General features: G+C 41.9%; 12 protein-coding genes across 23 annotated transcripts; 8 read left to right on the forward strand and 4 right to left on the reverse strand.

Moving 5' to 3' along the window:
• The first annotated feature begins 1,508 nt into the window (after positions 1 to 1,508).
• On the forward strand, positions 1,509 to 4,051 carry nog2 (noggin 2). Its single transcript, XM_083932172.1, has one exon. The coding sequence runs from the start codon at positions 2,760 to 2,762 to the stop codon at positions 3,393 to 3,395; it is 636 nt and encodes a 211-aa protein (XP_083788298.1). The 5' UTR covers positions 1,509 to 2,759; the 3' UTR covers positions 3,396 to 4,051.
• An 18,333-nt stretch (positions 4,052 to 22,384) lies between these two features.
• On the forward strand, positions 22,385 to 67,898 carry ntn2 (netrin 2). Its single transcript, XM_083932546.1, has 7 exons — positions 22,385 to 22,569; positions 35,508 to 36,776; positions 48,566 to 48,754; positions 54,689 to 54,838; positions 57,215 to 57,268; positions 62,362 to 62,436; positions 62,530 to 67,898. Exons 2-7 carry the CDS (start codon positions 35,726 to 35,728, stop codon positions 62,913 to 62,915), a joined length of 1,905 nt encoding a protein of 634 aa, XP_083788672.1. The 5' UTR covers positions 22,385 to 22,569; positions 35,508 to 35,725; the 3' UTR covers positions 62,916 to 67,898.
• A 36,114-nt stretch (positions 67,899 to 104,012) lies between these two features.
• On the reverse strand, positions 104,013 to 119,298 carry LOC310961402 (alpha-1,6-mannosylglycoprotein 6-beta-N-acetylglucosaminyltransferase B-like; the record flags this gene model as incomplete). Its single annotated transcript, XM_083933445.1, has 18 exons — positions 119,216 to 119,298; positions 118,680 to 118,735; positions 116,568 to 116,683; positions 113,054 to 113,183; positions 112,804 to 112,958; positions 110,579 to 110,643; positions 110,158 to 110,331; positions 109,838 to 110,005; positions 108,932 to 109,101; positions 108,581 to 108,712; positions 108,128 to 108,261; positions 106,845 to 106,987; positions 105,858 to 106,013; positions 105,204 to 105,350; positions 104,986 to 105,102; positions 104,812 to 104,886; positions 104,445 to 104,605; positions 104,013 to 104,211 (listed from the first exon to the last, which is right to left on the reverse strand). The coding sequence occupies exons 2-18, from the start codon at positions 118,703 to 118,705 to the stop codon at positions 104,013 to 104,015; spliced, it is 2,268 nt and encodes a 755-aa protein (XP_083789571.1). The 5' UTR covers positions 118,706 to 118,735; positions 119,216 to 119,298.
• Positions 119,299 to 122,657: 3,359 nt separating this feature from the next.
• Positions 122,658 to 132,204, forward strand: tbc1d24 (TBC1 domain family, member 24). The gene is made up of 7 exons (XM_083933297.1): positions 122,658 to 122,765; positions 125,270 to 126,380; positions 126,947 to 127,105; positions 127,429 to 127,492; positions 129,137 to 129,232; positions 130,561 to 130,792; positions 131,018 to 132,204. Exons 2-7 carry the CDS (start codon positions 125,395 to 125,397, stop codon positions 131,170 to 131,172), a joined length of 1,692 nt encoding a protein of 563 aa, XP_083789423.1. The 5' UTR covers positions 122,658 to 122,765; positions 125,270 to 125,394; the 3' UTR covers positions 131,173 to 132,204.
• Positions 132,205 to 135,337: 3,133 nt separating this feature from the next.
• atp6v0cb (ATPase H+ transporting V0 subunit cb) lies at positions 135,338 to 143,425 on the forward strand. Its single transcript, XM_083933420.1, has 3 exons — positions 135,338 to 135,596; positions 140,944 to 141,127; positions 141,977 to 143,425. Exons 1-3 carry the CDS (start codon positions 135,524 to 135,526, stop codon positions 142,179 to 142,181), a joined length of 462 nt encoding a protein of 153 aa, XP_083789546.1. The 5' UTR covers positions 135,338 to 135,523; the 3' UTR covers positions 142,182 to 143,425.
• A 620-nt stretch (positions 143,426 to 144,045) lies between these two features.
• On the reverse strand, positions 144,046 to 147,307 carry nubp2 (nucleotide binding protein 2 (MinD homolog, E. coli)). Its single transcript, XM_083932485.1, has 7 exons — positions 147,254 to 147,307; positions 146,780 to 146,895; positions 146,372 to 146,570; positions 145,681 to 145,835; positions 145,380 to 145,490; positions 145,069 to 145,138; positions 144,046 to 144,597 (listed from the first exon to the last, which is right to left on the reverse strand). Exons 1-7 carry the CDS (start codon positions 147,294 to 147,296, stop codon positions 144,458 to 144,460), a joined length of 834 nt encoding a protein of 277 aa, XP_083788611.1. The 5' UTR covers positions 147,297 to 147,307; the 3' UTR covers positions 144,046 to 144,457.
• A 1,150-nt stretch (positions 147,308 to 148,457) lies between these two features.
• spsb3b (splA/ryanodine receptor domain and SOCS box containing 3b) lies at positions 148,458 to 155,115 on the forward strand. 2 transcript variants are annotated; one of them, XM_083932874.1, is made up of 7 exons: positions 148,458 to 148,538; positions 151,006 to 151,141; positions 152,182 to 152,362; positions 152,527 to 152,714; positions 152,850 to 152,952; positions 153,795 to 153,920; positions 154,027 to 155,115. In XM_083932874.1, exons 1-7 carry the CDS (start codon positions 148,498 to 148,500, stop codon positions 154,551 to 154,553), a joined length of 1,302 nt encoding a protein of 433 aa, XP_083789000.1. In that variant the 5' UTR covers positions 148,458 to 148,497; the 3' UTR covers positions 154,554 to 155,115. The 2 variants fall into 2 exon arrangements, with proteins under 2 accessions (XP_083789000.1, XP_083788999.1); XM_083932873.1 differs by lacking the exon at positions 148,458 to 148,538 and having other exon boundaries at positions 150,286 to 151,141.
• A 251-nt stretch (positions 155,116 to 155,366) lies between these two features.
• On the reverse strand, positions 155,367 to 158,795 carry eme2 (essential meiotic structure-specific endonuclease subunit 2). Of its 2 annotated transcripts, none has more exons than XM_083933085.1 (8): positions 158,271 to 158,795; positions 157,541 to 157,662; positions 157,293 to 157,385; positions 157,092 to 157,213; positions 156,876 to 156,954; positions 156,441 to 156,556; positions 156,136 to 156,325; positions 155,367 to 155,648 (listed from the first exon to the last, which is right to left on the reverse strand). In XM_083933085.1, exons 1-8 carry the CDS (start codon positions 158,725 to 158,727, stop codon positions 155,493 to 155,495), a joined length of 1,335 nt encoding a protein of 444 aa, XP_083789211.1. In that variant the 5' UTR covers positions 158,728 to 158,795; the 3' UTR covers positions 155,367 to 155,492. The 2 variants fall into 2 exon arrangements, with proteins under 2 accessions (XP_083789211.1, XP_083789210.1); XM_083933084.1 differs by having other exon boundaries at positions 157,293 to 157,388.
• Positions 158,796 to 159,618: 823 nt separating this feature from the next.
• On the forward strand, positions 159,619 to 166,606 carry mfsd1l (major facilitator superfamily domain containing 1-like). The gene is made up of 13 exons (XM_083933148.1): positions 159,619 to 159,749; positions 161,318 to 161,418; positions 161,600 to 161,709; positions 161,799 to 161,854; positions 161,945 to 162,088; positions 162,181 to 162,339; positions 162,974 to 163,089; positions 163,526 to 163,626; positions 163,844 to 163,955; positions 164,073 to 164,210; positions 165,461 to 165,600; positions 165,697 to 165,808; positions 165,912 to 166,606. Exons 1-13 carry the CDS (start codon positions 159,728 to 159,730, stop codon positions 166,050 to 166,052), a joined length of 1,452 nt encoding a protein of 483 aa, XP_083789274.1. The 5' UTR covers positions 159,619 to 159,727; the 3' UTR covers positions 166,053 to 166,606.
• A 3,873-nt stretch (positions 166,607 to 170,479) lies between these two features.
• Positions 170,480 to 186,030, forward strand: LOC310960563 (actin-binding LIM protein 1-like; the record flags this gene model as incomplete). Its single annotated transcript, XM_083932286.1, has 19 exons — positions 170,480 to 170,522; positions 174,258 to 174,401; positions 176,645 to 176,828; positions 176,915 to 177,024; positions 177,582 to 177,708; positions 177,864 to 177,957; positions 178,438 to 178,525; positions 178,634 to 178,692; positions 178,855 to 178,908; positions 180,293 to 180,370; positions 181,192 to 181,362; positions 182,654 to 182,683; positions 182,881 to 183,010; positions 183,171 to 183,260; positions 185,059 to 185,106; positions 185,423 to 185,487; positions 185,612 to 185,657; positions 185,765 to 185,845; positions 186,020 to 186,030. Exons 1-19 carry the CDS (start codon positions 170,510 to 170,512, stop codon positions 186,028 to 186,030), a joined length of 1,623 nt encoding a protein of 540 aa, XP_083788412.1. The 5' UTR covers positions 170,480 to 170,509.
• A 4,276-nt stretch (positions 186,031 to 190,306) lies between these two features.
• On the forward strand, positions 190,307 to 237,592 carry LOC310961260 (myosin phosphatase Rho interacting protein). 10 transcript variants are annotated; one of them, XR_014593629.1, is made up of 27 exons: positions 190,307 to 191,100; positions 193,873 to 193,950; positions 195,671 to 195,736; positions 212,830 to 212,981; positions 215,339 to 215,423; positions 217,951 to 218,004; positions 218,827 to 219,052; positions 219,369 to 219,918; positions 221,109 to 221,250; positions 221,383 to 221,499; positions 223,090 to 223,146; positions 223,271 to 223,339; positions 223,455 to 223,544; positions 225,294 to 225,403; positions 225,553 to 225,603; positions 226,576 to 227,344; positions 227,432 to 227,548; positions 228,443 to 232,195; positions 233,245 to 233,392; positions 233,485 to 233,590; positions 234,009 to 234,168; positions 234,253 to 234,360; positions 234,507 to 234,593; positions 234,683 to 234,845; positions 235,180 to 235,265; positions 235,442 to 235,524; positions 236,319 to 237,592. XR_014593629.1 is itself a non-coding variant. In XM_083933267.1 (26 exons), exons 1-26 carry the CDS (start codon positions 190,981 to 190,983, stop codon positions 236,388 to 236,390), a joined length of 7,536 nt encoding a protein of 2,511 aa, XP_083789393.1. In that variant the 5' UTR covers positions 190,307 to 190,980; the 3' UTR covers positions 236,391 to 237,592. The 10 variants fall into 10 exon arrangements, 7 of the variants coding, with proteins under 7 accessions (XP_083789393.1, XP_083789398.1, XP_083789395.1 ...); XR_014593630.1 differs by having other exon boundaries at positions 235,221 to 235,265; positions 236,319 to 236,379; XM_083933267.1 differs by lacking the exon at positions 235,442 to 235,524.
• Positions 237,593 to 240,424: 2,832 nt separating this feature from the next.
• On the reverse strand, positions 240,425 to 242,788 carry prr35 (proline rich 35; the record flags this gene model as incomplete). The annotated part of the gene is made up of 2 exons (XM_083933259.1): positions 240,425 to 241,244; positions 241,383 to 242,788. The coding sequence occupies 2 exons, from the start codon at positions 242,786 to 242,788 to the stop codon at positions 240,425 to 240,427; spliced, it is 2,226 nt and encodes a 741-aa protein (XP_083789385.1).
• Positions 242,789 to 258,994: the final 16,206 nt, after the last annotated feature.

Genomic DNA, 258,994 nt, shown 5'->3' on the forward strand with positions numbered 1-258,994 from the left:
TTTTCTCCCACAGTCCAGCACCCTAAGACCTGTGGAGGAAGACAATGGAAATAGCCAGTTCTACAGTAGCCAGCTCAGCCTTACTGTCCCCGCTGCCCCACTGAGCTCTGTCTACACTGGCACCCTAATCATTAACCAGATTATGATTTTGTGTGTCTGCTCGAATGCTGGAAGGGTCAGCGGGAATGTACTCGGGATGCGACTGACTGTTGGCAACTATTTCGGTGTGGTAACAGACACTAATATTAGAGCACTTCTTGTGATAGAAGTTATTCCATCCTTCAACAGGAGGTTTTTTTATAGCATACTCATATTGAGGGTGATTCAGGTTAATTACTTCAAAGGCTTTTGGATCTTTGATCACAAAGCTGGAGAGCAATTTCACTTGAGCTGCACCATAACTATGTATGAGCAAACATTCCTTCCCCATACACTCAAACATGAGGAGTCAAACAGTGAGGGAGAGAGTCTGGGGAGCCCCCTTGCTGCTGGTCCACACCGTGCTGGATCGACGCCCTCTAGTGACCACTACAAAAGACGAGCACAATGACAAGTTGAAATGAAATAACCCTGGCCATATCCACCCTGTGCAGGACAACCTAGAGCCAGGATCAAATATATGGACACACCTTAACTTAATCCAACAACCTTTTGTGACTGGTTTTTAATGACATACTGTTTTTATGTATGCTTTTCTTTTAAACATTTCAATATTTAGATTAGATTGTTGTTTGTTCAAACTGGAGGTCAACTTCTCCACCGCTTATTATGGGTTATAATGGCTAAACATTATGTTTAAATACATTAATTTGATGGTCAATCAATTAAACCTGAATCATTTTAAGTGGCATTATAAGAGGACAAACCTAGTTCAAGCAAAACTAAGTCTATGGCCTAATGACTGCTTAGCATGGGAAAGGTACCGCTTAGTTATCCATGGCCATTTATAGCCCTTAATTACACGCCTATTTTGTGACCCCTGAGTTCAACGGGCCAGTTCCTGTGTAGACCCAAATGGTGACGAACAAAGGTGGAATGTGATGCCCCTTTTCCGTAGACAAGCTACTAAACGTTTCCCATCAATTCCATGGGAAAGTTCAAGCCAAGGGAAACTCTTTTAAAACGCCTGAGCTGAATATTGACAGTGTGTTGAACCTATTAGTGCATCACAGACACTCTGCTGATAAGAAAAAAACACTATAGAAAACAGTCGCTGAAAGAGTGTGTGAGATTTCAGAACTTCTCTCATATAATAACACTGTTCATGTTGTGGAATATTACACTATAATACTGGATAAAAGTGGTGCTTTAGGACCCAGTTGATCCCTGTGATTGTGGCTGATATTTTCCACGTTGTGAGGGGAGGGGGGTGGCTCGGAGAGGGGGGGGGGCTGTCAATCATAGTGAAAGTGGCTGGGGTGGGCAGGCCCCTCTGACACTTTGTGCCGTCGGAGGGGGATATTTAACTTGGGACTGAGCACCACTCGCTACAGACACACTCACACACAGTGTGCCTAAGCAAAGAAACGCTCCAGCGCCAAGTCTCTCAGACTCCTGAAGTAGGAGCGACTCAGTAGGAGCTTCTGTACCAGTTATCAAAGGAGTAGAGACGCTCCCCTAGGAATTGACCGCTTGCATCGACCGGGACAAAAAAAAGGCTCCAGATTATGGACTGTCTCGTCATGCAGCGACAGTGGGATCTGGAGCTTTTCTGAAAGGGATTTAGCAATGCAACAGTGAAAGGAACTCTGAACTAACAACGTTTGCTGGCTTTCTGCAGTTTGCATTTGATATGCACAGGCACTGCAATTTGTTGTAACGCGTCTTTTTTTTCTGTTACGCACAGCCAAGAGTTCTGTGGGAATATTACAGCCTGAGACTTTTAATGTAAAGAACTGCTCTGCGATTTGGATCATCCTCTGGAAAGATCAGTGGCTGTTTTTTCATAATTTTAGATTGCATCGCACAAGTTTTTTTGTGTCTGGACATTTTTCAGTAAGGTGCACAGATCGACGGCTGGAATATCACACACGGGGAACTGACAGCGGAGAGCGTTTCCTCAGTGCATGGATTGCGTGCGCCCTGGGACCTTGTCAAACCTGAGAGCGTCAGGCGACGTTAAAGAGAAGCCACGTTTATAAAAGCCGTGCGTAAAAATAACATTGGCCAAGGCAGCCTCTCATTGCCGGGCGCGTGACATTTAAAACTTGGTGAAGTACTCTTTTGTGCGCTCCTTCTCTCTCTCTCTCGGGACGCTCCGGATCTATTCTGTCTCTTTTGAAAAAACACTCCATTCGATGCAACTCTCGCCTCGGCCGCTGTCATCCAGTGTAGACAGTTCGTCGTGGCTTCGAGTCCCCGGGGTAACCATGACAACCGAAAGAAACCCAAAGTGAATCCAAGGGAGCGGGGGTGAGGCCGGAGAGAGCGTGAATAGACTTTTTTCCCCATTTTGTTTTGTGCTTTTTATTTTTTTTGTTTAGACCAAATACTTTTACAAAGCAGGGGCACCACTCGACGCTGCAGAGTTGCATCTGCGGGCAAATTGCAAAGTTGAAGGAGCCCTAAAAAGCAAAGCACTCCGTTCCATGTTATTCAAACCCGAGGTGGTCTATTAAAAGTATCGCCTTTGCTGGTGACTGAACTTCTACTATTTATGAAGCCCCGGGCTAGTCATTGCAGAGAACACAGTGACCGGCAAAAGAATTGAACATATTTTTTACGCGAGAAAAACCGGTGCGTAAAACAAAAGAGGAATAATGGGCCTCTCACAAACGCTACTCGTTTACGTGCTGTTGTGCGTTCACCTTGGAGTTTCCCAGCATTACCTTCGCCTCCGTCCATCGCCCAGTGATCACCTCCCTGTGCCCGACCTTAAGGAGGACCCCGACCCGGAGTACGACCCCCGGGAGCAGGACTTGGCCGAGAGGACTCTGAGGAAAAAGCTCGGCAGTAACTTTGACCCCAACTTCATGTCCATCACCTCGCCCATGCTGGTGAACCTCTCCGCGCCAGACAACCAGGTGAAGCTACAGGGGCCCATGCCTAACGAGATTAAAAAGCTGGACCTCACAGAGACCCCCTATGGAAAGCGGGTAAAAGTGGGTAAGAAAGCCCGTAGGAAATTTCTGCAGTGGTTGTGGACCTATACGCACTGCCCAGTGGTACACACCTGGAAGGATTTGGGCGTGAGGTTCTGGCCACGTTACATCAAAGAGGGAAACTGTTTCTCTGAGCGCTCTTGCTCCTTCCCCGAGGGGATGTCTTGCAAACCCGTCAAGTCAATCAACAAGATTTTCCTTCGGTGGTATTGTCAAGGGTTTCTAAGACAGAAATACTGTACGTGGATACAGGTGCAATACCCAATCATCTCAGAGTGCAAGTGTTCGTGCTGATTTTCTCAAAAGGAAGTGGTCGAGGGGGGAGTGGACTGGAAATACGGTTTCTATTGCACTGTTAACTCTCTACAGAGGTGGGCACCATAGCAAATCTATTTTTTTATATAGCATTTTAAGTGAAATACCAACATTGTACATATTTAAGAAAAATGCAGCTATTTTTTCTAATTGAACCAGGACCATATTTTATTCTCAACCCTGAAACGTGTTTTTTTGGGGGGAACACGAGCACTTCATAACGAAGAGCTTTTTTTTGATATTTTTTACGAGACATTGAAGATGCAATGCATATGCTACACTTCTCCAAGAGGTGACCTTTTTTCTTCAACTGAACATTGATGCTGACTGTTATTTCACTGCAATGCTGCCTAGAGTTTTTTTTGTATATTAATATCAATAATAATTAAATTGTAAAAAAAAAAGAAAAAAGTTGAGGTTAAAGATATATATAGAGGCGTGAACTCAGCTTTTTTTGGAATACATAGTATTGTAGAAATAAACAAATCTGTACGTTTTATTTATTATTTTAACGATTGTGAGTATAGAGCATAAGGAAAGAGAATAGCAGAGTATACCAGAAAAAATATGGGAGATGTCTACTTGAATATTTCTAAAAATAATTACAAAAAAAATCAATAAAATAAATAAAAAAGTAAAACATATCAGTGTACATGTTATGTTTACACGTTTTAGCAATAAAGTCTATCTTTTCAACGTGCATTAGTGTCAAGCCATGTTGCTTACGAGTGTCTACATCCAGGGGGGCGTGTACACTGTAAAAAATATCATCTGAACATGTTGTCTCATTCAACCCTAAAATATTCCCTCGCAAGAAGAAGTCTGCTGATGGCTGAGATGATTTCTCAGAGTTGGCAACAGAGTCAGATTCGGAGGATTTCCTATAAAAAAGTGTAACATGTCATTTGATTCGGGAAAAAAAAAAGTTTCTTCAAAGTGGAATTGTTTCATGAAAAGAATGTTATTTAAGACTGACTTTTTTGCAGTTTAGACGGTCGGGCTCCGAAGTGGAGTGGAGTTACTGGCTGCACAGTAAGTCCAAGCTTCAGTGACTGTGTGTGGACTGCCTGACGCTCCGCGCCGTCACAGTGATTTTAGAAAGGGCTGATTTACTACGCTGTGTAATGCGCAACACATACCTCAAGCGCCTCCACAGAACTGGCATTCATTTGTCTCAGCCAGAGAGCGAGAGAGAGAGAGAGAGAGAGAGAGAGAGAGAGAGAGAGAGAGAGAGAGAGAGAGAGAGAGAGAGAGAGAGAGAGAGAGGCAGCGCACATTCATCTCCCCCAGTCTACACACATGCTCGTCCGAGGTGTTAACATAATGGGTAAAATATGATTCAGACATTTCAAACAGTTGTCTGATGATGAAATGGCGAGCGTAAGTGCGCGAGGCAGGGGCGTCTGGGGTCTGTGCTTTTTTACTCTGGAAGCTCCACACAAGTTCCACTGAGGTATTTGTATAGAGGTGGACTGGAGCAGACCGGCGCCTATTCAAGTCTGACCGCCCTGGAGAGAGAGAGAGAGAGAGAGGGGGAGAGACAGAGAGAGAGAGAGAGAGAGAGAGAGAGGGAGGGAGAGAGAGAGAGAGAGAGAGAGAGAGAGAGAGAGAGAGAGAGAGAGGGAGAGAGAGAGAGAGAGAGAGAGAGAGAGAGGGAGAGAGAGAGAGAGAGAGAGAGGGAGAGAGAGAGAGAGAGAGAGAGAGAGAGAGAGAGAGAGAGAACACAAAGCCCATAAAACAATGGTCAACTGTTTTTGACGTTAGCAGACTATTAATTGGAGAGCTGGGGTATGCCGTCTGCAAGTTAAAGAGATATGGCCAATTAAAACGCGCTGCAGACGCGCAGGGAAATTAACTATATGGAATCAAAGCGAGGAGTCATTTTCTCTAAGTAGCCCAGGAGGATTTTTTTTATGGTGTTTATATTATTCTTTAAATACAAATCAACGACTTAAACAGAGCTATGACTAAATGTCTGCAAGCTAAAAGCAGCTTTTTTAGTGTTTCCACTGAGCGCATCTTGTGTGCGTTAGGGTGATTTGTGTTTTTTGCGAGCAGAGTTGGATTTGACACTTGCCGCCCGGTTATTGTGACAGAGCCGCTGAGGGGATTTGGTAAGCATGCCAGCGGAGGAGGAGTAGGAGGAGGCAGAAGAAGAAGAGGAGGAGAAGGAGCAGGAGGGGGGCTGCTTTCCTTACTGTCAGCTTCTTTCTTGATGATGTCTCGGGGTTTTTAGAAACTGCGTCTCTGACTCGACGGCGCCACTCAGCCGCCCCCTCTCGACTGCGCAGAATGAGGCACTTTGGGAAACAGTAACCCTTTCAGGCTCTGCCCGGAGAGTATTTTAGAAGCGTGTGAAAGGCAATACGCCGCCCTGGCTCCAGCCAGTTAGGTGCGCACCTTTTAGAAACAGACCTTGCCTGCCAGCCAGTCAGATCAGCGGTTCTCAAAGTGGGGTCCGGGGACCTCTAGGTGGTCCTTGAGGGGAGTCCAGGGGGTCCTCGGTAAAATGATGAATCGGTTAAAAGTACTTAATTCCATACAAGTAACCTCACTTTGGATGTGTATAGGCATCATTTCTTCACTCAGACACACACACAATCACTCAAATCCTTATCTTACGCCAGATTTTAAATATTCTCATTAAGGTGAATCTGCAGACGAATCTGATACTGAAACAATCAAGACACAAAAGTCATGTTCAATTATATATTCTGGGGTAATTAGCTCACATTTCTTCTAATGCCTGGCTCAAAATCCAGCCCAAGCTTCAAACTCACTGCACACCCACTTAATGAATCCCATCCTAGAAATAGAAACCATTTGAATGCAGAGTTATTATAGAGGCATAGCATGGTTGGAGTTTAAATACGGATTATGTTGTTGTTGTTTTTTTTTTCTTACACCCAGGGAAAACTTCCAATCCTCAAATGAGCAGCTGTGAGAGACTCCTGTCTTCACTTTATGCAAAAAATGACTAGGTTGACTGTGTCACAACTTCACACCATTCATAAAATCTTCCCTTTCATTCATCAACGAATCACTACATTTCATCATGAAATTCACGCAATGTAAAATTTACAGGTCTTACAGTTACAGACAGACCTTTGATCGATGTGTTACGCTGAGAAAAATGAGAAAACGTCTCCACATCGACACCATCAGAGCGCGGCATGTGAGGCGCTGACACGCCAGAGCAGCCTGCATTCACATACTGTTCATAAAAATGTCAAGACAGTGGTGGACTTAACCCTGTCAAATACTCACCATCATTATAGTCAGGCACAGACTCCACATTCATCACTATAGACCTCTGAAAAAAGGGGCTGCGATGGGCCCACAATAAAGATACATATATTTGAAAGCTTCATATATATTTAAAGCCTCATGAATATAAGATAAAGAACATATTTACAGCCTGTAAGGAGAATTCAATAGGGGCCTGGAGACAATTAGGATAGGGTTGATGGGGGAAGGGTGGCACGTTTTGTGGTGAAGATGATGAGGCCCTGTCTCCTGATGAGACTCAATTATTATGATGGATTGTGGTCCAATTGGGAGTGATCGTGGTGCGTCAGTGGGTGGTTGAGGGTCTGCGGTCACTTTCATTCGAGCAAACATGCGAAAGACGCATCCATACCTGTGTGGATCTACGCCGAAGAATAAATGTGTAAATAAGCGTGTATGCTGATTGCATGCTTGTACAATCATCCACAGGCACACACACACACGCACACACGCACACACGCACACTTATCTCTGGTGTGTGTGTGTGTTTGTGTGTGTGCAGCAGGCTCCCACAGATGGAGACAAGGGTCTGTGGCTGTAAGTAAGGCCCAAACCCCGTGGTTGTAAAAGCCAGTGAGTCAGCACTGCTGAGGTTATTGATGATGACAGGGTATTAGATGGAGCACCGAGGGGAGGGAGGGCACACACACACACACACACCCGCACCCACACACAGACACACACACACACACCCGCACACACACACACACACACACACACACACACACACACACACACACACACACACACACACACATAAATGGAGTGGCCGCAGATGATATCCGGCATTCTCTGAGACCACCAACCCCGGCTTGTGGTGTCTGGAGGTGTGTGTGTATGTGTGTGTGTGTGTCAAGCATTTGTTTATGTGTAAAAAGCAAGAGATGTATCTAAGAATGTGCCTGTAGTGTGTATGTGTGTGTGTGTGTGTGTGTGTGTGTGTGTGTGTGTGTGTGTGTGTGTGTGTGTGTGTGTGTGTGTGTGTGTGTGTGTGTGTGTGTGTGTGTGTGTCCAGTGATGGTATGTGGTTGTGTTTCCATAGATCCATTACAGTCTTCCTGGTGGTCTTTTCCGGACTGGTCACTCTCTAAAACCGCTGCAAGGCCCTTATTGGTTAATTGCACTCTTCTGCTCATCATGCTCTGAAATGCATGAATGTGTTTTTAAATATGTGTGTTTTAGATGGGAGCTTCTTCAAAGAAATTCTTCCTCTAAAACACTTCCAGGGCTTCGAGACTGATCCAAGAACAGCGCTATCCCGATGTCAACCATTCATCACTGCAAGAGCTCACAAACCCAACCTGGAGTCAGCAGCAGTGGGCACAGAATTCATAACATGCCATTACATCAACACAGCGGTCATCTTTGCGGGCAAACAACAGGTGACAAGTCAAATAACAGGTGATTGTAATCAAACGCTTCTAATAATCAAGCAAGACTGGTAATGCCCTGGAAATGCCTGCAATGAGAGTCATGAATACATTCATCATTCACAGGACTGTATCACTTAAATCTTAGTTTCTCACTGGCTGTTGAAAAGTCTGGCTGGTAACTTCAGCACGCTGCAAATCTGAAGAGTGTGAAGCTTGAGATGCCAAGCAGGGCCTTCATACTTAAAGCACAGAGGAAAGGCCAAAGGTGACCTGACCTTCAATATCCAGACTCCGTCCTTCCTATTTGAAATCTCTCAAGTTCCCATATTGTAAAAAGTGGAATTCGTCTTTGATTTATTAAAATGCAGGTCAAGGTGCCTATATTCACAAGCTGTGCCTTTAAACAGGCCGTCGGGACTTCTGTATGGTTGTGATGTCACAACTATATAGGTAGAAACTGCCCGGCTGCAGTGATAATGCAGAGACGCAGAGAGCACAGAGGCGGAAGTCCTAGAAACACTGACCAATCAGAGCAGACATGGCTTTTATAGGAGGGGGCTCAAAGAGAGGGTGAACACAGGTATCATAACACAAATATCGTAACATTCCGGTAGAATTGCAATTCTGTAAATTATCATAATATGTCATCTTTAAATCTTTTCTCAATTTAGACAGTCTTTATTTGTTTGCTGCTGTGGCTGCCTATTACAATCCTCTTGAGCCAAGTTTATCTTATTAATCTTATTTGTCAACTATTTTATACTCTTAATCTCTTGATACCAGTGAATTTAGAAGTAATAATTAGGTGAACTACGTCTACTTTGTGGCGTTTGAGTCCTTGGTGCACCCATTAAAGACAGCAGTCAAAAACCTATAGAGCCAGGTTGCCCCATATGTTCTTATGCTGCCACCCTTCTAATCAGACACATAGTGTCAGAGTCACATTTCTTTAGTCATACTTGCTGATTACTCAGTTTAACTCTTGTTAGATGTAACAGATATTGTAAGCCCAAAGTAAGGCCTAAAAATAGAGCTGTGGGTGGCATGGCACATGCAGGGCTGGGAATAGTGCATATTCTAAGCTCTGTTTCCATGGTTACTTGTGCTTTCTCCCAATGCCAGCATGGGTTTCAAATTTAGAAAATAGTGCCTTTGCATCAACAGCCATGTTTTATCCCTTTAAGAACAGCCTTATTTAACTTTTTATCGTGTTTTTCCTCACCGATCAGGAAACGTGCGTTAAAGTTTGTGGACCGTGCTTGGTACCTGCCAGTGTCACAGACTGTGGATTGTGAAAGTGTTATGCACCGGGGCTAAAAATGTAGGGACACAAATATGCCATTAACCACTACTGACTTTACGATTTTTACCTCATCAAACTAAGATCAGAATCCTAGCTTGTCTGTCAAGTGGGACACAAAATTGGGACTGTTTTAATCCCACACCACCCCCCTGGGCCCCGGCAAAATGAGTGCAACAAGGGACAAACTCAGACACACACACACACACACACACACACACACACACACACACACACACACACACACACACACACACACACATAAACTCCTTGTAACACACACAGCATCTCAAGATAGACATTAGAGTTGGACAAAACTCATCACAGCCCACACAAACACTAGTTGCTCTGATACTCCTGATACCTAATTGGTCCCCTGTCGTCATAACGACACACACAGGTAAAGTATCTTTAAGTTGTTTACTTGACTAACCAACTTGATCATGATTGCGCCAGCTCGATTATATACACACTCATTGGTTTTCCCCCAATTAAAATATATATTTTCCATATCCATTTCCTCTCAGCTCACTGATTACTGCCACACACACACACACACACACACACACACACACAAACACACACACACACACACACACACACACACACACACACACACCTCCCCCTCACAGCCTGTCCGGCGGCTGTCTCCCAGTACCCCTCTGTGCGCCTAGATGGCATGCTGAGAATGTTTACTTTCGCCACAGTGTGTATTTACAGAGCCTAATAGTTTTTTAGGCCGCAATGGCGCCTCGCTTCGTAACATGTGTACAACCAACCTATTCCCCTTTCACACACACACACACGCACACATAAACATACATTGCCCCCACCAAACAACAAATCAAACCTCTGGTATTTGGGGTTTGGCAATGGCGCGAACTCTATCGCAGCCAGGTGACATAAGGAAGCAGCAACAGCAGAATGCGATGTTACCTCTCCTGTGATTGGAGTGAATGCATCAGATGAAGCCAGAAATAAGGGCAGAGCGGAGAGTGTGTGTATTAGCGGTTGAATGAATACACGGAGGGGCTTGCAATGAATGGACACATGATGTCTTGAATGGTTATGCGTGACATGTGGCAACCGAAGAGATTTGGAGAATGTGTGTACAGTACTGTATGTGTGAGCAGGTTTGAGAGAACAGAGTGAGGGAGATGACAAAGTGCACTTGAGTCAAACACATTATGCAGATGATACAGCCCAAGACGGGATTTCTGATGGCAGATAACTTGACACTTGAATACTCTGTCCTATCCTTCGTTTAGGTTTTTGTTTTTTGCAACCTTTACTGGGAAAAAACAAGCCCACACAAACAGACAAACAAACAAACTGCAGTGCATGATATGGATACAGATAGCAGGGTCATAATTACAGTTGCTGAGTTGTGTAAATATCTCAATTTACAAAAGTCAGTAAAATAAAATAAAAAATGTTGAATTAATCCTGTGTTCCCCAAGCAGTTAGGTTATTTATTAAACAGGGTAGTGCTTAAACAATTAATGAAAGGGTTGCTATCAAAGGGGCTACGTGTAATACATTTCAACTAGATTTTTATAATAATGCCCTGTCGTGTGTGTGTGTTTGTGTGTGTGTGTGTGTGTGTGTGTGTGTGTGTGTGTGTGTGTGTGTGTGTGTGTGTGTGTGTGTGTGTGTGTGTGTGTGTGTGTGTGTGTGTGTGTGTCCTTGTGTGTCCTTGTGTGATTCTCTGCACTACCTGGTAATTAATGTTGATCTTGAACTCATTTACATGATTCTTGGTGAGATGAGGTACACAAGAGAGAAGTGACGTTTACACAGAAATAGAAAATGAAAACTAGGTGTACATCAGAGCACGCTAACATTACAGCCCCAGAGGAAAAAGACAATCTTGCAAAACAGTTCTGTAGTTTTCCATTTTGTTGTTCAGTGTATGTCTGCCCCAGCTGCTGCTGATGATAGAAAACAATGTGTTGCCATGTAAACATATGGTATTTCCAGTAAAGCCTCTGTTCAGTGGAGTCAGTTGTTCTAGCCATTACGCAGGGTGAAATCCGTTGCAGAAGAAGCAGATGTTCCAGTACTGTACCATCATTGGTAAATTCAATTGATCAGAACTGTGGCAACTGATAAGACATGTTAGCTATGTGTTGAATAATTGGTGCAGCTTTATACTCTAAATTGGTGCCACTGTGTGTAAAAATGAGACAATCCTAGTGAAAATAAGTGCAGTGTACGTGTTAATTTAAGCACATTAAAGGTCCTATATTGTAAAAAGTGAGATTTTACTGTATTTTATTATAAAGCAGGTCGAGGTGCTATACAAATACTGTGAAAGTATTAAAGTACTCGGCCCACAGAGAAACGCACGAAAAGCCCGTATTCACAAACTGTGGCTTTCAACAAGCAGTCAGGACTTAATATGGTTGTGATGTCACAATTTGTCACAATTTCTCTCTCTCTCTCTCTCTGCAACCAGTGAATGCAGACCAATCAGAGCCGACTGGACGTTATCAGAAGTTGGGCTTAAGGAAACAGAAAGGGAATGCAGGTATTTTCAGACAGTATGATAAAACTAATGTGTTTGTTTGAACATTAAAGCATGTAAACATGTTCTAGTAGAAAGCAAAAATATAAGTTTGGACCTGAAAATGAGCATAATGTGGGACCAACATGCAGCTTTATCTACAGACAGAACCCACAGCTGGGTGCAACAACTTCAGCCCTATTCCCTGTCAGACTTTTATTGTTTATGTAGGAATTCACTAACATAAGCAGAAATACATGAAACAGGTTGCATTCAGTAAAAATTATCACCAAATCACCCCTTGAGCACCAAATGCATGGCAGATAAACGACATTTAACAGTGTAAAAGTATCAAATGACTGTGTCCTTTAACACTGACCGCTATAAAAGGGGTGAAAGGGCCAGTGTACTCGATCCCACTGAAAAGACAGAATAGGCATTAAGAGTGGAGTCTAAAACACTCGAGCCTTTGTTTTATTTTCTTTCTCCCATAAGACAAAGCGCACGAGGGAACCAAACAGGTGAAAATAACTGGCTGTATTTTCCCCACTGGACCGCCATGTACGACTTGGGCTGATGAACCTGATGTCCTGACGCCCGTCTGTCTGTTGTATTCAGCCGAGGTGGTCTATTCAGAGTGAGGGACCAGGGGACACACAGCCCAGGGGGTGTGGACGTCTGTGTGTGTATGTGTGTGTGTGTGTGTGTGTGTGTGTGTGTGTGTGTGTGTGTGTGTGTGTGTGTGTGTGTGTGTGTGTGTGTGTGTGTGTGTGTGTGTGTGCGTGTGCGTGTGTGTGTGTGTGTGTGTTTGTGTGTGTGTGTGTGTGTGTGTGTGTGTGTGTGTGTGTGAGTGAGTGCTCACGTATGTGTGCTGGTGTGTATGGGGGGGCTGTGAGCAGGAGAGAATGCTTGGTGATGGGTTACCAAAAACAGAGCACCAGGGGACAATAGGACCCAGGACATTCCTGACATAACCCCAACACACCGGGGAGGAAGTGGAAGGGGGGATTTATTGGTGTCAACGGCCCCTCGCCCTGAGAGGAGGAACGGGTGCCTCTTTTGTCCCCTCTGGCGTTGGAGATGGACTGAATCGAGACGCCTTGCACAGAAAGGACGCCTCTAAACACATACACACATAATCACTCCTTTGAAAGAAGAACCACCAATTAGGGAATGGACATATACGGCTATAGAGGTTTAGACTCAAAGAGGGCAGGTTTGTGTGTGTGTGTGTGTGTGTGTGTGCATGTGTGTGTGTGTTGCATGCCTGCCTGCATGCACTTGTCAATAGGATGTGAATGTAAAGAGAGAGCCAAATGGGATGCTTTTCAGCTCAGATTGCACAAGGGTTGACCCCATGGGAACACTGCTATGAACTTGTTTGAATCAGAGGGCATTTAGTCTCATTTAGGAACGGTTCATGTTACACTGAAAGAGACCACAATGAACAAGACAATGTAATACTCTAGTAATTGGCTGGACAATTGTCAAGTGAATTTCCCATAGTGTTACCCAAAACTTTGTATGCGCCACTTAAGACATTGGTCATACTGTCTTGTTGAGTGAAATGTATTAATGATATAGCTTTAATCCATCCATTCAAAAAGCAAAGTCAGTTTTGTGAGATTGTAAAATGGTGCCAGAGAAGGCTCATACCACCCATTATGCCCTTTTAATATTATTCATATGGTGAGAAGAAACCTCCTTTTAGCAATGGGAGTGCTGGTTTTGAATTGCATTGTAATTACTGACCCACCCTGAGCCTACTGCTTATGCAAACCATACTGAAGGTAAATACCCCTTTGTGAACGGAAATGACTACGGAAAGCTGACCACTGGGTCTGACAAAGAATACCTTTTCTCCATAGATACTTTAGACTTAACCCCTACAGAAAACATTAACGCCACAAAGACTGATGACTACAGTTAAAGTTTTTGATTTAGAAGACATATATATATATATACATACCTGCTGAAGCTGGATAAAAAGATCACTTTGGAATCTGCCCAGGACATAGTTCTTATAGACCACCATTACATTTTCATGTTCCTAAACTCAAATACACAATGTACAAAATAGAATTCTTCCTGGTAAAGACAAAGAAACAGCTATCTATCTTTATGGATTTACACCTGAGAAATACAGAGAGAGATACTGATGACAGACGCCATAAATCAAAGCGTGGAAGCTTTGATTGAAAGATACAAATCCTAGCTGCTAGGTGAACCACCTGGAATCAGTCTGCAAGTTGTCCTGTACTAACCTGTTATCAATGAATATGGTCTTGTTCGATGGTCTCATACTTTGACCTGCTTTGCAAACTCTAGAACAGGTGGAAGACCATGGCAAACTAGACCAATACTGCCATCTAGTGGTAAAATAGTGTGTTATCTCTTACTGTAAAAGTGGGTATGCTACAGCTGTGTGACTACATTGTGGTTATCTGTGATCCCAGATCATTTGATGACTTTTTGTACATAATTGGTCTAGGAGTAACGTTATAATCAGAAACTGACTGTTATCTCACTCATTTCCAAGCTCATTAACCCATCCTCAATTTAACTTTGAAACAGTGTATCATTCAGGTTGGATAGCCATCTTTTTATTGTATTCCGCATGTAAACTAATTGTATTTAATACTAAGACGCTGTACTTGGACGCAGCTGTGATTTGAGCTCAATGCTAACATGCTCAAAATGACTTGTTAACATGCTAATGTTAAACAGGTGTATCAGAATCAGAATCAGGATTTACTTTAATAATCCCAGGGTGATAATTATTTAAAGTTTAAAGTGTAAAGTTTAATTTGGTCAGTTTAGCATGTTAGCAGGCTAACATTTACTAGCTGCAAAAAAAAAGTACGGCTGAGATTGATGTTTATTAGGTGTTTTGATAAACCAAAGTATGAGACAATATGGAAAGTTCATTACCAAAGTGATAACAAATCAAAGTCAGGAATTGCATATCTGAACCAAACTGTGTACCGGTCCTTTCAATGGAAATCTAGAGATATTTCACAGGATAAGTGTAAACTTTGACCTGCTGGTCCTGGAAGAAAAAAGTCAGGGAACCACCAGTCGTTTAGATTCATCATCTGGAAAGCATGAATGTTGTTTAGATATTCAATTTGCCATCCTAAGAGCTTCCTAAGAATATTGATAGGACTATCAAAGCAAAGAACATTGGAGCTCTAGTGGCCTAGGGGATAATAATGACAGTACAGGACATAATGTAGCATACACTTGATCATCATCTAGGAATCCCAGTTCCTTTTTCTGTGTTCACTCTTTCCCAATGCCATCAACCGAATGACCACCCACTGATCAAAACTACTAATAAAAAAAATTCTAATAATTACCCTTTTTGATGTTGATGAACCAGAGAGGTTTCCCTCTGGTTCAGTTTTCAGTTTATAGATTTCAGATTTATTTGGCTGTTATTTACTACCAATGTGCTTGAATTGAACCTCCACCATCATCCACTTCCAGACCACTGGATTACAACTGATTCATAGAGAGGCTCTGTATCCTTGGGTGGCATTGTTGTGGTGGCACAATTTATTAGCTAATCGACAAGACACTGCCAGATTCCGCCGCTCATGAATATCAAAGCGGAATGAGAACCAGAACGTGAGCGTTCATTAGAGTATTTCGGCTCTCTCGCTCTTTCTACATCTTCAGAACACACATAAAGTTCAAATGGGAACTCCCAAGCGCTTCCAGCTGGCAACACTTTGAGATAATGATGCTGGATTCCAAACAAATGAAGGGTCTAAATACCACCAGAGAGGTACCTGAACCCCCTCCTCAATGCACAGACATGCATACATGTATGTAAAACACACACATACTTCCATGTAATCTTTTTTCCCCCCTCTCTGTGGGTTAATCACACATGCACTGCACACCCAGTGGGGAAGTCAATTTCCCACCGTCATCCTGGACGGTCGCTGCTGTCAAATGTAAGCAGCTAACCCAAAAATAATCCCAGAGCAAGTCAAGAGTACCCCCCAACACACACACACACACAAAGGCACATACACACTGAGGCCGGCACACATCCTCTGCGTCTTCAGGACTGCAGATTGGGTTACTGCAGATTCCAAGCTGCGGCCTCAAGGTATCCTCATTTAAAAACTCTCTGCGGTTGAGTCATCAGTGTGTGAGCTGGGAGGAGACCACCTTCAGTGGTGTGATGTCAAAATGATGGATGGGACAATAATACTTGCAGAAGAGCTATTGATAGCTCTCTTTCCTTAATGTTGACATGTTGATACCGCACACCCCAAGCGATGGAAGAGTGCATGTGACACAGAGAGAGAAACTCTAGGCCTGCGCACGCACACGCACACACACACACACACACACACACAGCACAAGGACATGCTGGTATTATACCCATTAATATCTCTTCCGTTCCCACTCAGGCCCTGGGTCTTTGAAGTGGAGTGGCAGCTGAGCCCTGAGCGAGTGAGTGTGTGAGAGGATGTATACAATAACGCCAACACGCTGTCTTGACTTAAGATGAGTCGGCAGAGGGAAAGTAAACAGGCGGGTGTTCCCCAAGCGGCTGTCGTTATAAACAGGGGGTGTGCTGAGAGGGGCTCAAGCTGTTTATTTTTACATGGGACCTCAATGTCGTTTGAAGTGTCCTTAGTTCTCTCTCTCGCTCTCTTTCTCTCTTTCGACCTCCTTTTCCCATTTTACCCTAAAAACCCTGCCATAACCCCACCTCGTTAACCACCCGCCCCATCCTCTCTGGGGCTCTCGCCAGCAGCAACTAATTATCAGTCAGTTGGGTTCCTCCGTGCCCCTGTGTTTGGCCCACTTCTCTACCGCTGACTGTCAAGGCGTATGGATGTGCTTCACGTTTCTGTGCGGTGACACAGTTTCAGCGCTGAACTGAAGGGCATCAGCAGGACTCCGCAGCACAGCACCCTCACAGTGGGAGGCAGGTGTATGGGTTTGTGGGAAAGTCATGGAAACATTCAACACTTTAAGTGTGATCTTGACTTTTGTACCACATAACATATAATGGCACCACATACTATGAGCTTTATAAAGGATTTAAAAGTATTAACATTCAACAGAGGTGGAAAGTACATTTACGCAAGTACTGTACATGAATACAATTTTAAGATATTTGGACTTTAATTGAGTATTTCTATTTAATGGTACATTATACTTTTACTCCACTACATTTCAGAGGCAAATATTACATTTTTTAAAAACTTCACTGCAGCTTAAGTTGTTTGACATTAGCAATTAAGGTAGAAAAAGTATACCTTGGCCAAGCACAGTGAGCATTTTGTCTCCAACTGAATTGTCTATGAATGTGACCTGACCATGGATGGACTATGAGACAATGGGCCCCTGGGCTCAGACATGTAAGAGTCCCACCACTCTGTCTATACAGGAACAAGACACCCAAATTCAAAGAGTCTTCTTTTAGTCGTTTTGTAGTCATTTGGGGTCTCTTTGTGTTCATTGCACACTTACTTTTAGACGGTTTTATATGTGGTCATTTTGTTTCCTTGGTGGTCATTTTAAGTCTGTTTCTAGTTGTTTTGTATGTCTTTGTAATTGTTTTGTCCCACTGTGATGGTTTCGTATCTATTTTGAGTCAATTTGCATCTTTTTGTGGTGGATTTGCATCTATTTTTAGACATTTTCCGTTGCTATGTTGTCGTTTTTTGTTCTCTCTGTGGTCATTTTACATTTGCTGTATTTTTTATCATTTTGCATGTTGTTTTTTGTCTCTATGTGATCATTTTGTGTCTATTTTCAGTAATTTAGCACATCTTTGTGGTCATTTTGCATCCCTATTGGAAATTTTTAGTCTCTTTTTGGTAATTTTTGGGGCGTTTCGTGTATACTATACTACAATTAGCATGTCTTTTTGATCTTTTTTTTTTAGCAACATTTTATGAGTCGGGCCCCAGACTGTAAGGGCCCCTGCAGGGTCTGTGCACAGTAGGCCTGTTCAGTAATCCGTCACGGACCTGACGTAACATTAAGTGTGCATTAAATATGATTACATCAACGGTCTTATCTGTTGATTAGTAACATTTTTATGCCATATAATAATTTGTCCACTTTATTGAGTGACAGCATTGTTCAGATAATGGCATGGCATGTTGTTGTCCATTTATCACCATGTGAAAAAGCTATTTGCTCCCTAACACAGGGTGTAAGGTGGTGTATGTGGTTAGATAGTGGTTGAACAGCATGATAGTGACGTTAGCCACATGCCAAAGCTTCTGATGATCTCTGCTGAGAGTTTGTGCTCTAGGACGGAAGAGGTCAGAGATAACATGAACATTTTTATACCTTGAGAGACATTAAAAAGTGTTGAACTCTGCTGGACACGCCAGTGGGTCGATCATTACAAATAGATGGTGTGCAGACAGGTTTTGAAACATTGCTTTGCGTTCTGGTGTAGATCCTAAAGTTTTAGAAGGAATTTTTTTTGGGGAAAAGTCAAGATTGTTTCCATTTGATCTAGCAATATGGCCATAAAACATGAGCTGCTTCAGTGAAGTGTTAGAACAATACAACATGGTGTGGAAATGCTCTGAAGCATTTTTTAAAACTATGAAGGGCACTTGAGGGGGGAAAAACTGGGGGAAGAAATGTAAAAATGTAAATCTGGAAATATATCAAAATGAAAATACATTTTAAAACGAGGTAATTTAACATGAGCAATTATGACTGACAGTGAGTTCTTGATTAATTTGAGTTTTAAATCAGAAAATTACTCTGTGGGAGTTTATATATAAAATGGGACTTTGGCCATGAATTTCCTTTCATTTAATACTGTTTGATTTCATTTAATGTATTAGTTTATTTCATTTCAGGGCTAGCGACTTTTCTCAAATTGGATAATTTGACAGGTGTCACAGGTGTGATTCCATTGAATGTTTCAGTACCAGGCTCTACATGTATGCTGGCTCACTTGCAGGGACAATTAAAGATTCAAGATTCAAGATTCAAGAAGCTTTATTTATCCCGAGGGAAATTATTTTGCAACAGTTTCAATACAAAGGTGGGAAAGGATCAGAGTAACAATAAGCATAAACATAAATCAAATCAAAATAAAGCTAACATCAGATAAATCAAGCAATGAACTAAGTGTGACAGAGTGCAACAGACATCGTGGTTAAGCGTAGGTATATACAATATACAAGAATACGCCCTGTTCAGTTTAGCAGCAGATTGAAATGAAATAAGTACAAACTAAATAAGAGAAGGAGTGATAAGTTATAAGTGTTAAAAATGTTAAAAATGTAGCAGCATTTCCTACAGAACTAAGTGACAGTGGAACAGGACTTCATTCTTTCTTGCTATGAAGGTATATTATATTACTAATCTTAAGTTTTGCTTCGAAATGTTGTTTAATCTTCTCTTATTTAAGCTTCTAATATTATTAGGACGACAATTAATTTGGGCTAACTGAATGTAAAGTATAAACCCGTGTGAGGGTGGATCTCTGACGGAGCTGTACACTCAACCCCAAGAGGGCGCCCTTCCTCCACTCAAAAACAGGTAGGGCTTTTCTCCCCCAGAACAAGGTAAGCATCTCGCCTTGCGCCCAACAGCAGGGGCGCCCGACAGTAGGGGTGCCAAAAAATGAAGCGAGGAAAAAAAAAAAAAAAAGCTAGAGTCTGACATTTTTTTTCTTCAGGGTGTCCGCCGCAGGGAACCCAGCGCTGAGAACCCCGGGGCATTGAACAGACACACCACTGAGGCTTGTTTAGCGGACAACAATCAGCAGACTGATCCAAGTGTACCAACTCTTAAAAAAAGGACCGAGGAGAGCTCCCCGCTTGAATCCCATCTGACAGCAAGTGAGTGTGTTGCCTGTTGTTTGTGTTGCTGTCTTTAATTCTGTCTCCAACAGTCTAATCTCTCCCAATTGTAATTGGAGAGTTAATCTAACTAGATTAGTGCCTGACTGGCGGGGCTCCTTATTATTTCACAGAAATGCGTCAAAATTGGTCCTGTTTGGGGAAAAACATACAGTTAGAGTGTGTGTGTGTGTGTGTGTGTGTGTGTGTGTGTGTGTGTGTGTGTGTGTGTGTGTGTGTGTGTGTGTGTGTGTGTGTGTGTGTGTGTGTGTGTGTGTGTGTGTGTGTGTGTGTGTGAAACTGTTGTAAATCTGACAGCAGGATAATTTGCAGTATTATTTAAATTCCAAGAAACTCTGTTGGATCAAATGAATGAAAGCACGGTGTGATTGTTCCAATTACCGACCTACTTTCTCAAATGTGAGCATTTAATTAAAATCATAATAAAGGAAATTATAAAAGTGTCCACAGTATCATTCTCTCACTAAGATGAATTTCAAAGAGCAGGAGAAAAAAAAGAAAGACAAGAGAACACTGAAAAATGTAATTATAAGGGAATAATGAAGATTCATTATAAAACCAATTTAGACTCCTTTTAGGGTGTGATTCACGTGAGAAAATCGCCAAGGAGCAGAGGAGAATTTCAAATGAAGAATTGTTTTTTAGACAAATATGAGAAATTGGACAGGAGGCCAGAGGAGCAGAAGGAGTCGTACCAATAAACACAGGCCGATGGCAGATACACGTGTGGAGAGTTTGAGTTTTCCCTGCGAATGTGTCAAGTTTTCAGGAGCGCAAAAAATCGCCATGGCCTAATTGTTTTTAACCAACTGCACAATAACTCATAGCCTCGCGCATGTCATTACTCCAGGCTACTCTTTGATTAGATTGTTTTTTATTTAGAAGAAGCCGGCACCACTATTCCCTATTCCCTGTAGGGTTAAACCCAGCGTCATTTTCACTGACGCCGTTAATTAGTATTGGCAGCAGGTGTGTTCAGATGTAGGCGACACACACACACACACACACACACACAAATGCGAATGATCTTAAATCATCCGCGGGGTCGAATGCATATTTAAACGGTCTTTGCTTAGAGATAAATTACTGGAATAAAGGCATCAAAGCATAGCTCAGTGCCGGGCCGAGCCGAGCCGAGCTGGGCCGGGGCCGGGACCGAGCAGTTCTCCCCAGAGGATGGTACAGTAAATACAGGAGGAATGTTGATCAGCTTACAGCGGAGCCGGGAGGTGCTCTGGATTTTGATCGAAAGGCTGCACCTGCAATAACAGAGAGGCACACGCGGGCTGTCGCCTATAAATAAATGGGAATTATAAAGCGGATTGTGGTCGTTCTCGCGCTGGACTATGTTTTTTTTTTTCTTTTTGAATTCATGTTTTTCTTTATGCGTATTTACAAAATGAGCAGTTGTGGTGCTCGGATGTGATTGGTAGAGACCATTTCGGGAAAGCTGCCTCAAATAAGTCACAACTTATGTTCTTTAACTGCTTTGTGTAGATAGATGCCAATATTGATATAATCTATTACTATTGACTTCAATTAAAAAGCCGTTTGAAGTCACTGTAAACCAGTGGCCTCTCCAGTGCGCTTTTACGCACGCTCTCCTCTGATAGGCTACATAAAATTGCAAACACTCATGGTGATAAACCGCATTTAGCTGTTGCTCTTTGACCTAAACACCAAGATAGGAGTATAAAGCCATTTGAATGCAGTTAATGAGTTAATGTGCTGCTGTCATGGCCGAGGGCCCAGGGCCACATTTTCTGTGCCAAACGAACCTCTCTCTTTCTAGAAGCACGCACACTCAGACACACACAGACACACAACAGATAATCCTCATGATGCAACCACAAGCCAATACCATAATATATGTATTTTTAATGCTACTTTTATTATGAGGTGTCAATAAAACGATCTACACGTCAACATTTTGCTGCCCTGACGCGCAGGCGTTGGCTAATAAATCCGACATGTGTTGGACTATTATTATTATTAGGATTAATACGTTCTAACATTCTGCATCTGCCTCTTGTTTCTGCGGGACCCGGAGCCCCGCTAGGCCTACTCTTTTTCAACAGGTTCAATGTTGTGTTCTCATTACGACCTCCATATGGCTGCCCGTGAACACAGCGAGCCATGGGGCATTTGGAGCAGGCAGCACAGTGAGAACCAGTCCGTAAAGCGGCGGAGGTATTTGTTGTAAAAGTGAGACCAGTTGTGTTGTTTGAGCAAAAGTAAATCTTGAAGCAAGTGGTCGCCAGGTCACGTGTTTATGTTTTTTTTTTTTTGTGCGTTATTTTGGCGGTGCACTAAATTACACGCATCACCAAACTGCAGGTAAAATGAGAAACTTTTAGGTTAACAGAACACAGTGCCCCCCCCCCCCTTTCTTTCTCTCTCCCTCTCTCTCTCTCTCTCTCTCTCGCTCTCCCTCCCTCCCTCTCTCGCTCTCCACCTCCTCCTCTCTCCCTCGAAAAATCTGGGTTTGATTTGAATGGGGAGTAGCCTACCCCTGGCTCGCTTTACAACCTATGGATGTATTGGCCGCTTTTCAGTTGGTTTGAGCTTCGGGCGCGGATGCAGGTCCACCTCCTCTCGGTGTCTCCTCACTTTTGACTATATATTGCACGCGCTTCTCGCTCCTTTTAATATATATATATATAAATTGACGAGGCGAACGTGAGAAACACGAGGCACTTTTGCGTTGGACAGGACAATTTCTGACGGAAGAGAACCTAAAGGCTAATTGGTGTGGATCTCAGGGGGACGTCCCTTTTTTTTAAATGAAAGACAGCAACATTCACGACTTGACACCGGGGTGAGTTTATAATCTGCGGGTCGCCGTGTCTGTTATTTCACATCCAGCGTGTATTTGTGGAGAGTAGATTCCAGTTTTACGCACTACTCTCTCTCTCTTTTAAAAGAAGTGTGTGACTCAGTGTTTGCTGTGGCAGGCTGTCCATTACAGCTCATTTGTTTCCAATGAAGGCAATGACTGTCAATGCTTTATTATAGACTGAGGTCGTGTGACTGTAAGTAGGTGTTTGGGACGCTGAATCAGCGGAGCGCGCTGGATAATATCGGCGGACAGACAGGTGTCAGCCTCCTCGGTTTACAACTAGCCCGTGGGTTGCAGAAAAAAAAAGAGAACGAGACAAACAGTCCTTTCCGAGGATATACGGAGCCAGTGGGCTTTAATAGCGACTTGGAATCGGAGCCAAGTGCGGATGCCAAAGCAAGCAGCGCGCTCCTCGGTTCCCGTCTTCCTTGACACTGCCCTGGCCAAGTCTCCAAATGCGTTTGTCTCTTCTAATATTTTCGCTTTAACGCCACTACCTGCATATTAAAAAAAACATTTGGCTGAAATAAACGAGGGTTTTCCGTACTTAAGATTATGTAGAGCAAAGATAAAGTGCAAGAATGTCAGTCAGGTTGCTTTAAATAACGTCTTCTCTGTGGTTCATTGAGGATTAAAGGTATGATGAGCTTCATTTTACAGTGAAGCAAATTGCAAGTGTGACAGAAAAACAACAGCCTCCACAATAAGGAGGAGCTCTCTGAGATCACCTAGGCCCTGCTCTTACACTCACAAGCAGACACAAGCCTGGAAGTGAAAGCCAGAGTGCCATACAGATTGCTTATCTTAACTGCTTCAATAGACTTAAAGTATGCCCCTATTGCACACTGAAACAGTGTCAGCCACTTGACCTACTTCTCACTCTTGCAGCAAATGACTGGAATCAGTCCATGACAGCCCCTGAGTCCTGACTGTTCACTGAGGTCAGAGAGAATCTAAAGTGGAAATGTTTGAGTCGAATGAGTGTGGTGAAGCGAGGTGCTGTTCATCTCGACTGGGCCATCGTTTCCCTGTTTTTTGCAAATTAATCATCATTATTTAACTGCATCACAAGCCACTTCCATCAATAACAGAGTGAGGGAAGGAGAGCCAGGAGCAGCTGAGGGCACATGATGTGGAAGCTAATCCAAAGCAACATAGTGCAGATTTTATGAACTCGTGTGTGTGCGTGTGTGTGTGTGTGTGTGTGTGTGTGTGTGTGTGTGTGTGTGTGTGTGTGTGTGTGTGTGTGTGTGTGTGTGTGTGTGTGTGTGTGTGTGTGTGTGTGTGTGTGTGTGTGTGTGTGTGTGTGTGTGTGTGTGTGTGTGTGTGTGTGTGTGTGTGTGTGTGTGTGTATTTATGAACCCAAGAGAAAATGGGGTTGGATGGAGACGGAAAAAGCTGCAGTAACATAATCGTTTTCTTCTACTTTGAAAAGCAGGATTCCTCAAAACTCTTGGCTCTGTTCACCTGAGCGAGAAAGGTCAATATCCAATATAGTTTTCTCCTATGGCTTTAACAGTTCGACAGGGCGAATGAAGGCTAGATCTCTCTTTCTGTTAGTCCTTCCTTTTTTCTGTTTTTGCTGGGTGTAAACATCCACCCTCTCATTGAATCAATGTTAAAGCTAAACAATTGGCTCTGCTCAGCCATGACCCTGCTGGTAAAGCTGTCAGTGAAATCAGAATGTTCATATTTTATATTACAGCTGTTTCTTTCAGGCTCTGGCACCTGATTCCACCTCAAACAAAACACTAACAAGTCCTCTTGAATGTCAGTTTAATATTGTGATTTGACTCCACATGGAATTTCGCATGTAGCGATTTTATGTACTTTCCTGACTGGATTAGTTCCACCCCTAATAGCAATTTACATTTCATCCTGGAGATGGATGTGGTGTGATAAAGTACCCACATAGCACACAGTCACATACTCACACATTGACTGTCTCCACTTTAATGGTGAGAACGCTCTCTTACTCACCTAAGTGGCTGTGTGTTTTTTCTTTGAGTGACAAATTGGGTGTGCGCGCACACAGATTTCCTGTTAAAATACCTGTCATTCGTCAGCGTGAAGATGTCTCACACTCTGTGAAGAGGAAGATTCACATGCTTCATCCTGCCCCTCTCTGCACCCTGGTAGGCCTGCATGTGTCAGCCACACATTTCCTCCAGATGCGGAGGGATATGTGTGTGTGAGGTCCTCAACTGTGTCTGTGCCCACTTAGTACCTATTACTATCCTTATCTAACTTGGACACACACAGTAGACATATTCTGTATCAATGACTCAGAGTTCTCAGACGTGATGCGCTGGAAGCTGGTTTTACCAAAGGAACTACATCTACTTTCTCATTGGTCAGTTGTTAATGGACTGGATGCATGTTTGGCTCTCCTGTTGGTATGCAGGCCATGAATGCTCTCTGCTAGCTCAGTTCTGCACATCTCCTTATTCACAGAGACTGCATGTATGATAGAGATGGACGTGGATTCTGGGTCTGAAAAGTGACGCCAATACGCAAGTGTCTTAGAACTGTATTCATCTAATATCCAGCAGGGGGCGACTCCGCTCGTAAAAAGAAGTTTGTATGAAAGTCAATGGGAAAATGACCCTACTGCTCACTTGAATTATTTTTTTACCTCACTAAACATTTTCTTAATGCGTTCATGGTCGGAATTGCTAGTTTGAAGTCTTCTTAAATACAGCATGTTGTTCATTTTTAAATTATGCTCCCATTTAGAGGAAAATAGATAATAAAGCAGGGTATGGTTCACGGCGTGGCTACCCTGTGATTGACAGGTCACCATGCTAATGACAGGATATATGCTTAGCGTTAGCCTACATACACAGCGCTATGTACATTAAAATAGCTGTGGACTTGTTTTTGGTTGTTGTTTCTGACCAGTGTTAAATTCTAAGGACATTGACCCCCTCACAGTTATTTTTCACTTCAAATTTAATTGTAACGTGGTTGCCTTAAAATGTCTCGATCAGCGTGCGGTTTCACTCTAACTAACGTAAGCTAGCCAATGCTAGCCAAAATGCCAATATTCTGGGTTCAAGGTGGTAGTCCACAATCCAATGGGTGACATAATGTTGACTACATCCATCTCTTATACGGTCTATGGTTATTCATCATGTGAGCACAGAGGGAAAAGCAACATGTAAAAATAGTAGGCTGCTTTGCTAGCATGCTTACGTGTTAATGAAGAAGAATGTCATTAATCTGTTTATGTACAGAGTCCCCGAAAGGTCACAGAGAGAAAAAAAAATCCCAAATAACTTTGTAATACTTTTGCATTCATTCGCAGTATGTTTTGAAGCTCCTCTGTTCCACTGAAAATTCTGAGCATTATGATATAGAATCACGTAGCCTACTATGTAGTAGGCTGCCACTGCGAGTGGGTGCACCCTCAGCTGTGGCTGTTAGGTGCAGGTCTGTATCACTGCAGCTAGATAACTAGTGGAGCTAGTAATAACTGATAGAAGCAGTTCAGGTTCATATCCTGTGTGGTTTAATGATGCTTTCTTGGCTATTGTTGCAGCCGTAGAACGAGCAATAACTATATCCAGAGCCTCAGCTTCAACCACTAACTTACTGTACCGCCAGGCAGAGCAGCTGCAGCCAGTGGCTGTACACTGTTGGAGCTCAGCCTTGAGAAATTAGTCAATTATGAAGTATCACATCATACCTCCTTCTGCAGTATCTGCAGAGTGTTTCTGCATTTTCTTTAAGATCAGACTTTCTTTAAGAATGGATCAGGGGAAAAACTATTGTAAGGAAATGCAAATTCCAACTGTGACTACTCAGGGTTACGTGTTTTTTTATGCATAAACTTAACCAAACCTTAACCATAGCATTATCACATAATAACATAATAACAGTGATTTGTAATGACAGACAAACGATGTCAACCTGCCAAAAGAGCAGTCAGGCCAGAAAGAGGGCACAGACAAATTACTCATTCGTCATTTAATTTGGAGGACTTGTTGTGTTATGTCAGTCAAGCCAAAATATATCTAGGTACTTTCCCCTTTTTACTGGGACTGAGACTGCTGACCTTTGACCCTTAGGCGCAGGTCACCCCGTGCATGCTTACATTGCCGTTGAGGAAGAAATAAGCAGAGGTGGGGATCGGGAGGAGAGGAACAAGGGAAGCTTTTTCTGATGAGTCACACGCCTTGGCATCCTTCATAATGTTTCCTCCTGTGTGAGGGAGGGCACATATTGGGAACAAGAACTGGTGGCGAGCATGTGTTTGTCAACAACGTGTGTGTTTAAGTGTAATGTACGCAACCGTGCGAGTATTCCAAGCACTTAATAAAATGATTTGTGGGTTTTTTTCCCCCTGCGAGTTCAAAGCGGGTCCTTGCTTTCGGCTGTGGGGTAGAGGTTGCTCTTGTGCAATGGAAAAAAAAGACTGTTTTCCTGTCGGGGGGCTTTTTGGGAAAACCGCGGCTCTGCCTACCGCAGCCAGCCTTCAAAGGGCCTTGAAGGAGTGCTCACCTCTCCTCTCCTTAAATCCTTCCATCCTTATAAACGAGCAACTTCCTCTCATATCCACCTCACCTGCTTCTCCCTGACTGTCCAACCACACTGCTGCACAGTTGCGGTCAGGGTTATGCTCAGGTCCATGGGAAATGTTCAATCAAGGAACCCTCAGTCCACCCACATACTCTAAAAACAGTACACTCTAACCTGTCAGCATTTTTTGCATGTCTTTATCATCCCTGTAGCCCTGCTGCATGAACTTCATCCAGTGACAAACACTGAGAAGGAATCTGTGTCTCTACCTGCCATTGCACGGCGGTGGATGTCATCCCTTTCTCAGGCGCATCTTGACAGCACATGTCAGTTTGACTAGGTACCTATACATTTTGGAACTCTTGTCCTTTCAGTCCAGAGTCAGTCAAAAATTCCCAGACAACTTCTTCCCTCACTCTCAAGTTCACAGCTATATTTTTCATCTGAGGATTTATTTTGGACTGAAGCCTTGTGGAACCTCCTTAGTAACCCCAAATGTGCCACTGTGTGTATCACAACATGACTCCTCATTATTTTAAGTGACACCCCAATATAATTTATTAATCCTCCTGCTACTACACTCTTTAGTGTTATTTAAAGGGGACACATCACGCACATTTTCAAGTTTATACTTGTATTTTGGGTTCATACTAGAACATGTTTACATGCTTTACTGTTCAAAAAACACATTATTTTTCTCATAGTCTGTCTGTCTGATTATACCTGTATTCATCCTCTGTCTGAAACATTATAGCGCCTGTCTCTTTAAGCCCCCCTCCCAACAAAGCAAGTCTGCTCTGATTTGTCAGCATTTCCGGGTCTCCGCATCTCCAGTCTGCCTTGGATTTATAAAGAAAATTAGACATATAGCGTTTGAGACATTTACTCCTATGACAGCTGTTCAGTGGTGCATGAAGCCAAAAAGGTTCATCATGTCTAAAAAAATACCCAGATGATTGGCACTGCTTCCGCATTGTGTGGTCCAAAGAAGAGGCACAATAGAGACTTCCGTTGGTCAAGCCAGCTATTTCTGGTTTAGCGCTCTGACTTACTTGAATGGGGATTAAATGACTTAATGGATATCTTACTCAACAATTTAGGATTTTTGGTATATATAAACTAGATAAAAATATGTATATAAATATGAAAGTCTTATTTTAAAGCTACCATTTGAAGTTCAGCCACCTCATAGTCGAACTGTTCATTATTTTTGATTTAGCTTGTACACAGCATCACATTTTCACATTGTCTCCATTTTTCTCTTCACTTTTTATTACAAAAAACACACTCTAAATGGCAGTTCATTTTCGTGCAGAAACATAACATGTTGAGACATATAATCTGTGTGAAAAAGAACAAAAAGAGGCTTTCATATTCTAGATATCCGTCTTGTTTCTCACAAATTAACCCTGCTTAACCCTGAATCTGAGTCACTGTTGCACAGAACTTTCTGCCTGCTCATGTTCCCTACACTTCCCATTTTCTCACCAAAATCACTGACTCACAGAACACATCAACAGATAAATACACAACTTGTCCTATCAGCATTTTGCTCTTGCTTTTATACTAAAGAGTTTGCAGTAGAGTGCATAAATACAGAGAGCGGTAGCTGAGCACAACTTCCTGTCTGTGAATCTGTGAGAATTAGCCTGACTTCATATTCCACCTCGCGCTGCCTGTCTTCTCTCCTCCTGTTCGGTCCTGGATCAGGTTCTGTTGATTTAAAGAACCACTGTCGGACTTGGGCCAGTCGTTTGGGCTGGGCCACAGAAGCTGCTGCATTCCTCTGCTGGGCGTTCTGCCTTTCTCCCTGCAGTGTCTCTCTCTGCCAGATGCAGCGATGGAAAGGAGAGATTATTTCACTTCTGTGTTTTAGGATGCCTCTAAGGGAATAGAAAGGACTGGAGCACACTGATTACTTTGCAACCTTTTAATTGTTGCATAAGGAACAATGATCTTCTTCAATGATGTGTCTTCTTCAGAGTCAAGCAGCACAAAGACAAGGCAAACACATATATAGATAACCTACAACAGGTGAGCAATTCTCACTGGATAATTGGTTGAATAGGATTTCAAATCTTTTGGATGTTGAATCCACACTAAATGCCACACGCCATGCACCACAATCACACCAGAAACAAAACAGTATAGATATCTCTTCAAGTTACAAATCAGTACAAAACATAGAAAGCATCCATCAAATGTAACAGAGAAAAGAAAACATTTAGTTCTTCATTTAAGCCAAAGGGCTCAGCTGTGTTAAGAAAATTAATGTAATATGCCTTTCTGAGGAGCAATGCATTTTTTCCTATTACCCAGAATTTTAATCATACTTCCAATCAATAGTGCCGAGCAATAGCATAATCCATGTGTTGTGTGCTTATTGCAGTTTTGTGGTCAGAAATCTATTAAAATCATTTAATTTTAAGAAAAAAAAATTAGACAGCCAGGAGACAGTGTTGGGAGGTTTTCTAGTGTCAGAATGAACCAGTCACCAATCACATTTACACCTCATTTTGTAAGATGCTCGTTGGATCCTTCTGCTGTGTGAATGGGCTCACAAGCACTTGAGATCCTGCATTATCAGATTTTATGAAACAGGTAGCTCAAATCAAGCAATGTGATTGTTTCATGGTGATGGTACAATGACCACATACCACGGCTATGACGTCTAGTTATTTTTGCACAATTCAGTATCAGTAGGGGAACTGGAGCTGTTATCTTTGCTCTCTTCAAAGCCGCCAGACTCCTTCTGACAGGAACAGTACTTTTAGAGGGTTGTTGTACCTCCACTGTGGTATAATCACAACATACCACTACCTGTTGTGATCTATTGCATACATTAGTAACTTTAGTAGTTCAGTTGTAACAGTTGGATGTGATAGTGAAAAGTTTTTGAAGGTTAGATTACGAGTAAATCAAAAGGGGGGGGGGGGGGCCTATGGACATTTTTCAGATGAAACCTTCAAGAGACACTCAACGCAGAGCCTCTGTGCAGACATGAGCAGACTTTAAAAATTTGTCAGTGATCCCCCTGCTAATGACGCTCTCAGCTGTGAGAGTTGACCCCCTCCTGCCCTCGGCCCTCCCTGAGCCTCCTCCCCTCCTTCTCAATCCCTAATGAATGCCAGCGAGGAACTCCAAGCACCCTACACCCTCCAATCCCACCACACGCACACACACACGCGCGCTTACACAAACAGCAGGAGCGTCATCCCAACTGCGGAGACGACCATCATCAAGTGGAATTCAGGCCACTAATATTTGACCGACCCCTGTTACCTGAGGCCTGTCAGTCATGTTGATTCATCTGGACAGGTTTATTTATCTTGTGTGTGTGTGTGTGTGTGTGTGTGTGTGTGTGTGTGTGTGTGTGTGTGTGTGTGTGTGTGTGTGTGTGTGTGTGTGTGTGTGTGTGTGTGTGTGTGTGTGTGTGTGTGTGTGTGTGTGTGTGTGTGTGTGTGTGTGTGTGTGTGTGTGTGTGTGTGTGTGTGTGTGTGTGTGTGTGTGTGTGTGCCACCTGTGTAGGGCACAGATAGTAAGGATGTGATCGCCGCTAAAAGAGTAGTGGTATTCAACGAATCTATTAGTCCATTGACAGAAAATGATCTCCAAAACTTTTAATAATCGATTGTCAGTGTCATTTATTCTAGAAAAAAAGGCAAAAACTGGACATCTGATCGAGTAAAAGATTTCTGATGATAATGTTGGCTATGATACCCGAATATAACGCATGTACATCTATTTTGTTGAGGTAAATAGTCACCAACAACCTCAAACCGTACGGACACTGGTGTGTTTACTGTTGCTGCACTCACTGTCCTCTCACTGTCCTTTTATATTCATACAATGCATCTTCCCATAATGATAATGAGCATGGAGGTGGTCCCGTTGTTAGCCTATTAAAAAGTCTTCCATGGTTCTGGGCAGCCACTAATAACCCCACCAGGGATTACTGTACAGCAGGCTGCAGGGACAGCAGGGCACCAGTTTGGGCCTCAGCTTGCTGTCATCCGAGAGAGGCGACCCAGTATACCTCCATTCACTCCCAAGTCTTAGTGGGGCCACCACGCCAACTCTCTAGAGCAGCGTGAAAGGCTCCCACTTGGGATACAAAGTGGCTCAGCTGTCCCTCTCCCATCCTCACCTCCCATGCCCCCCCACCACCACACACACCCAAGCCAAATAAAGCTTCTCAGCGACTTCTGTTTTTCTAATCTGTGAACTCTGACAGAGGCGCCCACGCTTGAAAGAGAGACAACTCAACATGGGATGATCTCCCGGTGACAGGGAGAAGCTGAAAAAACGTTGCTCAGACCACCCTGTCATCTTCCTGATCCTGGCTTTCTCTCTCTCTGCTTGTCTTTCGGCCTCTGCCACTCCTTCTTTTTCCCCCCTCCATCATCTACCTTCTCTGATTGGGCTGTCACTGTTTGATTAAAACCATTGAATATGTTCCAAAAGCCAAATGACCTGAGTATTATTTATGGTGAGGCACAACTTCTTATGCAGGGGGCTTCCACTCTTAAAAGCCCCACATTTTTTCATCCAATCACATACTGTGCCCATAATACTAATGGCCAAATTATTTAACGCTGCAGTAGCTTAGCCACTGGGATTTGTAGCATGTCGGCACAAGTACATTTTCTTTGCCATTAATCCACAGAGGAATGTTGCAATGATGAATTGAATTGGCTGTGCTGTTTGTATTTGTTACCGCACTCACAGCAGCCGTTCACATAGAAATGCCTTAGCTGCCATAGGAACTTTGTCTTTAAAGGTCCCTTATAGTAAAATGTGAGATTGTCATGTCTCTTTTTTAACAATAAGGCAGTTCAAATTGCCTTACTATGAAAGTATCAAAACACTTAATACTTATAGAAATACACACAGCCCATATTCAGAAACTGTCTTTAAACGAGCTGGCAGGACTTCTTCATGTTTGTGATGTCACAACTATACTATATATAGGTAGAAGATGCTGCTACAGTTATAGTCAAAGGGCTACAATAACAGTGCAGAGATTCTGAGAACATCGATGCGAAGGACCCAGAATCACTGACCAATCAGAGCACAATGCACTTTTTAAGGGGGGGCTTAGAGACAGGCGCTAAAAAGGAGCCTTTCAGACAGAGGGTGAATACACGTATAATCAGACACAGTGAGAATGTCTTTTTTGAATATTAAAACATACACACATGTTCTAATAGAAACCCAAAACACAGCAAACGTATGAACCTGCAAATGAACATAATATGTCCCCTTTAACGTGGTGGTAGGTTTGTGTGCTACTTTCAAGGCACAATCTGTGATCTAAATGTAGGTACACAAAGGTACCGAAATAAAAACTCAGATGGAAAGCTGTTACCACTCCTGGATCGACTGACACGTCTTTTAATACATGAATTAACACAAACTTTATTAGAGGAATAGTTTGACATTTGGCTTATTGGTTTTCATGCTGAGCATTACATGAGAAGATTGATTCTACTTTCATGTTTGTACGCTGAATATGTAGCTTCAGCCAGCAGCACTTCTGTGTGGTATTCATTGTCTTCAGAAAGACAAGAGACAGGGGCCTGCAGCTGTTGCTACTTCAGCCACATATAATGAAAGACAATGTCTGCCCCCACTGAGGGGAAATTGTGGCTTGTTAAACACACTGTCGATGCTGAAAGCAAGGAATTTTCTTGCTGAAACAGATTCTTAGTATTTCAAAGGTCAGCCAGCTCCACCACTGCGCTGACATCCTGGCAAAAGCATATACAGATCCAGAAACTGGCTCACATTTAGCAGTTTTTATAGCAATATAGAATCAGTTTTTAATAAAGACAAGCTTTTTGCCGGAGCGTAGCCTTGGAGGGTCTCTGAGAAGCGTTAACACTCTCTGAAAGGCTCGCATCTGTTTCAGAGGGAGCACAGAATGGAATTAAAACAGCCTTGTCGCTGTTCTCTCTCTGTTTAACCTACGCGCTCATCTGCCAGACGCGCCTGACAGCACCAGACCCTGGAAGCTTCTCCCGGCAGGACCGCACCATATTTAGTCATCAAAAGTCCAGACACAGACCAATGCAGTCCTCCACCTTAATCTGTCTCCCCTCTCTGTTTCTCTCTCCATCTCTCCCTCTCTCATTTTTTATGTCCTTTCCTCAACTCCCTTCCTCCATCTCTGTCACTTTCCCTCTCTCTCCTATTGCTCCCATCCATATCTGTCCTCGCTCACCCTCCCTCAAGTCACTTCTGCTTTATCACTGTCGTGCTCCCTCACTGTTTCTCTCCCCCCTCGCGTGTCCCTCTTTCCCTTCTTATCTACCGAAACTCTTCATTCACTGGGCCTGTTTGTCCTCTTTTTCAGCCTCTTAAGTCTGTCAATTTTCCTGCCTTGCTCTCTTTAAAAAAAACTTCCCTAACTTCCTCTTATTCCCTCAACAACATGCCCATCAAATACTAAGTCTGAAATATTCCCTTTCTCCATCTGTTTTCTTTTTCCCTCACCTGTCATAATTTCTACCCCTCCCTCCTGCTCCTTCCTTACCCTCCTTCTTAGAGCCTCCCCACTGTCTCTTTTCTGGGATGAACATGCTGCTGATGGAAGCTGGGCCTGGATGCTAATGAGTTGCTAATTCTATCAGCCATCCCTCCATGCCCTCCCCTGTGGGCGTCGGGCCCGCCAGCTTTGCCACGGCCAGTCTTTTGATGGAGTGCCTTGGCTGATGAACTCCCGCCTGCGTGCCCACTTTAACCTCCTCGTCCTCAGACACATGTCATTGATCAATGTCCTTATCCGTCCTGGCAAGGCCCACTCTTAGTCCAATCATTTATGAGCAGGCCCATTCCCTGCAATCCATTTTTCATATGTTGAATATTGTAAAACCAAGGGATTTTTTTTTTTTTTTTTTATGTTTTCATGCTCAGGACTTCAAATTTCTTAGTGGCTACTTCAAAGCACATCTCTTTATCCCAACTTCAGAATTAGGCAGAAATAAAGTCTGAAAAGACATTTTAAATGATGTGAAGTTACCTACTAATTTCTAGAAGCACTTGTACTTCCACTTTGTGACACTTTCTTCCTCACTGTCTTTTCTGCTTCATATAATTCCCTCACACCATTTCCCTTTAACACTCGATCTGTGCTTGAGTAGAGGCCAAATGGTTAAGTTTAAGCACTTGAGCACAGAAGAGTGGTCCTATTTACTAGGCCACTGGGCCCTTTTTTTGAGGGTTTCTAGCTTTGGACCCCTCACATAAGAAAAGAACGAAACTTTTGTTTTTTTCCGACTCCCCTTAAATCCGTCTGTCTGCCTTCCCCGCTTGACTGAAGTGGATACAGAGGCGGCCTTTTGTTCTACCAAGATGAAGAGGGATGCTGTAGTATAAGAGGGAGAGTGAGGGTAAGAGGAGGTGGGTGCGATTCATTGTGATATAATAAATACCTCGTAGAAAGGGTTGGGGTGCCTTCTCCACCCCTCGGCTGTCTGTTTTGAGGCTCTTCTGGATTTGACACCCGGGGAAGTAAAAAGGGGATTAGGGAAGGAAAAGCCTCAGGCTATATACATCTCTTTCTCTGTCTTTTTTCTTTGCCCCAAGGCTTTCTCTCCCCACCTCAATCTTTCTGTCTTTGGGACAGAGAGGCCCCTCGTCTCTGTGAGCGTATGAATGATGTCATCCAGGTACCTATCTTGACCCAGAGATTTAGAAAGGCTTGAATGGAGTCTCATAGAGTTTTTCTAATGCGGAGTATAATCCACAAAAGCTATCACTTTTGGTGAATTTTCTGGTTCAGTGAATGAACATAATGCTGCCTTCTCTAAGGTCAGCGCTGTGTGACAATAGTGTTGTTATGGTTGATTTCCTGTCAAATTCCTGCAAATAAAATTAGCCAGTCCTCAAAAATAGAGCCATGTCATTTTTCAAATAAAAAAGAATTTCCTTTTTTTCAGGAAACCCTCTTGAAGCAGAGTTTTGACTTGGGTCACACACAGTCCACTGCATCGCAGCATTACCAGGGATTATAGGGTGACTTCTGCCATGGTGCTCAAGCATGACCAGAAGGCTTGGCCAGTTAGTTTTGACCTGAATGGAAGTACTGAATGAGAGGCTGGCATTAAAATTCAGGATGCAGTCACTTGCAGCCACTAATGTCTCTCTTTAAATGGTCACATCCTTTCTCTTGGGGGCCCCCTTCTAACTGTCATATCCTTTGACAGGCTTTTAGTTAATGAAAACATTGACTTGTAATTGTACAGTACAAAAGATACACTTTCCTTGATAAGGTCACATTTAATTTGATTTTGAAGATCCACAAACTTCAGATCAGCATTACTTTCTATTTTATATCCTATTATGGTTAAAATATGTTTGACACTGGCCTTTGTGTTTGTTTCTCTCTCTTACAGGAAGGGCTCCGGTCAGCCAGAAGTGAAGGGTCACTGAGCTCAGACACTCTCCTTGCATTGACTCACAATTATACACACTTAGGGGAAAAGTAACACAGACACATCTGCGCGACGACACTTACGCCTTCACATCTACCCACACGGGCTCTTGGGTACACACACAAAGAGTCGTCCGTGCATAAACACAGACACACACGCACACAGGCCCTCTGAGCAGGATGAGGGAACCCTGGAGGTGCCTGCTAGGCCTGTGCCTCCTGGCATACTCAGCGTCCACCCATAGTGCCACTAATCCCTTTGCAGGGCAGCAGACTCCTCCAGACCCTTGCTATGACGACACGGGCGCTGCCCGCCGCTGTATCCCAGAGTTTATCAATGCTGCCTTCGGCAAGGAGGTGATGGTGTCCAGCGTTTGCGGTCGGCCTCCTTCCCGTTCCTGCAGCGTGGTGGAGCGGGGCGATGATCGGCCTTCTGTGCGCACGTGCCAAATCTGTGACGCAGCTGACCCTCGCCGTGCCCACCCTGCCTCTTACCTCACTGACCTCAACTCAGCCCACAACCTCACCTGCTGGCAGTCAGAGAATCTGAACACCTCGCCACACAACGTGACTCTCACCCTCTCACTGGGTAAAAAGTTTGAGATCACCTATGTCAGCCTGCAGTTCTGTTCACCACGACCCGAGTCCCTGTCCATATACAAGAGTATGGACTATGGCAAGACCTGGATGCCTTACCAGTTCTACTCCTCACAGTGCCGGCGTATGTACAATCGACCCAACAAAGCAACCATTACCAAGCAGAACGAACAGGAGGCTCTATGCACAGATGGCCACACTGACCTCTACCCACTGTCTGGGGGACTCATTGCTTTCAGCACTCTGGATGGACGGCCGTCTGGCAAAGACTTTGATAATAGCCCCGTCCTTCAGGACTGGGTGACTGTCACCGACATCCGCGTGGTCTTCAGCCGGCCCCAGATACCACGGGAGCTGGGACTGGGGGCTGGAAGCAACAGTGGAGGGAGGGACGATGACCCCATGGCGGTGACATCGACACTGCCAACTTATTTCTATGCAGTGGGAGACTTCCAGGTGGGTGGGAGGTGTAAATGCAACGGACATGGCTCCCGCTGTCTGAAAGACAAGGAAGGCAAACTGGTGTGTGACTGCAAGCACAACACAGAGGGACCTGAATGTGACCGCTGCAAGCCCTTTCACTATGATCGACCGTGGCAGAGGGCCAATGCCCGTGAGGCCAATGAATGTCTGCGTAAGTATTTCCCTCTATCTGTCATTATTTATGTGCTTTTAACGTGTTTCAGTTAGCAGAGAGGTGTAACATTGTGTATATTTCTCTTTGCCTGCAAACTGTAGGCCTATAGACCATTTCTGACAATCTTAAATTTAGCACAACAGACTTTCAGGGAGAGGAATAGCTCTATAACTTTAAGCAGTTCGCATATAAATTCAGTGTCCAACGAATCAGCTCGGACAATGTCCTTGAATTTGTCCTTACCCAAACTATTTGTCTCTGTCTTTGCCATGTAAATCCCTTTTTTATTCACCCTCAGGGAATAACTTCATTGGGTAGAGTCGTAACCTTTTCACCACCCACTCTCAGGATATGACAGCAATGATTTAACTTTTGATGACCTGTATTTGACTGTCAAAGGGATAATTAAGAGTGTTGCCAGAACGCACCGGATGGGTTTGTGTTTGTACAGGTGAGCTCTGGTAGCACACAGTGGTTGAGCTTTCAACTTTGGCAACGTCTCTGAAAACACAAGCCCATCCTTTTTTCTTGCATTTCCCATCAGCTCCTTCTATTTACTCATTCCTCTGCAGGGAATCAGTCCTACTCTTAACAGAAAAAATCATGTTTTCTGGACCAAAAAAAAATTCTTCACAAGCAAGTCTAAACAGTGGATGACAGCATCTCGAGTCATGGGCACACCGCTTCAGCTAAGTCATCCAAGAATGTTACTTGGCAGTGTTTGCCTTTACCTCAAGACATGCTCTGTAAAAGTCATCCAGACGTGCTCTGAAAGCTCGCCAAGTAAAATTATAGCAATTTCTGTGGCAATTTTTGTTAATGTAAATGGATTACCTTTGTATTGGATTAGGCTTGTATGTAATATTAGGACATATATATTCATTTCAAGGCTGTGCGAAGGTTTTAGACACATGCCATGTGATCCATACGTTTCCAGCAGGAATACGTTCTCTAATACGTTGTAATATGTTTCTTTGGTGGTCATTTTAACAGCATTTCTCAGTTAGTATAAATAGACATACTGTAGGTGGAACTTAATTCAGGTCAATTTTGTTTGTCATAAAAATATGTTGCCGTAGGAAAATAAAACCACATTAGAAACCACTGTCCGCATTTTAACCTCTCCCCATAATGAAATAAAATTGCAGCCGGAGAGAAAAAAAAACAGGAGCAGAACATTGAAAAACAGTGTATATTTTTCTAACATGTTATAATTGCCCGGTGTGCTGGCGTGAGATCATTTTTAGCATTGAACAGTGCCAGATCTGTTTTAAAAGGGACAGAGAGTGACAGAGCCAGAGGAGCATTAGGCCGGCCAGCGAAGCCAGCGTTCCCTCACTCTGTACTGTGTACTGTGAAACCTGCTCCGCCAACACTACCTTACTTTGGCTTCTCATCTTCCCTTGACACCCTCACTAGCTCTCAGATACAGGCACACACATTACACAGCTAGCCACAACAATATCCTGCAAATCCCTCAGTGTTTCCCCCTCATACTTTTGCACGCACCCTCTTTCAAATGTCCCGTAGCTGTTTCCGAAATGTTACACCCGCTTCCCGTAGAGCTCTTCTCAGCGGGATTGGTATGTCACTTCCATCCGCAATTTCTGGACTAAACAGCCCGGCCACACAAGCCAACTCCAATGACCTAATTGCAGTGTTGATACAGGGCAGTTAAGCTTATTGCAAGTCACACGCTATACCTGATCACACATCCGGACACGCCAAAAAAGTCAGTCCCAGATGTCCCCAATTTCGTGTTCCAAAGCCCTTTACAGCTTATTCCGGTAGAACTGGTTCCAATATAGCCCCAAAGTAGCAGAAGAGCCTTTAAAAAAGCCTCTCCAGTGTGTGTTAAAACCCATTCTTAAAATGCATCCGCCCCTTGTTGATCTCTCCGATTGCTTTTCTTTCTGACGCGGTGCACAAAAAGTGGCGGGCTGCAGTGCAAGGCCGCTTCGGCAGCAATGTGTAAGTATTTAGCCCGGACAAGCATGTAAGAGTGGCAAGCGCCAAGCAGTCCCTTAGGTGTCACCAGAGCCTTCACGAGGCCCTGCGGGTGTTTGGGTTGAGGTAGGGTCTGAAGGGGCTGGGCTGAGGTCACGATCCTTTGCAGGGTGGTGACAAGGTTAAGCTGACAGGGAGAGGATTGCGGGTAATGAGGAATTCAATAGTCGTTTCACAGCCTAAAGTCTGTCTGTCGTGGAGAAATCATGTGCCTCTTGGCAACTTTCATCATTTTTTACACATTATTCTCATTTTCAGATTCATTGTTTGTATTTTGGGTTTCCACTAGAACATGTTTACTTGCTTTAATGTTCTGTTAATATATGTCTGAATATAGCCTTATTCACGCTCTGTCTGAAACGCTCCTTTTTAGCATCTCTAGCTTCTTCTGAAAAAAGCCTGCTCTGATTGGTCAACGCTTCTGGGTCTTCCGCACCTGCACTCTATGCACCGCCAGTGCAGCTGGGGAATGACTGTAACGGCACTGTAGGGGCACTTCCAGGAAAGTTGCTCTCCCTCATAGCAGTCTTGACTTAAATCCTTACCCTCCATGACAAGAACATTGTCTCTAACAGGCTGCTTTGATTGTTCTCTGGTCTTACTAAATGTTTGACATGCACCGCGCCAAGATTACAGTCTGCGCTCTTGGCAAGCGCATGTACTGTCTCCAGACACAAGCCATGCACACACACGCCCCATCTGCCGCCTCCCTCACTATGAATCCTGCCTCGAGACATCGGTTTACAAATCCCTGCTCTAGTAGTCAGAGAGGGCAGCCTCGTAAAGAAGCGTGTCTGTTTGTATTGAGGGAGACATGATGGAAAAAGTTGTGATTTATCTGCCCAGAGTTTGAGCCACAGGACAGAATGAGGAAACAGATGTATAAGAGCTATTTAGTTGCTGGTTGTGATGGAGTATTGGCTTTTTGTGCTGGCATGGTCGATGCAGTAATGTAAATACTTTATGTTGACCTAAAAATGTGAGAAGGTATATCATGCCATAATAGAGTCTGCCAAAGTCACTGTATAAGATGAAGAGGCCTCTTGTGGAGTCAACGACAATGTGACATCCTGAGTAGATGATCATTTATGGCAGTGTAGGAGCTCTCTCTACACTTGGACGTGTCTGCAGCCATCTTGTAAGTTTGGCGGCAGCGAGCAGCCCTTCCCTTTCCTGGTTTGTACTGCTCTGCGACGGGACAAGCCCAGAGCCAGACAACATCCATCCCTAATGGACCAGCCAAGCCAGGTCTGCTCCCATGTGTTGCACCAGGCACACTGGTTTGCATTCATAACATTACAACCGAGGCAAGCTACGGTTGGTAGCAGAGCTGGGTGTTCCGTCTCTGCTGCAGTGTTTGGGTATGTTGTCGAAGATTTTTAATAGTGAGTTTTAGTTATTCACCATAGACTCATTATACATCAGTCCATGTCATCACCTAAAGGAAATTCCCACAAATTAGTTACTACCTCTCAAAAAGGTTGTTCCCTGTTACATAATGTATGTTTTTAGATCATGTCTGCCACACTAATGAACGAGCAGCCGCATTAAAATGAGAATTTTACAGCAGAGGAAAGTTTCAACCCTCGTCACAAGCCCACTCAAACCTTGTGGGAGCTTTCTTGTGGTTTTTTGGTGGACTATTAGCTGGAATTAGGGGGAATTTGATAGATGGGTTTCTTGAGGAGGGTAGTGTGGATCCAACAGAGGTGTGTGTGTGTGTGTGTGTGTGTGTGTCAGAGGAAGAGGCCAGCCAGGAACACATGTTCAGGAACAGGTCTCAGAATGAGCCCTCAGATATGTACAGAGCTGTGGAAACTCTGTAGACCACAGAAGCACAAACTCTTTGTATTTCCCTCATCGACAAGTGGCAGATGTTAAAAAAAAAAATGTTTTTATGCTGATTAGAATTGTAAAATAGGCCTCCATACTTTCACACCATCCCCCCTCCAGGACCTACTTCTACATCTCCTAGCAGGGGCAGGCAGAGGTCAGGTCTATGTTCCAGTCATACAGCAGATTTGTCGAGACACTTTTTAAGTCCAGTGATCAAGAAATGACCTCATTCTTAAACACACTGCACATGAAACAATGGTCCCAGCCTGGTCAGATACGTACATGAACTTATGAAGCCTCTTGGATGAGAGGTGAAACGTCTTCCTCGAAAAAATAACCAAGTCCACTTGCTTTTGACTGAAATTGCTTTGAGGATAACGATGACCTGGACAAATGAGAATATTCACATGCTTATGAAACCATGGCACGGTTTGTGAGTGTGCATGATTTGAACAACCCTACATTTAGCTGTTTCCCAATGGTGGCACATAGAGGAGCATGATTTGTATACTTTTGTTCTTGCAACACAGTGTTGCTTGGTAGAACAAAGTAGACCTCGCTATGACTTTCCACACATCAAACCCCTGAGAGTTCAGCACACAGCAGCCTGAAATCGTCTTCTATGGCCGTCTGAAATGTAGCCGTCTGTCTCTAGAGGGCAACATATGAAGCTCAGCAAGGTGCCAAATATAGACTAGCAAGGATGAAAAAAACCAGAGCTGCCTTGATATTACTACATGTATGTGCCATGTTCCTACTTTCGCTAATTGACTTAAAGACCCTCCTCCGCCGCCTGGCGCTGGAGGCTAACGTGGAACCGACACTTCAATTACTTACAGTGCGACACGCAAATGAGCAGGACATGTTTGTGTGCGTGTGTGTGTTGGGGAAGGGGGAGAGAGAGAAAGTGAAAAAGAAAACCTCCTGTGCTTTTAAATAATTACACAGCGGAGGAATGTTGTTCTAAAATCAACAGCCCTATGAAATGATGCCTCTGGGGGTGGTTAGCGTGAGACGCAGGGGCTACAGCACAGCGAGGCCAACAAACATGAGGCGTGTGAGTTTTGTTTTGGTGGTGTGTGTTTTGAAGCAAGAGTAACCTCCTTTATCCGGCTGAGACAACAGGGTTTGGTCCATTTGATTGTTCAGTACTGTAGCTTTGCTCTTTGCTTTTATTCCCTCTGTCAGTATTGCAACTTTGGTCCTCGGCCAAACCGCAAGGAACTGATGCTTTTCTCGGTCTATGAAGCCACCCATTAAGGCTCCCTGGCAAGCAGAGAACATGGTGAAACAAATGTTAAGGACAGCAAAGTGTCAAATAACAACATTAATGTCAGTCGGGTTAAAACGCTGGATCCTTCGGAAATGCTCTGCGGCTGCCTGAAGCCAAGTGTGCGTGCGTATGTGTGCGTATGTGTGCGTATGTGTGCGTATGTGTGCATACGTGTGTACACGTGTGAGAGCCACATGTAATCTAGTAGTGCAATGTTGCGTTTCATCCCTGTGCCAAAGCAAACTGGTGAAGCTGCAGTGTGCCCACCCTGCTCTCCCAGGCCCCTATCGACTCTCCCCCACAGATGGTAGCAATCACCTCCTGAGGTGCTTGTCACCACCGGCACTCTCTTCCTCTCTGTCCTTGTGTAACTGACTCTTGTCAAAGATTAACTATCTGCCTGGACGTTTTCCTCTCTATCACACTCTTCTTTTATTTCATATATATTTCTCTTTCTGCTGAAATCAGCCTTTTTTCTTCTTTCATTGAATTATCTGTGTTTTGCTAAAAGTTTGCCTCTTTTTTTATGCTTTTGCGGCCCTCTGTGCTCTATTGCTTGAGAAAATATGTGGGTTTTGGCTGCTGGATGGTGTTGCTGGTGGCAGCAAGATTCAGAGACTGTTAAGAGAAAGTACATGTCTGTTTTTTAACAATGAGTGTGCGATAATGGCTTGGCTCCCTTTAACTGTGGTTTTGTCTGACTGCGGCTGACATGATCCCTGTCACTGGGTTTGAAATTGTGTGTATGTACTGTACGTATACATTCATACATTTGAAATACATGCATATTACTGTATGTAAGTTTTCAGTGGCAGAGTCAAAATAGAATAAATAAGAGCAAAATTAAGCCCTGATAATTATCAAACAAGCAGTTTTTCATGTTTGACTTTGACTGATCACACTGATCTACAGATGGGTGACAAATTAAAGGGGAACTTCATCTGATTTTACAAATAAAGATCAGTTTACTTGTCAAAAAGAATACTGCTCAGCCGGTGGAAACAGTTGTATAATGCCCTCCATGGCTCTGAGAAAAATACCCTGATGATGTCATCATGTGTTTGCAGTCTAACATGTTGGGTCAAAATCTCCCCGAGGTGTATGTTAAGATCTGTTGACTGCAGAGACAATAGATTCACATTGTTTTCATAATTATAAAACATTCATTTGGGTGAAAACTTCTAACAAATCCCTTAAACTAAAAAGTAATCACATTTCAAATTGAAAAGTACATGGTGGTCATTACAGTATAGAGCCCAGCTTCTTATCTTCATATTTTGTTCCTTAGCCGAACATTTGACCTTTTGATTTTACTGCTCAATACTGAGTCTCCATCATTAGACCTGGACTCTTTCTGTGCATGCACACGCCTGCATCACAATCTGATCAGAGAATATCATTAGGTTTTTCCCTCAGCAGTTTTACAGACATCTCTGGCCGCAGTGGTGAATCTACACAGTAGGTTCCATCTGTCACTATCTATTTCTAAACTAGCACAGGCATCGCATGCATCTCCCAGGCTGGACCTCAGGGTTGTGCACACCGAGAGTCATGGCAAAAGTACATCTGTTTTTACCTTGTTTATTTTACTGATTCGCCATGATAATTTGATTGCACAACAGTCGTCTACGTCCGCCCATGCTCAGGACTGCATCATGTTGCCTATGGAAAAAAAAAAAAAGAGAGAGAGAAAAAAGAGCAAGCGAGACAGACAGAAAATGAAGGCAAAGGCAGGTCACAGATAATAATGTTTAGATGTGGGGAAGTGAAGTGGACCAGAGAGAGGGAGTAGAGCTAAGGACTCAACTCTCCACTGACACCAGGCCCCACAACATGGCAACCCTCCAGCCTAATCTCGTTAAAATCTTCCCCCTTCCTGATGCCATCGAGAGGGACAGAGAGAGGAAGAGAGAAAGGGGAGATGGAGGAAAGGATGGACGGAGGGAAAGGGTTGGGGAAAGCAACAAGCAAAACAGAGGGAGAGGCAACTAGTAAGAGTATTTGAGATGGGTCTCATGAAAGTAAGGGGAGAGAGGGAGGGAGGCTTCGGGGAGAGGAATTAAGGGGACTCTGTTCAAAAGGGGTCCCAAGAGCCGGCTCTTAAGCCCATGGCATGAGGGTAACCGCAGAAACCAGTGGTGGAGGAGAGGGGAGGGCCGAGACGTGGTTTCAAAGCTAGAAGTGAAAAGATATGTATGTGAGGAAGAGAAGGAACAAGTAAGTGGTTCTGAAGTGGCTTTGTTGCAAAGAGGTAGAAGCTCCCGCACGCAATTCATCATAACACGGTCTACATAATGCACACAGCAGGACTACTGGAGTTGTAGGTTCATGTTAGTCCTCAGCTTGGAGTTCTTAAATCTTTGTCTCAGCTTGTTGTCCACAGATCATTAGAGTGTACGGACCCGGCGGTGTTTACATCTGTTAAAGTCTCACTTCTGTTTGACTTTTTTCTTCTTTTTTTTGCTACTTTTGTTACCTGACTCTTGTCATTTGTGAGCAGTTACTGCCGCTTAAAGCAGTGTCTCTGGTGTGTGTGTGCCTGCGTGTGTGTGTGTCCACACTGTACACTACCTTGGCTCTAATGAGGAGCTAATTAACCGGGTGTTCCCCCCCGGCGCCCCGAGCAGGTGGCTGGAGCAGCCAGGCGGAACTCAGCCCAAACACACACACACACACACACACACACACCCACACACACACACACACACACAATGGCAAGAGACCATATAGCAGAGTCTGTTTGGCCAGGCGCAGAGGGCACCAAAGGGGGACTGCAGCAGGTCTGGACCCCGACCTGGGCCAAGAGGGGAGAGGTGGTGGTGGTGGGGAGCAGCCCTCTGGTTTTCAAGGACCAATTTTAGCCATGGGATTAAGGTTTTGCACAGGCATCCAAAATCAATTGGCTGTGCTTACCGGCTTGGCTTTGGTGGAGCTGAAGGAAAAATGAGGTTCGATTTATCCCTGACACATGGAGGGGAAGAGAGAAGGCGGTAAACTCCAAAAATACATTTGCAATTTTATTTGTTAAGCGCAGTCTTTACGGGCCAATTTGTCATGGCACAAATGATGGACCAATCTGTGAGCTCGTTCCGAACACATTTACTTGCTGAGGCACCTGTTATGAGCGCTGAAATAGAACTGTGGTGTGTTTCTGTCACCTCATATTTTTACCTGTGCTTAAAAAAAGAAAGCCCCGGCCTAGATCACAGATTGAGCTGTCTGCAGACTACGTAGAGGAAGATATCAGAGAGACGTTTACTCTCACAGTTGATCCACCACAATTTGCATTTGGCGCCCTTCGTTTTGATGACAAAGTGGTGCAACTATTCTCTACTCTAATATTTTCCTAGAGGTTTCTTGCTCCACTGCCTCAATCCTGTCCTTTTTTTTAATTTTTGTTGCAGCATCCCTCTGTCTGCCAAGCCCATAGCTTGTGTTTGTTGTTTGATTGCCACGACAACACGATGAACCACATTTACACATGCTCAAATTGGACACTGATCAATAAAGGAGCCACGCTCACTGGAGGATCGGTTTCTCTGCTGCGGAACTCCCTGAGCTGCAATTTTTTCCCCCCTGCAATTTCTCTCCCCCCCAACAGATAAGAATTAGTGAGTGTTTTTTCGGCGGCGCACTAGTTAGGCTTTGATGTGTTAATGAATTGAAAAATGGCCTTCAACAGTGTTCGGTTATCCCCGCTGAGCCTAATTTTGGGGGGGTGCTGTGAGGGTGGCAGGTTTGTGTGTGTGTGTGTGTGTGTGTGTGTGTTTGTGTGCATGTGGATGTGCGTGCGTGTTTGTGTGTGTGTGAAAGCACTTCAAAACAAACCCATAAACATTCCAGGATCCTTGGGCAGCTGCAGCTCCGAGCTGAATGTAACTACACACAGCCTGCTCACCACAGAAAACACACACAGGTATACATACAAACACCTACTGGAGGGCTTTTTGCATATTTACTTTTCTCAGTTTTTTTTTTAGTTTTTTTTACTTCAAATCACATTTTCATTGATGTTTTTACTCCTAGTCAAATACAAAATTTACACCAGACACTAATTCTTACATCCTCTGTCCGTCAAAGAAAGTCCGGCCGTTGTTAAAGCCATCACTGCAACACATGCTAAATCATTTAAAGGTTCAATTCTGGAGCTTTCTTTACATTCTCCACACTTGAACATATCCTCTCCTACTTCAGACTTTGTCGGCCGATCTTGTTGCGCGGCAGTGACTTGAGAAGATGCCATAAGAGGTATACCGTCGGTACTTCAGCCGGGGAGAAAATCCGATCCATCGCTTTCATGTTCTGCTACAAGGTGTTAATGGACGCAAGTGCTCGCAGCTGTGTGTGTGTTTGAGACGCTTGATCATAATCACAGTCCCCCACCTCGTTCTCCCTCCAGCAGCCCCAGCCACTCACCAGAGCTGGCGTGCTCTTTGTCACATTCCCCTCAGAAGAAGTTGGACAGGCTGTTTTTAGTTGTTCACGTGCGCAAAATGCCACATACACACAGATTGTCTTCAATTTGGTATAGTTATAAAAGATAAAAAAGCTTTGCGCAAGGTGCAAGTGTCTCCTTTTGGACAATACTCCAGGGTCGAAGGTCAATACTCATCTTGGGCTTATTAGTTCATGAGAGCACACCAGAACATCCTGCAGTGTCTCTACACAAACAGCGCTGCCACTATGTATATGAAAACACTATTTCATTAACTGCAGAAATCCGTACAAATTGGGCCGCGTACTAACCAGATGGAATTGGGAAAGAGTCTGGGAATGTACCACCCCCCCCCCCCCCTTTTTTTTTTTTTCCAGGGGGTGCACCCAGGGAAAAGTGGGCCTCTTTCCCAACCTAGTGCCAGGCTTCAGTATGGATGGAGGTTACATATCCTTCACGACTCGCGTATTATTTGACATATTTATTCAGTCATTCTCCTCCTGGAGAGAGCCACGAGTGTCATTAACAGTCATGTTTAATCAACTTTAAAGGGCTCATCTGACATTATACAGATCATTGAGCTCAGTGTAACTGCAGAACTGACCTTGGCTGCAGCAGCACTGTCAGCTAGTGATGATGAGGAAAGAGACTTTAAAGGAGACATATTCTACTAATTTTCAGGTTCATACTTGTATTTGGGGGTTCTACTTTCTACATGTACATGATTCAATGTTCAATAAACACATTATTTTTCTAATACTGTCTGAATATACCTGTACTCACCCTCTCGTGAACATCAGTCTCTCCTGAAAAGGCCAGTCGGCTTTGATTGGTTTGTGCTTCCGCTTTGCGCTATTGGAGTCGCTGCACAGCCATGGCAGCCGGGGAGCGACTGTAACAGCACTGTAGCAGCACTTTCTTTAGCAGCACTAAATAATATAAATAAGTTTAATTTAATACAGAAGTCCTGACGGCTCGTCTAAAGACACAGTTTCTGAACACGTGCTGTGTGCATTTCTCTTTGGATTGAGCATTTTAATGCTTTCATAGTATTTATACAGCACCTACAGTAGACCTGTTCTATAATTAAAAACAAAACATGGGAATCTCACTTTTTTCAACATGTAAACTTATTTTATTTTACCTTTTCTGACGTTACGTATCTGTAAGTGCCTTCTCACCAGTATTGCACACACACACACACACACACACACACACACACGCACACACCTTCTAGTCCCTCAACCAGTTTGTCTTTACTTATTCCCCATTGGCATGTCTTACTCTATTCTAAACATCCATTGTTGGTGCATTTTTCTCCCACCAAAATAATTAATACCAGCTTATGTTGTGATACCCTAATAATCCTTTTGTGCCATAACTGTTGACATTTTCGGTCAAACATCTCTGGTGTTGTTTACCCCTTTCTAATTTATCCGTGGATAACTTTGAAGCTTGTGCTTAGCTCTGCGGCAATATCGTCTTTGAAGCCACAGCCAAGTCTTCAGGTCCCAGGTCTGACATTGGTTTAACCAGCAGAGGGTCTGGATCAAACTCTGCTACACAAACAAGAAGGGCAGGTTTCTCATTAGGCTTCCCAAACGAAAACCCCACATGTAGAGATTGAACAAAGTTTTTGAATAATTTGAGAGCTGCTGAATGTGGTCTAATATGGAGGAATGAATGGAAAGACTGGTGAGGCGAAAGAACATTAATGGCATCTGGGAGGAACTGCGAAGAGCTATTACCTCACTTCACGTGTCCATATATTGCAACTCGCCTCATTTAGAAGACAGCTAGCTCGAGCCCATTCCTTTATCTCAATCGCTCTCGCTTTTAATAGATCTTAGGAGTCTTTACTCATCAGTGATTCATGAAATTAATGTCTCTCTTTCCTGTGATTAATAACTAATGGGCTGAGAGAAGCCGAATTCATTAATTTTGAAATGGAGAAAATGAGCTCTGCAAATATCACTTTTGATTGATGCGTTCTGGAATAGCGGACCAAGCACACAGCCAAAGTGTAGATTATAAACCACTCTCTATAGTGCCTTATGGAAAATCTGCCAAAGTAAGCGTATGTTTTACAGCAGTGCACACTCCATGTGAACATTTCATTTAACCTAACTTCCATTTAGACTGTATGGATAAATTCTGTGGAGATACTGTTACATTCATTCACCTTTTTGCTGATGCCAGCACACCACTGACAACTTTCCTCTTGTCTCTCTGCAGCGTGCAACTGCAACCTCCACGCCCGTCGCTGTCGATTCAACATGGAGCTGTACAAGCTGTCGGGAAGGAAGAGCGGAGGGGTTTGCATGAACTGCCGCCACAACACCGCAGGTCGCCACTGCCACTACTGCAAGGAGGGCTTTTACAGAGACATGGCCAGACCCATCACTCACCGAAGAGCCTGCAAAGGTAAGAGTCCAACCAAAAAGGACGCTGTTGAGTGCAAGAGTTAGTGCAGTATCTTTTGTCTGTAGTAGATTTCATGAGATTTTCTGTGGTGCTAATTGCTGTACTGTTTCCTACAATTCATTTGCCAATCAAGCAGCAATTCTGATCTTTTTCTCTTTGTATTTCCTATTGATACGGCTTGAGCGTCTGTCAGTGGCACTCTTGTGTGGTAACTTTACTCTCTTCATACGTGATGGTGATAGAGGGTGTCACGTGAGTAGTTTTTTAGCACAAACATTCATATGATATCTTACAAAACGGTGAACGGAAGTGAACCGCGACAGTTGCATTTGGTGCTGGTTAGGTTTAGCCACCAAAACTACCATTACGTGACCGGTTTCAGCCTACAAAAGAAGAAGGCTAGGGTTAGCATGAAAAACACTGGGTTAGGATTAGAAAAAAGGTTGTGGTTTGGTTTAATACGTCCAGGACATGAACTGGAAACGAACCCTTGTCCTGTGTTTTGGGACCAGTCCCCAGACTGCCTTCTTAAGTGGAGATTCGCTGTCTCCTGCTTTCAATACGTTGTATACACACACATTAAAGTGCATTGCTTTCTTCAGTTACAAAAATGCAAGAATTCCTCCACATTCCTACGTCGGTATATGTACGAAAAATCTGTCATCCCACACAAAAACTCCCTATCCCGTCCTAATTCTGGAAGAATGACTCCAGTTCCATTCTGTTCCTGTGTCTTTGTTCTTTTCAAGCCACCAGAGCATTGAATTATTACATTACATTTCATTTAGCTTATTTCCAATAAGTGCATTCAACAATTAGGGCACAGACCAGAAGACCTACTATTAAGTAAGTGCATTAGCTTCAAATAAGCCAAACTATAGAAATATAAGTACAAACTTTTTCTTTTTTTTTCAAATAAACCATCTTCTTGGCCAAGGTGCAGCTGAAAGAGATGCCTTTTTAGCCTGCGGCGGAAGATGTGTAGACAGCAGAATTTAAAAAAGCATTAGGTTCAAAATAAAGAGGTAGTGTTTTTTTATATTTGAACTGCATACACAAAAAGTTATGATTCCCACCTAGCCTCCTCCACATGACTATTTTTCCTGTCCCGTAATCCCACAGGTATCCCATACCAACATGAATCGCATGTCAGCCTCTAGTGGTGATCACTGCTCATACAGCACTAAAGAACCAGTATTTTTCTGGGAAAGAATTACAAACCCCTGTTTACAACCACTAATGGAAATGTTTTCATGAGCAAGGATCACTTGTATGTATTAATCAGTGATAGAGTAGCAAAAAAATTAATATGTATTTTGATGAAAATGTCACAGATTATTACTTTAAGTTTAGTTTGACCTTTCATTTGCCAATGTGCCGCGTTTAGTGTTTACAAAATGTTCAAACACAAGCTGATTGAGACGTTATAACCCTGCTAATACTTATATATCTGAAAAAGTTTACATAAGTTATGATTGGAAACACACAGAATCATGGTAACTTTTAATAGAAAATATCAAACTTGCCATTGCATAGCAGAGAGAACCAAATTGATACTATGCCTGAAGCTTTTCTGGCCTTCCCACCAAATGTTTTCCCATACCGCACACCATATAATATTATCACTTGACCAAGGCATTTCTCATGGAAAAAATGTATTTCACCCTTTTATTATTTCACATTTGCAGTGAATATTTATCATCCTAATATTATGCTGGAAGCATTTCTCTCCTCTTGCTGGACTCATTGCAAAAATAACACCAGTTTCCTGTACTTGTTGCTCAGGGATATACTCAAACCAATAGCAGAGGGAGTGTTTTTTATCCCGTTGATCCTGATGAAGGTAAAGAATCACATCCAGAAAATAAAAAGCTGCCAACTACTCATAGCCGTGAAGATCATTTGGTTGAAAATCTCACGCTGGCTTCCGCTCAGGGTTCCTTTTGCAGCTGACCCTAGCTGTAACCGAACACCAGGAGGTTGGAAATGGCACGATATCTGCCATCAGTCCTGAGATGTGCGTTCCTGTGTGCAAATTGTTCCCTCATCTTCTATTTCCTGCGCTACCTGCAAGTGTGATGCACTCCCACACATGTAAGCCCCCTCACAATGCAATTTGTCCTTATCAAAGCCTCAAAATCAGGTGGTAAACAGTTTATCTCCCTCTCTCTCAAAGGCCCCAGATGTGACGGAAATGAAAGTTAACGTCCAAAAAAGCCTCCACTGAGCGTCTGGCTCCATGATGATCAGAGCTATTCCGTAGTCGTCTAGGAGCCGTCATTTTCCTTTGCCTCAGCCCTCGCTTACTTTTTTTTCCCTCTCCATTTGATTGTTTATAACCTCCATCTCCTCTTCTTCCCCAACTTTTGATTTCTCTCACTACAGTTTGACTGACTCCAAGCCTGTGAAACCTTTCTCCTTTTATTTTACCGTGGCATCCCTTTTGGCTCCTCAATGTTTTATCTCCATGTGTCAGGGTCGAGAGAGAGGTCAGACGTGCGGTATAGTTCAAGGAGGTCACGTCTGAAATGGAGTTACAACAATAAAATGCAGGTGTTTTCTAAAGGCGAGACAGGAGAAGGGAGGGCTGTGCAGGCTCTTAGAGGACGAACAGGCCGTGTCTGTTTCTAATGAGACCTGCTCTGTAGATGGGTGTCTATACACAAACCTTAGAGTATAGGAGGAGGAATAGCCACCTCTCTCATGCCTCCATCTCCACCACTGCTCCACTTACCTCCCACGTAGAAAAAACTGCAGGGCGGCTCTCCAGTTCAAATGCCAACCAGCCTCTCCACAGGCCCTTTACATTGTCACAAGCATTAAAACAGTCAGCAAAGTGAAAGAAACATGGCAATCACTCCATGGCCTGGCTGCAGTATATGAGCTCTTCAAAATATGAGGTTTTTATCTGAATCCAAGGCGTACAGCTGGTATCCGTTGACCACAAGGAACATTGATAAAAGGCATTAAAAAAATGAGGCCATGGTCCATGTGAGGCAACGCTGGGCCAACATAAACCACATTGGCTGTGCGTTTCGAATATTTCTCTGAAGCAGGGGCACGAGGATCTTTGCTGTCAGGAAACACCGCGGACAGAAAACATGTTACGCAACCAAATTCTGAGGGTAGTTTTGGGTTAGTAATGGTGTATGTGGCCTATAACAGGATCAAAATGTGATCCTTGAGGATGAATAACACTGTTTCTCTGACAGTAGTGTCAAGTTTAGCCAGTATCCGTGAACTCGAGATTTTAATCTCAGATGTTACTGAGAAGGAGAAGCTGTTTTGTTGTGTTCTTCTCTGTTCAACAAAGAATTATTGTAAATGTTAAAATTGTGCTAATATCTCCTATAGGTCCCATAAAGTATTCTGCTCATTTTCAGGTTCATACTTTATCATACATGCTTTAATGTTAAATGTCTCTTAATTTAATGCCTAAGAAATGTCCATATTTGACACTTTTATGTTTTTTTTACATTTAAATAGCCAGCAGAACATAACTGACTGATAACAATAAATAACAAATATCCACAAATAACACCACCCTCCCTAAATGTGGCAACTGGCAATAACTGCAGATGAAGAGCAGTCCTCACAAGTACTTTATCCCATATGCATGCACACATGCACAGAGCAACACAAATCGGTTAAACCGAGCCTGTCAAAGGACTACAAATCCCCGATGCAGTGCCTGTCACGTCTGCGGTCGCAAAGGCTTGAAAAGTCATCAACCTCTGAGGACGTTTTTACTGCTCCTTAACTGGCCCGAGCCCCTGCACATAAAACTTCAGAAAAACCGTTCAAGGAGGAGAGCTGGGGGGTGGAGACTGACACCGCCACTGCCGTCCCCCCTCCCTTATCCTGCCTCTCACAGCCCCATTCAGATCTGGCAATTGCTGCTTGTTTACTGAACAATGTGGACTCTCACAGTAAACTCAAATGTCTTAACAGCCTATGATTGTTTACAGAGGAAGTGAGAATGTCTAACATTTCTTGCGTCTTGTTCATACTGACTAGATTGAGTTGATAGCTTGTGCTGTTCAGTGATCACCCGGGAAACAATGGCCACATGTCTTTGCAGGCATGACAGATCAACTCCAGACTTGTATTTGACGGATCAAATAACGGGGAGTTTATCTACATGTTCTTTGGACAAATCATTTCACAAGAAAGAAAGGAGGGTTGGGGTTATAGGTTACATGGTTGGCACAGAGCATCAGAAACAGTGTGGAGACCCTTGTTGACTTGACCTCTGACATCCTGTCACATACAGATGTGTATTCCTTTTAGCTCAAGCAGGAAGTCTTACCCAGTGTCTTCAAAGCCTGAGTTCCATGGTGGGGCCTGCGTGACTCAAATGGTGGGGATTTTTGCACAGACGTTGAAGCATCAGATTTACGTCTCCGCGCGCAGCTTCAAACGGAGCGCGGCCACTTTGACACCTGTGGACCGCTTGGCCTTTGTCGGAAAAAAGGCCAATGTGTTTCTGAAGATCTGAGCCGCAGTTAATCCCTCCACCACCATCCCCGCCGCACCACCAGACACACGCGATCACTCTTGGGTCAGTTTCAGCCATTTAAACCGCTCTCCCTTTGCTCAGTCAACAGGTGGTAGGGTCCTTAGGCTCTCCCCTGTTTTTAAGCAGCTAAAAAATGTCCGGTGCAAATAAACACATTCACAGTTCAGTCAAGTTGTGGGAAGAAACCGTGGCATGTTAGCAGCTGCCTTCCTCTGGCAAGCCCTGTAACAAACTGTTGGGTTACAGGGTTTTTCCCCAAAGTGTAATTTTGGCCTTCCTTGTCTTTTCTTGATGAGCTTGGACAATTACGGTTATCCTGTTACAGTCGAGTCACTCTCTTTTGACGGTTTGCACTAGCCTGCGCCTGTTTTTCCCAAAGAATTATATTGAAATTAAGGTTTAAAGGCTGTATGTTCACCATGCATTTCAGGGTTTGTTGTATTTTTGGCAGCATGTAAGCAGATCCGATAGGAAAGAAATACTCTTCTGTACTCTAACTTGTGTTGTTCTGGACACAGAATGTCAAATTTGAAGTGAAGCGAATCAGTCATATCCCTGAAGAAGACATAGAAGTTCATTTGTTTTGATATCTCACTGATGTGTTTGTCTGGCTGGATTGCTGTGAAATGTTAAGTATGCGTTTATTGCTCAAAGAACAAATGTCTGTTTATTTAGTGGAGTCGGAGTAGCCACAGTTTGGTTGGATTCACTGTTGTTTATGCTGTTGAGCACACCAGAGGCTATGTTTGGACTACACTGACGCACCGTGTCTCTCACTCTCTCTCCCTGCTTCTCTCCAATCCTCCTCTTCATTTCTCACTCTCCGATATATCCCTGTCCCTGTCATCCTCTCTAATATCCTGTAGAGCTCTCTCGGAGGGCCTCGGACCAACATGCCAGCTCTTGTTTTTAACAGCTCTTTAAACCAAAAAAAAAGCCTCATGTTGCTTAAGAGGTCTTGAATAAATTGCCTCGAACCAGCAAAAGTCATAAAAGCCTCGCCAAAGAGCGGTGACCGGAGTATTGCTTGTTGCTGTTGGCGTTTGTCAGGCATCCACTAAACTTTGGGGAAGTGATGAAACGGCAGAGCGTGCCACCAGGCAGGCATTAAACACAGCAGTTAGGAGAGCGGAAACAAGCAGAGACGAGGGCACAGTGTTCCTTTCTGGGTCTCCTGACAGTGATGCACTAAAAGCATCTCCCCATCCTCTACTTGTCACCTGCTGTCTTGTGCATTTCTCTGTGGATTGAGTGTTTTGATTTTTTTCAGTATTTCTATAGCATATCAACCTGCTCAAAGGAGACATGGAAATCTCACTTTTTATAATATGGGACCTTTAATGAAACAACATCTAATATACAGTATTTTCTTTCGCCCTTCTTTCTTCACCTCCCCCCAACCCCCCGCCCTTTAGCCTGTGACTGCCACCCTGTGGGTGCAGCAGGCAAGACGTGCAACCAGACCACAGGCCAGTGCCCCTGCAAGGACGGCGTCACTGGCATCACCTGCAACCGCTGTGCCAAGGGCTATCAGCAAAGCCGTTCACCTGTGGCCCCCTGCATCAGTGAGTGACTCATGCATGCACACACAACTACCATTCACCGCATATGGCACTGTCTTCCGCTTGGAAATTGAATCTTCTTGGCAGTGAGTCACTACATGAAGTTGCAAAAGACTGACAAGCTCCATTGTGATGAACATAATATGACAAAAGGCACAACAGAGAGATACAATAGTGCAGTGAACTACACTTTAAGCAGCACATACTCAAACGAGATTACCGTGCGTAATTCAAAGCACACTTCCCTGTAGCCTGAAGTCATTCTGGCCTCCTGACGGGCACACCCAACTCCATCTCTGCTGCACTGCATATACACAGTACATGTGTTCTGTGGGTTTGCATGGCCACTGAAAATTCAATGATAATTGTGATAGAACAGCCCAAAACATGTGTGCAAACAAGGGCCCAGATGTAAAGTCAGGCTAAATTGAAACACGCTCTTTGTGGAGAGCCGGTGTAAGAACTCAAGACTTGGTTACACTCACTGTCGTGTGTGTGTGTGTGTGTGTGTGTGTGTGTGTGTGTGTGTGTGTGTGTGTGTGTGTGTGTGTGTGTGTGTGTGTGTGTGTGTGTGTGTGTGTGTGTGTGTGTGTGTGTGTGTGTGTGTGTGTGTGTGTGTGTGTGTGTGTGTGTGTGTGTGTGTGTGTGTGTGTGTGTGTGTGTGTGTGTGTGTGTGTGTGTGTGTGTGTGTGTGTGTGTGTTAGTTGCTGTAGTTTGCATGTCGACTACATCAGGTTTATAATTTGCTGTGACAAACCTGTATGTGTGCGTGTGGCTTATGACATTTGTCAGCAGCCCGGCGCATGCAGGCATGTGTTATAGAAGTCAACTTTCCACCACACTGTGTGCCAAGCGGTACAGGCACACACTGCACACACTCAGAAGACGGCCTCCACCAAAGCAAAACGTGCTGCCCAGTGCCGCACCGAGCTCCGCCACACTGTGCCACATGGTGTTGTGTTATTTCTCTCACGTGCGAGCAGATGGTGGATGGCCGAGAAGGAGAAAACAACTGCGGTCATGGATGGCATACCCCACTCATTTCGAGTGCCACTGAACCATCCCAGTGAGAAACAAGAAGAAATGTGTGTGCGCATTTAAATACACGCGCACATTTTGATCCATTACGGACGCCGTTAATGACAACTGTGCCTGTCAATGCGGCCTCATGGCGGGCATCTTACCTCCCACTGAGGCTCCCGGACCCCAAGACAGAAGACAAGCCCATTAAGTAGCCAATTAGTATGATGGCAGCAACCCTCATCTGAATGATCCTTTCATCACCTGTCTGTCTTCACAAGATGTGGCCATGAGGGCACACACACTCAAAGTGGCTTCTAGCAGCTGCGCCTGCCTTCACAAAGCTCTGTGCCCTTGTTTGTTTTTGTTGGCGGGGTGTCCATATTTTCAGAGAGACAACTGCTGCTTTTCCCTCGAAACAGCTTTCCCACTCCCCCACCCCCAGCCCCCTTACCACCCGCCAACACACTCCCACTCTTGCTTGGTTCAAACCTTCAACCTCCAAATCCAATCAAAAGCAGATCCTCTGGGCGGATGGTAAGCCAGCGTTCCAGTAACTCTGTTTACGGTAAAAGTAGAGGGCCCGTCATTAGCATTAGCATTTGTATTGGAAAGTTGCATACGATTAGAAGTCCTGGAGGAATTCCACGAGGCACTTTTTAGAGTAGCCAGCGGGCACAGCGGGCAAGGAGGGATGTATCTCTCTCAAGACGATCCAACCAAAATTGCCCCCTTTGCCATCTGTCCATCTGTCTATGCATGCGTGCATGGAGATTACACAGCAGCATTAACCCAGCATCTGTTAGGGAAGGACGAGACTAATCTAGTGCAGCCACCTTTTCCTTTTCAATCAGGGTGCCACAAAGAATCAACTCCTGGCTCAGATGTATCAAGTGTGCCAACTTGAATGGATCGACTTACTTACCGGATTACTGGGTGAATTTTTGGTGCATCTACTGAGTTTGGCTAAAAACTTACATTTGGTCCCCTGACCTCCATTATTTCTTCCACTTATACTGTTTCAGGGTCTTTCAACGTGTTCCTTTAAAAATGACAGTGAAACCAGCACATACTGAACTGTACGATAACCCTGGTATTTTCTGTAATTGGCCTCATGTGCATATACTTCTCCTCAATACGAAGCGTACCCTCTTTATTTTGGTTTTGGGTTTATTAATATATTCACAAAATATTCCCATTCCAACTCTTTGGAATAACTTTTAATGAATTCAGACATACACTTCATTTCTCTGACCACACATGCACTCATAACAGGCATGCGGCCAAATCATTTACTTGAAAGGCACAGATTTAAATTTAAGCAGCGAAATAACTTTGCATTTCTTGTGTGCGTTTCAGAAATCCCAGTGGTCAACCCCACAGCTGTGGTGAGCAGCACGGAGGAACCAGCAGGTTAGTATTCACTCTCGCCCATAAGCACCACCGCTGTATGAAAGGAACAAAAACATATTTTTTAATATTTCTGGACGGGAGTTTTAAGATGTGGAATAAATATTAATGAAGGGTGGGGTCCTCCGTTTTGAAGTACTGCACTGGGACCCACAGAATTTTTCCATTGTCTTAAAGACGTGTGTCCTTGGCACGGTTATTCCCAGCCGCTAACTTCAAGTTAGTGGAGCCTTGCTGTGCTCGAAATATAGCTGCAGCTTAAAGCCAAGGCCGGCAGATAGGCAGCAGTGGCGATTATTTGCAGTTTAGCTTGGAGAGATAGAGTGAGTGGAAGGGAGAGTTTTGAATCATGAAGAGAGAGTTGGCAAGTGTCTGCGGGGAACTTTGTTCAGTCTCTCCCTCTAACTGTCCAATTTGCACTCCGGTCAATTACTCTGCCCTGATTTGTCATTCTGCCGCTGTTTGATTTGAATGGCGGTGTTGATTTGGAAATGTTCATTCATTAGTCGGTTCATTACATGTATCATCACTCAGACTGCAGATCAAAACCCCAGCTTGATTGCACGATTATTTTTTATTGTTTTTGGATTCAAGATTCAAGATTCAAGATTCAAGAAGCTTTATTTATCCCGAGGGAAATTATTGTGCAACAGTTTCAATGCAAAGGTGGGAAAGGATCAGAGTAACAATAAGCTAACATAATCAAATCAAAATAAAGCTAACATCAAATAAATCAAACAATTAACTAGATGTGACAGAGTGCAACAGACATTGTGGTTAAGCGTAGGTATATGCAATATACAACAATGCGCACTGTGCAGTTTAGCAGCAGATTGAAATAAAATAAATACAAACTAAATAAGTGAGAAGGAGCGATAAGTGATAACAGTGTTAAAATGTAGCAGCATTTCCTACAGAACTAAGTGACAGTATGGCACAGTGAAGTGTAGCAGCCTTTCTTAATCCCTTCTTTTCCAAATGTATACATACGATATTTATGCATTTATTTTGTCTGAAAATTCTCTAACTACACTTTTGACTTGTGGATTTCTCATTTTGACTCATGGAGGTATACGGTCAAAGATGTCTATAATGGCTGATACTGACTTAATTTCCTTGGAAAATGCTAAAGGTGAAGATCAAATTTGGTCACGCATTCAATGAACATCGCTTACAGTACTTTAGTAAACCTCCTGTTGAATTGAATGGTATAGATAGAATGAATACAGTGGTTTACATTAAAGGAATAGTTTGATATTTTAGTAAATATGCTCATTTACTTTCTTGCCAAGAGTTAGATAAGATTTATTCCACTCTCATTTGTGCAATACATAGTGTAAATTGGCTGAAACTAAATAAAGAGACAAAGACTGAAAAAATAAATAATCCCCATATTGTCCATCACACAATTTCACACATCATTTTACACTTTGGTTATTAAACAAAGGAGATTTTGTGACCATTTGCTAGCTGCTAAGCTAAGCTAACCAGTTGAATGTTTACTGCAGACAGACAAGAAAAGAGTATTATTATTGCCTTCAACTCTCAAGAAATCTGTCTAAAATGATTTTAAAGGTGAATATAAAGATCAATAATAATTGTCTCACATTTACAGCTTCTTTCCTCATTTGCAATCTTTTATTCCATTTCTTCATATTACTTTGAGCCTTTTTGAAAATAAAAAAAAGCATAGTCCTGACCTTTTCTTGTGTTTCTTCCCTGGGAAAATGTTACGGGGTCTCAGAACACAAGAGTTGTTGTTCGCCAAACACACCAGCGTATTTCCCCCACATCTTTCTACTTCCTAAACTACCATAGAACGAGCATCACCATCACAAACCCAAGGCCCCCAAAAAGTTTTTGTGTAAGGGGCGGCGAGTGCAATTTGTCCTTGTCACGGCACAGTGAGAGGGGCTCAAGGGAACGAGGGCATCGAGAACCCCCGGAGCCAACTGTGAGTGTTTTCAGTGGGATAGTCTTCTGGGTCAGTGGGCGATTTCACCGAGAGCTTTCCCAGGTGAACAGCCAGCAGTAAGTGACTCTTCGTTCATGGGAAAACACACACTATCTTCCAGCCAGCGTTTCATCACTGATACCTCTAGGGAAGCCACTGTAAAACAACACACACACACACACACACACACACACACACACACACACACACACACACACACACACACACACACACACACACACACACACACACAATCTCTCTCTCACTCACACACACACACACACACACACACACACACAATGACACTGATCTAATGTAATCCATACACATCTCATACAAATGCACGGCTATCACAGTTGCATGCACACTTACATGATAATGATCTGCACATTAAACCACACGCCTACTTATAATGAAATAGACTTCATGCGAGCAATGATATTTATGCGAGTGATGTACACACATACGCACATATCCAGCCACATGAACACCTCTGCACCTCCAATTATCATTTTATTGAAGTCATTCTGTCTTGAGGTTATTGGAAGCTTCCATCTGCTCTCTCTTTCTCCCTTTCCTTCCTTGTGTCTCCTCTCTCTGGCCAATAAAATCCCCAGTGCTCTGATATACAGCCAAGCCTCCTGGACATTTTTATGGGCTCCTCGGTCCCCCCGTTTGTTTCTCCTCCTGCACTCCTTCCATTGCTCTATGCGTCCTTCACCCAGAAAAAATGAATGATACAACACCCCTACTCTCATGCAACCCCAGAAAGCGTAATTCCTCTCTCTCACGATCGCGTCCCTCTCTAATTGGGGCATTTCACGTCCAGCAAATTTATTTGGTTTGCTTTGGAAAGCAGTACGACTGAATGGTTTTCCTTTTGGACGCAATGAGAGGCCTGACCACAGATACCAGTCCGTTTACCAGCATGTGGTTTTTCAGTTTCATGCCCTGACATTTCAAACGGGCAGCATGGTCGCGTCCTCTCACTAAAACTGACTAGAACCATGGTAAAATATTACTCCTCTTGGCATTCTCCACATTTTCAGTCCATCGCTTTCTGAACTTCTCTTCATAGTTTTGTAATTGAAATAAGTGGATCCAAAATTCTACGGTTCATAAAAACCAGTGGCATCCAGTCAAGTATATGTCTCTTTCTTTCTTGTCACAGCTCCAGTAGCGGCAGTTACCGTGAGGACAATTTAAAAACACAATGCAATCCTATATATACTGTATATCATCAAGGATTTTTCTCATTGATTTCTAACATGAGCATTTTCATCTGTTTTTGGAAGTTGGTTTAATTTGGCCCGTCTTCTTTGTTCTGCATTCCCTCTGCTCTCAGTTCATGGAAAACACATTGTGCGATCACAGAGAAGCAAAGCTTTTAATGTTGAGACAACAAAATAAATATTTCAGGATCGCAAAAAAGCCCAACATAATTACATGCATGTGGTCTATCTGACTTAACTTATGTCCAACTTTCTTGATCCGTAGAAAGTGTTGTAAACAGTCATCCTTCACCATTGAATTACAAATAAATTCTACTATTATCGTGCTTTTTTATTCAGGTTGAGAGTAAACCTTGGGCCATAGAGTGAAGAGATGTGAGGCTGCGGTAGTTTCTTTAAGTTCAAGACTGAGAATTTCAGGGCAGAATTGTTTCTAGTGCACTTTCCCTATTTGTGTAACTGTCTGAAGAAGTGTCGACCTGAAAGAGACTCTCATAGACAAATGACAACTAAACCAAACCCAGACTGGAGTCAATAGGTCCATTCTGCCAAAAGGTCAATTTCAACTGTCACAATCGTGATTATAACACCTCATCACTGGCGGGCGGCTCCACCTATGAATGGTCAGCGGAGGTCATCCGTCCAATGTGTGGTCTTAGTTGTCACGCTGGCAGCCAAGGTCTATTCACATCCATCCAACCATGACCTGCTTCCACCGCGCTCTGTCTTTCCTCAAGACCCCCGAAAACATGTCAAACTGAACACTTTTACTTACTACTCTGGTATGTTTCAACCTTGCTTCCCAGCACCGGCTTTTGCAGCAGTTTGATTTGTGATTTGTCAGAAGTTGTATTTTAGCCCACAAAAGCCAAACCAAGCTCTACGTTGTCCAACCTGCTCCAGTTTCTCTCGGAACCTTCAGCCCCTCAGTCAATATTGCTGTGAGGGCAAGTCTTAATATGAGCCACAAGATTATGAAACCCTAGAAGTGTAAATATAATCCAAAAAAAAAAAGTAGATACAGCTTAGACATTTTCATTTAAGCAATATCACACTAGAGGTTGTGCAGTTGTACTGAACACACAGCAGTGATGATATTCAATACAACCACACAATGTTGAGTGTGATATTGCTTTTATACATCAGTTCTACAAGCGCCTTTTATTAGTTACAGTAATACGCAAAATAAAAGTGAAATAAGAATCTGTATTGGACGCTCTTTTTAATTGACTGAACAGTGATGTCTTTATTTTTGAGACTTAACGTTAGCCAAGTCTGAAAGCAGTTCAAAGCCCATGTTGCTTGCTTTACAGTGTTAGCGTTGGCTTCATTTTCAGCTGATGAGACTGACGCAAAGCGAGCTGCCAAGTGCTGAACCTGTCGACGCCTCGCAGTCATATGAGCACACCTAGATGTTTGCACTGAAGTATCCAGGCTTCTTTAATTCACGTCATCCTCTGGGGACCATTCATAATCTAAGTCAAATGTTATTTCTAGAAATATGTTCATCTTTGCGGTACAAAGTTTTTTACGATCTAAGATAGATGATGTATGATGTATAGTTAAAAGTCCCGGTGATGATGACAGAAAGCCTCCTGTCCAATCAAATGACTGAGTTGGAACTAACTGTTGTAAGTGTATAATAACCTCTCAGTGATTTATGTTGATGCTGTTGAGTGTTTTTAGTGGTGGATTCAAAGCACGACAGTTTACAATGGTTTGTCACACTACCTTTGCAGTATATGGTTGCTGCCCGTGCGGCTCTACATAATGCACTATAAAACAGTGTGTCCTAAAATGCAACCTTAAATCTCAAGTGTGGAAATGTCCCATTATGTTTGTCATTTGAGTATCTGTTAGTATTAAGTTACAGCTTGGAGTGAATGTTGTTTGTCTTTGTTTTTCTGCAGATTGTGAGTCTTATTGTAAACCAGTGAAGGGCAACCTGAAGATCAACATGAAAAAATATTGCAAAAAGGACTATGGTAAGAGAGTAGAATTAATTATCAGTCATAATTAATAAACATATTGTTTTGAGTATTGACCTAAATGTTTTTATTTTATTAATGTGTCCTCAGCGGTGCAAGTGAACGTGCTGGACATGGAGACGGTGGGGGACTGGGCAAAGTTCTCAGTTAATTTGGTGTCAGTGTACAAGAGTCGCGGCGATCCCTTGAAGCGAGGTGACAACATCCTGTGGGTACACATGAAGGACCTAGCCTGCAAATGTCCAAAGATCCAGATGAGCAAACGATTCTTGGTGATGGGCGGCAGCGACGGCGGGACGGGCACGGGGACGAGTCCGGGTGTCGGGCCCGGGGGCGGCGCTACCAGTCCTGGGGCGGAGCGTGTGGGCCTAATGGCTGATAAGAACAGCCTGGTGATCCAGTGGAGGGACGTTTGGACGAGACGCCTGAGGAAGTTCCAGCGCAAAGAGAAGAAGGGGAAGTGCAGCAAAGCATGATGGGAAAGCAGCGTTCATCCCTACCCCTCCCTCCCTTCATGAACCCTCACCCAGCAACCCCCCCCATCTTCCCCTATCACAGGAACACTGCACATTACAAAAACTGCATGTACCCTACCTGTTTTAAGGACCACGTTTTGTGTATATTGTATAATTATTTTCCTTTTTATTTTTCAAGGTTTGTCTTTGTCAGTTGTCTTTTTTGTCCAATTGGTTTGCCTTAAAAAGGGACCATTAAAAAGGGTATGAAGTGTAGACAAAAGCAGACGCCATTCCCACCCTCTACGACGACAGCGGAAATGTCCACTCGTCCCCCAACTACAAGCTCCTGACCCTCAGCCTCCTCTTCCTGTTAAGACTGACTGTCTCCTGCCACTTTGTTTGACATGTACCACACTTTGTTCACATCTGAGGATTTTTTCCAACAGTGTTTGTCACTGACTGATTTCAGCAACAAGACAAGCTGCACATCCTCAGCTTGACCTCCACACGTTTCATTGTTGAAACAACTTGGATTCAGCTCGAGCGCCGGAACCACCTGACAACTTTTCAACATATGCCGTTGTTGTTCATTAAAATAAATGGGCCTAATGTTTTAGGTCTCAGCAGTGACTTCTATAGACTGTAACTTTGAAACTCTTGTACTGTGAGGAACCAAGGGCTCCCTTTTGCAGGGACGTTTTCCACAGCAAACCTCAGTCTCACCACCACTGCTGCTCCATCCAGACAGCCCTCACAGAATAAACTGCTTGTGTAGGCTCTTATATCTGCAAGTATTTGATGCCACTGCTCATAGTAGAGTTTATATTCTTTGTGTGGCTACTTTTATCTCATCCACCCATATGCCAGCCGTAACCTTATTTGAGATGTATCCTTTGTTTCATTTTAAGTAGAACAAACCCTGTTAGCATGTGTGAGTCACATTCCAGGCCTCCGGGGCTGTGCCTCTTCACCACTAGTCCCTCTCATGAGCGGTTTATAAAGTCATGCATCACCATCATGACTCATTGCTTGTCACTTTTTCTGGAAGAACGATTAAGCGGTGTGGACAAATGGCTGGAATTTCAGAACAATACCAATATTTCCAAGGAGACGTTTTGCTTTATGGATAATGTCTTCCGCCGGGTAGTGACCTTCCAGATGTTGTTGTGTGGCCACTTTCGTTTCAATGAATTTCGATGTCTGAACGTTTTCCTGATGCGTCCAGCGACTGGCAGGCTTTTGTTTGCCAAAATAAGAGATTGAAAGAAGAGTTCCTTTTAATGCAGTAAAAAAACAAAAACAAAGTAGGATAAACAGCATAGTCATGTTTTTCTCTAGTGTATTTTGACAAAATGAATGAGGCTGGAAAGTTTTTAGCGCTCACTGATTGTATTATGACATGAGAGGATCATATTTCAATCCTCAGGCGCTTTGTTATGTTTGCATGTTTGTGGTTTTTGCTGGTCCATCTAAACCTTACAGTGAACGGAGCAAGAATTTAACTCAAAATGAGCTTTGAGATCCAAAGGAAAACTTACCAAGTCATCTTCCCCCGACTTGCCTACCCCAACACAGTCCCTGTCATCCTTTGCCAAATAAGCATAGTCAGTTTTAAAATTCAATTAAGAGACTATGGAAGTCAGGACCAACGAAAACCACAGAGAGACCCGTCTGGTTGCTCTCAAGCTTTTTATCTGCCCTTTGCTGTTATTTCATTTTGTAAAGCACATTACAATTTATTCAAATAGAGTACAAGATAAACACAGTTTTGAGGGACACATCAAGTTAGCATAGCAGCGAGTGTGCCGACAGGCATGTCATGCTAGCGAGTGGTTACGCTCCTCTGGCTGCGGCAGTATGTTTGGTTTGTCATTCTTCCAAAAGTGTCTCTCCTCTGCACTCTTCTGTCAGCCACCACCCTCCCCAAACTCCCTTTTTTAACCCATTTTGCATGTTGTGTATTCAGTGTCTTAGATAAGTGACAGCACAGAACGAGGCTGCCAAAACTCCTCAGTGGTGTACTGTACTGCACTGTAGCTCTTGTTTTCACGTCTTCCGAGAATGTATGTCAAACTGTGAAGAACACATTCATGCAGGTGTATGGTCTGATTGTAAGTGTTTATGAAATAATGGCCCTATTAACACTTGGCATTAAAATGTGTTTTGGTTGATCAGATTGCAATCGGATAGTGCTGTCAGCCTGTCCACATACATAGATGGTCAGGGACACATTGTTACCAAATTGAACCCTTGACTGTATAAAATGTGGAGTGTGGTATAGTAGTAATGATCTGGCATTGTGAAACTATAGCCCTATTCGGATTAGTTAAATGTGGGGATGTGGAGTAAGTTTGTTTTCACCAGGGGGTTTTAGTCCTGTCCAAATGTGCCATGTCAGTAATTATTCCAGAGAATGTCAGTAAAAATGACAGCAGTTTTTATGTACGTTCTGTAAAACGATCTGGAAAAAATACCTCAGGTAATATGAATCCCATCAGAAAACGACCCCCTATAAATGTATTTTGATATTCCTTCATATCGTCAATACGTAGTTTCCACATTTTTTTTGAGCATGCAGGCTTGAGGAAGCACTCTTTTTAGATCGACGATTCTGTCATCTAGTAGTGATTACTTAATTTTGTGATATCAGGAAGCAATGTAGCACACACATGGCGACAGGAAGATAACGACAGGGAGATAACGGCAGTGGATAAATCGAGTAACCCCTCCCACCTTTGGTAGAATACAGGGGTTTCTTAATCCTGTGTAAATTGACCATTTATATTACAGATGTGCAGAGGTGAAACTATTTTACCCCAGGTCCCCACATTAAACGTATTCTGTCTGAATAGGGTGAAGGGAGCATAAGCTATAGAGACCCTAAAACCGTTGTTGTACCAGGCTGTAAACACATTTATTTCTGCTGTTTATACAGGAACATTTTAACATGGGGATGAGGATTGACTCACTTTTTGAGCCAGCCTCAAGGAACTGCAGTTTTTGGCACTTCCGTGTTGGCTTAATTTTTAAACACCAAGTGTAAATGGAATTGGGTTTTCAAACCACACACAGCTAGGTGGGCAGGTTTTTTTAGACCCATGCAAATGAGAGGAAGATGTAACGTTCAGTTGTACAGTAGGAGTTGGACAGTAGAGTCATATAGTAATACAAGGTGTAAATGTAAAAAGGTTTAATCACATCTAGAAACAATCTGGATACGAGATGCATTTTAATGCCAGGTGTAAATGGGACCGATGTCACCAAGCTTAAGAATGTGGACACCATGATAGTTGATACTATTATAAACTCAATACAGGATGTTATTAAAATGATTGTGGATTGTCCTGCTTATCTGTCTGTCTCTCAAGGACATTTTGATTATATAATCCAAAAAATGTACCCATAACCAAAATTAGTTATCACCCATCGTTATTTCTGGTGTGTGACAAAAAAAGAGCAAAGAAGGACAAAAACAGTTTTGACAGCACTATGCCCAGGGCACAATTCCCACCGTTGGAATTTCACAAAAATGCAGAACCAAACAGTCAATTATTTGTGTGTGCTGGCCTCCACGGTGGCCCATCAGACAGGTGGTGTTACAGTAGCACCAGTCTACTCGCCCTGGTATGTGACACATTGATTGATGGTCAAATTACGTGCCCCTGAGGCTTCTCTGGCACTCAACTTCTTAAGCGCCCAACACACTCGCAGAAGAACTGAGGTGTCCTTGAATCTAGTCTATCTTCCATGCACAGAATCCTTCTTTCCTCTCTATTGGCTCTCCATTTTCCTTTCTTAAGTGCCCACCCTGAATGCCGGAATAAAGATAAGAAGTAAGAGTGAGCCAGATGTTGTTTGGGGGGGTGGAAGCTATTTAGTGAGCCTCATAGGGAGAGCCGTCCTGTTGTTTTACGTTAACAAGCCCAGCAGCTTGGCAGTGGAACTGAGGCCGTAACTGCTTTGCTCCGCCACCCCCCCATCCCCATCCCCCCTTTGCAGCATTTATAGCATTCACAGGTGTGTGTGTGTGTGTGTGTGTGTGTGTGTGTGTGTGTGTGTGTGTGTGTGTGTGTGTGTGTGTGTGTGTGTGTGTGTGTGTGTGTGTGTGTGTGTGTGTGTGTGTGTGTGTGTGTGTGTGTGTGTGTGTGTGTGTGTGTGTGTGTGTGTGTGTGTGTGCGGTCGTGTGAGAAATTTTGTATGTGTCTAATCAACCTTACCAGAGTAAAAAAGTGATATGCACATGAACTAAAGGTGCTGAGAGGTGAAAGAGCTGACATTTGAAGGCCGACCCTTCAGCGGGGGCAAAGCTTCTGAGTTTTGCCACTGTTTAATGTCTGCATTGATGAGTCTATGATGAAGAACAATCATTTTCAATTTCCCTGGCCCGATTCCCATTTCTTTCTGGTTCAATTCCATCTCGCCTTGTTTAATAAGTCTTGACACATTTTCAATGTTGTAAATATGTACTGAACTGCCTCTGCCAATCATGTTGTCTTTTGTAAAAGCGTCACTTGGCCTGGGATGACTCAAGTGTATGGATGTACAAACCAGATGATGTTATATGGATGTGGAAACCAGAAACATATGCTTTTGTGATCACGACCAGAAGATGTGGTTCAGATATTACACAGAATGTATTCCCTTTTTTTGGTGTTATGTTGTTTCCAGACAACAACCGCCCAATTGTAAATTACTATGAGGAGAATCAAGTACAAATGTGACACGGGCTGATGGGACCCTCTGCTTTTCCCATGGAGGCACAGACTGGAACTGACACAACAACCCATCGCTTTCTGTTACATTAATGTCCTGGGAATAATGCTTCACTCACACATAAATTATCCACCATACCTTTCTTGGGGAACAAAAGGTTTTTTCCCTCAGTTCAGTCCTGCTCTTCACTTCTGTTATATCAGTCTTCCTTGTACATTTTTCCTCTGAGGCAATGAACCACTGACTTTTTAATCTAAATGATAAAAAAAATAAATTATTAGTTAATGAGCTATGTGTTGTGTTGATCATCTGTCTCTTTAATTGCAGTCATTAGCCCAAGCTGCGGAAATAATGTCAAGTTGGTGTGTGTGTGTGTGTGTGTGTGTGTGTGTGTGTGTGTGTGTGTGTGTGTGTGTGTGTGTGTGTGTGTGTGTGTGTGTGTGTGTGTGTGTGTGTGTGTGTGTGTGTGTGTGTGTGTGTGTGTGTGTGTGTGTGTGTGTGTGTGTGTGTGTGTGTGTGTGTGTGTGCGCTTTCCCCACTGGAAAGTATGCTTGCATACAGTGGGCACTGCTCTGGTGTGTTTCCACTCACAGGGGCTAGACTGGTGTCTGAAGGGGGAGAGTACTGGGTAGCATGGCTCCCCTCCTCTATGGACAGAGCAAGAGCTAAAGCTCTGCAAATAAACAGCAAGGCACACTTGAACGTGTACCTCACCTCTGAGGAAACCCAACTCCAGATTCAGGTCCAAAGCAGGAAACTCCTTCCTCTCTTTCTCTTCCCCCCTCCCTCTCACCTACACTCTCGTCTCCCCACCCTCTAACTAAACAAGCCAGCTCCATCCATCCTCCTGAAGGTAAATTACAGGAAAGTGACCATTTATCATCACTCTCCCCAGGCATGGCCGTCAAGGCTTTGTGAATAGAGGTTACTGAGATTGTCTGGACACACACACAGGCTCATGCACATACACCATGACATATGTTTCAGTATCAAGCACATCCATCCTGTCCTTCCATCAGCTTTGTTGCCTTTCTATCCCCCTTTGTCTCTCTGTCCTTCTCCCTTATTGCTTGTGACTGAGATATTGGATGAAGTGAAGTGGCAAATGATGCACTTTGAAGCATCATCAAAGTTATCATGGGGGCGGCAGTTGCTCAGTCCATAGGTGACTCGGCTGGGAACCGCAGGGTCGCCAGTTAGAGTCACTTTGTGGACCATGAATAGAGTGTGGACTGGTGTCTGGAGAGGTGCCGGTTCATCTCCTGGGCACTGCCGAGGGGCTGTTGAGCAAGGCACCGAACCCCCAACTGCTCGGGGTGCCAATCCATTTGACAGCCCCCTCGCTTTGACATCTCTCCATTAATCGCATGTATATAGGTCCTGTTTGTGCATGTGTGTGTATTTCGGGCCTGTGTGTGTGTCTAACCTGAATAATAATAATAACAGAGTGAAAAAAATTGAATTTTTCATTCTACAAGTGGTGCCCTTCGTTTTGGGAACTTTTAAGCCTGGGCTAGTCCATCCATAAAGTCTCTCAAGCAATAGGACACCTTTAACATCAATTAATAGGCTCTTTTCACCCTAAATAAAAAAATATATATGCATATATATAAGACAGTGTTACCTACTGTTTCAGTTAGGAGTGTGCCTCTGCTAACCTGACTCACCATATGGTTCGAAGCCATCATTGGGAAAGGGCAGGCACTTTCAAAACATACCTGGCAGGTGATTAGATGAACCATCTGTCTAAGCTATTGCCGAAGACTATCAGGAGAAGAGTGGAAACATATTATCCATCAAGAAAAGCCTTCAGTAACATTCTTTGCTCTTCTTTCTATGAAGAAATACTCTCCAGTTCTGATAATACTGATGCTATAGCAGCATCTAAGCTAACCTCTTCAAAGGCAGACATTGTTGTCTTTTGAACGAGCAATTGCCTCTCAACTGCCGGTAGCTCCTTACAGGATGCCGATTGGCCGGCTCACCAGTGCTCTGAACACAAACGCATGTCCAAGTGGATTTTCATGTGTTATCGCAACAATCCAGCTGCTGTGCAACACTCAGCAACAGTTTATCAAAATCAACAACAGGATTATGAGCCTGTTTTTTTTAATACTTTTGAATTCCATCCCTTCTGTTTTCGCTCTTTCAGTCCCTGCTAAGAAATCATCTTTCTCCATATTCAACCATGATAAAAGGGTATTTTCAGGCTGCATATAAAATGGAGGGGCTCTCATTTCGTTCATTGTCAGTTATACCCATAATGAAATGGCTAAAGAGAGAATTATATAGATTATTGTCACTTTCCTATAACTTGATAACTCAATGATGAGAACTTCAAGTGTATTTGGGGAACCAGTTCAGTGTCTGCAGAGAAAACCGGAGCGCTAGAGTGACTGGTCTGAGAGAGACGCTGCTGCTCAGAAAAGAGCAAAGCGGATCCGGCCAAATACTGTCGATTCTTCCCCCTCCCTGTCCTACAGACACTAACACACACAAACACATCCACACAAACACACACCACCCAGCGGCAGGCGAGGGGGGCTTACCAATCATGCTTTCATAAGCTGCCAAAGCGGCTTCATTGGCTTTAAATGGAGCCTCATTACCACTGTGCTTCAAAGCTCAACAACGGCATTTTCCAGCATGGGGTCTCTGCGTGTAGGTCTGTTTCCTAAATCTTCTCTTTTCCCTAATGTTTTACTTCTCGCCACATTCCCGACTTTCCATTCTAATGATCTCTACGACTTATTTCCCATTTTTATTTCTTTTTCTCCACCATCTCGTTCCCCTCTGAGACAGCGAAAGCATGTGTGAATATCTGAATGTATCTGTGAACACTCATGTGCGCTTGTCTGTGAATGTGCGAGTGTGTGTGGGTCACCAAGTACTAACCCCCACTGAAAACCGCAAAAAATGTGGCGAGAAATCTGTGTGGACCAAGATCATAAATATTCAGTGGTGAAGGTCTGAGCTCTTTCTCTCTCTTTCTCTCTCTTTCTCTCTCTCTCTGCTGCATGTCTTTTCTCTGAGTGAAACCAGCTGTCGACTGAAGAGACACTACTCCCTCTGGAACTGACAACATGCGTGACAATGACCACACCTCCGCTTGCACATCTGTCAGCCTTCAATCTCTCTATCTTTCAATTTTTCCATCTAAACTAAAAAAGCACATTTCATCCCTACAAAGGAAATGTATTTTTCTCGTTTTCAAATGGTTAGGGTTAAGGTCAGGGCTAGGGGGTAGGGGATGAGTTGGGATTAGGGGACAGGGTTCGGGCTATCCAATCTTTTAGCCCACAAATGGACCAATCACATCCGTGATACTCGTGGACAATTTTCCAGACACAAACACACAGTGTTGAGGATTGTAAGGGACTGCTGTCGCACAGAACTGGGATTCAGTGCTCTTTTTTTGGTCTTTTTTATTGGAGAAGCAAACTTTATTGGGCCAGTGAGTGATTGAAAATGAGGGAGGAATAGCGGGTAATTTAAAACCAGTGTGGTCCCTGATAGGAGTATTGTGCAGCGCAAGCATGCTCCTAATCCGCCCCTCAGCTTTGTGTTTGATTGGGTACTGTTGAAAATGGGGATGAGTCTGCCTCTTCAAAGCCTGTAACATAAGAGGAATGTGTGTGTGTGTGTGTGTGTGTGTGTGTGTGTGTGTGTGTGTGTGTGTGTGTGTGTGTGTGTGTGTGTGTGTGTGTGTGTGTGTGTGTGTGTGTGTGTGTGTGTGTGTGTGTGTGTGTGTGTGTGTGTGTGTGTGTGTGTGTGTGTGTGCTCCCCATGTATAAAGGTGATCACAAAAAGTGGATTGTGTGCAGATGGACAAATAGAAATTACACTGATACATTTGACATAAGCCCTTTGTGAGTCATCTCATCTCATATTATGACCCATTTAATAGCTCTGCCTAAAGAATTACAACCCCGGCTTTAGGGCTGAATAATTATTAAACTGTCACTTCAATGTGAACGCAAATACTTTTCAATGTTTTGTGTGTTATGTTTGGTCGAGGGTGCTCCATCTGATGATGGCACACTACTTCAGGATCAAGCCTGGGGCACGTATTTCATTTGGGATAAAGGTTGGATACAGAAATCAGAGAGCGTCTTGGCTTTAAATTTGTCAAGGTTTGATGAGAGAGGAATGTCAAGGAGATAGTATTCCTTTAACTTCCTTTAACTTTAAAAGTTGGACTGGATGACGGATGGAGACGACTTTGTGCTCACTGGTTAGATCCGGTGTAAATGGTCAATTAATCATCTATAGAGCACATACTCTTCATCAAACTAGATTAAATGGAATATAAAAATGAGAAAAAAATACTCACAGAGCAGAGTATGATGAGTCCCACATTTTATCAGAGAAATGTATTCTGAATTAATAGATTTCAGAGAGCATTATTAATTCATATTTTTTTACAAGCGATGACAGATTGATTGGTGAAAATGTGCCATTTGAGGAGTATCCATGCTGAATTGGCTATGAGTCCCATCGGACGTCTCAGCCAAACATTTGATTAAATATGCATAATTCAGTGGTGAAGTAGGGGACAAGCTGTGTTTAAAATAAATCTGACTCATATTTTGGAATACATATACATAGTTTCTTTATAAATGGACAGAGAGAAACACACTCCTTTAAAGCAAGGAAGGAATGGTGTTGACACATTTCTTTTCTAAAAGAACTCAGGATACTGGAACTCTCAGATAAGACCCAGGTTCAATAGGTTTTCCAATTAAAAAAAAAAGTTCTTTTTACACACAAATTTTTAGCTCTAAATTTGTCATCCTTTCTCTCTACATGTTTCCAAGCTAAAGACACTAAACACACATTTCTCGCTAATAAAAAACTAGACTTAGTAAGAATGCTCCTCTTTCCTCTAGGCTTAGGTCCTCTTTCAGCTCTACACCCCAGGCTATACTGTACCGTACTGCGTTAGGCTCGACCGATCCACTTCAGGCCCCATCTGTTGGCATTTAGCACCAGCTTCCCCGCCTTTGCACTGATCTCCGGTCTACATTAACTGCCCTAATTTGTCTGCCAAAGCCCACTCTGATTGCTACCATGTGATGTTATGTGAAAGGTGAGGGATGCCTACTTATCTGTAAAGACGGACCAAGAGACAGAGTGTGTGTGTATGTATGTGTGTGTGTGTGTGGGGGGGGGGGGGGGGGGGGTCAAAACAAGAGAGGAAAAGCAGGGTTAAGGGCAAAAAGAGTTGAGAGAGGAAAGGAAAGTGATTAGAGAATGACGTGAAGAATAGAGACCCGATACAGGATGGGGACAAGATTGGAAGAATGGGTTAGCTGTTGAGATGGCTCATAAATGTGTAAAAAAAAAAGCGATCTATGTGGTTTTGATGGTTTTGTAAAGACAGGGGACTTTCCCTCCAGAGATTACTAAGACAGTGATGAGTCCAGACTGAGATGTCATCAAGCTTCACAGTCCGCCGGGAATTTTGCAGTCACGCTTCGATATCTGCGGGTAACAGCAAAGTGAAAAGCACCTCTTCTTTTTCCTTTTACAAGTTTCCATTCAGAGACTTTTTCTCCTCCTCTGTGTCCACCGCTCAAGAAAAGGACCTGGAGGGTTTTCCATGCCTGTGGTCTTCATGTATGTGACAGTCAAGTGGAGCTGTGTCATTTTCTTGTCATGCCTTGTAAACTACTAAGATTAAATACAGTATACAATATACTGTCCTCCATTCTAGAAATAATATAAAAAACGGTGTGGTATGGAAAAAAATGGTATGTACTGGTTTATATTAATGAATGTATTTTATATTTAGGTGAGGTTTAAATAGGCAGCAGGAAACAGGGTCAGCACTGACTCACACTTGAGGGGGTGGGGTTCTTGACTCATTAGCCATTATCAGTAGCACCTGTGTGGAAAAGTTTGGTGGCTTTGGTCCTGGAACGGGCACGCCATGAGGAAGACGCCTGAGGCAAGATCTTTTATAAGACAATACAGACTCACACAACACCATAAAGAGACTCTATATACCTTTTAAACTGAACATCCTCATCGAGGAGTGACCTGGCCAACCAGATTGACAGAAATTGCCTCCGAGAGCTGTTGTTTGACCCAAGCGTGCTGATCATGGTAAGCAAGAGCTGTAAATGGGCAGTCAGTCAACATTCAGCCAGGGAAGTCCAGGTCACATCTTTCACATTTAATGTAACACATAGGTAGAGGCATGAGGTTACGGGCTTGCTAGCTATTCATTCCTCTATTCACAAGCATAGTTATTGTAGCAGCATATGGATTGGGGGCTTGTCCTGGATGTGAAACCTATTGTTTAGAAGTTGCAGTTTTGTTTGTCAGGTTCCAGTCGCATGTAGCCACTTTTGGTCTGCTAGCTCGGCTACGCTTTTAAGTGTGCAGGTGGCTGTTATGGTAGCTAGCAGTGTGTAGGCTAACCAAAGGTTTGTGTGGATTTTGCTCAGATGATACATAGTAACATTATGGTGTTGCAGTTTAGGTTTTGTACTAAAGTTTTGAAGTTTAGTGTCCCTTTGCTGCTTGTGTGTTAGCTGTCTTATTGGGTTTAGTGCAACCTAAATTACTTTATGCTTGGATATTGTGTACTGATGTTTGTCTGGTTTTGGTATCGGTTTCGTCTATGTATGTTTGGGCTTTGATATTTATATAATGGGCATGGTGGTTGAAATAATGTGGAATGTCTTGGTTCAGATGTGTTTTGTGCATTCCAGTTGATTTGAAGTAACAGTTTGAGCCAAAAGGAGTTATACGAAACTGTTGTAGCATGTGTGCGGTTTGCTAAATTTGCTAAAGCTAAATTGAAGTTAGAGGCCCCTGGGGATGCTAAGAAGCCAGAACACATGTAGAGTGTATTAGTTAGTGCAGCAGTGTAACAGGCACCCACTTATGGACGGTTGCAATTGGTTTTACACAACACAGAGATGCAGGTAAGTCTGGAGTCTCCTAGATGCTCTGTGAAACTGCGCAGCAGTGCCCTAAACTTAATGCTAAAGTCAAAATTACAATATTTAAGGATCCAACATGCACTTAATTTGAAACTTTATGGTTCTTAATATAATTCTCCCCAGACTTGTATTAAGCTACATGAAGACAGCATTTTCTCCCCAATTTACATAGGTAGCATAGTGTCTACATCTGACCTCGGCATTAACAGGCATGTGACGGACTTTACCCCGATATCACTAGATTCACAGGGTTGTAAAAAGGGCCAGTCAAGCTCTGCACAGCCAGCAACCTGCTCTTGACTCAGCCCTGTGAAGCCTCAGTCCAGCTGTAGTGTGACTGCAGCTGCTCACCAGGACGTGGTCCTGTCTGGACGACTCTCAACCCAGATACCCATCACAGCCTTTGGCTGCTCCAAGATCATCATTCTTCCACCATGTCTCAATTGGCCATAGATATTTGCACTTAAATATGTAGATGTTGTATGAAAAATAGTTAGAGAGCAAAGGACTTTATCCATGGTGCTTTTTATATTACTTGATGGATTTTCGATTAAGGGAGATAGGGTGCATGGATTTTAAGAGAGGATATTCTGAAAGGGAATTCTTCCTTAGGGAGCAGATGCTCCGCCTTCCTCTGCTCCATCGACTAGAGGAAGTTCTGGACAACCAGGGCCTTGTGTCTGCCAGGGAAAGCAGGAATCAGGCTCTTGGTTCAACAACACAGGCACCTGTGAAAATATGGGCAGCACACTACGTATCAAACCAAATAAACTCACCTTGGCGTAGAGCGAGGGCACACTCTGATGACAGATGCCACTCGGCAGCCACGCCTGCAGGCCAATAAAACACCTCGCTACCGTGATGGTGTAGTGAAGGACTAGATCTGGTTTTCAGGGAATAGAGGCTTCATTTGTGTAATAGTGTCTGTATTCAGGTTATGGTTAAAGCTTAAATAAATGCTCAAAAAAACAGTTAAACTATGGAGGGTTCTGGATGGCAAAAAACACATATGTAGACTACCAACTATGACATGGCTACAAGGAATAACAACCTCAGCAGTTGCAAAACACCAAAATACACATACAATGAGCAAGTGAGGCTGCAATCATTCATTTTTAATAAAGGCAAATTCCTATGAGTGTGTGTCACAGTTCATTGGGTAGCTGGGCTGTGCAGGACCCAAGGCTTGACATTGGGCCGTAAAACCAGAGGAAACCACACTTCCTGCCCTCTACTCCTGTTTCTCGGGTGGTAATGGCTGAAGCCAAGCTACAGCCACGGCAGCACAAGCAGTGGCTGCATGTCGAACCAGGCCACAAAATAAGAAAGCCGTCACAATTTACTTTGGCACCCTAACCTCAGACCAGCATTACCAACGACATGCTAGAAGGGTATCCAGGCCCAGGCGAGAACCATCCTGGCACGGCCCATTCCTGTTTCCTTTTCCTCCTGACAGGCATACTGAAAGAGTCATGCTTGGCAGAATGTTGACGAGCTTTGGAGTGGTGCGGCATGTTGGTAAATCGTTACTTTCAAGCATTCGTTGCAGGGGAAGAAAAGGTACCTCATTGTGCAAACACGAGTGACTGGAAAAACAATCCATAGCAGGCCAGCAACTCATAACCACTGGCTGCATAACCAGACCCTAAACCTTTCCTCTTTTAAAAACCGGGAGACTTCACCCTTGCATCCGGGAAGTCTGACTGCAGTGGATTACACAAAGTATTCCCATCATAATGTCCAGCCGTCCTGTTTAAGTACCTTTTTTCCACTGAATATTGTAAATGATCCTGCTTACCTCATGGCTTCCGATGTGTAAAGAATTCCTTATTTGGATCATTATACCATATGGTGCTGCTTATGAATTTTATCTTGATGAAGTTCAACTTGGGATGTGAAACCTACAGTATTTAACCTCGCTAAAGCAATTTACAAGTGACATGAAGATGGGGAGAAAATTGTTGCTTTGAAGTTCCTGACCAAAGGGGCAGCAAGACCTAAAAAAAAAAAAGAGATTAAATGCAGGTGTACGAACCCTACCACATAATACAAAAGCAATGATATTCTGAGATATGGGACTGTCAGTATGGGGCAATAGAGAGGATCTTTGAGTAACGCTCCACCTGAATGTGCACCTGTCCTAACTATCCCAGAAACCTGAGACATGGATGGGGGCAGGGAAAACCTCATCGAAATGATTGCCACAGAGACAGATGTGCTACTTGGTGATTTCTTTCTTTTAAAGAATTTCAACAAGCTTTAGTGATGTTCTTGTCTACTAAAGGAGGTCATCTTATAAGCATTAGGACATCAGGATCCACATTGTCGTAAAATAAAGGTCCTTCTTTAGCCTTTATATTAGGGATAGGCATTTTGAGTAATTTCCATATTCAAGTATGTAAGAATCTCAGAAATTAGTTTTTGATGATGTCTTGAAGTAGTATGGGATCATGGGGGTTGTTGTCTGCATTCAACCACCACAGGGCTATACACAGGTCGTTTTTTTAAATGCTGAGGTCCAATAACTGAGCCTGCTAGGGGGCATTTCCCCTGAAAAAAATGAACTCCCCTGATCTAAAAGTACACATTTGGAGAGCAAAATCGTATAATAATAATAGCTTAAAAATCATGTTAATGGCTAGTAGCATAAATGATCAAGCATTAATACATGAAAATCATGTGAAATGATGTATCCAATGTTTTGCTTATTCTTCTTCTACCCTTACTACAAGCCTGACTCAGAAGTTGGAATTTCCGATTTCCAATAACAAGTGCTCGCAAAAAGGCAAGTAGAAGTGCTTTCATTAGTGGGTCATATGATCAATCACCATTGTTTTAGTACAACTTTAATGTATTGAATTTAACATTACATTTAGTCATATTTGTTCACATTATGTCATTTCATTCTAATGAAATAGCCCAAAGTAATGTTAGCCGACGTAACGTTAACTTGCTAACTCACCCATACAGCTACTGTTATGTACTGAATGCAGTAATGGGGTAGACCAGCGCCGTTATCCATGGACAAACAGTCATACTAAAAATAACTGATTGAGCATGTTGAACATTGTTGTATGGTTATAACTGTAGGCAGTAGCACATCTAAGTAATCTTGACGGTTACAAAGCATAAAAGGAAGCAAGTACTTGATACGTTAAATGAATACTGACGTCCAGATCGAGTAGCCTACTACTCATACTACTCTGCCCATTACTTGATAATCCTCATTTCTCCTTGAACCAGCATGCACTCTCACGTGACCTTTGGGTTCTATATATATATTTTCTCTCATGCTTTGAAAAGTCAATACTGATGTTCATATATGAAGGCTCTGGTGTTTACATAACCCACTGACACAAGCAGGCCATTTTGCAAAGAGATGAAGCAGCTTTGCGTATAATCAAAAACATAGTGGACCTTAACGCAGCATCATGAAGAAGCACTTAACTCCTGAATCCAGCTATATCCTCTCTGCTTCAACGCAAGAAAACTACAAATGACAGTTATCTTTGGGGTCCAAGTTCAGAGGCAGGGGGGCTATGTGTGCCAGGGTGCCATGACAAAGTTATGATTATTATTTCAAGGCTGAGGTGAGGAGAGGGTTATTGGGGGAAAGGGACTATACCACACAAAAAAGCATGTATAATAACAACCAGGTGAGAGGGCTTCGTAAGCTCGCTGGAATGCAACAGACTCCTGAAGCTCCATCTGATTGCAAAAAATGGAAAATAAAATGAAAAAAGAGAGTAGAAATGAAGAAAACGAGAGAATGGAGGATTTTGTTCATGTCGTTATTGTCAAAAACACCATACTTGACCTTTAAAATTTGCCAAGCTTGTAATCATAATAGAATTAAGTGCAGATGGCACGAGCCAAATTTGCTTTCATAACGCAAAATCTGTTTGTTTTATGCTAGAAACGCCATAGATCTCTGGCAGCTCTTGCCTGTTCGCCTGCTCTTCTCCTTATTTATCTTTCAACAAATCGAACTACTCATTCAGTCACTTAAGGGTGACATTCAGTGGGAGTCAATTACAAGACACCTTTTTGAAAAGTCCCTGAAGACCTGTTGGTTTGTGGTGTGAACAGCGGTATCGCATTACACGTCTAAAGTGAGCTGCAAAAGGCCGACGGTCATTAGAAGGTGTTGAGCTACAATATGGCCAACACCAGCCCTACAATAACCACTGTGGTTATGACTTTTCAGCAGTGGTTAGCACAGCCTACTGTAGAGTTTGATCGACTCAAGTGCTATGGAGTGAATAATGTTGATTAGTAGCCATTAGGGTTTTACCACAGAAATATACGAACCCAAATAGGTAATGTAATAGTTATTCTGATAATTTGCATCGGTGACATGTCATCTTTGAAATTCCCTCTGACGTGCATGTATGTTTTGCTGTGAGGTTAAGCTAAAACACGAGTTTAGTTAGTTTAGAGAAGGTGAATGTGTGTTTGACAATCTTTCTTTCATCACTGTTTCAAGGCAAAACTGACATGTATTACTTTCTTATGACTTGACTTCTGCAAGCATAATAAACGAGCACCCCAGAAATAGACCACAAAAGCACCCCTTGCTTTAATGTGTTATGGCTTCTTCCTGTCTTTTATTTGTTCACACACAAGAAGTAACTGCATAATCACATGCCATTATCCAGGCGACTATCTTTCTCTTTCTCAGTGTAACATATGAATCCTTTAATTTTTCTCAGTCTTTTTTTAACTGCCCCCATCTGGTTTGAATTAAGGGGCCATCTGGATACACCCCCACTCCCCCCTTCCCCTTCCTCCCCCCAAAAAGATGGAAAGTTACACATGTGTGCAGCGCTCACTTTTATACCTGAGATGTTTGCTCTTTCCAAGAAGAACGCTGGCTAGACAGTGAAGATTTAGGCAAAATGAATAAAGATTTTTAAGAAAGTGATATGCGGGTATACTGTTGTTAAAATCAGCCAGGCTTTTATCCTTCCCAGAAGCATGTGACCTTGGTAAAACCAGCAAAAGCAGACCCAAACAGTTATTGATGAGTTGGTGGACATAGTGGAGCATTAGCAGCTAAAGAGACAAATATTTCCTTCAGGCATTGGTAGAGACCAAAAAACAGTTTGAAAAAAAAATGAATAAAGGATTTTGGGCACTTTGGGCACTTTGGGCACTTTGGGCACTTTGGGCGCTTTCGGCACATTCGGTGCGATTCTTGTAATCCGTAAGAATTGTGATACCACCATTGTGATATGGTGGTATGAAATCTTACTGCATCGGTCAGCCACATAAAAGCAAGCCTGACTCAGAATTCAGACTTGAACATTCGGTTTCATTGCATTTTCAGAATTTGGAGGTTCCCGATTCCTGAGTACAAAGGAACGCAGCCTAATCAGCAGTGACGAGCTCCACCTGTGCAGACCAACTGCTGCTGACTGACGTAGAAAGCGTCACTAATCTTGCGGTGCATTTGAATATAGCGCAGGAATGTCGCCTCACACACTCAGATGGTATTTCTCGGCAAAGAGACAAGTACAAATGTTTTCATTAATGGGTCATATGATCAATCACCATTGTTTTAGCTCACTCTTTGATAGATAGTAGCTTAACAGACATTTAACAAGATGAAAACCTTACGGATTTTAACTTTAATTTGGTTCAGTGTTTACACTGCACACCACTTACTTGTCAAGCATGCTTAACATACAACAGTTACACATCTGTTAAACAGAATATCGGAGTAAAGCACTGCCTGTCAAAAATAATGGAACAACACCCAATGCAGTTTTCAGTGAGTGAAGGAACTATGGCTATGTTCACACTGCAGTTACAGGTGACCTGAATCGGATTTTCTTTCGCTCATATGTGACCCATATCTGATTTGCTTTTGACAGTGTGAACAGCACATGCCATATTGAATCTGACATTTTCTAATCAGAATTACGCCACTGTTAAATGTGGTACTAATGTGGATTTTTTTTTAATGTGACCGCAATTTAAACAGACATTTAATGTGTCTTTGACATCATTCTGACCCACGCTGCATTGTTTGGTAAATGAATGACAAATGACAAAAAGTCGATTGAAGAAAAAAAGGTGTACCACGGGGGGGAGGCAGGAACAGAATCAAAACAAACATGGAGGGCAGCAGTGAAGCAGGCGGCCAGTGGAGGGATGGTGAAGTTTTAGACCTCATTAGTATTTGGGGTGACACTTCGGTGCAAGCTAGACTTGAAGGGTCTTATCGTAACCGATCTGTTTTTGATAGCATTTTGAGAGAAATGTCCGAACGAGTCATAGAAGGACTTTATTGCAATGCCAGCTTAAAGTGAAAAGCCTGAAAAGTCAGTCATTAATGTTGTTTGGCAAACCTTTAAAGCGAGCAATAACTCTCTCTCTCTCTCTCTCTCTCTCTCTCTCTCTCTCTGTCTATTTGTCCTGACATCTTTTACCACCATGCTAGCCACTGTGTCTATCCTTTAGCTTTTCTCCCACGGTAGAGTGTGCAGTCAGTGCTACAGATGGCACGGACCTCCACCCACTCTGAGTATTCCACCTCGCAGCCTTGTGCATACCTGTGGCGCAAGCCCAGCTGCAGCAGTACAAACATACAGAAAGCCTACATTCCTATACACCCTGTGCCTGCCTGTCTGCTTAGCATCAGCCCAACTGACTGTTGAACTGCTACTATATAATGTTGTGGCAATGTTAGCGTAACGTTAGATGATGCTGAAAGTAAAGAGAGCACAGTCGGCCAACCCTTCAGCCAGGATGCAGAATCTTGATGCATCGGCTGACCACAGTGCATCACATCACCTTCCTACATATCAGCACTATTTGTAAAAAAACCTTATATCATATCTTATCATCATCCATATCATATACTGTATTTTTCATACAGACTTGTTTTCAGTGATTGTACAAAAAACTGTAATATTGTTTTAGGCTGATAAGAAGATACAACTCAACAAAGGAGTTCACTGCCTAGAAATTATATTCCCAAAGTAAAAATATTTCTTGGAGCTTTTCTATCAGACCTGATTCTGATTCAACCTGTAGTAAATTCAATTAAACAGTGAGTGAATGTTGGATCCGTTGAACAAACAAAGCTCCACCACGGCATTCATCATTTGCTTAAAGGGAAAGTATCAGTGATGGAGCTCATATTAAAGGGATTAACTTTTGTTTTTATCACAATGTTGATGAATGTCTTATCGCTTGCTCGCCTAGATTTTGGCGTATTTGGGTTGTCTGACTTGAACGCCTACAGTGAATTAGGTGCCGTATTTCTTTTAGTTAAATTAGTTTTGTGCATGTGGAAATAAACAGTGTGAGCTCAGTTGTAAAGTTATCTTGCATAGTTTCCATGTTTTGCAATGTCTGAATCAGATTAACAGCAGGTTCCCTGCCACAACAACACTTGGATGTTTTCTTTAGTTTGAACGTCTTTTTAGTGAGTGCTAAAATTAGTTAATTAATTAAACTTTAACAGGTTAATGCATGTTTTTAATGACATCAGTCATTCTTACTTTACCCAGTTCATCCTGTAACCCTGCCGAATGGGGCTCTACACATTCGACAATTAAAGGGGAGCTTAGTTTCTATACAGTATAACACACAGCTCCATCTATCCTCCCATTGCTCAGAGAAGGACAAAACCTCCAGTCCTTTTAACCTCTCAACACCCACCGGTTTGTCAGCAATCCAGTTCTACATCATGTTGCCAGGAAAAAGCTTTTTCATTGGTGAGGGAAAATTAATTTTGTTTTTCCTAAAAGAAAAAAGCGGGCCAACAACTGCCGAGTCTACCGCTTCGTTTTAGCACCTGTCTCTTTAAACACCCCTCCCAGGTCCAGGCAGCTCTGATTGGTCAGCAGTCACTTTCTACCTATATACATCACAATTGTCCTGACGCCTCTTTCTGAACTTGGGCGGTTTTCATTTCTCTGTGGATTGAGTTATGACACTTTCACAGTATTTATATAGCACCTCAACCTGTTCCATAATAATAATAAAAAATACATGACATCCCAATTTTTACAATATGTGACATTTAATGCAAAGATTATTTAGTGGATTAGGTTGAAGAAAGTTGTGAAATGCTGGTTGGCTTAGCTTAGTACAAAGCTTAGCATGTGAGGAAATATGTGGCTGTGATGAATGTGATCACTAAATTCTTGGATTAGCTGTGTAATAAATATCTATTGTTTGACAGCTCAAATAGAAAAAGAAAGACACTGTTTTAAATGTCTGTGTATGCATATGTGTAAGTGTGCATGTGCATTTGTCAAACCTGGCCAGTCTCATTAAATGCATCCTCTGGCTTGTAAAGGCCCTTCGGAGGCACACCTGAGCGTTCTCGTAAAGCCCCCAGCCGGAGCGACCTGTGCAGCTGTCTGCCTGTCTTACTTTATGGCTGTTAGCTGCCTGTTACACATCCCGCGCTAACTTATCACCTGCTTGTGCATACTCAAAATCTTACCTCCTCCAATTTTTTATCGCGTTTTTTTTCTTCTCCTTCTTGCTTCCTCTTGATTTTTACACACACTGTTACTGATGAGCAATTTCGGGAGTTCTTATCTGTGATTCAGCCCCTGTCACCTTTCACCACCACACACACCTGCACAGTCACTTAAATACCTGTTGTGGTTCCAAACCCCTCATTCACTTTCCCTCCATGGCTCGTCCTTCCACCCACACAGGATAAGTGCATGTTTATGTGCAGCTTAACATTCTGAACAACCTACACTCACGTAAATGTGTATACAAACACACAATTTACACACACACACACTTCCCTCGGGTATGTAGCCATATGAATATTTAGCTTACGGCCAGCAGGGTGGAAGGTGAGCTTTTCCCACTGGGACCTCTGCCAGTTTTCTTTTCATTACTCTACCTGGGGGCTGAACCCTTACTATCACAATAAGCTTTATTTTTATCGACCTGTCCAGACGGAAGCGGCATTCCAGGGAATTAGGCTCAATTTCACTTGGCCTCCAGTGTTTTTAGGGAATACCATGCTCCCACAACTGCCCCCTTCCTTATCCCAATTCTTTTTGCATATGGAACATGCTGCTCACTGACTACCATATCTCCACTGATATTGTATATTGTTATTCCATTTCTGCATTGATTAATTCCATTTGTTGGAAAGGGTCCATTACAGAAGTAATATCTTGCAGTCAATTTCGTACACAGTCAGTTTGAGTCTGTTTACACTCATCCTGGTTTCCATGAGAACTTGCCAAAAGTGCACTTGTCATAGACTTCTTTATCAGATTATAAGCAAAACCCGCTCGGAAATATGTATCATGTGTTGACCGATGACAGAGTGAGACATCCCACTACAGCAAGTACAGCAACTGTTTTTTTGAAATGTTGTAGCAGCCATAGTTTGCATACTTAAGGGATAATTAAATCCACATATCTGTCTAGTATTTTTTGTTGGTATACACTAGAGCAGTGGTATTTTTGACGAATGGTTGCAGTTGTCGGTGCAGACCGATGCCCACACCGCTGTCGTCTGTAAATCACCTTGCAGAGACAGAGAGAAGCCAAGACGACAACAGTGGTTAGCATAATATCTTTAAATACTGTAAGGCGACAGGGCTTGGGTGGAAGCCTTTAAAGTAAAAATCAAAAACTTTTTTGCCACCTGTTTCTACCAGTGTAGCATGACTGTGAAAGTTTATAAAAGCTTTAATATGTCTTATGTTAAAACAACCAATACTGGCACATGTGTTATGTCCACTGACTTTCCTCTGGGGTCGTTTTCACAACGATATTTAAGACTTAGTCTTTAGTGTTAGTCTGGACATTTTTCGACTATTTCAAGCCTAAAAAGTTAGTCACTCTGCCCTCGGGTTAACTGAACTAAGAGCCGGGGTATTCAGGTGAATCTAGACATCTATCTAAAGTCTGACAGTTATTCATGTCTAAGTCAAAGTCACACACACACACACACACACACACACACACACACACACACACACACACACACACACACACACACACACACACACACACACACCAGAACTTAATTCGATCGTCAGAGGAGCTGTATTTCAGCTTTTTCTTGATCACTGTTCTGTTTGTTGGCTTCTTCTCGTCTGACCATGCAACTAAAGCCTGCCTTAGCGCGTTTTGGTCAATATTATTCAGGCTACAAACAAAAACCAGACCACTTCTGCTACCCAAATCTTGCTCCGCTGCATGCAGATTCAACATTTATATGCACATTTATGTTTATTGAGATTATAGAAACAGTGACACTGAAATAGCTGAACACAGGATGCAGTACACTCTGTGGTGGAGAGCATTTACTATTCGTCTCAATCTTCATCAATGGTTTTGGCAAAATTTTATTTGCTACTAGTGCTGGAAGCACATTTTATTCACGGACCCTTTGCAGACACACACACACACACACACACACACACACACACACACACACACACACACACACACACACACACACACACACACACACACACACGCATGCACGCAGGAGAGTCTGTATATTTTTCATCTCTCTCTTTCACTCGTTATTTATTCTTTGCTTTCATAATCTGCTCAAGAAACTCAAGAAGTCAATAATTAAACTGGCCTTTTTCCTATTTTTGATCAACTTGGTAAAATAAACCACATTCTGTATGAATCTATTAAGTAACCTAACATTTTTTCCTTTAATTATCGACCCGACTGTGTTGTTTCATGCAGGATGGTTTGTAACTCTAGCCGTGACCATGTCAGCATGTCTGGTATGAGAGATTACAGGCGAAACGCTACCATTAGTGGAAGAGGTTAAACCACTGGCTCTGGAAACTGTATCTACAGTCTCTGGGTCAAACCACAAACATCAAATTGATGTCCAATATGCTGAAGCCTTTTCATAACCCCAAACCTTGCAACAACAACAAAAAAAGAAATATATAAGGCCTGTCCTGATGCTAGTGCATTACCTGCATTTCTTAAGATGTCTCATCAGAAACTGTTGGTAAAAAACACTTTAAATGCACCTGTTAAGGCTCTATTTCTCCCACCATAGGAATAGTGTTTGTTAGCCTCAGCCTATTAGTGTTTTATCATCCATGGTTTGAAGTAGGGGAGTATTTGGTTTGGGGGTGGCGAGTTGACCTCGGGTAGTGGTGCCTCCCCCTGAGTCTGTATATAGAGCACCCCACCTGTAATTATCTGGGGATTACCCCTTTATATGAGCAAGCTTTATAGCGTCCGAAGAGACTTCCTGCCCCCCTCCCCCCCAAAAAAAACTCCAATAAAAAGCCACCTCTGCAGCATCGCAGCAGGACACCAGCCAATCAATGTCTTTCCCCAGAGCCCCAAGTTCACCAAATTAATTTTTAAGTAACATTCAGGTCATGTGGACTCATTTATGTGTTAAAAAATATAAGCAAGACTCATAGTGCCTTTCAGATTACTCAGTATCTAAGCATGACGGTTCAGTCAGTGCAAACGGAGAAATAAAGAGTATTTTAACCACCTGCTCTCACGGAATGCATGTTTTCACCAGTACTGTACCCGCAGCTGGGAAACGTTCTCTTTTTCTGGGATTGTGTAGTTCATTTGCGCCCTGGATTGAACAAGTTACTGGAACAATTTTGCTTTTGGTCGACCTCTTATATTTCAATAGTGGCACTGATCAAGTCATCCTGGGATGCTTTCCAGCTCAAACCCTATAAGGCACAACTCCTTAATCCACATTTTGTTGAAGGGAACAAGGAAAAGGGAAAGAACTGTAAAATCAGGCAGGAATTCTGTTTATGGGGCGCCAGAACGCAGCTGCCTGTTGGAGCTGGCGTTGGAAGTCTGTGTCACGGGCAAAGCTGCGAGCTGCTGGATCTATAGTGGCATTTGCCAGATGGTTAAGTCTTTTAAGCACACATATGTATATAGACTGACAGATTTAAAAACACTATAAGCTCGCTACAGGTGCATCCACTGTCTCAGTAACACACACACACACAGATACACACCTCTACATTGCACCAGCTATGTTATTGCTCCTGGACTGTACCTTTACAGCCTGTAGCACCGCTGTCGCACGCAATGTGCCGACTGAAAGCTCCCAAAGTCACAGAGAGAGAGGGGAAGCCAAAGTGGGAGGGGAACGCCAGGGAGAGCATGCACAGGATTTAGACATAGAGTACGAAAAAAAGACCATTAAGTGACTTTTCTAGCTTTGCCAAACACAGTTACACCCAACTCAAAGGATCAACTAAGTTCCACCACTTGTCCACTGCCAAACACGAAAAAATTAATTTCATGGATTGAAATTGAAATCCCCATTTAAGTAGGTGATTGGGGAAAATCCAAGAGAACATTTTGTTAAGTCTTTTGTGTTTTGGTCAAAAAGTACAACTTGGATTTCGAAAAACTGAAAGATTAAAGCCGAGCCAGTGTGCGCAGGTGGCTTAGAGAAAGAAAATGGAATGAACACCCATTTTTACAAGCCTCAAAAACCCCAAGGTGTAGTATGTTGTGTGCCTCATTCTGGGTTGTGTTTGGACTGTTTTCCTGGCCCATAAAAACAAGCATATTTCAAGGGAAATATGTGAAGCAAAGAGATTTTAAAGGCACTGCAGCACTTTTATAAATGAAACACCATAAAACATGATGGTTTCCTTAATTCCAAGTGAGAATAACTTGGGCCGTCTTCTTTACGATCATCACTGTTGACCTTTTAGAGGACTGAACAATAACAGAGTGGTCCTCTGTTAAGGAAAAGGTTTAAAGCTTAAACCTGCAATCATAATAATGAATTAATTTTTAGCCACTCAAGGGAAATGGCAACATTCTGAAAAGACAACACTGACATTTTATCATGCTATCTTGATATCCATGTTATATAAGTTGATATGGTGAACTTGTTAGCTCAAAGCTAGCAAACCTATTTGCACTCCCAGATTAGAAGCACCATTATCGTTTTTTAGGAGTCGTGTTTGTGTCCATCCTAGCTGTAACCTCTAGGTCTAAAAAGGGAAGCCAATGTGAAAAATGTGCAAAAAGATTGTATAGAAGTCTATGAGAAAATGGCCCTACTTATCAATTGAATTTATTACACCAGTAAACATTTTCAGGATGAGTTTACGGTCTCAACCGCTAGTTTCATTTAGCAAAATATGGTCCTATTTAGAGTAAAACTAATCTTGGAATCCATCAGCTATCAGCCTGACAAAGATTTAGTGTCTTGGGGGCAGCAGCCAATATTTCAAGGGTTTTCTGGTGTAGCCTGTGGATACAGTATCTGGGCCAAGATTTCCTCTTCCAGACAACATTTACGATCTTATTAGCAACATGAGATGTGAGAATGGAGTTTGAATTGAGAGACAATATCTCTTTAAACATCTACTAATGAATGCAGATAAAAAGCTAAATCAAAGACAAGAGATAGTGGACGGGTTCTGAGCGTTCATTTCGGCCAATGACAAAATACAATCTGCACATCGGCTGTTTATCTGCAGGCAACCACGGCCAGCTCAAACGAGATTGGTCAATACTACTTGGGCTATAAACAGAAACCAGACCGCTCCTACTACCCAAATCCTGTCCTGTTGCCTTCAGTTTATAGAGATTTGGATTAAATAGGCAACAATGCTATAGGGCGTGGCTTCCTCGTGATTGACAAGTAGCTACCATGGTGTAGTTCTCAGGATCTCTGTCACATCCACCCTCTTGTCCAAATAAAGTCAATTCTGGCTCCAAAAAGCCAAGATGGTAATGGCCAAGATGTCAAACTCAAGGTTTTAAAACGGCAGTCCACAAACAAATGGTTAATGTCAAGGTGGCTACATCCTCTCTCCTTTTAGCTCTTTTTTGGTCTCTATCCACTCCTGAGGGAAATGGGGCTGCATGTTTACAAGTTGGTTGCTAACTTTTCTGTCTAACAGGTAGCATACAGTGGATTATTTTAAGCTTTAAACAGCTGCCCGCTGCAGCTAAAAAGTTTCAGCCCAAAACCAAAACAATGTGCTGAAAGAGATCATAGAGATCAGGTTATGCTCAAATTTTTGTGTCTTTAAACACTGGCCTATATTTGACTCCACATCAGTGCTGCAATGATCAAAGAGTGTGAACGGTTGTAGCATTGTGGCCACAGAGAAAGATCATGTACAGGACACACGTTTACCTTTACAGGTCCATGATCCCTTTTCTGTCTCTTAACTTGGAAAGGTGCTTCCCCCAACAATTATAACCAGATGCAAAGTGGAGGTCAAGAGGGGTCATTCCCTGTTATTAAAGGGTTTATTAAAAATAATACAGGGGGAGAAGTAGAATCATACTTCATCATTCTTTTTGCGGCTATTTTTTCTTTGGCAGCGCATGCGGCCATAGCAGGTGCTGACATTCCTTCTCTACTTCTTCCCTTTTTTCAACTCTCTTTCACTCATTCCTCAGTCTATCCTCACACTCACTCACTCTCTTCCCTCTTATTGTTCCCTTTTTAATTGCAGATATAAAAATGGCCAAATGCTGCCCCTTTGATGGGAAGGGACATTCCAGGCATCTCTCAGATGTCTGTGCTGCTTTGCAGAAACCCAACTCCGGTTGAAAGCATTTTCCTGGGAAAAAAGAGTCGGCTCGCAATCGACGGGGCACAGGGACACCTGCAGCTCTGGCGCAGTGGTGAGTACAGATCAGCCCTGGACGTGACTCAACACTGACCCAAACACACACACACACACACACACACACCCTGACACTTGCATTCACACAGAAAAAAGTTCTCCAGCCCTCGCCTATGCTTCAACACACGTACGGTACATTCCACTCTGCAACTTCCCCCACCTTTCAAACTGACTCTCCGCTTCATTCAGTGATGTCGAGGCTGATGAGAGTAATACGGTGAAAATGAGGACAGCTGCTCCCATAAACCCTGTCATCAATTTGTCCTAGTCATTAAAATTGTCTGTAATTGGCCTAATTGTGGTCAATCATGCTTGCCAATGGTGCAGAAAAGTATAGGGTATCCTTTTACAAGAAGAGTGGATGATGAAGTTGGAGCGGGCCACTCTGCTGCGGAACAATGATTGCTAAGTATAATCTTTGTCTAATCCTCACCGCAAATGACCTATTTGATCAAAAGGAGAACAAATGATGCACTAATGGCAGACAGGTTGAAACAGTATTAGGCTGTCTTTCTGAACGTCAACTCCGACTTGTTTTATTTTCACTCTCCACACCGCAGAGCTCTGCTTTAAGTCAATATATCATTTGATCAGTTGCAGCACCTCATGACAGGAGCTGCGCCACCACAGGATTCCATCTTAGACCTACAAGGTGAGGTCTACTGAGACGAAACACTTTTCAGGTATCATGAAACTAAATTCCTCCAGCGGGGGGCCATCGACTGTCACTCTTTACCATGAGATGATTGACTCCCAGACTACTTCTCTCTTCAAACATCACATTTCTTATGCACACAAACACGGACACGTCGAGCCTGAGGAGAATGTGACAGGCGGCCTGTGAGTGACAGCTAAGCATACGGAGAGCTTTTGGAGGTGGGTGAGGAGGGAGGCGGGGCAGGGGGTGTGAGTTTCCAGGGAGGTGTGCTGGGGCAGCTCAGGTCGACCGGGACTCATGGCTGCGCTGGGAGGAATTTGTATTAAATTCATCTCCCCCCAAAATTGTTTCCAGCCTGCGGCCATCAAAACGCTGTCAGATCACCAGCTCTCAGTGTCTTCTCCGCCTCCACCTACCATCACACACACACACGCACGCGCGACCCTTCGTTCTTTCCTTGAGTCTTCACTTACACAAACAGTCAGAAAAAAGGGTGGGGGGGTATATGGGAAGTCTGGCTGTCTGAGCTGTGGTGTATGTGTGTGTGTTCAAGCATGTGTGTTGCTGCCTGTATTGTTGTGTATATGCATGTGTGCGTGCAGCCTTGTTCTCGATCCATCAGGACAGGTCTAACCTCTAAAATGCAGCGCTTGGAATAATTTAGGCGCAACTGAAAATATGTCTTGTGATTTCATGCATGCTTGGCAGCAGTAATCAATCTCTTTGAAGTGGTGGCTTGTCTCATTTGGAAACCAAATAAATGGCCAATTCCACAGAGTTGTTTGACATCAGGTTAACTGATTGTGGAAAATAGAACCGCGGTTTTAACTTTTTATGTCATATCACATCATATCAAGTGCCTCTCTTTGTTCTCTGCGTAGTTATCTGGACTATCTTTGCCAGGAGGGCCGCACCCAAAGCTTAGAAATTATTATGGAAAAGAAGGAAACCTTTCAGCACATTTTAGTAACCTCAACATCACATTTATCGCCACCACCGCTGACATATCTGACGTCGCTCTGGAGGAAGCAAAACGGGGGGAAAGTTTCCTCTGAGCTCCAGTCCCAGGTCATGGTTCTGGGTCCCAGCTGTGAGCGGTTTGATGGTTGGTTGAGTTCAGACAGCAAAAACAACCTCTCCCCGGCTCCTCGGGCCAAAGGTACAAGGCTGTGTGTGTCAATGGAAGGAGGGAGAGCAAGAGCGCTCCTATTCACCACTCTGGGATGTGGAGATGCTACGTGGGGTTACTCGGGGCGACGGGCCACGCCTGACTGGGGGGCCCAGTCGAGAGGGTGGAGGTCAATTAGAAGCAAATGTCCTCCATCATGACCGTTGCATTGTAGTACGCCTGTCTCATGTTTTGTTCCATGCAGGGGGACTTGATCTGACCCTGGCCGTATCACTCTCACTCCATATCACTCTCAATAACCATCATCCATCTGAAAAAGTGCTTAAAGTTGGGTAAACCATTTTTTAAAAGCATCTTATGTCTCATTGCTTTCACATACTTCTCAGTAATGCAATCCCATTGTTGACCCCCCCCACCCCACCCCTCACTTTTTTATTTAAGAGGTTTGAAGATGGTTTGCATTGGCCCTGGTCTGGCTGTCTAAATTGAAACCACTTTCAAATATGGACAAACCTCATGTGATTTTTCATTGTTTTCCTTCAGAGCTGTGGAAACAACCGGCATTATTGTAAACATCAGTTCAATACTCCAGCAGGGGAAGAAATAAGTTCTGTTAGGTGGACTAGTCAATACAGACAACTCCTTTTTAAACATTTCCTTTTATCATGAGAAAGCACTGCGGCACGGAGGGACCCCATCTCCTTCACACTTGGATACAATTATGCTTATAAAACTGTCTCTTGGAAAGTCAGTTACTTATTCACACACAGACGCACACACGCACACACACACACACACACACGCACACACACACACACACGCACACACACACACACACACACACATACATTCACAAAGATTATCTACTTCAGATTCTGACTTTTTAGAAACTTACAGTATGTTTCTCTGACCCCTTGTGGTTTAGGATTCAACATTGATAAAACACACACACACACACACACACACACACACACACGCATCTCTGGAGAAGAAAGATGTTCTTGGCATGACTATCTCAAAGTAGGATGTGAAAGGTAAGCAGTACATCCTGACAGTTGCGATGCTCCTGTAGGGAAATATTTCAAAGATTTCAGAGTAGAGTGAATGACAGGCGCAGAGATACGCAGCTGATGTGTTCAGGAGAGACAAAGAGGGGGAAGGAAGAAAGGACTTCAGCAAAAAGGTGAAACAATGTAGAAAAGATGTTGGCAAGGGATATGAGAAATATGAAAAGGAAATATATTGTGAGAGAAAGGAAGATTGCTGTCAAAGAAGCAGGACTGGGAGCGAAGGCAGGACTGATGGGATAGATGAAGAGACCCAAGAGAGGTTTGTGGGGGGAGAAAGAGATGCAGATAGAATGAAGGAGTCCCTCCGTATACTGTGGATTAAAACCACATGTGTCTGCCTGAGGTGAGGACATTACAACGCTGCGCACACATGCGAGGAAGAATTCCGTCACTTTCAAACACCAGGGGCACCGCACGCCAGAATTGATTTCTCCTGCCAGCTTTCTGGCGCTCGCGAAAAACTTTTAACGTGTCATTTTAGTCCAAGGTCATCTTCCCTCTTACTCGGCCTGCTAACAGAACAATACTTTGGTAAGCGTTGCCATGACAGGAAGGTCCCTGAAGAAACCTATGTGGTCAGAGAAGTCATGGGAAGAGGGCAGTGGGGAAACCGAATGCCCGGGACGCACTGGAGCGCCTGGTTGTACAAAGTATGCCTACCATGCTGTGGATTTTAACTTTGATTTCATATTCTTCATCTCCCTATGCTCTCCTTAAAATACTTTTGTCAAAACTGGTCTTAGGAAGAACTGACTCAGATTTTTGCATGTAGAACAAGTTATATCCTTTTTTCCGCCACATACGTTATCATGCATGTTCATAAATTCAGATTAAAGAAGAGTCTGAGATACCCCAAAGTTTTGCATATCATCGGTACAATGTATTTAGGACAGTTGGAAGAGTGAGAGGGAGGGAGAGATGAGAGGAGCGGGACAGCTGGGAGAAAAGGGGGCGAGACTGCGATGCTATGGGAAAGTGTTTTGGGGAAACCAAATTAAGGGGAAGAAAGGCCGGACACAAAAGCCTTTGAAAGCGGCAGACAGTTCCCTTGACATGTGCCTTAAAAGAGATGCTGCCGCCGATGCCAAGAAGGGGGGAAAGGACAGAGGAGAGTGAGAGAATGGAGAGAGACTGAGGGAGGAAAGGAAGGAGAGATCAAGGGAAGGATGGACTAAGAGTAAGAGGGCTACGGAAAGCAGGACAAAACCTCAATAAGGAAGGGAAGAGCAGTAGAAAGAGAGTGATTTCATGATTGGTGAAATGGGTACGAATAAAGGCATCAATGCAGGTCTGTGAGCATGTACATGTATACTTGTGTGTGTGTGTGTGAGAATACTTAAAAGAGATGGATTCCAAGTGTTCAATTGTGCACATCAATGTGTGTGGGGGGAAAGACATTAGAAAGGGGAAACAGCCTGATTTTTAAATGGTACGTATCACCAATGTTCTAATCCATTCCGCAAGGTTTCACTATTTTGCAGTGTTTGGAGATCACTGCTGCATATAATTTATATAAATGGCAATGTACACTGGTGAGATTTCTCTTGTGTAATATTGTAGCTGCCTTCCTGGTGGCATAGTGACATTAAATGTCCTTTAAGGGATAATAAAGATTCTTATTTAGTTCAACTTTTTAGTTCAACCAGTTCAATTTTGGTCACAATTTTTGTCAGTGCTCGCAGAGATATATCATTTCCGATTTCCCATCTTAGATCTGTTTGATGCTAATTGACTCAGGAAGTGAAAATAACGTCTATAATGTATTTGAAAATAAAGGACATGTAGTTTGGGAATCTGTGGAACTGAAATAATCGGCAAACAACAGACCCCCACTTTTTGTGGCGCTGCCTGCTGCCGATGTCAACAGCAAAATAGAAACATGCTTTTTCTCATGCAGATCCAGTGTCTTTGATGCAGGTCGGCCCCTCTCTTTTTCTGTCTCTCCCTCTCTGCTTCTGCCATTGTGTGCCCCTCAGAATTCACACTGGACTCTCTTACTTTTCCTCACACGCAGACAAACACACACACATACAAACACACACACATACACATTATTCCTTCCTTGGGGCTGTGTCTGACTCCGGCATGAAATCAATTTCAGAGCCTGCACCCTCCCACCACCCTTCCTCAGCGCCCATTTCTCTCACCATGAAGCGAGACCGTTTCTGTGCCAGCCTGAGAATACTCCCCCCCTCCCAGCGTAATGCCCCCATCCCCGTCCCAGAATCCTTCAGTGCTGTGCCCTCGTGGCTCCCGCCGTCATTCTACTGTCTCCCTTCCTTCCTCGCCATACATCCCAAATTTTACTGTATATGAAACAAGATTGCATATTTTAAAGGTCACACATTGTAAAAAAGTGAGATTTCCATGTCCCTCCATGTCGAGGTGCTATATAAATAATGTAAAAGTATCAAAACACTCAGAAATAGTACACAGCCCATATTCAGAAACTGTCTTTAAACGAGCCGTCCGGACTTCTTTATTGTTGTGATGTTACAACTATACTATACTGTATATTGACAGAAAGTGGCGCTACAGTGCTGTTACAGTCATTCCCAGGCCGCCTTGACATTGCAGAGACACTGAGAGGTCAGATGAGGAAGACCCGGAAACACTGACAAATCAGAGCAGACTGGGCTTTTTCTGTAGGGTGGTCTTAAAGAGACAGGCGCTAAAACAAAGCTTTGGGGGGTGAATACAGGTAGATTCAGACGGACAGAATCAGAAAAAATATTTTAAAAAATGATACATTACAGCATGTAAACTTGTTCTAGTGTAAATCCAAAATACAAGTATGAACCTGAAAATTAGAATAATATGGGATCTTTAAATATGAAAATGTAACTCACAGACAGTTGAGACCACACACTGAATCACTAAAACTATGTTTCATTGTCACCCTGAGCATGCTGTTTTACAACCATCTGTATGTGTGTAGTACCTGTATAATTTCAAAGACTTACTATATAATAAAAAGCTTGCCTTTGATCATCAAAATGCATTAGCAAGGCTAAATGGGTACCCATTAAAACCCCACATTAAAAAAAATTGAAGCTTAACAACAGTTTGGCAATGTGCAGGCACCATGAAAAGATTTGGAATCCCAAAATTGGTCTAAAGTGACAAATTGTGAGCAAGTTGAAAGAGGGATGGACATACATAGGTGCAGCGGCACGGCTTTTATCACTGTTATTCCCTCCGCCGACGCACACAGCTCCTTCCTAATCCACGCTGACAGAGTTTTCATCATCTGAGGAGGTTGGGACGACGGAGGACGGGAGGGAATCGGGAGAGGTGGGGGACTTTCCTCAACTCTCTCCCCCAGTGGCGGTGCACCCGGAGCGGTTGCAGCCGGGGCCACCAAGGCCCCCTTTGTGCCAGTTATCACCAAGTGGCGAGTGATGGGTGCCGCGGCCTCCCGCTCTGAGCAGAGGGAACGGAGTTAGGAGGGGAGGGGCTAGGAGGTGAAGAGGAGAAGGTGCACGAGAGGAATAGATTGGAATGTTCCCAGAAGAGACAGAAAGAGAGGAAAAGAAAGTAAAGAAAAAGAAAGAGGCTGTTTGAAGGGATGGAAGTCATATCATCTGTGCTTGTCTCACAGGTGCACTGCAGGAGGAATGTGTTTCGCTGTGATGACCCAATCGCACTTTAACCATCAATGACATATGAAAAAAATAAGAAGTTCCAAACGATGTGGGAATGGTCCCGATTTTACTCATTATCTTTCTAGTTCATCTCATAACCTTGTTTTATTTGACAGGCTCCAATTTAACAAGCTGATGTCATCCGAGCACTAACTAGGCTTGCTGCGTGTTTCCTGCTATGATTTCATGTCTTGACTCAATTACGCTCGCTGAGACACGGCCGCCAAGCACTGAGTGACAGACAAACGTCTAGACAATGAGCAGACGTTGAGACACATCTGAATTGCTGAAGATCATGGGAACTGCCCAGTTGTGTCAGTTTATCCCCCCACCACCACTGCTCCTCTCTCTCCTCTCCTCTTCCAGCCTTCTCCCACGCTCCAACATCATTAACACACCTGTGTCCTCACTAGCACCCAGGTCCCTTTCCCCTCCAATATCTCTGTCACACACACAAAAGCATGTGTACACACAGATACCAGTGTCACAGACATCTCTCTCTCTCTCTCTCTCTCTCTCTCTCTCTCTCTCTCTCTCTCTCTCTCTCTCTCTCTCTCTCTCTCTCTCTCTCTCTCTCTCTCTCTCTCTCTCTCTCTCTCTCTCTCTCTCTCTCTCTCTCTCTCTCTCTCTCTCTCTCTCTCTCTCTCTCTCTCTCTCTCTCTCTCTCTCTCTCTCTCTTGCTCACACACATTCCTAGCCTTCCCAGCTGCCTGTGCACCTGGGCTGGCAGCTGTCATCGCCGTGGTAACTGGCATACAGCTGGCTGTGTCACTATCACCTGGCTCATCTGCCTCAGAGAGAGAGAGAGAGAGAGAGAGAAGATTGAAAAGAAGAGTAAAAGAGAGGAGTGAAGGTGTTTGCGAGTGAGATAAAGGAGGGGGTCATAGGAAGAAAGAAACGTCAAATTGATTCTTACTCTAGAAAGACAGAATAGGGAAAACTGAGAGACACAAAAAACAGTGAGCGAGTGAAGGATTATTAACAACAAAAGGAAAACCTCAGTAGATAAGAAGGACACATTGTGGCCAACCTTTCACTGTTTGGTCTACAAGAACCGTTCTCTCTGGTTCATCTGACTAACTTCTGTTTTTCTTGCTCCTGCCCACTAGTGGTCACCATTGAGTTTCCCACATCAGCTCATGCGTAACTGTATATTACCTCATATCATTGGGGTACAACACATCACACAGCACAAGCAAATCTGGTTTGCACTTGTCAAAAGGCTCCTAATAGCGCACTAGAACATGGCGATTGATTCGTTTCACTGATTTTTGTTCCCTTTTTTTGCAAGTTTATTAAAAAGAATAAAACAGAAATACCATATAGACACAAGTATTCAGAGCTTTTGCAATGACATTTGAAATTCATCTTTGGTGCCTCCTATCCCTCTTGATCATCTTTAAGATGATTCTATGCATTGATTGGAAGCCACCTGTGGTAAATTTTAAAAAAGGACATGATTTGGGAATGAACACACCTGTCTGCTGCGTTGAAGGTTCCTAAGAAGGAAAAGGTTCTCTGTAATAGAGGTGACCAAGAACCCGATGGCCACCCTGAATAAATGTGGGTTTGCGTGGGGATGGGAGAAACCGCGAAGAACAAGGACAGAAAATCCCCAAAATCCTAGTGTGCAAACCTTGTTGCATCATACTAAGAAAGGCTGGTAATAATTTAAAGGGAAAAATCAAAATAAATCAGCGAAAACAGCACAGCAATTGCCGATGCTTCCATTCAGAGAGGGTCACTAAATGTTTCAGTATGAAAATAATAGGAAACATACGAGAATAAACGCAAAGGGACAGTGTGGCTGTTTTTACAGTGTGTAGTTTAGCAGCTAAGCTAGCTGACACTGAGGTAAATGAATGAGTTTGCTCTTTACATTACGAACACTAGCTTGTTAAAGGGGACCCAGCATAACCATATAAGCGCCTTCTTCACCAATTACTTGTGCGAATGCCAGTCGTCCAACTTTGTGGAACTGGTGATCAGAGGTTTGCATCCTGTCCGGTGCGTCCATCAAGAAAAATAACAAATGTCTGAATCATTGTTGATTGCACTCACATACAGGGCTTATATACAGTATATCTTTCAGCATTCACACACATTTTTTTTGCAGGAAATGCATTCTCTAATTAATTAAAACACTCATATTGGCTTATGTAGGTTTCACCATCAATTTGTGAGTGTTTTATGACACATGGCCTATGGCTGATCTAGTGTTAACTACCAAAGTGAGATTTGAGACTTTTTTCGACTCATTTCGTAACATCCAGAATTAAATATTTTCCAGATACTGGTTGGAAGTCAAAAGTGTTTGTTTGGGTTGATACATTTGGTCACCACCTGTCAAATGCTAGGTGGACATTTATTACTAAAACTAAAGGAAAACCAAATCACCACCCAGAAATAAACTCCAGACTATATTATTTCAACCTATATGCCGCAGTGTTAAGGGGGAAAAAAAGCCTTGCCGTCTCTTAAAAGGTCAGGATCAGGGGTGTAGCAAAACAAGACTGTTAGAGACCCCCTGCATGGGCGGCTTTAATTACAGTTGAGGAAGTGGCGCAGCTTAACGTGAACCACCCTGCTTGGCTGTTACATCCCATGAGTCTGAATGAAAGCAGAAAAGCAGTTTAATATCTTTTAATGTGCCGGTGTGTGAGAGAGTTGCACGCTAGCAGTGTGTGGCAAAGGCACGGTGCAGCATATGGGCAGGCGCGTCTGCACTGCCTGTTAAGCAGGGGGGACATCAAAAGGTGGGTTTAACCCCCTCTTCCCCGTACACCCCCATTGCCACCCCTCACTATAAATCCCACCCCGAATGGAGTCATTTATGGGACAATAAGAGGCAATTTATGGGCCCCTAGAAAATGAAGGCAATTCAGAGGTGTAGGATGAAAGATGACAAGGGCTTTCGTGGGGCTGTGTTTCTTCACAACTTTCTCTTCTGTATCTTCAGAAGGAGGGATGGACCAGTTCAGCACAAAATGAGAGATTTCACTCCCTCTCCCAAGCTTTCCTCGCTAAATCGGTCCGATCTCGGTCTGCACGGATGATCTCTCCTGTCCCCTAGGGGTCACAAAATGCTTTCAGTTGAATACATACATAAAGACAATGGGATTAGCAGCATTCTGGACACACACACAGAGGCACACAAGACGCAGACCGGATCTTGTCTGCCTCGGACTCACTCAGGTGTGGTGAGATCGCTGGAATACTGACACAAGACGCTGGGGAACATCACGGAAAGGCCTGTGCCATGCCCTAACCCACTCAAGCATACAAGACAGCTCTCTGGTGTGTGTGTGTGTGTGTGTGTGTGTGTGGCTGATGGATGTAACAGCACATCAGGCAGAGAACAATTTTATCTGTCTCTAGGCAGACACAAAAACATACCTTTTCATTCAACAACTTAACCCACTTCCGCACACCAAAGTAGTGCATCTCTGTAAGGTTGCCCAACAATGAGTCAGCTACCTACATTATGCCTGGAAACAACTTTTGAACAAATCCCTGTTTGCTCCCCTCCCCCTTCTCTCTCTCTATCCCGCTCTTCTCCTCTTTTATTCCTTCAGTTTAATAGTCTGTAATAGTTACCAAGTATCATTAAGGCCAACCTCTGCGGCTTCTAACAGCGCTGTAGGCAAGCCAAGTGTTTGTTGTCAGCGTTTTATTGGCTTCCAGGGAGGATGGTTGTTGTTGTTCAGTGTAATCTTGGCACGCCAATAACAGGTTTCAATAAAAGCAGCTGCTTTCTTATGGTAGTTAAGCCACTCTCTTCCTCCCTCCCCCTCTTTTGCAAGTGTGGCGGGTGGACTAAACAGAGAGCTACCTGTAAAAAAGTGTCTCCATTCATCCTCTTTTACTCTCTCTTTTGTCTGACATGCAAAAATCACTTTTCTCTCAGATTCCTTTTTTTTTTTATCTCTCTCTGTTTTCATCACTGTCACTTCCTTTACAGGTCAAATTTGAACTGGTGTGTTGTGGGTTAGTCCAATGCTTGCTGGTTAAGCTTGACCACACTGCCCCCTTTAGGAAACAACATGCTGTTGCAAATATACAAAGCTGAAGAGACAAAGAGGCAGAGGTGGGGGGGCATATGGGCCTTAAAATAATTTTTTTAATTGCCGTAATTAATTTTCAGAGGTGAACAAATTGACATATGAGAGGTAATCTAACAGTAGTCACTATTCCCACCCATCTGCATTTAGAGATCATCATATCAGTCACTGGCAAAGGAATTACCCCTTCTTCTCGTTATCAACACAAAAAACTATCTTAAGACGCTTTTTTTTCCTATGAAGTTTTTTAAGCTCAAACCCAACTTGATCATTTATTACCACATGGGAATAAAGCTTGGATACAGATTCAGTAATAAAAGATAGGCAAGAATAAGAGTAGAAGGCATGTGAGTTTCAGTGATAAAGAAAGCAAAAAAGTGGGCAGGAGACCAAACAAAATGAGCAAAAGAGGGGGCATTCACTCAATCTGAAGTGGTGTTTGATTGGAAACAAGAAGTACATTTGGTAACACTGGAAGATCCAGTGTAAACAGTGTGATTGATAGCAACCCTTCATGCAAATATAACACAGCAAGAACTATGAATTTGGCTGGTTACAACATTTTACAGTCATTCTCATAAAGAAAAAGACACAGATGAGTTATATCCATAATATTTCTCTGCTTATGTAACTTGATCCTAAACCCTGACACAGGGCAATCATTCAGACTAAATGTAAAATATGTTGTAGACATGAAAGAAAATTGATGATGTATGTGAAATAAATAAATTTAAAAAAAATGTAATCTCACATCTCTAAAGCATGAGGTTTCTCAGAGGAAATCTTTATATTTCATATGAAACGACACAGATTGAAAGTTGGAGTCTTAAGTGAAACTCTGCTGTATTGCTTTCCTCTATATGATCTCTCATTTTTCTTGGCAGGAAAGTTTGATTTGCCATCACATTCCACAGTTAAAAGGTATAGGAGAAAGAGTCCCTATGTGGCCAAAAGAGTTCCTGTCTCTCATGTAAAATTAAAAAGCACTCACACAAACATTATTGAACCTTTACTGAAGCATGAACGTTCCATGATGTCTGGCAAACCCGGGCACAGGTTCATGTTTCCTCACTTGGTCTCTCGAGGGGTTTGATTTTTTTTCTCCTCCATCTATCATCCTTTATTTTCAAACCGTCTAATCGTTATTTCAAGGTGCAGAGGTGGCATACAAGCACAGTCGTATTTTTCTAACCATAGTGGCTCTATGGATGGAGGTAAAGTCTGTCGGTTGGTCCAGACTGATATATTTCAACAACTAATGGATGGATTAAGATGAAATTTTGTACATATGTCCATGTTGAATTAATCACCCTTTACTTTTCCTCCATCGTGTAAACATCAGTAATAAAATAAAATGCCTTTATTGTCTACGTATAGAATAAAATGAAATTAGAAGTCATATATACTACTCTGGTTTAATTATCATCAACTTCAACTGTACTTTGTGTGAACTGCTAGTTAGCAAATGTTAGCATGCTAACATGCTAAGATCTAGCTTCTGACAAACATGGACTTTGCCAGTTTTGCGCTCCCATGCCGTCCCATGAGGTCGGTAGGCCGCCGTGGAAATCTAAAAACCTTTGTCTGTCCGCATCTACGCATTTGCTCCATCTACTCAGTACTGTTTTTGAGCCCTTAGTTTGAACCCTGGGCTATCAGCCCCCTGGGAGGTGAGTGGCAGCTTTTATATGCCATAACACATGTAACTGATATGAATTAACATGACTCATCCAGAAATGACACATCACTTTCCAAACAAAATTTTGCTTCGGAGACATCCCTCTGAGTCAAAAGCAACTTTTATTTTCCCTTTAATCCAAACAGCCTTTTGACATAAACACAAGTTAATTTCCATCATCTTTGGACCGTTCAGCAAATTAAGCAAAAGTCACATTTGACAGGTCCAAATGAATTCACCAAAGTTCTCACAAAAGTTGTTTTCATGGACCGTTTCACAGGCATTTACTAGTCAATCACTTTGTGGACCTGTCCTGTCGTCGCAGCCCTGAGCGGTCTGATCCCTGAGTGACATGTTCTGGTCACATGAAGTGTATCAGAGCGGAAATGGTCCCTTGTTCTGCCAATTAACATTCATGAGCGTGCCCTTTCCAAGAAAAACCTTACATCAACCCCGGTTCAAAATAGCAGCTTGTTGCAATTGTTGGAGCCATCTTTGCTAACAGCTGCGCCATGTTAATCCCGCACCCCATCACTTACAACACTGACTGTGGGCTGTAGTTTGGCCTTTAGTTGTTATCATTTGTTTCTTTCACAAGCTGTTTTGCAGGCAGGGATGATGGGATAAATCTGTGCCACAATTTGAAGCCTCTGAAATGGAAACGTTAAGTCTTAAAACCTCTCTTTGCGTGTGTCACGCAGCCAAATCACTGTCCTGTATGTAAAGTTTCCATGTTTGCTCCTATCAACCTGGGGTGTAAAATCCCCTCTGTGGGGGGGCTTTAAGTATTTGTAGGTCATGAGGCAGTCAATGAATAATATTGTGCAAGAACTCAGGGCGAATTGAGTCATCTGTTATGATCAAAATCATAATTTCTGGTAAAACAACTCAAGAAAACATAATTAATCCAGCCTTCAGTGATTTTTTTTTTCACGGTTTAAATGACGCAAAATATGTGTTTGAAAGACAAACAATGAGGTTCTGCCTATACTGGCGGGGGGCATGTATTTAAACAGAGCTGAGGGGGTTTCCTAAGTCAAAGACGGTTGGGAACCAATGGTTTATATGACAGTATAATCATGGTCATAAGGCTGTGACCTCCCAAAGGCATCCAGAGGTTATCCATGATTCACTCAGATAATGAGCCTCATCACTTAGGTTGTCACTCGCTCTCCTCCGAGGGCCCGGGCTAATATTTGCAGCCAGCAATGCATTGAGGGGTTACATGAGCGGTAATCCCATACACCGCTGACCGGTCTGATGCATTACTGTAAGCAAATGAATGATTAGATACTTATTCAGCATAATATTGAAGTGCACTGTACTGTGAATGACTTCGTGAGAAGATAATTAAATGGCTTTAGCGTCTCAAGAGCCACTTCTCGGTTACATTCATTTCAAAAACACCAAAACACTTTTTCCCTAAAGCATCTTGCCTTCATTTGAAAGACTGATTGCTTAAGGGATCAAGGAAAAGCTAGAAAAACAAGAGGGATTTTAGTCGACACGGCGAGACACCAGGCCTCGAAAAGCATTTTAAACACAACCATTCATTTTTGGTTCCTGAGTAATGACTGTCGTGAAAAAACAAACAAGTTACATCCATAACAATCACATCGGACACATCTAGAAAGTGGATTCAGCCTGCCATATTTGACTACTCATTAATGCAACACCATGTAGTTTTTCAACCTTCATAATGTGTTTCTTGTGATGGTTTATCAACTTGCAATAAGTTTAATGACACATCTATCGTATCCTACGGAGTCAGTATCGCTTTCACTGGCACAATGCAACTTCGGATCGACACCTGTGCACAAAAAAACTACAAAAAAACAACTGCCTGTCTGTTGGCTGGAACAGCATGTGTATGTGACTGTGTATACAGCCAGAAAATGAAACTAAACCGAAGAAAGCAAAGGTTTTGTCGGAGATCGAGAAAAGAGTTCACTTGCTGGGATTCACCACTGATGATGACTTGGCTCTCCTGCTGGTGGACTACTAGTAAGTAAGTATATCCATATGAAATTACATGCTGAAGTAACATAAGCCATTCTACCTGGGATGAAGACATTCCACTCTGGTACTTCTGGCTTGGGCTTGGGCAGAGTGCGTTGTGTGTATCCTTGGCTTGTCAACAAATCCACGTGTATCACCTGATCATGTAACCACGACAACTTTTAAAACAGCAGTTAGAGAAAATACTGTTTCCCAACTATAGGGAAAGCCTGAGAGCAAATCCTACATGTAGTTGCAAGTGAACTTCATCTACTTGGCAGAACCTAACTAAAATTGTTGTGAAAAACCAAATACCAGAGATGATGACTGAGATTCAGAATACTACTGTAGGGCACATTGATCTTCAATGTGACATGTTATGAAAATAGAGTGCAGATATCTACTATCTTTCAACCTTGGCGTGCGATCCACAAAGCTTTTAAGATCATTGGCAGGACAGCTGGCTCTCTTTGGTTGAGATCGATTCTTCACCTGTACAGTATCTATGGCAGATGGCTCTTTGGTGCCATCTTCATCATGTTACCTTTTTTCCTTCTTCCTGAGTTCTTTCACAGTCTTGTTTAGAGGCAGTCAGGGCACAACGCCACCTGTCCGGGTAGGTGAGCTCGGCAGGGACAAAGTCTGCGGTGAGAGGGGTCGGAGCCGGCGCAGCTGAACAGCAGAGGCTCCTGCTGGAGGCTACAGTGTCGGCCCCAGGGGTTGTAGGAAGGAGAAAGGTGGTTGACTACCTGTTCCATGCTGGAGCAGCCTATCCTGAGTCTACAAAATGAGAAATGAATGAATTCATATGTATTTGTAATGCACACAATAAACATCATCACACAATATTTTTGAGTTGTGTTCTGTTATTGTGATTTAGGAGCGTAAATACGGAGCGCTAGTTTCAGCTGCATACTAATGGCAGGATAAAGCATTTGCATGTATTTAACAGTTATTTTACACATAATATACTATAAAGGCACTGTCATTGGCTCATTCATTTCATTTCTCACCTGGCAAACGCAGCAGGACTGTTTAGGTGGTGAAACAGAGCAGGCTCACACACAAGGGAGGACCGTTGACACACACTTAAGCATGACTGACCCAGGGGACCCAGGTGCACCCTTAGAGCGCTTTCTGGCGGCCAAGTAGGGACAGATTTCCGGCAGAAATTCTGGAGGAATTAAAGGGAGAGAAAATTGAGAATTCGAAGAGTTTGAACCAAACAAAAACGGAGCGGTTTCTCCTTTAACCGAAGAATGGTTAGAAAAGCCTTCGAAATCTATCACGTCACAAAAACTCTCATTTGAAATTGATTTATTTTAGAGATTAAGATCAGGCCCCTTCAGGAGTCGAATCTACACGGCTACATCTCTGTACCTGGTGAGCAATATAACCGTGAACCCTCTCCAGCATTCCCTCACAAGTGAACTCTCTGGGAGTAAAAGGCTTCACCTGAAAAAAACAAGCACACGCACATTTATTCAGCACTACTGTAACTAAAATGTACAAGATTACAAGGTTCATGTATTCCACTTGTTCTCTTGTCACCACCTCTGTGCGTAGAATGGCTCTGACTGCCTCCCGTACGTCAGTCTTGTTGGTCACATCTACAGTCCAAACGTGGGGTCTGCCGATCAATTTCTCAGCATAAGGGTGCTGGGAGGAGATCTGTCGTCCAAAGTTATTTACAAATTATACTATTATCATTGATGTGCAGTATTTATAATCAATGCAAAGTTTCCTTTCTTTCACTTTGAGGAGTTACCTACCTGTCTTGTAGTGGGCTTGCCTTTGTAGAAGTCATTGTTTTCTGATGAGTGTGGTGGATCAAACTGTGGCTGAAGGAAGACACAGCCCAGAGCTATTGCCTCAATGGGAGCTGGACCCTCATAGGGGAACCCAAGACCTACAAATACCTGAGAAGGAAAGGGGAAGACCTATCATTTTGCATGTTAATGAGTATCTGTCATAAACTATAAACAAGACAGAACAGGTAGTATGAGCATCACCGTCCATGACATTTTTACTGGGAGCCAAATTATCCACAGAGGTCTCTCTCCCATAAACTGGAGCCAGGATATTAAAATAGGTAAAAACACTGAATAAAGCCGTTTCAACCTGAAAAAATAGTGTTTCTCCGATGCTGTTTTGCGGACACAGGACGTCCTAGAGGTGCTGCTGCTATTGTTTGTCGGATTGCTACATTCAGTATAGTTTAAAAAGACTGATATCTAAAGAGGGTATCATAAAAATGTGTCTTAAAACTGGATAAAAAGCCCATTCATGACAGCTTCTAGCAGACAACCACAACATTAATGCAAGGGAGATATGACACGCAAACAACCCAAATATAACGGACCATTACCTTGAATGACATTACAGATATCTCTGGTGTGACATTGTTGGTAGCATTAGCTTCTGACCTTGGCTCTGCGGAGAAGTCGTAGGAAATGTTCTTGAGTCAGCAGGCCGTGGTTTCTGATGAAGCTGGGCAGATTAGAGGCCAGTCCTGAAGGCTGGTAGACTGTTGCGTGGGTCTCAAGCTCTTCACTGATCACCTTCACATACTCAGATTTACCCTGGCACACACAGAGACATACAGTACAGCACAAAGAGTATTTTGAAGCTTAAGTCCGACAAAATTGGACCCCATGGTCTTTTTCAGTATAAAAATACATCAAATAAGCCATTGAGAAAGTTTTTTTTTATTGATCAACCATGTATAGAGAAAGCCTGATGAGACACTAACAGCCCCAAAGGGCTAACACTGATTAGCCCGGTGCAGAGCACTGAACGCATCCAAAACTGCATTTTTTTTAACCACCTCGGCAGTAGCATGATTAAGGCCCCTACACATAAAATGAAGCACCAACAACGTATTTAGCGGACCTGGAGTTCATAAAAAAAATGTCCTCTTTGAACTGACCTCCAGAGCATTTGGTAATCCTCTTGTATGGACTACCTGTCAACATGGACCTACTGGTAAGGCACAGACTTGTAAAACAGTATTTTTTTTAATAAACCCCCGGTTTGCTAACTATGTTGTTGGTGCCTTGTTTTATTTGTAGGGACTTTTATCATGCTATTGCAGAGGTTTGGTGCTATTTAGACAATATTAGTGGTTAAAAAATGCTGTTTCGGATGCGTTCAGCACACTGCCCCGAGCAAATCAACGTTAGCCCTTTGGGGCTGTTAGCATCTCTCTGGGCATTCTCTGCAAATGGTTGATCAATTAAAAAAACGTGAAAATCCTGATGGCTTATTTGATGTATTTCATGCCGAAAAAGACCATGGGGTCCAGTTTCACCCCACCTACACTTTAAGACCAGCATGTACAAAAATAATAAGCTGTCCTCACAATCATGCAAATGGTGCATTAGCTGACTTCTCATAGTCGTTCTCCAGTGTACCTGCCACATGTAGTCCTGTTTGCCATAGACAACTGCTATCCTGTCTTTCCTGTAGGTGTCGGGCTCCAGCTCTTCCTCCCTCACCTCGTCCCTGACTGCCTCCTCACCCACAAAGCCCAGGAAGGAGTTATCAGGAGTATGAGCTAAGAGAGATGGCAGATCACAGAGCAGTAAAAATGACTTTTGGACAGGCATTACTGACAACGCAGGCCAGAAATATAACAGGTAAGTAAGATTAAAATTCTGTGAGAGAGAAAAGACACGCTGCGGAGTATAAACAAGCTGTTAAATGATATGAGAACTTGACATATATAAGAGGTTAACGTGTGGCTGTTTGGATCGGCAGCTGCCACCCCTTTGCCCTCTGACACGCTAAAGAAGTGTGAAAGATGAGTATTTAGGTTATTAGGAATGTGCCGGCAAAGGTGTGTGTGTGTCATTGTCTCCTGTCTTAGTGTACTTGTTTAAAATACTTTTTGCCAAATCCCTCCTCATTCACCCGTATAGCAGCACATAATTTCCTCCTGGCTTCTTTTCCACTCCATTTGTTCCCACTTGTCTCTCACACCTGTCCAGGCTCACCTATCAGATTAGCAAGGATATGCAACAGCTCACTGATATGATCAAGATCACGCAAGATGCCAGGCTATGACGGGGAAGCTGTGAATGAATTCCTTTTCTTTAGTTTCTTGGTTTCAGTTCTCGGTTTTCCAGTTTTTGTTCCCTGTTTACAGTTCTGCTTCGTCTGCTTGTCTGTTTAGTATCCTTCATTCGACACTCTTTTCCCTCCCCCCGATTCAATACAGAAGCATAAACACCCGCCTGATCTTTTCTCGAGCTTCTATCTTTTCCTTCTACTTCCTGCGTCTTTGTTTTTCTCGTTCTGTTCCATCAGCTGACATCAATCCCTGTCTCTCCCCTTGAGCAGGACAAATAAACAGTGTTTGCAGGCTCTCGGCCCAGCGCGGCCAGCTTGTCTCCATCTCCCGGCAGGGTGGGGAAGATGACAGGGAGAGGTGTTGGAATGAAAGCTCTGTCTGGGCACCCAGTTTATTTAACCTCCGCTATTAATCCTCTTACTGTGAAGACGCTTAGAGGGGTGTATGTGAAGGATCAGAGCTGCGCAGCAAGATATATATGTCTGTGTTTTGAGCACACAGTAGTGCATTTCGGAATCAATGTATCAATGTACTGCATTGAGTTACCATCGTGTGTCAGAGCTTTGGTCTCACACATGTCACATGTTTGATTGATTACAGACAGACACACACACAGAGACTTACGGAACATGGTCATGTACTGCAGAGGTTGCAGTCCCCAGCTGCCCCACAGTGTTTTATATCCATGACTACGCGCATAACTCCCCAAGTTAAAGGCTGGTTCAGTGCCAAAAGAGTCCAGGATTCTGAAGCGACACCTAGAATGATTTTAAAAAAAAAAGGTTGACCATAAAATGTTTTTGTTCAAATGCATCAACAAGTTAATGTGTAACTATTTTGTGGTTTTATTTTTAAAGGCTTACAAGAATGAGGCTTTTTTATTTATGATAATCATTAGGTAGAGGTCGGGGTTTCGACCAGTACATTAAAGGTCTTGATCCCAAAGACCACAAAAACACTTGTAGCTAATTGAACTTGTAGCTAAAGCTGTGTCAATGTAAAATAAAGCTGTATTATCATTCAGAGGAACGAGAACACTAGAAACATAATTATGTATTAACAAAAGTGTGGTCGTACAGGTAATGCAGGAAAGCCAGTCCCATGGCGCCTTGAAGGTGAGCGAGGCCATGGTAGTCAGTGTATATGAGGTCAAAGCTCAGGGGCCTCTGGATTGGACAACTGCCGCGGCCTGGCGCAGCACCTACTAGGCTGAACCAATCACAGTAAACACGCATCACACCAATAATCGCTCAGCATCATTCAGCATTGAACTTTGCCCTCTCTCATCGCTTCAATTTAAAGTTATCATAGACCAGACACCTATGAATACTACTTAAACACTTTCGATCAAATACAGTACTTTTCAAACACACATAGACTAATGTTTTGGGTCAGATGATAGTAGTGGTATATGACAGAGGTGCCAACCTGTGGAGTTGTTGCTGTGAGGTGCTGAAGGTTAGGTTGTGTCCCAGGATAGTCAGGCAGGCACTAAGGTCCGCCCACTGGACCAGCTCCCCTAGAGGACCCCCTCTCTCCACCAGGGACTCAAAACGTAGGCCAACACTCCCAGCCAGGGCACCAGGATAAAGCAGCACCTAGATGATGGGAGGTGGGAAAGTCCAAAATACCTCTTTATTGGATGCAGTTAAGTGGAGGAAATGGTTACTAGTTCATACTACAGTATTTTCATTATGGAAGTGAGTTTAAAGGTCCCATAATATGCTCATTTTCAGGATCATATTTGTATTTTGGGTTTCTACTAGAACATGTTAACATGCGTTAAAAAACACATTATTTTTCTCACACTGTCTGTCTGAATATACCTGTATTCACCCTCTGGCTGAAATGCTCTGTTTTATTGCCTTTCTCTTTAAGAGCCCCTCCTGAAAAAGCCCAGTCTGCTCTGATTGGTCTCCTGTATTTGCTCTTTCCGCGTCTCTCCCCGTCATTGCAGCAGGGGAATGACTGTAATGACACTGTAGCTGCACGTACTCCTATATATAGTGTAGTTGTGACATCACAAATGTACAGAAGTCCTGATGGCTCGTTTAAAAGCCCAGTTTCTGAATATGGACTGTGCATTCGATGTGTGTTTTGATACTTTCACAGTATTTATATAGCACCTCGATCTGGTTATAAAAAAAAAAAGACATGGAAAAATGACTTTCTTTGATATGGGAATAAGTTTGATGAATAGAAAACCGTATTCTTGCTAATATCATAAATGCATACCTACACACTAAAAACCTTTTACATCAACATTTTGACCAAACATACATGTTTTCGAAAACCTTTTAAACATATGTTGTGGTAATGTCGTGTTGGTTGTACCCTCATCTGGGTCGAGACTGTTGTGTTGCTGCTCTGCTTCATCCTCAGAGCAGCCTGTATCCACCGTTCAGACATCCTTTCCACTCTGGACCGGATGAAGCTTACGGCAGGACCACTGTTGTTGCTGATGACCTCATGCAGTGGACTCAGAGTTGTACGTATCTCAGCCTGTGCATGTATAATGTGAAACAGTGAGCTATAGAACAAATGTACATCTGATAGAAATGATTATAGGGTTTTACTAGAGTAGATCATTAGTATAATCATTCTACTGTTACAGTACTGTGATACTCAGTGACATGAACCCACTGTGTTTGTACCTTCTCTGTGTAAGATTGAGGTTTCTGGTGCCACGGCAGGGCAGAATGGTTTCTTCCAAGACGAGGGGGACAAAAGTCCTCTATTTGGCTAAGGTAGGTCAATATAGAGCAGGTGGTACCATCCACCCCATAATAGGCATAACAGGGGTCTGACTGCCAACGGGCTCGCAGGAACTGCCAGAGAGACAGATGTTAAATCAGCCCCAATAACGAGGCACGTGATGTACAGTTTAAAAAACATATACGTGCTATATTGTGATAGCCATTATTTTAAAATGGTATTTCCATATCTAGCTCATACACTTGGAACTGAATATTGAACTTAAAACTTTAAGTCGATGTAAGCACTTAATATACAACATAACAGTGCGCACACAGAGCCATTAAGTTCATTCTAGCACGTATATTTCCACTTTCTCACCTCCACTTTCTCCGCACACACCGGATATGCACGATCCATTGGCACCTCACACTTCTCACTGGCCCCTACGGGTAAGATATTAGCTGTCACACAGTTTTTCTTTATGTGACCATTTTGAAGGCATCATTATTCCACAATCCTGGCTTTAGAAACAAAAAGCACATTGTGGAGTGAACTCAACGTGGGTAATGAAGAACAGTGGATAATAACTTTGATATACAACGTCTCGACTGAAATGTTCGCAATGAATAGCAGCCATAGGCACGATGTAGAGTGCTGCCATGCGTGTAAGAGGCATTAGAGTAGAGGCAGTGTGTTCTCAGAGGCCCTTTCCCGTAAGCCCCCCACCATCTCCAGCCAATGTCAATCAACTGGAATGAACACACACACTCTCACACACACCTGACCCACCTGCCTCCTACCAAACATACCCTTTTACAATGCTAACTCTGGCCAAAATACACAGTCCTTAACTATGTAAAACAACATAGTAAAATGGAATAGTGAGAAAAAAAAGATAAGAAACCGTAGGAATAGCTGAGGTGTGAAGCCTAAAAACAGTGATATGCTTTAGGAGCACAGCAAAAAAGAAATAAAAGTGCCCCCTCTGCAAAAACAAGAGTATGAGTAGACAAGTTGGTGAAAGGACTCCTGGGTAATTCAGTCGTATTTTATGGGTGTGAGGTAATGTGAGAGGAGGAGGGTGAGGGGCGCACAGGCTAGTGATGGGGATGTGTGTGTATTTGTGTGCATGTGGGTGGCATGTACGTACATACTGCATGTGTGTGCAGCAGTGTGTACCCTCACACACGCATGGTATGGTGTCTGTGTGGCCCAAGATTTATGGATTCCCTTTTTTTAGGAAGGGAGTTAAGCATGTATAGCCACTCATCCCCCCCCCCCCCCCCACACACACACACACACACACACACACACACACACACACAACCCCTCGCGTGCCAACCAGGGTGCATAACCCGAATCTCACCTGACACCTCTCAGGAGGGTCGTACCGTAGACTTTGTAAACTTTTTTTCCTCCTCACGGACGGTTGATCGGCACTGGCTCTGTGGGACTTGTTAAACTTCTATTCAAGGACTTCATCCCCCATAACCACCTGCACCCACTGCCCTTTAACCCCCCCGATTCACACCCCTCTATTATCACAGCTTGTTAATTTCACTGTGTGGTTAACCTCTATTGAGGCTATGAACCGTGCATTTGGCTCAGAGAATCACACTACCACTGCAGTAAACCGCAGAAAAGCTTGCAATTATTGGAGCTGGCAACATGGAGGGGGTGAGGGTGCATTAATTTCATATAGCCAGAGTGTAAATATAACGGGAAGAAATGCTAAAACATCTATTTTAGCTTAGACAATGAACTTTGCTACATTTTAAAATTAAAGCTAAACTTGGCAAGATGTGTATGGTATAGCCTAATACACCTGTCATTTCAGTATAAAGTTGGGCAGGCTGTGTGCATTTCTCTGTGGATTGAGCATTTTGATACTTTCACAGTATTTATAACTCCTTGACCTGCCCTATAATAGAAAAGACATGGACATCTCACTTTTCACAATATGGGGCGTCTAAAGCTAAAGTAACTTTCTTTGAAAAATCGTGTTTTTTTTTTATATTTGCTGAAATTTTCACTACATCCTGACAGCACAATGAGACCGATGACTGTGAAAAAGTAATGTGACTCTGCATCGAGCTGCTTATCCCTGTCTGCTCCAAATGGCATCTGCTAGATTCCACTGCGTACGACAGTCAACCAATCAGCGCTGGGGAGTCTCTGACGTGGCGTCAATGACTGCCGATGAACTCCAATTAAACTGTGAATGTGTTTTCAGCAACATATTTCAGTGTACTGTTTAGCTGTCAAATTAGCTAAACAGTACACTAAAATATGTTTCTGAGAAGACTTTATGTGAGAAATGGGCAATACAGTAACAGAATATTGATCCTTATTTGATCAGTAATCTCTATAATTTCACAGTTTGATCAGAGGTCACGAGCAGTCATTGACGCTGCGTCAGGAAGTCCTCGGCTCTGACTGGTTGTCGGACAGGCATGGTGGAATCTAGCAGATGACATGAGGAGCAGGCAGAGAGGGCTCTGGGAGTAGACTGGAGAAGCAGAAGCTGACATTAGCTTTAAGTAGATAAAATCAATAAAAATCCCCCAATGGTAATAAAAGAACACATGTGATGAAGGCTTTACCTGTGTGTAGTCTGAGGTCATCACGATGAGATGGTGTGTGAGACTGATGGGGACTGTGATGGTGTTGATGACGGCTGAGCTGGTCGAGCCTCTGAGAAACTCTCTTCAGCTCCGTCTCCACCAAGCGGGCTAAGCCTCGCTGGTCCTGTTTAAAGCTGGAAAACAAACCTAAATGTAACTCTACGGAATCAAGAAAACACAATAAGGTATATTCTGTTCAGATGTTAAGATTACAGGCATTGTTGGATACCTCTGCAGTAACAGAGTGAGATCATATCTGGTCAGCTGGGTGACATCTCTCTCTCTGCTCAGCCTCTGCACCTGAGTACTCAAAGCCTCCAAGCGAAGAGCCAGCTTGCGAATGCCAAGGGCATGCTGACCTATGACATAAATGTACATACATAACATGGCATGACATGCATGTATAGTATCATATGCTACCCCCTATCATAATGTTTAAGTAGGAGTTTTGTCATGGCGAGATTTGTTCTAAGTATCATGAAGCAGCAGGGTTTTGTAATGCTTTTTTCTTAACCTGATCTGCTGCAAACGAAGCAGCGGTTATGGCTGTGTATTTTCCATGTTCCATGTCGAGGGGTAATCTTTTTTAAAGGGGGGATTTTTCCTGAAGGATCATTTTATGACAGATAGAGACGGAACAAATGAGTTTAACTGGAGCTTTGTGTGGTTTCAGAGATGGCCCAAATACACACACACCATCATGGTTGGACGAAGTTCTAAGCTCAAATTCATCAAGAAATGAAGTTTCCCGGCCCGGTCAGCTGTTTTCATAAAACAGGTCATACCCGCAAGAAAACAGCAGCTCTGAGGAAGGCTGGAGTACAGCCGAAACTGTCAGCTAAAAAAAGGTAAGAGGACATCCTTACCATACAACTAACTTGTCTGACAAGAAGAATCTTTAACTTTCAAAATGGATAAAGAAGACATTAGGAATACAATCGATCAATCAAATTCATCAATATTCCCAAACAGCACAATTACATGCATCTTCGTCAGATGTTGTGCATTCATTAACCCTTTTTTAGCTTGTGACCCCTTGAAGAAAGGCAACATCTCTCCGCAACCCTTCATCAAAAGGGAATGACTGTGGTGAAGAAATTAGTTGTAAGCAGTTCAGTTTTTCCTAGTATTTGGAGACCTGTGGAGGTAAAAGTGTCCAATATTTTAAAAGAGGAAAAGACTTACAATTTAAAATAAATAAAATAATAAAATTAATCCGATTTGAACCCCTAGGAAATCTTGGAGCCATGCGGAGGTTCTGAACCTCACTGCTCAAACCAATAATAAAGTGTAGTCAAAGAAAAATACTTCTGACACACACAAGACCCAACGTCAAAAACATTCATTTTGCTAGGCCGTAGAATGTGTGTTACAGCGTCTTTATATTATTACTGTTTTTATCAAACAGTGTTAAATGAAAACACTACAATATCTGTTTTTTTCTCTCTGAAATGTCCAGTGTAAGTATTTGACTGACCTGAAGTGTTCACAATTAAGCACCCTGTTAGCCAAATAGCTAGTGTTGCCAGACATTCTCCTGTAGTTACCAGACATGCCATAACTGTAAAAACAGTGAATGTGTGTGTTTTAAAAGCCTGCTCGAGGAGCTTAAAAAAGCTATTTGAGATGGCAGATCAAGGATGTCTTGATTGAAACATTTGTATGAGGCAAGAAGGGCCGTTAAAAGAGTTATGCTGGCAGTGAATGAGGAATATTGAGTGTTATATTGGGGATCTTGGGACAGTTGGAAACAGCACCCACTGTTGGGAAAGACTACTTACACTGTGTGTTTTTTTCTCATTTGCAAGGTGGGGTCTGCTGGTGGAGTTGATTTGAGGTCAGAGTAAGGATCTCCTTGGGAATAGAGCTTTAACCTATGATACAGTAAAATCCACCAGACAGGTGATGTCACTTCATCTCTGTTTGCTCAGCTGACTGTCAGCATATGACTACATACATGCCCAGGGGCCCTTTAGAAACAGATGCAATGAAAGATGAACGAGAGAAGAGGTGAGATCCTGTAACAACTTAATGCCAGTAGTGTGAGATAACTATATGGACGAATAATTTAAAAACTCATAAAGGTGTGCATGTGCAGCTTGTGAAATTATGTGTGTGCAGAGCCAGATCCTGGTCCCTTGAGACCCTTGTCTTTTGGAGGCCCCGTATTTGGCCTCATATTTAGGTGGCCACATATTTACTCTCTACAACATTGTATTGTGGCAGGGTTCAAATAACTGTCTGTTGAATTGTGTGTTGATGCTTGCACATTATGCCTGTTTCGTCCGATGACTACATTCTAGCATCTAACAGGGAAAATGTGCAGCTAGCCAATATTAAACCGACTTGTTGATGAACATTGTATCACAGCATACAGAATTATAGGCATGTTGGTGAAACCTTATTTTCAGATATCATCTTTTCAGTCTAAAGCAGGTAAACCTACATAGGGCACTATTTGAATTATGTCATTTTACTGCCAGCGTGGGGCAAATCCCTTGGTCAGATGGGTGATTTTTCAAAGAGAGTCTTTGGTGATAAGTTTGAGCTAAATTAACTGTGTGCGCTGACCAACAGCTTCCCCCATGTGGTATATTTTCCATCACAACCATTACTGGGTGTTTGCTAGCTCTTTGTACACAACTTGTGGTGGGCCCCTCAAAGCAGGGAGCAATTGTGGGTCTGTGGCAGAGATGCAGTGGTTTATATTGTCTGCTAAACACATTCTATTTCTGGAATTTGAAAATTAAAGGATCAGGATGATGAGATTACATTTCAAAATGACTTATCTTATCTAAGTCTATCGCAAAAATGTGAGTTTGTTCTCTCTTGAGTTACACCTATGTATCTTATTATTAACCCTTGTATACTTTTACTGACTGGAATTAAATTATATGCATCAGTGGGTTTCTATATATGGGTTCAGCCAATTTGATATAATTCAGAATCGAGTTTCTTTGAAGAAAGAAACTTTTTAAAAAATTAAAAAACTTTATTGGTATCAGATTAAAAATAAATTGATGTTTTTCTAAAGTAAACTGGCCGAAAAAGAAAACATCAAGTCAAGATTCCTGACAACAACAAATAGACCATTGGACAATGATTATGTAGAAACCTCCTGAACCACTTAAAACACAAAGTGGAGCTTGCTCAGTCTATTTTCAAAATGCCCCTGATGATGTTTAAGAATGACTCGTAGATCAAGGAGTCTGAGTGAGGCACGGCGCCAGGATATGTTAATTTATTGCTCTGATGCAAAAGAAAAGGTGCTGATTTTACAGAAAAACATTCTCTGGAGGAGTACCATATGTCTCTTCCTTGTAAACCAGGAAGAAAGATTTTGCCCAAACAACCTCTTCTCCTGCCCCCTTAAATGCCCTCCTTTTGGGAAAGAGTTTAGCCAAACAATTGAGTTGAACAGGGGTATCTTGGCCGCAAACCCACAACTGTCACACACATGGGGGGACCCACCGCGAATTGTGTACAAATCATCATCTAACAATAGCAAGACAGTCAGATCAGGTATCCCCTGGAGTTACAATAAGTCTCTGTAAAATATACTCTACTGCTACTGCACTATTTCCCTATTCAGTGTGAAGGCACTCCATCTGACTTAAAGTGTGTGTGTGTGTGTGTGTGTGTGTGTGTGTGTGTGTGTGTGTGTGTGTGTGTGTGTGTGTGTGTGTGTGTGTGTGTGTGTGTGTGTGTGTGTGTGTGTGTGTGTGTGTGTGTGTGTGTGTTACCTTGATCTTCAGGTGACCTCCCAGCAGGTTCATCCCTGGTCATCTCCAGTGGCACCCAGAGGCTCTGTAGCAGCAGGGTGACCACAGACAGGCACAGACAGAGCACCAGGCAACCACTAGAGGGCACAACACACAGAGAAACCTCTTCAAATGCTACAGCAGACAGCAAACAGTACATTAGTGATTCCCAGCCTTTTTTTTATTGTCTCATGAACTCCATGACACAATGTAGCCGAACTCTACAAGTGGATTTTATGGATTTTTTTATGTAACTGAATTGGCAATATCTAGTTTGGTTTGGTGAAGTTTGTAAATACATGTTTACCTTGGAGTGGCAGAAACGTTTGCAGTACTTTCAAGCATTTATCCATTACTTTAAGATAGCAATTTCAATCATTTAACCGCTACTCTAAACTAGCAATGTCAAGCATTTATCATTTACTTTACCATTGGTTAAATAAATAAATATAGGACAAATGTAGGACTTTGTTTGCTTGCTTTTCACTTATTTATTTGTTGTTCTGTGTGTCTTGATGGTGTCTTTATGTGTTTATATGTATGTAAATGGGGGGTGGATTTAAAAGCTATGCTTCGTCCATCCCCTTTCCAGGCCAGGCGTTGTTTTCTTGCTGTGCTGTTGCTGTATTGGTATGTTGGTGTCTGTAGTTTGTTTTGTCTGATTGCTGTGGTCTGGTGTGAAATAAACCTCACAAACAAACATTACTTTAGCTAGCTATTTCAGCCATTTAGCATACAGCTAGCTGTTTCAACTGTTTGTTGATGTTACTTTTAGCTAACTATCTCAACTGTTTATACATTACGTTTTAGCTATATAAAAGACTCCAACCATTTATCCTCTACTTTTACCTTATATTTGAACTCTTTATCCATTACATTTCCAACTGTTCAAACTATCTGTTATTTACTTTTGACTATGAGCTTCAATCATTTACCAATGTTTTTTTTAGCTTACTCGAGTTACTGTTCACTTTTAGTTTAACACTTAGTTTTCAATACTCTTAATTTCAGGTGTCACTGCTGACTCAATGCGTGTATAATCAAATTATAAGTTCTATTTTCTCAAATGAAATGAGCTAAAAATCTTTGTACAAGCCTTATCCTATGCTTCGTTTTTTAATAAGCACAGACGCAGCAGTTTGTGCAGAGAAGACAAATTCATGTGTCATTGTTTTATTTTCTTAGTGTGTTTATTGGCCACATGTTGGACATGACATAAAAGACCAACTTTTAATAACCAAGAGTGATTCTGATGGAATAAAAATGAATTTGCCTTTCGCCCAATGCATGTGTTAAAATAATCAGTGTGGAGAATTAAGTTGAAGTGTTCCATGACTTCACGTGAGGACCCTGGTGTGTCCAAACAGATATCTGAAGTGTGACGTGCCATGTGTCTGCTCACTGCTCACATGGGTTCCCAGCTTCGGTTTAACTGGGACAGAGAGAGCAGTCACTTTGCTGTCACTTTCATCAGACAGGCCAGTAAACCCACCAACCCTTACCCAAAGAAACACGCCGTAGCCAAGCTCAAGTACATACACAAACAGTTTTACGGTTCTCCTAGTTCCTATAAAGCTCCAGATTCAGATCCAGACAAACATTTCCATTTCATTCTATCAATCTCTATTTCAACAAAGTTGTCAGAGCACTCATCACGTCTTCAGTTGAGGGCATTTACAGTTGGGAAAAGAGGCAGAGCTGTGTAGCAGCACAGGAGAAACCATGTTAAAACAGATTACTTTGTGATAGTTGGCCTGATTTCTACTGTAGGTGGTGTGACATCCTGGGGAGAACCAGCTCCACGTAAAAGGAAGATTTTATAATAATCAAAGTCTGTATGCTATGTTTTGTCAACAGTTCTGACTGTCTGAAGTGCCAATCAGACCTCATCAGTTGTCAAAATGGAAATTACAATTGTTTTTTTTAATTATTATTATTATTACTTTCAGCCAGCTAAAGCAAGTAAAACAAAAGGTGAGTGCACACTGCAAGGGCAGGCATGGATGGGGTGTGATGCATCATTACTTTCAACTGTACATTTTTGTTACTTCCTAGCAACTGGTTAGCCATTAATCTAATGATGCTGAGCCTTACCTGCGTGGCCGCAGTGCAACATGCATGGCCCTCTGTTTACTGGATGTTGGATCTCACTGTCAAAACAAGGACATTGCAATTCCCAATAAATTCAATAAACTCATTAACAAATGTACATAGTTGGGTCTAGGGCAGAGAAAAGCATGATTGCACTCTTTTTATACAATTGGTTATACATTATATTATGTGTTCCACTCCCATATTTGTGTTAAAGCAATAAAGGTCCATTGTGCTTCCTTTATTTTGTAAATGGACTCACTTTCCATATGAATTGTATCAACGTACAAGCTATTTCCAGCATTACTGGCCATGAAAGCCTTTTCAGCCTCAGGTCTTTCTGCAAGTGTGTTAAACATGTTCATTAAACTGACAGAACACCGACCCTAAACGAAACCAAACTGCTGTTGTGTGTCAATGTGAGACAGATACAGAGATGTCAGCAGCTCAGCATGCATGAAAAACCAACACATGGAAACACACACACACACACACACACACACATACACACACATACACACAAACACACACATCCTCACCTCCTTGGGTCTCCGTCCCAACTCACTGGCAATCATCAGGCCTGTTTTCAAAACACAAAAACTACAAAAAAAAGGAAATAAAGTTGGGGCTGCAAAGTAGCTTGCCTCCTTTTTGTCTCTTTACGTTTTCTTTCCCTCCTTCTCTCGCTGTTCCTTTTTTCTGTTTCAGGACCTATGGGAGGGCATCCTGCGGTTGTCAAGGTAACCTGACTCCCCTTTAAAGGAAACAATACCCAGAGTGCTGCTTAGGCCTTTTCACAGATACAATGGAGCCCACGCTATTGGGTGACACAGTTTCTTTCAGTGTCACTGGCTCGACTTAAGCCTTGGTTGTGAATTGATACTCAAGCAAGGAGCTCATTTAAATAGCTGAAATGGCGCAAACCTTTGGCACTGAATGGCACAATACAGACAAAAGACAGTACAAATTTAATGAGAGTAACAATAGATCCCAGAAAATACTCAGTGGGAACTTTATTGACTTACTGTGTTGTAACACAGTTGTTAAAACAATAAAATCAGACAGGAATTAATGCATTTATTTCCTTTGAGATTTAATTGGGGTTGTAATTGCTAGAATGGAAATGTGTGCGAGAGAAACAATAAAACATATACTGTATACTGTACAACCTTACATATCAAAGAGTCTCACATTTTCGGATGACAAGTTTCGGTGAGCCTCAGTGGTTTTTATTTGTAGTCAAGTATTGGTTTACTGAATCATGCAGGACTATAGGCACTAAAATCACCTATAGGTAACGGCAACAAGAAGAAAAGCCACACAGGCTGACTGGCAGATCATAATTCAGATTCTCCCAGGTACCTGAAGAGGGTGCCATATCCGTACTGTGAATAAGGAAATGAAATACAACCACAAGTGTGATCCACGTCAATCATCATGTTCAATGTGTGCTGCATGGATACTAGTTCAGAACTGCACTCATTCCTGTCAAGACTGCCTTTAGGAGACAGACATTATTTTGTTACTCAGGCATTATTCAGAGCAAGTAAACTCTTCTAGAACTGAAGTACATCGCAGGAAAACATGACAGAAACAAAAAAATGGTATTATGTAATAGTCTATTTAAAGTGTGCCTCTGAAAAAAGTGATGAGATCATGAGAACGAACATGCAACAGTAAGGAGTACACAGATCACAGCATGCCAAAGGTTTCCTCACCACTTAACTCATTAACAACATCCCATTTGGACAGGGATAGATAGGACACATACGTCACTGAATACACAATTAGCCATCAACATAAGGGCCCAGATTCCATACATACTTCCCTTTCCACAAGTAAGCAGCCATCAAATTGATTCCTGACTGGCTGACAGCACTAGCTCCTTTATGTCAGTTGAGGTAAATCTACTGAGCTCATACAATTTACGGAAAGAGAGCTCCAACTAAAAATGAATTAAATACACTAACATATATCACTCCCATCAAACTTTCGCAACATTAAAAATAAGAAAACACAAAGGTAATGAATTCACAATAACGAGAGCAAAAAAAAAACATTTTTTTACTGATTTAAACGGCTAAGAAAAATGAACATCCATTCGTTTTTTTGTGTGGATAAACCTTTATTTAGCCAGCTGCACAATGCAACTGGAACAGTTGGAGATTTGGCGCCTTGTTCCGGGAAAATTGCTGAGAGACAATGCGATTACACATTTATTTTGCCTGCACACATTAATCTCTCTAGGCTACAGGTCTTTTTAACTGTGCAAACATGATTGCATGTCAAACACACTTAAGATGTGTAAAACCACTGGACTAACTAGTCTAACTAATGCGAACTACAGGTAGGTCTGATATGAAAGAAGAGTTTCAAGTCCTGGTTCTGTGTTGTCTTATAAGTTATACATGTGCATGTAGAGTGTGTATAGGAACAAATGTATGTACACCTGTGTCTCTGTGCATGTGTGCAGTAGTGTGTGCATGTGTGTGTACATGTGAGATAGAAGGACAGGGTGGGGCTACTGCAGTGATGTCACGCAGTGTGTGTGAGAGCGGAAGGATTTGATGAGCATAAACCTCCATAAGCTAGAACCTAAAGGCTTACTGGCTTTACACCCATCTGTCTCTTTCTTTCACTCTCACACACACACACACTCTCTCTCTCTCTCTCTCTCTCACACACACACACACACACACACACACACACACACACACACACACACACACACACACACACACACACACACACACACACACACACACACACACACACACACTCTTATACTGATGAAGTGAGTTTTTCTTTCAAAGTGTTCCTCAATTTCCCTCATAATCACTCTCAAATACAGTATACACACATGCATGAACACACCAATTTCAAATAACTACCACATAAATACACAAATACTTTCTGGGCTTACTGTACATGTTTTATGTTTTGGACTGTGCAGGCAAATGAAATGTGATAGCAACTTCATGATATAGATCATGTCACATAGTTGCTCTTTTCCTCCCAACACACTTTAATGCCAAATCAATTAATAATAGCACACGCTGTTTAAAGTTGTCAGCGGTTGTGGACGGCAATTTGATTATGAGGAACTCATGCATCTTTAAGAGAGACAAAACACAATCAGTATCATGGTGAAGTATAATACTGTGCAATGTAAGGTCAAAGTTAATGAGAACACGAAATCATCAGCCATGTTTAAGAGGGACATAACAAGGCCGAACAACATTTTACCCTGAGTTGTTCTGGGAGGCAGTGATGGTTCGACAATTGAATTATCGGTAATAACTGTCATGTGTTGGCCAGTGGTGTTTTGATGGTTGCTTTGAGTATGGGACAAAGGCAGGGTTTGTTGCCCTCTCTGGGGTACTTCCTGTCCTGTCCCAGTGCCATTTGACAGAGTATGTCTGCAAGTAAACAAAAAAATCAGATGGTGTGATCTCCATGGTCACAGTAGTTTGAGTTGGCTTCTAGGAGCAACCATTGGCCTATCACTTTTGGTGGTTTAAATACCTTGTGGTAATGCTCCAGAAAGCATTGTATGGAAGTGTGCATAGGCCTATTTGTGTGATAATAGTAGACTAGTTGATATGTATGTGTAAAGCAAATAATTACTATACTACCCTACGTAGCCAAAGTGCAGTAACTGAGAAAATATTTAAAGATTTTAAAAAATGGCTTTAAAGTTTGTTTACTGTCCCAAGAAATAAATAGTTGGCACATCCATGACACACCAAGGTTTACTGGTTTGCCCTTGTATTTGGTTTATCCAAATGAATCATAACCTCCATACTTCTAGACCCAAAGCTGTGCAGAACGCATGCTGTAGGGAAGTGTAGTGTGGGTTTTATCCTAATCTAATTGTATTTCTCTATTCACAGTCTTTAAATCCTGACCCTGTGACTGAGATGTGTATATTTAACTAACCCACCTGAACCCCTCTCTGTAGCTACAGCAGCAGCAGCAGCATGATGCTCACAGACGCGGCGGAGCAGTAAACGAGGTTGGAGGCACTGCGCATGCCCGAGGCAACTTAATATGAGCACAGCTTCACGTCTCAAGACATCTCACATCCAGGTAAGGATAATGGCACTTTTACTCGTCAGTTATTTGTCATTTTACTTACCAGTCTCCGGTCTTGTGCGGTAGAGGAAGCTCCTATCCCTATCGCCGCGTTTGCCGTTTTAAATGCATCGCCTTTTCCTACAAATTCAAGCTGAAATCTCCCCACATCAACAAACTCCAAGACAGCCTACGTTTCAAATTCATTGGTGACATTCAAGCTAGCTGCTGCGGCGACGTAAGCCAACATATGGTACTGGGTTGTTTTGGTGTGGGTCGATATGTGCGTGGCTTCGTGTCTGTCTTGCGTTGTTATGTCGTCTGGCTGCTAGTTTTGTGTGTGTGGTTTAAGGTTTCCTTAGCTGCTTACACGCACTGACAGGAGCAGCTAGTGCTAGCAATGCTAACTTGGCAAGTGTAAACGGAAAAGGGTGTATCAGATTTACTCGGGCGGTAATGTTAAATACCCTGTGACCCGTGTGCACAGGCTACTATTATGTCCGCTGGCTATCTGACGTTAGGAGGTTTTTCGACTGAAAATATATTTCAAGGCAGCTTTGCGTCAATTTGCAGCTGTATTTCCAGTGTGTGCTGACACAACTGTACCCGCAGGTACTGTCATGTTAAGGTTAAGGTGACAAACACTATAACGTTGGCCGTTTCTGTGTCGTTGTGTCTACATGTGCTATACTGCAGGTTCAAATGGAAAAATCATGATTTCCCTAAATAAACCTTACTTAAACCTGTCAGTTCAGTATTGCACAGGCACAGTTTAATGCGCCAGCTCCAATTAGCTCCCTGTAGTCAGTTAACGTTACCTTTGAAGTATTAAAATGTAATTTCTAATAGATACATCTTTGCATATATATAGGTATGGTTAACATACTATGAAAACGATTGTGGCATTTGTTTTGAGCAAACTGCATGAACACACTGAAAGCCTTTAGTGGGCATTCAGTGCAAAATACTGTATACTGTAGTGGTCAACTCAATGTCATTTCTCATATAATTGTACAGACTGTAGACCTACACTCACCAGCCACCTCATTAGCTACACTTGTACAATATCTAATGTAATCATATGCAACAGCTAAAGGATAGCAATATTCAGCTGTGATTGACACTGTCAGAAAGTTATTCATTTAACTGCATGCTTATTATCGAGGTTGTAGTTTGCAATGGTGATAAACTGGACTCCAATGCGTATTTAGAGTCATACCGTATGTAAATCATATTGGATTTAGGACCCGACCAATATATGGGGATTCTGAGGCCGATACCTATTTTTAAAGGGGGAAATTTTACCGATTACTGATATCAATATATGCATTTTTGATATATGAATCTTTTGCATGCAACTAGGTACTAAGAAGGCTGCTTTTCTAAACCAATAACTTTGAATCTTTAATATATACAATATTTAACTATTTTTTAAATTAGAGAAGATAAAGAATAATTAAAAAGTGTGTGTGTGTGTGTGTGTGTGTGTGTGTGTGTGTGTGTGTGTGTGTGTGTGTGTGTGTGTGTGTGTGTGTGTGTGTGTGTGTGTGTGTGTGTGTGTGTGTGTGTGTGTGTGTGTGTGTGTGTGTGTGTGTGTGTGTGTGTGTGTGTGTGTGTGGTCAACAAACCCTCAAAGTACACACTCAGTAAATCTCCCTACAAAACAAATGCTTCCAGTTTTACATGCAGTGGTGTACTGTATCTCCATGACTTGTGTGAAGGCTGTGTGGAATGATTTTATTACTTTTTTCAGTATATTGCAAGTGATCTTTGGACATGCTTCTCCATGTGACTAGTTGAAAAACAGTGTGATATGAATTAATGATTCTCAGAAGATTTGGCGTGACACCCTTTACAGCTTTAACAACACTTGTATTTCCCCCTCCACCAGACAACCCAGTTTAATTACTTTAATATCAAACTTTTCCTGGCTAATTAAATGTGTCCACAATACATTTGTGCATCACAGGACATCTGAAGTTGTTTTGTGGCTGTCATATGGTTATCACTAAGAGAACCTTGCACTGCATTCCATTCAAGCTATGGTTTATGTGATTTGATTTCACGTCAGATGAAATGCATGATGTACATGCTTCTTTCCATTTTAAGCTCTCAACCGGAGCATGACTCTAATTAGTGAAATATGCTGATGTTGTTTTACAGCACAGATTTTCTTTGACCATTTTGCAAGACATACCTTCTAATTTGGTGCAAATCACTTTTTTATGGAGCCAGAAATGCGTTATCATGTCTACATATCCCAAGTCTACGGATTATCCTCAACTAATTGACAGTCTAGAAGGTAGCCAGTTATATAGGAACATTAGGTATCTACCAAGGGCTGGGTTTTGCAGAAGAGAGATTTTAGAACATGTTTTCTCTTAATGTAATAATTTTCAGTATGAAATTACACAACTGCTTTATTGTGCTCTGGTGCTGCTACAGTTATTTATTTATTAATATATGTTTTATGATGATGCAAATTAATCTCTATTTGTATTTTCTTTTGTGTCTTCCAGTAAATATCATGGGAAGTTGATAAAAGTAGGCAAGTTATCTGCTGTGTGGAGGACAAGGTTAGCAATACCAGGGAGCGTCCCTCCTCTTTCTTCCCACTCAGGCAGGGCAACAAGTTTCCAGCACCATGGCAGAAGAAGACTTTGGCAGCTTTTTGGACTGGAACCAGATGGGGGATCTGGCCAAGAGCAGCGGGCCCACCAAGGTAGACTGTAAGGACCTGAAAGAGTTCAAACAGATGGCTCGGCAGGGTTACTGGGCCAAAAACCACAAACTACGGGCACAAGTCTACCAGCAGCTCATCAAAGCCATTCCCTGCCGTACAGTTACCCCAGATGCAGAAGTATATCGTGACATTATGGGGAATGCAGCCACTAAGAAACCCTCCGTCAACATCCCACTTCCAGAGTTTGTGGATGGAAGTCCTCTGCCACACTACTGCCTTAAGACAGAGGCAGTAGCCTCAGCGCATCAAATTATCAACTGCGTCGCTGGACAGTTTCCAGATATCTCCCACTGCCCGTCACTACCTGCTGTTACTTCATTGCTCCTGCACTTCAGCATAGACGAGGCTCAGTGTTTTGAGCATGTCAGCCGCATACTGGCCTGCAATGAGCCAGGCAAACGACTGCTGGACCAGACTTTCCTAGCCTATGAATCTAGCTGCATGACGTTTGGTGACCTGGCTAACAAGTACTGTGCAGCCGCCCACAAGCTGATTGTGGCCACAGCCCAGGATGTTCTTGAAGTCTACTCAGACTGGCAGCGCTGGGTGTTGGGTGACCTACCTTTCAGCCATGTGGTCAGGGTCCTAGACGTCTACCTAGTGGAGGGCTACAAGGTTCTCTTCCGTGTGGCTATAGCCTTGCTCAAGTTCTATCGCAAGCATAAAGCAGGGTCCCAAGGAGGCCAGGGCAACCAGCAGCAGGACTCAGGCAAAGTTAGGGAGGACATTCAAGCTTTCGTCAAGGACATTGCCTCCACCGTCACACCAGACAAGTTGCTAGAGAAGGCCTTCTCGATCCGTATGTTCAGCCGTAAGGAGATCACCCTGCTGCAGCTCACAAATGAAAAGTCCCTGCAGCAGAAAGGAATCACTGTCAAACAGAAGCGGTATAGTCAATAATCTGATTTTTATATGGTGAATTGTGAGGTTTTTTGTTATCTTTTTATCAGAAGCTAGAATTTCCTGTTCTTCTGAATCTGAATATTCTGAATATACTCTGGGGTGGGAGTGGTTTAAGTTGCCCTTGTATCCTTGTCTCACATTATGTTCTCATTTCCTTTTTGTCTGGTGTCTGCCGTGTCTTTCCATCCACCATCTTCTGTTTCATCTGCACCTCGCTCCTGTCTTTACTACATTGGTTATTTCAAAGTTCTAGGTGGGTTCCCTTCTCTATGCTACTCTCTAGATCCATCTGTTTCTTTCAAGTAATGCTCATTTGCTCTAAGAATAGATGTAATGTTACAATTGCATTTTTTGATACACTATGATATTATATTAAATGATGTGTCGGTGTTACCAGACTCTCAAATAAATATGCAAATATATTGAACACATTCCCACCATCATCTGTTTAAAAATACTTTTAAAAGTTTATTCATTGCCAGCTGTGTGATCTGCCTTCCATTCTGAAACTCTCCATCTCTTCCGTTTCTTTATTTCTGGCCATATTTAGGCAGAATGTGCAGCTGGCACTTAACCCTGACACCTTCTCCTCTGAGATTGTCAGTGCGAAGGAGATGCGGGACATCTGGTCGTGGATCCCTGAGCGCTTTGCCCTGTGCCAACCGCAGCTCCTCTTTACCACCTCCACCCATGGTTGCAGCCTGACCAGGTACACTGTTCAGTGTTGACAGCAACACATTAATCCAGCTTTTGGCTGCTGCTCACAATCTACATTTCAGGCCCTGTTGAGCATTGTATTGGATTCATGGCCAAAATAATGAAAATAAGTCAAATGTAAACATGAAGGCAATGCTGTAAACCCCAGAAAGATGTCAGATGCAAAAAGTAAATTTGGAACAAAAATTAGAAGCCATTAGTTGAGAGTTTTGTTCTATAGTTAAACAGTGCTTTACTTAAATGTACATCTCTACACAAATCTACCAATTCAAGGTTCAGTCCTTACATGAATTAAACTTACATATTTTCTTCCAGATTCTACTCTCACTGTGAAGGCTACGAACCCACTCTGCTCCTCATCCGGACCACAGATGGCGATGTAAGCAACAACGACCGCAATCTCTCATGGTTCCCTCATGTTGGAGCGATGTATTCATAGGATATGATGACATCTGGATAACATTTCATCAGATATTTGATAAGATTGATGCAGCTCAGATCAGTACACCGGAGATCAAAATTGGAGAACATATTAGTACTTCACTCACTCATCACTCATCTTCAACCGCTTATCCGTGGTCGGGTCGGGGAGGCAGCAGCTCTAGCAGTGAACCCCAAACTTCCCTTTCCCGGGCCACATTAACCAGCTCTAACTGGGGGATCCCGAGGCGTTCCCAGGCCAGTGTGGAGATATAATCTCTCCACCTGGTCCTGGGTCTTCCCCGAGGCCTCCTCCCAGCTGGACATGCCTGGAACACCTCCCCAGGGAGGTGCCCAGGGGGCCTCCTTACTAGATGCCCGAACCACCTCAACTGGCTCTTTTCAACACAAAGGAGAAGCAGCTCTACTCCGAGTTCCTCACGGATGGCTGAACTTCTCACCCTCTCTCTAAGGGAGACTCCAGCCACCCTCCTGAGAAAACCCATTTCGGCTGCTTGTACCCGCGACCTCGTTATTTCGGTCATGACGTTATTATTACTTGATTTATTCTAAATTGTTGTTATTTTTTATTGATTAGAATTTGATACAATATCCACTGTGGCTATTCCACTGCTGCAATAGCATGTTTTTTATTTTTTTTTTTAAATAACCAAGGCATTTCAGTGCACAAAAGAGAACAGTAACAACTGTGTCAGAAGAGAAGATTTAAACTATTTTTTCTTTGGACTTTAGGAATAAAAAATGAATAGGAAGTGTAGAGGCCCTTGCTTTGAATGACTTCAGCACATCTGCGCCCACAGGACATCACTAGTTTCTCAAACTGCTCTGGTTTGATCTTGGTACATTCTTCTTCAGTCTCTTCCACGGTTTGATAACTGTAGTGGGTTTCTTAGCCATGGCTTTGTCACCAAGGACTTTCCAGAGATTCTCTATTGGGTTTAGATCTGGACTCTGGGCTGGTCATTTCATTGTTTCAATATTCTTAGCTTCAAGGAACTGCGTAACCAGTATTGCAGAGGGACGGGGTGTTTCATAGCCACAGCGGAACTTCTATCAAATTCTGAACAATGAAAAAAAAAACAATATTTCAGAATGAATCAATTATTAATGATTTGTTCTCTAACTTTTGATCTCCAGTGTATATTCAAGCTTTTAAACCTGTTATGTTATTGATAGCCAGATTTTATATTATGATCCTAGCGTTTGTCTCAGTAGAAGTTGTCTTAAAACAAATTAATGTTGGTAACACTCTGATAAACTAGTGTTTGGCACACTCTTTTGGATATCAGTCAAATGGGGAAAATACTATTAAATGGCTCTTGTTGCCTGCAGCTACACCAATGTTTGTCCAGAAAAATCCACCCTAGTAGAACTTGATATTACATTTGGTCGGTTCAGAAACTCCTGTACTCCCCTACACATGGTCAGCCAGTGACTTTTTTTCAATAACTAGAAAGGTCCAAATTAGTTTAGTGCTTTTAAAGGTCCCATATTGTACAAGTATTTTAGAGAATGAAGCCATTGCAGGTGAGCCAATTGTAGAGATAAACCAACTTCATTCCAATTGTGTCTTTTGCCTCAGGTATGTGGAGCTTTCCTGACCACGGATTGGGAGGAGCGGAAGAGAGGAGGCAACAAATTAAGCTTCTTTGGTACAGGGGAGTGCTTTGTCTTCAGGGTGAGTTTATTTCTTGTATCTTGACTTAGTTTATGACTAGTTTCCTTTCAGCCTATAGGTGTTTTTTTATGAAGGTTTTCTAGGGATCAATTGAAGGGAGATCGTTCATTTTGTGCAGTACCACACTCTAGCCACTAGAGGGTGCCATCCACTCTATTTTCGCATGTTCTTGATTTCAGTGTCACTGGCCCCACTTTGCATGTCAGGCTCCTATTTTGGAAAAGCCCGCCTAAGAGGTGACATGTCCACATCCTGGCATTGCCATGTCTGCAAAAAATAACCACACACATCAGGATCTTGTGCTTTGAGCTTTAGGTATAATAATACCTGGGCTAGAAATAGCTGAACAGAATGGCTCTTTAATGCCTTCTGTATGAATTATTTACTGGTTATCTGTATTGATGCACAGCTGTCGTCATCTCACACACCAATGCTTAAAGGGATACTTAACCCATTTAAATCCAGGTCTGTGCCATTGCAATGTGGGCAATGAACAGTGTGTTTAGTCTGTCTCAGTGGTGGAAGTCCACACATCATCTGGCGGATTTCGGCAGAGCCCCGATACTCCGCTCCATACTCTTCGTTTGATTGATGGATGGATGGATGGATGGATTCAAATGGGTGAAGTATCCCTTAAGCATGTACAGAACGGAAACTCCTGTAACCTGATCCAGTAGTAACTTACCTGGCCCTCATCTGACACCAGAAGGAAATGGAGACATTTGGCACGGACTGATGTCTAGCCGATAATTTTTCTTTCATTAATCCTTTATTTAAACAGGTGATCTGATCTCTTTTTGAGAGGCCTGTGTACAAGAATAAACATACAGTGTAATTTTGGTACACAGAAAATCCATACAAGTTTGACATAATTTTAACTTTAAGGAAATCAATTACTAGTGCAATTAAGGTATAGTTTTTTTGCAGCTAATTCCATTACTAATGAGCATAGTGATTGAAACCAGTTCTTCCAAGCTCAGTTAGAACTAAACTTAAGTAACAATATCCTGTGTCTTAACAGTATCAATTTTTATATGAGAGCAGAGGCAATGGGGCAGTTTGTGTAGTAGAGTCTCATCGATCAATAACATACAGTGCCACTTTCTTGTGTCAGTTAAACATGCAGTTGAGCAATTAATGCCATATGTTTATAAGAGTAGTCAGGTCATCAGATGAAGCATCTCTTGTTAATTATGAGTGTTTAAAGCTCATGATACTGTTAACAAAATGGGTATTCCTTTTTATGTAAATGAATGTACATTACTACTCCATCCAATGTATGATGCTCAGGTGTGTGATGAATAATGAATGGCTGTTTCCCTTGCTAGCTGAAGCCAGAGATGGAGCGCTATGAGTGGGTGGTGATCCGCCACCCTGAGTTGGCCTCCTCCTTAAAGACTCAGGGTCAGGAAGAAACAGAAAATTCAGAAAACAACGGCTTACAGAAGCCAGAGAAACCTGTTGGAGACCTGTCGCCCTTCCTCTCCGCTCGCCACTTCAACCTTAACTCCAAGAATACTTCCATGTTTATGGCAGGCAACTTTGACTCCATCATAGTGGGTGAGTGGATGGAAACAAAACAGTATGGGATTGTTGTGTATTTGGCATTAATGGTCCCTTTTTTATGGCATTTTTCTCTTTCACTATAGTAACCAAATGCCAAGTAGATGATTTTCAGTTACACCGCAGGTGCATTCGAGTTCATAGAAAGTAAAAACTTCTTGCAGAAATGAAGGGTTTGTACTTGGTTACTTATCCAAACTGCGTGCTTGTGTGTCTGATCAGGGGGAGGTGACGGCAACGCTCTCTACATCGACTCTGAGCTCAACCATGGGCGCGCTGGCAGGTGCGCCACCTTTGACAACCCGCCCCTGTGTGCTGAGAACTTCCAGATTTCACTGCTAGAAGTGTGGGGCTTCCAGGATACAATGGCCCCATAATGATGTACACATGCACATAGACTACATACATATAGATCCATACAGGTATGGACACAAATTTTAACATTTAAACATATTAATGCAGAAAATATTGATATCAAATGTCCAGCAAAGTGTGAAAAAAACAGGTATGCAAACAGAACTACATCCGTCCAGCAAATTCATATATGATTAACTATTTTTTATTTATTAATGCAGTTAATACAAATTTCAACATGTGAACAAAAATGTGATGTTTTTGTATTTCTGTATTTACAGATTTGTATTATGGTGTGCTTATTATGTACAAGTGTCAGGTAATATGAAAGAAGTCTGGTTTAAGTCGAGATAAAGCAGATATAAGGTTAATTAAGTGTTTTTTCTCTGTCGGCAGCTGTGGTGTGTTCATACTCGTGTTGAGCTGAAACATTTTTATTTCTGAATGTAAATTCAGTCATTTATGTTCTATGGTTTAGCTCAATCTGCCAAATTGACTGTAAAGCTATCTCTGCAGTACTTAAAATCTGTTATTTACCAGGCCATACTGTTTAAGATAAAATGTGGGAAGTCGAGAGTTTATTCGGTGAAACGTGTTTTTAAATGTTTGAAAACAAAGATCAAAACCTAGTGAAGTCCTGATGCATTTGAGTTGTTGAACGTATGTGGGAGACCCTCTAATGAATTAACGTGGTAAATGTTTGTGAATGTCAGTGGTGTATTTGAGTGTTGCTATTTTGCACCATATATCAAAGCTTTCTTTTGAATGAATGGCCGTTTCTCCTGTGTGAAGTATATGAATACCCATGTGAATAACAGTACAAATCTTTTTAAAGGAAAAAAAACTTGGTGTACAAGTTATGAAGATAAATGCAGTTTGCCCATCTTTCTCTTCTTCTTCCCCTTTTCCTGCTTTTTCCGTCCTTCTAGTTTAAAGATAGTAACAAGAGGTCCAACATTGTGCCCGGTTGTCAAAGTGTTGTTGGGGTTACACACCCTATTTGTATGTTCAAATATGCTCCAGTGAAATATCAGCTACAAATGTATCCTACATGTGAAAATACAGCAATATGCTTTCAGTGGAGCAAGTGACTCTGTCTTTTCTTTTTGTTGTCCTGCTGCTCATTGCTTTTCAAATCTATCACATCTCTGTCCCTGCCAAGAGAGGGGGACTTCTCTTTAGCGTCACAAGTGTGCCAGATGCCTTTAAAGTCATCTGATCATGAATCTACCCCCCCTAATCCTGCTCCACTCCTAGTAAGGACAGCTACTGTAATATGCCTGTTTACCAAAATGCCGGTTAAATCATTATATGAAAACGACAAGTTTTCTGTGCACCTTTTTAGTACCAAAAACTGAATTTTAAATGACATGTTTCTCTCCTTTTAAACCCTCAGTTTAAAAACACTATTTTGAGGTGATACATGAAATGACATTGTTGAAAATGAAATACAGTTAGGTCGATCTGGGTCTAGATCACTAACTGTGACTACTGAATCACGCATACACACGTCTCGATGCATGCTGTCTATTTTTTGTGTGGATGTCTCTGCTTTGTGGAAGCTGACTGTGAACTGCGTGACTGGAAAATATATAGCAGCGATGAGTCAGATATACCTACAAATATATCTGTAAAAGCCTTCTCCTTTTATAGTCTGTTGTATTGCAGAATTGAGTTCATTGAAGTCATTGTTAAATTTCAATCAAACCTAATAGAGAAATACGACCCGCCTCACATGCACTGTATTTGCACAACTATAGCACACATATAGCAACTGATATCCTCTAATCCATGTCAATACTGTACATTAAAAGCTCTATTAAAATGTATAGCCAATTCATTTGCCGAGGGTGTGGCGCTGCCCTAATGTATCTGTAGAAGTGAATATATCAAATGGTAAAGTGGTAGAGTAATTCCTTCTTTACAGTAAGTGGCGTTGAGGCTGTCTTGCCAAGACTGTGCTGTTTATTCAGGATTCACACTCTGCTAATCGCACATGCACTTCTATATTTAGCCGTTCCTCTGGGTGTTGGTCTGGCGCATCTCCTGAAAACCATGCTTTCCAGCCTCAAGGAGTAAGATGCTTAAGTATTTAACCCTACACTCAGATGTGTGTCTCTCCTTGACCAGCCCCGGCCCCTCAGATAAGGAGGCTATGGAAGGAGGGATTAAGAGGCAGACTAAGGAGGTCCAGACAAATATTGTTTTTGATTTACAGATGGAATATTTCACTGTGATCACTGGAAGGGAGGGAGGTCTCTGCTTTCACCCAGTGTTACCGATTACATGCCACAAAATCTGTTTTCGAATAATAAAAATAATCAGTTAAATGATTTCTTTAATCCTATTGTCATATAGGAAAGCAACAATTAGTCATCAATAAAGTAGTTAAGCTTTTTTTCCATTTCCACAAGATTAGCATTTTTTAAATGATTTAGTTCTTGAAGACAAAGTTATGTTTTTGATCGCCATCCATCCAGTGCTTAATTTTGGTAAAAATTGACAAACCTGAGAGTATTTTAGCTTAGTTACTTCCTTTATATAGATCCTGGGCAAATCTAACATAGGACTCTGTAGAGTTGTATCCAGGTCTGATCATGTACGTATTTTAGTACCAAAACCGTGTACAGATAAAGAAGATCCAGAATCACATCATACTGTTCATTAACAATTGGAAGAAAATGCTTTACGCTGCATCTTAGTAGTAGGCTATCTTGATTGAATCATACCCTTTTGAGAATTCCTCACAGCATCCATCCATCAAAATATGCCATGTTCTTTTACTCCCTTACAACCTATTGATGAGTGCCACTCAAGTAAAAGAGCATCCACCTAAAGTCCTTGTATCACCCACTCAAAGCAAACAGGAAACACTAATGTGTACGTGCGGGCTATCATATTGCTGCAGGTTGACAAATGAGCTGGCTGCAAATGTCCACTGTACTGAGTGTGTATCCCAGACAGGAACATCCAAATCCAACCTCGACAGAACAGCTACATCCCCCCCCCCACCCCCCACCCCCCATACACCTAAAAGAGTCAGTCCTGGATCAATGAGTGTTCAGTCAATCAGAGAAAGAGAAAGAGAGACCCAGGTGAAAATCATCTCATTCAGTGACCTTTTTAGTTATTAATGCATCACTGCACACACGTCATCCATGCCTCAAAATCTATTCTGATCATTCTGCAACCTTAGATTCGGCAGAAGAATAAAAGCCTGTGATGCTGGTTTAGAAATTGCATCACAACGAATGAAGGAGCTCTGGTGCTGACTAGACAAGGCGATGCAGAGGAAGCAGGATGGAGGGATGGAAAGAGGGAAGAAGAAGAGAAGGAGGGGACTGCACACACTCTCTCTGACTCACACACACACACACACACACACACACACTTCATCACTCCTGGTGTCCTAGCTCTCACGACCCTCCTCTTGCTGGGAGCTATATGGTGGAATGGGGATTCTCTGTTCCCTCCCCCCACCACATACCCTATACACACTCACCATACACACTCAGCCTCAAATTCTCTCACTGTCACGCTCCACGTTGCTGCATATCACATCTGACTGTAAACCACCCTCTGCTGCATGGTAGATTCCTGGTGCAAAATGCAAAGATGTGCTCCAGCAACATTAGGAATTTCAGTCGAGGGTAAACTTGAATCAATTGTGTGGGGTTCCCTTGGAGCATGACATCCAAACTGCATATAGTCTGATTGATAACTTAAAATAAGTGGCGTATTATTTTCTTGATAGCTATAGGATAACACAAACACTGTTTTTCTTTAGCCTAGCATTGCTAGCACACCCTCTAGCATATATCCCCATCATTTCATCCTCCTGCTTTTGAAGGGTGAATGCGTAGATATCAAAGGGGAAGCCTGCAGCGGAGCACACCAAAGTGATGCCTGATAGGGGTGACCTTCAAAAAAAAAGAAGAAAATGTGACTAATTTAAAAAATAAAATTGCAATTCGTACGGGAATAAGTAATTTACCATTTCAAACTAAGAGTTCTAGTCATATAAATGGTTTGTGTATCACAGTGCATCATTAACGTACACTGTTATAGTGCCCCCCTCCCCGCACACACACACACCCACACCCAGTCTGTGATAGGGTCTATCCTACGGGCCAAGTCAGGTGACATTTTCCGCTTCGCCATTTTGTGCTGCTGCTGCTGCGCCGGGTATTTATCAGAAGAGTCGTGACTACAGCGTTTACACTGCTAGTTAAGTGGTCAAGACGGTTTCCTGATAGATACTCGGGGTTCTCATTTCAAGCCTTCGACTAGTTCCGCGAAGTGCGCTTCTTTGAGTTGACACTGATAATAATTAATTTTGTACATTTAGTTTATTTTTATATTGTGTGAGGAAGAATGTCGACCGAAGCTCCCGAATACTCTCCGTTCTTCGCAGTGATGGGTGCCTCTGCGGCTATGGTGTTCAGCGGTAATTAAGTCACATTTTATGTTACATTTAAGGTGTTTGTTAGTTATAAACGCTGACTATGTTGCTAGTTGCATTCATACCATTCCCAACAGCGCGTCTCTTGAAGTTTAGCTTTAACGTTTCTTGTAAAAAAAAAAAAAAAAAGCCGTACGCTAACTAGCCTTGCTAGCGTCGCAATGCTAATCCCGAGCTGTCATTTATTTATTTAGACCTAACAGCTATAGCTAGGGGCAGCCAGTGACTTTGGTTTATTAACCTGCCAATCTTTAGTTAGTGTTGGGTAGTTAATATATTTATAGCTGCTAGCCTCTCTGCGGTAAAGACTACCGTAAGTCATGAAGAGTTAGCTAGCTGATGACGACTGCGTTATGTTAGCTTTGATGTTAGCTTAGTCAAGTTATGTGCGTTAGATGAGCTATCTGATAACTGGAAAGGATGAAACAGTGAATGATCACATCATAATTACAATCAACTTTATTTAAGTATGTCAACAGATTACATACCAGGACCTGGTGATTTTATACTTACCGGAAGCAGGGATAATAATAGATGTACAGATAGAAAACACCGGAAGAATACACCATATTAAAATACAGACATTTAGGAATTACAACTATGATGCAACCTGATCAGAAAATGTAACGTTAACTCAGTAAAGCAGCGCTTAAATGTGTCAGAATATATTACATTTATCCTTGATACAGTTGGCTGTACTTAGCGTAGCAGTCGGTTTAAAGGTTAGGTTAATGATCACATTTTGCCAGATGTCACACTCCTGCATTAAGGGTTTACTGGTTTTAAAAGCAATAACGTTGGGTGATAATATTCACTATATTATTCGATTTAACTTCAAAGTAGAGACCGTTATCCAATGATATTAATTATCGAATTGACGTCGTTCTGCAGAAGACTGTATGCTGCTCTGCATCACTTCACCATCTTTCAAGTCGGTGGTTTTACTTCTTATTTAATGCAAGTTATTTAAATATGAAAATCGTTTTTCTTAAGGCTCATATAACAACTGGAAACCATGATCAGCTGGTTAACTTCCTTATTGCTAAATGGAATGACACATGGTCACATGATGATCACATGAGGAGACTTCTGACTTCTGAAATGCCATCTTGCTACAAATCATGTGAAATGTTACCATAAAATTGAAATTTAACAAGCAAAAAAGGCAGTATAGCTGATCAAACATATAGGGCGTGACACCACTGTTGTCAGGGTTTATTTTTTGCTGGAACCTGTAAAGTGGCACAGAAAGTGAACTTTGAAACTGGCTTGTTTTTTTATTATTGGTCATACTTGTTTTATGGGTTCTTGTTCATTATTTCTCTTCCCCTGATTTAAGACACCATATGCCAATGATATGCTGTATCACAGCAAGGGCCTAACTGTGACTAGGGTGACTGGTGGTAGGGGTGCAGCTCCAATGGGAAATCAACAAGTTTCTAATTGACCATGTTGCAAAGGGCTTGACCCGCTATAGCATCACATGTGAAAATTTTGACATCCACACGCCTGTTTAATAGTCAGTGAAATAAATGTTTTAACATGTTTTAACATGTTTTTAAATCATATTGGGCTGCACTGTAACTACAAAGCATGTTTTTGAAAAAAAAAATCTGGCCTAGAAACTGCTGTTTTGAGCTATTAATATTGGCAACAGAACAATAAGGCATTACAATCAATAATTTTAAAAGAAGGTCTTAAAACTATATGATTTTATATTCTCCAGCCCTACCAGGATATGAGAACCAGCCGGATGCCAAAGCCAACCCTGGTCTTGTCATAGCTCAGATTTAATGTGTGGTGATAGGCAAGAGCAACATAGCGATGGTGGCCCCTGAGGCTAGCAGTAGTACTAGTCTGTGGTGGGGAAGGAGTGACAGCTGGGGAATTAGCTAGTAGGAAGGGGCTCATGCTAGCACAAAGAAGGTGTGGACGTGGTGGGATAGACAGGGAGTTGTGTGGAGTTATTGAACAATGAATTGTAGCTTGTGTTTCTGCAATGTTTGCCACATTAATGTACACAAGCTAAAGGATGAGGGCTACAATTAATGTCATCATCTGTCATATGCTGGGGGGTTGATTCATCATTTAGTCTGTGAAATATTCAAAATAATGCCAAACTCACACCACAATTTCTTGTAGAAGTGGATGATTCAATACACACCCTCAAAGGCACTTGGTTTGCAGGAGTTAACCATTTTGTGTCACAGACTAAAATTTGCAGCCTTATTCTGGTTTCAGGTGGTGTTGTATTGTTTTAGTAGTCTGGTGATTGTGTCCCGTCGTGAAGGCTGCCTTTAGTGATGCTTGACTTAGAATAGGACACAAGGTGCCATCATCCATGAGATTAGAACCATTACTCCTATGACAGCTGTGCTGTAGTTCTTCTGTTTTCCCCACCCTTTTCATAAGTCTTTATTTTCTACTTTTTCTGCTAACAAAAATGCAAGATGCATGTTTGCTGTACATCTTAAAACTGCATCTATGCTCTGCAGCATTTGCCTTTTACACTTTCCTGTGCAGTTGTTCAGGAATGTATGCTCTCCGTAGGATAACCTTGTCATAACTCATCATTTGTCATAAAAGGAGCTTTTTTATTAAAACATTTTTGACATGCTTTCAGTTGCTTGACCTTTTTAATTGTCGTTCACATTACCCTTCCCTCTTGCGTGCTCAAACACACCCTCGTCACTGGAGAGGTGTATTTGGTGACGGAAGCAAATGTGCTCTAGACATCCCTCAGCTTCTATTGTAATAGATTGGTCAGCGAGTCTCTTCAGCCTTATATTTTTAGAAGGTGCACGCTATAAACGGCGCACAAGATAGGAAAACATCTCAATTACTATAACCCTCCAGATTATGCCATTCGTTCCTGTACTTCCCTATTCACCTACTATTCTGCTGTCTATTGCTTGGGTATATTGCATGCAAGATCATCCCTAGCTGGAGGCTCCTCCCACTCTGACATCACAAGACGTCACAAGGGCATCCCATTCATCAAATATTCTGCAGGGAGAAAAAAAGAAATGTTGGGGGGGCTCTTTTTTACCTAAGCTGAGGGGATTAGGATTAAAACCCAGAGGTTGTGCCTCCACACCACTGCAGAATCTGCCCTGCCAAACATCAAACCTTTAATCGTCAGGGAAGAATGGAGATGTTTGAGGTTTCAGTGATTCTCTAACTACCCTCACCTGTCACACCTCAGTGAGGCCAAGCTCACCAAGAAAGATTGGAGTCAGAGGATGACGTTACTGACGGTAACTTATTACGTTATTACTGTTCACGGACAGCTAAAAGAATCAGCTGCTCAGAGGAAGACTTGGTTGTTTCCATTAATATCGTCCTAAAGATGTTTTGTATGACTAAAATTACAAGGTTTGTTTTAAAGGAGAAAAAACCAACCTTTTTATTGGATTTGCTATCTTTTATATTGAACTGCTGAGGTTGGTTGTCTGTGTTGTTTGATGTGATGTACCACATCATTTGCTTCAGATTTAAAACATTTAATTAGCCAGCAAATAGGTTGGCACTCCCACGAAGTCAAAACAAAAGCATTTCCTGTGCATTTGTCAGGCTTACAAAAACAGTTCCCAGTTATACTCAAACACATCACTGTAGATGGGCAGTAGCGATTTAACCTTGTATTGATGGCATCAGTCTGGTGATGAATCAGTGAAAGTAGTTGGCTCCGTGGCCGACTGCCATGTGCACATTTGAAGATTAGCCTGCATCATCTTCCTGTCTGCCCCTAGTACAGTTGCCAGAAAGCCTCACAGCTAGTCTTTGAGTTAACTAGAACTATCTCCAGGCTAGCGCAACACATTGTCCCAAGAAGTAAGTAAACACAGGGCAGGGCACCTTGGGCTGTATGCCCAAGGCTGTCCAAGATTATGTCTCAAGAGTCTTTTCACATTCAATCATCATCAGTATGTTGGCCATGAAGAGCCAAGACCATATACTTTGCTAGGTCCATCTTTATACACCAGTGGTTTGATCAGCACATTATTGGGATGGTGCATTTGCACATGTTATGATATTGCTTGCAACACGTTTTACCGAGTTACATAAGTTTTACCTACTGTTATGCAGCCATTTTGACATCTGTTCACAAACTGCACCAAAGCAGCATCTATGATAAATCTATGAAAATATTGAATGTCTTCAACTAGAAAAAGTTACATGATGTAAATATGTGGGATGTAAATATACTGCTTGATAGAGGAGGAACTGCCATGTATGGACCAATATGTTACATGGTATGTTGTGGGAAGTGCAGCTTTTGTTTTGTCTTGCTTTTGCTGTGGGTGAGGAAATAGACATTCATATTTACCTGCACAGGCACACACCACTGAGGTAGGGAATTCTTGTCGAACCAGCCTGTCTTTGATTCATGACAAACTGCCATAGCTTGGCTTAATATTGCACAACACTCTCGTTGGTCTAGTCCATACGCCTATCTACCACATATCTGTCCATCCTAGGAGAAGGGGATCTCTTCCCTGTTGCTCTTCCTGAAGTTTCTACTGAAGTTTCTACCGTTTTCTTCTGTCATATGCGTATTGAGATGTTTGAAAACAACCAAAATGGCTGCAGCTTATGTGGAACTTTTTGTTGAAGTATGTTTTTCAAATTCTTGTCGGATTTTCCCAATCACTCTCCTCCTGCAGACCACTTGGTTGTGTGACGTAGGTGGCACTATGCCTCCTCCTCAGCATCACAGGCTGACACAGCTAATATGCTGATGAAGCTTTTTGTTCTCCTCCTTTCCTGTCACATTACAGTGATGCTAGCCAGAGACTAGTGTGGACTGGAGATCACAAACAGCAGATATTGCGTGTGTATTGCTGGTCCCCCCTGGTGCCCATCCTGTACTGATGCTGTCTCTGGAAATGGTGGTATCCAGCTTCTCTTATGATGTCAGCAGTTCCTGTTTGATTAAGCCTAACTAGGCTTTTCCATTCAGTGATTTACAACTCTGTAGCCGACTGGCAGTGTCCACACTGAAATTACATGGGTGAAGCGGGTTAGGGAGATGAGAAACATGTGATATAAATGATTTTTGGTCGCATAGAATCTACGTTAGTAAAAAAAAAAAGAACGGGGTCTCTTATTTCCCTTTTTGAACACAAGCTAAATTCCCCAGATGGAGCCATGTTGGATTTCTAAGAGGAACAGAAACTCGTATTGTTGATTCATCCCTTATTTCATTTCTGCTTTGTTGTTCAGCAATGTTCTCTGGTTTCTGTCATTTTTTCTGCCTATTGTAACTTGCATTGTAGTGTCTGCTATCTTTTTCATTTAACTCAAGTTATCGTTTTCTCTTCCCCATCAGCCTTGGGAGCAGCCTATGGCACAGCCAAGAGCGGTACAGGGATAGCCGCCATGTCTGTGATGAGGCCGGAGCTCATAATGAAGTCCATCATCCCTGTGGTCATGGCGGGTATCATAGCCATCTACGGCCTGGTAGTAGCAGTGCTGATTGCCAACAACATCTCAGAGAAGGTCACCCTTTACAAGTGAGTTCAATTGATATATTTTGTGTTGTCTACATTTCCTTTTAAATGTATTTATCAACAAATAACAAAAGACAATTATAATTATTAGAGAGAAAACTGAGTAGGGAAGGCTTTACTTGGTTCCAAGGCTGTAGTGATATGTTCCTTTTACACTTTTGAAATGAGCCATAACAAAAACAGCTTAACAATTGCACAGATGCTGTTGTCATTTTATTATTATGAAGCACCCGAGGGCACCAAACTCATCAGTTACTACTAACAGAATTAATCTTTGTAGCCCACTGCCCTATACGTCCACTAGATCCATTAATCATAAACTATTTAGCACATGGTATGTTTATACCTTTTTATTATAATGATAAATGATCATGTTAACACTGGTCTTCAGTCCAATGCAGCCATTATAGAGAAAACAAGGTTTTAGGTCACAGATGCGTGATAAAAATACAATAACACTTTAAATCTTACTGGTATTCAACTGAAGAATATGAGCACAACTATCTCTATTATTTAAATAGATATTATAAATAGTGCAAGGTAGGAACAGTAAACAGAGCAGAAACGAGTAGATTTGGTTAGATGAAAAGCTGTAGGCAGCAGACTGTTAACTGTTGGGCCAAGCTCAAACATGCGACCTCACCAACCGAACAGCTTTTACTCTACAGCCCTTTTGAATGACAAACCAGTTCATCTGTGCATACATTACAGGCTCTGACCACATTTGCACAAATATAAAAAATGTTCTGACTTTGACATGTTTGATTAAAACATTCTTAATCGCTTAAATTGTTAACCAAGATCATCAACGTCCCATGTGCTGATGAACACTTGTCTGTGTGTGTCTTTAAGGAGTTTCCTCCATCTGGGAGCTGGGCTGAGCGTGGGCCTCAGTGGGCTGGCAGCAGGCTTCGCAATCGGCATTGTGGGCGACGCAGGCGTGAGGGGCACAGCTCAACAGCCAAGGCTTTTTGTGGGCATGATCCTCATATTGATTTTCGCTGAGGTCTTGGGTCTCTACGGGCTCATCGTTGCCCTCATTCTCTCCACGAAATAAACACCCAAACATCTCTACTACAAGATCTGTCCTTTATGTTGCTGCTGGAGAAAAAGTGTAAAAATTTCTGCCACTCAAGATGAAAGAAGTGAAGGCGGGGAAAAAATGAATTAAAATGGCTCCGTAAATATGGTCTTATCTCAACAATGTGTACAGTTGTCCCAATTTGATAGTCAACTTGTAAATGCGCAATGTAGTGATTTGTCTGTCTTGTGTGCGTGTGTGTGTTTCAAAATTGTATGATGAAGATTCCTTTTTTCCCTCCACTTATTTCAGGCCTCGAGGCCAGCTGAGGCAGCTTGGCTTCTGGTCTTAGAGAGCTGACCAAAGGGCCGCACAGCTTTTTCTCCTCCCGTATCGACCTGGGAGTTGACACAATTTCTGCATTAATCTTGAGGATCTATTTGTAAAGAGAAATGTATATGGACTTACGATTTTTTTCCACTGATTTTATTTATAAGAAATTGTTCATTGAACTGTTTAATGCAGCAAAAGTCTTTAATTCCCCAGGATATATTATACATATATACAGAATATAAATATCTACATAGATAGATTTAATGCACTGTGGGTAAATTGTGATAAGTGGTTGGAATTCCTCTGGATGTAATTCTTGGTTTAATAATTAAGATTGCCTTTAGTATGTTGCTGGTGAAGTGGGAGTTTTGTGTGTAGCTGTATTCTAATCATTGAGCAAACATTCTCAAACTTCAGTGTTTTTCCTGTAGTACTGCTGTTTGCATTAAAGGTGTGTGCGCCCCCGTGACGGGTCTCACAAGTGTAATTTCCAAATTTCATCTCCTCTCCATTTTATTCATCCCCTCTCATCTGTGGCTGTACTTCATCTCTTCCATATTCCAGCCATTAAGATCCTGCATGGGTTTCAGTGTTTTGTTGCTGTTGGATATGAAGCTGAGGAGCAGGCTAGTTTCAGAAGATTTAATCCAGATCAAAAATAGTTTCATGTATACTTCCTCCAAAAAAAAAAAAAAAATCAATTTTAAATAAGTAGACTTGATGGTATCACTTGTAGCATGCAGCAGGAATCCGGTGAGATTAGTGTTAACGTTTGGCCTAGTTTTACGCAAGAACTGGTCCAATTTGATCTGGGGTTTGTTTTCTGAAAATGGACCTGCTGCTGACGCATTTACTAAAGCGCCAATCTACAATCCTGTACTACCACTGATATTGAAGTTATCCTGATGTGTCGACATGTGTGTCACAACCGAATTAAAGAAGATTCCAACTTAGATTTGACTGGCTTCCAAACAGTACTGTATCATTTACTGTGACACACTGAGTCTTGTACAGGTTGCAAGTGTTGACATTTTTATTACAAAAGGATATCTAAATCAGTGCAGCTGCTGTTTTGTGACATTCATGTCTTCCTGTTTCACTGCACTGAGAGCTGCTAATCTTCAGTCTGTGGTTAACGTCTCAAGAAGTGCAAGAGCAGCACACATAACCTGCCCTGTACTGGGTGTCTACTATAGTACATTCACATGCTTTAATATTCCAAAACACATTTTTCCTTATACTGTCTCTTTGAATATACCTCTATTCGACCGCTGTCCGAAACACCCCATTTTAGCCGTCTGTTCTAAGCATATCAGGGTCTTCTGTATCTACGCTTGCTGTTTCTCTGCACCGTCACTACAGCCGGGAATGACTAAAGCAGGGGTGGGGAACCCTGCTCCTCGAGGGCCCCTGTCCCTGGAGGGCCCCTGTCCTGCATGTTTAAGGTTTCTCTCTGCTCTAACACACCTGATTCTAATGCTCTGCTCGTTATCAAGCAGCTGAAGCTTTTCAGGGGTTTAAGAATCATTAGAGCAGGAAGAAACCCAAAACTTGCAGGACAGTGGCACTCCAGGAGCATGGGTCCCCCACCCCTGGACTAAAGGCACTGTAGCAACACTTTCTACCTATATACAGTATAGTTGTGACATCACAACCGCACAGAAGTCCTGACTGCTTGTTTAAATATAGGCTGCGTACATTTCTCTGTGGATTGAGCGTTTTGATATTTTCACAGTATATAGCACCTTTACCTGAGACGTGGAAATCTGACTTATTACAATATGGTCTTTTTAAAAAAAAGCTATAAAAACCAAATCAGCAAAAAGTTTATATAGTGTATAACTGTACAGGACAAAAATGCATCAGAAATTGTTACATCTGCACTATGACTTAATACTTGTGCATTATACTACACTTTACACAGCGTATGTGCCAACATGTAAACACAATACAGACTTTTGAGCAAATGCATTCATAACTCAAGGTGTTTGGAGACTGTTGAGCAGAGTCTTAGAAATGCTGTTGATTGCAGAAAAGGTGGCGCTGTCGGGAAATGACTGTATGAAGTCTTTGCCCTCTTCTATACTGGTGCTGAGCAGAGGATCCAAGGGCACAGCACCTGAAATGGGAAAGACGTTGATTAATGACTTTTCACGGCAATCTTTTATGCCTGAAAGTAACACTCCCAAGCGACATGCTAATGAATGATAATCAATAGTGAGAATCAAGTGGATGTTAAGGGACACTACAGCTGGCTTGTCACTGCCTCGGCGCTGAACTGAATTAGCTGCATCATTACTCAAGAGATTGATCCGCACACACAGTGGCTAACCACTGAGGGTTAGAACATTAAATGACCTATTCATTTGATCAAGAATTATTGATAAGTATGCATCATGTCCTCACAGGTATTTCAAATTGGTGCTGCACTGAAATGTGGATCGACCATTTTAGCAGCGTGGCAGTGACGTATAATGCCTTCTAAATCATGCATGGTGGGGCGAGGAGGAGTGATGTGCAGCCACAGTGTGTTGTGACACCTTGTGGCTGGAAGATAATATTACATGCGATTCAATCCCCCGAGTCTCACCGAGAAATATTGATCCGGTCAGCTTGGCCAACTCTTCACCTCCACCTTTTGAGAATATATTGCTGCACTCCTGCAAAGAAAGACTATTTGTGAAAATGGATACATTTCATTTTGACCCCCAAAAAGCATGTATTTTGGTGGAGTTCTAATTGAGCACATGTTTAAAATTACTACATTACAGCAACTGACTTGTGTGTCAGAGCTGAGCCCCGCTCTCTGTCAAACAGAGACTTGTATTCACATCACTGTAACTACATTTTCATTCCAAAGTATTGGTATAAAACATCTGAAATGTTTAAAAGTTTACATACTGAGCAATGTGGACAAACAAATCCACTCATGTTCTCGATGATGCCCAGGATCCGTACACCTGTCTTCTTACAGAAGGTGATCTCTCTCCTCACGTCTCCCGTGGATACTCCCTGTAGCCAACACAAGACGAGGAACAACAATTGTTACTGGATGCCATGCAACTTAAACACACATGCATGATCATGTATGTATATGTTTGAAAAGGTTATCAGCCAAAGCTAAATTTCTGTGCTCATTTGTCAGTGTTAGTTAGCTTTATTGCTGCTATTTATTGCTGCTGTGAGACAGACTCGTGAGTACCTGAGGGGTGGTGACCAACACAGCTCCATCCACCCTGTGTTTTTTAAGGTTCTCCAGCACCGCCAAATGCTCGTCAGACGTCCCTGGCGGTGTGTCCACCAGCAGCACATCCAGCTCTCCCCATGCTACGTCTGACACAAACTGAGCGATCATGGCTGTGGGACAGGACATTCAGAGATAGAAGATAATTAGCAGAAGAAGGTAAATTCAAGTGCAAAACATGCAGCACAGGTGTTTATGCTGAGACATAGTTGTTTAAACACGATATGTATATTTTTGAGTGTGCGATTCATTTAAAAAAAAAAAACAATCATGTTAAAGTAAACTGCTACAGACCCTTAAAAAACAGTGTCCTCACCGTATGTCTATTAAAGAATATTTTCAGATTGATAATTGTATTTTGGGTTTCTACTAAAACATGTAAAAAAAAACACACAATTTTTCTCATACTGTCTGAATATAGATGTATTAATCCTCTGTAACACTCCATTTTAGAGCCTGTCTCTTTAAGCCCCACTCCTGAAAAGCCCAGTCTGCTCTGATTGGTTTGGCATTTTTCTGTGGATTGAGCATTTTGATTCTTTCACAGCACTGGTACAGATCCTTAAAATAAGTGCTGTACCCATGTGATCATAAAAACATGTGTCACAGACGAGGACAGTGGACAGGTATAACTGGAGAATCACCTTACCTGTTTTCTTCGGGCCCCTCCACACCACTGCTTCATCTGGGTCCTCCAGCAGGAAGCCGATGGACATAAGAGCGAGGCTCTTCTGGGCATCAGTGTAGACAGGCACCCACCCTGAGTCGCACTGGTGCACATCAGGCCGGCCCACACCCAGCATACGGGGGATACTGGGCCCACACAGATCAACATCCAGGATGCCAACCTGGTGAACACAGAGTTTATGTCAGTCACTTTACTTATGGTGACCAACATATGGACTATTTAATATATAATGGTTATTCAAACATGCTTCATATTCATATATAGTATCTTCAAGAACTCCTCTGTGTGTTTTAAATAGGATAATAACTTGTCCACCTATACAGACATCCTGTATTCTGCTGCACATACACAGCTATTCTGTGAACTCACTTTCTTGCCAGCATGCCTGAGAGCCAGTGCTAACTCTGTGGTGATGGTGCTCTTGCCCACGCCCCCCTTCCCGGACAGGACCAACACAACATGCCGGACCTGGGCCAAGCTCCCATCTCATGTGAAAATGAGAAAGACAATGGGTTAGTTCAGCAAGGACGCAGCAGATACACCTGACAGTTGTGTCACGAGAGTAGGTCATTTGAACCGTCAAAGGTAATCCGAAACAAGGGTCAGGGAGAAATGACGCAGGTAAAAACCATTTCGCTAAGCTTCGATGTTGTGCGATTGAGCTGATTAGCTTTTGTTAGCCAGTTAACGTTACACTGCTATAAATTGTTAGCTGTTAACGTTATAAAACACGCGGCCGTTTTCCAACAGCTGCCGTTTTTAAAAGAATAAGGTTTCATGGACGAGCTTCATAGAGGGAAGTATTCTCCGACTGTTTTTTGTGGACCGGTAACTTCGTCTTACCATTACTTTCTTCCATATTTTTGGTTTGGTGGCATGCACACATCAGCACAGGGATCAGCTACTTCCGTACATCGTCACGCGCCACCTAACCAATCACACAGCGCATGTTACAAGAAAGTCCCGCCTCTTTTTCAACGCCACCAATAGGGTGCCGGTGTGAACCATGACGCATTCAAACGCACCAGAAACGCTCAAAATAAAAGGTTAAACGGGATTTTCGTGTTTACATCAATGTTTGAATGTGACAGCGACCTGTAGGTCTAATAAAGGCAAAGAGCTCGTTTCTGGATATTAGCAGCACCAAATTTGAGGTCTGATGAAAGCTAATATTTGCTAATAATTTCACCTGATACAGTGACTTAAACACATGCTGAATGACTGAACACGACTTAAGTCTCAATAAATAAATATCAAAATATAATAATAAAATCTAAATAAATGTAAAGCATTTATAGAAGAAGAAGAAGAATTCCTTTATTAGTCCCGCGAATGGGGAAATTCAATTTTCACTCTATTATTTTACATTTTACACACACACAGGCCCGAAATACACACACATGCACAGACAGGACCTATACACATGCAACCAATGGAGAGATGTTAGAGCGAGGGGGCTGCCAGTGACCGGCGCCCCGAGCAGTTGGGGGTTCGGTGCCTTGCTCAACAGCACATCGGTAGTGCCCAGGCGATGAACTGGCACCTCTCCAGCCACCAGTCCACACTCCATCCCTCCGGTTCCAAGCCCAGTCACCTATGGACTGAGCTACTACCATATTAATTTTTTATATTCATTTATTTATGTATTTTTTTAAATTATTTATGCATTTATATATACATTTATTCATGTATTTATTTATTTATTTATTAATTTCAGCATTTATATTTTCATTCATTTCTGTATTCATACATTTATCTCTGCATTTAATTTTTAAACATGTATTTATTTATTGAGATTTAAGTCATGTTTAGTCCTCTATAGCACATTCCCCTCTTGCGTTATCAAGTCAGCAGACCACAAGTGCTGTCTCATCATTTACACAAACGCCGCAGTTATTATACCACACTACCTTAGGTCAAGGTAACTCAATACATTAACATAAACCCTCCCCCTTCTGAGTCTTATCCAATAAGCACGCGATAAGGGCGTGGAGAAGTCATGTTTACTTCCAGCTTGCTACGAACTGGGACAGAGTGCAAACTGCACCTTTGACACGGTCGGGTATAATAGAGACACTGGCATTCAAATGAGTCATTGCAAGACAATGTATAGGAAGACTTCGGCAAGGTAAGAGCATAAGTGCTGCTATAGTCATGATAGTCATGATAGTCATGCTGTTCTGTGGTTGACTGAGTCTGAAGATACAGATAGGCCTACCACTGAACATGCCTACAGTATGTAATCATTCAGTTGGTGCTATTATCTGAGAAGCATAGATAATCTTAGTGCACTGGCTTGTGTAGTTTACAGATCACTTTACAGATCACTAAGGAAGGACAGAATGAGTTCCTGGTGTATTTCAATAGAAAGGCCGGGCCATGGACAGTGGTGTGTTTTTCAGTAACTGGATATCTGACACATACAAATCATTCACAACAGTGTCACAGTCCTACTGACCCTGCATTCATATCATACCAGTCATAACAGCGGCCGAAAAAGGGCACTGTAGTTTGTCTTTACTGGGTTGTCCAGATGATGCATGTACAGTATGTAGGGTAAAGCCCAATTAAAGTGAGACTAGCTGCAGACTGACTAATCTTAATTATTGGCAGCTATCTCCTGCACCTGCTTGCAAAGTAGCCACCAGCTGCTGTGTTCAGTGGAGGCATTAACTGAGACATGCTATCAGGTTTAGGCAATGCCTTTAGTGAATAAAGACTCTTTGAGGTTTGAAGTGTCAATAATATGTTTTTATGATATAGAAGATAATTCTTGTTACATAAAGGAAAATAATATTTTGTAATCCAGAAAAGGTTTTGGTACAAGTGATGATACTAAAACTCAGCGAATACATTCCAGAAAAACAAAACACTGCAATTGAGGCAATTGATTGTAACGATTACTTGCTGTGAGACAGTTAACAACACAGATAAGACTCAGACAGAAAAACAAAGTATATTGGTCTGTTCTGCTTTTTGTGAGTAAATCTATAGGGTGAATTTATCTTAAATATCTAAGATAAGAATTATGCTTGTATCATTTCATACTGCATGAATACAAACTGGATAGAGGCAGAATGCAAAAACAGTTTTTTGTCATCAGCTTCAGTGATTGTCAGTGGAAAATTTCCATGTTTATTTTGTTATGTTGTAATTGTTCCCAGGGCCCGGCCATTATGGGATTTTTGAGACCAGTACAGTTTGTACTGTCAAAACTCAGCAATTACAAATATGATAAATAAATAACAAAAAGATGCTGTTGCAAAATAAACATTCGTGTTCAGTATAAGTCAATTATTGACCATTTAAATAAAGAATAAATAAAAAATAGCAAAATAATCATTCATGTCCAGCATCAGTTAATTGCTGACAATTTAAATAAAGAATAAATAAAAATAAAATAAACAGCAAAATAATCATTCATGTTCAGCATCAGTTATTTGCTGACAATTTAAATAAAGAATAAGTTAAAATAAAAGAAACAGCAAAATAATCATTCATGTTCAGTATCAGTCATTTACTGACCATTTCAGTGAAGTAAAATTAAAATAAATAGCTATATGACACCATTTTGAAAAAAACCTAAAAGCATTGTTTTGGGCATTATATTCATATTATAAACTTATACGCAGATACCAATAGATACCGATATGTCTGTGATAGGCCGACTCACACATATGTTTAACTCTGTTTATCCCTGTGTCACACTGGATAAAACTTTGACTTTAACCTGAACTTTTTCCCTAAAGTTTCTTCATTGGTAGCAACATGAAAAGTGTCTTTTTTTCTTACAGAATCAGTAAATACACATCCAAATGTTTATTATGTAAGAGCTGCATAATTAAGTAGGAATTGACAATATTAGCAGGGGTATTAGAATGTGTGATTTATGATTGGTATACATTGCATTCACTAGATCAGGGGACCTTATCTGTGACCGTTTGTCTGCAAAGCTAGCTGAAGCTTGAAGCTAGCTAACAGGGCATGCTGCCACAGTGGCAAAGCAGAGGGCTGGGTTTACTGGTTAAAACAAGTGCATGGAAACACTTCCTGCTAACAACTGCGGCATATAGGACAAAAAGAAAAATACGCAAACTAGTGCAAAAAGATCAGTCTGTAGGTGACGGCACTTGATTGACGTAAGCATAGTTGGCAGCGTCACACTGACTTCAGGAGAGTAAAGGTTAGCGAACACACTACTGACCTAATTTCAGTTTGTGAGACATTGGAGAAACACCTCTCTCTCACCTTCAAAAATAATGCAACCAAAGGTGATAAGATGATATGCTCTCATCGTTGGTTTATGATTTGTTTTGGAGTTCAGTTAAACTCACATTCAGCTGAATCTGTATGCTGTTAATTCCCAGAAAAACCTTTCATCTGAATCTGAAATAGGAAGCTATTTCTGTCTCTTCCCTGAACACAGCCTGCTAGGTTTGGAAAATGTGTCAGTATGCACGTGTATGTGTCCACAAATAAGCCGTGAACCAGGAGTTCAACACTAACCTTACATGACAAAATAAAAAGCAGTACATGGCCTACTGTACTATACACACGCCAGCTGGTCGTACAGGTGTTGGGTCTGCTGTCCACAGAGCTGCCATGCTGAGAAGAGGCCGGAATGGCCGGGCTCGGCATTTGGCCTGGAGTGAAACACGGCAAGAGACAGATGCCATGGCAGTGATCCAGACTTCGGACAGGGAGGAATGGGGAGGCCAAATGACGACACAGGTGAGACATTAGTTTGTGGGGTGGAGCAAAAGTAAAGTGGAGCAAAGTGCGGAGCGGAAAATCATTTTAAAGGTCCCATATCATGCTCATATTAAGGTTCATATTTGTACTTAGGCTTCCTAATAGAAAATGTTTTAATACTTGAATATTCTCATACTGTCTGTCTGAATATACCTGTATTAACCCTCTGTCTGAAACACTCACGTGTCTCTTTAAGACCCCCTCCCAAAAAAGCCCATTCTGCTCTGATTGGTCAGCGTTTCTTGGTCTTTGCATTTGCGTTCTCTCTGCACCGTCATTGCAGCCGTGACATCACAACCATGCACACATGGTTTCTGAATACAGGCTGAGAGCATTGAATTGCATTGTGAATACCTTTACAGTATGTATATAGCACGTCAACCTGCTTTATAATCAGCACAGACGTGGAAATCTCAACTTTTTTATAATGTAGGACCTTTAAAAGGAGAGACATGAAATGCATTTTTGGTATGACTGGATAATGAAGCACAACCATCACTTGTTTGACATCAGAGGATGAGAAATTAGAACTGGTATGGTGTGAACACGTAAAATACATGAATACCTGTCCACCAGTATTTTTCCACTGGTACTGTCCCCTGTCTGAAACGGCTGTGTGTTACACATGGTCACGTCTTCAAAAGTAAGGAAAGGTGGGTCAGTATTTTTAGAAGGGGGCTAATTTTACTTATGAGCACACATGACTTTTGTAACCAACCAGGAACCATGAACTCAACTATCTCGTTGAGTCTTTGAAACATGGCTCTCATTTGGGTCTGAGGATGGTCGAGTGCACAATATCAAGATTGGGAATTTCTGTCTATATTGAGACTCTTTCAAGTTGCTCTTTCTTTGCCGTTAAAGGTTATTCTTTGCAAAAAGGGCATCAGGGTTTCTAGTGGAAAACATTGAATACAAGCTTCGGGTTCTCTCCGCTGGATCTAATTCCTTTCCCAAGCCAACATCCCCGGACCATGGCCACGTCTACGAACTTACAAGACGCTGTTTGTGTCCGCCAGATCAGCGATGTGGAGTCTGAGGTGGACTACCTTGAGAGTTCTCAGTCCTTGTCTGAGGCGGTGACCTTGCCCAGCACAGTACCGGTGATAGGTGAGTCTTTCTGCCAGTGTGACCGGCAGGAAGAGGTCAGCCTCGGCTTCGGTGTCACCAGTGACTGCCTCTGTGGGGAGGATGATCAAGGTGAGCAAAAGCTGATGTATAAAATGAGGCTTTAACAGTATTATGAAAGTATATTACACATACTGTTATTTGTGAACCATCCATTAGTGCAGCCATTTCAGTTGACAAACTATAACATCAAAACTATCCAGCTGCTTTAGATGTTCATGTGTTTGTGTTCCCAGGTTTTGACTGGGAGTGGGACGAGCACTTCAAGTCCCCCGGAGCCTTCCTCAGCTGCGACAACAGGAAGGTGAGCTTTCATTCAGACTACAGCTGCGGCACGGCTGCCATCCGCGGAACCAAGGAGCTCGCAGACGGGCAACACTTCTGGGAAGTCAAGATGACCTCTCCTGTCTATGGAACAGATATGGTGAGTAGCAGTCCTTTGAATAGAATAGAATCAAATCTCTGTTTGGTCTAACGGACGTTGAGGATCATCTCAGGCTATCATCTAGTGAAGAGCGAGAACTACTTGACCTGTTTTGGTCCTCTTTCATCGGTGCAGATGGTGGGAGTTGGGACTTCAGAGGTGAACCTGGAGAAGTTCAAATTCAGCTTTGGCAGCCTGCTGGGTCACGATGAAGACAGTTGGGGGCTCTCCTACACAGGTTAGAGGGTCACAATGCAGGGACTAAAGAGTGAGATCCAAGTACTGTGCTTAAGTTTGAGGTGCTTGTACTTCACGCAAGTATTTTAAAGGGCCTGTGTCATATTTGGGCTCTCTTTGAGTCAGTATCAGTTCCACCAAAGAGAGATTAAATGCAATATAATGCAAGATGCATACACTCTAATAATGTGATATATGATAATATATCACGTGCATGGGTTCATTTGGATACTTTGAGTGCATTGTGCTGATATTCCGGTACTTTTACATAAGTAGAACTTTAAATGTATGACTTTGCAAAGTATTAGTATTTCACATTGTAGTATTAGTACTTCTGCATGACGGTGGGGGATATGATTTATATAACTAATCTGAAAAAAGCGTGTTGTATATATTTTTATAAAAAATAACCAGCAGCGGAACTGTGATATGACAATAATTGGACAAGCCTTAACTTTGTGATCCTTGCATTTAATGTCCACTTGAAAATAAGAAGAGAAAATATTATGCACTTTTCATTTGTGAAGTATTTAATGATTACAGGCTTTACCATGTGGTTCTTTCAAATATACAATTTATTTATTGAATTACCAGAAAACATGCTGTATCATGATACATCATGATACAACGTTATAAAGTATGAAATTACCTACAACGCAATAGAAGATTATTGCCCTGCCTTAATGTACGTGTATTCTTCTGATAACACTAATGTACTCTTAAGTACAGGATTTTAAATACAAGACTTGGGAGTATGTTTTCATTGTAGTATTATTACTTCTGCATGCTTCTTCCAGCACTGAATTTTTTTTTATTCTCTTTGTTATCTATATCTGTTTAAAGGTTTTCTCCAGCACAAAGGGGACAAAGTGAAGTTCTCCTCTCGGTTTGGCCAGGGCTCCATCATAGGGGTGCACCTGGACACCTGGCACGGCACCCTGACCTTCTACAAGAATCGGCACTTCATAGGTGCGTGTTTTCCCCGTAATTCAAGAAAACTGCATTTTAGTTATGACTGCGGGGCGGTTCTTTGTCCTGAAATAATTTCATCCCATCACCTCTCCTGCTCCAACAGGTATTGCTGCCACTAGGCTGCAGAACAAGAAGTTCTACCCCATGGTGTGCTCCACTGCAGCCAAAAGCAGTATGAAGGTAATCCGTGCCTGCTACACACCCACCTCCCTGCAGTACCTTTGCTGCGCCCAGCTCCGCCGAATGTTGCCCCGCTGCCCCGACGTACTTAATGCTATGGAGCTGCCCCCAGGCCTGCGCACGCAGCTCCACATACAGCAGGGCTGGTTGTTCACCCTCAGCAGCAGCCCTGAGTCCTCGGAGCAGAATGAGGACTTGCTAGAGGATTTCCACGAGGACATGAGCCTGCCTTCCAGCCCCAGCCCAGTCTCCACCCTGAGTGCCTGCGCCTCCCCGAGCCCCTGCACCAGCCCCTTTCTTGACACGGTTCCATATCAGTGCCCCTGTCAAACGTCACCTCAAACTCAACCCTGTACTTGCCACTGCCCTCCAACTCCTCCCAGCAGTGACTATGACAGCTGCTGCTCTGAGCCGGAGGATTATCAGTGCAAAAGGTGCCGCTGGACATGACCTAGTTGTCAAAAAGGTATTTCGAAGTGTTTGGCACACAGCTATTCTACCGTTGCCATGAGCATCTCCTGTCGGAATTCACAGAGTTAAGAGCAAACCCCTATTTTAGCCAATATTTCTTAATCTACATTTTGAGTGGATTGTTAATTCTATTTTTTTAATTAAGCAAGATATTTGTGATTTTCAGACAACGTTGTTGATGAATGGTAAGAAGGGAGTGAGTGTGTAGTGACATTGACATTTTAGAGTTACATCTGGGCCATTTATTCACATTTAACCATTTTATAACCAATTAATAATAATACTATGCCATACACTGTGTTTGTAAGGCTAATATATGCCAGATTAGACTGGCAAAAAAACACACTAGAAATCTTGTGAAAGTGTACAGTTGTTATTCTCAGGGATAGACTCTGGGGGGAAAGGAGTTGCTTTTTGATACTGTGTAAATGACATTTTGTAAATGTGTTTTGTAAATCAACGTTTGGCTTGAATGTCAATTGTGGCTATGTTCCTGCTTCACAAGAGGATTTGTTTTTCTATTTGCAGTTTGATCATTTACTTTCTTACTCAAGAAAATTGTCTAAAATAAAACAAAAATGAAAAGTTCTGTTGCAGCTCATTTTATGGCCCATTTCACACATAAACAAAAAAATATATAGGTATTTTACAGAGGTCCCTCTGACAAAACATTGTACATTTATACATAAACATAATATTGCATCAAAATAATACACAGCATAATTCCTTATTTTACTAAATCTATTCCATACCTCAAACCTGTTGAAGTTCAGGTGAGTATAAATAGTGCTTTACTTGGGGCATATTTTAGCTTGTAAACATCTACATTAACATGTTAGCAGCCAAGTGGTGACAAAGTGTCATTAGAGACCAGATTAATCTTAATTAATCTGGCCATCTGGTTCTCTCGTGTACAAATCAGTCCAAGACCAGCTGGGCGTTCTGAGCTGTGAAGCAGCGGTAAACCCTGGTTGATATCTCCGGTCCTATGCGTCGCTCTTTACCTCCACTTTTCACCAAGAGACCGGCCAGCAGCCCCTTCCTGTCCTCCTCTGACTCCAAGCTCTGGTACGCCTAAAACACATGGAAAAGACAATTGTGTTGTTTGTTTTTTTTAGACGTTCCTTCAGGACATAAACATTTGGCTTTTTCAAAATTCTGAATCCACAGATAAATGCACACAGCCCCGTATTCAGAAACTGTGCGCAAGACCCAGAAATGCTGACCAATCAAAACAGACTAGGCTTTTACTTTTGAAAGAGACAGGCACTAAAACTGAGCGCTTCAGACAGGGTGAATACGGGTAAGTATGGACATGAAAATGAGTGTAAAATGGGACCTTCAAATCCTTAAATCCACCAGTTCTTGTCAAAATATATTGTCAGGGTTGGTTTTATACCTCCTCAGGGCGATAAAAAGCAATCTAGCCCCCTAATTTATCCAAAGTACCTCAGTTGTCTAACAGTGGGGGATCCAGGCAACAAACCTACTAGCGTTGGCACCATTCTCTTTGCACTAAGCTCCACAAGACAATGCTGAAGAGCACTCAGGTCAGGTGTACCTGCAACAGCAACTGAGGAGACGGGTAGGCAGCAATCACAGCGGAGGCCACAACAGGACTGACTCTGTTCAGCTGCTGGATCTGCCTGCTCCAGACCTGGATCAGCCCCGAGCCGTCCTTCTCCACCCGAACCCCGCTGGCCCATGAGCCATCCACGCAGAAGGGCAGCTCTGCTCGCTCTGTCAGCAGTCTGGAAGGATAATGGAAGGACATCTTACAAGGGAGGTAAGATAAGCGAGGTAAAGTTTGTGTGTTATTCATGCGCTGCTCATTGTGACAATGACTCATACTTGAAAAGGGCTTACTTGAAAGGGCGTTTTGATAAGGCCTTGGTGACGGCACACACATGGTTAGTAACGTCCTCCCAGCCATCCAGGAAGACCAGTGATACATTCTTGCAGAGCTGCAGGTAAACAAGAACCTGCGGAGAAATGAAGATGGTACCAAAAAAATCATCAGAATCAGAATCAGGTTCATTGCCAGGCAATTTTCATTACAAGGAATTTGACTTGATTTGACAGTGCCTACATACATATAAACATGAACACAAGCAAACTAAACATATAGCATTGAATTATATACATGAAATATAAGTGAGTGTATCATCTGTACTTTAACTTGATTAAAAACTCATAATCATAACATGTGCAGGAATGTGCAGGCTTATATCAGGTATATACAGTGTTGTATATAAAGAACATTCAAGATCAACTATTTCTCAGATTCAGAGTAAAACTGACCTCCTCCACATCCAGGTTCTCCATTCCCAATTTAGATTGTATCGTCTCATCCAGGAAATGCACACCACAAGCATCGGCCCTGTTGGTAAGTAAACCAATGAGTCAGGTCAGAGTGTGTAAATGAAAGCCAACACAGCACATGTGTCACCTTGCAAGAGATGAATAAAGTTGGTAAATAGGAGTACCAGGGGAACAGTCACAGACACATGCACTAACCTGTAGAGCGAGAGAGAGTCTGGCACTAATAGAGTGACCTTCTTGGCATCCCGGTTGAGACACTCCAAAATTGGACTGAGGACAGACCCCGTCCCTGTATCCTCCCCTTCACTGTCTAGCATCTGCAGCAGCAACAAAACAATATGGAGGAGGGCAATCCCGTAGGCTGCCATCAAAGTGAATGCATTACAACTTTCTTACTTTCTTCACAGAGATAACTATGTCAACAAAGTCCATCAGATCCAGCACAAGAACCACTTGCTCCTCCTCCACCGTGGCCTCACCATCTTCTCCCTGCTAAAGAAAAAACAGTAATGATCCCACTGGAGTAAGTAATAAAAAGTAGGAATATGTAAGAACAGCAAATAAAAAAATGCAATGCAGCCAACACAGCACAATGAATTCAAACATTTATGCTTTTTCTGTTATGGGAGGCGTCAGGTGCCTACATGAGGTAAATGCCTGGTCCAAGTGATGCTGCGTGGGAGCTGCTGGCTCTCGATGCTAAACCTCCGTTCAAAGGTAGCCAGGGCGTCCAGCAAGATGTCTGAGCCCTCCTGTTGCAGAAGAGCTGGGCAAAAGCACACACAGGTTTACAGATGAACACATCATTGCATAATATGCAGTATTATCAGTCTATTGTTCTCTTTGTGGAAGTCTTAACCTGGTCAGATGATGCCTTTGAGTGGTTGCGGTTTACTCAGAAGCTTGTAGGTTGCAAATACAAATTGTCATGCATTCAATTGTTATTACCAATTGAGTTTTAAGTGATTTATTGACCAGTAGCTCGGAATATTTCAGCTGACTTAAAAAAAATTAAATCCTGGTATATGATGGTATATGTTTGTTACATAAGGTTTAGAAATATTTTGAGAGGCTGAACAGTACTCACTTTATACTTATATCATTTTAATATATTTTTTTAAATGTCGATTCAAAATATTATAATTTTAATCAAGAGCATAATCATATATTTTTTTGAAATTTCTACTCAAATACTATAATTTTAATTGTATCAAAATTATTTTTTATCATTAATATCCCTTTTTGTCCAAGTATTGAAATGTGTTTTTGTCGAATCAATTTTTAAGCTATGATTTGGTCCTACGTGTTTACATGTCTCAATACAGCCGAAGGAATAAAATATTTCCGACAGCGCCTGAAGGCAGCACGGCGTACCTGGGTCTACACCGACAGTGAGACACTTGAGGCAGTTCTCTGGCCGGAGACTCTTCAGGTTCTCTGCTGCCTCTCTCCTCCTCTGCTGCTCCTGTCTCCTCTCCTCCTTCTCCCGGGCTCTGGCAGCTCTCTGCCTCTCCCTCTCCTCCTTCCTCTCCCTGGCTGCCTCTCTGTCCGCCTCCACCTCCTCCCGAGTGCGGCGTTTTCTCGCAGGGCTCGGTGTGCCGCGTCCATCGGGTCGCGGGGGAGACAGAGCCCAAGTTTGACCGGAACTTTTTGCGGGGGACGATGGGAGAGTGTTGCACTTCCGGTCTGAAGTCTGATCGTCTGTTAAGTCTTTACTGACTGTGACTATTTGACCGCTCTCGTTTGAACCGGGTTTTGTCTCAGCGTCGCTTTCCTCAGATTCAGATATTTCCCATGTTTTAGCTCTCCGCAACACGGACATTTTATGCATTTAACGCGTCCTTGAACCCATCATTTATACTACAACAACACAAGCAGTGGAGCAGCAATGTTTATATCATCCGGATGGTGTCCGCTGAGGGACAAAATATGTTATAAAAAGCGCTACAGAAAGCTTTTCATTATAAACCTACAGGTTAGATTAGATGTCTTTAATTAGTGACAGCGGAAGGCAGAAAAACTCAGGACACCAGCTGAACTGAGATCAAATGAGGTCATTGCTGTACTTGGCACATGTTAGAAACATTTTTTGTCAATTTATTGAATATGTTAACATAATACAAATACAAAATACAACTGAAAAAGTTGTTTTCAATTGTTTTAATATTTAAATAGGCTTATACTTCTATAAGTGTCATTACGTGTTGAAAGAGGGATTTGAAAAGCATTAAAAAGGAAATAAATACAAAGTAGGGGTGTTAATTGTGCATCTCAAATTAGTTTGATAACACATGAATAAAATCGGTCATTAGATCACAATTACATTTGTACTGACGTATTTGCTCACATGCTTTGCCACAACAATGAATGCCTTATTTCGTTGTAATTTAATTAAAAAATGTCTAAAATTGAACCGAAATAAACAAAAATATTGAATCAATGTATCGAAAGACCAATTAAGTTTACATTTTAATATTTAAAATTGCATTACAACGATATAAAAAATTATATAATAAAAATATAGTTACAGTTAGATTCTTAGAAAACAAAATAATATTCTTCTCGAATGTTTAATGTTCCGCAATAAAGTTTCGGGTATTAGGAAAACAGAAAAACAGACAGTGTGTGGCTGCGTGCGCAGATGTCCAAACAACCCGCTGCGTCCACTTCCACAGGAAGAGGCGGATCCATGTCGTTTATAGATCTACGGTCCGCGGACGCAGCCGCACAGTTGCAGCGGACCTGCTAATTTAGCAGCCTGTTCATGTAAACAACAGTGAAGAATGGCATTTGGCAGTTTTCTTTAATAGTCACCGTGCTTTTTGTTCACCATGACACAGCCGGCGGAGAAAGGTACGTCTGACTCTAGTTTTATTTTCTAAACATACTTTAGTCACCAGTTAACTCGCAGTCCTCCGAATACTTCCCTCAGAAACTGGGCCACTGAAAGACCGACTCAGCACTTTATGCTTTGTGGTCGTTTGGAGAGCTCTGGTGACTAAATGGGAAGTTGTGAAAACGTCAGCATTTATGGTTTGTTATCTCATGAATGAATTAAGAAAAAGCTAAGCTAAATGAAGCTATGCTGCAGAATGAGAAGGTGATGTGTTTAGGGTGTCTAGGTGTTTCCACTTTCGGGGTGAAATCCATATCTGAGACTAATATTATTATTGAAACACAATATTTTATGTCTTAATCATGTCTGGAGGGGATCTTTAAAGGTTTTAGATGCACGTTTTTTTTTACTTTTTAATGTGTAATAAACATTTTGCCTATTCAAATGTTGAAAGTTTAGAGTATATAGGGGCTACGAACATTGATGGACATGATTGAAGTCTGACTGCTTTTTTGGGGTTTGGATTGATGCCATTTAATTTTTTTTCACAGATTTGGTGCTGAATTTAACATTTTCTTTACAACTCGAGAATTGATGACTTCTTCCCTCCAAAATTTCACATTAATACCACATTAAGACCCCCCACCATAGAAAATCCATGCTGTGATTTATTTTAAAAACAAACTTTTGATATTTAGAGAGTTCTGCAACGATGGCATTTTTCGGTGATCAGGTGGCGAGCACTTCTGTTGTGGTAACTGCTCAGAACACCCCTTATTGTTAAAATACCTGGGTAAAAGCCGTATGCCCTCTGAATGCCCTAGGTCTCTAGTTTGTGTCTGTAAAGTTTCATGAGGCTGTGATCATCCAAGAGAGGTCATTTTATACGGTGACGTCAAGATTTTTTTAAAAAAAGATCTCACTACCATTTATGCGATTCTAAGACTGTTTAGGGAGCTCAGTATGCAGAAAATATTCAAATAAACCATTTTACCATGGGCAAAAATAACACATTTATACTGCATGCAGAATAAATTAAAAGGGATTATCATAAAGTGGGCATGTCTGTAAAGGGGAATTATTTGTTATTCAGATATCAGAATCAGTCAGACAAGAAGAAAATGGACAGTATTTCCCTATCTAAAATTGTGTCTAACTTCAAAGCATTATTTCCAGACAAGCTAACATGTTATGGTTCCACTGGATTCTGTAGATTGTCAAGTTTCATATGATGAATTAATATTTCACTCTTGCTTTAAAACTGAGCCTGCTGGAGTCTCTGAAAGGGCAAAAAGCCATCTGCAGGGAGTGGAAGAGGTTAAATCCTATATTCAATAGGAGACGTATGGATATAAGATTTTCCATCTATTCTGTGGATAATAAAACCAATTGAGCTTTAAACGGAAATATAAACCAACATGCTGCTTTTGCTGTGTGTGAAATACTCAAGTCTTCAGTGGGGTTGGTAACTCTTCCTGTCCATGTTTTAGACTGACTTTTATAATTAAGGTTTAAATTAGATTCAATTAAAAGTTAGACTTCAATGATCCATTTTTTACATTCGTTGTTTGTTTGTTTTTAACAGCATATTACCGCTTTGTGGTGCTGTTCTTCAACTGCCTGCTGACATTTGGCTCCTACTTCTGCTTTGACATCCCCAGTGTTTTACAGGATCAGTTCCAGGGGGTAAGTAAAGAGGTAGCGGGGCAGACCACCTTAAGGATATCATCAGTATTGAGTGATTTTTTTCCCCCACATGAACACAACAGGATCTCTGTAGTTTGTCGCTCAAAATGCCAATGTCTGCCCTCAGTGTTGTGGCCCTCAGATAATGACTCAAAATCACTGGTTTCCCCTCGTCTGACAGAACCTGACATGTCCCAATGCAACAGTAATCAATGGGACAGTGGACTGTGTGGAGGGATTGGGGATGAACCCTCAGCAGTACAATCTTCTTTATGCCATCTATGCTTGGACGTAAGTACACACGGGCCTAGACTATGCTTTAATATACTGATAAAGGGCAGAAAACAGATACAGTCTGTGCTTTTACCCTTTATCAACAGGAACGCAGTAGTGGTGATCATGGCCGGGTTCCTGATTGACAAATTAGGAAACCGCTGTAAGCTTATGTTTATCTTACCTTCCAAATCCAACAACTGACTTATGGTGACTCACATTAAATGGATTCCCCCTTTCCTTCTCTCTGCAGTTGGAGTATTTCTGTTCTCATTTCTGTGTGTTTTGGGCTCGTCGCTGTTTGCACTGGGCTCTCACTTCAAAGGAACTCCCTATCTGCTGCCGCTCATGCTCACGGGCCGACTACTGTTTGGATCAGGCAACGGATCTCTGACCAGTAAGGCCGCTGTCCATAAAGGCACGCTCTTTGCAGTGTCAACTCAGAGGAATGTTTCTAAATGACTCTTCTCATCTATTTCACCTCACCAGTTGTTCAGAACCGCATCACAGCCTTCTGGTTCAAAGGGAAGGAGCTGGCCCTGGCCTTCGGTCTGACCTTGGCTTTCTCTCGCCTGGGTTCAGTCCTGAACTTCTTCCTCACCCAGAAGTTTGAAGAAAAATATGGCATTCAGTGGACACTTTGGGGTGGTAGGTAATAAATAAAGGGGGTAGACACATCAAGGTTGATGGCATATACGCTGGAGATCAAAACCAGAGAACAAAGTATTAATACTTGATTTATTCTGAAATATTCTTTTTTTTATTGATCAGAATTTGATAGAAAGTCTGCTGTGGCTATACCAGTGTTGTACTAGCATGTTGTTTTAAATAACCAAGGCACTTCAACAAAAAACTTTCATTTTGTGGGTAAAAAAGTGAGAACAGTAACCACTGTGTCAGAAGAGAAGATATCAAAACAATATTTTCTTCGGGCTATACCGATTCAAAAATGAGTAGGAAGTTTAGAGGCCCTTACTTTGAATTACTTCAGCACATCACTAGTTTCTCACACTGCTCTGGTTTGATCTTATTTTTTTGCCAAGGATTTTCCAGAGATTCTCTATGGTGTTTAGATCTAGATCTGCAATCTTCATGCAATACAATGCCCCCATCACACTGCAAAACAGGTTAAGCAGTTCCTCGGGGCCAAGAATATTAAAACAATGAAATGGCCAGCCCAGAGTTCAGCTCTAAACCCCATAAAGAATCTCCGGGAAATCCTTATAACCCTATAGGTAGTAAAGGGGTAAGAGCATTTTTCACATGATGCTTTGTTTTCTAGGTGCACTACTGTGTGTGCTGGGCTTTGTATCTGCTGTTGCAGTCAGTGCCCTGGACAAGATCGGAATGAGGCAGCTGGGTCTGGATGGTGCCATCCAAGAAGAGTCTCGCAAAGTGGTACGAGCGGTCGATTAGTCTTTGCAGCTGTACTGGCAATGTTCTGAATTTCGCAGGAATTTTCCCAGGCCGAAACTCATTTTTCCAATTATTCCGACACCACATCAATGCAGCACAAATGCCCTATCATGCAATATTAATGAAATTGGGAAAAAAAAGTCTTTCTACCCCATTATTCAGAACCCTGGCCCATCTAAACGCTTCCACCAAGGTTCATGAAAATCAAATAGTTTTTCCAAAATTCTGCTGACAGACAGACAAGACAAGACAAGCTGAGCTGTAAAAATAACATCCTTGGGTGAAGTAACGTTTCCAACATCATTGTAAAGTGCAAGGATGCTGCAGATGGGAGTATCTGACCTCAGTTTCTTTTGTGTGTGCGTGTGTAAATGTTCTTTAACGACTACATTATTTGTTCCTGTGTACGTGTGTGTAGAGGATTCAGGATGTGAAGCTCCTCTCGCTAAGATACTGGCTGCTGGTTATCACTATCATGTTCTTCTACAACGGCATCTTCCCGTTCATCGCAGACGCCAGGTAGAGCCATCGACACACAACGTTTGAATTTCTCTGGTTTTTAAATGGTTTTTTTTGGAAGGCCAGTGGTTTTTTGTAGGATCATAGTGATAGATTTTTTGTAAAGAATTCCTTTGGGATGTGTATTATCTTAAAAGCACTATTTTGAAATGAGCTTAATTCACAAACGGCCTATAGAATAATATTAACATGCTGCTGTTTTTTTTCCCATGTCCAGTAAGTTCATTCAGGATAAGTACGATGGCTACAGCCAGAAGGAGGCAGCCTATATTGCCGGGGCTGTTTATGACAGTTCACTGGTCCTCTCAGCCAGCGTGGGCATTCTCATCGTAAGTATCTGAAACCCAAACCTGTTTGTAAACTTTTCTAAAAAGTATGCCGTATGAAGCAATATAAAATAAGTACATAAGTTAGTGTAACATTCTCTTGTTTCCTTTCTTTACAAGGATTATGTGGGTCTGCGGGGCGTCTTTGCAGTGGCCTGTGCTGTTCTTACGCTGCCTGTGTTTGGACTCCTGGCCTTCACCTTTGTTCCTCCACTTGTTTCCACTATATGGCTAGGAGTCACCTACTCCTTTGCTGCTGTGAGTTTTGGGGCGTTGTCAAGCCTATAGTTTTTTTTGTTGTTGTTGTTGTTCTGGCCTGAATTCTGTAAACTTGGAGAGTTTTCCCCCTTGGTAAAATCTAACTGAACTGAAATGCATCACTGGGCAGTTCACCCATCTTAATGGTGAGATGTGTCAGGAGTAGGGTAGCAAAGGGGTGGAGACATTTCCATAAACTTTTCAAAAACTTACGGTGTGAGCTTAAGCTGGGGAATTTTTAAAATATTTGGAAATTGTATGTAGTCCACAGTCTCAAATGTGTGGCTTCAATAGTCCAGTGTTCTAGAAATCATCTGTGCATGTACAGGGCGTAGTGTGCAGTGCAGTGTGCTATGTGATCCAGGAGTAGCATAGATATTTTAGTATGTAATTAGACAAGTATACTTTCTTGAAATCTGGTTGTTTTAGTCGAGATTATGCTAAAATATATTTTTCCCAACTATATATTTAAAATCCCTGTAATGGGCCAACCTTCAATTTGATAATTTCCCTGTTAAATCGCATGTTAATTCCCAGAATTTTGCAACCCTAGTTTCTGGACTAGTGCATATTTCTATGAGAGAAACATTGCTAGGCAGTTCTCTGGCTAGCTTCTACTACTGATACATCCATGCTACAGCTACCCAAGCGGCTACAGTTTGTACGCTCTGCAGCATCCCAGAATGCAAAGCACACCTGAGTACAGGAGCCATTCACCTCAGACTTGCGGAGTACACCTGGTAGTTGGGTCGGATCAAGGTCGGATCAAATTCCATACGCAAACAAACCGCTCCAGAGTTTGTTTTGGACCGGAGTGAGACCACCTCCTCTAAAGGGCCTCGGTGGGGTTGTTTTGGTCCGCAGCCGAGTGCGATCAATGTGTTCACACCTGCTCAAACAAATCACACCAATGGATAAAAACAAACCAGAATCCAAATGAACCAGACCAAAGGTGCAGGTGTGAAGTCTTTAACACATACTTTCACTGAGGCAGATTTTTAGTTTCTTCAGGATCTTTAGTCCTGAAGAAATTATCAAGGAGTCTATTAGTAGATATACTGTATTGTTTTTGGTCAACAGGAGATACCTTGGGCTAAATATTGTCCTAATTATGGTGTCCCCCAGTTTATATGCCATTGATTTGTCTTATTCTTTCTTAATTTAATATTCTAATACTTTGGAGTGGGGATTTTAATTGAGAAAATCATGGCTGTTTTGTCTTCATTTCTACTCTCTGTGCTATTTTCCAGTCAAGCATGTGGCCCTCTATTCCCCTCGTGGTGCCTCAGGCGACCCTGGGAACAGCCATGGGTTTGGCCACCTCCATACAGATGGTTGGGATTGGTGTGTCCAATCTGGTCGTCGGGCAGATTTTGGGCAGCAAGTCTAGGTAGGAGATCATGATCTCATTGCAGTGCACTTGGCGGTCCGTGCCGTATGTTAGATCTTTATTTACCTTCTTGTTTTCTTCATTTCACCGGGACAGTGAAACTAAAATCCCGTTGTGGCGTTGGCAGAGGATGATGATCTTCATGTTGGCCAACACCATCGGTTGCATCGCCACCTCGGTGCTGCTCAACATCGTCGACCACAGACAGGTCAGACTGCTTTAATCGTTTTGTGTATATATGTGCTGAATCTGTTGTGAGCTGACTTCAACACAAGATACAGTATGTTCAGGTAATATCTGTCTCTCTGCAGGGCGGGACCCTGAACAAGACAACCAAGAGGTCAGGACCTACAGAGAGAGATTCCGACAGAGAGCCGCTCAACCAGGGAGAGGAAGAGGAGCATGAGGATGAGGAGGACGAGGCGGTCAGATCTCGCTCTATCAACTCCTAAGTCTTGTTAAAACAGTTCTCTTTTAAGATATATTTATATGTACCCGTACAATTGGACTTGTTTTCTTTGCACACCTCACTGAAACCACAGTGCTTCTCCACGTGTCCGTGGTCCCCACAGCAGATAATGGTGCAGTTTAAGGATTCAGAATAAATATCCGTTAAACAGTATTTACACCCAAAGAGTATCAAAAAGTTTATTAAAGGAGAACTGTTATATTTTTTCAGTACTAAAGGTAAATAGAAAAAAATAGAATTCCAGAAAAAAACAAATCTATCTCTTTTACCTTTTTTTAAACTTTACTGTCATAACTGACTGTGTGAATTTTACTGAGGTCACTAAATAATGTTCATGTCATGCACGTCACAAAAATGTAATGTCTGTTTTTTTTATGGTGTTCTAATGAAACGGTGAAACATTTGTACCTCCTATCTATATGCTCATGGTTAATACTTTGTTTGGTTAGCACTCTGTTTGTACTATAAGAAGGGATTTATATCTATTCCACGTTGCCAAAACGGCAAAAAATAAAAAGCTGTTCACCTTTTTGACTATCTGTGCTACATGTGTCAAAATGATTTATCTTTCAAAGCTTGATACGTACACGTTTGTGGGTTTTACAGAGCTTTATAGCGTGTTTCAGCTCATTGTTTAACGACGCAGTTAGCGATTAGCCGGTGGGGGAGTTAAAGAGTCTGATTTTTTTAATCCTATAATCTATCGATCAGTTTAACCAGTGCACTTGCCTTTTTAAATATTCAGCACAGAATAATACATTAGCATAACACAGCCAGTAGAGGGAGCTCTTTACACATTTGTTTGCATATTTATTTGGTATAGACTGAGTGATTGTCCCAACGGCCTTTATTTCAGCTCCTCGGGTCCCATTTTCAACTTTTTCTATTTCCCTGAATTCTTAGGTTCTTTTGAAAGTCAGTTTGGGTATTTATGGGGTGCTAGTCATGATAACATGTCATCATGATGACATCAATCATATTGTCAACAACTGCAAGAATGTAGGCTACTTTTAAATAGCTACAGGCAAATACGTCAACGCCACAAGTACGTGTAACATGTGAAAGGTAAACTCTAGCTGTCCTCTTATTCTTTTAAGGCTGTACACATTGCTTGTTGATTTATTTGTTTAAATGTGTATATATATATATATATAGCAGTTTTAATCATTTTACCAGTATATATAATTTCATTTCTATCTTTTTTTTGTTTCTGAAAATATAATACGTCAACTGTGGCAAGGTAAAATGCAGGAACACACACTCTAAACTCGTACAGACACACCATTTGATATTGTGATTCTAGCTTCAATTTTATTTGACACCTACCACAAGTGGGCGGCATGGTGTTATGGTGTTTAGCGCTGTCGCCTCACAGCAAGAGGGTTCCTGGTTCGAATCCCGGCTGGTGCCCTTCTGTGTGGAGTTTGCATGTTCTCCCCTTGTCTGCGTGGGTTTTCTCCGGGTTCTCCAGCTTCCTCCCACAATCCAAAGAAATGCACGTGTTAGGTTTATGATGACTCTAAATTGCCCGTAGGTGTAAATGTGAGTGTGAATAGTTGTCTGTCTCTGTTCGTCTCTATGTGTCCTGTGATAAACTGGCGCCCTGTCCAGGGTTTACCCTCCCTCACACCCGATGTCAGCTGGGATTGGCTCCAGCCCCCCGCGACCCCGACAGGGACAAGCGTTTGAAGATGGATGGATGGATGGACCTTTCACAAGTGATAATCTGTATTTAATTGGCACAAGAAAGGCAAAAGCACATGTTTGTAGTATTTGAGTGTTTTTACTGTTAGACATTGTGCTTTCAATCAACTTCATCCCGTTTTCAAATACAAAATCAACATCCTGTAAACATCTGAGTTGTTTTTATGCCTACAGCGGTAGCCATGACCAGAGGCATTATGGTTTTTTTTGGGTTGTCCGCCTGTCCCATTCTCTAGAGTGTGATATCTCAGGAACGTCTGAAGGGAATTTTCTTCAAATTTGGCACGAGGATGAACTGATTGGATTTTGACCTAACCCAAGAATGTCTATTACACAAATTATGACATTTCACACCAAAGTCAAATAAGACAAATAGGATTAAGTGATTCTATTTTATATCCAAAAGGTCAAAGGTCACCTTCACTATGACATAAAATTTCTGTCCATTATGCAACACCATAACTCAGGAACTGAAGGGGAGATATTTGGTCCGAATTGGTGACACGAATCTTGAAACCGTGGTGATTGTTTATATCTTCAGTGTTGCCGTGTTTAAGTGTGTGAAGGTTCCACGTTTTACCAAATAATACACATAATTTTTTTTTTATTGAATCCCCTTAAAGTCTCTACTACATATACAGTATTATGTAAGTCTGGACAGTTTGGATGTAAACTGCTACTGGAGGCAGAGGTCACCAACTAAAAGGCGGGTCTAGTCAGCATTGAAATTTGATTAAATGCAGATTAGAGAGTGGCTAAACTGATCTAGACAGATTTATCTGCCCTTGCCCTCAAATACTTTAAAAATACACTAACGATCCAGGTTCAGGGTGCCCAACCTTCTGTCCCTGACTCTGTGCCAGGCTACATGTGGACAATTCCGTGCTTTAAAGCAGATTACTGAGAAAAAAAGAAATCAATCACGTCATGTACAACGTATGCAGTCGGGGAGGGGGTTCTGAAAGCTTCCTGAAAATGAATTATTTTTGTGTCCAGCTGGTTCTTGTATTCATATTCAAACTAAAGATCAGACACAGTTGTACAGGTACATGGTGGACATTTACTGAAGATTGAAATAATTTGAACTGCAGACATAACTCGATGATACAACACAACTCATAATCTTCTTAGAAGAGTACCTCAATCACTAGATTATTAGTATGAGTATAAGTATGAATCCCATGTGATGAAAGGTCAAAATGACTGCAATAGAGAGAAGAAGGTTTCCTGATAGGAGACTTCCTAGAGCTCAGATCCTCTGTTTACCATGAAGATAAACCCTAAAAATATACCTTACTTAATCTTCTTAAGGGCGTGTGGTAAGAGTTAGTCTTTGACTGCCTGACGGACAACCTACACACACACGCATACACACGCACGCTGAGTCAGTCACAAAGTCTTTGAGAGCAACCTTGACACAACACAGGGCTTTAACATCTTGAGACTTGCTTGATGGTTTCTCACTCCGTGTCAATCTGCAGCCCGAACTGTAGCCTGAAACGGAAATCCTCGACGACATAAGCATGTCGAGCCTCCTCAACCTCAACAGCCTTGGCAGGATCTGCGGCTCCAGCAATGAAATGGTAGTGCTGGACCGGGTCAAGAGGAAGAACTCTGTCAGGCGCATGTCGATTATTGAAGATGGTGAAATTGCCGAGGTTCTCTACCTTATTCCTAAACAGTCCATGATGGATCAGTTGCCTTTCCTCAACCCCAACGACTACATCCTGTGTGAAAAGCTGGCCAGTATACCCGCAGAGCTGTCAGGTAATGGATAGTTTACTTCCTTATGTGGTTGCCATGAGTGATAAAGTTGTTAAATTATGGTCTGTTTATTTTTATTTAAAATAATTTCATGTAGTAACGTAAAATCAAGCTATTAGACAAACAAATTATGTTGCACACGCATAATATTATGTGATTAATCTACAACTGTCAGCCCTTTGACATCATCTCATTTAACTGCTGCCTCCATACACATTTTTGTCACACTTCGTGCCTAATTTATAAGGTTACATTACTTCGCACTATGCAGACTAAATAGCCCTGTGTGTATTAGGGGACTCATTTAATCAGTTTGCTTTCCCCCCCCCAAAAGTGCAGTCACTAAATGCTAGAGAGTGAAAGCCAGAAATACGAACTATCTCTGGATTACTATCTATCTATCTATCTATCTAACTATCTACCTCTGCACTGGGCAAGAGAAAATCTGTATACAACATTTTTTCAGCTGGTTATTGTAGGTGTATGTCATCACCACATGTGAATGAGTTTATTAGAGATGTAGCTTCACAAGTTAGTGGGATTTACCTAAAAGAAAAACTGAATTATTGTGACTAGATAATACATAACTATATCAGGATTAACTCTGGTATTCAAACACTTGTTTAGCATGGTGGAGGTCATGGTCCAGAAGCACAAAGTACTAAATGCCACTCCTACTGTCCTCTTTGAGAACACACACACACACACCCACACCCACACCCACACACACACACACACACACACACACACACACACACACACACACACACACACACACACACACACACACACACACACACACACACACACACACACACAGACACACACACACACACACACACACACACACACACACACACTCCTGCCCTTTGTGTTTTGGACCACCCCCTTCTCATGGACCAGCAGTACAGTAAGTTCCTCTCCTCACTCTGATCGGCTGCAGTGAACGCTCTCACACGCTTGGAAGCTGTCATGAAAGAGAAAGGTAGACATTTTTAAGTGTGTGTAGAGGTAAAGGAGGAGAAAGAGAGGATGTGTGTCTGCTTGAGTTTTATGTTTGTCTTTATGTACTTAGGATTTGTTTGCAAGTTGTGATGGTGGTATTTGATTCTTATAATATTCTTGGGTCACACATGGTCTTATATTGTACAGTGTTATGGTTCAGTCTACATGTTATTTGTAATCTGGTATGTGAATTCTGAACACTAAATGACATGGATTTATACTTTTTAAATGTTTGACTTATAAGAAACTGTGATGATCCTCAAACCTTTTCCCAAATCTCCAAACTGAATTTGGAGATAAAAACTGTGGTTGCCAAGTGGGGAAAAGTGCGGCTGTTACCGCAGAGCATCGTGGTGGGTTAAGCCCAGCATGTGATTTTAGCAATACTTCTGAATTAGCAGTGTTCGGCTCTGATTATTCTATTTTGCAGTAACAGGGAGTTCGCTGTCCTTAAGAAATTCCTGAAGTTGCTCCACTGATACGGAATGGAAGTACTTGAACATTAACTGAGCATTTTTAATCATAGCATTTACACATTCCAAAATATGTAAAGTCAGTCAAGTGTTTTCTAAATGTGACACTGTGCAGGATCATCTTTTAAGTGTCAGGGGGTAAAGAAACTGATTTTCCATCACGTTCCTGGCAAACTTTCATTCGGATCCTTGCCATTATGTTAAATTTTTGCTCCTTAATTCTTTATAAACGAGAAAGCATTCGCTGCTTTTCCTTTGCAATGTATTTAATTCACACAGGAATATACAAAACTGGTTATTTCACAGACTATATTTAATAAAGTACCAGAACTCATGCTTTATCATGATATACTGTATATCATTATCGAGAGATGAAATGACCTTTATCAAGAGAGCAGATTCTGGCCTTATGGGTATGATGAATTTCCACAAAAAAATCTAAAAAAGTATTCAAGACCATCGGAAGCTCTAAGGACAATTATAAACACACACACACAAACACACACACACACACACACACACACACACACACACACACACACACACACACACACACACACACACACACACACACACACACACACACACACACACATAGTAGAATGAACAAATACAGCTTAATCCATATAACACACATGAACATAATTCAAAAAGTAATTACATGACCTCATTCATTGTTGGTTACAATGATAGTCCTATGGTATATTAAGAATAGCTCACATTTCATGACTTTGTACTTTACATAAAAGTAGAATGAGGTATATTTAAACGACTACATAAACATTCTAAAATAGACCCTCGTTCACTCCTTACACTCACACGTGCATATTTTCTTAGCTGCAGATAGTGGGTCGTGCGATTAGCTGTCCGTCTCAGGTTTCCCTCCATTTGCCGTCTTTCTAAATCCACCGTTTGCTAATACTTGACACCATCTCAGCTTCACATTCTGGGAGAGATCAAGAAAGAGCAGAAGATATTTTGGACTCTTAGGATATTTCCATCTGAGTTCTATCATGTACACAAGAGCACCCATTATCTCTGTGTACCCTATGTACAGGGATGAGACCGCACACATTCTTTGTATTGTTTTTCGCAGTATACACACAATACAAAGCGGCAAAGCCTGTCCTTCTCCGTCAGTCAAATTACAACAACACAAAACTAAGAAACTTTTCTAAACAGTAGAGGTGTTATTCTACTTGATGTTGTTGTGTTGGCATCACAGCTCTCTCATTAACAAATATCTGAGGTGTTCTAGGACGGACGCCAGTTTGGCTGCGTTTTCAGTCATAGTTGGGGTGCCGTGGCCAAAAAACGGGTTACATTCACACAAGGATTTTGCCAAGTTTGGCAAAAATAACACTTATTATCTAAGATCAGATTTTATGCAATTGTCATTACCCAACACTGCTCTTCTATTGGCAGAATACTCTAATAATATAGTATCATAATCTTTATGACTGTTATTAAAGCCTTTCTCTTTTTTGTTTTATTTGCATTTATTAAAAGTAAAATGTTTATTATTTGCTGCTTGAAAAAAAAACATTTTCATTAACAATGATTTAGTTCTTACTTCTTGACTTAATTAGACTGCTCCAGCAAGTTAAGTTATGGATTTGTCTAATCACTATCATCACAGTCTGCATTACAATATATCCAGTATATAGTGGAAGTTTACAATCACCACAGCACTGCATAATGTAGTCTTCACAACAGTACAGTCAGTTACAGTGAGCTTTATATTACCCTTTAGGAAGCATGGTCTCTTAATCTAGTTTGTTACCTCATGCTTGTTACCATAGTGACAAATCTCTCCTGTTGAGGGGGCAGACTTGGGGCCACATACCAATGGTGCTTGACGCAATTTTCTTAGTAGCCTCCCAACTCAGCATTGTGAACAGTTCAGAAAACAATTCCTCTTCCACCTGCAAATGTGATGAAATCTTTCTGTTTGGGTCAAGTACGTTTAGAGTTAACTCATGTTAATGCAACTGAGATTAGCTGAGGTATAGGCCTATATATCCTGTGTAGCCGTGCTGTAGACTGTATATGAAAAAAATAGAGACGAAGCTCATCTGTCTGTTTATCTGTTTGTATGCTGGGTGTCCGCACAGCGCTCTCAACGCGCCACATTCTTTCCTTTCTCTCTTCTGCTAATCACATTCAAGACCTCTCAAGTGGGCTGTGATTAGATTGTACAGGCATCCGCTGCTTCTGCTGCCATATTAACATGAAAGAGACAGAAGGAGAAGGAATGAGGTTCTTGCAACAGTATGAGACTCTCTTTGGCAAACCAGCAGCAACGCAATACTCTCACTGATGTTTTTGTGAGATGAGAAATAATGACTTCTTCGTGACTGTCTGTCTTTGTGAGACACTACAGATTAGGCCACTGTGACTGTATCTGTGGTTGCATGTCTGCACATTATGTTCAGTTACGTAAGCACTGACAGGACAATGCTGAGGGACTAATGTATTGTGATGAACTGCTCAGGCAGAAAAAAGATAGACCTTTGGAGAGTATTGGAAAACATGTTCTTTGTGAAATTCCAGCAATGACAGTCTAGGCTATATTTTGTGTTTATTCCTTAATGTCAGCAGTGTGAGTGATGTTTATGTAATACAGGAAACATTATAGCTGCTAAACAACAGCATGCTAGCATTGTTACTGTGAACATGCTAGCATGCTGATGAGCGTACCTATGTTCCCCGGGTCCTATGTTCACGGCTTGTCACAGGAAGGGTCCTATATGTCTGTTATTTTATACACAATCAGTGCTGAATTCCATGGCAAATAGACCTATGTAGACCCTAACCCTACCCTCTAACCCTGACCCTAACAAAATGCTGAATTACATCAGCGGGGCATAGGCTTATGCAACAGGGGAATATAGGGATGACCCCCATAAGGGAAACCTCACAGAGCTGTTAGCATGGCTGTAGACTCTAAGTTTTGTTTTTCCACTTTGTAAAATTGAACATTTAACTTTTCAACTTCCCCTGCATGGTATTAAACACCAACTAGCAGCAAAGAAGTATAGTTACTACTTGGCCTTCATGACTGTTGCTTCATCAGAAAGACAGTTTCTTTAAAAAAGTCACAGATACAGTATAAAGACCAAGGCTTAGCATTTCAGGCACTATAAAATGGCATTGTAGGCTATATGACACGCCGATAGGCAAACAATGACAATGACTTTCTCAAGACTTAACTGAATCATTTATTTCTCTCTCTCCTGTAGTGCTACAAAGCCAGGATGACGGCCAGCCTTGTTCCCCAGGGGGGAAGCGGGTCATCCATTGCTTCAGGTGTGGGGAGTCATGTAAGGGAGAGGTGCTGCGAGTCCAGTCCAGCCACTTCCACATAAAGTGCTTCACCTGCAAGGGTGAGTAATATCAGTAGCACACACACGTTATGACTGAATAACTGACCTTTGCTCCAAATCATCAAGGCTGCCCTGTAACATGAATGTCAGCAGAGGCCAAATAATGCATTTTTTCTACTGGCACTGCTCAAAAGGACTGTGTTGGGGTTTGTTTTTTTAAATTCGGATTTAAAACTCTGAAACTAGTGTTTTACAGTTAAACTTAAACATGCATTAACATTTTTTTGCAAGCGGTAAGGCAAGTAACATTTGACCCTTTAAAGTGCATTTTTAACACCTTGTTTTCACTAGGTTAGTTTTTAAGTAGAATAGAATAATTTGCTCATTCATTAGACAGCCCGCTGGTGCCATCACATTCACTTTATTCCAAACTATTCTGTATCTACAATGGGCTGTTGTGAGAACCTCCCGGGTTGCCGGACAGTCATTCACCGGAGTTACTTTGTTTGGTGGAAAACATATTTCCTCATCAGGCTATTTTCCCCACTAATCAAAACCGACAAGGTTCTCGCGTTATTGCGCTTTCATCGCATTGTGACTGTGCTTATAGCGCAGAGGAAACAAAGAGACTTTCAGAGCAGGGAAGCCTGCCGTATTTTAAGTGGGAAGACCTGGGATTTGAAGGGCTCTGTTATCATGCGGATTTCACTAGATCAGAATGTTTCACTTTGTGAATGTGAATACATGTGAATTACATTATACCATACATTTTATTGTTTTAGTGATCCATAGGAGTTGTATCAAATCAATTTAAATGCTATGGAGAGGAGGGGCACAACAATTGTCACAGTAAAAAAAAAACGAGTTAGACTTCATAAAAGCAGCACTCAATTTATGAATTTAGGAAGATAAAGTAAAGATTCATCACTAAACTTATTTTTCAAAATAATACCCATGTACGTTGTGAGTGAGTCACAGCAGGACAGGAATAGAGCAGCATAAGTTTGTCCTTGGCATCTCCGTGCATTCCGTCATGGCAGGTTCAGATCGAAGGACAGTGTCGGAAATGGGTTGTGTGCTATCAAATGTCTCAGAACAACAACACTGGCTCCGTGTCAGTGACTCTTAACTCAAAACACTTCAGAAACGCCGGCAGTGTCATGAGGTCAGACAGCCCAAATAGCATTTATCTCTTCCCTTTGATGAGTTAAGTAGTGGCTGTTTACTTACTATGACAACAGCCAGAAGAAAGGTGACAATTTATACTATAAATTCATAGTTTTTGACCCAAAATACTAAGTAAATACAAATTTAATGTATACAGAGCAGATTTATCAACAAGTTGCAAATACATTGATCCAAAGCTTTTTACAAAAGAATAAAAGAACACAAAAAAATATGATGCCAGGCAAAATGTAATGTAAGCAAATCAATACACACACAGACAAATAATGAGTTGTGGCTACGGTAGGGTCAAAGGCGTAGTCAATACAAATATAAGATAACTGAGATGATAGCAGGGCTCTTGAATGAGGCAGGAAAATAGCATGTGTGATACTTTGTGTTGTGAACAAAGTTTAGTAAACTGTCATGTTTGTTTAGTTAAAGCTGCATTCATTGAGACACTACTTGGCCAGGAAAAAGCTGAAAACTGTTTTTGACACATTTTGTCACCTTATAACATTTAACCAGATGTGGTCTGGTCAAGTCTAGCTATATCAGCTTACCAGCTAATCGATTACTTTGTCTGGGTAGCATGCCGTTGGTCCAATGGCCCGGTTGTTATGAAATAGTTAAAAAAAACTTTCCACTGAACCGAAAGCTGATTTTTGTTTATTTAACTCACATCAAAGCTGACATAAAAAAGTCATACATGATGATTTATGTTCTAATTCATACGATATTTGTTAAAGTGAGTAGTAAGGCCAGCAATCACTAAACTCCAACTTCAAAGTGGGTATTTATGGATCAACAGGCCTTTGGAGCAGTGGACTTTTGTTTTATGGATATTGGACTATGGATTTTCAATCCATACTACTGAGTATCGTACCTAAACTATTGAGGTTTAGGATAATGGATAATGGGCAGTTCCTCTTTGACTGTTCACCATTTGGCGTACAGTGGTACAGCTCTGTCAGAGCTGTTGATGAATGAAAACTAGGTTGATGAATGGCAAGCGCCACCTTTCCTCATCATACATAGTCCATTGATCCAAAGATAATAAAGCAAATATTGATTACTGCAGCTTTAATGTTTTCTGTAATCCTTTGCCTCTCCCTGTGTGACTGTGTGTCTGCGTGCAGTATGTGGCTGTGACCTGGGGCAAAGTGGCTTCTTCATGAAGAACGGTGACTACCTCTGCCCGCTGGACTTCCAGAGGCTTCACGGCACGCTGTGCAACAGCTGTGGGGAATTTGTGGAGGGACAAGTGGTCACAGTCTTGGGGAAGACCTACCACCCGGCCTGCTTTGTGTGCACTGTTTGCAGGTAATTGTGGGGGGAAAAGGGCAAAATAAAAAAACAAAATTCCAAAGAATTGTGTGGTATACTTATACTCTTTCTCTGTTTCTCAGACAGCCCTTTCCCGCTGGTGATTGTGTCACCTTCAGTGGAAAGGACTGCCTCTGTCAGCGCTGTATCCGACCAGTGACTCCAGCTCCAGACAACATCAGCTGTGCCAGTAGTAAGTGTGCTCTTGATTTACTCTCTAAGCAGGGATATTTGATCCAGTGTTGACATCAAATACATGTTTTAATGAAGCTTTAAAATCGACCCTAGACTTTGATGTCATGCAGACATAATCAGACAGTGGAAAACACAGAGCTGCCATTAGCCTAAAAATCCACTCATCCTCCTGGGATCCTGCCAGTACAGATCAGTACGGACTCAACAATACAGTAGTCTCTGCGCTGTTATTTAAGGCGGGGAATGACTGTGATGGCACTGTGACGGCACTGTAACGGCGTTCTCTTCCTATAGCCTATATATATATATATATATATATATAGGAATATCCTATATATATTCCTATATATACATCACAACCGTATAGAAGTTTAACGACTCGTTTAACAGTTTCTGAATACAGGCTGTGTGCATTTCTCTTTGGACTGGGAGTTTTGATACCTTCACAGTATTTATGTAGAACTTCCTGCTTTATAATATAATAAAAAAGACATGAACAATATGGGTGTGTGTGTGTGTGTGTGTGTGTGTGTGTGTGTCTGTGTGTGTTCTCAGACTGCTCTGGCTGTGGTAGAGACATCAAGAACGGCCAGGCTCTGTTAGCGCTGGGGGGCCAGTGGCACCTTGGTTGCTTCAAGTGTAAAGCCTGCAGGAAAGTGCTGAGCGGAGAATATATCAGCAAGTAAATACACAAATCCCATTCATACCTTCTCTCATTCATAAATCCGTCCTCCACCTCTCCTAAATTGAGTGAATGAGAAACAATGTTAGGTCTTATCACAGTTAAATACACAGAAAAGAACAATTGTTTTTAATATGAAGCTTCTCATCTTTCAGGGATGGCGTTCCCTATTGTGAGAGGGACTTCCAGATTCAGTTTGGGGTACAATGTGAAGCATGTAAGAAGTTTATAACTGGAAAGGTCCTCGAGGTGAGACATCATTGCTTTTGGTGAAGCTCCTTGTTGTTTCCATGTTTGCACCACCTGTAATTGAATTCAATTTGTATGACATACCTTTTCTCAAAAGTCCTTTTTTCCTTAAAAGTGACATTAATATGACTTGACAGTTGATGGTTCTGACACATTTATCACAATAGTTGCAACTTTTTATTTTTGTTATTTGGACAACCTATCCTAACTGCTTGTATTTGTTGCCCCTCTTTAGTCAGAAAGTTTTCTTTTTCTAACTTCACTTGGATTTTTGAGGTTTCAATGTGGGAGCAAAATTTGGAAAGCCCCCAGCAATAATTGAACTAATATCAAATTATTTTTATGTCTTAAAACCTGCTTTGAGATGATCTTTTGAAGTAGTTTCCCCATCCAAAATGATTGACAGTTAGAGCATTGTTCCTCTTGGTAATAAAACCTACTGATGTTTGATGCTTTTGCCTTTCTCACCATCTGCTACAGGCAGGGGAGAAACATTATCACCCCAGCTGTGCGAGATGCAGCCGATGTGACAAAATGTTCAGAGAAGGTGAAGAAATGTATCTGCAAGGTCAGTGTGGCATAGTACGTGATGTGGATGTACATGCGTTCACGGTGAAGGGATGGATTTTGTGAATTTCTTTTCACATGCTGTAATTGTTTGTCCCTGCCTTCGTAGGATCAACAGTTTGGCATCCCGACTGTAGAGACAGCAGCAGCACCGAGGACAGTTACATGGTAAGACGTCCTTAACTTAACACTCAACTTGAGTGTGACCTGCAATTTAATGTGTGTGTGAGAGGCAGGTTTCAAACACAGATTTCTATCAAGGCAGGACAAGGCACAATATCATGTGATATCTGTGTGAGTTGCTGTCCTTACACATTGTCTTCTTCCCAGGCCAGCAGACCAAAAACACCTCTTGATTACTTTTTCCCCACACACAAGCTGAAGGTTAATATTGTGAGCGGGCCTGCCGTTTGCACTGATGGCTTTCTGGAGTGAGCAGGCTGTAATCTCACGTCTTGAGATTAACTGCACTTGTTTGTTTCACATGCAACACTTTTCTCACCAGGCTGGCCAATTACATCTCGTGTGCTAATTCAAAGAAGCAAAAACAAGACATTTAGATATATATAGATTCTTTCTTTTCATTACATCATTTGAATACAAGAATCATTAAAGGGCTATTTTACCCATTTTAATCCATGTATGTACCTTGGCGAATGTGGGCATTGCGTTCAGATAAACAGCGTTGGATCTGTCTCTGTAGCGGAAGTCCCAGAGGAACGGAGAATCACAGAATGACGCTAAACACATCTTCGGGCGGATTTTTGGCACATTTCTGATGCTCCGTTCTACGGGGACTTCCGCTTTTGAGACAGGTCAAACACAGTTCATCTGAACCCAATACACACATTGCCACGGACCTGGATTGAAATACTATTAAATATCTTTTTATTTCATTTTTTCATTTGTAGAGTTCAAAGATAACGTTTTAAAACAAGTTAGCTATAGCACACATTTCCAGCCCTAACACTGATATTCCCATAGAACAAAACGGTTTTCTCGATTACAGTTTGAGCGAAACGTAATTTGTCCCGGATTATGTTTGTTTTTGGAGTATCATAAAAAATGTTTCTTAATTTAAGTCTGCAAAAGTCCATGTAGGGAGGAGGTTGAGGTGGATGGATGAGTCAAACAAACACAGGACTTTCACACAGGAGGCCACTGTTCATGTCCCATGTTTAGCATGGTGCATAGACCACGGTCCTGTGGGAAACCAAACATCAGCATTTTCTTGTTTACGAAACGTATTTAACCTATGCAACGTAATGAATGAACTTACAAACAGAGTTATTTCAACCCAAAGACAACAACAAAAAAACCTAACCAAATAGTTTTGTTTCAATTCACAACGTTGACCATTTGACTGTGTCACTTAAGATACGTTTCCCTCTAAACATAATTGAGAATACCATTTTGTTGTATGGGAACGTCATTTTCATGTAGTATGTAATGCAAAACTAAATCCTGGCTGATATCATTGTTAGGTACAAATAAACAATTTTTTTTTCTTGAGCTTATTCCAATATGGAACAATACACATAAACTGCATGATGCCAGGCCCACACTGCACACTGCTGCATTCTCATTCCTAGTGCTTGCTTTGACCCACAGTAGTGTCAGGGAGACCAGATGTGAGGACCAAGTTGTGTGTGTGTTAGTGAAGAGGCATTGAGAGAAAAAAAATAGAAACTGTCTATCAACACCCGAGCTGAAGCAGGAAGTTTCTCAGCGTCGTATGACTCGAACTAACAACTGTTTTTTCTTTTAGCCCAATAGATCCTCATCTGAGAGCTCCTGTTCCAGGCCGGGCTCATGCACTCCAGGGAGTCCTGGCCGAACCATCTGTGTAAGTTCCGGTGACAACATTTGCTTAGCACCTTCCACGGTGCAAATTCACCGCGGCCTGATTTACATTTCATTTATCCTTTATTTATACAGGGCAGTCACATGGACAAAGTGTCTCTCGTGCAAGATCTTTCTTTTTATAAATGAGGCAAAAAAAATATTGTTTTTTTTAGGAAAATAGCCAATGAGGAAAAAAACATTAAAGAATCTTAAAATCTATTAGATATTTTACGTAAACATACTATTTCAACTTTACCTTGACTGATCGGAAATAGTTTTTATCTTGTGAGAGAAAAATGGGATTTCAATTGTGGTTGAATGATGAAGAGCCTTCTAAATTTTTTTCCTCAAATCAACCACATATTGAATGGGAATCTAGATTTATTTGCTTGATCAATTTGAATTTATTGAAAATTCAGATTGAATTGGATTATGAAAACAAATCCGGTGCTTTCAGTGTCCTTTTTGTGTCCTCCATCCAGTGTGGTATGATCCGTAGACTTTTGGTTTTAATGTGTGGAATAAACTTTACCCCGTCAAAACACCTCATTGTATGAGCCAAAAACATTTTTTTTATACTTGAAAGCCTGATGATTTATATAGTAAGGCAGAAACAGGCCACAGGTTATAAGGTTAATCTGTCCACTTCATGTGCCAAAGTCGGACTGTGGTGTTGTGGGATTAAAGTTTCATTTCTCCATGATGTTACGTCATAAGCAACCTTTGACCTTTCACCTGACATAACCCTTGTGTCTGCTCCTTCCACCTTCTCTCCTCTACGCCCCTCCCCATCCTCCCTTCTCCTCCCTGTCCTGGTCCCAGGCAAAAGTAGATAATGAGATCATTGATTACCGAGACTTAGCAGCCATTCCCAGAGTCAAGGCTATATATGATATAGAGCATCCTGATATGATATCTTATAAGTCTGTGAACGACAACTCTTCTACTTTGGACAACAAAGGCAACAGACAGGACAGGCAAAGCCCGGCAGAGGTAACTTCATTCAATGCTCCAAGTTGTATGCGGTGACATGTTTGTTCGTCATTGTTTTGGTGTCTGTTCTTGGTTTGATTCACGAGTCAAATCAAGTGAGGTCTTGTTTTGTTTGAATATATGACTTAGTTTGTCCCTAAATTCAAATGACATTTATTGTGAAAAATGATGTGTCCTAGAAGTGTGTTTTGGAGAAATGGTGCTTCTACATTAAAGTCGCAATCGGCAATTTTTTTTTTTAACATATTCACTGAAACTGCCACTATGCTCTGATAGGACAGCATAAATCATCAGGGTTTAGAAAAAAAGAACGCGCCTCTAAATGCACCTGGAGCTTGTTGTTTGTTTCGCAAAAATCGACTGCACTCGTATCATCCTGTCCACTAAGCGAAGGGCTGTGTGAGAGCTGACTGTCAGTCACAGTTTGTGCACACGCAACAGATTCCCTCTCCCCCTTCGTGCATGTTACAATATCACAGGCACACGCCTCAAGCTACTCATATGCTAAATGACGTTAGCAATTTATATTTATGAGGAAGTTAGCCAGCTTACCTCTGTGTAATGTGTACTTCATACCGTTTATCGATGAGAGAAGAGACTGGCGTGTTCACAGGAATCTGGTGCACACGCACAGACGAGCACTCGAAGGGAGGGAGCGGAGGAGCTCGGTGGTAGTGGGGGAGGGGGCGTGAGAGTTGTAAACATTCGAAATTTGACTAGATCTGCCAGACTTGCCGACTGCACCTTTAACAAAAATCAAAATAATGATCTGGGCAGATTTACAGGATACTTACTGAGAGTTTGGCTTTTTTATGCAAAGCAACTTACAATACAATCCAAAAAGTGAACATGAGCAGAGAAGTAAGTCAGAAACGTGTGATGTCATCAAATATAAAGTGTGGGACACTGATATTGTGTGTTTTCTTCTTTTATACCCAAATGATCTATGGTTGTGTTGTCCCAAATGTCCCCATATAATCAGAACATTCCCCTCTGTGCTCTCAGTATCATCCATAACATCTTTCACAATTCATTGTCTATGGGTCAGCTCTATACTTGAGTTTTGAGAACTCTAGTTTTTGGATTTGGGAGAGCGTTGTTCATGTTCTAACTGTGCCAGGTTACTTAGAATAATTGGTTAAAAGTACCTATATAATAAAATATTTTGTTTCCTACTTTTCACACCTGTCTTTATGTGAAAACCTCATAACCTTCACCTGAATTGTCTGCTGTGTATGCTGTATTTCTTTTTGGTTCATACGTTTATTTTTGTCCTTCTGTTCTCATTTAGTCCCCAGGAAATGTATCTGACACCTCAGAGGTAAACATTTGTTTTTATTTGTACTTTACTGAGTTAAGGTAGAGCAGACTTACTGCAGGCAACATGCAGAATGTACCAGAACCTCATTATTATATGTGTTTAACACTCATTTGCACAATATTTTTTAAATTTATTGTGCATTTCACACGTCTTAGTGTTAGTGTAGTGACATTTACACTTCTCTTTCATCTTTCAAGGAGAGTGTGGAAGTCAGAAAGCGCATACCAAAATCTACAAGCCACGGATATTTTGGAGTTCACACGATGTACAATCGACACAGCTACACTCCAACTTCGTCCAGATCGCCACGACACTTCCACCGGCCAAGTGAGAAAAGCACATGAAAGTCAAATGATCCAAATCTTCTGATCACCTTTGTAAAGATATTAATCTCCCTCTGCTCACTTTTTCTCTCTTTTATCACATTCCCTTATCTCCTCTACCTCTTTAACTCCTCCTTCTGCTTCTTTCATGGAATAACACACAGGATTGATGCTTTCCCCCTCTTTATTCTCTGGCAACAATGACACATGCCCCACTTCCCCTTTATGTCACCACTATCTCCCTCACACCAAAGGTAAGAACCCCTGCTCTTCTGTCACCCCTCCCTGCATCCCTTCTCCCCTCCTGGCCTTTTGATTTTGTTTTAAATGGACTTTTAAACACTTATAATTCAATAGCAAATACACTTCAACTACCACTACAGGGGACTAGGGTGAGTGCAATCAAATAGGGATTTCTGAAACACCCAGATTACGGAAAACAAACAGGATTATGGGTCAGAGCTAGAATTCATAGGAAGGATGGCACAGTGTGTGAATCACTTTATTGTTAGAAATGCTGAGCCATCTAGTGGTCAAAGCTCAGAGACTTAGAGTCTTTTCATATCATATTTTACTGGAGGAGACAGCACATCAGTTTGTTCCACAGACAGAAAAACAACACAACGTACCAGCTAGCAGCTTCCTTCAGTTAGTCCGTTGATCTTCTCCTTTCTTTTCCCTTTTGCATGTTTTATATGACCATAATGTCTCCTTTCTGTTGTTCTTGCTCATCCTCACCACTGTTCATTAAATTCTTCCACTGAAAAATCATCCTTTATATAAATCTAGATCAGAATAGGTATTTATAAATTTGATTGATTTCATAAGTAAATATTGCAGCGCTTGTTCCTAGCCATGCCTATTTATAGCAGTGCTGTGATTTTTCTCAAGCCTGTTTTATTGTGTGTGTGTGTGTGTGTGTGTGTGTGTGTGTGTGTGTGTGTGTGTGTGTGTGTGTGTGTGTGTGTGTGTGTGTGTGTGTGTGTGTGTGTGTGTGTGTGTGTGTGTGTGTGTGTGTGTGTGTGTGTGTGTGTGTGTGTGCGTGTGTGCGTGTGTGCGTGTGTGCGTGTGTGCGTGTGTGCGTGTGTGTGGGTGAGATATGACAGTCTCTGACCGGTAAACGTTGGCAAGTGTTTTAGTGGGAACTGAAAATCACTCCCAGCCCACACTGCTTTGATTTCTGTACAGTGAGTGATGCATTTTTACAAAAGCAGGGTCTTAAATGACTTGGTATGGATAATATTTTAAATCCTTTAGAGGGAAAAAGGTGACAGTTGTACTAACAATATTTTATTTTGCTTCTGCTGGTTGTATTTGAGAGTAAATTATGTGCTGACAAGTGTTGGCTAGTAACGGATTACATGTAATTGGGATTACGTAATGAGATTATAAAAATAAGTGAGTACAATGTCAAGGATTACATTTTTGATTATGTTTTTAAAATATGGCACTTATTTCACAATACTTATTCTAAATGCAGAATATGTTGAGCTATATATCAAAGTAAACTTCTCCGCTCAGGTTGCCAGTTTTGTTAATAGTGACTTAAATAATCTTTCATGTTTTCTTAATGATGGTTTATGAAGAATGGAAGTTTTATTCCTTTTTTATTGACATTGAAAATGGACGCGAAACATTTTGAGGAAGTATTTCTTTTGCGTTACATGAGCTAAGTCCTCCATGTGACTTTAAAAACAGCAGCAACAAAGAATCAGCATCCCACGGGTAGTTGAATACAACACACTACACCTGTCAGCACTGTTTTTCTACCTAACTGTAAATGCTGAATATATAAAAGCATTTTATTTGCACTGAAAATGTTTAAAAACAGAAAGAACATTTGTGGAACTTTTTATCGCTGCCCCATGTCTGTAGTATAAGCTGTAATGTTTTTCGATGTCTGACTTTAAACTAATCCAAAAATATTCACATCACAATACTTTTTTGTAATCCAAATAGATTACGTTCTTAAAAACAATACAATACACTGGCATTGAATCTATATTCAGAAGCTGATTATTTCAAAGTAATACATGTTTTTTCTATCTGCAGACGAAGAATTCAACATGTACAGGAGGCCTCCAATTTATAAACAGCAAGGTAAGGCTTTTAAAAGTTAATTTTAACGCTGCTTGAAGCAGTTACAGTAAATATACCTTTAAAGATACTGATTGTTATCTCATTGACATTGACAGCATTTTATTATCGTTTATACTTTATTTATGCAATGTAGTTGTAAATATAAAAATAACTAGTACTGAGAAGTCCGTTTTACAGAACAATTAGCAAAAGGCTAAGAAAAGAACCTGTTGTATATTCTACGCAGTATATCTGATCCCATTTGGTCAAAGAGCTGAGTCCTACTGTAAGCCGCCCCAGGTTGAACTAATCCGTCTGCTGTTTCACTTTCACGTAGATCCAAATTCCTCCACATCCCAGACATCCTCTTTGCCTGGATATGGTCGCACTAGCCTCAATCCGGTAAGAGCACTGTCCCAGACTCTCTCTTTTGCATTATTGTGTAAGGCCATTAAGTGGCATTGATTCCGAATGCTGAATTTAGTGCAAACGTACATCATTTTGATTTTCTGTCCTTCTCATTAAGCCGCAGTCAGCTGATTTCTCCCATTACAGCAGTGACAGATTCAGAGGTAAGTATGCAGACGTCAATATCATTTATCGTGGCTGTAGTCAATTTTTTGATTCTTTAGAAATTAATTTGTGTTGCTTGTTTTTTACCTCCCTCCCTGCCTTTCAGACATTAAGGTATGTGAGAAGAACTTCTTGAATCCTTTCCGTTTGGTTTACTGCATTTCCAGAGGACTAGCCACACCTCACTGTCTGCATGAGCATGTTTTATATATATGTTCAGTTTAAATTCAAAGTTGTAGATGGAGCTTCCAGATCTCTACATTAATGTATAATTTGGCTAAATGTCTTTAATCTTTGAAGTGATTAATCCATTAGGTCATGATATTTTCCCATTGCATGTGCGGTTTGCTTCATTCTGTAGCTCATCCATGATGGTCAGCATCCATTAGCACGAATGGACAGAGGAGTATCTATGCCTAATTTGTTGGAACCAAAAGCAAGTATTGTTTGTGTATTCATTTTTAGAGTTTTCACTGCAAAGACTTGTTCTGTACCTAAAGACACCTTTAACAGATTGCATGCCAGAATAACAATAAAAAATACAGATTACAACATACTATACAGGTTCCAAGGACAACGCCATTATCATCCCTCATTTATAACAGCGTATGTGAAAATACACACAGGCTTCTGACAAATTAACATAATCTAATAATCTGATCTAATAGAAACATAATCTTATATTTTGCTGATGGCTGAAGCTCAGGTACTATAGACTACTGTCCATGATACCTGTGCAGTGGTGATACGAGATGCATATTTGCATGGCACATGATGTACAACTCCATCTCGTATCTCAAAAGCTCGTAGCGTAAACGCACAAAAGATTGTGTTTAGGTGTAACATGTATGATAATCAATTTATGCAGCATTCTCAAAAAGTCTTTGTTTTGTCAAGGTCTACCCATATGAACTGCTCGCAGTTAGTATTAGAGGACGAGTGAGGCTTCCCAAGGATGTTGACAGAACAAGACTCGAGGTACAGTATAAAGTGAGGAAGTTTGCCAAAAGGGCACAAGTTCATGTCCAAAACATGTTTTAAATGTTTTTGCATTTCATTTTTTAAATTCAAAAATAAAAGGAAATTACAAGACTACTACTACTACTACTTCTACTACTTTACTATTATTATTATTATTATTATTATTATTATTATTATTATTATTATTATTATTATTATTATTATAAAATTCTACACATACCATGTCTAAACTTTTTGATAAACACGTGTAATCATCTGCTAAAAAGGTTTTCCTTAAAAACAAGCAGGGAAATATATTTTGTTTCAGTCAAACCTACAGTATTAACTTATTATTATTATTATTATTATTATTATTATTATTATTAACTGTGCAGCCCTTTTCCACAGTCCACTTCATTCTCTCCTGCTTTCCTTTTTAGCGTCACCTATCCCCGGACTCATTCTTTGAGATCTTTGGCATGGAGCTTCAAGAATTTGACCTACTTCCACTGTGGAAACGTAATGACATGAAGAAAAGGGCAAATCTCTTCTGAATGATGCCTAATGCACGTTTTAACTTATTGTCAATATGCAGCACATGTCATATTCTGATGGCCCCTTATGTGTATTTCTTTGCATTTTTTTTTGCCTGAGAACTGGACACAATATTAAGTTTCTGAAGTTATTGTAATGAATAATGTTCAAATGTATTATACCTCAAAGCAGTTATGAACATAAGAATTCAACTTAAGTTGGCATGGCATAAAATTTTGTGTCTCCCACGTCTCCCCCACGGAATTTGTTCATATTTGACGATTCAGCTGTGTAACATTTATCTTCATTCATCATAAATGTTCATCTTTGATGTCAGAGACCAGACTGTTTAAAACCAATTATTGACTTTTGTGACATTTACCAATGCAGACAGTCTCCCTGTTACCTAACCTAATCTCAACCTCTAAGATCCTACCTGGCTGAACTTTAAACAATGTACTGTTGTTATGTTTTCACTTGACTCATGGAGCCATCAGATCAGAAAAAAAAGGCTTACCTTGGAATATGATCAGCGACGATATTTTTGAGGGGAACTAATGCTTTTTAAAAATTATTTATTCCTATCTGTGCATGGCAACTACAAAATAGATAAGGTTAAGAACATTGAGGACAATGTGTCATCACGTAGTTTAACACATGAGAAAACGTTGTATTTTTCTGCTTGCCTTCTGATCGTTATTTCAGAACACAGTTTGGGACTGGTTTGGGTATTTATGGGGTTTGAAGCCTGAGACATACATGTCTAAAATGGTTGTGAAGCTGGTTAAAGTTAGCTTGTCCTAATTAAAAGCCTTTTAGATTATCATTATTATTATTATTATTATTATTATTACTATTATACCCTAATACGTCATGATACCGTGTGTATTGTGCAGTGATTGGGTACAAGAAATGTGCATAATCTGTCATAAACACGTAATTCTGATACAAGAGATTAAATGACTCCCTCAGTGGTGTCACTGATACTGGTTTTTATTATATTATATTTTTGTTATACAGTGGATCCTTTCTATGTTGTCTCCGGGTTACAGCAATGTTAAAAACTGAAAAGAATATTTTTGAGAACGGTATTTTTATGTCACTGAATGCTCACTGAAATGTGCTTAAATGGACTGTTAAAGGAATAATTATGAAGAGACACTTACTTTTTTGTTTTGTTTTCCCCTCACTGTATGTTACCTTCACACTGCTTTCCCAGCACAACACTCAAGCGCCCTAAATAAAATAAAACATTTCACTTCGTACAAGTTGAGTGAATGAATGTCTCTTTACTGACAGCATGAATGAGGTTGTGTGTGTACGATGATGTCTGTTTTGAGGGTATATTTTCCACTTAATTTCACTACACTGACACTACAGCAGTAAGGGACAAGTAGACATCAGTGTTTCCACACTCACTCGCTACAGTAGCACGACTATAGATAACATCTTGCTAAATTGTAAAAGATAAGATAAGATATTCCTTTATCAGTCCCACAACTGTAGTCTAATGTTATAAGCAGCCTATTGTTATGAAATAAATGCACTCCATGAGCTAAGTTTTGACAATACAACAGGTGCAAAGCAGGACAACATTTTCATAACTTCACAACATTAACAAACAACCAAGTCCACTTGCTTTTGACTGAAATTGCCTTCGGGATAACAATGACCCGGACAAATGAGAACCTTTACAGGCTTATTCACAACATTAAGCAACACTTCATATTTTCACTCATAAAAGCAGCCACATGCTGGAAGAATTGCAAAATTCCCACCTGCTATGCATCACTCATACATTCCTATTTGGTTTGGCTCTGACAGATTTGTACAACATGTTTGTTTTTTTCTCTTTTCCATATCCATATGTGAGTCTTGATCTTTTAAGACCGACAGATGGTGCTCTGGAGCCTGGAATCAAAACACTACTTCAGGATTACTTGCCATGTTTAAATCAACATTTTCCAGGTTTTGTTTAAGCTTGTATTTGAGCAGTATATATATGAGATATTCTGTTTCTTTACTTTGATCTATTAAAAATGGCATGCAGTAGTAATAGTAGTAGTAGTAGTAGTAGTAGTAGTAGTAGTAGTAGTAGTAGTAGGTCCAGTGTAAAAATAGCCCTTACTATATCAGCCTCAATAACAAGACATATAGGATAATGTAAGAAAATAAAATCTGTGTATTTAAAAAAAGTGTATTTATTTCACGTTTTGCTTCAGTCCTCTGTTGTATCAAATATATTCAATGTATAGATTATATTTTAAAGTGTAATTTTAAAACATAAGAAAGAGTATAATCTTACAAGGTTTCATGTCATGTTGTGTGTGACACAGCCTACATTACCTTTGAGATATAAGAGGAAATTGCTGTAGTGGGCTTTTGTTACTCTAATTTGTTTAATAGTAGATCATGGAGAAATGTTTCTGCGTAACTGTCTATTTTATTGGCTTTAGACTTTTGCATGTACACACAAGGTCAAATAACCAAGGTGTTATCATGTTTAGAGGTAGGAATATTTACCAAGTAGAGCCTCAATTAGTATGCCTTTCATCTGAGTACAATACTTTTTGACAAAAAACAAAAAACAAAAAATAAATAAATATATATATATATATATATATATATATATATATATATATATATATATATATATATATATGAAGTGTTTTGACAAATGTATTACTCTTTTCTGTTTTTGTGTCCTGTTGTTGTGGATTTTAGCACATCACACACAAAATAACTAAACAAAATATCAGCTAAAGAAATAACCTCCACTAATAACGAGGGTAGCCTGAACAAATGTAGTCCGCAGTCTGTTTTTTTTTTTTTTTTAGTGTTGAATGAAAAATATTAGCTCAGGATAATATTAATAACATCACAGTTTTTAACATAGACGTTGTTTTTGTTATCATGGGCTCTTTAAAGCCCACCTAGCTTGAGGGAAAGTATTAGAGATTTTCAAGGCTTTCTATTGGACAGTGAAACACATGGGCCCCGATGGGGTGTGCGTGTCGACGCGTGTGATTGGTCGAGGCTGCTGTCACTCATTACTCCCACTCTCTCCTGAGCGCCTCCCCCTGTCTCCTGCACGGCCCAAGCGAGGATTTTCACGAAAACATCCACCGCAGACTGCGTACCAGTGCCAGCGGGAACGGTGCTACGACGGACGGGACTCCCGTGCTATGGATCCGACGGCATGACAACCGAGACAATGGCGTTTTTTAAAGTGGGATAGAGCTGTTTTGGCCTTGAAGAGAGACGTTAGAGGCGTAAAAAAGCAGGTTTAACGACAATGAATGCGGTATCACTTGTTAGATAGAAAGACCGAGAGAGAGAGAGAGAGAGGGGGGCCAAAGTGGACTCTCCCTCGGTAGAGCCGTTCCGCCCGATGGAGGCTGACGGGACCTTTGCAGTGAGCTCGAGGCCCGCCCCGGAATGTCACCTGTGAAACGTCGACGTCTCGTGGGAGGACGTAATTAAGGAAAAACGCCGCGCACACCTGCAGACTAATTCACAACTTCTCAGTGAGCCCGTAGACAAAGTTAGCAGGTCAACCGTGGCTGCGGGAGGCGACCCCGCGAGCGAGATGACTGTCATAGATATGACTTAGCGAGAGGTTATTCACCGCCTCGGGTAACATAGGACAGGTGAACGACGCGCTAGTATCTATTTAATGGACTTCTTTCTTCTAACGGGTTTGTTTTAGGAAGTTGTCCTGTTATAATTTCTCAGCAGTAAGTTGACTCTTGCTGTTTTTGTTTTTCTAAAGAACTTCTTGGATCTTTTTTTTTTGCTCATCAAGTGTCACCCTTTTCCCCGTCAACCATGTCATTCAAAGAAAACCCCTGTAGGAAATTCCAAGCAAACATTTTCAACAAAAGTAAATGCCAGAACTGCTTCAAGCCCAGAGAATCACATTTGCTTAACGACGAAGACTTAAATCAGGTGAACTATGCTCTTTTTCCCTTTTCCTTCTCTGTGTAAAGTATGTTAATGATACAGTGAAAGCCTGTCTTTATCTCTCCGTACACATTTCATTGGCATGTGTCTCTATACCATGAAGAGCAAAGGTTATGTCAATTTGACATCATTAGTTTCCAGCCCTAGGGCGCATATTGACCTCAATTCATGCATATGCTGTAAATGCCTCTTCACCCAGCTCCATGCCTTCCAGCACAGTAGCCCACGATCAGCTGTTTTTTGTTGAGTAGCAGTTATTTCTGTGACATGTTTTTTTTTAAAGTTGCTCAAAGCTTCCTTATTGCCAAAAAGTTGTTCAGTCCTAAAAGAATTGTAGTGTAGAAGTCTGTCAAAATCGCATACCCATTTAATCACAAATGAAGACATTTCAATCATGCTTCCCGTTGGGCCGTGTTGTTGATATTGGCATCAGGGCACAGTGAACTCTGTCGGCCTATATCGTGATCATCCCTTTTGGTAAGCTGTTTAACGGGACAGTTTAAGAGTATCCCGGCTGTTTATTTGAATGACACTTCTGTGACTGATGCATCTTCAGTTGGTAATGTCTCCAACGTGGCTGGGTGAGGAGGACTTGCATCGAGCTGACATTGTACACGTTTCCCTGTAATTTCCTCCATCATGACCCATTCTGTTGGAATGGAAACAGTCTTGAGGTATTTTGTCCTTCTCAGTGGAATTTCTGACCCACTGGCTATCAACCTTTTGATAACTCTGATGCGCCCAGTGAGAGGTTATCAGTGGTCACACACCCGGGACATTGTTTCAGTCCTGCTGCCAGAAGATACTGAAGGCCTGTGAATCTCATCCTGTGCATATCCCATTTATGATGTGGGGTAATAAGACGGTGGATGGGGCATTGCGAATTGAACACACGCGAATACACTCAAATGGCTCCGTTTAACCACTGAACCATCGAAGAGTAAGACATGGCCTAGATTCATCTCGTCTCTCTGTCTTGGGAGGACTTGCCGTTCGGGCTGCTGTCAGGTCATGTGAGGAGAGATGGGACGTTTTTCTAAGCTGTGCTCTGTCTCTATGTTTCTCCTTGAACTTTAGACTAAGGCAAGGAGGAGGCTAGTGTCCCAATGTTTGTGGGAGTCCCTCTAAACACCTAATGTTCTTTCCCACAGTCCCTTTATAACTAAGGCTACATCCACACTACTACGTTTTTTTATTTAAATTGCATAACTTTTCCTACGTTAACACCTCTCTTCCACCCTACTCTGGCGTTTCCAAACCCCCAAAAAAGGGAGACATTTGGAAAGGCTTCTGACCCCGTTTTATTTTGAAAACTCAGCGGTTACGTTTTTGTCTGGATGGTTGGAAACGGAGACCTTTGGAAACGATGATGCACATGTCCGTGTCAGTCATTCTTATCCGTTAACTAGGTCAACATATCGCTGATATGTAATGTCTTCCTTCTTGCCGTGGCTACCTCCAGCAATGGATAATGCTCCTGGTACCACTTTAACATGCCACCGTATCTGCTTTGCAGTGACTCCCAATCTGTTTCCACTGCGTTTTTAGATGTGTTAATGGGGATAGAAATAATTTCTGAAACAGCTAAAACACTTGTGTGGGCCGAGATTGTTTTTATTTTAAAATGAAAACGAAAACAGTCCGTACAGTGCCATTCCTTTGTGTCACCTCACAGGTTGTCTTTCAGAGTCGGATGTTGTTTCTCTTGCAATTCTGCACAAACTCTTTACAGGTTACAGTTTGAACTTCTGATTGGAAACTCCTATTATGTCATTTTTGTTTACAAAGTCACCCAGCTGAGAAATATGCTGTGCCTCCTATAAGCAAAGCGAAAGAGGATTTAACGGTGGATTATACTTGGCTTTTCATGGGATGAAGTTATGACTGTAATCAAAACCACTGATAGAGGGACATAGAGGTACCAGGCGGCTGTAAATGTCAGAGTTATGTGACGTGATTTGTAGGCTGCTGTCTCGCAGGCTCAGGAGTGCAGTTGAATTAGGTAATGTAATTAATTTGTTAAGCTCTTTAGTTGTAGGTGAGCTTTGAGTGTAAACATACAGCATTTATGCTCCTGTACACACAACCCTGCAGTGGTTATACAGGACTTTTTTGGCTCAGCAAACAAATGCTGACTACTAGTATGGCTAGAGTTCAAGTATGTACCAGAATAATTTAAGAAAGACTTCCAGGCCAACTTGCATTTCTAAGTGCAAATCTGTGGCCACAAAAGCTCTCAGGCTCTGTACTGTCTGTCTCTCTCTTTCTCTCTTTCTCTCTCTCTCTCTCTGTCTCTGTCTCTCTCTATGTCTCTCTCTCTGTCTCTCTCTCTCCCCCCCCCCCCCTCTCTCTCTCTCATCCACTGTTTGTCTTACTAATTTCTGCCTCTTGCTGCCCCCTCCACCCACCAGTACACCCACTTGGAGGATCAGAGGGAAAATCATGTGTTAACCTTTCCTCTTTTTTCCTCCAAGGCAGCATGGTGCTCTGGAATACAGCCAGCTGGAGAACGTAGCCTGCAGTCAATTCAAGGCAGCTAGTGACTAATACACACATTCCCATAGTTTAACTAAAATGTGTGTGTGTGTCCTTGTAATCGTGTTTGATATTTGGACACAATTTAAAGCCTAAACTAGCGACTAGCCTCCAGTTATACAGTTAATTAAAATGTGCACAGTTGAACTGTTAATTGATATCTTAATGTGCCTGTTTTAGTGTTTGCTCTAAAGACTGTAATTGTGTTTTCCCCTTCACCAGGCCAAACCTATATATGGAGGATGGTTGCTGCTGGCACCAGAGGGAACAAATTTTGACAATCCCTTACACAGATCCCGGGTAAGTGTTATTTTCAGAACAGAACATATGTAGTTTGGTCTCCTCTGTCACCTCTTTTGACTTCCTTTTTTAATAGACATTTGATGGATCTTCAGGAAAGCAAAGTAGTATTCTTTAAAGGGAACAACTTTCTTTGACTCATCTTCTGTAGTTTGTGCTCATGCCAAGAGTCAGTGGGTGCAGTGCTAATGGTTTTGTGTTTAACAGCTTTGAGTAAGAGATGGGTAAAATCTAGTAATTTAGGGTAGCTCCAAGGGTCAGGTAGGTTAAAAAAAAGGCAATTGGATTGCCTAACCCTTCCTTTTTAATTTTGTTATCCATGCCGCTGATCATTTGACATCTGGAGGTCCGGTTATTGTTGCTCCTGTAGCTGTTTCATGGATTCAGCAACTTCCTGTGGGAGGCTCGGCCCTCTATCAGAAAAAGCCTCATTCTCCATCAATAATGAGCGGCTAATATTGACTTTATTTCACAAATCTTGCTTCCCTAGCATCAAGCAATGGGAGACTTGCTCTGTTGCGCGGCTTCCTTTATCAGCTCCCAGATTATACTGCAGTGGTGCATCCCAAAGAGGAGTAGAGAGAATGTGGGGGAGGAAAAGGAAAAGTCCCAGTTCTCACAGCCACACTGATGGCTTCCATATGGGTTTTGGGAAAAGCACCTCTGGATCCTTCAACTCAACTACTGTCAACAGGCTGCTGCTGCTGCCTTGACATAATCACTGATGTGTTCTGCCTATTCTTACAATCAGCTTTTCACTGCCGCTGTATAATTGGTGGCCTGAAGTGCTGAGGTGAGCAAGCTGGTCAGGTTTTGACTGACCCACAAACAAATAATAGTGAAAAAGAGCTGACGTGTTGGATGACTTATGTTTTAGGACCACTAAAGTCTGACAAGCTGTGGGTCTGTGGCTGTATTTTGTCCATCAACCGCACTGTAAGCCACATATCTATCACCCTTTTTAATGGATATGTCTGCAGTGTCCTTTTAACATCACCCCTATTGAGACCTTCCAATGCCTTTTTTAGGTTACAATGCACCTCTCAATATTTCATGGATCGGGCTCAGTTGGAATCGGAGCCCAGGATATTTAACACTGAGACAAAACGGTGCATTAAGATAAGAGGGGGAGGAGAGCTCGTCAAAAGCCAGTGAGAGGAGATCAATGGAAAGTGTCACCATGTCATTTGCACAAATATCAGCAGAATTGCCATTCTAACCAAGAGATAAAATTGCTCCCTTATTTGTACAATTTGACCTTGTAGTTTAACAAAATATGATAGGCTTCATCTTCCTCAATAGGATGGGGTCCATTAACATTCTGCAATTAATTTGTTTTGGGCAAGCACCGTCGTGATACTGTAAGATGTCAATTCAAGGTTTTGTGCAATGTTAACATAAGTTACCACGGTGTGTGCCACTGTGGAAGGGCTTCGTTGTCACTATAGCTGCATTTAGCTGGGACAAAAAAACCGTATCAGTGTTCTATCGTTTTTTTTTTCCACATTTGAAAAACAACCTGAAAACTGGAACTCAACTGTCATGGCTGAAACTGGCTAATGAATGATAAATAAACGGCTTTCAAACCGTGCTAAGTATTTGCACACTTTCACATGTTGCTTCATCCTTTTTATTCAATTTTAATGTGGCTTACTGATTGGACTATGGCCATGTCAGTAATTCAAGCATTTCTGTTGTGTTTTTTTAAATTTTAATTCAGAAATGGCAGAGGAGGTTCTTCATCCTTTACGAGCATGGCTTACTTCGCTACGCTCTGGACGAAATGGTGAGTGAAAGCTTTCCTTCCATCAGCTGCTGATCTTTGTTTGCTGTTACTAAAAATGTCTTAAATAAGATACTTCTTTTAAAGGCTGATATTTTAAAAAAAATGGCCTGGTATCAAATACTAGCTGGTGGCATGGACTATTCAGGCAAATAATTTATGGCTCACGTGGTAAGGTTTAATCAATTTTATTTATATAGTTCCAATAACATACATTTGCCTCAGGGAGTTTTAAATTCAGCATCTCGTATTGTCCGTTTTCACAGGCTTGTTTGGCACATTGGCCAACACGGTAGTGCCATACTCTCTGCTTACCTTTTTCTTGCTCGTGACTTTCATTCACAGTTTTCACCCACTATGATTGATATATTCCCTTGTGCTTTTCTTTCGATGTTAATCTGTTATTAGTGAAACTCAACAGAATATCTATCAATAAAAGGGAAAGGATTAAGTGAAACTGAAGGAAGAAGTGTTGAGTTTGCCTTTCCTGCATACAGCAGCACCAGAAAGTTCACACACAAATAAGAACAGAACCACAAACTAGGGTGGCATATTACAGAAATATGAAGAAATACATTTTTATTTATTCATTATATAACACATATGACAGTAAAGTGGCCAGTTAGGTCATTTTGACTCTAGCAGGAAGGGTGATTTTATGCATGTTCATTTCTGTTTATAAACAGAGTTGCTCTAAAAAAAGATGTGGCATTAAAAAGATAGAAGAATTAATTTACAGACTTTAAACATTGGTGTTTGATAGTTTAGGTTAAAGTGTAGTTATTGTGCCGTTTGTCTGAGGAAAACCTGGAGCTGGGGGATGTGATGGGCTCACTGCCACTTGACCAGGCAGTCACCTCACTGTTAACACCGGTGCTTTCTATTTTGTGAATGTGTTAAACACTGAGCTAACTAACACAAATGTGTCAAGAGGAATGAAGTGACACCATTACACCATGGTGTTGATAAAGAAAGTCATGTGCTGAGCTGTGTGTTTAGTTAAAGTGGCTAACAAACGTATTGTGCAAGAACCGCATGTTAACTTCCTGTTCTGAAAGAAAAACTGGAAAAACCACTCAATGATAGGAAGGCTAATGTGGTCTTTATTGGTGCCAGTCCTAGAATATCTATCAGTAGTTACAATATATGTATGTCTCCCTTTGAGTTTGATTTTGTAGGTCACTTGTTTGAACACTATATAGTTTGCAGGTTATGTGTGCACTGCAGCACGTGGGCAGAATATTGATTGACCCAAAGCAGTGCTCAACAGTTCTTTTTTCTAAACGTGGATGTGCTTTCAAATGAAGTGAAAGCAGAAGTGGCTGAAACAGCACTTTCTTTGTTGCTTTTGACCCTTTTCATACTGTATGTGGCATACTCTGGCAGAGGAGAGAGATGCTGAGAGAGTTTATGTAATAGAAGCAGCAGGAGCTAGGATGCTGTATTGAATTTTTTTTTTTTTCGTTTACTGTGCCCTTCAGGGTCATTTCATTCCCCGCCATAGAAATCTGTTACGTGATGAATGCCAAGGCTACTGTTTGCATCGTGCATTTTATTTTACATGCCAAAAAATACTGTTCTGGCCTTAATGTCCTCCTCGAACTTGAGGCAATATATTGTATTTGTGAGGTACTGGTGAATGATGACACCAGAAGAAGGATGGATGATGTGTTTACTGGAAGAGGCGGATTTCCTCCTCCCATTCATGGTTCTCTCTGGATGTCACTCTTCATCTTTTCATCTCCGCTCTGAATGCAGGATCAAAAGGAGAGGGGGTTAGCAAGGGTCTGGAGCTGGAAATATCAAGTGACACTAAATATAGACCCTCACTTGTCACAACAAATGCATTAGAATAATTGTTTAATGTTGAATAAACAGCTGCACAAGCTTGGCTAATTGGCATACATATCTGGAACTCATTTTGTGCAGACAAAGAGGTAAAATTAATATTTGGTCTGTTTGATTTAGAAAGGGTTGGAAACTGTGAGTGACATAATATGATTAAAAAAACTTTTCACTTTAATAGACAGTAAAGGTAATGATGTAAAATACAAAAGGCCAAAACATTTTCTGAAGCTACAAAACATATTAACACCATTGCAGATTGAGTGTGTGACTCATTTTATTTTATACCAATGTTCAAAACCAAGTGGTTTGTTTAGTAACTGGTATTGTTTTGTCTTTTTAAAAAAATTTTTTTTTAAAGGAGCTGCACTTGAAATCCTGAAAGGGGGTGGGGTTGCCTCCACACGACTCTCACCCAAGGAGTTAAAAATGGATGTTTTTTCACAGTCACATGCACTAACATGCACACGCAGCCGGCCCGACTATCGCAACAAACAAAGAAGCTCAGATTATAAGAGAGAGACTTTATTCTCTGCTCAGGACACAATTCATTCACTATATCTTTACATAGCTAATATTTGATACACAGCTATGTAGTACGCATACAACATACAGTTGGAATGTTGAAATGCTTCAGATTGCTACAATCAGCATTAAATACAAGAAAGAGGCCAACATTAAGTTTGAATGCTATATTGCGAATGACATCAGGTCAAATCTAAAGACCGCCAGCTTTCACCAGTATAACGTTGCTCCAGCCCACATCAGAGCCCCCATCTGAGAGCACTGGCTGGGGTTGTAGATTAGGAGGTGCCCCTCTGTTTTCCTCTCAGCCTTGTTTTATGGCTCTTGTGTCTTGGCTCTAACCAAACCCAGATGGACTGCGGTCCCAACCTGCAGGATGTGGCACAGCTCCGGGGGAAAGGAATGGGTTAGAAGAGGCCTGGGAGAGATCACAGTTCTTGAAGGCATCAAATTGGGGTTGCCCACCTATGGTGAACACCCAACAAGACGCACCACTGCCATGATTTTATGCAAAGCTGAGGCTTTGAAGAGCTGTTCTATGCAAGAGACAAGTGGCAAGAAGAAAATGGCTCCAGTAAGAGCAAGATAAAAAGGAAATGTTTTCAGATTGGAACGATGGTGAGGGTGAATAGCTGAAAATGTTGGCCTGCATAGAACCTGTGCCGCCATGCAAGGCTAATGTTAGTGCGAGTATCATTCTTGACATAGGCCTCCAAAGAAGGGAGTTGAAGTTTGTGTCCGAGAGTTCACAGAATTTTAGCGCTGTGCACTTTTATTAGTTGTAAACATGGAAACGAGAAAACTGTACTCCCCAAAGTCGACCGTCAATTCAGTCTCCAGTATTTGCTAAATGTATAAGCTAGATTTCCCCAGAGCAACCCAAAGCAGTTATTTCAGTGGTGCGTTGCCAAGGCAACATGTTTTGTCCCTTTGTCCAGCAACTGTTGACCATGGCTTGTGTTACATGGGACAGAGTTATTCTGTTTTGTTGAGAGCTCTGGCTGTCTCTGTCCTGACTGTAGGGATCCAGGACAGAACACTCTGGAAGCAAAGCACGAGTGTGTGTGGGCGGAGGTTGTCTCTAGGCTCAGTCATATGGTCAGCAAGCCTTTCTCCAGTAGCTGTAAAAAAAGAAACACCAGACACAGCATGGCAAAGAAATGTGCAAGGCTGGATCGGACGGAGTTAGAGTTTGTGATGAACTGCACAAGTTTCTGCGTGCGTGTGTTCGTGTGTGTTGACTGAATGCACCTGGGACCAAGGGTGCTTGACTGCAGTGGCAGTGTCAGGAACAGGTGTTGCGAGGTTTTAGAAAGTGGAAAGAAGGTGGTCTTCTCATCATTTAGAGGTAAAGTAAAAATGAACAACTTGAACAGAAGCCACCCAAACACAACTGTGTGAATAATCTGTTCAAGTTGTTTAAGTGATGTGACAAAACACATACACGCGCAAAATCCATTATCACCTCACAGTGAGGGCATGTATGTGGGTGTAAAAAAACTCCCCAGCTCTACAAAGCCACTTTAATGACATCAGTGTAGGTTAAAGTGATCAACACCCACACTCTAATAACTGCTTTGCCTTGCTGTCCTAAATACCCCACACAATACCTAGCTCCCGTGGATCTTATTGTTACCTTTTTCTTACTGACACACTCATACACACACACCACTCATCATATGATCTAGGCTTTCTTTGTAATGTCTCAATCTCTGATGTGGTCTCTGAGCTCACACTGAATCACAGCCTCAAGTTGTTTTTACATCCTTTTGCACTGAAACTTGTATTACTGTTGCTGGCGCATTGTGTACAATATTTCCTCACTTTATTTGGAGGCCATTCATGCACTTTGTGTTCTCATACTTTCCAATTAATGTATTTAAGTCCAGATTTCACAGAAGCACAGTATACCTGCAAATAAAGTGAGGCTACCTATTGAGTTGCACTGCACAAAGGCCCATTCAGAGCCGCTTGAAATGCTTTTGCCTTTAGACTGTATTGACTGCAGTTGACTGTCTGCACCAGTGCCATGTTCATTGTTATTCCAAGGAGAACATGATGTTCTCATGACGTCTCAGCTGTTAATATCATTGTCATTTTAGCTCAATTAATTCCCTGTGTTGTACTGGAATTGAAATAGTGGACCCCTGCCTGATAGCACAATCCGAGAACGGAGAGAGTTTTGACGACCTTCCCTCATTTTCCCAGACATTTGTGCATTCTTTTAACTTGAGGCACACTATTGTGAATCTTCCTGACATGAGCATATACAACCAATGAGCAATGTTTGCCCTCAGACTTGTAAGATCTTTTTGACATGCTGAAACATGTATAAACTCTCCCCTCTATAGCCCTGTTAAACATGAAATGCTGGGCTATTTTTAGCCAATTTGAGGGGCTTTTGTCTTGTGTTGGTTTGGGAATGAGGAGAGCTTTCTAGGGAATGGATGAGTGGGCAGGGCCTCCGAGCTGCGTTGTTGCCTTTAGGCACTCTATGCAGGGAGTAAGTGGAGGCTGACCACCCCACCCCATCAAATTATGGATACTTATAGGGGAGCTCCAGTCTTCCACTTACAGCAAGCCATGGGAAACAGAGTGGAGAGCGAAGTAAAGACTGCCTGGAGTACACAAGTTTGTGTTACAGTACAAGATGGAGCGATTGCTTCTATCCCCAATTTAGCCTTTCAAGTCATATTTATTCATATCATCAGAGGATTTAGAGGGAGAAGGGTAAAGAATAAATGAGTTGTCGGTCATAGCTCCTCTTGATAGGATAGTAAACGACCCACGATTATCCAATATAGTTGTGTGGATCGTGGGTGAGGCATGTGTTGGTTTTGTAGAGATATGGTGCGTGAGAGTCTTCCTTAACCCCTGCCCTTCCTTCCCCATGGTTCCAGTAGGAACTGATCTGCTGGAATGTAAACAGCCATGGATTACAGTGGGGTCACTGTTCCCATTGCACAAAGCCACAAAACCATGGGAACAGCCATTCATACAGCTAGGGTCTACAACACTGTACTGTAACTGCCACTCAGCCTCACGTCCCAAACCTGTCACCCACTTAATTATATTTATACAACAACGTTCCCTTGTTTTTGTCTTTGTTTACAGAAATAGGGAATTTTTGTGGATTCAGTTACTGTTTTTATCCAGGAATTCTAAAGCTTTTGGCTGGGGAAGGCTGACCGCAATAAAGGGTGCAACGCGTAGAGTGTCCACTGCAGTTTTAGCAACCACTGTGCAGTAATGTTGTCAAAAGTATCGATACTTCATACTTTTCAAGACGACGCATTTAAAAACTATACAATATACAAACTTGAGAATATCCAAAGTATCATAGCTATACAAAAAGCAGATCTACAATCAAAAATTTTAACCCAAGGGCTTCACAGAAGAATCAACAGAAGAAAATCAACTGTTAGAATTTGTTTGATTACTTTTTCTGTACCAGCACTGTGTGCAGGCTATTATTAGAAAAAAGTAATCCTACGTGTTGTTTTTTTCTTGCCAATTACTTTTTCTTTATGCTGGGGTATCAAAAGTGGTATCAAGTATTTTTTTTTTTTAATTCTAGTATTTATTTTATAGATATTTAAAATTCTGGTATTGTGACACCCTAACTGCATGTATCACGACCAATCAGGGGGAGTCAAAGTGCAGTGACAAATATACGAGAACCCACCCCGGCTTTACCACCCACAAACACAATTGTGAAAGAATTTTTTTTAGAATTAACTTTGTACTTCCTTAGCCTAATTATCTGCGTAATTTGTGCAAACACTGAAAACAAAAGAGTATACTGGAAGAAGTAGCAATATTTGAACACAGGATAGTTATCAGGACTGGTCTTCTGTACAATGATACACATGGCTGACTCATGAGCACAGGATCCAGTTTGAATTTGATCAGGTCATTTCATGGAAGCAAAGGTTTTAAAAATAATGTACCACACCCAATGCTTTCCTGTTTAAAATAGATACTTTTATCAGGAAATCAGGCAGTGCAATGTGGAAGTGTCATCAGACAACAGTGGCTTATCATTTGTAGCCTCACAACTTACAACAGGACTATTTTAGTTCCTTTGTGTATATCAAGGCAACTTGGCAAGATCTTGTCTACCAAAACTAAGCACCATGTATTTTAGCCTTAATCTCTCATGAGATCAAATTCCTTGCCTTGGATCTGACGGGAAGACTATCAACCTGATGCGGCACACAACAAACTTAACTACAGCTTCTAGAGAAATAGTACCAGAAGCAATTATGTGATTTGGATTGTTCATCCCTTCTTAGGCAGAGGTTCTTATCCACCAGCTCACATTGATCACTAATCAAGGGCCTTGCTGTCCTCCAAGTGACCAAAGATGCGTGTCCACTTTCCAACTGAGTGCTTTTCTTTCTGAAGAGACATACGTTTACCATTACTAGCAGAGTAGGACTAAGCTGTTTACAATGAAAGGTCTCATGGAAGTTGTATTTTCTTTTGATACATGACTGATCTGGCTCTCTCTTGGCCTTTTGGCCTGACTTTCCAGAGTATTTTTATCTGTGCTCCTTAGTTTTTTCCTTGGCTTTAGTCACTGCATCATTCCGGATGTGGCCAAGATCAAAATCTTATCTCCTCCATTTGTTCACTGTTTGAATACTTCAACTTCTTGAGTCAGAAGTACAGTAACCCTTTCTGGCTCAGGACCAAGTCTGCTCTCTAAACACTGGCCGACTATTCTACATGGCACCGCTTGGTCACTTTTTATTGGCTTTATCTTTAAAAGTGTTTACTGTCAGTAATGTACAGACACGCATGGAGAACTGCCCAGAAACAAGACCCCAGCTGATTTGAAACACAACTTAATTGCGATTTTGTTCTAAACTCTCAAGGATCAAATGTGAAAGACGGGGAGACATTTTAATGCTTTCCAACTGACCTCATCCTCACCCACTCTATTCTACATTTATTGTGTGTGTTTGTGTGTGTTCCATAGCCAAAAGGCTTAATGAGTCTAAAAAATAATGTCATCAAATTACTTATTAAATTCAAATTACAGCCAATAAAACAGCATTGTTCTCCAGTATCCGCACTCAAAACACACTGGAAAGAGGGACTAAGCTGCCACTCTTTGATTGGATGAGCAGAAAGCGCTCCCATTGAAAACGTGACTGAATGCATTGACATGTATTGACCTGGAAATGTATATACAAATTGGTGCAGAGTGACCACATAAATAACAAGGCTTTTGTCTTCTCTTACCATGTCAAAAAACGTAAACATTTCACACCCTAACAACTGGTAATACGTTTCTACTTAAACTTTAAGCTTCAACTAACGTATGCTGTGAGCAAGTGGAGACAGGGCTTGTGTTCAACTCTGTGGGCTATTATTATATCGATGTTCACTGTTGCGTGAGCCTGTGGACAGGATCATTTAACACAGGGCACTAGGTCTATCAGCACCAGGGTAAAATAGCACTATATTGCTCATAGAAAATGGTTTCCCATAAGATCTCAGTTTTCTATTGATGTAGGATTCCATTCAATGGTGAACTTGAATTTTTTTCATGGTGAATATGATTGCCATGTTGGGTTGAGCAAAATGCTAGATGGCAGTCCACTGTTAGGCGGCATAGTGAGAAGTCCTTTTTAAAAGGCTCTTTTTTTCAGGATGTCTTTTTGTTTTTTACCATCCTTCTCTCTGTACCCTTCTTAGTTATTTCGTTCTTTTTAATGATTTCCAGCTATTCATTACCCAGAAAAAGGCCGGCTCCAGGAGGCTTTGGCTAAACCAGTGTTCACTTTCACTTGCATGGTCCCCACTTTTACTTTCCCATTACTCAGTCCGATTCACTTTCCTTTCCTTTTACCTCCTCACTTTCTCTCATTCTGCCACTCTCTCGCATCTCTGTCTTTCATTCCAGTTCTCTCTGGCCAATAAATCATTTGTGTTAGAGAGAGCAGCCAGCAGTATTGTGTAACTTATTTTCCCCCAAACCCTCCCCTGTCTATAAAGCCAAACATTGCCTGACTGACTGCTCGCTTAGTTTGTTCTAAACACTAGACCAGGACACTGACAAAAGGTTTCATTTAAAGCATCAGGGTGAGAGGTTAGCCAGCTCTGAGATTGGCACTAATAAAAAAGTGGGGTAGGTGTCTGCAAGTGCAATGTAGGGGGTGGAGGGACCTTGAGACTTTAGAAAGTAAAAATGCTGCTGTTGTGAATTACCCACAGATTCACACCACTGTAGCCCACCAGTATATTGAGGTCATATTTGTGATCTTTTTTCTAATGTTCATAAACTATAGCTCTGTGTGACTTTTAGGTTGTTGGGATGGAAGACAGAGTTGATTAGTTACATAACTGCAGTGCGTTGTCTCAGTTGACTGAGTGACTAACAGACTTCTGCCTTGTGGTGGCCTGCAGGAGCCACAGCTGCAGTTCAATGTCTTTCTGAGTTGCAGCAGGTGCATTGGATAACCTTTAACCTTTCACCTCAGCTTGCCGACCTGCCGATCCAACCACCTGTTAAGGTCAGAGCTTTGCAGCTAAGATATCTTTAGAAAGAGAGAAAAAGTGCGTCCATGGAGTTGGGTCTGGTAATGTTTCATGTGAATACAATAGCAAGGGTAAACATGGGTAGACATATCTAGATAAAATACTTGATCCACAGGAGAAGAAATCTCCCAGTAGAAGCTCTTACTACCATTTCTGGGCCTTATTTCATCTGTAGGTCTTGCTTGTAAAATCCATATAACCTGCAGTGCAAGTATGTTGGCTTGTTGATAATTGTTATTGGGCGAGCGACTCACTCTTTAATAACCCACTCCAGCTTCCTCAGGACCTGGTCCAAAATTCCCATTTCAAGCAGCCATGGACTGGCCTACCTCCAGCCTCAGCACCTAATCAGCTTAGTGCTCTCTCCTCTGTGCTTTCTCTCAGCTGTAAAGCAACAACATGTAGGATTTGCTCTCGGGCTCCCCCCATAGTTGGGAAACAGTATTTTCTTCGACTACTGTCGTGGATACATGATCAGGGAATATACATGCATTTGTTGACAAGCCAGAAGTACCAGAGAGTGGAATGTCTTCATCCCAAGTAGATTGGCCTATATTTCAGTATGTAATGTCATATGGATATAATTTCATGGGTTTTATTATTTATTTACGATGCCAAAATATCAAAGTGCTTTAGTTTGCGTAGTTTACTTACTAGTAGTCCAACAGCATGAGAGCCAAGTTCAAAACAACAATGGCGGCTCCTGAACAGGTTAGCTGAGATTTTGCAATAGCATCAGTTTTATCTGAACTGGAAAGTATTTCTTCATTGAGAGAAGAGAGCGGCACAGAAGGCTTCTCTCTTTTCTCCCGGTTGACTTTGAAAAGACTTTATTAGATGCTTTAGCCGATCACCTGCCAGGTAGGTTTTGAAAGCGCCTGCCCTTTCCCGATCAGTTTCCAATGAGCCCTTCTCAGATTATTCTTTGAAACAAACCATCTGACAAGTAGGACTGTAAATAATTTGCAGTCCTTTTTTTAAAACATTAACTACTGAATGAAAATACAGCAGAAAGTGGATTGATATGTAATAAAATTAAAAAACAAAGCACTTCTATACAATACTACAAAAACAACCAAGTCATCTTATGTGTCTTCATCAACTTTGAGCTATTCTTGTAATTATTGTGTTCAGCTAATCTTGGACATCTTTGACAGGGTTATCTGAAATATGCTAAAATATTACGATGCCGCAACCTGAATACATACTGTATCTTCGTTGTATTGTATTCCACATTTCTTGCCATGGACTGCACCAAACTTGATAATAACTAACTAACTAACATTTATTATTATTGTCATTAAGCAATGCTTGGTCATATTATCTTGATTAATTGTTTGATAAGACACTGTGTGGTTTAACCATAAAATTGTCAATTACATAAAGTATTTAGTTCTTGTTTTTGCTGTTTGTGTTGCGACGTGATGCATTCAAAAAATGTTTGTTTGTTTTTGTGTCTGCTAAACAGTAATCGTAACAAGTATTTTGGGGGGTATTAGTGTGTGAGAAACTTGAGAACTGTATTAGCTCTGGCTCTTTTGAATGTTAACCAGTCCTAGAACACATCTGGAAATGGATTTTGCCCAAAAGGTTTTGTTACCTGCTGAACTGTCTTTTAACCTCTGGAATTATCTGCTGTGCTGTCAGTCCTGTTTTGGGCAGGTTGACTGCTAACTACCAGGCCTGTGCCTGTAAGAAGTTGCTCTTCAGCCATGTGGAAAAACAGCTAGCCCCAAACCTGAGGTCTTAGCTGAATTCCAAAAGGAACGTTTTCCAATCCCTCCCCCATTTCCCTTCCCTTCTACCTGATGGGCTAATTTGCATTGACTCAGTAAGGCTTTGGCAGATTTACAGTCATTTTCAAAGAGCTAGGTCTTGTGTAATTTCTTCACACGGTGTGAACTTAGTTGCAGAAACATTTTTCCTAATTGTGTTGAAGTTAAAGCTATTTCTGTGCATGTTGTATTTTAATAAAAACTGTTTTCATTGGGACCCTGCAACTGTGCAATAGCACCAGCATATAATGGGTGCCTATTCACCTTGGCCTACTTTCCAAAGTGCTGTGTCAGAGCACTCTATGGGACGCTGCAGCAATCCAGACACTGCTGTTTTGGGGCACACTGTGATCTTTGAACAACAGTTTTTTTGCAGTTGAGACAAAAAGCGAGATCTGCAGATTTACTGCTCTAGAAGTCAGGTGAGTAATTAGAAACTCTAATATATAGTAGTGTTGTAAATTTAAAAAAAACAGTCCAATGTGCAGGCTATCCAGTTGTAATCATTATTGGCCCTGGGGTGACGTGCATTTGTGCATTCTTTGCCAAGGCAAGATAAGCCACTCTTTCCCGCCAACATTTTCCACTACCATGACCAGCAAAAAATATGCACACAGTTGAGAGAACTGTTTTTACAGTCTTCTGCTTAAATCAAGTCGCGTTTGGATTTTGTCAATTTTGGTTGAATTAAGCAGCTATGGCCGTTTCTTTTATTTATTAAGTGTTTTAATTTCAGAACCACTTGGATTCACACCTCTGACTGCCTCTCCATGGCAACAGTAGCTGAGGCTCATGGGTATTGTAGTATTTTTAACCGTCCGCTATGCCAAAATAACAGACAAAACATAATTTCATTGAAACAAAGATTTAATAATTAACACTGGTATCCATGACAAACCTGTAGGATAGAGACATTATCTGGGAGTTTCTAGTATTTCTTAGTTCTATTACATATTTTAGATTTTTGCAAAGACTCTTCCTCTCCCACTTCCAAACTTGATAGTCGAACTGGTCAAGTCACAGTGTAAGGGTCTGTCATGACTCAAGATAGCTATCATGTACCTTTGACTAAAAGTAACCTTTTCGTACACATTGACATGGCAGAGGTATCGTTCATCACAGATAAGGAGTGATGAAAACAATTAAAAGAGAGGTTTACAAATGCAAACAGTAATGGAACTGAGGACAGTCTACAGTGTTACAAGTGTGCATAGAGTTGGATAGCAGAGAAAGGAAAAAGTCTGGGAAACCACACACACTCACAATAATTCTCTTGAGTCTGAACAGCCAACACAACATGACACAACTCGATCGTAGCACCTGTTTCTCCAGCTGGCCCATCTACTCTGTCACCACCCAGACACAGACTGACTGATTTCCCAAACGCTCTCTGTGTGTTTTGCAGTTATTCATTTGTCATGATCTGTACATTACATAAACACTATTGATTCAATTAAAATTGTGTAAGGATAAGAAAGTATACCATAGATGTTTTAATCTGAACTTACCTACACCCATTTGATAATTCTAGGCTTGGTTTTGGTTCATGTAGCTGCAGTAAAATTGCATTTGATTGATCGATCCAAGCCTCTTATTTAAAATGAATCCTGCTGTACTAGCAGTGAAAATGGTCTTCATCCTCCAACTCTCCCTCGTCTTCCTCCTCCTCTGCATTTGTCGACTGCTGGCCTCTTAGCACAGCATCAAACCACCCACATCCTCTCACCATTCTCCATAAGAGCAGCAGCACTGCTACCACCCACAATAGTCTCTGAAATACCTGGTACAAATATGTGTGAAATGCGTGCCGTTTGGATTTTTTCCCTCACAATATTGTACAATACAGTGCCCTCTCAGTTAGCCTTCACTGCGGTGCAGTTGCTGTTTAACCAGGCTTAGAGCAGATGCCTATACCGTAGCATTAATTTCAACGTCTTGAACGCATACCAGTGGAGTGAGGTTTATGTGAGAATGCCTGGAGGACTGTACTTGGCCCTGCAACAGATATGTCAGATATCCACCATATGGTTTCGTCGGATTTTATAGAGCTACATATTTGTCTAAAGTACAGGCAGAGGATAGGGTTTGTATTATAGTTGAAGCAAAGGTAAATACTCTCTGTGATTGTACTAACGTCTCAATATTGGGTTAAAATTATAGGAACGTGAGGACAAAATTAAAATCATAACAGTCCCGATCTGTCAGCTCTAGTTCCTGGTCTGATTGCAATATACAGTATATCTGTGTTTGTATTAATATGGTGGAGAGGGAGAGAGACATTGGTTTGATATTCCTCTTTAGCAAGACTAGCAAGAGGTGACTCCATCCGTCTGGCACCTGAGGACAGTTTCCTGCAACTGGTTGTTGGCATGCGCACTGGTATCAAAAATATATGTTTACCTCTGTTTTCCTATGTTGCTAAGGAAAGATTTATTGCGTAACTGGCGTTATCGGTAATGAACAGAGGATGTTGGACCCTGAAGAGACCTGATTCTAGGCTATGTTCGTGAGTCAGGATGAAGTGGTGCCAGTTCATCAGCTTTTCTTTTGGCTTCTTTGTCTTCAATGATCAAAGTCAAATGTTCTTTGGACGCAGGGTGATGAACTTGAGCATCCTGCTGTTACATGTCTGAAGAAGAGTAATGTAACTTAATGAGTGAAGTCGTAGCTTTTGAATTGGTCACCGCCAATGTTGGCAGACAAACTGGCACCAAAGCCAAATAACAGATGTTTCTGATCAACATACAGGTGTTCATAACTAACTCGGACATAGAGCAATATTACAGGTTTATTCATAGCAAATGAGAGAACATTAGGTGAATGTATTGCAATATGTGACTCAATCACATGGTTAAATGCCATTTCATTCCCTCATGCTCCTCTTAACTGAGTCAGTTCGACTGCACTTTTGCTTTCCATGACTAGAAATGAATGAGTCCGTCAAACCCAAAAATGTTGAGGGGATAGGAAGAGAATTTGCTTCTCAACCAAAATTGAGAGTAGACCATCAGCCAGCTGCCAAATGAAGCAAATATTTCTCCCGCTGTGTCATAAGGGAGAAGGGGATGTTTTGCTAAACTGTGGAATGGCTCAGAGTGAAGGAAGCCAAGGGCGCAAAGGCATGCTAATGACCATTTTCTTAACCGGGTTGGTTCCTAATGAACACTGTTGTAATGATACACACCATCTGGACAGACATATGTCATATGAATTCTATATGAAAGAAACTGAGAATAATGTCTCCATTTACTTGTATTGCATGGCAAAAGAGATTTAAGAATTTAGCTAAGGCATTTAAAAATATTGTGTTTTAGATGTGAAGTACCTTTTTTTTCATTAAGATTTGTACAAGATTTGTGCTAAAACAAATAAGACAAAAAGTTAAATTAATACATTTTATAATTCATCAATTAAATACTCAATTAGTAGTTGATGTAATGATTGGCAATATTTCAAATTTATGTTTTCCATTGACACGCAATATTCTGGTAAAGTCTAATACCGTATGACAGCTAAAATACACACACAAATATTGGTGGTGATACAAAAGCCCCCCACCCCCCACCAGCAGTCATCGCAGACTATTGAAACCACACATCTTTCTGATTCCCTGCCTCCCCTTGAGACTCAATGTCTCCCATCCAGACAGTATTCATACTATTGTCTGAGCAATTTAGGAGACTAGAATAAGTTTTTGCTGGCTTCATAATTTCCATGCTCTGATCACAAAAGGACACTTGTTTGGGCCTCTTGTCTCTCAGTCATTTCCTTGTTGAGGGTTAAGGGGAGGAGTGGCTGTGTGGACTGTGGCGGCTGACAATCCCACATTGTGTGAACTGCTGCAGCTTCACAAAGGGCCCATTGTAGAAAACCGTGGCCCGGGAAGAGGGGACTGGTTCTAGGCTAGGTGACTTAGAGGTGTGGGTTCGCGAGGCCTGGGTCTGGGGGCTAGAACTTTGGTGGCTGGCCCAAAGTACGGGCGTGTATAGGTGCTCAGCTGACACAGTCCTGGGGCAGAGAGGGTGCACAAGTGTGAGAGCGGAGCCCCATGCTGCTTGTATACATATACTATACTCCTACCTACTTTATATAAGCACTCAAATATCTCTCAGAGGTGAGTAGCTTTATGAAAATAGGTTTTTAATCAGAGCTGTTGTCAGTCTCTGATGTATTTTCTGTCTGTGAGAATCCGATGCTGTGATTATAAAACTGGGGGCTTAAGCTGCTTGTACAACTGTTCCCAGAATTTGAAATATTATGCTGTTTATCCTCTGACTCCAGCTCAAGGAGAAGCCCACATGCGTGGTGTGCTCCGACTTTGGACTGCTGGGCCATCTGGTTGAGTAAACAAATCTGGAGTCCACAGAACCCCTTATTTCTGCTGCACTGCTGTTCTCCTTGACCACCATCTTCAGATTTAATCCTTTTTCTCACCCTCTGTCCCCAAAACTCCATCCACTCTCCATGTCTGAGAGTGACAGGGCTCTCAGGTCAAGCTGACGCCAGTCTCTCTGCCCAGTCTGAAGCAGGCCTAGCCCCTCGCCCAGCTGTCCAAATGTCTATTTATCCGTCTGTCTGTCAAGCCCGGCTGTTGACCTGGCCTCTCACCTTAATGTCAAGAGCTCTTTGGTGATGGACCATTTTAAAGCCACGGGCATAAGAGGTTGAACCAAAACTTAATGACCAACAGCCTCTGTGGCACTCCTGTTTAACCATGAGAAACTGAAAATGTTACTGTTCCAAGTTATTGAGCCAAATTTTGACTGTGCTGTCTGCTGCACTATAGACAGAGGTAAAAGAGTTGAGAAGGAAAGTGACTGAATTTGCCCTCAGGGTTGGATTACCACAAACTGTTAACTATTGACTTTTCTGTCCACATTTAAGGCTTCAGTTGCTCTGTTGCTGATATATGGTTATATCTCACAAATTGTCTCCTTTAGTTAGATTTATTTGGTCACTAGCAAACATGAACGTGATACCTTTTAATTTAGTTTCAGCTCTAGCTCCTAATATATTCCGGTTTGCAGAGGGCTATAATTTATCATCTGTGGCTACCTGGTACTTATAGCTTGGAACCACTGTGGTATTTTGCTGTCTGTAATTCTGCCTGTATGTTTAGTGCAGTGAAGGTAGGGTAGGGCCCAGAAACTGTTCAAACAGCCACCCATGCCCAGTGTGCTTAGTTATGCAGTGCTTAGATTCAACAAATATAAATCTCTCAGTCAACATAAGATTATCAGGGCTTCTCCCATTGCTCACACAAGTCATTTGGAGGTCAGACTAAAGCAGAAGTCAGTTTTCTAAACTAGTAATGTTTTATGATAATGTGTGTGGAAATATTTTTCTTCTTCACTGTCTAAGAAGTACTATTGTAGGAATGCATCTGCACTAGTACATTACACACATTTTTGAAAAGCATATTTTACAAAAATTGTGACAAGCACAACAGGTTCACTCAGAGTGATGCAGTGCAATAGACTATAAATAGATTATCTTATCTGGTCCAAGTTGAGCTCGCAGGTCTCCATTCATTGTAAATGAGCTGTGCCTGCATACAAAGCCACTGCACGCTTACATAAACATGCATGTGTAAACCTTAAGTCATTGTACACAAAATAGTATTATTGTGGAAGCCCTGTAGTGACATTATTTATGGCTGACAGATGGCATCCATGTCAGTGTGCATAGTTGGCTTTATACCTCACAGCTAGGCATCAGACAGATTAAACTCAAAACCGCTCAGCGAACCCATGAACTTGCACCGTTTAAAAATGTAACAGACCTCTTCATGGGTGCTTTCTGGCTCTTTTTGGTGGTACAATATACAACATGGCTGTGTAGATTTGGGCTGAGAGTCTAGTTCATTTGATGAATAATCTAAATTAGAATGATTTACTGTCTTTTTGTATGCACATTATTCTAGATGCCACCCTTTTTAACTTGTTTATTAATCAGTTATTAAAAGAGCATAATTGTTACTCTGTTGATTCTGGATTTTATCATGGATTGAGTGGCGACTATTAACCAAATACAGTTTTGTCCATCAGAGTTATGAACAACCATCTATAAAATCACCCTAATTGTTGCCAGAGCAATACTTTCTTTTACAAATCGAGCTTGCAAAGTAAAAAAGCTGCATATATGATATAAGTATGTAACCACTCTCTTTCAAAGGCTGCAGTACTCAGAACAAGAAACAAATATCACAGCAAGCCCGAATAAGAACATTTTCCTTTGCACAGATTGTGATTATATCAGTGTGGTAGTTTGCCAAGCTTGGCAGGAAAGTTGATGCTGGGGCGGATTGTGTGAGAAGACAGACCATGTGAAGGGATATGTGAGCAAGTCTGTTAATTTCCCTATTTTACACTTTTATCTATGTGTCTCTGTTGCGTCCTCCAGCCCAGCACTCTACCCCAGGGTACCATCAATATGAACCAGTGCTCCGACGTCATCGACGGAGAGTCCAGGACGGGTCAGAAGAACTCACTGTGCATCCTGACCCCTGAGAAAGAGCACTTCATACGGGCTGAGTGCAAAGAAATTATTAACGGGTAAGACATAATAGCGAGGAATGTGATCTGTTAATGTGGGAATAGAAAATAGACAATCTGCCATTTTATCTTCATATACATATAAACTATATAGAATAACGTCCTCAGATGGGCAGTATAGTTTGTGCTGCTCTCTATTTTGGTTCGAGTGGATAAGGATGACAGAGGCTCGGATAAGGCAGAATAGTTGTGCAGCAGCTGCCTTTGCTGACAAAACTGCTCTGCCCCCTACTGTCTCCTTTGGGCTTTGCTTTTAAGAGATTTGCAATCCACACTGCAGTGACAGTGCACATTCTTGACTGTTCCCTCTCCCTTCCTTTCAAGCCTGTGTTCACAAACCCCCATAAGCCCGGACACAGATCAAAACACACAAGCTTTAAGCCTCATTATTTGATTGTCTCTTGTGCCGCTCCTTCACTGCTGCACATTCAAAGTGTGTTTGTGTACCGCACTCTCCATCCCTGGCTGTAGAATACATATTGGTGCTATTCTTGGGGAACTGTGACTCACAGCACCTACTCTCAATTATGCTACCTGCTCTATCGCTGTACGCCCCCTCCACTTGCCGATCATCTGGCTCCCATGTGTTGGTTCTGTCGCACAGTCATATTAGCTTTAAATGACAGTGATGTAACAACCAGGATTCTTTTTAAACAGTATATATGTATTGTTGAGCTCCGTACACATGTCCGTCACGTTTGTATTTACAGTATGGCAGTTTCTAGTGCAGCTCTCACTCATTACAAAGTGGGTAGAGCAGAAGAATATTTGATAATGCATAGGTGTTGTGTACCCTAGTCACTGACTTAATCATTGTAATCCTAAAAGAGCCAGCGGTTTCTGTATTCCATGATACTTTACAATTACAGTTCACAAGGATTAGTGTTAAATCTGGCTTGATATTAGTTAGTCCTGAGATCAAAATTTGAGGTCAGTTTTATATTTTCTCCATTTTATCATTCTTATTTTAGTCAGGTTTTAGTAGAAACTCTGGAGACTTTGTCTTAGTCCAGTAAATCTATGGACATTTTAGTCTAGTTTTATTAAGAGCTGAAGGAGGCAACTTTCTATAAAAAACAAACTGGACATTACTATGAGACGGACAATCTGTGAAAAAGTATTGTACCTCTATCTCTCCCTGCTGCTGCCTGGATGTTGCTAATGGCATCTGCAAGATTCCACAGCCTAAGACAACCAATCAAACAGAGGAGTCTCTGATGATGAAGTCAATGACTGCTCGTGAACTCTGATCAAACTGTGAAAATTCTGTACTGTACTGTTTAGCTGTGAAATAAGAACGTTTGTCCAGCTGGTCTGCTGGTGGGCGGTGCTTGGTTTTGACTCGACTTGCTGTTCATTTTACAGCTAAACGGTATAATGTAATATGATTCTGAACACACTTTATGCTAGAAATGGGCAATACATTAACATAATCTTGATTCCTATTTGATCAGCACTGTTTCACAGTTTGATCAGAGTTCACAAGCAGTCCTTGACTGCGTCAGAGACTCTTCTGTTCTGGTTATTTTAGGTCAGTCCCAGTGGAATCTTGCAGATGCCATCAGGAGCACCCAGGGAGCAGCAGGTGGAGAAAGAGGTACATGACTATTCACAGATCGCCTGTCTCAAAATGCTGTCAGTATATAGTGAAAAACTTTTTTTATTTAAATTTTTTTTATAGAAAGTTAAAGTTGACTTCTTCAGCTTTAAGACCAAGCATGAGCATTTTAGTTAAACTTGGTGAACTTCCCCCAAGTTAGAACTAATCCAAATGTTTTTGATTGAGAATTCACATGCATAACCATGTGTGGAAGTTGAATAATGGTGCTACAGTAGCGTGTGATGGCACAGTGGCATTGAAAAGCTATGAGCGTGGGAGTATAGTTTGTGCTGTGAAGTAAATCATTTATTTACTTTATTCAAGCACAATGCTTAAACCAAAACCACCCCAGCTAATTAGAAGGGTCCTCATTAATTGCCTTATTAGTAAAGAGCACACACACAGCGCTTAAAAGCAGACCTAAATGATCAATGGAAAATCAAATGTAAACATAAGAGGATTTAAGATGCTCTGTGTTGCCACCTAGAGGATTATACGGTGACCAAAGGTCCTCCTTCGCTGCATTAGCTCACTGTTTAGAGACTACAGTGTGTTTAATTTACAGTATAGTTATATCTTTTTCTATCCGTTAGTAGTATTAGACCATGCACATGATTATCCTGGCAAGGATAACAGTTTATATTTTGCTGCAGAGAACTTTGTCCCAGTCATATATTGATCCACCACTGATGCAGGGTTTTTATAGTCTGTATTTTGTGTCCCAAGAACAACACTTTGACAGTTTCACTATTCCTAGGTGGCAGGAGGCTCTGACTGTATACCCTCGGACCAACAAGCAGAACCAGAAGAAAAAACGCAAGGTTGATCCACCCACTCACCAGGTAATGCAACTATTCAGAAACTCCTTAGCAAAGTGCTTTTACCTTGCTCAATCTGAACAATGTACAAGTAGTAAGTTGCCAAATTCAGATGAAGGTCACGTGTGATATTTTTTTGAATTCTTTTTTCTATTGTGTAAGGATGGGCTCTTGAATGCTGCGTAACCCTGACAAACTTGTGTCTGTGCACAGATGTTCAGTAGAGAATGAGAGGATGTTACAGCTTTAGTGAGAATACAAATTAACAGTATTTTGAGATCATTGGCTTCATGTGATTAAATAAATGAAGTCATATCCTGTATATGTGGTGTATGATTTCATTCTCACACTTTGAAGGGTGGCTATGACTTTAGATCAACACTGTTTGAGATAAGGTGAGCATTATAAATGATCCACATAGCAAGAAAAGAACATGCGCACATTTAAGGACAGCGAGTGCCGTGGAAGTATGCAGTATGGAGGCTTTTCATCCACTTAAACAGAGAGAGAGATTCTCTCTCAGCAACATAATAAACAGTTTATGCTCTGTTTTTATAGAAGTAAAACAGGTGACATACTTGAGGCAGCAAACATATATGAGCTATCAAAATGGTGCTGAGCAAACAATCAAGGGTAATGATGACAGCTGCCTGCTAAAATAAAATTCAGCCGTAACTTCCAGCAATGTGACCATGGTCCTCTCGCTTATAAATTTGCTGGTGCACTCTGTTTCATTGTCTCGTCCAGCAGCTGCTGTCTCACCTGCCAGGCTTTTGACCCGGGTGCTGCCCGTTCAGTCATTAACCTTGTATGCAAGGTCAAAACAGATTTTTTTTTTTGTAAATTAACTCTTAGTTGGACAAGTCAGATTCAGGACTCCAAGCTAAGGTTTGGAAAAGTGTCCTTGACCAACACTGACTTCCTGACCTAAACCCTAAAAACTAAAATATCACAGATTTGAATGAACATCGCTATCTACATATTCTGTGGAAGTTCAAAATGCTAATGTCACAGAACTTTCACCCAGGAGACTGCTGTTCGTGTCCCCTGTAAAACAAAAAGTAGGAGTGCAGTTTGTTGTATGGGAACGTCATTTTCTAGGAGTTTACGTTGTTTTGTACCAATTTCTGAATGTTACATTACATTTCAGTGCTGTGAGTGAACTCTTCATGAAGGATCCTACAAACATTTTTTTCTTCTCACTGATAGCCCTGAGCCTCTGCTTTGACATATTGACAATATAGGTGGACTTTGGGACTTCCCAGTAGTGCTGTTCATTAGCTGACTCTCCACACTGATCACACTGTAGAGCAACCCAGAAAGAGAATTTCACGTTGGGTCTAGAAGGAATCTAGAAATAAATCATTTATTGGGTTTATCTACACAAAGTTTAGCCACTGTAAACCATACACAGTTGAATTCATGATGCCCTGTTCATGTCCGATTTCTAGAGGTAGAAATAAAACAAGGGGCTTAGGTAAAGCTTTATTACCATAATAATAGTTTCGGTGATGCAAAGAAATGTATGACATCATATAATATTGTACAGACCTCCCACTGTGGGATACAGCTTCCCCCTTCCGTACCTCCTTTTTGATTTGAGGTCAAATTGTGGTGAGCGCACACAGAATTCTCTCTGAAGTTCATTGTCTGGTCTCTCTAATGACGGCGCCCTGAATCAGATTGTGACCTTGCCAGGCTGACACTAACGGGCTCATTTATAAAGAGACAGTGGTGACACAATGTTGACCTTGACTGTGTCCAATATGACCTCCGCCATTTATGTCTGCCTTTCTTTGTTGCTGTGTTCATCAACAATACGTTCCTGTGTAGACAAATGTACATACTATAAACTATGGTTTATCGTATCAATAAGTTCTTGATGTCTGCTTCAACAACAATAATTGCGCAGAACCTGGTCAATGCTGAAAAATGGGGATCCATCTTTTTTTCTTGCATATGTGTGAAGTGAGCACCACTTAAAATAACAGTCAAGTGGTCAAGGCCAAGTCATATAATTATAGCGTGTGAGGATGATTATGCTTTCACTGCTTATCAACTGTCAGTTTCTATCAGTGTCTCATGGGCTGTTATGTTGTTTTGGGATGGAAATGTGAGATTGTCGGCGATAAATACTCAGTTATGTTAAGGCTCACATTTCCACTTCAAAGCCCTCCTCCCACTTTGACTTTAGTTCCTGGAGACAGATGCTTAGAAACTGCTGTAAATACTTGAGCACTGTAACATGTTTGCCTTCTGGGTAGTGCCTCTAAATTGAAGCACCTGACCTTGAATGTAAATATATGATATATAACGTAAAGGCATTTTTACTTTCTGATTCTTGTTTTGTCTTTTAGCAATAAAATGCTTGTTATAGTGTTTTATTTTATATATTTTGCATGTATTTTAGCGTAAATAAGAACAAATCTAAACACCCTAGTGCAGATGTTGCATAAAACTATGAAATCAGTGAGACAGATTTTTGGGTCTACCTGTAGTGATTATAAATACACAGCAAGCATTAACATCAAAGGATTTTTGTGATTACCAGGGTGGAGACACTGCAAGCCAGCGTTTTTCCACTGAAGACATGAATGGACACCCAGTGAGTTCAGCTCGGCCAAACGTTTTCTCTGGGTTCACCCTTAGTGTCTTTGAAATCATCTAATAAATTATATTTATTACAATCAATCAATCAATCAATCCAGGTGATGGGTGAATAAAAACGATATGCTTTTTGCTTTCCTCTCTGATACTAAAAGAGTGATTCTTGGCACAAAAGCATGTTTGTGGCGATTTTTACAGTATGCTGATGTTTGAGGGTTTGCTTTGAAAATCTTGCTTTCTCTTCTTACAAACTCCATATGTACTGGTGACATCAAACTGTGAACACAACAGCAATGGGTGTTTCATTTTGATTGCTCTTTGTCAATCAGATGAAGATGATTTATATGATTTTTATCCTAGATATTCTATTTCAATATATGCTGCCTGCAGAATGTCTTTCTGTTTTTTTAGCTATGTATCCTTCAATAATACAGGTGCCAATAATGAGCTCTTTGTTCTTTGTCAAGCTGTCAAGATTTTTCCTCTCTCCTCAGAATTTGTAATTTTACCTATGATGAAAGCAGTTTGCTTTTGCTTTGTACCTTTCAACGTCAGAAATGTAACAAAAAAAAACAATATAAGTGAGATAATGTGGTATAATGGCAAATCACGACAACACTGTATTAGCTGAGAGTAGGCATACAATGGAGCATCAAGAAGTCAGTATTTAAAGACATTTTCCTTTCCTTCTTCAGAATTAAATTGTTGTTCAATGTTTCCCCTTCTTATATTCCTTTTTTTGTAGTCTATCTGTGACCTTACCTCCCATTCTATGATTTCCTCTTCCCATCCACTCCTTCCAACCCAAACCCACACCCAGGAGCCTGGCCCTGCCAAAGTGACGGTGACCAGCAACAGCAGCGGGGGAAGCATTCCTTGCCTTCCCAGCAGCATTGCCAGTGCTGAGTGTGTCCCAATGAGCCGTGCCACTCTGTGGCAGGAGGAGAGCCGCTGGAGCAGATCCACCATCCCCTGCAGCCGCAGTGCCTCCTGTCTCAGCCTGCTGAGCCAGAGCCAACCAGACTCCAGCACCACTACTCAAGACGGTGAGGATTAAGATGACGTCATGTAAATTCCTCAACGTACTGTATATCTGAGTCAGTTATTAGAACTAGGTCACTAAGTTGCTACTCACAGCTAACATGAAGGCACTGTCACCTAGCCTCCTTTTTAATTTTTTTCACCCTGTGGTATAAGCATAATCTTTTTCAGGCACTTGACAATCAGTCTTCCCTGTTTGGTGAAAGAGTGACTTGTTGTCAAGTCACTATTTTGTACAGCAGATATGATATGTATGTTCACATATTTAACACTACGCTGATTTGGGTGTTTCTAATCGGTGTCACTGTGTCCTTGCTTCAGATGGTGGCACCATGAGCACTGGACGCAAGGTACGAGTGGAGAGTGGTTACTTTTCCCTGGAGAAGACCAAGTCGGAGCCTTTTCCACAGTCTGCACAGCACTCTCAACCACCCCAGCATCTGCCCCTGACCTCTTCAGCATCTTCCTCCTCTATAGGAGCTCTCAGTCCCAGGTACAACTCTGAGTCTGAATCCCAAACTCCCCCTTATCAACCCTCCCAAGATCCTCTCCCTTCTCCAGGTGTGCTTGTTTCCCCCAGCTACTCCACCATTAGCTCCTCTCAGAGCTCGCTGGACTCTGAGCCCAGCGGTAGTACACCCACCTGGGAGGGGCACAGTGGTGGTGGAGGAAGCACCGGTAGTGTCAGTGGTGGAGGAGGCAGAGTGGGCCGGCCGGGCAGGGAGTACGCAGCGCTGTCTGATGTGCCACGGGCTCGCAGAATGAGTTACCGCGAAGCCTTCCGCTCAGAAAAAAAGCGCCAAGAGCTGAGGGCACGGACACGGAGTCCTGGCAGAGAGGAGGTGGCCAGACTGTTTGGGGAGGAGCGCAGGTAAGAGGTTATGGACAAGTGTCATGCAAAAATAGATGCTGCAGAGAAATTTTGAGTTGCATATCTCATAGCAGAAACGTAAACGCAGATTCACTTGGGTTTATAATGGCAGCCAACCATGGGATCATTATTGAGCCACTGGTTGTTAGGTCTTGGCATAGCCTTAAACCATATACATAGCATGCCAAGGACTCTTTTATATGAAGCTCATGCATTGCTTAAAATGTTCAGTATTTTCGTTTTTTAGCACCACCCTGTGGCTGCTGTCCTTGAGACACTTGAGCATCTTTTGCTATTGCTGCCTCCCCTAATATACCAGTGGTTTCCCATTAATGATTTGGGGATTGAAATGCATGTTTTACTTTCTTTTTTATTGATCTCTTACCTTTGGCTCTTGCTACTTTGCTAGTTTGTTTTGTCCTTTCAATCTTTTCCAGGGGCAACTGAACAGAGCTTCTCAGGGCTAATGCTCAACCAACCCTTCCACCCCTGTCCCAATGCTGTTCCCTACTGGTCACCGCTGATTCCTGCTTTCTCTCATTTCATCTCTGCACTGCCTGGGAGCACAAGCACACACACACACACACACACACACACACACACACACACACATACACACATGCACACATGCACACATGCACACACACATATACACATATACAAAGAGGTAACACCAACTGTGTTACCATTGCTGTCACTTCTGCAATTTGTTTAATCCACCATCCTGGTCATTTTCCCTTTCTTTAAAGTTTAATCTCTCATCTTTTAATCTTTATTCTTTGATGTATCTCTGGATTGTTCTCTTTGGGGAAATTACCTCTACCTTGCACATTGTTGTCTATGTAAGGGACTTTAACTCTGGAAGGATGTCCAAAGTCAAATTTCCTACGTATTATATGTAAATGTTATGCTGTAATGGTGGAAAGTACTGATTGTTGATTGTTGATTTTGGCTCAACTTTGCTCTCATGTCATGCTTTTGTCTTGTTTTATGCTGATTCCGCCACAGTTTGATGATGATCTGCTGCATTTTTTAAGAATTTCTTTTGAATGATGCAAAGGTTATTTTTTAAGGATTGATATATTTACCTCATCGTCAGGCAAGACTTTTACGTTGAGTGAAATACTGTATGTTTTTTTGTTTATATTGAGTACCTCTTTGGAAAGAATTGGTCTTTATGTGTCTCATAGGCGTGCTCAAGTCATTGGCCGATTTGAGGAGGGTCAGCCTGTTGAGCGCATGGACACAAGCAGCTCCAGTGAGCCCTCCACTAACGCCACGCTAATCCAGAGGCAAGGTCGCAGCGAGAGGCGCTATCTGGCTAACAAACATGTATGCTATTCTCTTCGTTAATCTTGAACAACTAAAACTAAAATGCCAAAAGAATTCACTAAGTTAAGTTGGACATAATCTCTCACTTTGAGAGGGATGGCTTGAATTTCTAATACTAATTTCTATTTATAGGAGATGTCGCTAGATGCTGGAAAGGACCGCTCAGTCCCTGATGTGTCCAGCTCTACTTTTGCTAATTTAAGAAGAGCCAAGTCACTGGACCGCAGAGTCAACGAGTCCTCAATGACTGTGAGTACCGACAGTACTTCTAACATCTAGGTGCCCTAACCAGTGGACTATGAAATCATCAAATGGCTTTGTAACTCCAGCCGATGATGTTTGTTTTTTTTGTTGTTTTTTTCTCCCTCTGCACCACTGAAAAACTACTTTTTTTGTGATGTGCACTGCTCGGGAGAATGACAGTACGCACTGGTCAGCGTACATAATTGAATTTCAATTACACATGCACCCATGCGGTCGCTTACTTGCACACCATATTGCACACCTTGCACACTTTTTGTGAGATTAAAGTAGCTTAAGGTTTCATTGGTGTCTTCCTGACTTCTGACTCCTACCAGTCTGACAAACTGCTACTGATCCAAGGTCTGTACAGGGCTGCAGGGATGAACCAGCCAGTGTGTGGTTTGTGTCTCTGACTGAGCTGCAGCTGCCAGAACCCCCCCACACCACTCACTCAAACACACCCGCACACATCCATGTACACACCACTGCCGCCACTGCTACTGATGATTATAAATAGCCAGCACAGAAGGAGCCGCAGTAGTGAGTATATCCTCGGGACAGACGGAAAGAAACAGATTGTCAACATAAGAAGTAAAGGCAGTTAGCCATCAGAATGACTCTCTGCCAGGCGGTGACACCACACCTGATGAAGCTCAACAAAAACAAGGTATTGTTGAGTGAGCAGAGGCCAGGTTCTGGATGAATGATTTACTTTAGAAGTCTATAAACAGACTTGAGCTTGGTTTCGATGCGCAGCAGTTTGTGTTTCACAGGGAAAGTCCAGCTCCCGCCAGTCGGTCTCTCTAGCTGGAGCCACATACTCTGTCCACTTAGACTTCATGAGCTGAGGTAGTGACCTAAATGTAAACAAATGCACACAAATGCAGTAGTGTTTTGGAAGATGTTAATGACATATTCTGATTACATCAGTGTAGAATGCATGGTTCCAAGAGGTCCTTGAAATCCTTAACAATTTGTGAATTTTAAGAGAAAAATTAAGGTCTTAAAATTTTTTTAAATGAGACATAAATAGACCAGGTTCATTAAAGTGCTTGAATTTATATATTTTGTGCAAGAATAAACATTGAAGTTCTTTTTGGTTATATATTTTTTACTTCAGGGGATACTTTCGTCAAATCTCGATTCCGTAAGGTATTCTGCCAACATTAATAAAAAAAATGAAAAAGTACAGTGTGTATCTCCTGCAGTTGTATCATTGTTTCTGATTCAAACAATTCCTCAGTGTTGTAACGGTAGTTAACCTTTAAACTATCCTTAAAACTATGCCGTGTCTGGTCCTTGAAATTGAGGGAATTGGGCATGGAAAGTTATTAAGAAGGTACTTGAATTTCTTTTGAATTGATGTTTAAGAAGGGGTGGGATCCTTAATGATGACTTCTAATATACCAACACATTTGCACAAAATGTTTCAAGATTTACTGTTTTCAAACTTTTTGTTTCTATAGGTGTGGTTGATGTTTAGTCGCAAGTCACCAAGTAGATGCATTTTTCCTTTTGTTGGTTTTTAATTAGTTATAATGTAGTTGCATCATATGATATCACATTGAATTTAAGTTATATTTGTCTTAATTGCAGCCAGATCTGCTGAACTTCAAAAAAGGATGGATGACAAAGCTGTATGACGATGGAATGGTAATTTGCTTTCAATATTGATGATAATTCAATAATTAAATGACATCCGCTTCTCCTAAATAAAATATTATACTATACTCATAGACTGGTAAAATCCAACTAATGGTGTCTTTTTTCCCCTTAGTGGAAGAAACACTGGTTTGTCCTGACAGATCAGAGTTTGAGGTACTACAAGGATTCAATAGCCGAGGAGGTAAAACTTTCACTTGGTATTTAATTGTAATGAATAGGCAATTTAGATGAACACAGTTGTTGTTTGTTCTGTTTCTTCATTGTTAGTGTTTTTTAAACCTTATTTTTCCCCTTAGGCTTCAGAGCTGGATGGTGAGATCGACCTCTCCACATGTTATGATGTCAAAGAGTTCCCGGTCCAGAGGAATTACGGCTTTCAAATCCTGGTGAGTGGTGATTCTTCATGTCATCAATAGTCCCGCATCATAAATCACCAGTAAATATGAAACTCATTGTCTACAAACTCGAGCTTTTCCAGTCTATAAACAGCCTTCGACACCATGGGGTGCAACTTGAGCTATCAGGTTTTATCTTTGTGAAAAGATTCTTTGTCTGTCATGACTGATGTCTCTTGACTTGTCATCTCTCTGTGAGACGCTGACATCAGGGTGGTCTAAATCTGCTACAGCCGTTGCCAGCCCTGCTTGTCTCTCTGAACCAATGTGCCTCTCATCCTGCACAATATGTTTACCTAACCTCTTGCATTCAAAAGCCCTGTCCTTGTCCACATCTACTCAATAACACTCCCTTTCAAAAACAATTATGTTTACAGTAATTTAACTCTGACCCCTAATTGCATAACAGTTTTGCAGTTCTGTGGAGGCTGCTGTGAAGCCTATGACAGATTACTTTGTCATATAATCCTTCAGCCATTAAACATTTTTAGCACTTGTTGCTGGCAAAATACTTACTGGACGCATATAGTTACAATGCAGTTTAGTCGTTATCCATTTGATGTCAGTGTGAGATTTGTTCCTGCTACATATAGATTTAAACGTGCCATAATCCTATATGAGGAGAACAGTAGCTACAAGGTCATTTCTTTTGTTTACATCAGTTAGAAGCAGCATCCTCAGCTGCTCGCTGCGGAGGAAGTCAGAAATAGAGAACTCAGGGGATCGTTGTCTCTGGCTGAGAACAACATGGGTTTGGTGTCAAGAAATTAATAACTCCAGTATTTATGTCTACTCCCTCTGCTCCATGATCAGACTTGGAGGGAATGTTGTACTGTCATTGCAGTTAAAGCAGTAGAATAAAGGGTTCTAAGACGAAACGACTGTTTCCTCAGGAGCTTTAGTGAATACCTGTGTTCTTGTAGAAATCACTTAACTTCCAATGGAGGTCCCTGTACATAAGGTTTAAGTTAAATGCATTTCACACACGGCAAATGGAGATTTCTGCTGCTCAGAACCATTTTCTAAAAATTGTTTTTATTTTGCAGTCCAATGAATTAAGAAGATGGGTATCGACTAAATAAAGCCAGACACTATTAACAATAAAATATTTATATAATTGATTGTAATATCTTGTTCAATGTAATAGATTAGTAGCAGTAAAGCACCAGTTTCACACCCAACCTAAACTGCCCTCAAACTTCCTAAAATTGTGACAGAGCAACATTCCGAAGGTACCGTGTACTGGGTGTTTAGGGCAACAACCGAAACCCATTGTTTTTTTCCACATTAAAGAAAGAAATTAACATTAGGTTTTTGTTAATGGTTGCCTTGGTTGCATTTTTAAAACTCTGCATTTTGCTATTACTTTGTGCAGCAACCATAGAGGACGAAATCTAGCAAATGACACCTAACCGAGTGGACTGTAGATTTGATTACACGGTCAATTTGAATTGAATAGCATACTTGTGTTACAGCCTAAAATACATATTTCTCCTCAGCTTTGTGTCAGTGTGATACTTTCAAGCAAGCTTTCAAAACCTGAGCTCAGTGTGGTTTAACAGCACAACAGAGTCAAGCAAAGGCAAAGGGAGGTCATGGATGTTTTGTTCTCTTTTCACAGTTTGTTCATCTATGTTAGGCTTGTTCAAAAACGAGTGCCTCGAGTGTCAAAAGGTATTTTAATCCACATGTTGCCTCGTCCCTGTCAGTCATTTAAATAAATTGTGTTTCTGTTTTCAGTGTAAAGAGGGAGCGTGCACCCTGTCAGCCATGACCTCTGGAATCCGTCGCAACTGGATTCAGGCCATCATGAAGAATGTGCGACCCACTATTGCCCCCGATGTCACCCGGTAATACCCAAAGAGGATTAACACTTAAACCACCGGCAGATGTAACGACTGCTTTCCTCACTTATATTATTTTAATCCCTCTCTCCTCCTCAACTTCCCTTTTCTTCTTTCTCTTCCTCCCTCATCCGGTATTTTCAACCTGCTTCCAGGAAAAACATCTCTCTGAAACTATCCGTTCTGAAGCCCAGGTTGGAGTGCTTGTGCGTTGAATACCCCCCCCCCTCCTCGAACAGTGATGTAATTGCTCAGCAATGTCAGCCCCAGCGTGTTTGTCGTCCCACCCTATGTCATGTGATTGTTGAGTAATGTCTCCCTGTCAGTTGTGCCACTGTAGAGACACACATCGCAATCACATCAACATACTAGAATGACTTACCCAACCCTTTGTTGATCAACAGCAGAGAGTAATTTTAACGTTTATTGTAATGTGACTTTTGGAAATGATCAACAACACAATCGCAACTGAAGCACAGATGGAAAAGCCTTGTGTGAGTGGAGAGAAGAGCTGGGATATAAAGATCTACTTTTTTTTCTTGTAAATGTTCCAAAACAGATTTTTTTAAAACTGCCTAAACATTTATTTTTGTGTTTTTTAAAAGCTGAGTATAACCACATTTACTGAGCCACAAACTCTGCTACTGTGTCTCTTAAGCATTTTTTTTCAAGGGCACGTGTGATATATTTGTTATTTCTGCAAAGACTCCTCACAGACACCTCTTTCTCCTTCTTGAGCTCTGTCCCTTCTCATTTTCCCATTACTCATACCTCCTGACACCTCTACTCACAACGTGGTGAAAATAGACTATTCTGTCAGGTCATTCTTTTAAAAATGCTCTGCCCCCCTGTATACAAATAGCATTAACATGGCGAGTAAAGGCAGCCGACCTCGGATCACAACCATCTATCCCAAAGCTGCTTGTAGCCTAATGCAGTGTGCCATATATGCATCTTGTTGCTGATGCTTTGACTTTGATGCATTTCAATGATGACCATGCTTTTAATGCGTAATTAGATTATGCTGCTGTGCCACAAATGTATGCATTGTTGTTTGTCCAGCAAAGTTGTATGTAACAATGTTGTAGCTTGAGCCTATATAAATGTAAAAATGCATGATTGTGTTTGGTTAAAGCCATTTTAAATATCCTTTTTTTTTTTTCTTTTTGTTCATTCAGATCCCTCCCCGAGGAGAAGACAAAAGCCCAAGGTATGTTGGAGCCATGTTCACAGGCCAGCCCTGAACCGAGCCCCAGTCCTGAGGCACCCAAGCCTGATGTCCACAGGCAACCAGCCAGCAACAATGTCTGCGGCCTTTCTTCTGAGCCCCGTAAAAGCCGAGTTCGTGAACGCAGACGAGAGGGTCGCTCCAAGACTTTTGACTGGTCTGAGTTCAAAATGGAACAGACAGAAAAGCATGTGAAGGAACGAGCAGACACGGTCGACCTCAGCTCTTCATTCTCTACAGTATCCTCATATTGCTCTCCTTCCTCTTCCCCTTCCTCATTAGCGTCCTCTCCTGTCTCTACCTCCTCCCTCCAAACCTCATCTGTGTCAGGTGCTCACCCACCTTCTATGACAGTAGAAGCAGAAAAGGAGAGTGTTAGAAGGGGTGTCCCTCCACATAGCACCGCCAGCACAACCCGCGTGCCAAATACCGTTACTGTTACCATGACCTCCTCACTGAACACTACCCCACCAGTTCAGTCATCGACACCAGAATGCCAAGAGCAAGGAAAGATGGAAGTAGACCACCCTACAGCCATGCATCCTGCTAGTGAAGATAAGGACAACAGAACCTCAGATGTCCAAGTAGAGATTGAGCAGCGATGGCATCAGGTGGAGACAACGCCATTAAGAGAAGAGAAGCAAGTGCCCATAAATACAGCTTCAAGAAACTCTGACAGATTGCCCGCACATGAACTTGCTGCACTGCTAGACAAAGAGGTGTGTTTCCTCAATGTTGTCATAAACACATTTATGGTAACGACGCATCTTGTGTCATTCATTATTTCTTTTCTTTCTTTATTTTAGTTGGGACAGAAGCAGCAAGAGTTGGACCGACTACAGAAGCAAAACAACGTTTTGAAAGAGCAGTTGGAAAATGCACTAGGGAGAGAACAAAGTGCCAGAGAGGGCTATATACTGCAGGTACTACACTCACCGTCCATCGGGCAGGATTTGTATGGGTTTAAAAATAGCGTTCCAACATGAATTTTTTCCAAAGTATTATTGAGATTCAAATGTTTATAATAGCATTATTGTTTGAAAGATGGTATACATGTATTGGTCTAATGTGGTGCAGTAAATGTTATCAACTGTACCAGATTGTTCTCTGTTATACAGTCTACTGGCTCATGGGTTCATCAGATTTATGTCGCTACTGTAACTTGTATAAAGTTCTACTAACAGGTGTGGGTGCTTATTCTCTGAAACTGATACGCATGGTTGCGGTGTTCTTAGCATGAGTTTTCACTAACTGTTTTTACGGAGTTTCACATCTCCTGGGAAAATAACTGATTTGATCTGATATGCTTTAAGGTAAGAAACTTGATCAAGAAGCCTTGCGCTGTGCTTTTTCTCTCTGTTCATTTGTGCTTTGACTGTTTGGCCTTTCCAAGCTTGATTTCTGCATGCTTTTTGGTGTTTCAGAATTGTATACTTAACTTAATGGTTTTAACATTGTGCAGTTTTAAGTTATAACTTATCACAGAGCCTAAATATCTTCTTTTTTTTGTTGTTTTTTTTTGTTTGTATCACATCCTTTTTTTTTTGCAAAAGGTAATTACTTGGTCTGGTTTTTATTTTGAAACCACTGTTAGTGACCCACCAAAGTTTTGCTTTCTTTGGAGGGGGTTATTTATTTAGACCCTTTAATTTCCAAGTCACCTCTGAAAAAGCACAGTGGAAGCTGGGAAAAAAAACTTGATACCAAGAAAGGAGATAACTTGTTTTCCTGGTTACCCCCGAGATGTGGTTCTCCGTATATGGTAGGGGGAGTAAGTTGATATCATTAATGAAACTGTCTCATCAATCTTTTTCAAGAGTGCAACACCCCCGTCCTCTTCACCGCACAGAGTGCCATGGCAACACCTACACAAGCTTAATCAAGATTTGCAGGGCGAGTTGGAGACCCAAAAGCACAAGCAGGACCTTGCTCAGCAGCAAATTCGGACACTAAAGAGAAGCTACACAGAAGCCCAGGATGCTGTGGACCACCATGAGGCTGGTATTCAGGCTCTGCAGGCTAAACTAGCATCTGCAATGGCTGAAATTTTGGCCAGTGAACAGGCTGTGGCCAGAATGCGTAATGAGCTCAAGCTAGAGCAGGATCGTTCAAAGGAACAAGAGGAGGAATATGGCCATGGTGAGGCCACCCTACGAGCACAGCTAAAGGACAGTGAAGACAGACTCCGTGAAGTAGAGGCCTGCCTCCTAGAGAGAAACCAGGCCCTTAGGCACCTGGAGCGCCAGCAGGCCCTGCAGCGAGACCACGTGAGAGAGATACAGAGGCTTCAGGAGAGGCTGCAAGAGGTGTCTGCTCGGCTAAGTGCTACTGAAGAGGGTCAAGCACTTAAAGAGGAGCGCCTGAGGAAAGAACAGCATAGCATGCAAGAGAGTCATGAGAGGGAAAGACAGAATCTGTGTAGAAGATTAGCAGAGGCTGAAACTGCACAGAAAGAGATGGAGAACCGACTGCTGGAGGCTGAGCAGCAAGTGGAGGCCCTGTTAAGAGGGAGGCAGGCCTCTGGAGGAAAGGAATGCAGGGAGGAAATGCTGAAGTTGCAAGAGGAGCTGGCCCAGAAGACTGACATGCTAGAGTCCCTAAGGGAAAGTGTGCGGAGGCTAGAAGAAGAGAAAGGCCATCTCACTTGCCGCTGTCAGGAGCTTATTAACCAGATTGCAGAAGCAGACCGTGAGGTGAATAAACTCCGCAATCGTCTGGAAACGGAAGAAACTGATTACTACACCCTGGAGCACTCATATGAGAGGGCCACCCAAGAGTTTCAGAAAATGAGCCAGTTCCTTAGAGAAAAAGAGGAGGAGATCCGGCAGACTAAGGAGATGTATGAGAGGCTAGTGGAACGCAAGGAAGAGGACTTGAAAGAGGCCCTTATTAAAATGGCTGCACTTGGCAACAGCTTGGAGGAAACAGAACAGAAGTTGCAAGCTAAGGAGGAGATTCTTTGTCAAATTAATCAAAGTCTCTCAGATAAGATTCAACCTTGTAGTGCTGAAAAGGATCTGCAAGCTAAGCTTGTGGTTGCAGAAGACCGCATAGCAGAGCTAGAACAGCATCTCAGTGCCCTGCAGCTGGGCTATGCTGACCTATGCATGGAGAGGCAGCAACTCCCAGAACAGTGCAAGAAGGCAAGGCTTAGAACATCAGCCTCCTTATCAGCAAACACAAACCTCTTACTTTCCTCTGACAGTACATCCAAGACAGAGAACTCCCCAGATGATAAGGAGTCTCAAGCTAAGAGACCAAGGATACGTTTTTCCAGTATTCAGTGCCAAAAATACATAAATCTAGAGGGCCTGGACAGTAGCCCTGTGAGCAGTACCTTTGCTGACACAAGTCAAAAAGTTAACCAGGATGTTAATGAAGACATCAATCTAAGTGAAGAAAACATCTCCTCTGATATCACCTTCTTTCACAGTAGTGACCCAGAGAAGTTTATCTCTATCATACGTGCCCTAGAGACTAAGCTGCTAACCACTGAGGAGAAACTGAGAAACCTCACACAGAATCTGGAAGATCAACGACCCCTCCAAGCAGAAGACATGTCCAAGATTGATCTAGAGATAACAGAAGCAAAGCCTAACACTGATAAAGACTTAAGTTGTGGAAGTGGGATCCAGAGTAGTACTGCCGATAAACACTATGCCAAGGCCCTGGTGTGTGTGGAAAATAGTCGAGAGAAAGTCAGGACTATTCTCAGTGGCTCTCATGATACCACCGATTCACAGCTGCACTCATTGTCAGAGGTAGAGAACGATTTGTTCAATGCATCATTGTACATCCGACAGGGTCAAAATATGGTGGAAGAGCAAACTGCAGTTGTCCATCAAAAGCAAACCCCAGAGACTCTAGATAAAGAAGCTTTGCACCTCTTTGCCAAAACTTTATCATTTGAAGCAGTGGTTTTGAACAAAATGGCTTTGTTAATACAGACTTCTAAGTCTGACCTCCTACATTCTCTCGCAGAGATATGGGAAGACATTGAGAACATTAAAAGGGGTGACAAGGATTGCTTGGCTATAGTTTATGCTGATGTCTTGACTAGGAAGTTGATGTTAGAGAGTGCATTCTGGAAAGAATTGGAGAAAGCTGAGACTGATGTTGCTAAATCCAAAGAGGGTAGTATTTCAGATGATGTAGATGTTGATGCCACAGTTATCTTTAACACTTTCATTAAAGCAGAGTTAGCCTACTCTATTCAAAACCTTAAACTCTGCTATGAAGAGCAATTCAAAATACTGAAAAGGGAGTTGACTGATGCTCACGAGAACCTACATCAAAGGGAAATGGCTCTGGAAGCAATTATTGAAGCTTCCAAAAGGCCCGATTTGAAAAATGTAATAAAAGAGGTCAAAAAAACCTTTGGGTTTGGCAAACAGAAATTAGCAGACATTCGCCCCCCTGAACTCGCTCCCTACATGGAGCAAATTGAAATGGAAGAGGCTAAAGGCTTGGCTGAGGAAATTGTAGACAGACACTTGGCTGGAGAAATGCCCTCTTGTGGAGTTGACTCTATTGAATCACTGCAAAATGCACATGACAACCTGGCTAATGAGCTTCAAAGACAAGCCGCAATTCTCCATAAGTATGCGCAAGAGATAGAAAGTGGTGGCAACCATCCTGAACTGGCTAAAATGATCCATGCTCTTCTGGGCCACCAAACGTCACATAATATCACAAGTACCTCTCTCTGTATGCGCGAAGCGTTAATTCAGGCTCAAGTGGCTTATGTGGCATGCAGGTTACGGGCCATGCATAAACAAGACTTGGGCTGGTGCAAACAGACCGGTCAGAACATGGATGCTCTCGTCCAGCAACATGCCCGCAATGTCGGTGCATTACAAAAGAAATATGAAGCGTCCTTACAGGACGAGCGCCTGAACTTCACACAAAGAGTGTCCAATCTCCAGACTGAGAACCATACACTAAAGAGTGAGATCAGCAAACGCGTGAACCAACTCTCCCAGCAGCAGGAGCGGCTGGCTCTCCTGGAGGAGCATTTCCAGAAGGAGACTGAAGAGCTGAAGCAGAGGCACAAGCAAGAGCTAAGCCGAGCAGAGAAAGGCCGTGCCTCAACAGAGCTGGCCCTCATGGAGACGACAGCTGACAGTCAACGAAAGCTAGAAGTTCTGCTGGTGGACATGGACACTATGGAGGAGCGGCACGAGGGCCATGTGAGGAAACTAGAAGAGCAGTTTGAACAGCGGATCTGTGAGCTCGAGCATATCCACAAACAGGAGATTGAAAAGTTACATTCCCAGTATATGGAAAACGTTCAATATATCCAAAAGCAGCAACAAGACAAAACAGGTCCAGAGGTTTGCTACTCGCCTACTTGCGATGAGGCCGCTACACCAATGGAAGAGGAGGAGCAGGGGAAGGGGGAGGACGCACGGAGCTCGTCAGAGGTGGACTCCATGGTGGTTTTGAAGGACCGAATCCAGGAGCTGGAGGCTCAGATGAGCACCATGAGGGACGAAATCCAGAGCAAGCACCTAGAAGGAGATGTGGCCAGCCTGAGAGAGAAATACCAGAGAGACTTTGAAAGTCTTAAGGTTTTTGCTCATTCATTTTACCTTTAGTGAATTATTTTAAGTACTAGATACATAGTAAGATAGCTTAATAACAAGCTGCTTTTGTCCATCTGTCTACTAATATGCACAGAGGGTTTGGAGTTGGGAAATGGTGTGTCTTGAGATTATTTGTAAGTTTGTGAAATTTTCAACCTAGATCACATCAGTCTGCTTGCATTCCTAGAGGCATACAAGCAGCCTGGCTCAAGGTCAGTCAGTTCATCCACCACTTTGGTTATGACTGAAATATCTTAACAACTTGCTGGGTTATTGCCTTTAGCGATCCCTATCAATGTATAGCCTATGACGAGTCAAAGGTACAAATACTATCTTGTGAAATATATCCACACAAAATGTGGTATAGACATTCATGGCTGGCAGGTGATGAATCTTAACGACTGATGAGCTGAAATATTCTCTAGTCTTATCAACTACTAGATGGATTGCTTTGGAATTTGATACAGACTTTCATGTTCTCCACAGAATGACTGTAGAGATTTTTCAAATTTTCTATATCCTTAATGACATGCAATTTTACAACCAAATACCAAAACTTACTCTGGTTCATGACTCTGGGTACTAAAAGCAAACACAAGACCGAAAAGGCATCTGAAATCATACAGGCAATAACGACGCATGAAAAAAATGCTGTTCCTGTGGATCAGGTTGGGGCATCCATGGCAGTTTTACATGATGAAGCAAAGTTATTCGTAGCAGATTTTCACCGTCTTGCCACCAACATTTCTTCTTCATTTGGGCATTAATAGACATACCATTTCCCATGTTCAAAAATAGAAGGAAGTGCAGTCTATTAACGACAGCTCTGCTAGAATAGAATCTCACTGCTTTAACTCACTCTCTTACTAGCGCAGTTGGGCTTCACATCATAAAAAGCTTGCATGGCTTCGATCACTGATTTTGCATGACACAACAACTATTAATAGTTATTGCACTGAATCTACTGTCACAAATTAGAATATAGGTGGGTGGTGAGTAAAAGATGAGAGATTGTTCATTCTTTCTTCCTGTAGGCCACATGTGAACGTGGCTTTGCAGCAATGGAAGACACACACCAGAAAGTAATACATGACCTCCAGAGGCAGCATCAGAGGGAGATTTCCAAACTTATGGAAGAGCAAGAGAGGCTATTGGCTGAGGAGACTGCTGCCACAATTGCTGGTAAAGAAAACTGTATCTTCCTCCTTAACTGTTTTACTTTAAATAAGCCAGACATACATTAATTATATGCGTTTATTCTATATTAAATGTAGCTATTGAAGCAATGAAGAATGCACACAAGGAGGAACTGGAGAAGACCCATCGTTCCCAAGTGAGCGGGCTGAACTCTGACATCGATGAACTTCGCGTTCAATACGAGTATGTTTTTCGCCAATTAGGAAAACTATTACTATAACTACTATAAACTTTGCAAGTGAGAATTAAAAGCAGGACATTTTCTGCAGAGAGCTTGCATATTAATTTGATATTTTCATTGCTTTAATACAAAATAAATGTAAAATAATTATTACTTGTGTGTGACTCTCTAATCAGGTTTTGATTAAGAGTCCTGAAGATGAGAAAATGTTTGTCATTTAATACTATGGCATAGGTGGATGGCCAGAGAATCCATATAGCTTAAAAGCGCTGCATAAAGACAGTGTAAGTGCTCTGTCTTAATAAACAACTTTTGATAAGGCTTTTGGGTGAATGAGGATCACATGACGTAAGGATCCACTCACTTTTAGGCTAGTTGGGTGAGAATCCCAGTTGATATTGTGATGATCTGACTGTCCAGGGAAGAGCTGCAGTCCATCCAGAGAGAACTGGAGGTGTTGTCAGAGCAGTATTCTCAGAAATGTCTGGAGAACGCTCACCTGGCCCAGGCACTGGAGGCCGAGAGACAGGCTCTCAGGCAGTGTCAGAGAGAGAACCAGGAGCTAAACGCTCACAACCAGGTTTGGAATGCACACACATGCACATGTATATCCCCAAAACATCTCTATCCAAAGGTTAAAACTCAACTTTATTCTGCCCAACAGGAATTAAATAACCGACTGACTACAGAGATCACTCGGATGCGCTCCTGCTTCAGTGGTGAAACAGCGCTTTCTCCACTTACCCAGGGCAAAGACGTGTATGAACTGGAGGTATGTGTAAGCACAATATTCTGGAAAAGACGAATTCTCTATGACAGCTAAAATTGAACATGTGGTTGCTTCTTTTGTACTTAGCTTTTATATGATATACACACACATACACACGAAGGATTTAATCTTAAGTGTTTCCATCACAGGTGTTGCTAAGGATTAAGGAGTCAGAGATCCAGTACCTAAAACAGGAAATCCACTCTTTGAAGGATGAACTGCAGTCTGCTTTGAGGGTAAGAAAAAAAACAATCTTTATGTATTGCAACCAATTTTTTTTAAGGGTAAAAACTTGAAAGCAGTATCATTGATTTTATTTCAACAGGACAAGAAATATGCCGCAGACAAATATAAGAACATCTATACAGAGCTGAGTATTGTTAAAGCGAAAGCTGACTGCGACATCAGCAAACTGAAGGAGAAGCTGCTTATTGCCACAGAAGCTTTAGGCGAGAGGACTGTCGACGGAACGGTCACTTCTGGATACGGTAAATAGGAAATTATTATCTAATCCTTATTTACACCCAGTTGTTTACATTACAGTATAGTTGAATTAACCAAAAATATCTTTATATTTCCAAAGTTGGGTAGTAACAAGCCAGTCATGAGTCATACGCTTAATGATAACTAGTTTTGTCACTGTTGTTTTGATCAGGAAACTTTTCAGATATTATTCACAAACAATTCTACATACAGTACTTCTGCACTTCTATGAAGCAGAATAAGCCACATATTAAAAAATGATTGCTTCAACTTTACTACTAATCTATTATGCTACTTTGGGTTAATTATAATAATGGCATACCTTCATTGTGTTTTTAGATATCATGAAATCAAAAAGTAATCCCGATTTCCTCAAAAAGGAACGATCAACAGCCTCCAAGCAGTCAAGAGGCGTAAGGTCAAAGGTGAGTGTCAAGTTTTGTACAGTTTAAGTAAAGTCCATGCACGCTAAAGCTGTTGTGCTGTTGCAACTCTGCCACTTCATACTGTAGAAAGTGTTCCACTGTTGGCTGGTCAGCACATCTTTACTGAAAGTCTCTTGTCCTGTAAGGTTGTCACGTTTGTCTGTTTTGTCCATCAGTCCGTCACTGAACAGGTCTCATGGGATAGCTGACGCTCCCATTGTGGGGTGATTCCCCCCCAACCCTCACCCCAAGATGTGCTGTAGGTATAGCATGATGTAGAGCAAAGCATGCCCTTACCACCCACGCATGATCTCCTCTCCTCCCAACCTGCACCACCAAAGCTGATTGTAGTGGCCACTCAGTTGAATATTACAGGCTATAGCCTGTTCTAAGAAGTGATGGTTTGCAAAATCTATTTTAAAACCTTTCTGGTTACATTCCTTTTCCAATCTTTTATCCTAAAAAAAATAGTTTGACATTTCGGAAAACTGTTTATTCTGAGCGTTGATGATAAAATCGATACCACTGTCATGTCTGTACAGTAAATATGAAGCTACAGCCAGCAGTCGGTTAGCTTAGCATAGCATAACTGGAAACCAGGGACACAACTTTAGTCAGGCTAAATACAAAAGAATCTGCCTATAAATCCCACCAATTTACTCGTTATCTTAATGTTGTAAACATTTCTCATACGTTGCTCTGTTAATGCAAAAACCCTTTCTGTAATTCTGTCTGTTTCTGAGTCATGAATTTGTTTACATTTCCTACAAGTAGGTACTCTGTGTGGCATGACCATATTCCGGCACAACACACTTTTTCCTGTAGATCTCACATTAAAGAAATATTTTACTGATTTAAAATCCAGCTCTGTGTCATGACAGTGTGTGCAGATGAACACACGGAGCTCAGAGCATCACAACGTGTGTGTGTGTGCGTGCGTGCGTGCGTGCGTGCGTGCGTGCGTGCGTGTGTGTGTGTGTGTGTCCGTCCACGTGTTGCACCATTATCATCTATGAACTATAAATGACTCTCTTTTTTTCTTTTCTTTAACAGAGCCTGAAAGAGGGACTAACTGTGCAGGAGCGTATGAAGCTTTTTGAGGCAAAAGATTCCAAAAGGATTTGAATATCAAGAATCTGAAGTTTCTTTGCTCTTTCCTGACATCAGTTTTGGTCAGGTTGCTCTGGCCGTGCCCGCATCAGCTGAAGACTCTTATAGGAAATGGGGCGGGAGGGGCAAATCTATCAAGGTCAATTCTAAACCTTGACGTGCTGCTTCGATGCCTCTCATAAGTTGTTATATTTTGATTTCTTTTTTTTAATTAATGGAAAAAAGTTTTACTGAATCAATCCTGTGTAAGGTTACTTTAAAAAGAACATAAATGTATAATCTGTCCAATATGGAGATGTCTCTGACAGCATTTTTATTGATCCTCCAAAATGCCAAAACAGACCACAATACGCAGTATGAATAATATATATTTCCCAATATGAATTAAGTATCTGCTGTATTTTATTATTGTTACAGTTTCTATATCTAATAATTTTTAATGTGTTTATTGTTGCACCAGTTCTGTTGTACATAACTACTGGATATATGTAAGAGTATAGTTTGCTATTGATTGTTGGGGCATCTGCTGTACTATAACTATGGTTTGATTGATAGTGGAGAACAATGTGATGCTTATATTGCTTATGTATGAGAGTTTTATAAAATGGAGTGTCTGTGTGTGATGGGGGGGGGGTGGAATTGCACTTATCACTTAAATACTTGAGGAAGCTTTTTCTTATTGGTCTCAAATTGGTGTAGTGACTTCAAGTCAATTATTGCAGTGCAACCAAACATCCTGACTCCTGTCAAATTTAGTGAACGACCTTGACTTAGTGGTACTGGATTTTTTTCTTAAAGTTTTCTCAGTTTTGACTTTGGTGTGAGAATATCATCTCAGAAAAAAAACTATTTAGGACTTTGCATGACTGTACAGTATCATTTGAATTGCAGAATCATGTTGCCTCATTTTCCTACTTTATGCTTTAGTGTTCTTCAACACTAATAAGCTTTGCTTTGCAAGTCCTACTGTTTAGGTGTTGACATTGAAATGTTTTACTGTAAGCGGCAGTCTTGAAGCACTTGGCCCAATCCCTGACCTCTCACTGAATCTAGTCGTGCCTCAACTGAGTGAAGAATATAAACATCCATGAAACCTGTGCAGCTATGGATACACACTGTATAGTATTCAAACCACGCCTTGTACATATATATATGCCACACGGAAGACTTCTGTGTTTTTGTTTTAAACTTGTACCTTGCTCACTAGCTCTATATGAAATATATATATGAATATTTTTTATTTTCATTTGAATGTATAATGTCAAATAAATGAAGTGTTTGGAACTGTGAGTAAGATCTTTTTCCCAAACATCCATATTTTAGCAAACTAGTGTCCTGAAATAACAGAATGTGGTTATTTATTATACTTATTATACAGTACTTTTCCTAGAGTGCAGTAATATAAAGGCAACAGAACAAATCAGTGGAACAGGAGTCATTTTTAGTTTTATGTAGGATGAAATATCCTTTCAACATTTTCTAAAATCAGGTGTTACAGTACGACTGCACTTTGGACAGGGCAGTCAAACTCTAATTAAAAGAAACTGGCCAAATAAAGGTACTTACATTTTGTCAGTATCTACCATGTCTTTGATTTTCAATTTGAACAATTTCAAAGACTAAAGACCATCTCGTGATGGGATCCCACCTCAACCCCAACTCGTACCAGGGTGTAACGTGATAGGGCAATGGCCTTTCCCTAATTCCTGTCCCTCTACTTCTGGTGCCCATACTGGGGCACACCCATCTTTGAATTCTGCCTTCATTTTGATCTCAGCTACACACCTGTAATGTTTCATGACTGCTTCTTGCACAGTTGTGACACTATGTCCGCAGACGGACATAAACACCTGGCAAAATAGTCTCCTGTGTGTTGCTTCCCACTACTGTAGGTGTCTCCAGGACCACATTTTCCGATGACACAAACTTACACAGGCTCACATTTCTTATTAAGCAGCAATGATGGTAAGTGTTAGCAAGCGACACAAAATATTAAGAGTAAGCCATTCGAAATGTTTAACTACAACACATAAACTTGCCACTACATATTTGGTTGGGTTGTTTATTTTTATTATCTAATTCTGTACTATAATTTCCTAATAAATTGACTTGGTGTTTTTTGTAATGTTACCCACTTACCAGGTTACTCTCCCTCCTCATCAACTATTACAGCATCTATGTCGGTCTATCTAGGCACGTCCAGATAAAGCACAGCCTTTTGAGGAAGGATGTTGTGTACAGATGTGTATACTCCTCGTATTCACACTGCAGGTAGCTCTTGCACTGGCCAGTAAGCTGTTGTAATATTCAGATATTTTCTAAAGACTAAAGACAGATATTGTCTTTAGTGTCAGATGACTGAGAAAATGTGTCTTTAAGTCATATGTCCACATGAGGGAGCTATCTACTGAGATCTTGAGCGAAGTCAACAGAGTGCAATACTTTTCATGTCTAAAACATCCATATTGGCATTTAGAATAAACAATTAAAGCAGTCAGAGACAATGTGTCACATCTGAATGTGTATATTTCTAAGGGAGACTCACCTTTAAGAGGCCCCATGTGATGCTAAACTATTCTGTTGTTGCCTTTACAGACATCTCCTGTAAAACTTCAGATACAGTAAATACCATCAAAAATCTAATCAGTTTAAAGCGCATGGAATGACTTTAATAAGAAAATTGAGCAACCAAATTTTTTCATTTTCCTGAGAAAACATGCATCATTTTTCCTTTTTTAAAAAAACTATAATGCACATTTTATTTGTGAAGCACTTTTGTAAAAACGAATATTTGCCACGGTAATCCGATCTTTATATGTGATGCTTTCAACATATAATATACATTTTATCTTAAATTCAAATTACTTGTATATATTTGCCTGAATAACAGCTTTGCTTTTATAGAACATACTAAGTTAAATAACAAGTATGATGTTTTGTAATATTCAAGAAATTAAGCCAATATCAAATGTTGAAAGGAAACATTGTGAAAAAAAGTCTAAAAGATCAGACGGGCAGTTTGACCTCTCCAGTCTGAACATTCACTGTGGCTCCTCTGGTCATGGCAGCTGACCTTTGCTGCTGTGGTCTTGAGTGTGAGGGTGGTGAAGGGGCCAGTGGATGTGGGGCAGCCCAGCGCTCGGTACCTGTCCCGGGGGCGACAGGTAGACCTGCGTTTAGTCTACGTGGAGCTCGGCCCTGGGGTCCTGACCTTTGCAGGGGGGCTCCTTGATCCACGAGCAGAGGTGCAGGTGATTCCACTGATGGCTACTTAGCTTGAGGAGGTGCTTCACCTTTAGCACATCCACCCGACTGTGTCAGGGCAGATAGAGGAGGCACAGGTGGTGCTGCCACTGTGAATCAGTTTGTTTCTTATTTAGACTTTAAATTATAGTGATAATGGCATTTAGCCTCATGGTCTTTCCCAACGGGACTGAACAGCAAATGGATGAATTTATTTTCAAATAATATAAAGGGTTTTTTTTTCCTTTACACATTGCTATTTTCACCTTCATTATTCCACTATCATAAAAATGAAAGAAACTCTGTATTTTACTCAGTTTATTCAAAGAAATACAGTGTGTATAATACAATTTATTTCCATCAAGTGAAACGATGTAGTACAACATGACATCTTCCATATAAAACCATTTACACTTTAAAACATTTACATTTATTGTAATTACAATGTTTACAAATCCATTCAAAGGATTGTCTCTCAATATGATTTAATGGACTTATGGACTGATCCTGATGGAGGTTACTGTTAAGTGCTGATGTTACATTTTAAAAAGACTTTTAGGAGAATCTTATTGTAACAATCAATGTCTGTAGTGCATTTGTAAGACAACTTCATTTTTATTTTTATTTCAAATACTGTCAGTCACTTGTCTTATAAGGTGCAAAATGATTTTTTGTGAAGTAAAACTGAGAGTCAGAGGGACAGTCCTCCAGCCAGTGAAAATCAAAGGCATGCCCGTATTCATGAAGACAACTGCATTTGAACAACTGTAAGGAGTCAATTATATTACAGTGAGAAGAACAGAAGTCTAATTATCAGTAGCTGTCAGAGGACTCAGAGGACACTGGGCTTCTAGTCGCTGTAAGGACGGGGTTCTCTTTGGGGTTTTGGCATTGGAGGGGATGTCGGTGAACACCACTGATCGGCCGTCAGGGCAGAGCAAGACACTGGAGTCCGCCTCACACTTGGTGGTTCTGCTCGGCCACAAGGCCTCAGCAGAACTGGGCCTTACGCCGAGACTTCCGGGAGAGAGAAGCTCTGTGTTCGCCATCGATGCCTGGCTCATCTTGATTAGCATGTCCAACGACTGCTTCCGACTCTCCAGCGACGCCTTCATCGCTTTTGTCTCATTCTCGTTCTCTTCTTCCTCCCTTTTCTCCTCCAGCTCCTCATCCTCTTCCTCTGTCTCTGTGGTGTTGCCTTTAAGGCTGCCGTCCTCCCTCATGCCATGGTCACAGACCAAATCCGTCGAGTCCCTCTTGACCGACAGGTCGAGAGGGCCTTCGCTCTGGCGAGCTGTCCGCTCCAGCGCCTGGTGGATGTGAGAGAGCTCGCTGCGGATTTTGCTCAGGTGTTCCCAGAGGTGGCGCTGGGCAGGAAGGTCCTCCTTCTCAAGGTGGGAGATTTTGCGTTCAGCCTCCTGGTACTCCTGCAAGGCCTTGGAAAGGTCACTGAGGAGAGCAGCCACTGACTCTGAAGCTCCCTCACCCATTGTCCGTGCTGAAGTCGGGTCTTGGCTGTTGGGTCCCCCACAGGTCGAAAGAGAGGATGTTTCACTGTTGGGACTGGTGAGTTGATCGTTGTACCAAGGTTCAGCGGTCTGGGTCTGAAGCTGAGCATCCTGTAAACTGAAAATAGGATAAATTTAGGGCTTTTCATTTGCAAATACATAACATTTGATACTTTGATGACAAAATGAAACACCCCTACAGTTATTAATCCCCTATAGATAATGACTACTTAAATAATTTTATGGAAATTTTTACCTTCCATGGAAGTGAAGTTTGTCTGCTGCCATATTTAGAGTTGATGCAGTCTGAATATTCTTCAGCAGGTCCAAAGTGAAGCCCATGGCCGGCTTCTTCTCTACAGGTGCCTCATGGTTCCCCAGTGGGGCTCCTGTCCTCTTGAGGCCCCAGTTTGCTTTGCCTTCCTTGGCTGTAGCCTGCAGTTTATCTCCTAACCTGTAGCCTTGGTCAGGGGAGTCTCTATGAGGTGACACCCAGCCAGCAGGGGAAGTTGTGGCGGTCCCCGGCCGCAAAGCAGGCACTTTCCACAGATTGACTTTAGGCTGGAAACCAGAAAGGGGATTTGTATCTAAACTATTTGTTGGCGTCTTGAGCGCTTTGCTGGCCTCGCTCTGACTGGAGGCCGGTCCGAATGTGTGCTCGCACAGGAAGGGGTAGTAGAGACGTGGAGGGATAAGAGCTCTGTCAGCATGGGTGCTGGAGGCTGGGTGCATCAGCTGAGCGGCCGACGCCAGGAAGGGAAGCTGGGCGAGCTGCGCGTGGGTCTGGGCCGTGACACTCGCGGCGGCAGTAGGAATAGCCGAGTTCATGTAGGAGAAGAGGCTGGGGCTGATGGGGTAGCCCACACCGAGCACTGACAGGTTGAGTCCAGTAGGATCCTGGTAATCCACCAGGCTTGGTGGAGGAGGGTAACAGGGGATTGAACTACTCACTCGGGGTTGTGCACCTTCAGCTTTGGCCTTAGTGTGGCTGGACGCTAAGAGCCGCCACTGCTCCGACAGAAGACTGGGGGCTGTCAGATATGTCTTGGATAGCTTGTAGTGTTTCAGCTGGGCCTCTACCTCTACTGAGCGTGCTCGTAAAAGCTGATCTTCCAGGGAGAGCATATCAGCCATGAGAAGCTCTGACTCCGGTTGTTTGATTTTCTTGGCGGCACATTCTGCAGCGTCTCCTTCATTGCGGTCACCAGAGCTCTCTTTCATCAGCCCGGCGACCTCTAACCCTTCTCCTCGTCCTCCGTCTTCTTCATCTTCTGGTCCCTGGCTTTCCCTGTCCTCACCTTCCTCCTCCATGACCCTCCGTTGCCTTTGTCCCTCCTCAGTCCGTGTCACCTGCTCTAGACCATCTTTGCCGGTAGCGTGATGGCCCTGCGCCTGCTGAAAGGGTCGGAGCTGTTCCGGGTGCAGGATATTGCCCTTTTTATAGGGCCAGTCTGACTCTATGAGCAGAGAAAGGGAGTTCTTGCACAGGCTGTACTTCATGTGATTGTACAGGTGAGACTTCTCCATGCAAGTGAAGGGGCACTGGAAGCATTTGTAGTTGTAGGGTTTGCCCCATGGCCGGGGAATATAGTGAGGCTTCTTAGGCTTGCGCTCCTTGTGTTTGCTGGCAGACGTCACTTTACAAGCATCATCTTTGGACATGGTTGAGTCTTGATATTTGTAATAGATTACGTGGTTGTATCAAACTGATGATATTTCAAGAGAGATTTTTAGATTCTATGTATTGTGCCAGGGTACATTTCAGTTTGATAGATGAAAAAGCATTTCTTGAACCTGTGAACACACAAGACAGTTTTGTATAAATAAAGGTGATATTTAAATTTAAAAAAAGGACAGATTTCATATTTTACATCTATCTATCATCTTCTGAAAAAAAGGACACAGCTTGCAGATACCCATCTCTGTAAGAACTCTTAATAGCTCCCGTAAAGTTATGTGCGCACTGAAGGGTGGTCTATATCATCATGCACCTTTGTGTATTAGGAGAGCACATTTGTTGTCTGCCTATAAGCTGAGGGTTGCCACGAACCTAACTGCAGGGAGGCCCACGCTGCTCTGCTCTCACTGTACCTGCCACTACTCATTAGTTCCAGTGCAGCACCAGGCGCTAACAGGGGCTGGGGGGCAAACAGGGCCGTCACAGGGGACTTTGCACCTGTGCGGGGGGGTCGCAACACTAACAGGCCTGCTTGAGCTTAGGGCCGGACCCCTCGGAGGCCGGCTACAGGCGCGGCGCAGCCAGGCTGAGGGTTGCAGGTATGGAAGGGAGAAGAGTTGGGGGTTTGAGGCCTGGTTCCTAATGAGAGCCTGGCGTCATGCCTATAGGGCATCATTAGTGCCAGGACTGGGATCTGGGTCAGGACATGGTGCATAAGTTCAACTGCTCTCCTGCGCTCTGTCCCGTCTTAATACATCTGCATATGGAGTTGGGTCATATTTTATCACTCAATTAACAATAACAGCAATAATGTATTATGAGAGGTTATGTTGAAATTATAACACATATTGTATAGAATGGGAATTTTAAAAGGCTGATTGGTGATTATTTTTTTTTACCTGGATGTGTTTTTCAAGAGATACAATACATTTATTTTAAACTTAAATTTCCATGTATGAAATGTGTAGCAAACGCTTTGCACACCTGCAATTCAGAGTTAAATTTTTACCTTTTAATTTACTCATGTAAAGTGTTCACTGTCCACATTTTCTCTCTCTCTCTCTCTCTCTCTCTCTCTCTCTCTCTCTCTCTCTCTCTCTCTCTCTCTCTCTCTCTCTCTCTTTCTCTCGCATTAGTTTAATTAATATCCTTCTCTTCTCTAATCCCCTGAAACATTTAAATACCCTTCAATAAGTATTTTTCATCTGTTAAGTTTTCAGAAACTTTGTGATCTTTTTATACTTTAAGCCAGGCCGTTGGGTGAACCCTGCGGTGAAAGAAGATGTGGGGAGGAGTGTGCTCCTCACTTTAAAACACTCTGCTTTGAGGCTTTTATTTTGTCTTTTTTTCCCCCCTAGGTCATTCAAAGATGAAAGTCTGTGTGATGTTCAGGCTCCAAACTGAAGTAAAAGATAAACTTCACCAACCAATCTTTTTCTGTCTTACACAGACGGCTCATGACAAAGTTTTGATATAAAGGCCAGTGAAGCAAACACAGGTGATGGATGGCCGGTTATATTGAGAGACCGCGGACAACTTCATCTATAAAACCCACAGCGCGAAGGGGCGATGATGAAAGACACAGTGAGGCTAACACAGGATGGCAGGCTGTTGCCAGCCGCTCTCCCAATTGGACCCTAAGAATTGGCCCGTTTTGTGGCTGACCATCTGATTGGCTCACTTGTCCGCCCCGGGGCTCTGACCTGAGCTTTGAGCTCATAATGGAGTCTAACAGCTGCTACTACGATCCAATCAATAAAAATCATTTTTAACAGTTCTTTTTTTCCCCCTCCTCTTCTCGACACTGTTATCTGTTCGCCTCTCAACTGATTGTGCACTTTGGCCCCCCGCTGCCCCGTATCCAAACCCTGCGGTCTTGTTTTAAGCTTTTAAGGCTGATGATCAAACAAGCCTAACCGCTTGAACATCTATTGTTCCAATTAAGGAGGCTCACCACACTAAAAGCTTTGACAAGTTACATGCAACAGCAGCCAAACCACTGACAGCCTACGGGACGGGCTGTTTGTACAGTAAAGTAAATGCACACAACGACTGCAAGTGCAATTGTTTTTGAGCTTTCATAAATACATACCTAAGATGGTTGTCAGGATGATGTGTTGGTTGTCTGGAAAAAAAGAAAGAGATTACAAATTAATTGTCAATGGTCATCTTAATAGTTATTTCATTTATTTTATTAAAAAATATCCTCAATATAATATTGCAACCAAACAACTTTAAAAATCAATCAATCAATAAATATTATAACTTAATTTATACTGTATTGTGTGTATTAATATACACATTATCTACTGGCATTTAAATTTGACAGCTAGATGATGCGGCAGCTGACAGATTAGAACAAGCTTTTAGGATTATTGGTAACCGGAAATAAATTAGAATAACATTTTATAATGCTATATTTCATGTGTAAAATTACTGCCCATGCATTGTATAAGTTTAACTTGTACCTACTGACATTTAAGTGCATTATTTATGTCAATAAAAATACTGTATTTTATAAATAAAACTTGTGACCACATTCCTTCCTTTAAAATAAATCCAACTGCATTAAATCTAAGATGTAAGAATATTCTATGTTTCAAAAACAAAATACTTTAAACTGAAACAGCACCATCATCTGAATGCATACAAAGGCACCTTGTAGCCTACATCAGGCCTCTCCTTAAGTTCTTTATTTTTAAAACATCACTTCATCTCAACAAACTAACCTGCTTGCATGCCACGAGCTACTTGAAAGTGATTCAAATGTATTAATCCATACCTGGAGAGCGTCCCGGTGTGGCTGGCTGTCACTCCTCTGCAGCGGCACTGAGAGGGCAGCGCGTCCCGCACAAATAGGAGCGCAGGAGCGAGTGTGGAGATATATATTGACTGGGAGCATTGCCCGCAGGCACTACAATACAGCAGCTCCCCTCCCTCCCTCCCTCCCCCAGCCCCGGATTGTCACATGTGGTCTCAACCTTGCAGCCAGGATGCAATATAACAACTTACACAATATTGGCAAAGGTTATGTTGATGACGGCTTCTCTTTATAACGGAAGGTAAATATGACATTTGTCTGGCTTCATTCCTCCTTTCTGAGGTCATTTTTAAAGTAGCCCCGTGTATGTCTTTATTGCTTTTAAACCAAATATCTTAAACTGCAAAGAAAAAAACAAGACTTCTCTTTTTCTGTCTGATTATTAAGTCCAGCTTTTGAGTCCATTTGAGTCCAGCTTCCGTTGTTATTATTACCCTTATGAAATATATTTTTATATATATACACACAACTTATATAGCAATATGACTAGGTATGGTATGTATATTTATATATTTGTTTATATTTTTATTGTTTTATATTTTATTTATGGATGTTTTAGTTTTCACCGTGATATGTTCTGTAGAGATTGATCAATAAAGTTTTGAGAATCCATACATTTTATCCATCAATAAATCACATTGTCACAATTATTTCATGAGAAGAGGTCAAAACTATTTTATTCCAACTTTATTGGCAACAGTGTGTATTTATACTGTAAATATATATATATATATATATATATGTATATATATATATTTATATATTTATATATACTGTATATATATATATATATATATATATATATATATATATATATATACATATATATATATATATATATATATACATATATATACATATCAACATGACTTACAATGTTGGCACCTGACCAATCTGAATCCACAGTTTAATATATATATATATATATATATATATATATATATATATATATATATATATATATATATAATTTATTGCTTTTGATTGACCTAAACTTTCCAATGGAAAATATTTCATGATGAAAGTTAGATTGATTTCAGAAAATGCTCATAAGTGGATGGTTTCCAGCAGAGACGAAAACACATAAATGCCATTGTTTGAACTAATTCTCCAAATGCTGCAAGAAAAACAAAAACTTTTTTATAAAAACATGCGTTATGTGCTTGCATCTCTTGCTTCTGCTGCTCTGAAAGTTGACTATTATGCCCTATTTCACCATCCATTTATTTGCTCACTGACTTTAATTTGCAATTCATTATATTAATGGCTTACTATAGACCTGTGAATTTCCGTGGGCACGTGATTCTGTGATGTGATAAAGGTGTGTGTATCTGCTCTTGTGCACCTGTGTCTACATACCTGACTGTCTAACAAAGTATTAGTTGATTTTCGGGCAGTTGGAGGTTCTTTCCACTTCGCTTCACTTCACTTCACCTGCATCATGGAGCAGCCTCTCTCAGATGGAAGTGCAGTGGTACAGGGCACTGGATGGGTTACTGACATGACCTGTGATCGTATCCACGGTGATGACTGACATGCGTGTCCTCTGAGAGTTCAGACTCACTTCTCTGACTCCTCCCTTTGCCTGCCCTTCTTATCTATCCCTTTGTCTTCACTCCTCTCTCCTCATCTCTTACCTCCTTTCCACTTTCTTTTCTAAGCTTCTTCTAAATCGTATACCCCACCTCTCAATATCCACTTCTTCTTTCTTTATCCATCTGCTCTCTTAGCCTGTGGCGGGCTTTGGGTCAACTTCAGCTTCTTAATTTCTCTCCTCTGGCTGAGTGGGAAGCGTGCATGCGAGCCCCTTTGAGAAATGTCAGTGTCCGTGTGCTGGGAAAGTCGGGGGCCCTTCACGAGCCATCAGACCCGCTGTCACACCAAGGCGGCCAAATGGAGACTGACAGGCCACTCCGTAGAGCCTAACCATCTGTACCAAATGTGACAGCAGGGGAAAGAGGATGTCTGGTAAATCAGGAGGAACGACAGGAGCGAACTATGACATGGAGGAGGAAGAGATGCAAGATCCTCCACTTCTTAAAGCACAGGGAGGAGATGTCAGAGATGAGATGTCCAAGAGAGTAGACTGAGTCCCTCCATCTACAGAGACACTTGGGAGTCGGTGTCAGTTTCTCATTTAAGTGTGTTAAGAGAGGACTGACTCCTTCAGTGCCTCCACTTTCTTCAGCCTCTTCGATATCGAACACACGACTGGGAGTGTTGTGTTGTTGGGATTAGAAATGTTTTAGCCTTGCGTAAAAGTCTAACATTCTTGCACTATTTACACTATTTCTTGCAATGATTTCTTTAAACTCTTACAAATTCATTTAGAATTCTAGTAAAGATCTAAACTTTTTCCAATAAATAACAAATATGTCATGCAAAATCACAGAGAAATAAACAAGATGCATATATAGAAAACTAAATTAAACCTACTGTATTTATTGGGAGACAAGGGAATATAAGTATATAAAAATGAAAAATAAAATAAATGAGTATTATGTGATGCTTTCCCCTCCCGAAGCAAATGAATGATCAGAAATAAAATTGGCATTGCATTTTTTCTACAGCCACAGGAAATCATCAATGACACGCATGCCGTAAAAATCTTTGTCTTTAGTGCAAGATCCAAAATAAGATGTATCTCTCAGTATGCCAATGAAACATTTTGTCTCTAGTTCATCATAGGTTTTTGTTTTTTTCATTACAGATCATCCTCACCTAATGTGAAAAACAGGTGTAGCCCCTGATTGGTCAAAACAGGATGTTTTTTTGGGGTTGATTGAGGCGTTGTTTGCTACACAAACATGCCTCATCTGGCTCGAGTAACATGATACACGGCCTCAAACCCAGAGGCATTGCTAAGTTATCTTCATTATATTTTTGGATTCATTTGGAGAGCACAGAAGACCGTATTTACTGGTTTAAAGCTTAACTGCAATCCAGATTAGGATAAAGGATTGTTTTATGTATTTATTGCAATTTCCATGTTTTATGCTCCACATACAAAATTGTTCTGATCTCTTCAGTTTCATAAAAACTTTAATACCCTTGCTGTGTATGTATATTTTATCTGTACCAAATAAACCATGAATGAATAAATAAACGTATATATTCCAAGTCTAAATGCAAAAACTGAATGTGTTTTACCTTCAGCAGGAAAAAAGTAGGAATGTGAAGATGCTGAGACTTACAGTGTGAACACAGAACTCTCCTGGCGAGTTAAGAGAGTTGAGGGTCCTTATGGAGCGGCATCTGGGGAGGCTGACAGGAGCACTCTATTACCACTCAGAGAAAGGGACCTGAGGGCTGCGACAACACAGCTACCAGGGAGATCCAGCTGTGCAGATGCCTCCAAACACACACACACATAGACACACAACCGAACCCATGCAAATTAAGAAGAAAATCTGTGTGCACCCATCTTCCAACAAGATGGACTGTATGGAATAATAGAAAGTTATAGAGATGGAAAGATGGATGAATAAACAGCGGCCTCTAACCCAGGGTGAGTCTTTCCACTGCCTGAGTTTTTCGGCCTGAGGTGGAATAGCTAACAGCTCCTCTCTTAGCCTGTGCTGCTGGGCACATTAACTAAACTCATATCGCTCTCAGCCACTATCAATTATTCACCGACCCCCTCCCCTCCTTCCCCTCTTTCCCCTCTTTCACTCGTTTTCAAAGGAGAAGAACTCCAACACCCTTTGCTATCTTTAGTGCAGCCACGGTGGCAAAACAACCTAACCCCCTTGGTGACTTCCTTTAGTTTTCTTTAGCACCGTTTGTTTTATGACTTTAAATTGCCATTATACTCTTAATCATATTCTGTCTTACATCATTGGTGCAGTAGTACAATGTATATACACTGCAGTTGCTACATGTATAATTGAGCTATTTTTTCACAGTGTTGGAGTATAAATGGATTTTTTTTGTGTGTGTGTGTTTTTGCCTTTCCTTCCAGGCACTCCAGCAGTCCTGGAGCAAGTGGAGCTTCGGTGTTTTGCTCAAGGACGCCTCAGCAGGGTAAAACTTCACCAAATGAGGTTTGAATACAGTCTCTCAAACTTGGCTTCTCCGTAACTCGAAAAAAACACATTTTTCATGCTGTTGGTCTGAATATACCTGTATTCATCCTTAGTCTGAAACATATTTTTGTGTCTGTCTCTTTAAGAACCCCTCTTGAAAAAAGCCCAGTCTGCTCAGATTGGTCAGTGTTTCTGGGTCTTCTGCATCTGTTTTCTCTGAGTGTGTGCCCCATCATTGCATTGACTGTAATGGTACTGTAGCAGCATTTTCTACCTATAAACAGTATAGTATATCACAACTGTACAAAAGTGCTGACGGTTCATTTAAAGGCACAGTTTCTGAATATGGGCTGTGTGCATTTCTCTGTGGATTGAGTGTTTTGATACTTTCACATACCTAAACCTGCTTTATAGTAAATCAAAAAGACATGGGCATATCACTTTTTTTTTTTTTTATCAGGGAATAGCTCAAGATTTTGAAAAATTCAATTCTTGTTGGGAGAATTTGTAGGTGGCTAGCTTAGCTTAACTTATTTTAGCTGAGCTAACTGACAGCTAGCCTGGCCCTGTCCAGTGGTGGTTAAAGGTGGTCTAACCAGCTCATAAGTTAACAATTAACATCTCATTTGTTTAAAAGGTAAAAGAAGAAAGACAAAAAGACAAAAAGCAGAAGTGTAAAAGTGACAAGCTGTTTTACTGGGGGTTTTGTGCAGGACTATTTCTTGGCCAGGAGCCGGAGTCTCTGCTAGTAACCTGATGATGAAAAGACTCTCGACTCACAGCTCCTGCACATAACCAACATGTTGATTAGCCAGCTTTTGATATTCTGGCAGGTTGTTTTTTTTTTTTTTACCTCTGGACAGACTCAGGCTAGCTGTTTCCATTCTTTGTGCTAAGCTAAGCTAACCAGCTGCTGACTGTGCCTTCATTCAACAGACAACCCATCTTCTCATCTAAGTCTCGACAAGAGAGCAAATAAGGGTCTTTCCCAAAATCATTTCTCAAAGGTCATTGATGTTCTTTTAGCTCTCAAACTTGCTTCCCACAAAGTCCTGACAAAACAGACGGGTGTCCTTTTGGAGGTGAACTGCCCCAACAGTATGTCAGGGAACAGTGCTGGGAGCGCACAATGAGACATTTTCAGCTTCACACTTAAATGAACACACACAATTATACATAAGAGCGCTGGATGAACACTGGCTATTTTCCAAGGTGAAAACACAGCCGTCAATGTGAGCCTGGTTTATATCTGAAAAGGGCAGATGTCAATGGTTCAATCCTGATTGGAAATATGACTCGCTGGATTTTATCTCTGCGGATATTTACGTCCTCCTCTGAGTCTTACCAGATAAACGTGCAGCTTCACAGCAGAACCAGCGGGTGAAATTGTTACTATTCATTTGAAATAAGACGCAGCTGATGCCTATCATTCACTGTTCATCATTCATATGCATAACTGCGTGTGAGGAAAGGTGGAGTTCACGCCATGGCGGGGGTCACTGACAGGAAGCAGCTGGTGCCTCGATCTCCCGTTTTGTTTTTTTTGCTCGTCGTCTTGGTCTCCGCCCTCCCGTTTTCACCAGCTGCCCCCAAACGCACCCGCAGGAGGTGGGGTCTCTCTCGCCAAGGCACCTGTGGGTGTCACCTGATGGGGGAAAAGCAAGTGGAAATGAAAGGAAGCAGCCGAGTCTGTCAGAGCGCATCACGACTGCTGTCCATCACGCCGCTGACCTTCAGGGTGTGTACGGACGTGTGCATGTGTAAGTCTATCAACAACTGACCCAGTGTGTGTGTCTGTGTGTGTGTGTATATATTAAGTCACTGACCCACAGGGAGTTTATGTGAGTGTGTGCATATGTTTGTTCATCAATGCAGGGTGTGTGAGACCATGTGTGTACATTAGCGCCTTGATCCCAGTGAGTGAGTGTGTCTGTAAACACATAGACCTCGAGGGTGTGTGTATGTGTGTGTAACTGTCTCTTTCAGTGCAGTGATCTGTATAAGACAGCTGCAGTAGCTGGTAGGTCGTTGACAACCATCCACTCCTAAAAACCAAAGCTCCTGACCTCAGTCAGTATCCTCACTTTGACTTCTGACAAATTCCCAGAGAAGATGGTATCTGTTACCCGACAAACGTGTCCCAAATCTGAACGCTAATGCACAGCAAACATCCATATGTGTTGGGACTAACAGTACCAGCATGTCTTCTTGCCGGGACCAGGGCTTTTTATTCCCCCAGCAACAGGGCTCGCACTCTGGGGACCAGGGACAAGATGATAGTGTCAGTCAGTTTCCCAGCTGCAGCCAGGGCCCCCTCATGAACACCCCACAGCCAGTGGCCTCTCACCCCCCCTTAACCCCCCCCCCCCTCCCCTCACCATCTCTGGGACTGAGGATGGATGTGGGGGTGTGGGCAGCAGCAGCAGGGAGAGAGGGAGAGTGAGAGGCTGCTAACTCCTGGAGGACGGCTGTTTGGCTCTGGCTGTCCAAGCGGGAGAAATTGAGGGAGACAGGGACCAAAGCCCGTCAGCTCCATCCCTCAGGGTGCCTTGGCCTCCCAACTACAAGTCCATGTTTTAGCAAACCATATGTTCACCCTCTCCCCAACGCACCCCCCCTCCCACACCACCACCACCACCCCCACCCAGTTAGCAAATAAACAAGTCAGGAAGCCATAGCTAGAGGGAAGACTTGTTTCCCTTTCACTGACTGTCGTTCTCATATATTCTCACTGCCGCTTGCAGACTCTCTCTCCTCTCACATCCAACGATTTGGAGCTGTGACCCACAGTGGATGGGATGGGGTGGCGCTTTTCACTGAGAAAGAAGGACTTTTGTCAGGCTTCATTTTTGGAAAAATGGTTTTTGAAAATCAACACATTTTTAAACCTAGCCAATTCCTACATCCATATCGGACAGTTCTGCACCTCATGATGAACATCCAATGTCAATGCATCAAATAGCAGGCCCATATTGAATCAAGGCATAATATAAGGGTCTGGAGATCAGGGTGGTGGATGACTGTGAAGTAAGTCTGTCTTTAATGAAGTCCAGAGTTAGTCTTTTTATTAATGGTAATTTCATGGCAATGTCATTAGCTTTGCAAGAATGTAGTGCTTCCGCATTGACGTATTTTTGTCGGCCGACGCCAGAAGTTAGCCATGTTGCAATTCTCTTCTATGATTTTTCCATTGGATTTTGGAATATTGCAGTAAATAAGCTTTGTGCCTAACAAAAGTTTATGTATCCTATACAAATTGATCAGCAAGATAAACTTCACTTTCAGATTTTCAAAGCATATAGCAATCACCAGAAGTAAAAAATCAGGCTATAAATGAACGGCACGGTCACATGTTCAGCGGGATGCGTCTAATGTCCCCGACGACTTCTATAGTCTCATTTAGCCACTTGTTAGCAACCGCCCTTTTTAAGGAACGTAAAACATTCAAAATTCAAGAGTGAGGCATTCACTGACAAGTTTTAAGCCAAAGACCAAAACATGAAAATCTCTTAAGCTTGTTGTAGGAACAAAAGTTATGTAACTGTCATCATGACCGCCGTATGATGTTCAGAGGCCTCGTTTGCATGGGACGAGACTCTCGGTGTCTCGAGGTTTAGATGAGGACCTTGTATTCAAGTAAGGACAACTGATGCCCACGGAATTATTATTCCATTCAACTCAGTTTTTTCTACATCACTTGTGTTAACCCCAGACTTTATTTCAGATATCTAACCAAAAATTTAAAAGAAAAACTCTGACTCCGGGAGAAGGGCACTGGAAGTGTTGAAGTGCTAACTCACTATCAGGTCTTAGGACTCATTTCTGCAGCGCTCTAACTGCTTAGAAACCAAAGCCCTGAAACCTTGACCTGATGGTGGCGCTAGAGCTACACCCAGCTCTATTCACATATCCTTTTTAAATCTGACATATCATACATCAGGCCTTATTTTTTTTCTTTTCGCTTTTTTGAGGGTAAGTAATTGTGTTTTGAGTGGGGAACCATTGCTCTTTTGGTTACACTACATAAGTATCTTTTTTAATTCAAAAGGAACCAAGTTATCTGGAATGAAAGACAGTCCCAAACAGATGGGCAGCTTGTCTACAAGGTCCGCAGAGCCAGTCAGTCCTCCCTTTGGGCAGAGAAATTGTCCAGAGATGGACAGCTGTGCCCAGGGCAGGGCATATAGGAAGTGAAATCACACACAGTATTTATGGCTCCCTCGGGGTGGTGCGACTCACTGACCTGGCCATGCAGCAGCAGACAGGCAGACAGTTGGCAAAGTTTTTCACAAGGTCAGCCACCATTCATCAGACTTTTAGGTTACAAGAGGACTAAAGGCATTGTTTTGTATGACAGAACTAACTAATCACAATAAGAGGAAACTTTCTGTGACTGTTTTTTATCAACATAGATGAATTACTAAGTTCAAGTTTATTTGTATAACAATGCTTCTTTTTGGGGGGGCATTTTTACCTTCATACCTTTGGATAGTTCACTGTGTACAGACAGGAAATCGAATCTAACCGGGGACGTTGCAGTTATAAGGTACGTGTCTGCCAGAACTCCCCATAGCATAATTTCAATTATGAAGGGACATAAAACATTAAAACAGAATAAGCCACACATAAAGCAGCAGAATAGAAGGAAAAGAAAGACAGTCAAAAGCTCTAAAAACTAACTATGAATTGCTTTTGTTCTCTGTAATTCAAGAATGATTTTCAATTGGACCAAGCCTGGAAGATCTTCTGGAATTTCTGACATTGGGATCACATCTTTATAGATTTTTTCCTCATTGATTTTGTCAGGGGCTTGGTAACTCGTAAACACACACATATACACATGCACACGACACAGCACAACACACTTAGTGACATGACAGCCTGCCTCACTGACTGGTCCATTGAGTCATCAGTGACCTTCCGTGGGATTGGAGTTGCCAGGCCAATTGACCAAATCACTGATCTTTAAAAGCAGCTCTGCGGGCAGTAGGGGAGTTGAGTAGCACCCCCTTCCTCCCCTACTAAACACATAGGCCCACGCACACGCACACACTCCATCCACCTCACTCTCTAATCAAGGAGCAGGCAGGACTCTGGGTCACCACAGCGACACTAACAAGAGGCGACAGCTCCTCAGCGCTTGGGGCAACGACCAGCTCGGCTGTCGAGACCGCGGAGAGAGTCCGCCAGGCACGCACTGAGGCAAGGTTTGCTGTTTTGGGGAGGAGGAGAGATGGAGGAGAGGGGGGGCAGGGAGCGAGCTGGTGGTGTAGATGAATGGGGAGTTAATGAGGAAGCGTGGCTCAGAGAAACGATACACAGTGACGTCCTCTTTTGATCACTCACTCACTTTCTTCAAGTGCACATTTATACTTTCAATCTTGAGACACGCTAGACAACACACAAACACTAGCAGGGGCACACTCACACGCACACACACACACACACACACACACACACACACACAATCTGAACTGACGCGCACCCTCACCAAGCCATCCAGCCCTGGGGCCTACTTGCAGAGTGCTGTTGCCCCCCCATCCCTAACCCCCCATCTCCTCTGGAACACAGTTTAACTTCTGTCATTTAGATGAAGCAAGTGAGTCAGTCTAGGAGTGGCGAGAGGATGTGACAGGCCGGTAATGGACAGGACAAAGAGGAGATTTATGAAGTATTAGTAAACCTTAATAATTCACTACACGAAAGACTCCGGGAGTCCCCCAGCCGACCCCCTGTCTCTGACAGACATCCCAGCCCTGACATCTTCCGGATCTCTCTCTCTCTCACTCTCTCACTATCGCAGCTCCTGTTGACAGTCAAGTGTGACAACATCATATCACTGACAATATCATATTTTTCTTTAATCTTTTGACCCTGCAATTGTCAGGAACCCCCAGCGGTCTAAAATTATAAAATATCTTAAAAATGTACATTCAAAGCGGCATTAATCATATCGTGTGTATTGTATTTATTTCAGTGACGACTGAATGAATTCTGATAGTAGTTGAGAAACTACTGAGTGGTTGAGAACAATCTCACCACCAAGTGCATCTGTTTAGTCATCAGCAGATGGAGTTTGCCCAGTTGTCATAGATTTGTAGATGTTTAAACATTTTTTTACACTTTTGCAGAAACGTTTGCTCTGTAATATTGTGATGTGCCCAGAAGATCCAACGTCCCATCTCTTTCTGCGGACATCACCAACTGACAGCAGCACAATAATAATAAAGAGTCAAGAGTCCTTGTTATGAGCCCTGAAAAGAACAAAACGCCTGATTCATATGTGCACATTAAATAAGATTAAAAGGCCCACAGCCACATTAGCTGCTTTGCAGGGACATACGGTAAATGTAAGCTCTAAATTTCACAGCAATTCAATAATTGTCGAGACATTTCACTCCAACCGCTTAGTGGCATTAAAGGACAAGTAAGGGGGTCTCCAAAAATATGAGGTTTCATCTTCTGAGCACCAATGTCTGTATCAAATTTAATAGAAATACATTCAATAGTTGTTGAAATATTTCATTAAAAATGGTGTCAATAGAGGAACAAGTCAGGGGATTCGTGCTGTGGGCATAATGCATGTGTGTATAGGTATTATTGGCAATCTATCCAAAAGTTTTTGAGATATTTCAGTCTGGACCAAAAAAAAGTGGTGGAGCGCCTTTGCCACCCGTGCCGCATAGCATCACTGTCTGTTTTCGGACTCCCTCACCTGTCTCAGAAGCAAACAAAGGAAGAACAATGGCCACTGTCTAAAAATGTAGGGTACCTCCTTACCACCACCGGCCACCAATTAACTATGATCAGAGTTTAGCAGGTCACAATCAGTCAGACAGGCGGCCTAAAGGGAAACACACACACACTCAAACACGCACACACACACACACACACACACACACACACACACACACACACACACTAACACACACACTAACACACAAACACACGCACAGATAAGCTTCCTCAGTCCCAGCTGCTCCACCATGGGTCCATCATCAAACAGCGTGGAGTTAATTCCCTTCTCTCAGCAGCCATCTCCGTGGCAGTGGACATTGCTGTGAGTGGCAGGCGCAGTCATTAGATCCCAAGATACCCCCACTGGCTGCTCTTTTTACCCTCTTCTGTATGTGTGTGTGTGTGTGTGCATGCGTGCTTATGTGTGTGTGTGTGTGTGTGTGTGTGTGTGTGTGTGTGTGTGTGTGTGTGTGTGTGTGTGTGTGTGTGTGTGTGTGTGTGTGTGTGTGTGTGTGTGTGTGTGTGTGTGAGGTGGGGGGTTACAGAGTAGCAGTGACGGGTGTCAGTATTGAGGCCTAGGTCCAGTATGCTGTGGCCCGGTGTGACAGCCCTGCTGCCTGACCACCCCATCCCTGACCCCCTCTCTCCTGTCTGCATCGCCCCGAGAGACGTGGAGGGTGATGGGGACTGGCACCGCAGGGGCCTCCCTGGCTGGTGCCTTTGCTGGTGGTCTCTGTGGCCTATTAGTGTCTTGCTATGGGCCTGTCAGACTGACAAAACAGGGGCCTGTCAAATTAAGTAGGGGCTGAATATCGGAGATATGTATTCAAACGCACCAAGGGGAGATGGTGGCGGGGAGGGGTGAAGAGAACCAGGATGAGGAAACCACCGGTGCTAATGTCGACGCTAAGTCAGAGTGACAGGTTGAGAGCTGATAGGAGGAGGAGGATGGAGAGAGAGAGAGAGAGAGAGAGAGAGAGAGAGAGAGAGAGAGAGAGAGAGAGAGAGAGAGAGAGAGAGAGAGAGAGAGAGAGAGAGAGAGACAGAAATAGTAGTTGATAATGGTGGTGTGGTTGTCTCGAGGAGACTTGTTAAGGGCCAGTCCAGACAGAGCCAGACAGCCACCATTCCCAAGGATCTGAATGCAGGTAAACTGCTCCAAGTTTGGCCCAAACAGCTTGGAGTTACAGCACTTCCACTTAATGAGATCAGACTGATGAGCCCTGTGTGCAGGTGCGCAGGTGTGTGTGTGTGTGTGTGTGTGTGTGTGTGTGTGTGTGTGTGTGTGTGTGTGTGTGTGCGCTCCAACGAAGCATCCCAATCCACAAAAGTATTTACTGGAACAATAACTATTTCCTCCTTCCTTACATGCAGCTGAAAAAAACACAAGCATTTATCCGTGCACCGAAGGCAACTTGCTCTATCTTTTCTTATCATTGCTTCCTAACTTTTTCTCTCGTCACTGTTTGTGTTATTTCACTTCTGGAGACATGTTGGGTTACTCATGCTTCAGGCCAGGCCATTACTAAGCCACTACCTGCACTAAAACGACAATATTAGTCGACAATATTGTCTGGCTGTTAAAACGACAGCTCAGTTCGGTCACTGTCACTGTGCATGGAGTTATCAAACTTCGCCAAGAGTTACTGTATTGTGATGCTCCTGCTCTGAGCCTCATCATGTGATCGGCTCTCAGAAGAAGACATTGAAGCACGGGAGCAGGTGAAAGATCAGCAGCAGAATGAAATGTTATGGCAGTTGTATGACAAAGCCCTGTGCGAGCACACGTGTGTATGTTACAAGGGGAGCCGTGGCAGTGCCTGTGTGTTTCGGAGAGGGCTGCGACTCTCCCTCTCATGTCGCTGCGCGTTGCTGAGACTGAGAGGCTGATGCACAGTGGCAGCTCCCCCTCGCAGCCACGGGCCTGCCCAGAGCCACTGCAGATGATAGTTTTAATTGCTTTCAATCTTTCAGGCTAGTCCCTGCCCAGTGGCGCAGAGTACTTGTGTGTGTATGTGTTTGTGCATGTGTGAGATGGTGTTTTTTTGCTGTGTTTCTGTGTGTGTGTGTGTGTGTGTGTGTGTGTGTGTGTGTGTGTGTGTGTGTGTGTGTGTGTGTGTGCGTGTGCATGTGCGCGCACATGTGGTGGGTTTATGTTGAACAGCCATTGTCTGCGGATGCTGTACACATATGTGGTGTGTGTGTGTGATGGATGTGTTTGTCCATTATGAGAAGAAAATGAACAGAGAATTAAGGCCTCGCAGTGATACATCTGATGCACACTTCTGCAAAAGAAGACAGAGAGAAACATATGTTTATTAGACAGCCACCACCGTCGTGTCTAAACATAAGAGCACGCTCTAGCGAGTGGATTTTCCCCTCTTTCCACTAAGGTGACGCATGTCTATAAATAATAAAGTTCAGGGTTTCCATACAAAGACCTCAAACACGCACTCATATCCTTAAAAGCATTTTAAACGCGGTGAACTACAAAACCAAACCATCAATAATTCAGAGCCAATGTTGAGATGGCATAACAGAACACAGAAAACAGCCTGCAATTAAGATGACAGTCATTTATTCCATATGCGAGAATTAAATTAATT

The sequence above is a fragment of the Echiichthys vipera genome (genome assembly GCF_963691815.1).
Source record: "Echiichthys vipera genome assembly, chromosome: 18".
In the NCBI taxonomy this organism is placed as follows: Eukaryota; Metazoa; Chordata; class Actinopteri; order Perciformes; family Trachinidae; genus Echiichthys; species Echiichthys vipera.

Excerpts from the sequence above, each read along its gene's own strand:
- nog2 (XM_083932172.1), top strand. The coding sequence starts at position 2,760 with ATGGGCCTCTCACAAACGCTACTCGTTTACGTGCTGTTGTGCGTTCAC.
- ntn2 (XM_083932546.1), top strand. The coding sequence starts at position 35,726 with ATGAGGGAACCCTGGAGGTGCCTGCTAGGCCTGTGCCTCCTGGCATAC. Across the intron at positions 36,777-48,565 it reads TGAGGCCAATGAATGTCTGC|CGTGCAACTGCAACCTCCAC; the intron begins GTAAGTATTTCC and ends GTCTCTCTGCAG. Across the intron at positions 54,839-57,214 it reads ACCTGTGGCCCCCTGCATCA|AAATCCCAGTGGTCAACCCC; the intron begins GTGAGTGACTCA and ends TGTGCGTTTCAG.
- tbc1d24 (XM_083933297.1), top strand. The coding sequence starts at position 125,395 with ATGGCAGAAGAAGACTTTGGCAGCTTTTTGGACTGGAACCAGATGGGG. Across the intron at positions 126,381-126,946 it reads ATCACTGTCAAACAGAAGCG|GCAGAATGTGCAGCTGGCAC; the intron begins GTATAGTCAATA and ends GGCCATATTTAG. Across the intron at positions 127,106-127,428 it reads CATGGTTGCAGCCTGACCAG|ATTCTACTCTCACTGTGAAG; the intron begins GTACACTGTTCA and ends ATTTTCTTCCAG.
- atp6v0cb (XM_083933420.1), top strand. The coding sequence starts at position 135,524 with ATGTCGACCGAAGCTCCCGAATACTCTCCGTTCTTCGCAGTGATGGGT. Across the intron at positions 135,597-140,943 it reads TGCGGCTATGGTGTTCAGCG|CCTTGGGAGCAGCCTATGGC; the intron begins GTAATTAAGTCA and ends CTTCCCCATCAG. Across the intron at positions 141,128-141,976 it reads GAGAAGGTCACCCTTTACAA|GAGTTTCCTCCATCTGGGAG; the intron begins GTGAGTTCAATT and ends TGTGTCTTTAAG.
- nubp2 (XM_083932485.1), bottom strand. The coding sequence starts at position 147,296 with ATGTGTGCATGCCACCAAACCAAAAATATGGAAGAAAGTAATG. Across the intron at positions 146,571-146,779 it reads TCAGGCATGCTGGCAAGAAA|GTTGGCATCCTGGATGTTGA; the intron begins GTGAGTTCACAG and ends TGTGTTCACCAG. Across the intron at positions 145,836-146,371 it reads GAGGGGCCCGAAGAAAACAG|CCATGATCGCTCAGTTTGTG; the intron begins GTAAGGTGATTC and ends CCTGTCCCACAG.
- spsb3b (XM_083932873.1), top strand. The coding sequence starts at position 150,944 with ATGGCCTACTGTACTATACACACGCCAGCTGGTCGTACAGGTGTTGGG. Across the intron at positions 151,142-152,181 it reads GAGGCCAAATGACGACACAG|ATCAGCGATGTGGAGTCTGA; the intron begins GTGAGACATTAG and ends TGTGTCCGCCAG. Across the intron at positions 152,363-152,526 it reads CTGTGGGGAGGATGATCAAG|GTTTTGACTGGGAGTGGGAC; the intron begins GTGAGCAAAAGC and ends TTGTGTTCCCAG.
- eme2 (XM_083933084.1), bottom strand. The coding sequence starts at position 158,727 with ATGCATAAAATGTCCGTGTTGCGGAGAGCTAAAACATGGGAAATATCT. Across the intron at positions 157,663-158,270 it reads CACTGTCGGTGTAGACCCAG|CTCTTCTGCAACAGGAGGGC; the intron begins GTACGCCGTGCT and ends GCTTTTGCCCAG. Across the intron at positions 157,389-157,540 it reads GGACCAGGCATTTACCTCAT|CAGGGAGAAGATGGTGAGGC; the intron begins GTAGGCACCTGA and ends TTTTTTCTTTAG.
- mfsd1l (XM_083933148.1), top strand. The coding sequence starts at position 159,728 with ATGACACAGCCGGCGGAGAAAG. Across the intron at positions 162,340-162,973 it reads TCAGTGGACACTTTGGGGTG|GTGCACTACTGTGTGTGCTG; the intron begins GTAGGTAATAAA and ends TTTGTTTTCTAG. Across the intron at positions 164,211-165,460 it reads TCACCTACTCCTTTGCTGCT|TCAAGCATGTGGCCCTCTAT; the intron begins GTGAGTTTTGGG and ends GCTATTTTCCAG.
- LOC310961260 (XM_083933267.1), top strand. The coding sequence starts at position 190,981 with ATGTCATTCAAAGAAAACCCCTGTAGGAAATTCCAAGCAAACATTTTC. Across the intron at positions 218,005-218,826 it reads AAGACATGAATGGACACCCA|GAGCCTGGCCCTGCCAAAGT; the intron begins GTGAGTTCAGCT and ends ACCCACACCCAG. Across the intron at positions 223,545-225,293 it reads ATTACGGCTTTCAAATCCTG|TGTAAAGAGGGAGCGTGCAC; the intron begins GTGAGTGGTGAT and ends TTCTGTTTTCAG.